Here is a 261961-nt window from a genome sequence, read left to right on the forward strand (position 1 = left end):
AAACTATATCTTGGTGACCGGCAGCACAGAGACGTCTTGAAAGCTGCTGGTGCGGTGTAAAGGCTTTTGGTTACCGGGCTTTGCAAAATAAAGGGACTCGGGGTGTCACGAAGGTGAGTTTTTCCCGGTACAGATTTAAGAACTGTACAGATGGTTCATCTCCCATCGCCCCTCGAACCCTGCGGAGCACGACCTCGCTTGTTCTGAGCACCTGAGACTCAAAGGAGAGCTGGAAACTGCTTGCTAGCTCTTATTATAATACATTTATTTTTTAGAAAGCGTGGTTCCTATATGGAAATGCCATCAAAGTCCCCAAAATCACGAGGGCCAGAGCTGGAAATATTGGCTGGAGCGCGTTGTGAGGTCCTGGTGGATGCAGATTCGGGCCCGAGTTCCATCGCACAGAGTAGCAGGGGTGGGACGGGGTGACCTGGGGTGGCTTTAACTTCGTACAGCTATAGTCAGAGATATACATACATAAATATATAAGTGTACAGAGTGCCCTCTGAGCCGCGCCACAGCAGATGAAAGCTCCCAGCGGTGTTACCCTGGGTCAGGATTCGACCCCAGTTTCCCAGCCCACACAAGGGGCTGGGGGAGCTGGGGTTCGGGTGGGTGCGGTGCTGGGGGCGGCCGGATCAGCCCTCGGTACCCGCCGCGGCGTTGGCGGGTGGTGCTCCAGGTCCGTGTCACCGCGAGGGCTCCGTTTGCCATCAGCGTCCCCTTTTCCTCAGGAATTTTTTTTTTTTTAATTCGGCGAAACCTAAGCTAAGAAAAGCCACGAATCTCACCGTGTCCTGCACTCCGAGCTTTGCTCAAGCGTGGCTGCGTTTAAAAAAATAATGATTGGAAGCCTTTTAACCTGCTTTAAGGCCATCACAGGCGTGTTTCCCAGCAGGAAAAAAGGCCCCACGGGGACGGGAGATGGGGGGGGTTGAGCTTTGGGGGCGGCCGAGCTGCCTGGGGAGCCCCAAGCCAACCCGCAGCCCCTGGCACTTGCAGCGTCGTGTCCCCCCACCACGATGGGGTGTCCCCAAAGGGTAGACATGCCCCATCCACGCGTGATGGGAGTTCAGCCCCGCCGTGTCTCCCCGTTTCTTCACCGCGTTCTCATCAACCGCGGCTGCTGTGGGCGGAAACTCTGCTCCGCTTCGTGCCTTTGGCAGCCCTGACGACGAGGGGAAACTGGGGCACTGGCTAAGGTGGGTTAAAGAGATCAATGATTTTGAGTCATCATCACATTTTGGGGAGGGGGTAACTCCCCAAATTGAGATATTCAGCCAGAATTCTGCTTCATGCTGAAGCCTGGAGTGATACCCAAGATGTCCCGGTCCACAGCATGGGACGTGCCACCCCTGCAGGGACACCCACCCCTGCAGGGACACCCACCATTGCAGGGACACCCACCCCTGCAGGGACACCCACCCCTGCAGGGACACCCACCTTGCAGGGACACCCACCCCTGCAGGGACACCCACCCTGCAGGGACACTCACCCTGCAGGGACACCCACCATTGCAGGGACACCCACCCCTGCAGGGACACCCACCATTGCAGGGACACCCACCCTGCAGGGACACCCACCCTGCAGGGACACCCACCATTGCAGGGACACCCACCCTTGCAGGGACACCCGCCCTTGCAGGGACACCCACCCTGCAGGGACACCCACCATTGCAGGGACACCCACCATTGCAGGGACACCCACCCTTGCAGGGACACCCACCCTGCAGGGACACCCACCCCTGCAGGGACACCCACCCTTGCAGGGACACCCGCCCTGCAGGGACACCCACCCTTGCAGGGACACCCACCCCTGCAGGGACACCCACCCCTGCAGGGACACCCACCCCTGCAGGGACACCCACCCTGCAGGGACACCCACCATTGCAGGGACACCCACCATTGCAGGGACACCCACCCTGCAGGGACACCCACCATTGCAGGGACACCCACCATTGCAGGGACACCCACCATTGCCAGGACCTCACCAGGAATCAGCTCCAAACCAGGAGCCTTTCCCAGCACACGCTGCTGAGGGTTTTACCCCCAGCTCAGGTGGAAGCGAAGAGCTGGACGTTGGTCTCCAGCTCCTCCCGGACACTTTAGTCTCTCTTCTCATGGTGCTGAAGCTCAAACTCGTGGGATCCTGGGGGGTTTTTCCCCCACTTTCAGTCCTGGAGCTGATCTGTGCTCCCGCACCAGGTGCTCCGTGCATCCTCCCATGGACAGGCAGGCTTGCGGTGGCAGGGGACAAAGGGACCGAGCGTGGCTCTGCCGCCCCGTCCCTGCACAGGGATGCTGAGGAGCCCAGGGCAGGAGCTGGAGGTGTCCAGGCTGATGCAACATCAAGTGAGAAGCTTTTGTTCAAGGGGGAGACGAGGAGGATCAGTCATACACTTGGGCAGTGATTGCTTTGAGATCCAAATGGGTAATTTCACCCTATTTGGTTCATTTGAAAAAAAGAGAAAAAAAAAATGCACTTGGGCTGCCTCCTCATCTCTGCCTTCTGAAAGGAGAGGCTGCAATTTCCACCGGCTCCGGAGAAAGGTCGGGCTGGGAAGGAGAGGTAATGGCCTTTATTAGGCTAAATTGATGCAACTGGCAAAACCAGAGACACAAGCCAGGCTCTCCATCCCGCCCGCCAGCCCCAGGTGCAGCCGAGCGCTCGCCTGCTTCCTCCAGCTGCATCCATTTGTCCGCTAAATGCTATTACTGCTCCCTCCTCCTCCTCTTCCTCGGCCCGCTCGAGCTCTGCGGCAGCGGGAAGGGGAGAGGAAAGGAAAACCGCAGCTCCCGGGGGGGACGCAGGAGGCTGGGGGGACACAGCGGTCATCGGTTGGTGACAGATAACGTGGTCCAGCGGTCCCCGGCTGGTGACTCCGGCGGGATGTGCTGCCCTGGGGCTCGGCTGCTCCTTCAGAGCGCTGGATGCTCCGTGAAATCCCAAATATCTGTCTCTCATGGGCACAGAAATCACTTACACTCCCCCTGCTTGGGGAATTCTGGAAGGATGGTGATATATTTTCCATCTTCCACCAAAAAAAAAAAATAATCAAAAAACCCTGGATATTTTGGCTTTGCTAAAGGAAATGTGGGCAGTGCTGTTGTTCGTCCTTCACCCAACGGGCAGGGGAGGGAGAGCCCTGGCAGCACGGCTGGTTACTCCATCCTAATCATTTAAGCACTATGAGAAACTCCTCCAGTCCCCACAAATTCCTCCCTTAATGAGGTTTTTTTTTTTCTCAGGTCTTTGGCGGCAGAGGGGGAGGAGCACCCCTGTCCCCCCGAGGGGTGCTGGGCCGGAGGAATTTGGCACCGGCAGGTGGACGCGGGGGGAGCCCGGGACGTGTCCTGCTCCGTCCTCCCACCCGTCCCCGGCCGTATCCCCGTTCCTGGCGTCACGTCCGTGTCCAGGGCTGCCCTGGCTGTGGTCAGAGGTCTCAAAATAATTCAGTGATGACATTAACAGCAGAAAATGGTCCTCTGGGGCCAGTCACGGTTTGAAGGACTCCAGTAAAATTTTTACTCTGGATTTGAGGCTCTTTGATAATGCTGTCTCTGAAGCCGCATCGTTTGCTCTTCCCACCTCTGGCAGTTTTTCGGACACAGCTCAAGGGGGATGGAGTGAGGCCCCGGGACGTGGCATCACCCCCCAGCACGGTCCCCTCCTGCCACCAGAGCGTTTCCACCTTGGCCCATACAGGAGGAACAGCACGTGGTCGTTGCATCGTGGTGTCCCCGCGTGATCCGGCTTTGCCGATAGCCACACGTTGGAGGTGACAGCCCTTGCTGGGTGTTTGGGGCTGTCCCCAGCCACAGCGGGACCAGCAGCTGAGCAGCTCTGCTCACTTTGCCTTTTGTTTTCGTAGAATCATTTCGGTTGGAAGAGGAACCTCAAGATCATGGAGTCCAACCGTTCCCCAGCCCTGGCGCTGCCCCATGTCCTGAGAACCTCATGTCCGTCTGTCCAACCCTCCAGGGATGGTGACTCCAGCACTGCCCTGGGCAGCCTGTTCCAATGCCCCACAGCCCTTTGGGGAAGAAATTGTTCCCCAGATCCAACCTCAGCCTCCCCTGGTTTTGGTCCCTACGTTGCTTGGTGAGTCCCGATTCTCCCATCCCTGCTTCTCCAGGATGTAAAAAGAAACCTCTTTGCAGTCCCTCGCTCGCAGTCTGAACAGCAAGCCAGCGGTGTTATCGAGCAGCGCCCCGGCCACCGCTCTGCTAGAGCTCCGTGGTGGTGACCTGGGTGACTTCCGAGGGCAGGTCGTCCCCTCCACGGCGCCGGCAGCCCCGCTGGAGGCTGCCCACGTCTAGTCATGCCGGCTTGTTGCGAGTTTCGGAAGGGGTGCAGGTGGAGACGTGCTCCCGCGTGGCGTTTCTGGCGCGGGAGAAGCTGTTTTGGTCCACGCGGGCTCGGAAGGGCAGGCAGAACTCTCGGAAACACCTCTTGAAGTTTTCATCCAGGAAAGCGTAAAGGACGGGGTTGAGGCTGCTGTTGGTGTAACCCAGGGCGATGCAGAAATGGAGGCTGGCCACCACGTAGGGGTTCTTCTTATCTATGTCCACCAGTGTCCAGACGATGACGAAGATGTGGATGGGTGTCCAACAGATGATGAAGGCTGCCACCACCACCAGCACCATGCGCGTGATGCGGCGCAGGTTGCGATCTTTCTCCTTGGAGCCCGAGAGGAGCCGGACGCTCTTCAGGCGAAGGATCATCAGCCCGTAGCAGATGGTGATGACCAAGATGGGGACCACGAAGGCGAAGATGAAGACACAGATCTTGGTGACGGTGTCCCAGTATATGGGAGGATCAGGAAACTGGAGCATGCACAGCACCTTCCCATCTGCGGGAGAGATCAAAGAGGGAGAGGCGGAGTGTCTGCTGAGAACGTCACCTGCTTCTGCTTCATCATGGCTGGACATGTCCCTCCTTGTTAAAAACACAAGGAGAGGCACGGCCACCTGCCAGCACTTTGCTGAGATTCCCCAGTTGTGCCACCAGCCCCCTGCCCCTGGGGTGACAAGGGGATGTCGTGGGTGGAGTGACCCAAGGACTCGTTCCCTGCAAAGCCACCTGGGCCATCCCCACACTGTCCCCATGGTGGACATGTCCCCATGTCACCTTCCACTGAAACCTGTCCACTTCCCCAAGATGCCCAGAGCTTTCCCAGCAGCCAAGGGCTGGTGTCCTCCCACAGGAGCTGCAGATCTCAGTGTGGGCCAGCTGGGGACTTTGTCATTAGGAGTGGGTTTAGGCACCCGATTTGCACCCCAGGAGCTGGGGAGACGCACTGGTTGGACTGGAGGTGGGGAAGGGGGAGGACAAGTTCTGAAACAGTTTCCAACCACTGCAGCCAAGGTGGAAAACAACACTGTGATGATTTTTCCATGGCAGGGGATGCTTGTAGTCCCATGGAGGGACCATAGAATCATTTTGGTTGGAAAAGCCCCTCGGGATCATCGAGTCCAACCGTTCCCCCAGCCCTGGCACTGCCCCATGTCCTGAGAACCTCATGTCCGTCTGTCCAACCCCTCCAGGGATGGTGACTCCAGCACTGCCCTGGGCAGCCTGTTCCAATGCCCCACAGCCCTTTGGGGAAGAAATTGTTCCTAAATCCAACCTCAGCCTCCCCTGGCGCAACTGAGCTCAAACCTACTCCAGGACCAGATGGTTTGGGTTTGCCAGGTCACCCCCGGGATGAACAGATGGGACAGGAGGGGACCTTTCCACAAAAGCCACTTGCCTTTTGACTTGGTGACCGCCATGGCCATGATGGGCACCCCAATGAGAGAGGAGAGCACCCAGATACACACATTGATGATCTTGGCCTTGGCCGGCGTGCGAAAGTCCAAGGCCTTCACCGGGTGGCAGACGGCAACATAGCGGTCCACACTCATCATGGTGAGGGTGAAGATACTGGTGAACATGTTGTAGTAGTCGATGGAGAGCACAACTTTGCAGAGCAGCTCCCCGAAGGGCCAGGTCTCCATCAGGTACTTGGCACTCTGGAAGGGCAACGTGCTGGTGGCCAACGCGTCTGCCAGGGCCAGGTTGAAGATGTAGATGTTGGTGGCTGTCTTCATCTTGGTGTACCTGGGGTTTGGCAGAGAAGGGAACCATTACAGGTGATCATGCCCAGCCTTCAAGTTGCACCAGGAGAGGTTTAGACTGGATATTGGGAACAATTTCCTCCTGGAAAGGGTTGTTGGGCATTGGAACAGGCTGCCCAGGGCGTTCCCTTCTCGTTGGCCTTGACTGCAAACGGCAGCCCCTTGCCCAAGGGTGGAAAGAGTTGAGTTGAACTTTTTTTTTTTTTAATTCTAAATACAGCATAAAAAATGTCTTTCCTTTGAAAAGCCCTTTTCAATTCTGTTCAGTGTTATTTTCCAAGCTCTTTTTGCCAATGCATCTCTTAGAAAATTTTCATTCCAGGTTAAACAAAAAAGCTGAGAATTTGTGTTATTATCAGGTTTTGGCTCACCTAGATTAAAAAATAACAATTTCAGGTAGACTCACACTTCTTTGATCTCTGCTTTTTTTAAGTAAAATGGAAAAAATCAGTTATTCGTGCAGTGCTCTGCCAGGTGTGCTCGGCCGTGCTGGGTAAGCGCTTCCCCAGCCTCCGCCAGATGTGCCCAAGGCCGTGGGATGGGGGGGGACACGGGGCTGTAACCCCCGCCCTGGGCAGGATGGGGCTGTGCTGGTGAGGGCAAAGCAGCGATGGGGGCGACTGGGATGATGGAGATGACTGGGATGATGGAGATGACTGGGATGATGGAGATGACAACTTAGTCCCCGGAGTTAAATTAGGAGGCTTTGGGTTGGGGTTTTGGTTCAGGATTCAGCCCCCTCCAGGACCAAGTTCAGGGTCAGACCCAGCGGGGGGTCCATCCTGGTGACCCTCCCAGAGCTGCAAATGAAGCCAGTGCTCCAGAAACGAGGTTTGTCCCCTGCAGCAAAACGAACCGGCCACTTCTGCTGATGGAGCTCCCCAGGCTGCCAAACCCAGCGCAATTAAGCGAGCGCCTTGACTGGGAAGTTATGTACTTGAACGAAACAATCTGGAAGGTGCTGAGAGAGAAATGAGGCTGGAGGGGATGGACTCCCAGGAGCCCTTCGCTCTCCAAACCTCTCAGAAAATAAGTAAATAAAAGAAAACCTCTTGCAAAAGTCCTGGAGCTGCTAAAAGCCACCGCCTTAAAGAACCTGGCATAACAAATCCTGTGCCTGGCCCCGGGGTGCCCTTGCAGGCTGTGCAGGAGCCGGCGAGGGCCGACGGGCTCAGCGGTGACGTGGGCGCTCGCACACCAGAGCTCGCAGCTGCAAATTGCTGCCAGGGGGGTTTTGAAAAGTGCCTGACAATGCAGCAGTAATCGCAACGCTGGTCGCCGTTGGGGCTGTCGGAGGGTGCTGGGGGATGCTGAGCTCCCTCCAGGGGTGCGAATGGGTTGTGGCTGCTCCAGGCAAGGGGCGATTTGGGTTTGGGCTGTGCTGGGCACTCTGGGGTGCCAGTGCCTGTTTGGGGAGCTCAGCCGGGGACGTGGAGCAGTGTCCTGCATGTACCTGCTCCTTGGCACGCACGGAATCTGCAGCATCCTCAGCACTGTGTCCCCAGGGACGCCGAGGTCCCCGCACCCCACAGGATGTGCTCCAGCCCTGCTCCACGGGCTGCGAGGGAATCGGGAGGTGACACCAGGCGTCCCCAGGGCCACCAGGCAAAGGCCAGCAGCTCCTCATCAGCCAGGTCTGAACCCGAGCAGATCCCATCTCACAGCCTCATCGCGCATGGACACAGGTTTCCCCCAGTGGAGCCTAACTAGTCCCAACCTAAGCGCTGCTGACATGGAGCAACTGTGCCGCTGAACCCCAGGGTGTGCTCAGCCACGTAAAGGACTCTGTGCTGGGCTCTGTGCCTGTCCGCAGCCCCCCCGTCCATGGCCTCGGAGGACAGTAATTATTCATTCCTCGGGAGATGTGTTTAATTCCAGCATCAGCTGGTAGGTGGGAAGATGGGGGTTAGAAACCACGGGGATGGGCTCTGTGGGTGCTGTAGAGCCGGGCGTCCTGAAGCCTGGGTAACGTCGGGTTACTGAGTGAGTTAAATGGGGAGGATGCTGTTTGTACGTTAACGTCTTCTCTATAACGCCTTCCCTCCTCTCAAGAGCAGATCCAGCTGGAGGGGGGTCTAATAACCCTCATCCTTCACCGTGACACCGTACGTGGCGTTATGTCTCCCCAACAATTACCTTAATTTGCTTCTTCAGTCCAGGGCTGATTTTTTTAACGCTGCCTCGAGTCAATGAAAAAATTCCCGTCCGGTGTCGGGTAGGGTCAGTGAGTGACGCCCCTGTCCCGCTACCCATCCGCCCACCCTCTGGGGTGTTGAAAACACACAGCGGAGCTCCCCAAAAGAGCAGGGACCGGGCGCCAGGGTGCCGGGCAGCCCGCACGGCTCGTGGGCACGTTTCAGGCTGGTTTCCTTCCCCTCGGTGAGTCACCGCATTTATTTCATGCGCAGGCAGCGCTGGGCTGGACTGACCTCCTGTAACGATCGAAATGGGCTGAAAGCGCTGGGGGGGGGAAGGAATGGAAATGATTAAATATAAGGAGTCTTGAGGTTTGCCTAAATTAAGTTACGGTCTGGGGTTTTTGCCCTGGCTGGGGTTACAGCAACTCCTGGGGTGATGAGAATTGGGATTAACTCCATGAATCCTGCCGTCCCCCCAAGGATAAGCCCTTGGAAAGGGGTGCGTAGAGAAGGGACAAAGTGAGACCTTGGCTCCCTCCTGCCGGGCTGGAGGTGGCGAAGCCTCTGCCCCATCACTGCCAGCGGTGTGACAGTGACCACGGCTGTGTCCCCACTGCCAGCGGGGTTTGGGTGCCACGGAGGGCTCTGGCGAAGGTCCTGTGGTCTGCAGGACTTGGCTTTTTTTGTCCCATATTAACTGAGCCTTGACCACATTAACCCGTTTTACCCAGAAAGGATCAACCGGCGTCTCGGACAAAGAGGCTGTTGGTACAGGCAGGAAATTTTGCACCCTGGCAGAAATGCTGGGATGGATATAGCAACATCTCACCGTGCTCCCATTTAATGAAAAGGGGGGCAGTGGGGTCCTGGTGTGTGTCCTGTGGTGCAGAGACCCAGCACACCCCTCCCTGCCCAGGGAAACCCCCGGCAGAGGTGCCTCTGCCCCCACACTGGCTGCACAGAGCCAAAGTGGGGCTCAGGGTCCCCCGGGATGCAAGTGGGTCTCTCTGCTGGGGGGGCCAGGGACAGCTCGGTCATGGTGCGAGCTGGGGCTGGGCGATGCGGCTCCAGCTCTTTGTTAGAGAAAAGCAGGAGCCTGCGGCTGCGGGAGGTGCTGACGGCACGAACGGGAGCTCGTGGCAGAGCCGGGAATGTGCCGGGATGGGCGATTCGCACTCTGAGCATCTCAGGTGCCAGTGATGGATCGGGGTAGGTACCAATGGGTGCCCTCCAGCCCCTCTCCCCCAGCTAGGGGGTCGGTGTGGGGGGGACTCAGGAGCATCCCTGTGAACAGGGCAGCACTTAGCGGGGACATTTGTGTGCCGGCAATAAATAGGGAAATAAATCCCCCCAACTTGTCACCCCTCTGAAACTGTGGTGTGACCAGTGGGGCCGAGGAACACATGACTGTTGGGGTTGCGGTGTGTCCCCCAGCTTACCCCCCCGACTGGCTCCCATGCAGCTCTTGTGCTGCTCCGTGCACACACAGTCTTTGCTTTTTCCTCTTGCACAGCATCTGGATGTGCCCCACACACGTGTGTGCTCGCACACACACACTGTTCACACGTGTCGCACCCGTCGGGTTCACTCATCTCAGTGCTACCTGTGCTCACAAGTGCCTGGCGCACACCCACCCTTGCTCCTGCTGCTGGCTCACACCCGGTGCGCACTCACTTCTGCTGTTCTCTCACACACGGCACATGCTTTGTCCTGATGCACACGCTCTCTCCTGCTGCTGTCTTGCACATGGGACACACTCAGTCCCAGTGCACACTTGCTCATGCCGCTGTCTCACACCCGGTGCACGCTCACACCTGGTGCACGCTCACTTTTTCTGCTGTCTCACCCCTTGTGCACACCCAGGTCGGGGTCACGCTCACTTCTGCTGCCACCTCACATCTTGCACCTGGTCCACGCTCATCGCTGGTGCACACTGGCTCTGGCTACCGTCTCATACATGATGCACACTCACCCCATGGACGCTCCACTTTCACCCCCCCACCCCCTTTTCGCAGCCTCCCCGACACCCAGGCCGGTGTGGGGTGCTGCCGGGGCGCCCCGCTCTCACCTGACGATGCCGTACATGACCAGGACGTTTCCCAGCAGCCCCACCACGCACACCATGGAGTAGAGCGCAGTGATGACGATGGCGATGAGGATGGACGTGGCGTTCTTGCCCCGCGGTGGCCCCGTCTCGTTGGCCTCATGGCCGGGCAGGGGGGCCCAGGAGCTGCCATTGCCCCAGGCGGTGCCGGCAGCCGTGGGCAGCTCCGTGGGCAGCTCCGTGGGCAGCTCCATGGCCCGTGGGCGGCCGCGGCCCCGCCGTGGCGGCCGCGCTCATCCGAGGGTCGCGGGTTCGAGCCCCGCTCGCAGCAAGAGCCGCCGCCTCCCGCACCCGCCCGGCGGCCGGGGACGCTTTATAAACCCGGCGTGTCCCCCGAGCCACGTGGGGCCGGGGGCGGCCCTGCCCGCCTGCCTGCCCCCTCCCCTGCCTGCTCCCACCTCCCGTCCGCAGCTCCCTGCCTGCTGTCCTCCCCCCTGCCCCCTCTCTGTCCCTTCCTCCCCCCGCTCCGCGCTTGCCTTTCTCCCCGCGACGGGTCCTTGTCACCCCCTCCGGTGTCCGCCTCCCCCCATCCCTGCCTGCCTCCCCGTCCCTCCGTTCCTGCCTTTCTCCCGCCCCGGTCCCTACCTTCCCCTTTACCGCTGTCACCTCCCCATCCCCGCCCACCCCCGCTTCGGTCCGGCCTTCCCAGCCCCTGCCTGACATCCACCCCCCGGCTCCCCACCTGCATCCCCCCCCATCCCTGCCTGCCTTCCCTGCCCCAGTCCCGGTCAACCCGGTCTGCCCCGCCGCGTCCCTGCCTGCCCCCCCCCCCCGCCTGCCCCCCCACCCCTGCCTGCCCCCCCCCCCGCCTGCCCCCCCTCCCTGCCTGCCCCCCATCCCTGCCTGCCCCCCATCCTTGCCTGCCCCCCACCCCTGCCTGCCCCCCATCCTTGCCTGCCCCCCCCTCCCTGCCTGCCCCCCATCCTTGCCTGCCCCCCACCCCTGCCTGCCCCCCATCCCTGCCTGCCCCCCATCTCTGCCTGCCCCCCACCCCTGCCTGCCCCCCCCTCCCTGCCTGCCCCCCCTCCCCGCCTGCCCCCCTCCCCGCCTGCCCCCCACCCCTGCCTGCCCCCCCACCCCTGCCTGCCCCCCCTCCTTGCCTGCCCCCCCTCCTTGCCTGCCCCCCGCCCCTGCCTGCCCCCCCGCCCCTGCCTGCCCCCCATCCCTGCCTGCCCCCCCCTGCCTGCCCCCCGCCCCTGCCTGCCCCCCCCTCCCTGCCTGCCCCCCCCGCCCCTGCCTGCCCCCCCCTCCCTGCCTGCCCCCCCCTCCCTGCCTGCCCCCCCATCCCTGCCTGCCCCCCATCTCTGCCTGACCCCCACCCCTGCCTGCCCCCCCACCCCCGCCTGCCCCCCCTCCCCGCCTGCCCCCCCTCCCCGCCTGCCCCCCCACCCCTGCCTGCCCCCCCACCCCTGCCTGCCCCCCCCCCCTGCCTGCCCCCCCATCCTTGCCTGCCCCCCCCTCCCTGCCTGCCCCCCCCTCCTTGCCTGCCCCCCCATCCTTGCCTGCCCCCCCCCCGCCTGCCCCCCCATCTCTGCCTGCCCCCCCTCCCTGCCTGCCCCCCATCCCTCTGAGCCGGCGGCGGCTGCGGGGGCGGCCCCGAGCATCCCGGGGGGCCCGGGCTTGACGGGGGTGCGATGGCTGTTTCGGGTTTTCTTTGTCTGGAAGAAGGAAGGGGGGACAAACAGCCCCCTTGTCCCCAAAGCAAAACTGGGCTCTCTCCTATGCCCCCACCGACCTGTTCCTCTTCTCCCCCTTATTCTCGCCCCCCATATGCTGGGGGGTGTGATGTTTGGGGAGTGCTGGATGGATTTGGGGGATGCTGAGGAGGTTCGGGGGGACGTTACAGGGGGATTCGGGAAGGATGCTGTGGGGTGGGGGCTGGGGGGAAGATTTGGTGGAGCAGGGGGGGTTGTTGAAGAAGGACTTGGAGAGCAATGCTGGGGGACTCAGGAGGGCTGCTGGGGGGGATAAGGAGTGATGCTGCTGCAGGGGGAGGGATTTAGGGGGATGCTGCAGGGTGGGGGTGCAAACGCGGACCCCTCAGCACCCCCTCGTCAGCAGAGCTGGGTTTATGGGATGCTCCCAGCTGCCCTCCTCCCTGCCTTCCTTGCCCCCCCCCCAGCAGGTGTCCCCCTTTTCAGGGTTTGCAAGGCAGAGAGGCAGGAGTCTTGTTTTTCCTGGAGACCCAGCAGATGTGGGAGTGTGGGGACCTGGGTTTCAGGTGCCACTATCACCTTTTCGCTTTGGGGAGGGTTCATTCATTGTTGCTCCCTGGGACAGCACTGCCTCGGCCAGGGAGGATGGTTTGCTGCAATTTTGGGTGCTTTTAGCCCAGATGCGGGATGTGGAGGAAAAGCCGGCAGCTGGTTCAACCCTGAAGATGGAGTTTTCAGGCTGCGTAGCACTTTGGCAGCATCAAACTCCTGCAGTGTCGAAACATCCAGATATTTCATCGAGAGCCTCGTCAAACTGCCTAGGAGGGAATCAACAGCTTTTCATTCATCCCATGGTTGAGATGCTAAACAGCTCCTGGGCCACTGACCGAGGAGGCAGCAACGATGTATGGTTGAGTTTCGCTGTCACAGAACAAGGGTTTTGGTGGGATGGGGTGGGATGGGATGGAGTGGGCTGGGTGGGAACAGGCAGGAATTGTGAGCCTGGGATGACTTTAATACGCAGTATCTGCCCTGGGTCCTGCCCTTTGCATCCTCACGAGCTGCAACAGCCTCCATGGGCTGGAGAGGGTGTTTCCATCTCTGGTTTTGCAAGGAGGCACCGAAAGCCCAGGTGAGGCAGAAGGGTACGTCCCACACGCGTGTGTCCTCTGGGACACGGATTTAAACACCTTCCCGGGGTGCAAACAGCCTCCCAGGCCCAGGGGAAGGTGGCGAGTCTCCGCTGTGCACAGCTCTGATGCAGCCTGGCTGCTGAATCGCTCCCGGCGGGAGGGAAACGTCAGCTTGGGGAGTGCAAAATGGGTTTTAGTGTCAGTGCGGAGCTCTTTGGAAGAGGGCTCATCCCTTTTCTTAGCTCCCGGCATGGCCAGAGACCCCACACTGACCCTTTTCCAAGGGGTTATCTGCAAAGGACTAATTATCTTGGCAGGTTCCAGCAAACACGTCCTCTCCGCTCAGCTCCAGCATTTTGTTTTGTTTTGTTTTCTGCTGGAATGCTAAAAATAAACCCAGTGGATACATAAAACAAATGGAAAATCTTTAAAGAGCCTTGCTGTTCATCTGCCTGCGTTCGGTTCTTGCTGCTCCACCTGCCGAGCCGGGCGACTGCCATGGATATCGTTTCCAAAACTGGGGAAACTGAGGCAGGGACGTCACTTTGGAGAGGACAGCGTCGCCCGTTGCAGTGTGCAGAGCCTGCGGACTGTGCAGGCAGCAGGGAAGTGATGGCTCTTGCAAATCCTGACCCCCATCACCAGTGCTCGTCAGTCCCAGCTGGGATCGAGGGGTCCCCGCTCCCTTTGCACCCCAAATTCTATCGGTGACACTTTATCTTGGCCTAAGTCCTGCTCTCCCATGGGGATTGCTCCTCTTACAAAGTTCTCTGTGGCATTGCCTTAGCTCGTATTTTTTCCTCGGATAACGGGGTGATGCTGCCTCTCCCACCCCCTCCAAGCAGCCCCAGCTCAGGAATTTAATCACATCGGGGTGGCGAGAGTGATGCTGAGGCTGTCGAGGAGGAAAATTCACAGTGCGCATCTGCCTGGTGAGTTTGGGTCCACCTGTGGGGATTTACAGCCACGGCTGCTAACGGTAGCGTTTTGATTTACTCAGAGGCTGCAAACTTGACAAAGTGTATTCCACTGCTGGAAGACCCTCTTCCCCTCTGGAATTTATTGGTTTTAATTAAAACGGCCATAAAAATGACACGCAGGAGCCATGAATCTGCTCTGGCAGGACTCCAATCAAAATCCATGGGAATCTCTGGAGGTTCATAGAGGAGGAAACAGGGGGAGATGGTTTATCCCCAGAGATTTTGGGGCACTCGGGGGACACTGAGCCTCCATACGTGCCGCTCACCTTGCCTTGCCGTGGTCCTGGCGGACAGGGATTTGAACCAAGGCTCCGGCGATGCCGGGATGGCTGCGGCTTGCGCCGATGGCCGTGGGGCCAAGGTGGGAGCCAGGACAGCTCTGCCAGGTATGTAAGTATAAATATACAAACCCATAAATATATATACATATTTATATACTGAGATAATTTCCAGTTTGGCAGCCATCTCGAGTCCTGCCTGCGACAATTCAGGCCTGTGATGCATAGAGCTGAAACTATGCTTTTCTTATTCCCTCTCCCCAGTGCTTGACTTCCTTTTTTACCGAATTTTTGCCCAAAATTGGAAGAAGCGGTGCTGGGGCAGCTGGATGCAATGACTTTTAGTTGGTTTGGCGGTTGTTTTGGCAAGACAAGCAGCCCCGGCACTGGATGCACAGACTTTCCTTGCCTCGCACCGTGGTTCGTGTGCTGCTTTCTTGCCTCCCGACGCTATGCAAGCAGGTGTCTTATTTGCACAGGGTTTTGCTTTTAAAGCAAATACCACCCCGAGCATCTGCAGTCGCTCCTGTGGGGACGGGGACTGACTGAAATGCCACCATGGGCGCTGCATCCGAGTCCCAGCATTGTCCGTGACCCTTCCTATCGCCCTGTCATGGACTGATGCTGGATGGGACCCACGGGCAGGGACACACCGTGTGTGTAATGTTCCTTTTTTCTCCATCCCTTCATCTGCTTTTCCACCACTCCTCAAAAAAAGCGTTTCGTGGGGCTCTTTGTTGATGGAGTGCTCCATCACCAGGTGCTCAAGAGGAGCCAAAATAACCCCACGGTGGCATCCAATGAATAAACCCCTCACCAGAAGTCAAAATCAGACGCTGCCTGGAAAGTTTCCCGAATTTTTCATCCGCACCCTGCCAAGAAAGGGTTTTTTTCCATGGCTTTGCTCTTGGTAGCAAATACAACCCCTCCTGCGAGGAAGGGAGGTTCTTAGGGACAGTGACAGTGGTGGCTTAATGGCTGGACTCGGTGATCTTGAGGGTCACCCTGTTTTCTGTAGGTCTGAGACATTTTGCAGCTTGTGAGAAGAGGAGTGAATGGACCAGATGCTCCACGAGCATCAGCCAACCTCACCGGTACCCGCCGAGCTGGGGGCCCAGGCCGCCCACCCGGCCCCACGGGCTCATCGCTTCCCCTCCCGCTGCTGACAGCTCCAGGGAAATCGGCCTTGAAGAGGAAAATGGGCTGATTTGTGAGTTTTTGTTTTCCCACGTCAACAGATCTGGATGTTTTCATACCTTGCGGGGCAGCTGCTGGGAAAGAACAAAGCCCATCCGTCAGGGGAGTTAAAATTAGATGAGATTCTTCTCTGCCTCGCCATTACGCGTGGCTGAATGGCGAGAAGGAAGGTTTGTTGTTTGGTTTTCTTTTTTTTTTTTTTTTTTTTTTTTGCAGCGAGCATTATTTTTCTCGGCATTGTGTGCAGTGAGGCTGTCTCTGAGGACAGGGGATTTGCACAGCGGTGGAAGTGCTGCGAGACGGCCGGGGTTGGAGCCCGGTTGGGAGGTTGGATGGGAAAAATCTCAGTTGGGCACTTTGCGGACACCGACCCCATTCCCAGAGCTCAGCGGTGTCCTGGGGGATGATGCCACCGGTGTCCCCGTGACGTCCTCACTGTCCCCAGGACATGATGGAGACTGTCACATTGCCGGGCTCGAGCTGGTGACAGTGCCAACCTGCCCCGAGCCTCCTGTTCCCACCCAGGGTCCTTACAAATACAGCCGGTTCATCTCATTTCCTTGAAAAATGCTCCCAAACTGATTATTTTTTTAAATTATTATTTTCATTTATTGTTTTATTTATTTCTTCATATTATTTCATTATATTGACCCCTTTTCTGTCCCCCCAGGTCACGCCTGGCCCCACAGCAGGGAGCAGGATGCGCCGTGCTGGCAGCGAAGGACACACCACCATATCCCCAGGGGACTCAGTCCCCACCAGAACACTTTTTTTTCCTGATTGTTGCTTATTTAGGTATTTTCACAGCCCGCCGCCCCTCCCCGGCGCGGTGCCGCCGTGGGCTGACAATGGAGCATTGATTGGGAACTGGCAGCATCTCCCTGGATTTCGGGCACCGGGAGGCTGGGCTGTCCCCCCCAGCCTGGCTCTCGGCAGTGGCACCACTGCTTTCCATCCCAGGCGTTGGGAGCGTTAACAACCTGTGAGTCATCGTGTAAATGAAGCATCCTGGGGGGATGCAGGGCGGGATGCTGCTCCCAGCCAGAGCTGGGATGGAGAAATAAACCTTTGAGCTGCCGGGGGAGGGAATTGGGGTGAACATGAGCCCTGGGCTCCCTGAAGGGGCTGGGGATGGGTTTTTCTGGGCAGGTTGAACTTGATCTGGAGGGTTTCTTCCAGCCAAAACGATCCTGTGATCCAGCCTGGCCTGGGATGTCTCCAGGGATGGTTCAGCCACCACCTCTCTGGCCAACCTGGGCCAGGCTCTCACCACCCTCAGGGCCAACAATTCATCCTCATGTCCGGCCTGAATCTCCCTCCTTTAGTTTAAACCATCACCCTTGTCCTGTCACAACAGGCCCTGCTCAAAAGTCTGTCCCCATCTTTCTCATCATCCCGTTTTAAGCACTGAGAGGCCGCACTAAGGTCTCCCCGGAGCGTCTGTTCTCCAGCTGAACCCCCCAGCTCTCTCGGCCTGTTCACAGAAGGAGATTTCTCTCCCCCTTTTCTTTCGTCTCCCAAAAGGCACAAAAATCCCCCCTTCCCTCCTCCCGCATCTCAGAGATGTGCAGCGTCTTCCTCCCCCTTGCTCCCTCTTTGTCACCGCCCGGACTCAGCTCCGGGCCACCCGCCTCGTCCCTCTGGCCATGTCCCCGTCCCTTTCCCACATGCCACAGCCTTGGGAAGGCATTTACCGGGAGGACTTCTTCTCTGATTAGCAGGTTTATCGTTTGGTTTTTTTTTTTTCCTTTTAGGGCTGCAAACCTGCCGGGCTCAGCTGTCGCGTCCCCGGGGAGCGGTTGGCCAGCCCAGCCCTGCGGTTCAGCAAAGAATACGAATAAGGAAAAATTGAATGTGGTGGTTTAATGATGGGGACAGCTCTTCCTCTGTATCTGTCTGCCTATCTAAATATAGATCTATATTTTCTAAACACAAAACGCCAGCATCCCTGCGCAGAACCAGGTGAAGCGGCTGAGAGCCGAACACAAGTACTTTAAAAGCAATATTAAATGGCTGAAGCCTAACAAACCCCCTGGGCTCTGTCAGTAGGAGATGTTTATTTGCAGAGGAGAGGAAAGCAGGCTGAAAACGGATTTTTTTTTTTTTCCCCCCTTACCCAAGGTTTTGGCTGCAGCAGTTTGGGGCAGAGGACGCGTTTGATGTGCAAATCCCTTCTCGCTCCGCGCAAGCAGAGATGTCGGCTAGCATCCCTGGCTCATAGAGGTGTTGGCTTAGCTAAAAAGCTGTTGATTTAAGGGATTTTTTTATATTATTATTTGGGGTTTTAGCCTGCACGGGAGCAGGGATGCTGCCGGGGTGGAGGGAGGCAGCATCTGCCCGTAACCGCCTCCAAGGTGTTGCGCCAACCTGATTCCCAACCCCAGGACGGATTTTTTTCCCACCAGCCTGATGGAAAGACCCATCCTCCTCCTGCCTGCAAAGAGATACCAGCTACCAGGGGGAAAGAAAACCACTAATAATTGCACTCCGTTAATGACTTGAAGCATTCCCAGGCTAAGTGCTCCCGTTTCTCTGCTAAATGAGCCTCTCTCGTCCACCGCACAGCAAACCCCAAACCCCCTCCTCCCCGTGGCCTTGGGACCAGAGCTGTGGGTGGATGGCAAGGGAACATTTTTTCTTTTTTTTTTTTTTTAATTCCTTGTAGGCAAGATATCTCACGAGCGAAACAATTTTTTTCCTCTCGCCTTGTGCTTCTCTCTACCTTCCTCTGTATCCAAGCGCAGCCAGGATCCTGGGATGACTCACCGCGGCGATGTCAGGACGTTAACACACGATTCCTCCCGGGGCTCTGCATCTCCCATCACCAGGAGTTTTTCTATTCCAAACAGCTCTCCCGCCCCAAGGAAATATCATGTTTACCTGCAAAATGACAGGGCGGTGGGAGCGCGTCCCCTTGGCGGAGGGGACGGCTGGTGATGGAGATGGGTGCAGGACCGGGGCGGGCGATGCGGGGAGCGAAGGGATGCGGGTACCCGTGCAGAATGCCACGGCCTCGCCGGTGCAGCGTGACACCCGTGTCCCCAGCGCCAGGTTCCTGCCCTCACCCTGAATTTTTGCTGCAGAGCCGAAGCAGGTCCCTCCCCAGCGCAGCCGGCGGCGGCTCGGTCGCCCCTTCAGCCACAATCCCAGCGGTTTGCGGTTGCAGTTAACTCACTAATTACGTGTTCGTGCTCGGCCAGGCTGCTTTGCAGACTGCAATTAATTAGCATTTGCTTCCCTGCCGGCTGCTGACCCTGCCAGACTCAGGAGTAAATTGGCTGCCGTGGGTAATGGTTTTGCTGAGAGCGGCTGGCGGTGGTGGCACGGCTCCTGGGGAACCACTTCGTTACAGGACAAGCTATTTATATTTGCACTTTGGAAAGACAAGGAAGCTCGTTGGAAGAATGTGGCCTTCAGTGCCAGCTGCTCTTGGCTTTAGGGCTGGCGAGGACCTTGGAGAAAGGAGGCACAAACGTGGCCGGGGTGAACCAGAGCTTGGGGACAACCCCAGCCTGCTGTCTTGGGGTGTTTTTTGCTCAAGGGAATCATCAGCCAGGGGCTGCATGTGGCTGGGAGATGCTGGGATGGTTCAAAATGAGTGGAAAGATACTTTGGGGATGTTGCAGACAAGCAAATCAGGGTTAGGAAATGTGCAAAAATCATTTCAAACCCTGCCTGGTCCGTGCGGTGGGATGCAGAGGACCAGGGGATGGGTTGAACCTTGAGCATCCCGTTGAGCTCCCCCATCCCCTCTTCTTTCCCACCACCCTGGGTGCTCTGCCCGCACCCAAATCTGCCCTAAATTGTGCTAGCCTGAGAACAAACCCCCACTGCTCGCCAGCCCTTTCCTCCAGCCGTGTGGTACTTCATTATATCACTCAGGATTAATCTGCTGCTCCTAATTGCTGAGTGCCTGAGAGCTCCTGGCAGGGAGAAAAATAAGTGTCAGGTGAAAAAAGCCAATGTGGTATTTTTTTTTCTCTGTAATATTTAGGTCAATTTACTGATGTGGGAAGCAGAGGGATGGGAATTCATGTGGTCTTGGGGAGCAGCGGGTGGTTTTATAGAATTTATTGGGGTTTTTTTCACTGGCGTCTCCTCCATCCCGGCCCCAAGAGGGAAGAGCACGCGTGGCTCCAGCTGAGTGTGGAGAAAAACTGATTTTTGTGGGGTTTTTTGGTTTGTTTTTAATGAAGAATCTTTGCTCAGTTCTTCCTCCTCTGCCTGCTCGGCTCAGGCAGGGGAGAAAAGTCTCAGCCAAGGGCTGTGATTTTAGGAAGGCTGAGATCAAAGTGCTCTGCAGACTCAGCAAATTCGTCCAGGAAACAAAAGGGAACGGGTTTTTCCTTAGGAATAGTATATTCTGTAATTTTCCATGCAGTATGTTTCATTTTAGAAGCAAAGGTTTGGGTCCAGTTTGGGCTCATTTGATGCATTTAATCATCCAAAAGCCGGGAGGAGGCTGGGGGATGATTTAGGGCGCACAGGACCTGCCACCGTGCTTTGGGGACCTGCGACCAGCGGTTAGAGAAGTGTCGAGCGAGAGGATGGGGAAATGGGGTTGCCACGGAAACCGCTGAACAGCCAAGTGCTGGTTTTTTGGTTTGTTGTTTTTTTCTTTTTGTCGAGGCTGGAAAGCTGTGGGGGAGAAGGGCAGCGGCAAAGGCCCGCGCGGGCTGGGGGGCTGGGGTGCGTGGTGAAGCAAACTGGGGATGTGCAGGGGTCTGGGTGCCCGATTCTGCACCGACGGGACAGAGCGTCACCCTGGGGGGTCACGGGGAAGGGGTGGGGGCTGGTGGCCCCGGTGGGGGCTGCTCCTGCCAGCGCAGGGGCGTGGGGGACCTGGCTAGGGAGGGGCACGCTGTGGGGCTGGTTAAAGTGTCATAGTTAATCCGTCACACTGAGGATTCGGTGTCTCGTGTAGGGACAGGCAGCAGCCTCAGAGCATCCAAAAACCTGGAGCCCTGGGAGGGACAAAGCCCCCGTGGGAGCCCCCAGGCTCTGTGTGCACCCCGTGGGTCTCTCCATCACTGCAGGGTCACCAGGAGCCCCAGGGGGACACGGGCTCCCCGGGGCTCAGCTCAGCCCAGGGGCGCGACGGAGCCTGGGGGGCTCCTGAGAGCTCTTGTCTGAGCCCCCCTGCCCGCGCAGGGCGGGAACCAGCATCAGCTTTTGCTGCTGGAAGCCACAGCTACACCTCTCGAGCCGTGATGAAAAATCAGAATTGAAGTGGCCGCTTCCCCCAGAGGTCAAGAGCAAGATCCAGCACGTCAGCCCCGGTCCTGCCCGCCCCACGCTCCCTGCACAAGGTCACGATGATGTTTTATTCATCCCCCGTACTCCCCTCTATCCCTTAATGGCAGCCACTCGCGCTTTGCCTCAAAGCTTATTAATGACTTTGGTGTGCTAACGAGCACCGAAGCCTGAAACGGGGTGTCTGACCCTTCCCTGGGCCGCCGGGTCCCCCAGAGAGCTCTGTCTTGGGAAAAATAAATTCACACCTTACCCCAAGATTAAAAAATAAATGATCGGTTACTCCAACAGCTCCGCAGGAGCAGCATCCTCATCCCCCATCACCTGTGGTCACCATGACCTCACCAGCATCCTTGTCACATCTTGCTGCCTCCAAATGGAGCTGCTGGGAGAAGTTGGGGGCTCTGGGAGGACGACGAGGCTCGAGTCGGGGGGGGAAAACCGAGGCACCCCCCTTCAGAAAGCAGTCTGTGCTGCAGATACAGTTCACACCTTTATTGCTCTATTGCTGGAGGGATTTTACCCATCCTCTCCTCACTCATTCCTTCTCCTTTCCTGGGGACACAGTGTCCTCAAGCCAGGTGCACGTGTCACAGAGCGGAGGGACACAGTGGCATCTTTCCAGCATCCAGACACTGCTGCCACCAGCCTGTCCCCCTCCATGTCCTCCCACTGATGAAGAAGAAGGAGTTTGGGAGTAAAACCTGCCCCTTTCCCACCCCCAGGGCAGTGGCAAAGACCCACAAACATGGGGCAACGTCCCTCCTGCCCCCAAATCATCCAAGTCCAGCTTTTCCCCAGGGAAGGACAAGCTGCCCGGTTCAGACCAGCCCCCCTCTCCAGGGATGCGTCTGTTCCCAGTGGGGTCCCAGCACCCCCAGCAAAAGGCAGGGATTTCCAGGGAGGAACCGCTTGAATTCTCCAGGGTCGCCCCAGGCAAAGAGCCCGGTTTCCTGGGATGTTCACGTGCAAGGAAACAGGGAGCTGGGATGTGGGGACCGGTGTCACCCCATCACTCTCCCTCCCCACCGCGATGCGGCCGCCGCAGCATCCCGACTCACTCCGTGTCCCCTCCAGCCCCATCGCCGGGCGCCGTCAGCAGAACTGCGGGAGTAGCAGAGCAGGCAGTGAGCCCTCCCCCAGCCCCCCAGCACCATTTTGGGGGGCTCTGCCACACCCCAGACCAGGGAAGGCTTGGGGCACCCCGAGCACCCCCCCAAAGCCGGGCACACACCTTCCAGCGATTCCCGCACTCGTTGCACAGCACGAATGTCGTCATGGGCTCATCAGCACTGCGCGTCTGCACCTGGGGGGGACCGGAGAGCCGGGTCAGCGGACGCCCTCCCAGCACCCCCCAAACTGGGGTTCCCGGGGACAGCGGGGAGCCCCACGGGGGGGTTTTGCAGGGCTGACCTGGTTGTAGGTGCAGTTCTTCTTCTTGCACTTGCCGCACTGGAAGAGGTCGGTGACGGTGCCGCCCGTCTTGGCCATCTGGTGCTCCCGGATGGCCTCCTGGGTCATGGCGTTCCTCAGCTCCTTCAGCTCATCGCTGGCCATCTCCTGCCGTCACCACCGGTCAGTGCTCTGCCCAGGGGCTCACAGACCAAGCTGCCATTGTCCAGCACCCTCCTCATCCTCGCCAGGACCAGGACTGGTCCTGTGCTTGCTGGAAAGCTCAGCCCCATCCAGATGAAAAAAAAAAAAATCACCCCCATCCTCCAACTGAAACTGAAAGAGGGACCTGACTCCCCATGGAGGGACCTGGGCTCCCAGGAGACTGATCCGGGGACCCTGGTTGAGGAGGAGGATTGGGGACCCTCAGGCCTGTGTGACACCACACACCCAGCTCTGCAATGGGCTGGGGGGGACACCAGGCAGTGGCCCCCGCGCCTGATGCTCCCGGTGCCCCAGCCAGCACCAGCGTGGGACGGGGAGACGCTGGAACAATCCCTGTCCCTTGGGCACCAACACAGAGGCTGGGGGGGTCCCGCCTCCCTCCAGGAGCCATCGCCATGACCCCCACCCTGCGTCCCACCTCAGCAGTCATGCGGGCGATGAGGTCGGGCGGGATGGCCCCGCACAGCACGTTCCTGCGCAACCCGGGATTCTTGGGATCCTTCAGGTTGCTGATCCTGCTCCGCACCCGGTTGCGATATTTCATGTCCGTGCTCTTCAGCTCCTGGAAGATATGTGGGGGTTCATCAAGGAATCAACGGGACAAGGTGGAGTCGGGGGGTGCCAGCCCCACGGGCACCCGCTGCTGCTCCGGCCTGGGTGGTGCTGGTTGTCACCAGGGCTGGTGACCACGTGCACGTGGAGGTGGCTGATGACAACCGGGCTTTGCTCGCTGGGGGACCATGTGTGGGGGATCTCCCCCTCCTCAGGTTCAGGAGGATGAAGCTCAGCCTGGGACGTGGGGAGGAAAACAACTTTGCATTTCTCTGCTGTGACACCCAAAGGCCATCGGGGCACAGGGACCGTCACCAAGCACTGTGCTGGGACGTGAGTTTATGGCGCAGAGGACGTGACCTGCTCCCTTCCTCCCAGGCTGGACAAAAGCTGGTGGCAGATTTGGGGGTCCCGCAAGGCCCCAGGCACACACGGGCGGAGTTTGAGATGCACCGAAAATCAAAGCACATCCAGGAGCGGGAAACAACCTTGGGGCTGGTCCCAGGAGACCCCCAAGCCTTGAGCTGGAGGTGAAGGGAAGTGGCTCCCCCTTGGCACCACGGTGGACGAGGGCTGTCGGGAGACACGGGCACCCACAGCGGGCTCAGGGGAGGAGCCTTGGCTGGGTTTGGGGTTTATTTGCCCAGGGACAAAACCCCTGTGCAGAGGGGTTTAGGGCTCACACAGACTAAGGCAGGTGCCCAGGGGATGCTCCGCTCAGCATCGACATCAGCATCAACATCAGCATCAGCTTCTAACCGGGCTCTGGGCTCCCTCTGCAGGCAACGGCGCCAGCAGAGCCCGTCGCCCTCTGTCCTTGTCCCTGCCACCCTGCGCCCTGTCCCCAGCACGGCTCCTGAGCCCACGTGTGTGTGCGTCCCAGCGGACGGAGCCTGGGAACCCCCAGTCCCCCAAAGGATATGGTCTTCAATCTCCGAGGCCATCTTCTCGCAGTTGACACCGAATTCCTTGTAATCATCTGAAGGGCAGAGAGGCCAAGGGAGTGAAACCAGCCGGGTGTCACTGTGACACCCCCAAAAAAATCTCCCCTCTCCCACTCAGCTTGTGACAGACATCCCACCTCTAAAAAACCCCATTTTTACCCAACTTGAACCTGGAATTAACTTCCTTATAAGGACCCCATCCAATCCCTGGAGACTCTCCCAACCTCCTTTCCTTTCATTTTGGGGCTGAACACTGAGCTCTGAGCTGCGGCTGCCATTTATTTGCAAGTCCAGGGCTGGGGGTGCCCCAGGACATGCAGCCTCGCTTGTTATTGTAGAGTTGCTCCTACTTGGGTTGTCTCGTAGGAGAAACAGCCCAGTTTGGGCTCCAGCACCCCCAGACCCGCTCACCGTCCATGCGCAGGGCGGCCGTCAGCATCTCGATGCACTTGTCCCGCACCGAGTCCCCCGTCAGGTAACAGGGGGCCAGGAGGCAGGGGCTGGGTGAGAAGGTGGGGCTGGTGGGGGTCCGTGGCGTCTCCGCTTTGGCTTTGCTGCTGTTGGCTCTGCCGGGTCACAGCGGGAGGACAGGTGGGTGTCAGGGTCCCGGTGCCACCCCAGGGGACCTGCCGGGGGTCCCGTGCCGGGGGATGGGTCTCTCCCACCTTTCCTCTTTGCTGTCGCTGGAGTTTCTCCGGGAGCCGGCGGGAGCTGGCGAGGGGCTGGTGCCCACAGAGGCTCGTCTGGGGGTGGCACAGGGGGACAGTGGGGGTGACACCAGCACATTAATGAAAGCACTTGGAAGCCAAGAGGAATCTCCCCGGGGGAGGATTTCAGAGAATCGTAAAATGGAAGGGCCCTTCCCAGCTCCCCCAGTGCCCCCCCTGCCATGAGCAGGGACATCTGCACCAGCTCAGGTTGCTCAGAGCCCCGTCCAGCCTGGCCTGGGATGTCTCCAGGGATGGTTCAGCCACCACCTCTCTGGCCAACCTGGGCCAGGCTCTCACCACCCTCAGGGCCAACAATTTGCTCATCGCAGGGAATGTCCCAGCGCCCATGGCAGGATCAGGGCTCCCAGCCACCTCCACCCCGCCTAGACGTGTGTTCCATGGTCACGGCATCCCCAAGGGGGATCCCCAAAGCACCCCCAGGCTGCCCAGGGACACCCCCTCCTCACCTCTCCCCGGACGGTCTCTTCTGTGGGGAGGATGAGGACGAGACGGCCGAGGCGGTGGAGGACCTGGAGTCGGCAGAGTCTCTCCTGGCAGGACAAGTCCCATGTCACAGGCACCAGGGGGCCCAGACCCCCACCCACAGCCCAGTGAGGGCCTGGGCTCCAGCCTCTCCCATTCCCACCCAGCCCGGGCACCCACCTCTCTTTCTTGCCATCCAGAGGTGACTTCGAGGATGCGAGGGTCCCTGTGCCCTTTGGTGGGCACCTCTCGGGGATGGGTTCGGCAGGGTGGCCCCGGGGGGTGGTGGCACAAGAAGCAGACTTGCTGGGCTTCCTAGGGACGGGGAGAGCAGGGCAGGGTCAGACCAGCACTGGCCAAACAGCGCTCGCCCTGGGAATAAATAGCTCTAGAGAAGGGAGAAGAAAAAAAAATCCATTCCTCCCTCCATCCTTGCTCTAGAGAGCAAGTGTGATGGGAGCGGCTGAGGGAGCTGGGGGTTCAGCTGGAGAACAGGAGCTGAGGGGAGACCTTCTGATCTCTGAACTGCCTGAAAGGAGCTTGGAGCCAGGGGGGTCGGGCTCTGCTCCCCAGGAACAAGCGCCAGGACCAGAGGAAACGGCCTCAAGTTGCACCAGGGGAGGCTGAGGTTGGGTTTAGGAACAATTTGTTCCCCAAAGGACTGGGAGTTTAATTTGGAACGTGAATAGTTTTGTGCACATTATAGAGCTGGTTTTAGTGGTTATCCCGGTACTGAGGCCTAGTGTCTATAGAACTGAGGGGCTTCCAGTAACCGGTGGCACAAATAGCACTTAATGTCATTAGCGTCATCTCTTCAGAGGAAACGGCCTCAAGTTGTGCCAGGGGAGGTTGAGGTTGGATCTGGGGAACAATTTCTTCCCCAAAGGGCTGTGGGGCATTGGAACAGGCTGCCCAGGGCAGTGCTGGAGTCACCATCCCTGGAGGGGCTGGACAGACGGACATGAGGTTCTCAGGACATGGGGCAGTGCCAGGGCTGGGGGAATGGTTGGACTTGATGAGCTTGAGGGGCTTTTCCAACCAAAACATTTCCATGATTCCCCAAAAGCTGCCCTGGTGCTGCCAGCGGTGCCGGCAGCTGCCCTTTGGTTCTCCAGCGGTGCCATCGACACCCACGGTCAGGCAGAGACGGACAAACCGAGCAAGGAGCGAGCAGAGGTTGGTCTCGTCTCGGCCCCACCGATGTCTCAGCCACGCAGTTGGTGCCCCCGAGAGCGGGTGGGACCCCCCCCGAGAGCGGGTGGGACCCCCCCACCTCTCCTTGTGCTTCCCCCTGTGCTTCTCAGCTGGGCTCCTGGGGTGCTTCGCCCCTTCGTTGGGGCAGTTGGGAAAATCCAGCCTCTTCCCCTTCTTCTCCTTCTCCCTGTCTGTGCCCTTCTCCTTCTTCCCATCCACGTCCTTCTCCTTCTTCTGGGTGGTGGAGGGCTCTGGGGGGGGATTTGGGTGTCAGGGGTACAGCCCAAACCAGCACAGGGCATCTGGGGAGCTGCATCCCAGGGCAGGGGGGTGCTCAGGCCTTGAGGGGGGGAGCACACACTGATTTACACCACCCCATCCCAGAGCAAAAACAAGCCCATGGAAAATCCATCAAGTCTGTGCATCACCTGGCATGGCAGCCCACATGTCCCTGACCCCATCCTGACCCCCCGGAGCATCAGGGGTCTGTGGTGCTGGGACAGCCCGCGGAGGGTGGGGGTTTTTAGGCGCTCCTGCCTCCCCCCAGCATCGCTCACCCAGCAGCCGCTTCCAGTTCTTGATGAGGATTTTGGCCGAAGCCACCACCTCTTCGTCCGAGCAGTGTTTCCGCACCGAGTTGACGGCCACCCCAATCCGTGTGGTCTGGGGACGCACGGCAGGGACGCGGCCTCAGGGACGTGCCAGCTGGCACGGGGAGGGGGGACAGGACGAGCCGCCCCATGGGGTGTGTCCCCCCACCGGCAACTGCTGCGCCCCAGAGCCCCTCACCTGGAGCAGCTGGATGGTCATGGTGTAGCCGGTGAGGGACTTGAGCAGGTCCAGAGCCCCCTCCTAGAGCGGGGAGAGGCCACGGGGGGGCCCTTGAGGAGCAGGAGAGAAACGGGGGGGGCACACCGAGGCAGCCCCCATCCCCTCTTTCCTCTCACCAGTACTGGGGGGGGACACCCCAAGGAGACACAAACAGCCCTGGGCCAATCCCTGGGGGGACGCCCGAGCCCCCCGCGGAGATGCACTCACAGAAGAACCCCAACCCCCCCCCGGACCACCCCAGCATGGGGGGGTCGCATCTCCCAGCTGGGAAGCAGAAACCGCCCCCCCCGTCCCGGGAGGAAAGAAACCCTGGGCTGTGGGGGCTGGGGACACCCTAATGTCCCCATGCAGGGGAGCGAGGGGACACGCACCCCCGCGGGGTCACCCAGCCGGGGTCACGCAGCCGCTGCAGGGCTAAACACAGCCCACCGCAGAGCCCTCCTCCTCCTCCTCCTCCTGGGGGGGTATTTTTAGAGCCCAGCAGCAAACGCCAGCTCACGGGTATCCCCCCCGGCCGGGGTCACAGCCCTGTGTGGGGCTGGACCCCCACCACGAGGGGCGGGATGGGGCCCCCCTATACCATGGGTGCAGGGGACACCCCCACGCTACGGCTGGACCCCAACTCTGTCCCCCTCCCTGAATGACAAGCAAGGGGGTGGGGGACGGGATCAGCCCTGTGAGCCCGAGGTGATTCCCATCAGGGGGCAGAGCCCATCTTGGGGGGGGGTTGATTTGTTTCCTAGTGTTGCCACCCCAAAAAGCCACCAGATCTAGGGGTGCAGCCGTGCTGCCCCCCCCGCCCAGGAGCCTGCACTTCACTGGGGCAAAGGCCGGTGGAAACGGTCAAACATTAACTTCGAGGGCTGGGCTCGACTCTGCTCAGCCACGCGTCACCGGGTCCCTGGGATCCCCGGACGGGTACTCACCTGGCACAGAGGGTGGCAGGGCCCGATCCCGCCCCGACACACCGTCACCAAAGCCACCGCTCGGGGGGGCTGTGTCCTCCAGCCTGTCCCCCCTCCGGGAGCTTTCCCTTGCCCAGGGCTGAGCCCGCGGCACCGATCGGGTGTTGGTGGCCGGGCCGGTGGCCAAGCACCTGTCACCCGCGGGCTCTCGCGGCTGAGGGGTGCCTGGACCTGCCACCCCCAGGACAGACCCCCCATTGTCCCCAGATCAGGAGTGACGGGGGCAGGAGAGCCCCGAACTGGTGGCAAAATAAACCACCCCTGGGTGGTGGCTCCAACGTCGCGAGGCTGGGGTGGCACAGGCAGCGCCCCGGGGTGCCGGTGGCACCTGTGGGTGCTCAGCCCCCCCCAGGACTGTGAGCAACAGGAGGCGGGGGTGTACACCAAAGCCCTCCTTTCCTAAGCCATTCTGCAATATCCAAACACACGCATGTAAATATGCACATGCATGTAAGTATGCACACGTGTGCAAATCTGCACACGCGTGTGCACAGCCCCCCCGGGGGCTCCGCCGCCTTACCGTGCTCTTCCTGGCCACCATCTTATCCAATTTCTTGGCGATCCGGACCAGCTCCTCGGCAGGCCCCATGCTGGCGGCTCGGCGCTCACCGCGCTCCCGTGGCAAAACCGCGGCGGCCGCAGGCAGAGCGGGGTGCTGCCTGCATGGGGGCTCGGGCAGGGGTGCAGGGAAACGGGACGAAAGGAGCAGAAAGGGGGAAAAAAAGAAAGGGAAAAGCAAGGGAAGGGAAGGGAGAGAAAGCAGAAAGGAGGTGGGGCTGTCCCGGCCAGTTATAAACTCCTGCCAGGCAGGCGAAATAACCCGGGGGAGGGCTAAATATAGCCAGGAGCACCCAGCGGGGCCACCATGGCCGGAGCGGGGGGAGGCGCACGGCAGGGACACGGGGACACGCGCCCGTCCCCACCAGACGGGACCCCGGGGGTGTCAGGGAGCCTGGCGGTGGCCGGGAGGGACCTGGGGACGGGGCTTTGCCACCCGACGGGTGCCAGCGCAAGCTCTGGTGTGGCTCTTTCCCCGCCGCGGTGACAAGGGACACAACAACACCTCCCGCAACCTGTGACGCCCGGCGGGTGCTACGGCTGCACCGGCTGTCGCTCTGTTGAGCCCCCGGCAAGGGCTGGGGAGCACAGGAAAGGCAGAGCTCCATGACACCCACCACACACAGCCCCCCGAACAGTGCTCACACACACACACCACCCCCAAAGCTCAGGGTCACAGCCCCGATGGGCACCGGGAGGTCACGGGGACACTGGTGACCCAAAGACTCTGGGACATGTCACCAGCATCACCTGGGACAGGGCCTGTGCCCCCCCATGCACCCAGGCACTTACAAAAATGATGGATTTATTAGAAACCAGAGACAGAAAACATTTTAAAAATTTTTTTTTAAAAAAGGCTGGTTTTTGAGATGAAACATTTGACGCACAAACAAGAAAGGGGAGAAGGCAAATGGGGGCGCGGGGACATGGGGGCAAGTGGCTCCCCAGGGATGCCAGCACGGGGTGACATTGGTCCCAGAAAAAGCTGCAAAATTCTCCCCCAGGGAGCCCCCCAGGGCTGGGGCAGTGATCCAGCACCCACCCCAGGCGAGGGACACGGGTTCTGCGGGGTCACCTGAACCCCCCCTAAATCAGGGAATGGCATTTTGCTCCCAGTTTTGGGGGGGCGTTGAAGCATCCCTGAGCCCCCCCGAGATGAGGTCACCGAAAGCCCTTTCCTCATCCCTGCCCATCCCAAATGCTTCACAGTTGGGGTACAGGAGGAAGTGGGGGGTACACAGCTGCTCCCCACTCCCCCCAGGCTGCAGTGGGGGCCATGGCACCCCAGCACAGGAGGGTGGGGGACACCAAACAGAGCCCCCCCAGTCCCCAAGGGAGGAGAAAGCCCCAGGGATGGGCAGAGCCCACAGAGGGGACAGGAACAGGGGACACTGGGGGCCAGCACAGAAATCTCAGCCCAGCACTGTAATGAGTGTGTCCGTTCTCTGCTGTACCCACGGGGGGGCAGCACCCCTTCCGTCCATGGACAGTCCTCCCCATGGGGGGGGTCTCTGAGCCCCCCGGAGGGCAGCGTCCAGCTGAGCTGCACGGTCCCACGCTGGGGTCCCTGGTGTGTGTCCCTCACGAATGACAGGGAGCTGCCTCGGGTCCCGGCCAAGGGGACGGGGACAAGAGGGGACACCGCCACCCCATCAGTCTTGCAAGAGGTGGACGAAGCTGGCTGGGAACACACCGGTGCGGGAGCCGTCACCCTCGATGAAGCCGACCTGGGGGTGCAGAATGGGGGATCAGGGGGGCAGGAGTCCCATTTTGGGCAGGGGAGAAGCTTTGGGGCTGACGTCCCAATTCCCAAAGGGACTTACAGAGGCAAAGCCACGGTGACATGTCAGGCACAGATGGGGCAGGGGACACCCGTCCATGCCCCCCAGAAACACCCAGCCCCTTCGGGAAGAGAACTGGGCGGGGAAAGGGAGCAGGGTAGGGACCCCAGCATCTGTCGGTGTCCCACTGCCACTCACCCAGCTCTGCTCGTCCTCCTCCCGCGTCACCACGATCACCTCCCCCTTGGAGAAGGTCAGCTCCCGCGCCTTGTCCCCCTTGCAGTCGGCCACCGCCTTCACCCGCTTCTGCCTCCCCTTGGCCTGAAAAGGGGCGGGCAGACCCCCCCAAGGTGACAAACGATGACAAACCCCCACCCAAGGCGAGCCCCAAGGGAGGGTGCAGGGATGTGACACCCTTGATCCCTCTATCTGCCACCCTGGGATAACGGGAGCTGGGATGCTGGGGGATGCAGACCCCCGCCACCCCATCGCAGCCCCTCTGAGACCCCTCCAAGCGGTGGCACCTACCGGAGCAAATCTCCTGGGCATGGGCACGGGGGGGACCTTGCTCAGAGCAGGGTCCTCAGGGCCGCCGGGGCTCTGGGGGGACACGGCCGACCCAGCTTTGCCCACTGCACTGCTGATGCGCCGGTACGAGCGGGTGCTCTCCGAGCTGCAGGGGACAGCAGGGACAGTGTCACCCCCCCTGCTGATGCCTTCCCCCCTGTCCTCCTCCCCACAGAGTCTCAGTAGGGTCAGGGCTCCCCGATGGCACCCAAGGGTCCCACCCACAGCACCCTGGATGACGATGGAGAAGGGTTCTAGCACCCACCCTCCCTCAAACAAGCCCAGTTTCCAAAAAGAGGGAAAAAATATCTTTGCAGGGCATCATGGTCTTGGTGTCATCTCCAAATAATCCGTGTCACCTTCTCCAATGACAACCCAGCACCGCTGCGATGGCCCTTGTCCCCTCCCACACCCCAGGGCCAGCACCAACTCCCTTGGGGACTCCAAAGTCAGGGTGGAGCACCCTTTGCTCCACACGCCCCCAGGGACAATTTGGGGTCCCCCACACCTAGGGGTGACCCAGCAGGGGTCGAAGCCAACCCACCAACACCATGCAATGACCCCCCCAACCCAAGGCTGAAAGGGGGGGTCCCTACCCAAACTTGACGGGGGGTATGTCGGGGGCCGTGCTGCCCGGCGGGGGCTGCCCTGGGGAGGCATTCAGCTCCGGCCCCCGCCGGGTGCTGCTGCTCTCTGTCTCCGAGCGGGTCTCCCAATACGCTGCCCGGCGGCTCTCGGGGGGGCTGCGGGTGCCGTCGGCGGAGGGGGGGCTGCGCGGTGCCGGAGCCTCCCCCAGCCCTGGGAAATGGGGCTCTGACACCTGCCGGGGGAGCTCGGGGTGCTCTGGGGGGAGACACATGATGGGGACAACAAACGTGACGTCCGGGTGAAGGGACAGCCCCACCAAGGGTGACCTCCCCCACCGCAAGACTCACCGGGGGGGCTGTGGGCAGGTTTGGGGCGGGAGCTGCCCCGCGTGGGGTTCTTGAGGGGCAGCGGGGGGGGGATCTCCTCGCTGTGGGCCCGGCGGGGCGGGGGCCGTGAGGCCACCAGGATGCTCTCGTAGGTCTTGTTGGTGATGTCCATCCCCCCCATGCAGCTCCAGCGGGTCTGGGGACAGGCTGGGGGGGGGCTGGCGGCCAGCGGGGACGTCCCTTTGAAGGAGCGCTGGAGGGGGCTCACCTGGGGACAGACACCTGGCTCCAGGGCTGTCCCACCGCCACCAGATCCCCCAGCAGGGTCTGTGCCCCCTCCACGGGTACCTTCTCCTCCAGCTCATCCTCGCTGTCATATGGGAACTCCTGGGGGGGCTCCCAGTCATAGTCGATGTGGATCTGCGGGGGGAGCCTCCCCGCCTGCGCCTGCTCCAGCTGCCGGACGGGGCAGGTCAGGGGGGTCTCAGCAGGATTGGGACAGGTCCCAGTAGCCCCCCCCGGCGCATCAGCCCTCTCCCCAGCCTGAGCATCTCCCCCCTCCCTCATCCCACCTACCAGCTCCTCACACTCGCTGTGCTTCAGTCTCCTGGCCACGTCCAGAGCCGTCTCGCCTGCCGCGTTCACTGCATGAGGGACAAAAGGAGCCAGATCTGGGTCATGTCCTCACTACTCCGCACCTACTCAGGAGCCCCAAAATCCCCCCGTCCCAGCCACATACCCGTGGTGACAGTGGCTTTGCCCTTCAGGAGCAGCTTGAGGCAGTTGGGCTGGTTGTAGAGCGCAGCATAGTGCAGAGCTGTGTTCCCGTCCTGCGTCACCCGGTCCAGCATCCCCCTGGGCAAAGCCACCAGCGAGAAATTCAAGGTTCAAGAGCAGATGAGCATCGGTTCCCTGTGCTCGTGAACCCTCCTGCTTCTGGGGACGAGGCAAGGGACACCGCGGGCAGCTGGGGACGCACCCGTTCTGGATGATGAAGTCCACCAGAGGAAGGGACAATCTGTCGGCGTGGCGCACGGCCATGTGCAGCGCCAGCTCGCTCGGCTCCTGCTGCAGGATGAAAGGCAGGGGAGAGCTGGACACAAAGATGCTTCATCTCCCCCAGGATGGAAGCAAGAAGAGGACTGGACATGATGCTCATGTCCCCTGAGATAGAGGTGGGAGGAGAGTTGGATCTAAGGATGCTCATGTCCCCCGAGAGGGTGGGAAGAAGAGAGCTGGACCTGAGGATGCTCATGTCCCCGAGGGCACATCTCCACACAAAGGCCAGGAAAACGCTGAGCCTGGGCACCCAGAGGGGGACAATCCCGTTCCGTGCCGGGCAGAGGGAGGGGGTGGCCACGGTGACGTGGGGCTCACCTGGCCCTCGGGGCTGGCCAAGGGCTTGGCCAGATCGTGGCCTTCGGCGAAGGCCTGGAGCAGGGCCAGGAGGTCGCGGGTGCGAATGGCATCCCAGAGGCAGTGGGGGTCATCACGGCTGCTTTTCTGCACGTAGCGTCGCTCCATGTACTTGGCCATGATGTATTCCTTCCGGGCAGCCCTGTGGGAAGGACAATGTGGCATCAACTTGGACGGACATGGGGACTGTACACCTGCCATCCCCACCACAGCTGGAGGCTCCTGCCTCCTGCTAAAGTCTCAGGATGGGGGAGAAACCTCCAAAGAAGGTGCAGATCCCCAACAAAATCCAGGTGATGACACCAGGATACCCCCCTCTCCCATCCCCAGGCTGTCTCAGAACCGACAAGCAGTGGCATGAGGACAAGGATGGACCGTGCACCGTGAACACCTCCTGCTCCAGTTCTCCTCCTCCCAGACCACCCCGAGCCCGACTCACATATTGCTGCTGGCTGAGGGCTTGGGACAGTCCGGCATGGGCAGCGTGGCCTCCATGATCTCGTTGAAGCGGCTGTTCCCCACGCTGACGGCCAGCTATAGAGACAGAGGGCCAGGGAGGAGACAAGCCCCCCCAGTCAGGCTCACCCCACCCAATCCCATCCCCGAGGCAGAGGGATCCACCCAGGACCTTCGCAGAGCAGCATCTCCCCTGGGGACGATGCTCTTTCATGCAGGGGAGGTCTGTTTTAAAAGGGAGATGCCAGCGTCCCCCCCGCTTCACAAGTGGCTTTGCACAGCCCCCTCCAACTTGCCCAGACCAGCTGGGGGTTGCAAATTGCTCCTGGGGAAACTGAGACAAATTTGGAGTGAACTGGGCAGAGCCAGGATGGAGGAGGAGGGATGAACTCTGCATCCCGGGAGATTTGGGAGCTGCAGAGAGTGATTCTGGTGGCAGGGGGGGCGTCAGGGGATCGGGGAAGCAGCTTTACCAGCAGCTCGGAGGTGCTGAGGACATCCAGGGTGAGGGACTGGATGCGGGAATAATGTACGCCCAGCTCCCGATGGATGCCGGAGCACTCGATGCACGTCAGGATGCCCAGGTTGGTGGAAAGCCAGGTGGGATCTACACAAGGGGGAGGGCTCAGCATCTCCTCCATCCCCCCAGGATGCTGCAACTCCCCTCCAGGGAGGGGAAACACCCCCAGGCCTGACCTACCCGGGGCCCCGCAGTCACAACACTGCTTGTTTCCTGGCATGTTCTTCACCTCGCCGATGACCAGCCTGGTCAGGTCCTGCACACCGCCGTCTGCCCCACCACCCGCCGCCCCCCCGCCGCCGTTGGGCTCCCCCTTGAAGGCGTTGCTGAGGGCTTCGTCCTTGCTGTTCTGCAGCACCGAGACCCACCTGCGCAGGAGAAAACCCCATCAGGAAGACAAGGAGGAGGAGGAAGAGGAGGAAGATCCAGGACCAGCAGGTGTGGGGACAGGCTGTGACACTCACACAACGCACTCCTGCTCGTCCTCCGCTTGGAAGTGATATGTCCTGTTGTCTGCAGGGATGGGGAGACGGGGGAGAAGGTGATTTGGGGATGAGCAGGACAGCAGGAAGAAGCTGAAACTACTTTAAACTAAAATTCAGTCATTGCACGTCACTCTTCCATCACCCCAGCCACGTTTGTGACCTTTTTTTGCTAGATCTCCTTGGAGAGGTTGGTCCTTCCTCTGCAAATGCAGCCGGGGAGACACCCAGAGCTAGACTGAAAGGGCGGAGGGTGCCCAGGAGCCATGGCAGGGCTGCTGAGAAAACTTGCCCAGTATGTTCTCCTCCAAAAAGGGAGTTCCCATCCCCAGTCCGGCCACCTCCGGGTCACACACTCCCAACCCCAACCCTGGCACCATGTCCCGGGCACTCACGTGTCACCAGGTCGAAGCATTTCTTCTCCTCAGCGTGAGGTCGCACTTGGCAGGTGAGGAGGTTCAGCTTGACAGGGGGACGGTTGATCTGCAGGGTAGGGGGACGGAGGGAGGTTAAAGGACCAGGGTCACCCAGCACATGGCTTCAATGGCCACGCCAGTGGAACAACAGCCATCCCCAGATGGCCGTCTTGGGATAACCAGGCAAGCAGGATCCTCTCTGAGCCTTTGCAGGAGAACAGGGCTCGGAGAGGTCCCCGAGACCCACCCTCTGTCCCCATGTCCTCTGTCCCTGCTGCAGTTTGCAGCCTCCGCCACCAGGGGGCAGCACCCCCACCCAATCCCATCCCAGCCCCTTTGGTCTTGTCTGGAACCTCAACACCCAACTCGCTGCCCTGGTCAAACCCACCATCCCCACCCACTGACACTTATCAAACATGGCGATGTCACTCAGTACATCCAGTCCTGGCTCGTACTGAGTTTTAAGCCAGGCAGATTTGTGATAAGTTTGAACAAAATTAAACCTGAAATCCAACACCTGAAATGGCCTCAAGTTGCACCAGGGGAGGTTTAGATTGGAAATTGGGAAGAATTTCTTCCCACAAAGGGCTGTGGGGCATTGGAACAGGCTGCCCAGGGCAGTGCTGGAGTCACCATCCCTGGAGGGGCTGGACAGACGGAGATGAGGTTCTCAGGACATGGGGCAGTGCCAGGGGTGGGGGAACGGTTGGACTCTGAGCTTGAGAGGCTTTTCAAACCAAAACGATTCTGTGATTCTATGAACACTTAAAGGTTCTATGAACACTGAAGATTGGGGCTGGAGCCCCCACTGCTCCTCACCGTGCTATGAGAGATGGTCAGATAGCCATACTTCACGCCACATTTCCTCTTCTGCCACACTTTGCGGATCCTGAGGAGGAGGAAGAGGGGGAGGAGTGAGGAAGTGCTGCAGCTCCCGACCACCAGCTCTCAGGTCTCCTCCAGCTTGGGGAAAAATCCTATTCTCCAAGCCTTGATGGATGCTCAAGACCAGGTGGGACCAATTGCACCCAAAGACCCATCTAAGAGCAACCAAAAATCTCACCCACACAGTTCCACCTCAGGATGTCCCAGCTCTGGGCCCTCCCATGAGCCTGGTGCTCAAGACAACATCAGGACAGAGCCATGAGCTCTCTGGGCAAGTAACACCCATCCTCACCCATCGCTCTTCTTGTACAGAAATCCCGACTTCTCCGTCCCGTATTGTTTGTTCCCTTGGTGCTGGTGGATGCTGTAGCCGCTGCCAGAGTTCTTCCTGCTCAGGTTTTCCTGAGCTCACCAGGGGAGGGGAAAAAAAAATTAAAAACAACAACAAAAAAATTTTAAAAGCAAAGTGAGAGGTGCAGAGGTGGCTGCTGTCCCCAGGTGACCTCGTCCTTACGTGGGTACAGTGTCCATTGGGATGCCAGAGACCCCAAATGCCCTCTGAGCATCTCCCAGGTCTCCTCTGCTCCCACAAATGCCCTCTTTGGTCCCCAGCTCCCCCATCCCCAAAGCCAACCCTGCGGCATCCACCCCAGGCTCTCACCTCCTTGCTCTCCAGCTGCAGGATGCTGCGGAGGGAATCGCGGGTCTGCGTGAGCTGCTTCACCTCCTCCTCCTGCACCTGGTGGAGCTGCAGAGGGAGGCAGCTGCTCTCACTGCTGCGCTGAACGCGGGTGTTCTCAGCGGATGGCACCAGCAACACGGGGTGGCATCTCGGGGGACACGTCTGAGTGACACTGGATGGCAGACTTACCGCGTGGAGGGACACAGCGAGCTTCTCAATGAAGGGGTAGAGGTTCTGGGCAGCCTTCCAGCCGTCTTGGAAGAAACTGGACATTTATTTCATGTGATTAAGATGCAGATAGGCAGGATGCAGAGGAAAAGAAAAAGGGGGTTTTTAGAGAAAACGTGGCAGGAGACTATAGCAACCCCCCTGGGTAGCTGCTCTTGCTTTGTGGTTCCCCTGGAGAGACTCCACCAAAGTCCAGCCCATGGGGCCTGGACACCCCAAATATTTGGGGTGTTTGGGATGCATGATTGGCTTCTTGTTCGACTCAAGCTCATCTCACCGGGGACCAGCCCTCCTGGGGGTCTCTGGGTCACAGCCCCAGTCAAGGTCATGCTCTTGGCCAACGCGACTGCTCCCTTTCTGCCTCAGTTTCCCCACTCGAGAGCTGGAGGAGCTGACATGACACTCATACGCTGCAACTCCAGCCTCAGGGCGCAAGGAGAAAGGCGAGGGGACATCAAACCTCGCTCCTAACGCCCTCATTACGAGCCCTGTGGCTAATGGTGGAGCCGCTCGGCTGAACTCATCCCTGGAAATCCATCCAGAAACCAAATCATCGGATCTATCCCGAGCCAGCCCCCATGGACACGTTTACAGCTCCTCCAGCCAACAGAGCACGTTTCAACCCCTCGGATACAACCAGAGAGCGACAGACTCTGCCCAGCATGTTCACCAACAGCTGGATGGAGCTGGGATGGGACAAGGTGTCCCCAGACCCTCAAGGGACCTCCCAGGGGTGACAACCGACCCTGGGGATGAAGCACCTTGACCCGGGTGGCACCTACTTGTGCTGAGCATGGAAGAACTTGATGAGGCTCTGGAGGAAATCTGGTCCCTGCTTCATCTGCGACTCGCTGGCTTTTAGCAGGTACTGGGGGAGGAGAAGACATTCAGTGAGGTGATGGAGACAAGGACCAGCTGAAAATATCCCAGAGGAAAAAGCAAAAGCCTTGGCCAGCCCTCGCCTCCCTTCCCGGCATGGGGAGGAGGGTTGAAGCACTGGCCAGGTTTCAAGAAAGTCGAGTCACAAAGTTGGGATTTGACGGCAGCTCGCTGGGGACCACCCTCAGAAAACCTGGCTCTGGAAGTCCTCCAAGCCCTGAGAAGTTCAAGGACTGAGGCAGGTCCCCGGGGTTTCCAGCCCAGCATGCTTCTCCCGCTGCTCATTACTTCTGGAGTTAATAACTAACCAAAACCGAAGGCAGCTCGCAAAGAAAAAAAAAAAAATAAAAGCAAAATAGCTCAAATGTTTTTTGAGATATGACTCCTTTGCTCCTAAAAAAATCTGATTTCAAGCAGCGAATGCCTGCGGCACATCAGTCCCGGAGGTCTGCAGTCCTCGCGAGGTGTCCCATGGGATGAGGAATTTCAGCTCCATACATCAAACCCAGGCAGAAAAGACATGGAGCCTCAACCACCCCGAGCAAAACAAAGAAGGGGAAAAGATTTTCCCCCAAGAGCTCCTCTCCAGCCCACCGCAGCTGCTTCTGAGCGGGAGGCGATGCGGGAGAAGGCAGCCCCCAGTTCCAGGGGTTTTCCATGCTGGGGGAGCACCACGGCGGGATGGAGCCATGTGGGGACACGATGGGATGGGGACAGCCGAGGGTCCCGCAGCACACCCACGCAGGGCTGCTTTGGTGGTGGGGATGGGGACAAGCTCCGAGCAGTCCCCTGTGTCCCCCCAGTGCCGAATTGTTCCCGTCTCCCCCCCAGCACAGTTCCTACCTCGCACATGTGGAGCTGGAAGAGCCGTCGCTCCTTCTGCGTGTCCTCGGCCACCTCCACCGCTGACGGCTCGGCCGGGGTGACCCCTGCCAAGCGAGTTCGCTCCTTCTCCTTCTCCATCTTCCCCCTGCAGGACGGGACAGTGGCAGGTTGGGGACAGCCCTGCTCCGAGGGGTGTCCCATGGGATGGGCGATGGTGGGGACGGGATGGGGAGAAACATCTCCAGTCCCTGTAGCTGGGAAGGCTGAACCCAAGCCCACCCCATGGCAAAGTGGCATCAACTGGTGCCCAGGTGCAGCCCGGGGACAAAACACCATTGTGTAGCGCAGGATTAGGTGGATTTTGCCGGTGGCAACAGGTTCCTTACACTTTGGTCTCATAATCCTTCCAGGCCTTTTCAATCTGCTTCTTAGAGTCCTGCAGCAAAAGGACAGAGGAGACAGCAGCTGTCAGGGAAGGCGAAAGGACGCGGTGGCACCAAAGGGACCGAGGGCTTTGTTCTGTATCGCTGCACTCTGATGACAAGCAATGTCCCCACCAGGTCTTCACCCTCGCTCCTGTCACCCCCAGCCCGTGCTGCTGCCCCCAAGCTCCATCCAGCCCTGGGGACTCGCTCCTTCCTTCTCCTGAGCCCATCACAGGGGGCTCACTGCAGAATGTCCCCACATGGGTGACGTTGGAGCCCCAGGGACAGCGTGACCTGGAGCCCTTGGGACAGTGTGACCCGCAGTGTTGGAGACCCAGAAATGGTGTGACCTGCAGCCTCAGAGCCCTGGGGACAATGTCACCTGGAGCCCCAGGGACAGCGTGACCTGGAGCCCTTGGGACAGTGTGACCCGCAGTGTTGGAGACCCAGAAATGGTGTGACCTGCAGCCTCAGAGCCCTGGGGGAAATGTCACCTGGAGCCCCAGGGACAGTGTGACCTGGAGCCTTGAGGACAGTGTGACCTGGAGCCTCAGAGCCCTGGGGACAGTGTGACCTGGAGCTTCAGAGCCCTGGGGGAAATGTCACCTGGAGCCTTGGGGACAGTGTGACCTGGAGCCTCAGAGCCCTGGGGACAATGTCAGCTGGAGCCCCAGGGACAGTGTGACCTGGAGCCTCAGAGCCCTGGGGACAGTGTGACCTGGAGCTTCAGAGCCCTGGGGGAAATGTCACCTGGAGCCCCAGGGACAGTGTGACCTGGAGCTTCAGAGCCCTGGGGGAAATGTCACCTGGAGCCTTGGGGACAGTGAGACCTGCAGCCTCAGAGCCCTGGGGACAGTGCCGGAGGGGACTCACCAGGCGGCCATCCCTCAGCTGTCCCTTCAGCAGGCTGTCCAGGGGGAAGGAGACAATGTTGTTCAGGTTCTGCACCTGCCAAGGGCAGAGATGGCGTCACCCCACGGGACTCCCCACCTCAGGGCAGGTCGAGGAGCCGGAGCCTCACGTCCCTCGCGGTGCCGGCGTCCCCCCCAGCCCCATGGCCGCCCCGTGAAGGGTTAAGGAGGCAGGAGCGGGCCGGCTCAGGCTCAGGCTGGGGCAGGCCGGGGCCTGTCGGAGCTGGCTGCAAGATGTCTGACGCGGGGCCCTTCCCACAAACCGCATCGGCGCCGCCGCTGCCAAAACAAAAGCTGTTCCTCCCCATTGCCGCTCTGTCCCTGTCCCCCCTCGATCGCCGCCCTGTCCCCGTCCCCCATCAACGCCACCAGCCCCTCCACAGCGATGCAAGGCGCCGCACCACACCCCAAGGGGTGTCTCAAAATGTCCCCCTTTTGCTGGGACCCCATTTCAGTGCCGTCAGAGCAGCTCCAGCACCCAGACGGGACCACCCTCCACACCCAGATTTCTTTCAAAGGCTCCCAAGGGTTTTGGTCACCGGGACAAACCCAGCTCAGGGGTGCAGGACCAGCCCCACATGAGGCGGAACGGGGCACCCCCATTCTGACAGTGCCGGGGTGACAGGGCACCCCACTTCCCACAGCTGCGGGGGGCCTTGGGGAGGGAAAACCTGGCTTTTTGGATCTGGCTGGGGGTCGCAGTACGTAACCCCGCTCTGGGGGGAGCAGGGGGCCACGGCGGGGGCCATGGCTGCTCCCACGGTGCGGGGGTACCCAGGAACCAGTCCGACTCCTCTGCTGGGACGTTCCGTAGAGCCCCCCATGAGCACGAGGGGACAGTGGGGAGGGGACAGCCGGGACGGGGAAGAGTGGGGAGGCCCAGACTGGGGTAACTGGGAGTGGAAGATGCTGAAATCTGAAATTCTTGCTGGGGGAAGGGCTGTCGAAATAAATCTCCTCAAGCAGAGCAAAACCCACCCTTTTGGGGGGTGGCGAAAGGGACTGGAGAGGGGAGCAGTGACATGGGACCACCAAGGCTTTGCTGCTGGGCGTGCACAGACCAAAATCCCACCAGGAACCGACTTCTGCACCGGAGCTGTTCTGTGGGGGGGACGATGCTGCCAGCTCAGCCTCTGCTCCCCCACCTGCTCCCTGCCTGCTCCCCTCTCTGCCTGCTCCCTGCCTGCTCCCTGCCTGCTCCCTGCCTGCTCCCCTCTCTGCCTGCTCCCTGCCTGCTCCCTGCCTGCTCCCCTGCCTGCTCCCCTGCCTGCTCCCCCGCCTGCTCCCCTCCCTGCCTGCTCCCCTGCCTGCTCCCTGCCTGCCTGCTCCCCTGCCTGCTCCCCCGCCTGCTCCCCTCCCTGCCTGCTCCCCTGCCTGCTCCCCTGCCTGCCTGCTCCCTGCCTGCTCCCTGCCTGCTCCCCTCCCCGCCTGCTCCCTGCCTGCTCCCCTGCCTGCTCCCCGCCTGCCTGCTCCCTGCCTGCCTGCTCCCTGCCTGCTCCCCTGCCTGCTCCCCGCCTGCTCCCCTGCCTGCTCCCCTGCCTGCCTGCTCCCTGCCTGCTCCCCCACCTGCTCCCTGCCTGCTCCCCTCCCTGCCTGCTCCCCTGCCTGCTCCCCTGCCTGCTCCCCCACCTGCTCCCCCGCCTGCTCCCCCGCCTGCTCCCCTCCCTGCCTGCTCCCCTGCCTGCTCCCTGCCTGCTCCCCTGCCTGCTCCCCCGCCTGCTCCCCTCCCTGCCTGCTCCCCCCCCTGCCTGCTCCCCTCCCTGCCTGCTCCCCCGCCTGCTCCCCTCCCTGCCTGCTCCCTCCCTGCTCCCCCGCCTGCTCCCCTCCCTGCTCCCCTGCCTGCTCCCCGGCCTGCTCCCTGCCTGCTCCCCTCCCTGCCTGCTCCCTGCCTGCTCCCTGCCTGCTCCCCTCCCTGCCTGCTCCCCTCCCTGCTCCCCTGCCTGCCTGCTCCCTGCCTGCTCTCCTCCCTGCCTGCTCCCTGCCTGCTCCCCGCCTGCTCCCCCGCCTGCTCCCCCGCCTGCTCCCTGCCTGCTCCCCTCCCTGCCTGCTCCCCTCCCTGCTCCCCTGCCTGCCTGCTCTCTGCCTGCTCCCTGCCTGCTCTCCTCCCTGCCTGCTCCCCCGCCTGCTCCCCTCCCTGCCTGCTCCCCTGTTCCCCGTGCAGCCACAGCTCCCCCAGGCCCTGCCGCGCAGCTCGGCGTGGCTTTGATTTACTTCTTGGCAAGCGAGATCAGAGATGCAATTGATGTGAAACGGGGAAGGAAAATAAAATTTAAAAAAAAAAAAAAAAAAAGAAGAAAGAAAGGAGAAAAAAAGCAAATAGCAGCCCCAACCGCCTGGCAAGTCCCAGCATCAGCAGCTCTGGTGGAGCTGGGAATGAGCTGTAAATCCAGCACGGGGGGAGCGGGTGGTTTGGCGCACCAGGAGCATGTTCCCGAGCCCGGGGTGGGTGCCGGGGGTTGCTGGTGGTGGCGAAGGGCAGCTAAACTGGGAGGAGGGGCGCTGCACGGGGTGTTTTTCCAAATCCAGATGGATCCTGGAGATTTTCCCAGCTTGGCTGCAGAGAACAGCCCGAGGTTGCACTGGAGACGCCGTGAACCCCATGTCCTGCCTCCCAAGTGGTTAAAGCCTCCCGCCGATGCCAGCAGCGTGCCAGGGGAGCAGCTCACCAGGTTCTTGAAGAGCGCGGTGACCTCGCGGGTGAAGACAGCCAGGTTGAGGAAGCCGGTGGAGAGCTCGTGGTTGTTCTGGGAGAGGTGGTTGTTGCCAAAGTTCTCCAGGGCTTCGCTGTACTGTTCCTCGTTCTCCACATGGGCTGCACAGGGAGACACCGGTGAGGGACATGGGGTGACCCTGCAGCACCCCACCCCTGGGAGATGGCCACATCATAAGGTGCCACCAGCAGCCAGCTCCCCATCCCTCTGTAGCAGAGCTGGGCTGATCCTGCTGCAGATCCTGTCCGTGACATTCTGTCACCACAGCGCTGTGCCCTAAACTGCCTCCTGAACGTTCTTAATTTCCCTTTTAATCCTTTTTTAAGCTGGTTTTTGGCACCCTATCATATTGCCAGCACCCATGGCCACCCAATGGACAGATGCATCACCCAATGGACAGATGCATCACCCCATGAACAGATGTGACCAGGGTTGGTGGAGGACGGGGGTGGAGGAGAGTTGGGGTGTTCAGCTGGAGAAGAGAAGCTCTGGGGAGACCCTATTGCAGCCTTTCTGGACTTAAAAGGGGCCCATAAGAAAGACGGGGACAGACTTTTGAGCAGGGCCTGTTGTGACAGGACAAGGGGTGATGGTTCAAACTAAAGGAGGGAGATTCAGGCCGGACATGAGGAAGAAATTGTTGTCCCTGAGGGTGGTGAGAGCCTGGCCCAGGTTGCCCAGAGAGGTGGTGGCTGAACCATCCCTGGAGACATCCCAGGCCAGGCTGGACGGGGCTCTGAGCAGCCTGAGCTGGTGCAGATGTCCCTGCTCATGGCAGGGGGGGCACTGCGGGGCTGGGAAGGTCCAACCCAAACTGTTCTATGGCACCATCACAGACCCTGCCAGCCCAGGGATGCCCATCAGTGCTCCAAGCCCAACTCACTCAGCCCGGAGACATGAATGGCTTTCACATATTTCCTGATCCTCTGGAGTACAGCTTGGTCCCCATCCAGGCTCTGCGAAAGCAAAGAAAGAAAACAAACCCAGCTCATTAGCCAAGAGCGGCCGCCGCTCCCCCCGGCCCAGCTGCTCTGCCATGCAGATGTGCGGGGCAGCGGCCAAGCTCCCGCGGCTGCGAGAGGAGCCGGAGGCATCCCGGGGACACCGGAGCCGCCGTGTCCAGCCGGTCCCCTGCCAGCTCTGTGGTCCCCATGGTTTTTGCTGCCAGGCAGGGCTCTGGCTGCCCTGGAGAGGCGGGTTGGAGCAAGAGGGGAGCAGGGGGTGAGTGGCTCTTTGGAGCCAAGCCGCTTCCAGCAACCACGGAAAATGCCTCCCTGGCTCTAGCAGGGGCTGTTTCAACTGAGAAGGGGACAAAGTGTCACATAGCATGAATACGCCAGCCTGTCCCCATCACCCCAGCGTGTGTCTCCATGGCTTGGGGCAAGGCACAGCAAGGGTGCCCAGCTGCACATAGGCAAAAATGGGACCCACCTCCTGCCAACGCCCAATAGAGAGCAAAATCACATCAATCCTGCAACCAGGGATGAGGCTTTCCACAACCCCCCCAACTCGTGCTGGGTCTCGGCTGTGGCCCCCAGCACCATGGACCTCGCCACAGCCCTCCCGGCTGCATCTTGTGTTCATGTGGAACACTCCCCATCCCAACCTGGTCACCCCATCCTTGCTCCAGCTCTCCCTACCCTCATTTGCCCCCCACCAAGCATGAGGGCAAACTAAACCCCAACGCCAAACCAACGCCAACCCGCCCGCAGAGCCTCACAGCTGAACACACGCCGGCCCCCGCCATCAGGAAAGGGTTAAGGGCGGCTTGGCTGCAGGTACCAGAGGCATGATAACAGGCTGGAAATATTTAGAGGGCGTGAACGGCAAGAAGGGCGAGGGATGAAACCGCGGAGGAATTACAATAAAGAGGCACTCTCTCTCGCTCGCGCTCTGCTGAAGGTTTTCAGGCTGATGTCAAGGCCGATTTCCTGACAGCGGGGTCAGCCCGGCCCGGCGCCGCTCTCCCAGGCCCTCCTCGTTGGACGGGGACGAGCTTTGGCCAGGATGAGCTGGCTGGGAGGGAACCAGGGGCTGAAGCAGGAGCCAAACCCCCCGCCCAGAGGGGCCTTGCAATGCACCTACAATGGGGAGGATGTCGGGGTGCCCCAAAGCCCCCATGCCCCTTTCTCTGCACCAAATCTGGGTGCTCCAGACTCTCCGGAGCCACAGGCTGGGGCAGAGGCATCCCCTGCCTTGCGGGGGATGCCAGGGCTGGACACCCCAGGCTCACAAACCTGGTGGGGAAACTGAGGCAGCACGATGGACGCATCACTGCGCTAGTGGGAGAAGAAGCTGCTCGGAGCGCCCAGGACGGGGCACCCACCCCGGTGCCAGCTCACGGCCTCAGGAGGCTGAATGCAGGGACAGGGGACAACCTGGGGACACTCACAGGGGCTTTTGGGAAGGGGTCCATGAGCTGACCAGTGGGGATGGGATAGGCAGAGCTGAGCACCGGGGTGGTAAACGCAGAGGAAATCAGTGCACGGTGCTGCCTAGGCTGCGAGCATCGCTGCATCCCTGCGGTACCGGGCTGGCTGCTGGGGACACAGGCCTTGGCTGCACGGGGACAGCCCTCGGAGCTGGGCACAGCGATGTCTGAAGACCCGAGAGCACCCATCGCCCCCCAGCCCAGCTTGGGATGAGGGCTCCCAGTCGGGGGAAGCAGGTGACATCGGCAGAGCGGGGACAGGAACACGAGGGAGAAAGAGACAGATCCACACCCGCACCGCAGCCACCCGGGCTGGCAGCCTGGGACCCCAGCAGCCACCGCCACCCCCCTTCCAGCCCCAGCAGGGTGCTCAATGGGGGCCATTCTTCTGCCCCCCCCCTCGCTGCTGGCTCGTGCCGCCCGGCGAAGGAGCCGCCAGGGGTGCCAGGGGCTGGGAGCGGGATGCGGCACTGCCCTGGGTGCAAAGGGCAGCGTGTGGCAGGGACATGGTGTTATATACATCGTGACGGGGTGAGCTGGGAGCCCGGCTGCCAGCTCTGCCACTGAACACGCCAGCAGCCTCTGTCATGTCACCCTGCCTAGGCCCAGAGGTGCCAAGTCCCGTGTGACATGTACACAGCACCCAGCCCCAACCACCACGGGCTGGATCCGACCTTCCAGCTCACTCCAGAGACCCGAGTTCTGCCTCCACAGCTGCACTGAGGACCCCAAAGTCACATGAGACCCCTGGGATGGGAGAGCCCTCTTTAATCCCAGGAGGGGAACGGAGGCACGGAGCAGCTCCAGCCAACACCAGTATGTTTTCTCGATGGTGAGCACCAGCCTCTGGCCCTCGCCCCACTCACCCGCATCACTCCTGCCCCCTCAACTTAGGCAGGGCCCTGGTGGGACACCGTCACCCCTTCCCACCCAGCAGCTGCTGCAGCAAGACCAGGAACCTTCACTCCCTCCTGCTCACCAAGCCACCAGCTGGGATCTGGGGGGTGACAGAGCGCCCCAAGGCTCCGTTTGGTCACAGAGAGTCTCTCCCACCCCCCCAGCCCTCTCCAAAGCCACCCCTGGTTATTCCTCTGCCTGATGCTCTCGTCACATCGGGGCTCAGAGGGCGGCATGGGGCTGGGTGGGTTTGGTTGGATTTCCCCCCTCCCCTCGCGCTGGAGCACAGGGACAGCCAAGACCCGGCAGCAGTTTGCCCCCGCCAAGGGTTCCTTGCAGCCGCTGGTGGGATGGGGGTTCAGCGCTGTGTCCCCCATGGCACACACAACATCGGTCACAACTCCCAGCTCTCAGCCACGCTCACTGGAGCTTTCCTAAGCAAACCCCACAGAGAACCCCCGTCATTCCCAGGGGACGCCTCTCCCCCCATCCCCGTTCCCCATAACCACAGCCTCTCCAAGCAGCCAAACCAAATTCCTGCTGTCTCCTCCTGGCTGGAGCTGCCTCCCCTTCCCCCTCAAGAGGCAGATCCATGGCAGTGACCAGCACATGCTGGCAGGGACCACGATGCTCCACGGCGGGTCCCCAGATTTCCAGCCTGGGGACGCCCATCCCGCTGTCCCCCCAGGGGATCCCGGCAGCCCCAGCACCTGGGGCCCCCCGCTCCCCCCCAGCCCTGGCTCCCCTTCAAAGCTATTCCTTCGCTAAGAGGAGTTGGCAAAAGCCACGGGACCAGCTGGAAACCGCCTTTATTCCAGGCAGGAGAAGGGGGACGATAGGATCCCACTACCTCCACCCTTCCCACAAACACTGCCAGAGATTTCGGGGGGTGGCTAAAAATACTCCAGTGGCTTTAATCACAGGGGGACCCCCACTAGGGACACCGCATCGCGTTAGGGCTGGCTCCAGCATAGGAACTCAATAGTAGCCAGAGCCGTGGGGCTGATGCTCTGCCCTGCCCGGGGGGGACGCCCTGGACCCGAGGGGGACCTGGAGCTGGAGACAAAACCGTTAAAGAGTTTTGCCTATTTCTGCAGAACTTGGTCCCCAAAATGCCTACGCTGGGGCTGCTTGGAGGATGCAAATGGCCACCCTGGCCCGAGAGTCCCAAAGCACCCACTTGGGGTGACAGCCAGCACAAGCTGGGCCGGTCTCCCCCCAGGACTATCAGGGCGAAGGGGGGGACCCCAATAAATAGTAGCCCAAGGAAGGGAGGTACCCCCCGGGGTGGGCACTGGGCGCTGGACGAGCACCTCTGGGTGCCAGGCGCTGCCCCAGAGCAGTGGGTGTTCCCCGGGGTGGGGGAGCGGAACCCGACCCCACCTCCAGCCCCGCTCACCTCCTCCAGAGCCCCCACCGCCCCCCGGCACTTCTGCATCTTGGAAGCGAAGGCGGCGGCGGCCGGGGAGCTGAGGTCCTCGCCGGTCACGGCCAAGAACTCGGCCACGCTGAGTTGCTCGGGCATCGTGCGGCCGCACCGGGAGCGCGCCGGGGGCGCACCGGGGCAGCACCGGGAGCGCACCGGGGCAGCACCAGGAGCGCACCGGGGCAGCACCGGGGGGCGCGCTCGGAGCGCCGGCCAGGCCCGGCTCAGCGCCCCATGCCCCGCGCCGGGAGCGCCCCGTCCCGCCGCACCGGGAGTTTCTCCGCCCGCCCGCCCAGCCCGATCGCTCCCTCCCCGCCGCCGTCACGTGGGCGGCCCCGCCCGCCCGCCCGTTAAAGGCGAAGCCACCCGGTGACACCGTCCCCTCCACCGGCACCACCGCCGACATCTCCCCCGGCAGGGCTGCGGTAGACACAGGGTTAAGAGGCTGGACGGGAACAGGAGGAATTTGGGGGTTCCCGGTGGGTACTAGCTCCCCCAGCAGACAGGCACCCCCGGAGCATCCTTTGGGGGACACACACAGCCATAGGGGCAGCCCAGGCTTAGAGCAGCGTGGGCCGGGCTTGAACCCCCCTCCCCCAAACCCTGCAGGCAGGGCCGAGACCCCCCCCAGCCACCCCGCTCCCCGCCGCGGTGCCGCGGGGTCCCTCCAGGCGCGGGGCTGGGGACAGCCCCTTTGCTGGGGTGGCCCTGCCACCTCCTGGCCGGCCTGGGGACTGCGGGAGCGGGGGGCGACACGGCCCGGGGACACCCCTGCAAGCGGCTCCGGGACACGCAGCCCCACGGGGGATGGGGACAGGACCGTGAGTGCAGCACTCTGTGCCTCCCACCCGGCTCACCTGGTCTGGAGCTCCCCTCTCCTTCTTCCTCCTCCTCTTCCTCCGCCCCGCCAGACAAGCGATGGAACGGCAGCACGTGTCATGACCCCAGGTACCACCGGACATCATCGCTGGGTGTCACTGGGCATCGCAAGGTACCACCAGACATCACCAGCTACCACCGACCATCACCAGGTGCCACCAGACAACGCTGGGTACCAGATGACTTGGCAGGGATGGGTGACCTGGGGCAGCGCCCTGGGAAAGGACCCTCCATGGGCATGGCCCCACCAGGGTCTTGCTCTGCAGCCTCCAAACCTGCTCTCAAATCCGGATGCACAAACCTGTCCCAGCTCCAGTACCTGCAGGGACCCGGCCCCGGGGCTTTTCCCATGCTCCTGGTTCAAGGGGCTCATCCAGGTCAGATTTGAGCTGGAAATCACCGACCCGCGGCGGGTCAGACCCGTTTCCCTTGCTCCAGCCACAGCTCCATCTCAACTCCCTTCTCTGCCAGGTCCTCCAGAGCAGGCTGGCCAGCTGAAAGGCCCCCAAACCGGCTTTTTTCCACTTAGAACAGGAGAAAAGCAGCCCAACACTTCTCTCCTCTCAAACCACCCCAGTGTTTTGCTGGTTAGAGGAAAACAGCCCCTTACAACTCCAAAGTTTTATTTTATCCCCTCCTGGGCAGAAGACATCAACTGCCACAAGTTTTTCCACGCCAAAACACACTCTTGCCCATGCTGCCTCCAAGCCAAACCACAGGAAAACCCACCCGAGGAAGGACAACTTAAATACACTCGCTTAAAAATCAAAATGCCCACCCGGCCCTCACCAGCACTATGCTGAACGGGGGGTCCCGTATAAATACAGTGCAATAATTACATATATTTCACAATGACACAATTAAAAGCCGTATCCAGCCCCACGTCCCGGGGTTTGTCCCGCGCTGCATCCCCAGCCCCTGACCGCAGGTGATGCTCCCAGTCACCAGTTGATAGCATCCCTCCTCCCAGTACGCTCCAGTTTGGATATCTCCAGCACCAATAGCTCCGAAAGGCTGTATGGGGCTGGTACAGACTGGGGGAGAGGGGCTCCCTCTCCGTGTCCTGGCCACGGATCCAGAGCCGCTGATTTGGAGGCTGCAGGTGCAGCACCCACACGAGCTTCACCCCCTCGTCACCCAAAGGTGCCTGCAGCTTTGCCACCTGGTTATTTTTTTAAGGATATTCCACGCATGGTGGCAGGAAACACTGCTCAAAACAACCCGTCGTGACCCCAAAGAACCAGTGCGGGGTTACGGTGGGGATCCCAGCGCTGGGACGGGACCTGGCTGGATCCTTCCCAGGGACTTAAACCTCCCAGAACCCACCGAGGTGACAACAGCCCCCAGGTGACAACCAACCCAGGAGAGCGAGGAGAAGCCACCCAAGGTGGCTGACACAAGACCCGCCCCCGCAACCCGCTGAAAACCCAGCGCTCCCTGACCCACCCCACGCTCTCCAGCCGTCCCGCAGAGACCCCACACGCTCAGGACATGAGTGACCAGAGGGAACGAAGACAACGGGGAGCGGGGGGCGGTCAGTGCTTCAGCAGGTCCCCCAGGTCATACGCCTCAAAGAGGTCAGTGATGCCCTGGCCCTCCAGCCCCCAGAGATAGTCGTCCTGTTCCAGGGGGGGCGAGAAGGTGATGAAAGGTCCCGAGTCCAGGTGGGAGGGGGCACAGGGCAGCTGGTCCTCCGTCTGCTGCAGAAGGTGGGTGGGGGAGCCCAGGAGCCCGGCTTCCACCTCCAACAGCGAGCCAGCCCCCCCCGGCACGGCGAGAGGCAGAGATGGGGGTGAGGAGGGGGTTCCCGTGCCCCCCCAGCTCTGGGAGGTGGTGTGGGGCAGGTGTGGGGCTGGCCCAGGGCTGTTTAGTTGGCAAGGGGGTGCGGCGTGGTCCCGTGGGGTGGTGACAGCAGAGGGGACACCGTGGGCCTTGGTGGGGCTGTCCCCCAGGATCTCCTCCGGGCAGAGATACACTTCGATGGGGCCGTTGGTGCTCTTGAGGTGGAGCTGGAGGTTGTCCTGGGTGGGGGGGCAGAGCAAAGTTTAGGGGGCACCCAGAAAGGCACCCATATCCCACCCCATTGTCCCCAGCCCATGTGGGGTCCATTGCAACCCCTAAAGAACCCGCTCACACAACCCCACGGAGACACCCCAAAACCACGCTCACCTGCGCCCGCGACAGATGATGCAGATGCAGCAGCACCTACCGCACCCCAGCCCCGACCCTGCTGCAAGGCGGGGAACGGCTCCCAGCCCACACGCACCTCGCTGAGGTCCGGCACCTCCATTTGCGTCTCGGGAGGGGCCCTCACAGCGATCACCGTCTGCTCCTGGAAGCTGCTGATGGCGCGGAGGTCCTGGTAGGTGACATACGCCAGCGTGGACGGGGACAATATAGGAAAAAGAGGGGCTGCGAGCAGGACGGCTCAACCCTTCCATCCCAGGGGAAGCCAACTGGAGGAGAAGGGGCTCAGAAGGGTCCCCAAAACCCTGTCCCTTGTCTCCAAGACCCTGTCCTCCCTCCCCATGCTCCCCAGCAAGGATATCTCTGGTTGGCTTTGTCACCGGCCAGCTGCCGCAGCTGCAACGCACAGTCCTGCAGGAGCTGGTCCAGCGTCCTCTCCGTCCTGGCCAGCTCGGCCAGCTCCTCCCGCAGCGCCTGCTGCTTCACCGTCACCGCTGCGTCCTCAAAGATCCCCGTCCCCCTGCCAGCGGAGATGGCACCTGAGTGACAGCATGTCCCCCCCAGCCACCTGTCCCCATGTTCCTCCCCCTCCTCAGCATCACTTACATCCACTGGATGTTGTTCTTGGACTTCTTGCGGATGAGCTGGATGCCCTCCAGCACGTTGGTGATGTCGTAGATGCGCCGTTTCTGGACCTCCAGCACCTCAGCCGCCCGGTTGAGATCCACGACGCCGTCAGACGACTCGTTCAGCAAACGGATGAATTTTTTTGTGAGAAGCCCCAGCGAGGTGTCGTAGCGAGTCTTCTCACCGGGCGACTTGGGGGCTGCGGGAAAATGAGAGATACCCCCATCGTCTCCTTAGCGTGGGACAGGGGATGGAGGTGACACAGTGCTGGACATGCTGGGGACATTAAACACTATACAGTCCCTAACCTGGTGGAAAAATAACCCCCCCAGGGAGTTTTCTGCCAGTGTGATGTTTGAGAGCGGCAGCATGGAGGGGCTGAGGAATGGGCACTGCTCCCACTGTGCCGCCGTGGGTCACTTTGGGTGGTGCTAGAAGGGACATTGTGACACTCCAAGAGGGGACATCAAGGGGGTCTGTCCCTCTTGCAGCTCCCCCCACCCCATCACTCACTCCTGGGGCTGGGGACCTGCGCCAGCGTCCTGCCCTTCTCCTTGGGCGTGCGAAATTCGAGGCCCTCCAGGTCCAGCTTCCTCTTGGCCTGGAGCAGGACAGAAAACCCCATTTGAGGGTTGAGCCAGACCCCCCCGAGCCCCCTGGACCCCCACCCGGAGCATCATCCAAGCCCTGGGTGCCACAGCCCAGGATGGGGGGATCTTGCAAGAGCCTCATCCGGCTGCAAAATCCCCCTTGGGAAGGGCTCCCGCAGCACCCGGCAGGGAGAGCTGGGCAGGGAGGAGATGAGGGGGGTCCCGACGCCCCCTGCGGCTTCCTGTGCCGCAGCACCCCCGCCCCCCCGGCTCTGCATGGAACCCCCCCGGGATTTCCCCTCATCCCCAGCTCCCGGCAGCTCCTCGGGGCTGAGCCCTGGGAACGCCGCGGCTCCGGGTCAGATCCTCACGCTCCCCGTTGTTGGGGTGCGGAGTTTCACACCCCCCCGCTTCACCACCATCAGAAGCCGAGGGCACCCAGGTGCCACCAGCACACCGGGGACCGGCCTGGCTCAGCCCTCCCCAGGGACGCAGGGGTGCCCCAGACACGTGCACCCAGCTGGGGTGAAACTGGGGTGAGGTGGGGGGTGCTGGGAGCGGGGACACCTTCCCACGCACACTGTTCCCTCGCCAGGGCAAACAGCTCCTTGAAATCACGCCCAAGGGACCCCCCTGCAGCATCACTCGGGGACAAAAGACCCAGGGAAGCGGGGGTGCAGCAGAGCAGATGCAGAGAGAAGCTGGGGGGGGTGTCACCAAACCACCCCAGTAATGGCACAAATTCCCCAGGATCCCCTCACAACCCCAAATATGAGCAAGGGGACTTGGGGGAGGGGGACACTTTGGTTCGGCACCAGAAAGCAACCTCGAAAGCCCATCCCGTCCAACCCCAGCCCCATTACCTGCTCCCAGACCGGGCTGTCCCACAGGGTCCCCCCCACGTCCCGCATGGTGCCCGGCTCAGCGCGGCTCCCACAGCAGCTCCTTGGGGAGCGCACCCCACTTTGCAGGGCAGGGCTGGGCGCCCGGGCAGCGTTCCCACCCGAAGGGGCCGGCGGGAGAGGCGCCGGGGGCTGTTTTCCGCCCCCCCAGGGAGCCAGCTTGGTCCCGAGCTCCTGTGGGAATCTGTTCCCTCCCTCCCTTCCCCAGCAGGTTTTCCCCAGCGAACGCGCCTCCATCCGCAGCCCCCGCACCCCCGGATCTGCCCCCGAGCTGCCGGCACCCCAACGGTTAACGCCGAGCGCATGGGAAACACCTGCCCTGGATCAGACCCCAACGCATCTGCCAGCGCGACTTGGGACGGGGAGGGGGGGGACATCATCTGGGGCCTCCCTCCTGCTGGCAGCCAAACCCTTGGCTCTCTGAACACCAAGGGCTGTGGCCACCCATGTGTCTGCATCGCTAATGTAGGGGGGGGTCAGCTGCACCCCATCTGCCCAAGCTGTGGGGAAACTGAGGCACGGGAGCAACACAGGGCAGGTCCTGGTGTCCCCAGCTGACCTCTCAGAGCCACATCCACCGAGGTGGTGCCCCCTACCTGTGTGCCGGGGGGGACAAAGGGGGTCCCTGCTGCTCCCCCACGTGCAGTTCGGGGTTGGGGGGAGCTCAGTGGACTTGGGCAGGGGCAGAACCCCACGGCACTGGGACACATCAGTGACGGACAATGGACAAGGGGGTCCCTCCTGTGCCCCAGCTGCTGCCCCTCCGAGCCGGGCAGGATTAGGCACACAACAGCTGAGCAGGGCACGGTGAGGGGTTCCCAGCACCCTGCCGGGGCTGGGGGGGTGCAGAACAAACTAGAGCAGACAGGGGGGCAGGTACCAGAGCCCAAGATCGGCTCAGGGCCCTGCGGGGACCCCCCCCGTGCTGCACACCAGCCCTGCTTCTCAGGATGGGGGGACACAGCAGTTACACCCCGATATGATGTTGAGGGTGGGAAAGGAGGCTCGACCCCCCCTGGGTGAGAGCAGGAGCCTGCTGGCGGGGGGTAAGGAAGCCAGGGGGGTGCAGGCCGGGCCCCCCGCCAGCTCTACCTGCCAAGCAGCCCTGGGCCCAGCCCTGGCGCCAGGGGCTACACCCTGCGCCCAGCCCAGGCATCAGAGCAGCCCTTTCCCCCGGGGGGGCCGCCGCAGCTCCTCCTGCCAACGTTTCCTTTCAACAGCACCCGCTGCCTTCTCCGGGCTTGCCCGGGCTCTGCCCGGCCCTTCTGGCCCCCCCTGCCCGCACCCCGTGCCAGCCCCGCCATCCCCACCCCGGGGTGTGGGAACGCGGCGCCCGGGGATGGGCACCCGGAGCCGGCGGGGGGGCCACAGGACACCCCGGGATTGTGTCACCACACCGGGGATGCTGCTCACGCCAAGGAGCCGCTGGCTCAGGCTCCCCCAGCTGCACCCTCCCCGTCTCTGGGGTGGCTGATAGCTAGCGGGGCACAGAGGGATGCAGAACCCCAAGATTTGGGGGCTTTCAGCCCCACCCTGGGCAGGGAAGGGAGGGTGACCCCGGCCTTAGTCCCAGGATGGGGAGACCCCGCTGCGTGGGGAAGAAAGGCTGGCCTCCCGCCCTGGGTACCATTCTGAGATGCGGCATCTCCATCCGCTCCACCAGCCCCATCCCAGCATGGACAAAGCGGGGGGGACTGGCCAGCGACCTTCCCCGGCGAACGCTGTAAGACTTGAGCCAGAAAAAGCCCCTCCAAGGCCAACGGGATGGCCACCGCCGTCCCAGCCATCCCAATCCCCCCCAGCCCCTGCACCCTGAAACGTCCCCCCTCCTGCCCACGCAGAAAAACCCTGCATGGGATCAAAGTGGGACAGGATCACCCTGGGTCACCCCAGCAGAAAGCAGGGTGCTGCCGAGCAGTTCTCCCGCCAGGGAAGGGCCTCAGCCCAGCACCCATGGGAGCTGTCGCCCTCCTGCCGCCCTGGGTGCTCTTTGCAGGGGCGGCTCAGCCCTGCCAGCTCACGACGAAACCGCAGCGGACTCTGAACATCCTTGTCCCGGCACAGAGGTGGCCGGGAGAGCCGGGACCCGCCGTGGAGACATTGCTCTCCCCAGGGCTCCTTCACAGCTTTGAGCTCCTATAAGAGATCCCAAGGCCCCTACAGATCCCATATAGCCAAGGAGCAGGGTTAATACTCAGGATGAGATAGGTGCGGGCTAAAGCTATTCTGAAAAACGCATTTTAATGGTGGGAAACTCATTTACCTGCTCCAGGACCCCAAAATGAGAGACTAAGGGAAATCTGAGACATTTTTGGACCATGGGAGATAACTCATCCCACTTTCCCGTGCCCGGACGTGGGGTGATGGGCTCCCTCCAGCTGGACCAGGTGAACCCCGGATCATTTATTGGGCACAAATCCAGCAAAGCAGGTGGGAGCGGCCGCAATTGCCCTGGTTGGGAATCGGGAGGAAACGCTCATTATCTGATTACCCCGGATCTGCACACAAAGGTTGTGCCCATAAATGGGGTGGGGGGCTGGGGGGGAGCCCTAGATATCACTGTCTCAGGGTTGGAAATGGGATCTCCAGCACCAGGAATGGGATCACAAAATCAGAGAACGGGATGGGGAGAGAGAAGAATGTCACTTGCAAGCCACCAAGGGGGATATAGGAGCACTTCATGTCCCCAAGTGTGACATGAGCCCCTCCCGACCCCATTCAGGGGACAGTCACGGGCAGCAGCCCCCTCATCATCTCCTGGCATGGGTGATGATAATGATGGTGATGCCAAAGAGGCCATTAGCCCAAAAACCTCCTGTCCCCAAGCGTTACTTGAGGACAAGCACTTCATGTCCCCACATGTCACACAAGTCCCCCAAGACCCCATTCAGGGAGCAGTAGTGGGCAGGAGCACCCTGAGCATCTCCTGGCTGGGGCCTGGCGTGGGTGATGATGATGATGATGGTGATGATGCCAAAGAGGTCGTTAACCCAAACCCAGCTCTGCAGTGCTGCATGGAAATGGGATTGTGAGTTTGGGGGGTGCTTTAGGGAAGGGGGCAGCAGCACGGGTCTCTCCCTACACAACAGCTCCCAGCCATGCAGGATTTGGCATCTCACGCGTTTCAGAGACAAAGAGGCCAGGAAGGAGACAGGTGGCTCTGGAGCCCCCCAGGACGGGGATGGCAACAGCCCCAGCCACCCCGCAGCCACAGCGCAGCCGGGGGAGCAAAGCCACCCCCCGTTTCCCAGCCACGGTGATGTCCCCAGCTGGCACCGAGTGTCAGCGACCAGGGAAAGGAGGGGGAATAAATAAATAAATCAAGCCTTGAAAAAACTAAATGGAAGTTAGAGGGGTCTGGGATCCCTCCCAGGACCTGGGGAGAACAGAGGCTCACAGTGAGGGCTGGACACGCGCCCGGGCTGGGGCGGGCAGGAATTAAATGCCAGCTGCCAGTGGGTCCGACCAGCCGGGGGCTCTGCAGGGGCCCTCCAGGAGGAGAATGGGGGTGGGCAGAGCCACCCACACACCCCAATGCTGGGCACGGGGCCAGTGCCCGGCTTGAGCCTCAGTTTCCCTCTTTGGGGGCAGCTGGGCTTTGCAAGTGGAGCCCTGACCGTGGGGCTCGGGGACAGGGACACAGCCAAGCGCCAGCAACTCCCTCCCCGTGCCAACCCGCACGGCTCCCAGCATCACGGTGTCCTCCCCATGGAGGAAGGGGATTGCTTCAAATTCGCGCCCCCCCGCTCCAAAAAAAAAAGGCATTGCAAGCCCCACTGTAACCGCAGGCAGGAACCAAGCTTGGGCAGTGACACGGAACCGCCCCGTGTCCCCCCAGCTTCCCGGGTGACAGGTCACCCCAGGGGTTGCAGCCCTGAAGTGGGGACGAGCAGCGGGCAGGGACGGCGCCCCCAGCCCTCGCTTCCTTAACCTGGAAAGAAGGTTTGCAAAGGGCCCGAGCGCCACGGCCGGCCTTCGAGGTGTGAGCCAAAGCATTTGCAAGGCGGAGAGAGAAAGAAAAGGCCGAAAAAGGCTGAAAAGCGGAAGCCGGGAGCCAGCTTTGCAGGGGGAAGGGAAGTTGAGAAACGTCTGAGCCATTTCACTGCGACTTCTGATTTCAAACCTCACCCTCCCCCACCCCAAAGAGACATCTGAGGGGGGTGCAGACCCCAATAGAAGCTGTACATATGGAAGGGGGGGGTGCTGTACATCCTGGGGTCACCCACCCCCTGCTCCCTGCCTTGCACGGAGACCCCAGCCCCCTGTCCCACCCAAGTGATGCCCAAGCGGGGAGCTGGGGTGCAGACCTTACCGGCAGCCGTCCCGCCGAGGCCGAGCGGAGAGTCCTGAGCTGGGGGCTCTGGGGGGTGCCATAGAGACCCCCGTCCCGGGGAGCGGGGACGCTGACAGCCGCGGGCGTGTAGACCTGCGTGAAGGAGCCGGCAGGTACCAGGGGGCTGCCCAGGCTGGAAACCCCCCACTCCATGGAGCCCATCACCGACATGACCTTCTTCGGGTGGTGGTGAGGTGCGGGGGGCGGGAGGGCGGCGCCCCCCCTCCCCGGGGCGGGGGACACTCCCCTGGGGAGCCGCAGCATTGCAAAGTCCTTTCCGAGAAGCCCGGGCAGGGGGAGGAGGCAGAAGCACCCCGCGATTTTGCAACAGAGGGATGGGTCACAATCTCAGCGGTGGCATTTTTTGGGGAGCGGGGGGAGGGTCGAGGGCGGTTTGCTGGGCGCTGACCCCGGCCGGTCTCCAAAACCACCGCCCTCTCGAAAAAACTGCAGAGAAGCAACGCGGTGGCGGCGTCACTAAAACCGGGCGGAAAAAGCGTCTTTACCCTGAAAATCGCCCTTGTTCGGGCCGGGGCAGCCCGGAGCACAGCCCCCTCGGCCCGGTGCCCCCCGCGCCCGGCTCCTTCCCTGCCCGATCGCGCCCGGCCCCGGTCGCTGCTTATGTTTTGTTGGTTTTTTGGTTTTGGTTTTTTTTTTTTTTCTCTCTCTCTTTTTTTTAAGCGCCAAACGCCGTCCCGCGAAATTCGGATTTCCCGCGGAAGACGCCGCGTGCTGATTGGCTGCTGCTGCCGCCGCCCCGCCCCCCCGCGGCAGCGGGTGGCGCCGCGCCGGGAGGGGCCTTAAAGCGACCGCGCGGAGGCGGGCGGGAGGGGCGGGGCTTGTATGCAAAGCAGGGGGCGTGGCCTATTTGGCACCACCTGCTCGGGGCGGGGGGGGATCATGGGGTTTGGGATCGGACCGCGATTGATTTTTTTTATTAATCATTTTATTTATTTGAGGAACTCCTCCCGCCCCCAGTCTGATGGGTTCCAGTCTGGGGGGGGCTGTGACCCTCCCCATCCCCATTGCCCACCCCCCCATCACCAGCTGCAGGGACCCTGGGGTGCGGGGGGGTTGCAACTATTTAGGAGACAAAACATTTTCGGGTCCTCCAGCCAGAGGATGGTCTGGTAGCAGCCCCCCCTCGACCTCTTCACAGGCAGGGGCTGAGCAGGGGTCAGCGCTGTTGGGGGGCAGGGACCTCAGAGGGACTCAGCGTGAGCAGATTTGGCCCCCAGTTCAGTCACACCAGTTCACACAACCCACCACCCAGTGCCCCCAGTCCCAGCCATCCGCCACTCACCACGTGTCCTTGGGGTGCACCAGGTCTGCCTGGCAAAGGAGGGGGGAAAGATGGGGGTACAGGAGTCCCCATTTGGCCCACAGGATATTTCAGGGTGCAGCAGTGGGAGAAAGCACCGAGGCAACGGCAAAGCCCTGGGTGAGGGCAACTCCGAGACTTACTGGAACTAGTGAAAGGCCCCCACAACCACTGAGCTGAGCCACAGTTTAACCCTGCTGAGGCCTCCAAGCCACAGCGGTTGGCTCTTCTCCATCATCTTGTTCCTCTCCATCACCTGGTTCTCCTCCATCATCCTCCTCTCCATCGTCCTCCTCTCCATCATTCTGCTCTCCAACATAAGGCAGCTTCATCTCCAGGTCTGGGATGCAGACGTTCAGCTGCAGAGACAGACTTTCTTACAAAGAAGCCTCTTGGAAGACAGACAGACAGATGGATGGACACACATACCAGCATCGCTGCCTCTGCTGTGGATGAGGATGGACACCAGACCTCCAGGCTCCAACTCAGCTGGGTCGGGGGGGACAGCCAAAAATTTGCCAGGAGCCTCTGATGCTGGACGGACATGTGCCTCCTGCCGCACAAGGGCTTTGAGGTGGAACAAAATGCCTGGCAGCAGTAAAGCCACCGCACAGCTGGACACCATGTCCCTCTGCCAGCAGCATGGCTGAGTTTGGCAGCTCAGCCCACCCAGACCTTCATCTTCCTCCCTACAGGGAGAAGGCCACTGCTGTCACCATTTCAGGGCACAAAGACAATGCCATGCCTGGCAGGGTAGATAAATCAGTGTCACTCAGCTGCCTTGGGCGGGTTTCAGCTGAGTGATCCTTGGGACAAGGACATTGGGGTAAGGGTTCTGGGGGGGGCTCAGGCTGGCAGGAGCCCCTACCTCCTCCAGTTTGGACAAAGTGGAGATGATGTCCCCACACATCATCAATGTGACCTCGCTGGGGTAAGGGGTGTCCAAGAAGATGGTCACAGAGCCATTTTGGTTGGAAAAGCCCCTCAAGCTCATCGAGTCCAACCGTTGCCCCAGCCCTGGCACTGCCCCATGTCCTGAGAACCTCATGTCCATCTGTCCAACCCCTCCAGGGATGGTGACTCCAGCACTGCCCTGGGCAGCCTGTTCCAATGCCCCACAGCCCTTTGGGGAAGAAATTGTTCCCCAGATCCAACCTCAACCTCCCCTGGCGCAACTTGAGGCCGTTTCCTCTCGTCCTGTCTCTTGCTACTTGGGAGAAGAGGCCTACACCCTCCATGCTACAATCTCCAGATGGGTGACAGCCACCAGCTGCCACCCCCCCAACCCAAAAGAGATGTTTCTCTCTGGAGAGGTTTTGCCTTGGTTGTGTATAACTAGGCTGATTCCACCCTGTCCACCCTATGACCAAGGCAGCGAAGAGGTTTGCAGCAGATCCTACATGTTGAGTACACGGATCTCTTTGCACTCCGATGTTCTCCTTGCTGCTTTCCAAGAGACATTGGACTTCATGCAAGATCTCCTTGCTCAGCCCACCCAACTCACTGTAGGTGAACAGGTCCTGGGAGACCCCATCACCTTCAGGCAGAGCTGAGGATTCGATTCATGTGGACATCCCACCGTTTAGCTGGAAGGGTTAACACAGAGGTGTGCCCATGTCCTCTCATCCCCTGGTTGCGTGCAGGAACCAACCCTTGTCATCAAACAAGCCAAGCCCAGAGTCCAGCACCATGGAGATGGAAATCCCGGCTGATGGTGGGTGCAAAGTGCAGATCTCTGCTACAACCAGCTTCAAAACGCTGCAAAATCTCCACTTCCAGCCTCTTCCCCTCCTCCCGGTGATAATTTTTGTAAGAAACACTCATTTTATCAAGACACTCCTGACTTTTGGCTGCGGTGGAACAGCCATGTAGCTCTTCTCCACCCAGGTCATCTCTACACGGAACCACCACAACGGGAGGAACCAGACACCGTCCCGGTCCTTCCCGGGGCGGGGAACCGGAGGGGGTCCCGGTGCTTCCCGGGGGCAGCCCCGCAGCCCGGCGCTGAGCCCGGCTCTTCCTCCTCTCCCCGGGAGACGGCAGCAGCGAGCCGCGGCTGCAGAGCCCGCACCGCCCGGGTACCGGCCCGGCCCCCGGGACCGGCATCCCCGGGCCGCCGCAGCCGGAGGAGACGAGGGACCGTGGGATGGGGCACGCCGGAATGGATGGACACGGGGAAGGAGGGGTGGAGGGACAGAGGGAAGCTGGGAGGGAGGGACACTGGAGCACTGGGACAGAGGGATGGAGGAGAGATGCAGGGACAGAGGGATGGAGGGACACAAGGACAGAGGGATGGAGGGACGCAAGGACAGAGGGATGGAGGAACACAAGGGTGGAGGGACTCAGGGATGCAAAGACAGAGGGATGGAGTGATGCAGAGACAGACAGAGGGATACAGAGGCACAGAGATGGAGGGACTTAGAGACGGAAGGATGCAGGGAGCGAGGGACGCAGGGAGGGAGATGGGGGGACGCAGAGATGCAATTAGGAGCCTCTGGGGTGGAGAGTGCCAGAGGAAATTTGGGTGCCTCCAAGAAGGTGGGAGGGGAGGTGGGGGTTTTGTTCATCCCTTTCCCACACTGGAAATCCCAAGCGTGCCTCAGTTTCCCCACTCATTTACGGCGTGGGAACCAGAGCAGGACATGACATCAGCAGGGTGTCAAGGGCACTGGGAAAACCCTGTGCTGGACAGGATGGGGCCAACAGGCCACGTGGGGCTGGTTCGGGTGCCATCCCCAGCAGAGCCCAAAATATACCAGGTGTCCTGACTCATCCCCACCCACGGAACCAGGCCGGGCTCCAGCCCCTCAGCACCATTGCAGGGGACACAGGCGGAGGGCAGCTTGTAGGGCTGGGAGCAAACCCACGGCACTGAGGGAGGGGGGGTAAGGTGCTGGGGGGGGCTGCGTGTTTGTATTTGGGGTACCATGTGTGTGCATGTGTGTCCCTGTTGGCTGGGTTGGGGTGTGCATGCGTGTGTGTGCATGTGTGCCCTTGTTGAAGGGGTACGTGTGTGTGTTGCAGCCCATGTGCGTTCATGTCTTGGAGAACCACGTGTGCAGCTTGTACCTTGTTGTGAGTGCGTGTGCGCACGTGTGCCTGCCAGAACATGCGTGTGTGCATGTGTGCACACCCTCACTGGGGTATGTATTTCTGCACCTGTGTGTATGAGTGCAGGCATGCACATGCAAATACACGTGTGTGCATGTGTGCGTAAGCGTGCATAGGCACGTGCATGTCTGTAGATGTGTGTGTAAGCATACACAGGCATGCGTGCACACACACACGTGTGCACATCGCGTGCACGCTCACGCTAAGCACACAGCCATCCTGCAGCCTGCGAGCACCCCCACGTGCCCCCGAGCCCACGCGTGAGCGCGCCCAGCCGTGCACGCCCGCCCAAGGCCACGCGTGTGAGTGCAGCATCCGTCCCAGCGAGGCGGCGGCCGGCTGGCGGGGAGCCGGGGCGGCGCGGGGGGGACACGGGGGGGGGCCCAGGCCTTGGCCGGGGCAGGCAGCAGGGAGGAGGAGGAGGAGGAGGGAAGTGCGGCTCAGACAGTGCGGCGCCAGCAAACACCTGCAAACAGCTCCGGGCACACAATGGCAAATACAGGTGGGGAACCGCGGCCTCCGTCAGCGCAACCGATTGCATCAGACTCCAGCTCTTGCCAAGAGGCAAGCGAGCCGGCCTGGCCGGCCACCGGTACAGTGACGGGGGGTCGGTGGCCTTCACATCCCACCTGGGGTTGTTTTTTTGCTCTCCTCATCCTCTTTTTGCACCCATGGTAGGGAGTGGGGAAGATAAAAGTAAAGCCTGGTTTGCTCAGCTTTGGGGCCGGGGGCATTTCTTGCACCGAATCTGCCCTGCAAGGTAAATCTCAGTCCCAGCGGGGCAACAGCAGCTATTTTTAGTTGCGCTTTTCTACTTTTTCTTTGGTTTTTTTTGTTCTCTTTCCAATCAGGGTTTCTGAGGAAAGGCATCCGCATCACACCCCAGCCCTGGCTGGGGGTCCAGGCAAGGTTTGTACCCCCCCGTCCAGCCCCGCGGCCTGGGAACAGCAGGCGGCTGTTCCAGGAAAGGCGCCGGGGATCCGTCTGCCACGGGGGAGGCGGCGATGGCCCTGGGAGCCGTCCTGGGAGCCAGCGCCAAACCCTCACCCTGCCAAAAACCAGAGCCCCCAGGGAGCCACGGCCCCCGGCCCGGCCAAGGGAATCCCCTGCCCTGACCCCCCAGCGAGGGGACAGGGGCCACCCACACTCCCTGGGCTTGGGAGTCTCCTTTTGCCTCTCCGGTGCCATTTCCATCCCAAAAGCCCCAGCAGAACTGGTTTTGCTCATCCCACCAGTGCCTGTCCCCACTGCTCCCAGTACCCCCAGCCCCAGCTGGCTCATTAGCAGCTCCCATGGGATCTCTCATCCCAGCTGGGGGACCCATCGTGAGCTGGGGTGCTCACACTGCAGGGACCCCCATTTTTGCAGCTACTTAGACCCATCCCTGTCCCCCGGCTCATTCCTGGGGTGCTTTTCCCACCCGTCCCAATTAAATCCCTCTGGCACATCAGCACCGGCTCAGCTGGAGGACTGCAGCACCGGGGTGAGCGTAGGGACGCTCACCCCAACCCACCCCTCAGCTTTCCCTCCCAAGCTAAAAGCCAGCGGAGATGGCTAAACCCTGTTTTTAGCCATCAGTGCAGTTCCCAGAAGCAGCAGCTTCCAGCTGGACACCCTCACCTGCCTCCCGCTGCGCCGGGACAGCCCCATGTCACCCTGTCCCACCCCATCTGTGGGTGCCAGAGGGTAACCTGCCCTCGGGTAGCCTGGGGACATCAAGCTGGGAGGCAGGAGGGACGTTCCCAGGGGTTCATGATCCTGTTGGACCAGCTGTTGCTTTTCAGATGCACCACACGCTGCTTTTCCTTGCAGAAATGTCCACGGACAAGGGGTGCTTGGGGGTGCCAGCTGCACCCCAAACTCACCTTGGCCATTGCAGGGATGGGGGCTGAAGTGGGTGCATGCAGGGGAAGGTTTGCATCCCCCTGTGCCCCAAGACCCCTCCTGCCTTTCTCTTCCTCCCATCCTCCTCCTCACATCTTGCAGCCCCTGACCCGGCTCACCTGGATCCTGCAGCACCCCAGGGACACCCCAATACTACATCCACGCCACGCCTGACTGAGCCTACGGCAGCAAAACCAGAGCTTGATGCAGGGGATGGAGCAGATGGTGCTACAGGTGGGGCAGTTTTAACCCCAAGAAGAGCCTCCCCAGGCCTGACCCAAATTGCAGGCAGGGCCAGCACCTTCCCCAGGGAGCAGGATCCAGCCCAGCTGTGCTGCAGCCACGGGGCTCTGCAGCTGAGCCGGGGCCAAAGGGAAACCACAGCATTTATCCGAAGAGAAAAGAAAGGCATTTCTGCTCCTAAAACCCCTTCCTCCGGGTGCTGCCCCCCTCTCAGCCCCAGGCGGGGTCCGGCCCAGGCAGGGCTGTGTGGATGCCACCTGGGGAACTGCAAGGCTCAGAGCAGCCGTAACTAGAGCCAGGGCAGCTGTAGCCTAGAAACTCCCCTTCCCTTGAGGGGAATATCCTGGGGGAGCAACATCACCCCTTCCAGCCCAAAAGCAGCTCAAATCCAGCCCAAGGGCACCAGTTGGTGCCTTTTTTTTTTTTTTTTTTTTTTTTTTGCTTGCAAGACAGATAGTGGAAACCTGTGGAAAAAAAGCCCCTGACCAGGGCTCCAGCTACATCTCCAGATGGTCCCCGGGGCTTGGCAGTGTCTTCACTCCTTCCATATCAGATAAGCAGAGCAGCACCCAAAATAGCTGGCAGACACCTCAGCCGGGAGTCGGCAGCCTAGGGTTAATTCCTCCCATACCTGAGCTGACATTTCAAAGCTATTAAACAATTAATGAGATTCCTACCGTAACCTTCAGCAAAAGGGTTCGGGGCTCCCACCCCCAGGGCGCTGCTCTCCCACCCCATGGGTGCATCCCATCCCCCTCCAGCCCAAGGATGGGGAAAAAAACCATTCAAAACAAGCTTTTTTTTTTATTACGTAAAAATGGTAACTTTTATAAAAAGTTTTTATAAAGCAAGTACAAGGCATGTTCGCAGAAATTCACCTTCCTGCACAAAAGGTACGAAAAGTTATACTCTAGTATAGAGCTCCACAATACACGAGGCCATGGCCCCAGAGAGTTTGGTTCAATACTCGAGGATATCCCCTCCCCTCCCCAAAACCCCCTAGCTCCCCCCCTCCCACCCCATATTAAACACCTTTAAAAAAAGGACACGCTGCTATAATCCAAAAATATACAGACAACCGCCTCTTCATCAGTCTGTCTTTAAAAGTGTCTCATTTCGGTTCGGGTCCAAAAAGGCCGGTTAAAGCCGGGATGCTGCGCTCCGGGGCGGCGATGCTGGCGGTGTGAGATGGGGGGTCCCGCCCGCCGTGCCCGGGGCGGGGATGGCGGGGCCGGTGAGGTCGCAGACATCCCGGCGCCACGGAGGAAGCTGCTATTTACCTCCGGCTGATAACGAACCAGGAACCGACACTCGCTGCCTGTTTGCTAATTGGCACCGGGAGGAGAGAGGAGAAAAAGGGGGGAGGAAGGAGAAAAGGGGGGGGGAAGAGAGAGGGAAAAAAAAAAAAAAAAAAAATCAGTGTTGTGGTAATTCTGGGTTTGGGGAGGGGGATTTGGGGGTCGGGAGCTGGGGAGCGCGTTGCAGCGGGGTTGGTTTCGGTCTCCTGAGGATGCTGGTGCTGGAGGGTGGGGGGGACTGGGGTGCAGGGCGGGGGGGAATGGGGTGAACACTCACCTGATGGAGGAGCCGTTAGTGACACAAACTTCTCTCGTCTTTGGAGCAGAGTTCGGAGGCGAGCTCGGCCGCCTGCGGAGAGCGGGGACAAAGCTCAGGGCCACAGTCGGTCCCCATCCTTCCCCCCCCGCCCCACCGCGCGGGGACCGCGCATCCCCCCCGCCAAACATCCCCCGCACAACCCAGCATATCCCCCCCGCTCCAACCCGACATACCCACCACCCCTCCAGCCCAAAACAGCCCTTACCTTAATGGAGAACAGGGTGGCCTCGGAGGAGGGGTCCCGGCCCTTGGCACCCTCCTCCAGCACGATCTGGAGGTCGAAGATGTAGTCGATGACATGCTGCAGGATCTCCACCTGGCTCACCTTGGTCCCTTGCGGGATCCCCGGCACCAGCTCCCGCAGTTTGGAATAACAATCGTTCATATCGTACAGCAAGTTCATGGGCTCCTCCAAGGCCGGGCTCTTGTTGTTGCCCCCCCGGGCGATGGCCAGACTTTGCTCCGAGAGGCAGCAAACGGCCTCGTAGCAGCTCCGGACGGACCGCACCGGGCTGATGGCTTTCATGGTGGGCTCAGAGCTCGGCTGGGGATGCAGGGGGGGGAACGCCTGTGTGCCTCGGTGGGGGCTCTGCTGGGACCTCCGAGTCCCAGGACCACCAAAGTTTGGACCACCGAACCCTGCGACCGCCGCCCCTCGTACCCCAAAACCTTCGGACCCCGCCGGCGCTCTAGGGCGGGGGGAGCTCAGCGCTGCTCGTTATATCGGCAGCCCCGCGGGGCCCCGCCCCCCCCCTACAAATTAGCCCAGAGCTCCACCTCTTGTATGCAAATGAAGCGCTAAACCCCACCCTTGCATCTAAATTAAGTGAGAGACACCGCCCCCTCACCCCCCCCAACAAAATGACCCTTGGTGGCCGGGGTGGCCCCACGCGGGGGGGGGACACGCACACCACAAACGACCATACAGGTTTCTCACCCCACAGCCAGACCCCAACCCCCCCACCTTGGCGGGGGGATTCGCCCCTAAACCCCCTGAACACCCCAACCCCAGTCCCCCCAAACTGCCCCCCCATCCCAATGAGCCCCCCCCTATTTTTAGGCAGGACGATGGGGCTTTTTATTTCCCCCCCCTGTTTTTTACCGGGCGATCTCGTAAGGAAATTAGTGCCGCCCTGTTCCTCAATCCGCTTCTCATCTGACCTCCAGACTTTCTGGCGTCAGGAATTATCTTGTGACCAGCAGAAAAAAATTAATTGCGGTAAAACTGAGGTTACGATGGAGAAACCAGATTTAGGTCAGCGCCTGCGAGAGGCCTGGAGGTTTTGGGGCTGGTTTTTTGTTTTGGGGTTTTTTTCTTTAGTTTTGTTTTGAGAGGGGGGAAGAGGAGATTTATAGGCAAGGGGGTTATTTCAGTAGAAGTGATGGGGAGGGATGAAGGCAACTCCCCCCCCCCCACCGTCATTGCTGCTTCAAAAAGTCCAGATTTGGAGTGATCTGGGGTGGCCGGTGCCCACGGGTGTCACCGCAACGGGCGGCGGTGGGACGTGGAAGGGTCCTGGGGGGGTGACAGTCCCACAACCCCCAGATTGCAAGTCCCTGTTAGAATCAAGTGGCAATGTCGTCCCCCCCTCATCTCTTTCTGGGGGAATTTCCATAGGTTTTGGTCACGGGGGGTGAATGCAGGAAAGGGATGTTACAGCTGAGAGGGTGGGGGGCACCCTGGGACTCTGCCCGGGGGTCCCAGCTGATGGGGGGGGACAGAGGCACCTGGACCAAATTACGTCTGCCCACAGCAGCAATTTATTCCAGATTTGCCCAAATCCCAGTTCGGTGGCGCTGGGGTTTGTTTCCCTCCTTTGCAACCCCCCCCCGGGGGTCTGGGGGCTGCGGGCCGGGGGGGGGCAGCCCCCCTCTCTGCTTCTCGCCAGCCTCTAAAAACCCCCTCAAAGCAGCATCCAGCCATTTGGGGGCGGGGGGGGGCGCGGTTTGCATTTTTTTTTTTTCCTCTTGTATTTTCCACCCCCCCCTCCCGCATTTCCTACAAAATCACCTCCGTGTGAAGGGTGGCAGCTTGGGAAGAGCCATAATTACCCTTATTAACCTGCCGCGGGGCAAGCTGCACCAACCAGGACCCCTCCTAAAAAAAAAAAAAAAAAAAAAAAAAGAAAAAAAGAAGTTAACATTCCAAAATTAATAATAGTTAAAAAATATAAACCATTAAAAACGATTTGCAAACCACCAAAAAATGCTTTTTACCCTGTTAAAGCACCCCCCCATCCCCAAAGCGCTGAGCTACGACCCCGCATATTCCCATTCCCGACCCCCCCCCATTTCCCAAGGTGGGGGGGGGGGGGCTGAAAGGGCTGTCGAAGCGGGGGGGGGTGGGGGGCAGCTTTTGTTTGCAGGGGGGTTTTGTTGGCGGCCGTTCCCACAGGCCCTGCCTGGGCGGCTGGACCCGCTGCCTTTGCCCAGCTGTGGCCCGGGCCCTCCAGCTGTGTTGATCTAACTCCCGGCCCCAGACAGCCTGGCGCCAGCGCTGCGCACGTCATGCATTCACACAGGGATGCGTGGCCAAGGCAACCCCCCCCTTCCCAGTACACCCCCCCCCTCCCAGCGCCCCCCCCCTTCCACGGCCGCGCCGCCCAATCAGCGCCGCTTCCAGATTTCGGGGGAAGCGATCGCAATTTTGGGGGGTACCCCCCCGCGGGTGCGAGATGGGAGCGAGGGGATATTTCCATCATCCCAGCGCCCCGGTTTTAAATCATCCCCCCCCCCCGCGGGGATCCCAAAGGGGGATCCGACACTTTTGGGGTGCCAAGGTGGGTTTTGGGGAGTCTACGCTCCCTGGCTGGGGGGGGAAGTGGATTTTTTAGCAGGGGGGAGGACGGGAGCGCGAATGTTGCAGAGCGCGGTGATTTCATGGCGAAAAGGGTCCACACTGGGTGTTTTATTAAAAAAATTTAAAAAGAAAGGAGGAGAAGGAGCAGGAGCTGGGGTTTACACAGCCCGGTGAGCCCCCCCCAAAGCTTCTCCATTTCCCCCGGGGGGGTGGCTGTGTGTCCCCCCCATGGCTCCCAACCTTCCCCCCTTGCCAGGGGTCGTTAATCCCGTGCGATTTACCTCCGCGCTGCAAATGTATCTGTGGACGTCCCGGTGGTTCATCATGCTCTGGGGGGGGTTCACAAGCAGCTGCTCCTCTCCCACCGCCCAAAAAAATCCACCCCTCAGGCTTGGGTTTGGTTTGATATATATATATATTTTTTTTTTTTTTTTTTCTTCAATTTTCCTTAAATAAGTCGGTACAGGTGGCAGGATGTGAAGGACGTAAAGCGGGGTGGAAAGGGCCGGATTCAGTCCGGCTGCTGCAGGGCAGGGAGGGCGAGCGTGGGGGTCTCGGTGCTCCCGAGGGGACTTTGCCGGCTTTTTTGGGGGGGAATTTCTTGTGTTTTGGAAGGCAGAGGCTGCCTGGAAGCGCTGGCTGCAGGGAAGGGATTTGGACGGGAGAGGGGAGGAACGAGGACGTGGCAGAGCGCCCGAGGCAGCTACAAAGGGAAGGGCTCTTCCCCAGGGGTCATCTGGATTCGCTTTCGGGATAGGGCTGGGGTATAAATCCCATCTCCCTGGGATTTTCGGAGGCCCTCGGGATCTTTCGGGAGCGAGGGAAGCTGGGGGACCCAGCTGGGAGCGGGAGCTCAGAGCAATTGCTCTAATGCGTCGGTTTTTGCCCAGCCTGGGCACCCACCTGGCACGGGTGTGATCCAAGGGAGTTTTGGCGCTGGAGAAGAAATCCAGATGGATGCTCTGGGGGAAAAAAAGGGATTCTGGCTTCTTAAACCGGCTCTGAAATCTCCTTCCCACCTCGTCCCCGGGGCTGTAGCCACTATGGGGAGCGCAGGTGAGGTTTGGGGACCGCGCTGCTCCCCAGGGTGCCGGCTCTTCCAGCACCCCAATTCGCACAGGGACTGAGTGCTCTGGGGTGGGCGTTGGGTTTGGGACAGGCAGGGGTGGGTGTCACGGTCCCGCTCTGGCTGCTGGTCCCAGGGAGGACGTGCCGAAAGCACAGTTTGCCAAACCCATCCTGGGCTACCATGTCCTGGCCCAGATTTGGGGTGTTCTGGGATAAATGGGGATTTGAAATGGGAGCTGCCAGACTTGGATGGACGTACGTCAGTGACACGAGGCAGCGTGTGCGGGCAGAGCGGCGTGGGACGGAGCCTGGCCCTGGCCACTCACCCTGGCCCGTGCCTCAGTTTACCCCTTCGCCCACCGCAGGGACACATCGCAAGAGCCAGACAGCACTGGAGGCGCCGATCTGGGCTGTGCACAGGGCTGGATGTGCAGGGAATTGGGGAGGAAACTACAGGGGACCAAGGAGCAGCACTTTTGGGAGCTGGCACCCAAAAAGGGGCAGTAAATCCCCACCACCCCCCGCCCGAGCCCTGTCACTAGGAGACTGGATCTGGCCCTGGGGAATGTGCAGCTGTTTGTGCAGGGGATTAGCCCTGGGGACCCCCTTCTGCCCCTGTGCCCGAGGCAGGGACTGAGCACCCCGTCCTGGAGCTGCCCAAGGGGAGCCCGGCCCCACTGCCTGGGCCTGCAGGCAGCACCCAGCACTGCGGGGATGTCATTAGGGGCCAGAGTGAACACAGGGAGACAATACCTTGTTCCAGAGCCCCCAGGGAAGGGAGCGGAGCACACACAGCCCTCTGGAGGGGAGCCACGGCCCAAGGCCTTGGCCAGCTGCCCAGCCTGCCCAGCAGCCAGCAGCTGTGCCTCAGTTTCCCCAGACCCCCTCCTCTCCGAAGCCCAGCCAGGATCAGGGCTCTGGCTCCATCTCCACCCTGCAGCACCGGCAGGGCCAAAGGGGACTGCGGCTTCCCCTGAGGAAGAAGAGCTGCCTCTCCAGGGCAAACCCTGGGCACCCCCAGCTCCCCAGAAGGGAGAGACCAGGAGATTCAGAGCATCCCCAGGTGGTACCCAGCCACGGGGCGGGGGGGCAGCGGGGCCGGGGGTCCCGCAGACCTGGGGGGCGTCGGGCGGGCGGCAGCGGCTGTTCCCAGCGCCGGGATTCTCCGCAGCTGCTTCCTGCCGCCCTATCTCACGGGCGCATCTGGGGGAGCCGGGAGCAGCCGCCCCCCCCAGCGCTTCCTGCGCTGCCCCCCCAGCCTCGGCCACCGTTCTCACGGCCTCCCCCCAAGGCCGGCCGGAGCCCCCTGCTTCCCCCCGCCCCGATGCCCACACTGCAGCAGCCTTCCATGCCCCATCTACACCCCTGGGGGGCTTATCCCCCCCTTGACGCTTTCAGGACATCCTCAGTGCTATGGGGGGGTTGGAGCATCACCCCCTTGCGTTACCGCTGTGGGGCCAAGGGCAACCATGGGGTAAGGACACCTTGTACCATGCGACCCCTCCCCACTCACACAGCCCTGGGAGGGGTCCGTGGGCAGCAGGGGGGTTGCCGAGGTGCTGTGCCCACAATTTGGTGTTCAGCCCCGCCCCGCTCTGCTCCCTTCTCCCTCTACCCCTTTGCCTCCCCCCAACATTGCATCCACCATTTCCCCTGCAAAAAGAGGAGGAGGATGGGGCTGGGGGGGCACGAAGGCCACAGGTGTGAGCATCCCCAGGTGTGGGGACGGGGGTGACTCAGAGGAGCCCGGGCCCCGCTGCCACCAGCGGGGTGGCAAGCGAAGGGCCTCCCACCTCCCACGCCATCCTCCCGGGGCCGGGCTGCGGTGGCAGCACGGGCAGCGGCACCCAAAACTGGCACCGCCTTCCCAACCCCCCCCACCGCCAAAGTGGGGTGCTCCAGCCTGGGATGATGCGGAGAGGGGAAACTGAGGCACGGGGATGGAGAGCCCAGCCTGAGTTTCATGGGGGTGGGCAGGTCCCAAGAGGGGTTTTGCTGTTCCCCACCAGCACCCCCCCCAATCCCTCCTTTTCTCAGCCCCCCATATTCCTCCCCCCGGGTCCTGTGGCGCTGCAGGATGTGGCTTTGCCAGGCTGCCTCGTTACACCCAGAGACCGTTACAACTCATCACACCCCCCACCCTGCGCTGCCCAGCCCCAAATCACACTGTCCCCTGCAAAAACCACCCCCAGAAAACCTGACCCCCCCCATCTAGCACCCGGAACCCCCCCAGACCCTCCCCAAAACGACACAAGCCCCCAGCCCAGCCGTCCGTCCCCGTGACCCCCGGCACAGCCGGAAAGCCACATCCCACAGCATCGCGTGGAACACCCCCCCCACGGAAAAACACGGGGAGGAGGGGGAGAGGGAAGATGCTTTATCGCAGCCCCCATCGGCCCCTAATAAGGCAGCTTTATTTTTAGCGAAGGTGAAAGCCAGAGCAACCAGCTCAAGAGCTTTTTCCACTCACATCTGCATTTGTACAATTTGGGTTTCCTGTCGCGGTTTCGGCGCTTTTCAAACCTGCCCCGAATTGTTATTTTGTTCGCTCGGTGAAGAGCCCTGCAGATACTTCTTCCCCCAACCCGGTATAAATTATGCAGGAACATCCCCTCCCCGATCTCCTCGTTCATCCGCCCCCGCGCCCCCGTCACCCCGCTTTCTTGGAATGGGACCCGAGCGTCCCCGTGGGGTTTGGGTGCCGGCGGAGCGCCGGGGCTGGACCACGTTCTTCTTCCAGCCCTGGGCCATCCCTGGGTCATTTCCAGCCCTGATGTGGGGGAGCAAATGCTTTTTGGACCCCGAGTGGGGAAACTGAAACAGGGAGGGGGTCAGTGCCAGGGTTTGGGGATGGGGAGCCCCATCTTGGCTCCCCAGGGGGTCCCCCAAACTCCCATCACCCCTCCCCTAAAATCCAACCTGACCCAAAGGGTCTGTCCCTATTGCAGGTCCCCTTTGTGCCCCCCACCTCCCAGCACCTTGGGGACAGATCCTGCCCCCCTTCCCTGTCCTTTAATCCCTCTCCTGGTCCCATCCCCTGACTCCAGCAACTGGGGATTTATACATATATATATATATATATATATATATTTATAAAAGAAAACAGCGCACAAATGCTCAGATTTGGGCACCTCTGCCCCAGCCAACTCCCCCCCGTGAAGTCCCACTGTGGGTGCCCACAACCTCCCGCAGGATGAGGAGGATGCTGGGGTGCGAGGCTGAAGGCCAGTGTCCCATGGCCCCGTCCCTGTCCCCAAATTTCGTTCCTCTTTAACTCCTTCTTCAAAGCTGCGGGTGCAGCAGCTGCGGGACCAGGTGCCGGAAGCCGACCTGCACTCGCTTTCTCTGGGCTTTTATTTATTTTTTTTCACCCTCCATTGACCCAGAGAACTTCACTTTCTAAAAAAAAAAACGTCCCCGTGTCTCCCCGCTGGGGTCAGGGACAAGCCCCGCGCTGGGCTCAGCTCACGGCCTGTGACATGGGGACACGGTGGCCCGTGGAGGGGACACCCAGCACGCAGGTGGGATGTCAGCGCTGGCCAAGGGGGGGTTGGGAGGCCCCCGACATGTGGCACCTGCAGCACCCAGGGGCTCCCCGGGGCCCTGTCCCCTCCCCAAATCCAAAAGCTGCATCTGGGTTCTCCACTTCCACTCACCCTTGACAACCTTTTTGGGGAGGTTTCAGCTTTATTTTCATGTCTTGACAGTCCTTTTGCTGTAAATCCACCAAACGCAGCCCCCAAATCTGCCTGTGCTGGGGACAGCGAGACAGGGACGCCCCTGCCCTGGTGGGGGACACCATGGCACCCCCCAAACATCCCCTGCCCACTCCAGCCACCTCCAGGGCCGCCCGCAGAGCCCCCAGAGCTGCTCTCCCTTTTACCCCCCCAGCACACACCTGGGGCCAGGTCAGCTCTAACTGGGCTCACGGGGCCATTAACCCTTTGGGGGCCAGCCCAGGACACCCCCTGTCCCTCACGGGCTGTCTGTCGTCACTGTCACGGCAGTCAGGGCAAGGGGACGGGGGGAACGTGCTCCCCAAATCCCACCTGCTCAGGGCAGGGGCACAGATCTGGGGACACAGGGGACACAAGGGATGTGGCCTGGGGACAGGTGACAGGAGGGGGCACAGGGCGTCCCCCAAGGGCGAAAGTCCTGCAAAGTGTCCCCTCCCACCCATGATGTATGTACATGTACCTACGTGTGCTGGGGGTACCTGGAGGTGCTGTATGTCCCTGTGCACACGTGTGTGTGTATGTGACCTGTATGTCCCTGTGCACATATGTACATGTGTGTATGTGAGCTGTATGTCCCCAGGCATGTATGTGCATGTATGTATGCACGTGCTGCATGTTCATGCGCATGCACATACCTGTATGTACCTGTGCGTGCTGCATGACCCTGTGCATGCATGTACACGTATGTTTGTATGTCATTGCGCATGTATGTACATGCGTGTGTGAGCTGTATGTCCCTGTGTGCGTATGCATGTGTGTGCTGCACGTTCCCGTGCATGCACGTATGTGCATGTGCTTGTGCAGGTGTGTGCAGGTGTGTATGTGACCTGTATGTCCCTGTGCACATATGTACATGTGTGTATGAGCTGTATGTCCCCAGGCATGTATGTGCATGTATGTATGCATGTGCTGCATGTTCATACCTGTATGTACCTGTGTGTGCTGCATGACCCTGTGCATGCATGTACATGTATGTTTGTATGTCATTGCGCATGTATGTACATGCGTATGTGAGCTGTATGTCCCTGTGTGCGTATGCATGTGTGTGCTGCACGTTCCCGTGCATGCACGTATGTGCATGTGCTTGTGCAGGTGTGTGCAGGTGTGTATGTGAGCTGTATGTCCCTGTGCATGCACACGCACGTGCCGTCTGTCCCCGTGTGTCACCCACGCCTGCACAGGCCGCGTTTCTCCGTGCGCACCCAAGTACCGTACGTACCGTATGTACCGTATAAACGCGCACGCCGCCGGGCGGCAGCGGGCGCAGCCCTGCACTGCCCCCTGGCGGGAGACAGCGGGGCTGCGGCCCCCGCCCGCCGGCGGCCCCACGGACACGGGCGTCGCGGACCGCCAGCCCCACGGACCCCGCTCCCCCGCGCCAGACCATCAGCTCCTCTTGTTCCAGCAGCCCCATGGACCCTCAGGCCCCCCCGGCCCCCTCTCACCACCGCTCGGGGCAGAGCCATGGGCACAGCAAGCCCCACGCAGGGCACACGGGGATCCCTCCCCATCCCAGGCAGCTCCCCGCCCAGCACCAAGGGGTGGACATGCCAAGGACCTTTTCTTGGGGCCAGTTTGGGGTTCAGCCCCCCCCAGACCCGGACTCTGAGGCTGCCCCAGGGCTGCAGGGGGACCCACAGCCACTTCCCCGTCCCGGCGGCTCTTCCCTACCTTGTGTGGGGTCCCGGTTCTCCCAGAAGACTCTGAGAAGCTCCTTGCAGCTGATCTTCTGGGGATCGGGAAGCCCCTCACCGTGGCCTCCTGCCCCTCAGCCCCCCGCTGCCCCGGGGTGGGGGGAACCACGACCTGACGCGCCCTCCTGCTGGGAGCTGGGACCTGGCAAATTCGTGAGACTTGCGCAAAGCAGGAGAGCTGGCCGGAGGGAGCTGGACACACCGGGGCTGCAGCACCCACCCACCCCCCAGGGCCCCCCCAGACCACGTTCCCCGCATGCCTGGTGGGGAGGGGATGCCCAAGACCCCCCTGCACTGGGATAAATCCCTGGCTGGAGACAGCAGCCGGTTTAATATTTCCTGCAGACAGATAATCCTCTGCAAAACGTCTCTCTGGCTAAGCCGGGCAGCCGTCTGTGCGGCCTGGGGGGTTTGGGGGGGCTGGGGAGGGGGAAAAGGGGGGAACCAGCATCTGACGGGGAGCCAGGGCAAGGCAGGGGCTGCAGGACACTCACCAAAAATCGCCAGCTCCATCTCCGCTGGGAAGCGTGGGAGCATGGGGTTCCTGTTGGTAACGTGGGTGGCTGTGGGGGGGACACGGTGTCAGGACCCCCCAGCCTGTCCCAAACTACAGCTGTCTCTACCCTGTGGCCCCCTGGCCCCCGGCCTGTGTCCCCTCATGGCCACCCTGACCCTAAACCAGGAATTGTCACCGAACCCGCGGGGTTTAACCTCAAGCTGAGCCTAAGCCGAAATTTAGCGCCCCCCACCCCGCCTCCCCGGGGCCATAACCAACGATTCACCGGGGACCAACGGGTGACAGCCCGAGCAGTGTCCCTGTGGGGCTTCAGGAGATCCCGCCGCCCCCCCAGATCCATCCCACCCGATCCCATCCCCTCCCACAGGCAGGTGACAAGCGGTGACCCGGGGGGACACAGGGACACTGTGTCCATCTCCGAGCCCGTATTTCCCCGGGGGCTCCCGCCCCCCCGAGCCGAGCAGGGTTAACCCCACACGCACAAGCCGCGGCGGGGATGGGGGGGGGGGGTGACACATACACCCCCCAGCCCAGCGGTGGCTTCGTTCTGCCTGCGGAGGTGACAACGCGGGTGGCACGTCCCCATCACCGGGTCTGCCTGCCGGTGCCCTGCAGCCTCCTCCTCCTCCTCCTCCCCGGAGCGCCGCGGGCACCGAGGTAACGGCGCGGCGGGGGATGTACCGATGGATGCTCCCGGCGAGGGGGGGGAACGGGACATGGCGCTGCGGGATCCGCTGAGGGGCTGGGGTGGGGGTGTCCCGCGTGTCCCACCAAGCTGGGAGGGGTGGCTGACACTGGGAGGCTGTGCTGCCATCCAGCGAGATCTGGGCAGGCTGGAGAGCTGGGCGGGGAAAAAATTAATGAAATATAACAAGGGAAAATGTAGAGTCTTGCATCTGGGCAGGAACAACCCCAGGTTCCAGTATAGGTTGGGGAACGAGCTGTTGGAGAGCAGTGTAGGGGAAAGGGAGCTGGGGGTGCTGGGGATAGCAGGGTGACCATGAGCCAGCACTGGGCCCTTGTGGCCAGGAAGGGCAATGGGACCTGGGGGGGATTAGGAGGGGGTGGTCAGTAGGTCAGAGAGGTTCTCCTGCCCCTCTGCTCTGCCCTGGGGAGACCTCATCTGGAATGTTGTGTCCAGTTCTGGGCCCCTCATTTCCAGAAGGACAGGGAACTGCTGGAGAGAGTCCAGCGCAGCCACGAAGATGCTGGAGGGAGTGGAGCATCTCCCGTGTGAGGAAAGGCTGAGGAGCTGGGGCTCTGAGCTGGAGAAGAGGAGACTGAGGGGTGACTCATTCATGGGGATCAACATGGAAAGGGGGAGTGTCAGGAGGATGGAGCCAGGCTCTTCTGGGTGACAGCCAGTGACAGGACAAGGGGCAATGGGTGCAAACTGGAACGCAGGAGGTTCCACTTAAAGATGAGAAGAAACTTGTTCCCAGTGAGGGTGCCAGAGCCTGGCCCAGGCTGCCCAGGGGGGTTGTGGCGTCTCCTTCTCTGCAGACATTCCAACCCGCCTGGACACCTTCCTGTGTAACCTCATCTGGGTGTTCCTGCTCCGGCGGGGGATTGGGCTGGGTGAGCTTTCGAGGTCCCTTCCAACCCCGGACATTCTGGGATTCTGTGTCCCCCCCGAGTGCCCGCGGCGGGGCGAAGGGAAGGGTAAGGGGCCTGCAAGGAATTTCACCCCTCCAGGGCTGGCCCGGGCACCCTGCTAAGGAGAAGCCCCCCCCTCCCAAACCTCCCCCCAGCCTGGGAATATTTGCACTGAAAAAAATCTGCCCCCCCGCCCCGAGAAAAAAATCACGGGTGAAAAGTGAAATTTGTTGGGCAGCACTTGGGATGGACCCAGGGGGATGTGGGGGGGAAAGGACAGACCCCCCCCCAAACCTGCCCCTTCCCCACACGGCTCCAGCCCGGGGATGGGGGACGTTACCTGCGCTGAGCTCAGGAGGCCTCGACTGCCCCTTACCTGCTGCTCTTTGGGACCCAGTCCTGGCGGGGGGAGGAAGGCCCAGCCCACAGGATGGGAATTTGAGGCAATTTCAACTATTTTGATGCTAAACGCATCATAGAAATAGAACAGATGAGGTTTTGTTGGGTTTTAACCCTCTCCCACAACCCCCTGAGGACCAGTGTACCAAAACCCACCTGAAAGCACCCAAATTCCCCTTGCTTTAGCTGATATTCCAGGATCTGCAACCAAGCAGTCCGCAGCCGCCCCCCAAATCCAAAATCCCTCCCGGACTGATCTGCTGGGGAGTTTAAGCCGGCAGGAAGATGCCCCTCCCCGGGTTTCCACAGCTCTGAGGGTGCAGGTGGCTTGATAAGAGCTGGGGGAGGCGAGGGGAGCTGGGGGGGGGAGCTGGGGGGGCAAGATCTGCTTTTTATCTCATTCAAAAATAGCTGTCCCAGCGCTGGATCCTGCGCAGGGGGGGTCGAGCAGCCACCCCCCAGCCAGGCCTGAAGGATGGGGCCAGATCTGGGGGTGCAGCCCCCCACATCGCACCCCAGCACCATGCCATGCGGGGGGGGGGGGCTCGTATGGGGCTCCTACAGTTCTCCTATAGGGATGAGGTCTGCAGGGGGGTGTGGATGCACCTGGGTTTCCATCGGGACAGGGGGCCGGGCAGCCCCCACCCCCAAATCTGTTGTGACTCTTGTTCCCCCAGTGCCAGCTTGGGGGGGGGGGGGGGGACACAGCTTGGTCCCAGCACAGGGGGTCGATGGGGGTCCCAGGGGGCTGAGGGGGGTGATGAGGGTTTGGAGATGGAACAAGGACTCCCCCTCGCCGCTCTGTGCCCCCCACTATCAGCCCCAGCGTTTCGCATTCACCGCGGACCTTGATTTAACGTCACACGATTAAGGCACGCGGTGAATGCCAAAGGGGGGGCGGCCTGGGCTGGGGGCGCACTCGCCAAAGGAGGAGCGTGGAGATGCCGAAAAGCCCGAGCGGCCACAACCCCATCGCCACGGGCCGGTAAGGGACCCCCAGCCCTCCTGCCCCGCCCCGGACCCCTCCCCATCTCCCCCCACCTCTCTGAAACCCCATTTCCACTCCTGCTCCCCAAACCCCACCAGCTGCCCCCAACCCTGTCTGCTCCCCATTCGAGACCATCAGAGCACATCAGGACCCCCCAGCTGCCCTCCCCCAGCTCCGTCAAGGACCGGAGAGGGGGTGCAAGCCCAGGACACCCCAAATTCCACCCAGAGCCCCAGTCCTGGGCCCTTCCCAGATTTTCCCTCTCCAGGAGCAGGTGCTGCCGCCTCCAGAGGTGCTGGAGCTGATGGGGTGGGGGACACAGAGAGGGACATTTTGAAGGAAGAGAGCAGACAAAAGCCCTTAATGAGCCTTCGTTAGTGGAGGAAGAGGAGCTGGGAGCACTGGGGAGGCATCGGCCCATCTCAACACCCAAATTCCAACCCAGCTGCTCCCCACCCATTGGGACATGAGACATGGTGACAGCTCCGGGGTTTTTTTCATCCAAACTTTGCCCCTCCAGCACAAACCACAGACCTCCAGCCACAGCCTGGAGTGGCCGCTCGTGCTGCGCGTTCCCAGGGGCCACATTTTACAGAATCACAGAATCATTTAGGCTGGAAAAGACCATCGAGTCCAACCGTCCAGGCATGGCGACTCAACCACATCCCTTGCGCTCGATAACCCTTGGATAGCTAAAAAAAAAAAAAAAAATCTGGACCCCAAATCTAAACCTGGGGCTACTTGAGGCTGTCTCCTCTCATTCTATCACTCTGGGATGATCCCAAATGTCATTTTACCTCTTTCTCATAAAGAAATATGTATGAGCAGCGGCACACGGGAGCCCTCCCGCGGCAACCTCAGCTCCGCTCCCACCACTGCGCTGGCCGTGGGGATTTTGCTTTTCAGATTTCAAGCCTTGAGATTTTACGTTTTCCAGCTTTCACCCCCTGCCCCATCACAGGGACATCTGTGAATTTCCTTTTTCCAAGTAAATAAAGCAGGAGCAGAGATGTGCACACAAAACACCCCCCTCCAAAATGCCCTTTCCCCACACAGCCCAGGGAACTGTGCAAATATTTTACCTTTTTTTTTTTCTCCAAAAAACCCAACAGTAGTAAATACCTTCTTGCCCTTACCTGCGCCACGTTCACAGGGAGACAGCGCTCAGTCAGAATTATGGAAGGGTTGGGGTTGCTTTTGACACACTGAAAGCAAAGCCTCCTCAGCTGTACTCGACAATTTCCATTTTTGCCCCAGTTCAGACCAGAACAAGCCCAGATCCAGACGGGTCCCGCTACTCCTGCCCTCCAGCATCCTCAGGAGTCGGCAGAAGCAGCAACCTCAAAGTCACGCATCAAATACCCACTTTTTCCCCACCTCCAAGCTATTCCTCCTTTCCAGAACTATTTCTACCCTTCGGGACATTCGCTTGGCCTCTTTTTTAAAAAAAACAACCTCTCCTAATATTTAACATCAAGCCCAATTCTGTTGTTATCCCCTCTGTTCCCCCCCAGAAGCTCCACAGGTCTCCCAGACAGCAAAAAAGCAGCGCGACCAGCCAGAGATCTACAAAACTACCTGCTTTTTCTCTCCCCTCTCCAGTTTGGGGTGAAACGGGGCTGTTTCAGGTCCCCCAGAAAGCTGGACTCCTGCTCCCATGCTTTGCCTTAAAAGATAAAAAAGAAAAAAAAGAGTATTTTAACTCTCAAGCAGCTAAACGGAAGGGGAAATTTAAGTAGCAAGATGTGACACGGATCTATGACCTGTGATTAAAGTGATTGCGCGGTTATTTTTCGTACATAAAAATAATCGCAGGTAAAACACCCGCATCTGAAAGATCGTGATTTTCAAATCGCATCTTCCTGTTTCGCTCATGTCTCTCGTGGGTCGCTGCTTGAAGACCGCTCCAGCTTTTTTTTTTTTTTTTTTTTTTTTACTCAAAATTAGGATTTTTCTCAAAATCCAAATTGTTTAATTCGGGCCTTTAACCAAGTCAAGCTTTCTGCCCTTGTTTCCTCCAGCTTGGAGGTTTCATGCTCTGAAAACGCACGGGGACACCAGCGAGCAGTTGGGGTTTTGGGGCAGCTCCGAGGCAAGGCGAGGCCAAAGCCACCAAAGAATTCAGAGGACAGAAATTCTTCAGGAGAAAACAAGCAAAACATCCCAATAAAAAGTGGATAATTTGTGCTTTTGACACCCACACAAACCCCACTCCAGGTCCTCACCTGATGTGGACCAGGCTCTTTGGAGCTGGGGTTTGTTCATTTGCTTTTCAGAAGCAAGGAATAATTTTAAAAAGTAAATTAAAAAAAAAAAAGAAAATCAGAGTGCACAGCTGGCTGGTTCCACGTTTCCCAATTGCGCTTTAATAGTTGAGATATTTTCAAGATAGCACAATTTTCCTTGGCGATGACTCGTTAAGTATTGACAATTAAAGCGCTGCTACTGCCTCAGCCAGTAGATTCATTTGTGGCTCCTTTATTCCCTCCCAACTGCCAAAACGAGAAAAACCTGGATTTTTCCTTCCTTGTCCTGGAGCAGTTTTCCCAGGGGAGATAACGTGGGACGCAGGCGAGTGTCTGCACTTCACACACACCTGGAAGGAGCTGGAGAAATCCAATTTACCTGTGAAGCGGGAACGAGTCTTGACCAGCTCTGCCCAGTGCCATCCTACATGAAGGAGCAAAATCAATCCCAAAATGCTGGGGAAAAAACCCCGGCTTTGCACCAGGACTGAGCTCGGGATTCCCAGTGACAAGTTGCAACCTCCTGCTTCAAACTTAAAGAAAAAAAACCATGTTTAACTCATTATTTTAAGGTATTAACGCAGCAGCGAAGCGGGGGAGGGAGCGGCAGACACCGGTGATGCTCAACAGGATCTCACATTTATTATTGAGAAGTGATTAATGGTGAAAAGAAAGGCAACGCCCATTCCTCATTGGCTTAACAAGAAACTGAAGAAACATATTCACTACACATTTTACAATATTTCTTCCTCTTTTTTTTTTTTTTTTGTCCAAAATTCATTCTCCTGTAAACAAAACAAGTTTTTACCGCTGTTCTCAGCTTTCAAAAAGTCAAATTAATCCAGACTTCATCTGTAAATCCGTATAATGCACAAGAACATAACATTTCTTAGGACTCCTAGTACTTGACTTTTGAGTAACAAAGGGTCAGAGAAAAATGAACCACCTTTAAGACACAACCTCGTGGACAATTTCTGTTCAATCCTTCTTAGGCCAAAACCCCAACTTTTTCATAGAATTTCCTCCTCTTCCAGGCCAGGGAGGGGAAAGAAAACCCAAAATGAAGTTACTCCACTTTCCATGGTGGATGTTACAACTCGGTGTTCCAAGTGCAAATGTCAAAACCAGGGGAAGGAGGCACAAGGGGGTGGAAGGAAGGGAAGCGGCGGGGTTTAAAAATCAAGAGGAAAAAAAAGGCATATGCCACTTACAGACTTTAAAATCCAAAAAAACATAGTAAAAAGACAAAAAACAAAAGCGTATGCTCTGAAATCACAACCAAAGCCAAAAAAAGGGGGACAGTTATTACCTATACTCTACCTAGAAGGGATTTTTTTTGTTGTTTTTGGTTTTTTTTTTAAGTCCTATGCCTTGTGAAATTCCAATACTTTTTTTTTTTTTTAAACTGCAAGTTTGTAAGAGTCTTTTTGAAGTCAATGAAATTTAAAAAAAAAAAAAAAAGTCCTAATTCTCTCTGGGATTTTTTTCTTGCTCCTTGTTTCTCTCTACGCAAGATGGCCAGGACGCAGCCGCTGCTGCAGCCTCTGGGAGGAATGGCCCTTTACTTGACACGGCCTTGGCGTTCCTGCAAAAGAAAAAGATAAAAAAACCACATTAGCTGAGAATAATTGTATTTTCCATTTTCACACATCAGTATTTCAACAGGTGGAGCTGCCCGGAGGCCTGCCTCAGGTGGGTAAAGTCCAACGAAGAGGATTTTTTGTTTGCAAAGGAGGACAAGGAACATGACGTTGCAGGGCTTGGGTCCACCCGCTCGTTATGGTTCCTCCTAACGAGGGATGTTGGTCCCACAGCTCCGCTCCTCTTCCTCTCTCATGGCACAAATTGCCTTCTGGGGAGAGGAGTGAGACGAGGGGACACATTCTCTCCAAAAATATTTGCCTCGTGTAAGTGGACTTGTTGCTAATAAACCACCACTGCACAAGAGTAAAAAACCACAAACCTCAAAAAAAAACAACCAACCAAAAAAACCCCAAAACAAAAAAAGCCAACATCAAAATACCAGCACAGAACTACCCAGAGCCTTCCACCAACACTGCAAACAGTATCCCAAGGAGTCTGTAACAGAAAAATCATAAAATCATAAAGTCATAGAATCATTTCAGTTGGAAGAGACCCTCAGGATCATCGAGTCCAACCACAACCCAACTCTGGCACTAAGAACCGCGTCTAAATGCCTTCTAAACCCCTCCCACATCTGCTGTGGGCTCTCTCTTCGACACCTACAATCACGGAATGGTTTGGGTTGGAAGGGACCTTCAAGGTTATCTAGTTCCAACTGGGATTCTAGTTCCAACTCGGGTTTTTACACCATCTAATGTGCCAGATCAACTGCAGCACGTCCCACGAGCACATCTGGGTCCTCGGGGCGTTGTGGAGTAACCAAGTGAGCCCCCACATCGCAGCCGAGGAGCAAACAGATCCACCAGAACACACAGCAAAGCTCAGCGGTGTTGCAAATGTTCATCCCGGCTCGTCCTCCTCCGAAATCAGGCGGATGGTGTAACCGCAGCCCAGGAGGTTGAGCGGCTCTGCACACACACACTGGGCTTTGCTCTGCCATACAGACCCTGGAAGGCAAAGAGAATCCATCAGAAAGTGTTTTATTCTCTTCAGCCACATTTTCATTAGACCTGGGCCATGTCTTATCAATCCATGTGGGAGGAACAAGAACAAAACACCAGCTCAGACGCTCCTCTCCATCTGCCGGAGCCCTCGGTGAGCAGGGGGGCAGCACCGCAGCCCCCAATGGGTGAAGAACACCGCGATATGCTGACGAATTTTAGAAAGACACGCGCCATCGCTCACATCGAGCGCTGACACCCGTGCGTCGCTGCCAGCCGTGGTTAGAGGCACCACGTGTGGAAGGAGCCTTCTGGCATCACCTTGCTTAAGCCACCTGTGTCACATCCCATCCCCGGGGAAGCTGCAGCAATGTCACAAGCCAGGTCCTGATAACAGCAACTGCAAAGCTGGTGGAGAAGGCTGATAAGAGATTGCGTTATCTCATCACACTGTGGGGAGCCAACAGCAACAAAAGGCTCAAGAGTTTATACTGAGAAATGGTGCCGACAGGTGACAATGCTGCACATTCAGAGGCTCTTACCTTGATTAACGACAATCCTTCAACCTCAGCACTCCTCTGGCCAAGGGAAAGGTATGATTGCCACACAACAGACAGGGAAATAAAGATTTATAATCAAAGGGAGGGTCTGGAGAAGGACCAAGAGCGCAGGTCCCCGCTGTGCAGCACAAACCACAGTTTATTTGGACCTGTCTGACCTGACCTGGACATCAGTGGGGGCTCCGGTGGCCCCTGGCCCAGCAGGACCAGCTCAGGGCACGGGCACAGCACGAACCACGGCTGGTGCATCGCTTGCTTCTTGTGCTCATGTGCTCCACAAACAGCCTCGAGTCTTAACTGATTTACAAACCAAACATGAGGTTTTCCTGTTGTCAGCATTAGGAAGTCAAGAGTTACAGAGGAAAACTACATCCTAGTCTGCCTCACCTAGGAAAGGGGATAAAAATCAGGGATCTGGGTATAGTCAGATGTTTTAATCCCACCTCCTGTTCACATAATGGAGCTCACCACCAAGAACAGGAGATACAATATAGAAGTGACTCCTTGTCAGAGCAGGAAAGACTTTTTGTTTTCCAGATCAAAATCTAATGGAGTAAAACCAAATAACCCCAGGAGGGACAGACTCACATCACTGAAAAAGCACGAGCCAAGTGGGGACACAACCGTGCCCGGGCAGCCCCCGTACTCAGACTCTGCCCCCCAAAATGCAGAAGCAAGCTCCGGGGTGTCCCTTGGCCCCACGCCGAGCACACAGGGCTGGGCAGGTTGGAAGTTCTGGTTTCCTTTCAAAACTCCGCATGCCCCACTGTTGGTACACACCGCTCACCTCCCCGTTTAGCCGGAATATGAAGTCGCGGAGAATAAATCAGGACCAACAAGCTGCAATTCTCCAGGTACAGCTGTAACCCAAAACATGCCTTAACACGAGGGAACATAAACACCACGGGAGCAACGCGCTTTACATCAGACATGGAATTTCCGTGTCGGAGGAAGCAGCTCGGGGTAAGGAGGACACACAGAGCACCAGGACTTTCTCCCTGCAGCAGGTTTTATACAATCAAAGTGGTCCTGGCAGCTTTCAAGGCACCTTTAAAACTGATGCAATCAATTGCAAAGAATAAACCTTCTTCTTGCTCAAACATCTTATTTGATTGCGTGAATAAACCAGCCCAATTCCCATAAATGTTTGTAATTACCATCCTGTAGAGAGCCTGGTCCCACAGGGCAACATTTGTGCAGGAAACAGAATGGTAAAAAAAACCTCAAAAAAAACCCAAAACCCAAACCCACAACTAAGAACATAGATGAATATTTAGAGCGAAGCGGAACACGGAGCAGCCTGGGAGGACTCCCGGTGCCATTCCATGCCAGCACAACTGGGATCCCACCAGGGACTGGAACTGGACCTGCCGGCTTTGGAGCACGTGCAAAACAACAACAGCACAAGTCCTTTCGGGTCATTAGGCTGGAAAATCAAATCTTCCCTGTCTTACGGCATGGAGACTTTATTCTTTCTCGTCACTACAAGGGATAAGAAGCTTGCCGTGTTTGTTTTGGGCAGCTCGGTCTCCTCACTGCCAAGCAGAGCACTTGGCTTTGACCGATCTGTCCACCTCGAAATCCTCACCAAGTAGGGAAGAAAGTTAATAGTGTGGACAAAAGCGATGGGAATAGTGAATGTGAAAGTTGAAGCAAAGCCCGTTGAACCGCTGACAGCATTTACCATGAGCGTCATGCCAGAGTTTTAACACCAGATAGAGTAAGGTGTCTTTTTGTTTTGTTCCTTCTCATTTGGGTTCACACAAAATGTGTTGCATGACTTTGGTTACCTTAAATCACAACTCACACAGTATTAGCACTGAAAAATTTGTGCCACTGTAGAAAAGGAAGGACCCCCACTTTAATGGTTTAAAATCCTCGCTGCTGTAGAGTTAATAAAGTCTTTGCACTGTCCTGTCACATCGTGCAAGTGTAACAGCAAGGACCGAACGACCCTGTGTGGAGAAAACCTGTGCAGCTTCGCTTCTGGTTCCACACATTCATACAAGATCTAGAGAAAGGAGTGAATAATCAAGTGACAGAAGTTTACTGATGATACGAAGCTATTTCGGGTAATAGAAATAGCATCTGACTGTGAAGAAACGGAGGATTTTGTGAGGAAAAAAAGCAGCTGAACGTCACAGTGAATTTGGTCAGCCTGGCTCAGATAAACCAAACGTGAGAAAAATCCCTGTCCTAACTCCACGACGACAGGCTCCAAACCGACCATTATCAACCAGAAACATGAGCTCAGGGTTACAACCTGTAACTCCAGGAGAGAAAAGGAAACATCATTCAGGAGAGAAGACACCACCGTGCCCTTACAGAAACCCACGGCGCCGGGGGCAGCTCTGCTCCTCTCCATCTCTATGGGCACGGAGAACTGGAAAAGGCTCAGAAAACAGCTGGGACAAGCAAAGACGCAAGGTTTTCCATCTGCAGAGCCACCACGTTCTGGCTCTCCAGCCTGGAAGAGACACGACTGTAAAAGCAGAGCAGGGATAGAGAGAACATTGAATTAACTGCTCACCACCTCTGCCAGCACAACCAGGGAGACTTCAAGCAAACCAAACAGACATTTCTTTACAAGAGACTTAATTAAGCTGAAGAACCTGCTGCTGCAGGATCCTGAGGATGCTCAATGAATGTGTCAAAATCTTGGACAAGAGGAGAAATCATAAACTATTAAAGACGCATCCTCTGGGTCTAAGAAATTCCTGAGCCACAAATTGCCAGGCAAGGAAAACCTTTGGAGACAGATAAATTTGTGCTTGTACTGTCCTTACAGGCACTTGCTCTTCACCGTGTTATTGTTAGCAGCACACAGAGCTTTTTCGCTTGGAAAAAGAGCAAGGATGCTCGAGCAGCATCCATCAGCAGATCCGCAGATTTTGCAGCCCCAAGAGATGCAACATTACACTGCACAGACTTCTGGTCTGACCCACTGTGGTTGGCTGAGGCTCAAACACTTCCCTCCACCCAAAACACAGCCCAATATTCTGTTATTAGGAAAGGACAAGAGATCTACTTGCCTACTTCTGTCGACCATGAAGAGCTGAATTCACAAACTCGAGTAGAAAAGCCAATATGCCCCCAAGCCCTTGGTGTGCACACGCATTTCTTTGCCACTCCGAAGGGAAACACATCGCAGGATTCACTGAACGCAGATTTATAGTTCAACCTTTTTTTTCCCCTCCTTTGAACGTAGCAAAAATCCAGCAATCGAACCAGCTGAACCCCAAATCAGGCTGGTTTGCAACAGCCAAAAGGTTGATGATTTCTTAAAGGTTTGGCAATGATGATGGGAAGTTCTCTGAAAACATTTTACACATTACGAATGACAGAGCCAAGGGAGCAGAGTCTTCCCCACGTGTACAGATACACACAGGGAAGGAAACTAAAACACTGTGGTTTCTTTTCCCCCCAAGATGAGAAACAAAAGACAGAGTTCTAGGTAGATTTTATCTAACTCTTCTAAACTGGCATTACATTATAAGAAATACCCCTGCAGTTAACCACAAGAAAGCAGCTCGGCCTTGCCCTTTTAATAAAACAAAAGTTCCAATGATACGGAACCAGGAACGCAGTCTTTATTTCCAAGTTCTGACTGAAGAACGGCTTACAAAATCCAAACGCTTTATTAACTGCTCCAACGCACTATGACGTGACTTGTACACAATTAAAAAGCCTCACACTGGGCAGCAAGTCCCCGAAAGGAGCTCCAACCAACTCTCCACTCCAGCCATCCGCTTGGATAACGACAATCCTTGTTAACAGAGGTTTCCCCGGGTAAATTTACGGCAGGAAAAGCAAGGTGTTTGGGCTGGCAAGTGTCCAGCGTTTTGCACCACGAAGAAATTGGTTTATTAATTCACAAAGCCACTCTGACAGTACAATTACTCCCAGGTACAGGCAAGAACATCCAGGGAAATGCGAGGGCTCTAATAACCGCGGCGAAAACAATCGCACAGTACAGAACAAGAAGCTTCCTAAATGAATACCTGTCACATAACACTTTACAGGAGGCAGAAAAGAAGAAAGTGACTTTCAGACAAAACCAAACTGTTGCAGAACTACATTTTCCTTAAGAACAAGCGAGGGACATTGTGCGTGAAGCTGTTCTTGATGCAGTGCGTAGATCCAAGGCTCACGCGTCACTTCAGTGGTTTTCTTGGGATCCAAATCAGCTTTCGGCAACACGTCCTGACCCACCGCACCAGAGAGAAAATCCAGGGGACCGAACGGGACTGTGTCCCGCTGCTTTCAATGGATAAAATGCCTGGTAAATACTTATCTTCCACACTTCCTTCTCTCCTAGAAATCCTTCCATGTTGTTTCTAGGGATTTGGAGCAGAAAAAGCAAACAGCCTCGGGATAGCGGGATGAAAGTGCTCTGCTGTCATAGGAAACAGTCGGCTGAATATGCAGTATTTAAATACTAAATCTGACAGAAATAACGTCCTGTTGGATACAGTAAAGCCAAAGCAAATTTGGCACTTACCAGGATGACTGTAACAGCAGGAGAAAAGCATTAGCCCACCCTATAGGAAATATCCTCTCTCCTCCCTTCTGAGATTACAAATTGGGAAGAAAAAAGAGCATTAATGTTTCATAGCAACTATGAAACAGTCTGCTTGTTTCCAACAGGCTCCCACCACCACTCAGTTTTCCCTTAAATCATATTTTCTAAGGGCAGCAGTGACACTTGCCACTACTAACGCTCCTTTAACCAGCAGACGGCGTCAGCCCAGACACAAAGCAGCACATTTCACAAATAACAGCTCCAATGTGGCAAATCTCCCTTTTCTGCTGAGGCTGGTGGACCTCAGCATGAAAACACACCCCCAAACACCCATCCTGCACAGCTCACCCTGACCTGACAGCCACCAAAGTCTCTTATCAACAGCAAACGTGACAACCGAGCACTCTGCGATGGGACAGGGCTGCTCTGTCCCTCCTAAAAATCCCTGGGACCTGCAAGGAGCCAAGTGCCCCAACCGTGGGCAAGGCAAGGGGAGGAGGAACCCAAATTAACTTCCCTTAGAGCTGATATTCGTTGCTTTTCCAGAAAACCTTCCACATGCAAGCAGATCAACAGCTAAGATCTTTACACTGAGGTCACTGCGACATTCCTAGAAATACAAGTATATTACTATGGGCTAGTGATTTTTTAATTTATTTTTTTTTAAACAAAGATAAACCAGTCCTTACAGGGAAGAAGTGGGTGACATGCTCTGCCACAACAGCAGCTGTGAAGGGTTTCAAGGAGCCCTAAACTGCTCCAGATACCATCCCACGGGGAGACAGCTTCACCATTTTAGGTCAGGAGAACATCCAAAGCTTTTAAAAAAACTGGATTAGTAGAGCCAAGCAAGACACTGGAAAGAAATGGAGATTAGTCTCTGAGGACAAGATGGGCACATGGGATAGAAAAGGACAAGCATGATTTCAGCATTTTCAACGCTGAATCATTTTTCCTCCTTCACCAGGCAAAGCGAATAACATGAACACTAAGCAAAGCATTTTTCTTATGATTTCTGGGAACTATTTCAGGGAATTCTGAAGAAGTGACTGTAACAGTGAGAAGTATAAAAGAATATTCAAGAGTTTGCAGGTTTTCACAAAAGCTCGTCCATCTGCTCTGGTACCAAGTAGGAATCAAGCTGCAAATCAGACAAAGGTTTGAAGCCAAGTGAAACAAATGCAGCTTGTTAGAAGTTCAAACCAAGCCAAACCTGGAGACATTTAAGCTTCAAGGAACAGGAATGCAGAGCATATTGCTGCCGTCCAAAGGCTGGTGGCAGAGACAAAGAGCTGGTAGTGATGGGATTATTTCCCCAACACAAAAGCAGCTTGGCTGCTGCCAGAGCACAACTTCAACTCTCCACTGCCTTAACTCTGCTTTCTGATTTTTTTAAGCCAGGTGATCGCCTGAGATGCCTCAGGGCAGACACATAACGGCTTGGGCTTTTTTGCCAGCCACAGTCACAGCGTAACCACCAGCATTCACTCCAGATTAAAAATAAAAATACCCTTCTTGAGCAAAAATGCCTGTTTCTCAATGAAACCATGAAAGAGCAGTTAGAGAAACCTCAAGCACATCCACGGCTGCGTCAGCGAGCGATCGAGGAGGTCAGACTGTTGCAGAAAGACCAAGTCACTTCCTCCATGGCGGATGTGACAGGACAGGGGCCCCGAGCGCCCAGAGTGTGAGTCAATGGTCAAAAGCAAACACAACCGTGTGTCTACGAGACTCCCCGCTTGCCTGGGAATTCCAGAGACGTATGACTAAGTTCCCTTTCAAAGAATAAATGTTTTCCTAATCAACTGCTGCTGCATTGGAGTGCAACACCGAATCGGCTCCAGCATCATTCAGAGCCACTGGTTCTGTTCAAGCCCCTTGTATGCTGGCACGTCCCAAAGGAATTGCAGAAAGCAGGAGAGGAACCTTCCAAAGGCAGTTGGAAAGATGAGGAAAGATGGGTTTCGGTTTTAAGAAAATTACTAAGCCGTGTTTTTAATATCTTCCTGATTTTCTGACATTACGAACTTGCAAACACAGCAGCTTCCCACAGCAGACCATTGGTCTGTCCAGCCTTCCCCACTCTGTTGCTCTTCCTTCTGCTACCTACCTGCTGACACTTACCCACTTTTAACTCTGTTTATCCATCCGTCCACCCCCACCTGCCCTCCAGCACCATTTCTGCCGCTGTGCCAAGCTCTGTCCCTCTCGCACCGCAAACTGCTGCTCCCTAAAGCCAGATCTGGAGCACACAGTGAAGTTCAACTTCCTAAGACATCCTGCACAGACTAGATTTCTGATCGCATTCAAAACCTCAGTTAGTAAAAGAGAAAATCACCACTTCGGTACAGGCTGGATACCGGTTCCAGGATGTGAAGTCAGGCAAAATATTCAGGTTCTCACAAAAATCAAGTTTATACCGCCACACCTCACAATGTATTCTTCCCTTGCAGATTTTCTCCAAGCACTGGTCATATCAGTTGCAAAATGTGACCACCTTTGTGTATGGGTGATGCTGTTTATACAGACAATGCTCCAAGTAAAATATATTGAAAGACAAATTAAAAACTGCATTCACTATCATGGTGAGCAGTTGCAGCTCCTGATTCAGTTCCTCAACTGTTGGGTGGAAAATTCCCCATTGCTGAAACTGAAGAGATCATCAGAAAAAACTTGGCAAACAACCAGAAAGCTATGCTGATGCTAATTTGTAATTATTATTTTGATCAAATACAAGCAAGACCTCTATTGTGGGGAAGGTCAGTCACAGGTGGGTAACACAGCTGTACCCAAGTCAGATCCAAAGCCCACACTGGTCACTGAATTTCAGGCAGAATTTTTGATTAGCAACCCTCTCATTCATGAATTAACGATGGCAGCAGGCTTGGAGGTAATGGATCCAAGTGCCCACACCAGCAGCTTCCCCCAGCTCCAACCACAGCAGAGCTTGCTGCTGAGGGGAACAGAGCAACCTGCGGCCACCGCAGACAGAACTAGTCATGGGCTTAAATTGCAGCAAGGGAGATTTAGGCTGGGCATTAGACGAAGCCTTCTAACAGGAAGGATAATTAAGCATAGGAATAGATTGCCTGGGGAGGGACAGGAACTTCCGTTCCTGAAGGTTTTACAAGTGGTGGGAAACATCTGTCACGCTGACCCCACTTTGGGTAGGGGGTGGATTAGGCGGCTATTCAAAGACTCAGCTCTGTTTTCTAACAACTCCCCAAACCCCCCGCTGACCTCCTGCTTTACACTGTTCCGACCCAGGAGCTGACAACAGCACAGAAATAAAAGTTGCTTAGAATACGGCGCTCAGGGAAGGCTGAGGTTTACCAGCAACCGATTGCAGGCAGGGCCTGGGAAAGCCTCTGCACACTCATTTCCACCCCAAACCGGGGCTGCCACTGGGGTGGTGGCTTCCACCTGCGAGCACAGCTGGCCAAAAAGCAGCCTGATGCCCACCGAGCAAGCTCACAAGTCAATACCTTCAGGCCACGGATTTATTCCAGCACAAAGTAGCCCCCTCCTCCATCTCCTGCCCCACAGGACTTAGCTGAGACAGACAAGCAAATTACCTTTTTAACATTTTCCTCCTCCTCTTGGCGTTTCTCGTAGTGTGAGAAGTCATCGAAGATGGAGGTGGTGTGCTTGTAGGTGGCAATGATTTTCAACACCTGCTTAGCCTTTTCCAGAGGCACCTCCTGAGTGTCCCTGGAGTTGGTCACTGGTTTATTCTCGTTGTTCTCTAGGCGGATGTGCCGCAGCTGGCTGTTGGGAACGTCCTTCACAAAAATCCACCTGACATCAAAACGTCCCTTCCACTTGTCCTGGGACCACACACCCGCACACGTGTTATAGTCCACAGCAGATTTCATTTCTGCTACTCCGCAGAAGTGACCGCTACCGTTGACACTGAACAGTAAGTAAACGGGGCCCTTCCCGTTTGTGGAGCGATAGGCGGCATCCAGTCTCTTGTTGCCGTGCTCTGTACTGCACCAGATGTTATATTTAATGGAACGGTGGATATCGTCCTCAGAGTAACTCTTAATGATGAAAACCCGGCCATGTTTTGGGTTCCAGTCAAAATCCTTGGGGTTGTAGTTGTTGATGGATCTCAACTTCTCCAAGACCGGGTGCGGCTCCGAAGGAGCAGCACCAGAACTGGCCTGAGACTGTCCCACTCCATTCCCGTCCGCGCCGTTTTGGCTGAACCCGCTGCCGCGGTTCCGAGGGGCGACCCAGCGGGCGGGCTGAGCCGCAGGCTGCGGCACCGGCAGCTGTGCTGGGGGCGGCGGTGGCAGCAGCTGCGGCCCGCTTGAAGCCTGTGCCACTGGTGGGCTGGGGTTGATTTGCTGCCCCACAGGCTGCGGGGACACCTGGGCCGGCTGCTGGCCGATATTCTGAACTAAAGCCTGAGCCGGGGCTTTTGCCACCGGCCCTTTGTTATCCCAAGTTCCAATATCCATGTTGTGTTTGATGGGAGGCGGCGGAAGACTTGAACCTGCGATGCCGTTCTTGGTCTTCAGCTTGGGCTGCTGCTTGGCCGGCTTGCTGGCGATGTCAGCCCAGGAGGTCGGCTTCGGAGGAACGATCGTAGCCGGAGGCAAACTGTTGGATGCCACGATATTACTGGTAATGGATCCGCTACCCACAGCCGAACCCACGACTTTGGGGACACTGCTCACAACGTCGGTGCTGCCCAGTTTCAGAGCAGCCATCCCTTGGTCGATGGTGTTCATGCCAGGAGCCTTGTTCAGAGTCTCGTTAGCAAAGGCGGATTGCCCGTCGATCATCGCTCCACCCAGAGAGCTCGGGGCATAGGCGTAATTGCTGCTATAGCCAGAGCTTTGAGTGGACTGTCCCTGAGAACTGTTATTCCCCCAAGCCGAAAAGTCAATCCCGCTTGGAAAGAAGTTAAAGCCGTGCTGCCCGAGGAACGGGGTGCTGCCAAGGGCCCCTGGCTGCCCGAACATCGCGTCTGGGAGGAAATGCGGCTCCCCGTTGCTCAGCTGTCCGTAAGAGGTCAGGTAGGGCATGGGGGGGTCACCCCCCGTAGACCAGGCAGCCTCACCTAAGGAGTAGGAGAATCCAATGGAGGGACTGTAATAGTTCGGTAAGTAGGAATCAGACATTGCAGTGTACGCATTATTCTGGAAAAAAAAACAACAAAAAAGAGTAACAACAAATAAGTGCTGAATAGCTGGAATGAGCAGAACATATTCTAAGGGACCAGGAATAAAAGTCATCTTAGACTTCCCATGCCGCACCCCTCCCTACCTGCAGGCTGGGCAGATAAACAGGCCTGGCCTTGAAACACCTCCTTTGTTAGAAGTGCTCTAAAAAAAACAAAGTTTAATTGCCAGGAAGATTAAACACAAAGGCTTAGCGAGCTTCCCGTGCAGAGACACAAGCACACGGTGCTCCTGATGTGTGATGTGGGACAGCACACTGCGCTGCTCCTATGAAAACAGGATCTTACCTACCATCCAAATTTTATCTTCTCCTTTTTATAGCTACTACCAAAGAGGGCTTAGCATACGTATCTGCCTTAATTTTGCTGTTGGGGGTGGGGAAAGGACTCAAAGATAAGTGGAATATGGAAGAAAAGGTGCAGTGGGAATGTGCTGCCAAAATCATGAATGTCCCTCATGAATGCCCCTCATTGCCTTCCTTGGTCCCTCCATTAAACTTGTTATCCATGAAAACAGCTTTATCCCTCCAATTTAAGGTTTCAGAGCTCAAACCATCCCAAGAACTTGCAAACAAACAGGGATTTAAAGCTTCATCCTCAAAACACAAACTGCTCCAGTGCTTTGGGCACAAACTAAAAAAAAAAAAAACACCTGAAAATGGGGAGCAATCAATAAGGCTTCAATAGGAGCCTTTTGCAGCCTGGTGACAGCCCAAAAAAGCAGGCGTCGAATTCAGAGAGGATGAAAAGCTGCTCCGTGCCTTTGTTTCCCTTGTAACATCCAAGTAGCCTTTAGGTTACAAAAAGAAATGGCTAATTTTACAATTAGGGAAGGCTCAGCCATCACCAAGGTTAGCTTACATGAAAACCATCTGTCATCTTGCATTCAAACCAAGTTTCCCTCTGGGGAGCGGTTAAAGCCACGTTAATGGACATTATCATCCCGTAATTTGAATCTGTGTGCAGCCTCGCGCTGCGGAGCTGCTCACAAGCCACCTCAGTGCAGCGGAGATCAAAGTCAGGTTTAATTCCCATTTAAAGCTTGGCTTGCACCAGGCTCTACTCCATTTTTGGTTAAATCATGTTTTCCTGTGCCAAGTGCAGCTCCCGAAGGACTTCATGGCCATGCTGAAACCTACGGAGGCTCTTAGGATGGCCCTGGGACCCTCCAGAAACAGCCAGTTGGCTTCTCCACCTTCCACAGAGGTCAAGGAAAGCAAGAGGTTTGGGGCTAAGCCAGCCCCAACTTAATAAAAATTAATAGGATTTATCATAATGTGTGCAGAGACAAGATTTGCTTTGTTGTATAAAGCATTAAAAAGCTTTCTGTGGTACTTCATGGTGTGAATGCATGAAAATTCAGAGATACTATTTCCATCTTCCCAAAGCAGGGGTACCAAAAGCAAATTAACACCAAAATTAACTCTTACACAGAGTACAGCTGTACTAATTGAGGAGCTCAGTCCTGCTAAACCCAAACCAACAAGCAATCTTTAGGGCTCAATCTGTCCAAAAGCACAAACACTGATGTTGACTAATTTGTAAGGCAAATGAAGGAACTTAAATATTATTTTGAACCAAAGTCTCTCCAAAAGAAGAGTAACAATATACTCTCCTGGATATTGGCTTTAATGGAACACGAACACATTGGCCCCCACCTAAAACCTGAGCCCAGCGGGCAGAGCAGCTGTTTCCGCAGCGTTCTGCCTCAAACACATCACTGTCAGATTAAAACCTGTTCCGTCACCTCAAAATATTTTCCTGTGTGGTGTGTAAATCACCATGAGATATTTTAGCGTAGTCTGTGTTAAGGCAGAGCATTGACCAGCTGTACTCGTGCAGCGAGGAGGAAGCAGATGAGTCAATCACAGCAACAAGTGCCAGCTCAAAGCAGGTTTAAGACAAACCTGGCTGCTGTTCACCTGAACATCTAAACGACGCTTTGCCAAACCCACAACCTGCACTCGCACAGCCGACACAGCTCCTGACCAGGGTGCAAATCAAGCTTCACCACCTCTTCGTTCTCTCCAATGGCTAAGACTTTTTGTACAGTTATTTCCTCAAATTCACTATTTCTCTTCCCCTCAAGACTAGAATGAGGGTTTAAACTTATTGTTGCTGTTGACCTTTTATTTTTTTTTTAACTGTTGAAGAATCACGCACTGTGTATCTGTGCTTCAAAATGCTGAGTAACCTCATTTCCTAAGCTGACAAGCTACTAACAGTCACCCCAAAACGGCAGCTCCTGCACGAAGAGCCAGAAAACTTCACACCTGGGTCACCTCCTGCTTGTGAGGAGAGTTCTGAAAACCATTTCAGAAACCACTCGTGTTATTCCACGGCAGTGGGCTTCATTTAATTAATTTTTCAGCGCTGTATCTGTAACTCCCATCTTCAGAAAAGAGGTGCGCACTTCGATACTTTCCAATTTCTGCACCTGGCTGGTGGGCTGAGCAGAACCACAGCCTTCTCCAGGTTCTGGTTTCTATGATATCGAGTGTCAAATCCCTGATGGGAGCTGATGAGCGACACAACATGGAGAGAAAGTGAGATAAAGTCACCCTAAAATGTAATTCAAAGTGAACACGGCGGTTTTACCTCACTCCTGCTGAATTTCCAGAGCAACAGCTCTGCTTCACAAGACAATCCCTTCCTTATTTTTAAAACGGACTTTTACTGGTGTGAAACACACAAAAAGATACTAAATAGTTGGTTGTTCTTCAAACACGAAAAATAGGGTAAAATACCACGTTGCTTCTAACGTTATAGTAACCTTCATTTTCTTTAGGAGGTTCAAATCAAATTATACTTTGCAGGAAATATGTCCACAATCAGATGGAAGCTGGAAATTGGTGATATTAACTTCTGGGATTAAAAAAACCCCCATTAAATGACAGCTACTAGGAAAGCAGACTTGAGAAAGCAATTACACTCTCTCACCCTATGCAGGTGGAATTTAGGCTTGTAACTTTTTAGGGAGCTGAATGCAGTGAGTTATCTTAATGGACAGGCTGAATTCTGAAGATTATAGAACAGCTGATTGGACCTTAAAGAATATTTAGCTTCATATCTTTAGCACAAACTAGGAAAATACTTGTTGAAAATTCAACTCAGATAGAAACCTGTTCTTGTGTTCCAATAAAACATGCACCACTTATCTGAAAAATATACATTGTCTAGGAAAAGCAATCAAAAAAATACAGAAAGGGAAAAGCAGAACAGGTTATTTTTAATAATTGCAGCTGGAAAGAGAAGCCAAGAGAATGAAATAACTGCTGCAGCCCTACTGGAGATGTTTATCTGCAACGCTTACTTGTATCATCTAATCAGGTGAACTCCATCTGTTGTGTATCACTCTCGTACAGCTCATTAAGAAAAACAAACAAAAATCAGTTAACAGCAGAGCTGATCTTAAACGGAGAGTTAAGAGGAAAAGTATCTGGACATCTGACTTTCAGGAGCCGATCACAAGCTCTCTCCAGCTTGACTTCTAACTAAAGCCCTCAAAAAGTCTTCACAGCCTTTATGACATGTGTGTTCTGTGGGGTTTTTTGGTAAATAAAAAAAAAATAAAATAAAAATTGAGAAAACCCCATGACACACACTTTCAGTTTACTTGGCAGAGAGATAAGAATGTTGACCATATCCTCCAAAAGCCCTCAGGAGTGTAACTGCACCAAGTGAAGCCATTTCACAATGCAACATCGTGCGTCTCCTCGCACAGCGCAAAGAACCAGAAATCAGCAAGGACACAAGGTTGTAACAGTAAAACTGAAAGTGCAGAACTTCGAGACAGTTATGATGAAAATAATGAGCTGAACTGTAGGAAGTCCTTACACCTCCCCAGAAGTTGCTAAAACCTTTACACCTCATCCACCACTTCTAGTGTTTTCTGCCTGGAGAAAGGCACGCATGAAATAGCATATCATAAGAAAGGTGGAAAACATCAAAATACAGTAAGTAGAAATGGGGAAATGCACGAATGCCAAATTTGCCTGCGCTGGAGAGCAGCAGGAAGCCCCCGGGCTCTTAGTGCTTCCTGCCCGTGAGCAGGTTCTCGCACTCTTACTCTGCTCTTACTCACCGGCCGGGCTTGGGGACTCAGGTAGGGTTCAAAGTCATCATCATTTAACCCATCCTTCTGGTGCACAGATCCGTTTTGCACTGAAGAAAAAGATTCAGAGCGTCAGAAAGAAGTCTGCCGATGAAATCGAACATTTACCAACTTAAAAGTACTTAGAGACAGACCATATCATGCTACTACCGCTCCCTAGTTTAGGATACCCCACACTTAACCCAACAGAGACACTTCACCGCCGCACAAACACTCTTTATCCGCAAACTTTCCCCAGTCCCCGCGGTGACGGCAGCTCTCCCAGCGCTCGGTTTGTTTTCCTCCCACACGTGCAGAAGCGCAGACGCCCCGGAGCTGCCCAGCGGGCGCCCAGCAGCCCCCGCCCGGCCCCCCGCGGGACCCCCCGCTTCCCAGCCCCTCACCTTTGTTGCCTTGGCCCTTGGGTCTCTGGCGCGGCGGCAGCAGCACGGGAAGGAAAGAGAGAGGAGAGCGGTGAGGCCGGGCGGGGAGCGGGGACAATGGGCCCGGCCCTGAGGGAGCGGAGCGGAGGGGAGGCCGCGGCCTCCGGGCCCGGCCCGCGCCGCTAGGCCCCGAGCCTCGGCCTGGCGTAGCGGGCCAGGCCCGGCGCCGCCAGGGGGAACGCCAGGGGGTGGCGGCGGAGGTTCCTACCTGCTCCAGGAGGCTGCTGGCCGACATGGCTCCGCGGCGGGGCGGCGGGCGGGGCGGCGGCTTTGTCCGGGCGCGGCGCGGCTGCCTGGCGGACTCCGACTCGCCCGCGGCGGCGGCGGCGGCTGCCTGGCTGGGGTGACGCTCTAGCCAGCCGCCACCCCCCCTTCTCGCCTCTCCTTCCGGCCCAGCGTCTCCGGCCCAGGCGCCGCCGCCTCGCGCCCACGCGCGCTTCCCCGGGCGTCACGCGGCACGGCGCGCGCGCCGCGCTCCCAGGCACAATGGCGGGGCAGGGGAGGCGCGGTGCATGCCGGGCCGGCGGAGGACTTGAGGGGGGAACCAGCGCCCCCGCGCGACCGGGCGCGGCAGCGCAGGGGGGGGGGCGATCTTAAAGGGCCAGGCACCCCCGCTGCCCAGCTGCGTTTTTCCCCCAAAAATGGCAAATCCGAGGCCCGGCCGCTGCCCCCACACCCCAACTCTGTCGTATCCCGACGTCTGAGCGCCCATGCACCCCGGGGTGGGGGGGGGGGCAGGGGCCACTGCAGCCCACCCAGGACCCCCGGACACCGCGCGAGCCGGGGGGGTGAGCAGCAGCAAGCAGGGGGATCCCTGCCCCTCCCGGCTGCCTCTGAGGTGGCGGAACTGCCACCATGAGCAATCCCTTCAACTGGAGTTCCATTTTTCCTTTTAATGCAAAAAATAGGCAAACACGTCTTCCTTCTCCCCACCCCGCATGTGTTTCTTTTCCTGTTGTTTTGCTCAATATTTCCAGCCAAGCAGCTCCCCCTCCATCCCAGCTCGCCCAAACCCCTGCAGCACCCGCTGCGTCCCCCCTTCTGTCTTCCCATGGCAATTGAGCCCAAAGGGACACTCGAAAATGAAAAAAAAAAAAAAAAGAAAAAAAGAGAGAAACCGTCAGAGCGCACGTTATTTCAGCAGCGTGCCACTTCTTAATCCTGCCACGAGATTATAGGGAGAAAGAAAAAAATAAATACAACCGCCAAACAAGTAGCGACAAGCATGGAGCAGCCCCAGCACGCGGTGCCAACAGGAGCTGCCCCCATCCGGAGTCCAGCTCTCCTGGAAAAGCAACAGCACAACACGCTCTGTACACCCCGAAAAGTCCCTCCGGCGCTGAGCAGCCACGGGGGATGTTGCGGGGGTTTTTTTTGGGTTTTTTTTTTTGCCTTTCTGCAAAAGGCTGAAGTGATCTCGGGGTCTCCAAGCGGCGTTTGCAGCACCGGCGGGAAAAGGGACGGGGGAAAAGTGCTACGGGAAGAGGAGGGATCGGGATCCAGGGACCCCGAGAGAAGGTTCCAGGGCTTTGCAGCTGGGAAATCTGGACGAGGGAAGGGAGAGAAAGAACACACACAAAAATATAGATATAAACCAAATTCGCGTGGAGGAGGAGAATATGGACAGTAAAACCAGGGTTACCGTCATCTCCCCCAAAAGCAAGAATAATAATTAAAAAATCCCGGTTGAGGTGACAGAATTCCCTTTCCTGGGGGAAAATAAAAATACAAATGAGGTACCTGTTCCACCCCAAAACTGTCACCCCTTCCCACAGTCACAGCAACGCTCCAGCCACTGGTTTTTGTCTCTCTGAGATAAGATAACGGGGGTCAGGGCAGCTGGAGCAGGAGCCCCACGTGCAGTGCCGGAGCCCTCGTCCAGTTCCTCCCAGTGTGGGTTGCTCAGCAGAGATCCAGTCTCTCCTCGACCCTGCGAACAGGCGGATTTGTTCAGTGCTCCATGGAGACGGAGCCTTTTCCAGGTCTCGCGTGTTTCTCCAGCTTTTTTGTTAGAAAAAAAAATTATATATATATATATATATATAAAAAAAATATACAGTACATCGAAAATATCCACAGAAACAAATGGGGTAGCTGGAAAAGATGCTTAACAAAAAAGCCCAAAATAAAGCAAATTCCCCAAAACGACACTTGCCTTCCCCACTCAGTCCTCCAAGACCAGAATGTCCACGTCATGGACCTGGTGCTGCTGCTCCTCCACATCTCCCACCGCTTTCTCCTCCGTCCTCGGCTCCCTCTCCAAGCTTTCCCCTCTGTCTCTGCTTTGGGATCCGGTGCTGGCTCCATCTCGACGATGGTTTTTCCGTCGTCGGAGGTGCCTCCCGGGGCTCAGACGGTGGACGTGAGCCTGGAGTCCATGGCCACCAGTTCCACGGGGTTGACCGCGGTGGCCACAGAGTCCCAGGATGTCCGGGGTTGGAAGGGACCTCGAAAGCTCACCCAGTCCAATCCCCCGCCGGAGCAGGAACACCCAGCTGAGGTTACACAGGAAGGTGTCCAGGCGGGTTGGAATGTCTGCAGAGAAGGAGACTCCACAACCTCCCTGGGCAGCCTGGGCCAGGCTCTGCCACCCTCACCAGGAACAAGTTTCTTCTCATCTTTAAGTGGAACCTCCTGTGTTCCAGTTTGCACCCATTGCCCCTTGTCCTGTCACTGGTTGTCACCCAGAAGAGCCTGGCTCCATCCTCCTGACACTCCCCCTTTCCATGTTGATCACCGCTGGTGCGGCTGCCGATGTTCCTCTGGGTCAGCCTGCAGGGCACAGCCTTCACGGAGCCTCCAGGCCCCGAGCGGCTCTCCCGGGCCACGGTGGCCGTGATCCTCTACTTGAGCTGGTTCAACGTGGCGCCGGGGAGGACGCTGGGCCGCAGCGTCATCTACCACGGCTTCATCCTGGCGGACACGCGCTGCCGGCCCTGTCCTGGCTCTGGGGCCGGGACGCGTCGGACGAGCGCTCGTACCGCATCCCGCCGCCCTGCGCCGCTGCCTGCTGGGGCTGCTGCTGAGGGTCGCCTGCTACAAGTGGCTGCGCCCCAACGTGCGGGCGCAGCGGGAGGGCGGCCGCCATGAGGTGGCCGCCAACGGGCTGGAGCTGCGCTTGGCCTCGGCCCTCGTGGACAGGAGGACGCGGTGCCTGGCCCCGGCGCAGTTCTCTGCTTGCCGGCCGGTGTCGCGGCGCTTCCTGAACCGGGCGGCTGCTGAGTCCGTGGTCTGAGCTCGGCTCCTCCAGGACGAGGATCCGGCTCCTGGTTCCTCCCCCGGGGTGTTTGGGGCGGCTGGAGGGACCTGGTGGAAACTGGGGGTGATGTTGCAACCACCCAGTGAGTCCCAGAGCAGCCGGCACGGTGCTGCTGCTGCGGAGAGCCGTGGTGTTTGTTTTGGGCCAGCACGTCGTGGCTGCACTGCGCTGTCAGTTTGTCTTTTGTCAGTAGGGTTTTTTTTTAAAAAAAAAAAAAGCAAGAGTTTGTTGTCTCTCTCTCTGCCTGTTGCTGCTCGGGGCGGTGGATGCGGGTCGGGGGGAGCTTGTTTGCTCCTTGGTGGTGGCTGAGCTGTTTCCAGCTGGGATTTTCCTCCTCCTGCTGTTAAGGTTGAAGATCGCCCGTTATCGCCACATTCAGATTGGGACAGGGTGGCGGCGGCGACTCCCCCGTGCTGGGAGAGCCCAGGGGGTGCCCGTGCCCTGGGGAGGGGGTTATGGGGCAGCGCAGGGTCAGGGGGTGTGGGGGCCTTTGCCCCTTCAGAACCAGGGAAGCCCTTTCCAACGCGGATTCCCCGTGGCCAGAAATGTTGGTCGTGCCCTTTGCCGTGGTTGCCGAGCGGATGGAGCCGAAGCCTCGTGCTGGGAGCTGAGATCTCGGGCTGGTCGCCCCTTTGGCCCCAGACTGTTGCTTTTCTCAGTCAAGCAGCAAATATTGATTGTGAGGTGGGTGTGGGGGACTACGGTGGGTCCATGGATTCCCTGACGGAGGGCGTGCGAACAGAAATTAGCCTTGAAGATATTAAGGCCTACCCGTGAGAAAGATGGGAGTAGAGGAGCATCTGGAGATACGAAGGTGTACCCGTGAGAGAGAAGGGAGTAAAAGAGTTAACACTGATGACAGCAAAATTAGCCCATGAGATGTTACTACTGTAACTTGTAACCAATAGCAAAAAAACCACTCGAGCTGGTAAAGACTATATAAAAAGGCGTTTGTGGCAATAAATGGAGACTGCTGTTTGTACAGAAGAACTTCGTCTATGTCGTTTGTCCGTCTCAACCGCGACAGGCGGGGGTGTCGGGGTGCAGCAGAGCCAGGGGACCGTCCTCCCACACCTGGTGTCACAGGGGACGCCACTGCCCGCAGGGATGTCAGAGAACAGGCTGAAGCACTGACTATAGAAAATAAAGACTTTATTCTTTTTTTTCCAGTTTGTAAGACAGTTCTCATTACACAGACCACGAAGGGGCGAAGGCTCTGCAGCGGCAGCACCGGGGGTCGGTACCACAGCTTGGGGTCCTGCTGCTCCCCCCAGCCCCGACACCTGCCCCAGCTGTCAGCAGTGGATCGGGGGGCTATTTTAAAGCCCCCAGGGCTGCGGTGAACCGGTGACACCCCAGCGACTGTCACTCAGGCACTGGGGTTTGTCATCAGGTCAGGGGGAGCAGGAGAGCACGGGGACAGATGCAAATCAGCGCTTGGACAGAGATGCTGTTCCTGCCACACGAGCCAGGAAACGTCATAAATTCAACCAGCAGAGATAAAAAATAAAATAGCCAGGCCAACCTTTATTAAACAAACACAGAAACGTACCATCAACCTCCTGTTATAAAAGTACTTTACATACATTCAAGGAGACATCGTATAAATATCAGTACGAAATGCCACTGGCTGCAAGAGTCCCAATTTTGCCGACGTCTTAAAAATTTCCTTAAAACGTTTGAAAGTAAACGAAGACGAAGCGAAGCCGGTACCATGGGTGCAGCACCCGCTGGGGGTGTCCGGGCGCAACCCGTCCAGCTGCCGTGGGTGTTCGTGAAGCAAAGGGGCCGGTGGTGGGAGGTTTAAGGCACAGGTTTGAATCCCAAAGTTCAGCCGGCCGGGGTACAAGACGTGCTCCGAATGGGCTGTTTGACAGGGACACCAAGACCTTTCGATGGGCTGAGAGATGTTCAGGATCCAGCACAGAACACACCTGAGATGGAAGAACATCCCCCGTGGGCTCCTGCGTCTCTTCAAACCCCTCGCCGAGCAGCACAAAGATCCCTCGACCGAGCTGTGCGGTGACACTACGGCAGGAATCAGCTCGTCGGACTTTTCTAACGGGGTGAGAGGTCGCGCTGCTCACGGGCAGCGGCTTCTACGCAGAGGACAGAGGAAATTAAGTTCCTCTTAACAAGGGTTTTGTTTCTAACTATGTCATCAGGCTAACGCAAAGAACACAAGAAAATCAAATTTGATTCTACTAAAAGGAACTTACTCTCCCAAACGGAGGCAGGAAAGCGGAGGTGAGGCTAATAACCAGACCCTTCTTTGTAACATTTGAGAGGATTCAGTTCTGTCAAACTGTTCCTAAGTCAAGACGAGGGCTCTTCACATCTGCAGCAGCGTCGTGCTGGATCTCTTGTTCACAGGTAGGGAAAATCGGTGGGATCTCCGGCCTGGGGAGCTGGAATCCAATGATCTCCTGCTTGGTAACAGGGCTTGTGCACACATGAAGCCACCGGGATCAACTCAGAACACCCACATTTCCTCTATGAGAAAAAATTCCCTTAACTTGCTATTTTCCAGTAATCCCACGTTGAGGAAATAACATAAAGACATCGTAATAAATTAACTGCTTTGAACACCCAGGGAAGGAGAGAGGATGCGTTTCACAGCAATAGAGGTATTTTTGACATTTTCATTAGTATTTCCTATGAAAAAAAACTCCAAACAACATAGCTCTTTTCGGCTTGGCGAAACAAAGGATGTTCAGCTCTGCCATCAGTGTTTTTTCTATAAAAATAAGGTTTTGTGTTTACTTGGGTTCTACGGCTAGGTTGAATAGAAAGGAGAAGGCTCTTACAAACACTCCTGCTGTTGTATCACCTTCTCCAGCTCCAGCTCTGCGGAGTCTTGTGCTTCTTTATACAACACCTCGTGTGCTCCTTGGAAACCATCCGCTGTCGTGTTCTACTGTACGGTTTGCATTATGTGTGTTTTCTTCATCGAGCTGAAAAGCGAGTCCCCAAACGTACGAGATTTCTGGTTCCCGGGCGGTGCAGAGCGATTTGCTCCGGCTCCTCACAGGAAATCTAACTCGAGGGCTTGGTGAAGGGACACGAGGTCTGCGTGATTCGTGATCCTCCAAAAGGGCATGTTGTGCTGGAACAGAGAGACGACAAAGTTGGGTTTAGGGCGTGACTTTAGGGCTGGAAGCGCTCAGGGCGCACCATGGTACGGGGGTGACAGCACAGCCTGTTCGGAAGGACCTCAGGCACATGCACATCGGGATCTGAAGCCCGACGTGCGCAGGTGTTTACGATGGGTCAGCACTGACTATCAGCTCCCGCTTCACCCACAAAAGCCTTTCCAGGGCTCCAGAGGATCTGCGGAGGTGACAATCTCGCACGGGGCAGCCCGCAGAGGTGATGTCCCGGCAGCAATCTCTGCATTTCACTGCCTTTCATTAGCGCAACTCAATGACCTGTTCAGGGCTGCCCAAATCAATCGAGATATTTGCTCTGTGTTTGCAATTCAGACTAATTGTAGATAGATCTGACTGCTGGCAACTGAGTCCTGACTTCAGAGAAATTGTGTTATCCCACCTGATGGCTGCATGACACGCTACATCGAGATCCTGTTTTATTATAGCAATCCTATGTAAAACAAACTTTAAACCCCAAAGAGCCAGGAAACTCCCCATCTTCGTGCAGTGAAGATCTCTCGCATCGAAGGCCAAACTTCCCCCTGGCTGTCTCAGCAGAGTTGCAAACCCACCTGCTTCGCCGCGACCTCTTCGTCCCGCCCGTCTCCAATCACCACGTAGGTGACTTTCTTCCCGAATCGCGACACGATCCTCTCGAAACAGCTCTCTTTACCTGCCAAAAGACAACTCCGCCTTAGGCAGACGGTAACAGAAGCCTGGCAGGTCCCCTCTTCCCAGTACAGAAACATTTTTGTCTTACTGGGAAGGGGATAACACCCAGTTGAGCTCCTGAGGCCTGAAGCCACCACTTTCACACTATCTGGAATTATATTTCCTGTGTAAAAATCCACAGCAGACACCTCAGCACAAGCCCTTACCTATTTTTGTAGCACTATAAATGTTTTCGATGGGAAACACCTCGCCCAATCCGTACAGGAGGACTTTGGCAAGAGCTGGCACCAGCTGGGTGGTCGTGATCAGGATGTTCACACAGTTTTTTCTAAAACAAGAAGAAAAACACTTGTAAAAGCACATCTATGGACAGCGGTGCTGCTCTGGGCAGCTTGCTCAGCTTCCTAAAGTGCCACGTGCTTTGTTGTCCTGCTTTCAAGAGGCTTCTTAGGTCATTTGTGGGATTTGTTTCTCTGCTTTTTGTTTTCAACATAAATTCTTTGGCAGAAATGCAATTTTGTGAGCATAGGGGACCTTCCTAACATGAGGTGATGAAGGAGAAAAATACCAAAGGGCGCTCAGGAGTTTATTCACTTTGCTTCCCAGTACCTCTGACAAACAGCAGCGGTATCACACATGGAGACTGCTCTAAGCGAGAGAAAGGGCTGAAAAAGCAATGTCCACATTTCCAGTTTCCGTACCTGGACTGTATGAGTAGCAGGGACTTTAACGCAGTTTCCAGCCAGGAATCCGTTAGCACTTCGATATCGGTCCTTAGTCGCTGCAGAGCTTCCCTCTTTTGCGGGCTGAGAAGGCCTGGAAGGAAAACAACACGAATTTTCCCAGCTGAATGAGGAAGGTCCGACGCAGAAAGAGCCAGCGCTTCATTAAGAGCTGCCTGTTCTGCAATAAAGGAGGAAAACAGCTTCAAGTTGTGCCAAGTTGGATCTCGGGAACTCTTTCTTCATGGAAAGGGTTGTGAAGCACTAGAACAGGCTGCCCAGGGCAGTGGTGGAGTCACCATCCCTGGAGGGCTTGAACAGACGCGGAGATGAGGTTCTTAGGGTGGTTTAGTGTTAGATTTAGGTTACGGTTGGACTCTGTGATCTTAAGGGTCTCTTCCAACAGAAATGATTCTGTGATTCTGTGAAATAACACAGTACTGAGGGCATCTGAGACAACAGGAGAAACCAGCTTCCAGTGACACAGATGAGCCCAGACATCCATCTGTGAACAGCTGGTTTTTAGAAAATATGTCCAAGAAAACATTCTATTAAGGGTTTTTTTTGCGTAGGTAAAGGGTATCCAAGCCCCAAACCCACCAGGCCGAGTCATCCTGCTGAGCTGCTCCAGCATCACCCCTTCCCAGGGATGTCAATGCCAAGATTCAGGCTAAACAGAAAATGTATTAGCAAAGGGACACTGCATCAAAATTTCCTCTTAAATGCAGGATCGATCGACCATTCTCATCCACATAATAAATCACAGCCTGCAACTGGCATGGCATTCACTTTTGGAAGACATTACCCTCTTAGATTCCATGGAGATTGGGTCCCACTTAGCACAGGGAGAATGTTACTTTATCCAAACGCTCAGGAAAGCAAAAGCTCTGAGGGATGACAGAGCCCGGCACCACAAACCCTGTTTGTGAACACTCACCTCCGACGTTGGTTTTGTATTTATCGTAGATCTCGCGCACCCTGCGGTAGCGGAAGGCCAGTTTTCTCATCCAGTCCACCCCACCCTGGACGCCGACCGACGAGCCGTGATTTGCCGTGCCGCCCGAGCCGCTGAAGCCGTCCGTGGAGAAATTGTAGTTGCTGGTTGGGAAAAGCAGACCTGTTACATGCGCTGCAGCGGCAGAATAATAAGTGAGCTGTATGGCAACGGTTTTACTACTCACAGGCACAGGTCAGTGGATGAGCCCAATTCAAGTTCAATATTAATCATTTAGCTTAAGTAGATGCACGCTAAATGTAATGAATTATTTAGAGATATAAGGTTGTATGATTTTTAATGTACCCTTTGCTTCATGTTACTTGGTAAGCTGGATTTGCTAAAATGTTAAGCTGGAAAGTTCTGCTCGTATATACCAAAAGCAACTACAAACTACGCCGAACACTTGCAAGATAAGGTCCAGTTTGCACTTTGCTGAGAATAAAGGATTTATCCAGACAAAACTACCTGCAAGGTTATGGACAATAAACAATGCCTACAGCTGAACAAAACAAAGGCCCACGTGGAATCAGAGAAGAATATCCAATGAGAAGCAAGAAGACCCCAAAGTGAAATATTTTATTGGACTGAATCATGGCCTGAATGGTCTGTAAAGATATAAAAGGTGGTAGTTTTCTATGCTTGGGTTGGACCTCTGCACAGGTACAATTCCTAAAGTCTTAATGTTTTGTAGGTCTTCAAAGAAATACCACCCAGGACAAAAAAAAAAAACATTTTCCAAGTTTCATCCCCTGCACAATGCTGAGCTCCATCCTCATTGGGGTTGAAAGCCTCCACAAAAACCAGCTCTACGTTTCACGCATTCATCACTACACCACCTTAAATCTTGGCCGTTGTCATCAGACGCCACGTCTTCTATGTGTACTTGGTCACACTCCTGTCAAAGAAAAAAATAAAGTCACGCTGTTGGAATCCAGAAACATCCTGAAATTTTCAGATTAAAGTGTGACATGAAGCAATCCTGTCACATTACTAACCAACGCCTACAGCAATAAGTTAATAAGTTTTGTTTTGTAACTGGCTTTACCATCTTCACAAACTTCACAGCCACAAACGGAAACTCCATTTAAGTTTCTATTTGCATCAACAAAAAGATCTTGTTTTCAGTGATGCACCTACAATTAATTGCTCTCTGTTCATATTTCGCCTTCCTAACCTTTAAACTGGTCCTGTAAATTCTGCAAATTATGTTCATATTCGTGGACTCGTGTCAAAGAAGATGGGTCAGGAAATTTGCTAATTCCAACCATTTGATTCCATATTCTGGAAAACTTCACACCTCGCTGTATAGATTGCGTTGCTGTGTCCATTACTATCTGATAACACAGCACATAATTAAAGCAAAGATTTATATTTGGCTTCCGTGGATTAGTGCAGAACAGTGACGTGGATTTAATTTGGCCAAGAATGCTGCGCACGGTGGAGGACAGTCCCCAAAAACATCGGTCACGTACCTCCAAGTCATTGAAAAACAAGTGAGTATCGGCCACTTCGAAAATCATCTCCTCCATTGACAGGCCTGAGCCGATCACTAGAGTTGGATCCTGGCAAAACAAAAAGAGAAAATGAAATTCATGGTGGTTAAATGCAGAAGTAAATTGCGATAAATCTTTAATCAGTTACGTTGGATGAGGTTTCCCTTGTATATAATTTTCTATTTCCTTTCCCAAAGTTTAACATTTACTTCTGCATAACAGATCTGTTTTTTCTTCCACAGAAGAGAGAGCGGTACCTTGCCATATTTTTGAGCATAAGACCCCGTGAGCAGCGAATGGAAGATGATGATGGTCTCGTCCAGGTCCCAGAGAAACACGCGCTGCATAGGGAATGGAAACAGGTCAGAGCTGAGATATTCCAAGCACTGAGCTATGATGAAGGAGCAAGTTTCAGGGTGCTAATGAACCTTAGAGCCCCACTAGGGTAAAAGTTTACTGGCTGTGATCTGGAGAGCACCAGGTAAACAAGAGAAGAGAAGCTGCTAAATTAATGTGTACTGAGATTAAGTCATAGAAGATGTACCCATCATTAACCAATCAATAAATGCAAAACGAGGGGATATTTCTCAAGTTTTAGATCCTTCTGCATGACAAGAGGGAGACAGAAGATTGAATGATACATTGTTTAGAAGCAGAGTGCTTAGTTTATATTTAACTAATCATTAATAGATGTATTGTATCTAATAATTATGTGAATATAAGCAATGCAAGAGCATCCAGTCTTATGAAGGATGATCCCCAGAGCTAATAAAATAAAAAATGCCGCTTAACAGTATAATTGACTCTGCTGTTAAGTTTATTTCTCCATTTCAGCTGGCGAGGACCTTAGTGTTTATCTGAGACACCTTTGTTATGACAAATAAGAGGGACTGGCTGCCATGGGGAGAGAGTTTCAGCACAGGAGGACTTTGATAAACTGAAGAACTAGGCCAAGAGGAATTAGAAGTTCAACAACTGCAGATTTTGCACGTGCGGTGCATGTCCTGATGTCTCCTCTGCTGATGATTCCAAGTCGTGTTTAAGTGATGCTTGTCAAGCACCACTGAAGAACTCATTTCGGCCAGTTTGCAGATAATGTGGGTCATGGGAATTTCCCAATTATCTCCTTCCATTTCCATAGAGGTAGGAGGAAAGAGGAGGAGTTTTACCACCACACCTGCAGAAAACAAGATTGCCACTCACCTCCAGTTCACTGTCCTGGGAGGAGGAGGGATCTGCTTTCCTCTTCCCCCTGTTCTTCCCAGGGATGTTTTTTCTTGCTTGCTCATCCAACTCTTTACTTGCTGTTGCTCTCGATAACGAAGGACTCGTGGACGCGTCTCCTAGAAGAAAGAAAGAACACAGCTTTCAACGCTCACGTCTCAAACACCAGCTCATAGCGTTTGGCCGCAAAGCTCCTTTGCAAAAGGTTAAGGTGTTATCTTGCTTTATTGACACAATAGTGGTTGAATCACACACAAACCTACAGCTCCACTGGCCTGTCCAAGAATTAGTAAAGAAAAATAGGGTGATCTTAACCCTGGAGAGAGAGATTTGGCCAAGCACCATGGCCATGACTGATGAGGAGCCATTGTGGAGCCTATTAATAGAAAGAATAAAGCATCGTGATTAAAAAAAAATAATTAAAACCAAAAATCAGTGCTTTGATCTGCAGAATATTACAACCATGATGGGAGATACTCTCTGAATCCTTTATAAAAGTTCAGGCAGAAGAGTTAACATCCCAAACGTCGGCCTAACTAGTTCAGAAATAGGCCCAGCACAAGAGACTTGAAAGAGCTTGAATTCGTTCTGGGTCTTCAAGATAAGACATTGCAATTCCTATGAAAATTCATGCAAAATGGTGAACGTGGAAAATTCCTGCGCTGACAAAATTGCACTGAAAACACAGTCACTGGGCCATTCCCTGGCCAGCGCCTTGAAATAACAGGTCAGTTCCCCAGGCTTTTAACATCAAATAAGAACAAATTCTCCCTGTAGTGTTTACCACGGGTGCTCAAGCCCCAGCCGTTACCAGAGGAATGTCTCTGCACCATCCGCGCGGGCACCGCAGCGTTCGGCTTCTCAGCGGGATACGCGGTGGTTTGTAACGTGGCGCTCTCCGCGTTGCCGTCCGCTGGTGCGACGACTCCAAAGCCAGAGCTTGGGTAGCACGTCTGGTACTGGCTTTGGCCGAGGATCGTGTAGGTAGGATATTCCTGTTTGAGGAAAGGGTTCATTACAATAGGTCACTTCTTGCAGAAAACACTCCTCTGCATCCAGTTCAAACATTAATTAATTATGAACAACGTGACAATAACAGGGGAGCGCCAAGTGGACACCACGGCATCAGTTCACTCCGTGTTCTGGAATTCATGCTTTTGTCTTGCGTTTTACTTTCTGATTCCAGATGTACTGACAGCGTCACAGCAGCCTGGACTTGTGACCCAGGTACCCTGGTTTGCATTACTGAAAGAAAATCCTTTTTTTCCCCTTAGAGCTCCAGGCAAGTTTATGTTAATTAAAAAAAATCATAAAAAGCAACAGCACAAGCATACGAGGATTTCTGTGCATCTGCTGCATTTTCCACACTTCTTATATTCTCGTTCTGCAAAGTCATGACACTGAAGGGTTGGTTCCTTTGTACATCTAAATATTCAAAATAGCAATTAACTGCTGATCATTCTCTGTTTACCCACAGCAGGTCACAGCTGCAGAGCTTTTGGACTTTTCTTCTAGCACCGTCAGAACGCATCTCCTGCTTTTCTGGAGCTTTTTGGTTTATTTGTGTACGACCTATTTTCCTTTTCTTGCTGAGGGAGAATCAAAGGCATTCAAAAAACACCTGCCTATAATCCTCCCTATAGGTTTAATTCTCAAAATATTTCTATTTTAGTGATGCAAATATTTGGCTTTCCTTGGTTAGTTTTGAGTAATACGTTAAACAAAGATGCTGCACTTAAAAATAATGTGGAAGGAGTTTTACCTGCGAGATGCTGGCGACCGCTGACGTGGAAATATTGACAACAGTTGAGGACGTAGAGACTGGACTGGCGTTGGTCGTTGATGCTGTAAAATTAAGAATTACAGCATTAAATGCTTCTGGACAAGCACAGGAGACAAGACCAAGCAAAGGTGTGAAATAAGAACTTAATAGACTGGAGCACTCTCCTTATAACAGCCTAAAAAGGGTTGAGGGGTATTTTGAAACCAGTTACATTTCAGTTGAGCTTACAGGGAAGGAGAGCTAGCATATAATTAAAACCAGGACTTCCAAATGCTTCAGAGACTACAACTGTTTGTTGGACGAGATTTTCTGAAATGATTTGTCAATGGCTTGTAGGACAAACTGTTAGAGACGTGGGGTTGTTAGTATGAATTTTAAGATGTTTAATAGTCTTCGTATTGTCGCATTTGGTTCTTCCAAAGCATAGAAGATGCTACCAGAGCATGTTCTGGCAACACAAGTCATTGAGCAGATTTTGTGGTTTCATGTCACTCCACACAGGGACCCTCAAGGATTAGTAAAAACAATGAAATCAGCAGGAACAACATCAGGATGTACCAAACCACGTGCCATCAAGACATCTTTTCTTGTGCTAAATCTTTCTCTGTGCACAAATACAACCAAAAATCACTTGGAGATGCTCAGGCAAAGACTTGCAGAAATCCACAGCATCACCATCACTTTCTGCAAATAACACCCGTGTGGAATTCAGCCCAAGACCGAAGATCTCGAGCTTCTGAAGGCCCAGAGGATTAGACCCCACCATGAACTCTTCCTCAAGGTCCATTGTGTTACAGCAAGCACAGATCCCACCTGGTGAACAGCTCCTGGAAATGGGATGAAAAGATGAAAAGCAAAAGAAATGTATCTTAAAAGAGCAAACAGAGAGTGATTCTCATCTGTAGTGCTCTGAAGAGCTTCTCCGCTGAGATAGAGAACAGAAGCGAAGAAATCAGAGAAAAAAAAAGATTCCAAGTGCCCAGATTCCCTCATCTGAATTTCATTTTTTGTCTGAACTCTGTTTTCCTCCCAACGTTTCTAATTACCCTTTCTCTATACAGTGTTGCACATCAGACCTTTACAAACAGCTCCCACTATAGATTAACCAAGTCTTTCTGCACTGTGGGTCACTCCTTTTACCTGTGACGTACAAAAATGTTTGGCAGAGATGTGCCCAAAGTGACCACTCCACAGCCTCCGGCTTAAAAGACCAGCAAACACAAGTGCTGTGACTCTTTTTCTCTTTTCCGCTCCTTCTCCACTTCCAGCCCTCAGATCTTACATCCTTGCATCCCCTGCCTGATTCATCCCATTCAGTTTTGCTTCGGTCGTTTTCAAAGATGTTTCGACCTGCTCCATGTGCTGGGAAGGGAAATGGTGATTAATACATTTTCTGTTTCACTGGGGCTCAAATACCACATTATTCAATCCAGCATCTACAGCCTGAACCACATCCATGCACTGAAATACGTGTCAGTCGGACAGCAGCATCATCCTGCTACTGGGACTGGAGAGAAAAGGTAAATTTTCAAGAGATAACTAACAAACCAACATTGTCCATCCTTCCAGCGCCTGCTCCCACACCTTCCTTGTACCCCTCAAGTGCTGAGCTGACCCCCATGCTTGCTAATTTAACAATAAGCAAACGCAGCAAATCCAAAAAAAGGAAGAGTTTCCTGCCCGTTTGCAAAGAAGTTCTTAAAAAAAGTGATTCAGGGATTGAGGTGCTCGCTGTGGTCCATCACCGCAAACCTGCCAGGGACACATTGTCCAGAACCATTTCTGACCCCTGGCAATTAAAGCTGGTGCTATAAAACACCATAATTCATTCTGCCAGTGGGAGAGCCTGGAGAAAAGTTACGTTTAAAGGAATGTAGTGTTTCCAGTGTTACAAACAACTGAGCAACCTGGTTCTGAACGCGGCGTCAAGTCGTCTTGGAGCAGGAGGCTGAACTAAAGATCTTCTGAATTATTCGATGAAAATATCGCACAACAAATAGATTAAGAATTCCTGAAGTGCTGCTTAAAAACTACAGAGAAAGAGACGTTTTCACAATTCAGCGTCCAAACATAAACGGCAAAAATCCTGCCTAGCAAAAAGGATCAATTTGTACATATTTGCCATATGCAACATTCCACTACTTACTTCTAAAAATTGCTTTGGGAGCTGGTGAAATCCAGCCCCTGGATTCTTGGATTCCATTTCCAGCAGGTGGAATATTTGCAGGCTAGTTCTGTATTGAGAAATTCACTTTCTAGCAGATCTACCAAGCTGGGAGGGGTGTGTGCGTGTAATACATAGGAGCCATCTACGTCCAGAAGTAATTAAAACTGAACGCGGACACACGCAAAAAGAAAAGAGACCAAGCGTTTAAGCATGCACAAACCAGAACGAACGTGCAAGCCTCTCTATTTTTGCTATCTGGACTCAATTAGGTGGAGAGAGATAAAAACCATGCCAAGTTACCTTCAGCGGAATAAGAATAATGTGCTGGGCTGGGCTGGCTTGTGGTTAACCCTGTAGTGCAGGTAAGAACACTGGGCTGGCTTGTAGATGGAGGCTGAATTAAACCACTTTCGGGTTTCATACCTGGCCACAGTGCACCTGAAGCGGATAAATCGGACCGGTTACAAACAAATATGCTGGGACCCAACGGCATGCTGTAACCTCAGGTTAAGATTTTCGCTTTGTCACAAAAGCAAGGAACAAATCACACACAGAAAATGTTTTATTTCGGCAATAGGACGTGCTGAGTGTCAGGCTGCGCACGCATTAGAGCTGCTGACAAAACTGGCTGGAAAAGAGAGAATTAAAAGCACCAACAAGATGAATTTCCGAAGCTTTCAGCTAAAAATCTGTTAGTGTTGCAGTAAGATTCAGTGCCAAGGAACTGCTTAATCCCTTGGATGTTGGGGCTGAGTTGCAGAGCTCAAAGAAAAGGGAAAAAAACCCAGGATCCAGCTGAAGCAGCTCAGCTCCGGGCTGGATCTTCAGAGCTCTTCACCTTTTGTTTAACCATTTCCAGCCCTCCAGTCAAAGTCAAACATGTTTCTCCCTGGCCTTGGTTAGAAAGCAGGAATTGGCTGAGAGGATCTACTTGAAAACAAGCAGGAGCGCACAAAGCAGAAGGACAAAGGATGTTTGGAGCTGGACACAAAGCTCAGGGCTGGCAGAAAGACCAATCTCCATCGTAAACCCTCAAAAACCGGTACCAAGGTGGCAAAAGCCGCCTGTGGTTTTCCACCTGCTCCAGGACGAGCTCTGAGTTTCTTACCCAGAAGACAAGGGAGACTCTACAGAGCTGGACAAGAGCAGCAGCTCCCAGAACTTGCTCCATGTGTCAGAATTAAATTCTGCAAAGGCTCTTCAATTTATTTACATACCTGACCTCAAACTGCCACCTATAAGTCAAGTTAAGTTGTTCACCCAACTGTACAGCCACGCCAGGATTGTGATTCTTCGACTCTCAAGTTGCACCTCCGTTACTTTTTCAAACCTCTAGTACCGTGATAATTAGCAAACAAAAAGGAAAGACTCATTTAAGAAAGACTGGAGATATATTGCAGAATGAAAGGTATGGGAAACAGAGAGCGGGAGTAGTTTGTTTAGTCTGGGAAGGGAATGGCACAATCTTCAAATAGGCGAGTGGTTTTTAGAGGGGCTGGTAACCAAATGGTTCCTTACGGTGCAAGAAAGACGCCAACTTACAGCCACAGGTGCTCGGCTTGTACATCACTATTCCTATTTTAACGCTTCTTTAATAAATTCTCTCCACACCGCAAGTGTGTCCTGTGCAGAACGATGCACTAAACACCACCAAAAATTATTACAGCACAAGGAGTATTGGCAACAAATACACACTAGAAAGTTACGCAAATCTCTAGAAAATCTCTTTGATGCTGGGAAAACATCTGAGCAATCTGGCCCAGTCCTGCCCTGCTCAATGGAGATTTTGGGAGCAGGAACGATTTGGAGAATTTGCTCTTAAATGTGCGTATTCAGTCCTGTACCCTCCACCTGCCCCTCACACCATCCAACAGGTAGAATTTTACCATTACTAGAAATATGACTTTTAACACCTTCCTAACACTTAAATCCAGACTAAAAATTCACGTCTTTAATACCAGACCTCGAAATCCAAACCAAGACATTTCAGCCACTGATCGCATTCCAGAAGATGCTTAACAGATAAAATTTCCTACGAAGTCAACGGAAAACATCTTCAGAAGGATTTCTATTGCTATGTTCAGAGCATAATGCTGAAGCAGCTAAATACCCCAAATTTCAGAGCCTTTGGGTTAAAAAAAAGTGAAACACACACTCTCAAATGAGATTTGGGAGATCAAACCCTGTTTGATGAAACCTTTGTATCCCAGTGACTACAAATCCACTGTTTTCTTCCTGAGGTTCCCTCAAACACAAGAAAACTCATTTTCATGAATCTCAGGTGTTTATATATATATATATATATATGTGTAAAAAAAAAAAAAGAAAGGTATATAAATCCATTTTACGTATTTCTCGTAAAGAGAATTTGTGCCATATTGCTTTAAACAGAATTAGTAATGTAACTTTTGTCTAATAAAACTGAGCCTCATTGTATCATCTTTTCTACACAATCTTTCATGACAAATCAATTGTGTTGTGATTTATACAAAAGTCCTTGCTCTGGCAGCAAAAGCCACAAACGTCACTGGTTTTGTTCAAAGACATTCGGTTCTTCAGCTAAGGAAAAATTCATCCCTTTACATGTCAAGATATTAAGATTTTAGAGATCAGTACTGTAGGTACCAATCTATGATTTAAATCAGGTGTGTGCTCTCCTATAAACTCTTCAACACACCTGGTTAGTTAAACATTTAATGAGATATAAGATGATAATTGCATGCATTTAGAAGTCTTTGAGAAGTTCTTTCTTACCAAAAGGAGGTAGTCCGTAGGTTTGGGTGGTCTGGGGGTAGATGGTGTAGGGCTGAGACTGCTGGAGCGCTTGGTACTGAGTCTGCCCAGGGTACGGGCTCATGGTTTCCGACACAGGTACAGAAAGGATATGTGCATATGGCCTTATGGAGAAGAAAGAACGAAATTAAAAAAAAAAACCTGTTTACATGACACATCTTTCAGCCTCCAAACCAGAAGACACATGAAAAAATTTCTTTGGGAAGAAGAAACGATACACACTGACACGTACTCTTAGTGTAAAATCCGCTTGTGCGTTAGGCATTTGTGTCCAGTTCGTTTATTCCTCAAATATTGTGGGCATTATTCAACAAGGCACACAGGGCTGCTGTCTTATGATCGTAAGGATAAATTAATTACTCGACAGGGCTCATTTATCCTTACGATCATAAGACAACAGACACTGGAGCCAAAGGGTGACTTATATGAGCTTCAGAAACGAGTATCTGTTGCCAGCAGACATGAAAATGTGAATTACTTCATCACAGAAATGCATGAAGATGCAAAAAGATCGCTTCGGAAATAAGAGTTACGGAGTTTAGTAATAATTGTTTGACTTACTTTGCAGAATACATTTGTGAGGTATAATCGTTTGATGACCTTGGGATGTAATCAGTGCAAGTCATAACTGGAAAAAAAATAGTTCCTATAATTACACAGGTGACTTCAAAACCAAATAACGACAATTAAATATCAGTATGCAGATTTTAATCAAGACATACGATTTACAAAAGTTTTTCAGTGCCTTGAATATTTCTTTCAAAGCAAATTCTCAAAAAATCCCCCCCGATTCAAATGAGCGATGACTTTTTTGACTGTAAATCTGCACAGTACACGGGTTTACCGGTTTGGATCTACAAGCACCATACACAAATTCTTACCCTGTTTCCTCAAAAATAAGACAGGGTCTTATATTAATTTTTGCTCCAAAAGATGCGTTAGGGCTTATTTTCAGGGGCTGTCTTATTTTTCCATGAACAACAATCTACACTTATTCTTGAACCAAAAAAATCAACATTTATTCAAATACAGTCATGTCACCACATTCTGGGATGTCATCATAACTCTCCAAACCCTGAATTCCATCATGAATTTCTTGTGACTCACTTTCCTTTCGAACTGTTGGCCCCGATTTCTCATGTTTAGCAATGGCGCTTTCCTTAAACAAGCACCAGTTAGCAATGGAAAGTTCCATGCTACATATTTTCAATCAAGTTGAGCTGATTTACACTTGTAAATAAGTGCAGGCAAAGGTATTCTGCACAGGAATCTTACTTTTGTAATAACCTCCAGCCCTGTTTTTCCAGAAGAAAGGATAAATTCCACTTCTCACTTACTAAGCAATCTTTTTATTCTCTGCCTCAGTTTCCCCTCCATTTAGCTTGTGCTCGATGAAGCAAATTAACGAGACCAGAAGAAGAAAAGAGGAAAGCCAGTGGGAGCAGAACTCCAGAAGGCACTTACTCTCACTGGACATGGGAAGGTTTGAACCAAGGCTTGAAGATTCAGGTTTCTGATCGCCGACTTCTGCGTTGCTCACGTGACTGGCAGGAAAAACAATGGCAAATTGTTATCACGATGAACTCTTCAATTAACATCCTCAGGCACTGTAACCCCCAGGTTCCACCTTCCTGACCGAGGCAAACTGGTGTGTCACGACACGAAAAGGGGTGATGGTTTTAAAGTAAAGGAGGGAGATTCAGGCTGGACATGAGGAAGGAATTGTTGGCCCTGAGGGTGGTGAGAGCCTGGCCCAGGTTGGCCAGAGAGGTGGTGGCTGAACCATCCCTGGAGACATCCCAGGCCAGGCTGGACGGGGCTCTGAGCAACCTGAGCTGTGCAGATGTCCCTGCTCATGGCAGGGGGGGCACTGGGGGAGCTGGGAAGGTCCAACCCAAACTATTCTGCGATTCTATAACTAGAAATAATAAAACTAGAGCCCACTCATCCCTCCAGAATGGGCTGGAGCTCATCCCAGGACAGGTTCTGCTCATCCCGGGACAGGTCCTGCTTATCCCTGGGACAGGCCCAGCTCATCCCGTGACAGGCTGGGGCTCATCCCAGGATGGGAGGCGCAGTTTTCCTGGGCAGGATGCAGGTAAGGGGGGAATTAGCTGGGTTTGCCCTGGGCTTGGTCAAAAGACAAGTGATTTTCCTTCCTTTGGCCGCTGAGAGGGAGTGAAGCTTAATGAAAATACAACAACCTGGCTTTTCCCCCCCATAAAACCTTTATAAACAAAATCCTTGGAATTTTTTCTCAATGCTAGTAGCTGAACAGGTTTCCATAATAAAGCATGAGGTTTGCAAGAAAATAACATATTTCTATGGGTATTTGTTTCAGGCTATTTGTCTACAATTACTCTTGCTGGAAAAACTGCTGTGAATCTGTGGCAGAGATAGTCAATCTGTGGCTGTTACACGGCGCGTTTGCAAGTAGGTTGAAAGTTGCTCATTTTGATCATGTCTTGTGGAAAATGTAATAGATAAAGGGACGTTTCTCAGCATGCAGCGCCAGCCTGTGCTCCTGCTCCTCAACACACACACAGGCGGCTCTCGGGACGCATCCATCCCAAGTGCTCTTATTCTCCATCATTTACAACTTGATACCAAAGGGACAGTTAGTTGTTTGCTTTTTTTAATTGGGAATTTAATCTCAAAGTATATCGAATATGAAAGTATATTTGCCCTGTCTCTGTGAAAAATAAAACAATCTGCAAGCTTCTAAAATGGACTTATAATGACAAAAGAACATTAATAACTGTTCTATGCTAAAATCAAATTCACATTTATGTACCTCAGGCTTTGTTCTCTGGATTCCTGCATCTTGGCTTTTTTCACCTGCAAAGACAAACACGTTCAGAGACCCGACAAATGAAGTTCTTGGCAGAACTTGTGCACCTGGTTACTGGAGTGTTCGAATACAAAAAGCCTTGCACCGAACTCCAGAGCAAACCGGTGTCACCAGAGGCTCTTCATCTCCAAATGAGTTTTTTACTAATTAGAAAACAAGTACTAAAGCTGCTAAAAAAAAAAAAAAAAAGTGCTAAAACCTGGGCAGGATGACGGGGTGAGTTTCTGCAGCCATTTGAGTGAGATGCGTTTCTGTCCCCTCTCAAGTGACAGAAGCACAGTTTGAAGATTTCTCACACAGGAGAAGTGAATTCACCCTTTTTAAAAATAAGGTGAAAAGGGAGGAAAAAGAGAAGGAAGACAGAAGGGAGGAAAGAGGGAGGGAGGATCTACCTGAGTGATTCAAGTTTCAGCAGTATCGTACTGAGCAATGACAGAGCTGTCTCTAAGGTACAGCTTTACTCCATCTTTTTATTTCACTATCATTTTTGGCCTTATGTTGATTTAAAAAAAATCATTAGCGTCGTGCTAATTATTTAAGGAGAGTCAGGACCTTCCGCTCTCTCTCTCTCGAGCCAGGGGAGTTCAGTTCGGGACGTTTAGTTCAGCGAAAACAAGTTTGTCTTGCTAAGTGTCACTGTATTCAAAATACCACCTCGCTCACTAGTTGTGGTCAATATAGCCGCATATTCTGTCTCAGAATAAGATACTTCAAAGAAATTAAGAAGAAAATCTTCAGCTGAAAACTCCAGAATCTGCTCACAGATTTTTCATGGCTCTCATGCCTTGAAGAATCAAATTTTGTAAAGCCAGTTTTCATGATGTAAGGATGTAAATACAGAAATTTCCTTCTTTAATACACACGTCTAATTCATTTTTAAATCCTACACAATATCTGAAGTTTAAATTATGGGGTTTTTTCTGATTAGTTTCAGGTTTTGTACATATTGACTCAGGCACACGTCGTATCAAGCAATATTTTGAACAACTGAAAATTTACATTTTCATTCCACTTTGTTCCTAAGTCATAAAATTGCATAAATGACATTACAGTGTATTTTCTAACTACTTAGCTGAAGAAAATAAAATTCTCACATTAAAAAGGCACCAAAATCTTTTCAATGGGAACACTACCAAATTTTCTACTTATTCTATTTTTGTGTGCATTTGAAAACGTCTCCAAAATTAAAATAAGCTTCATTCTCTTGGCTATTTCTTCTCGAGTTGGCATCACGTTAAATTCTGCAACATAACATTAATAGAAACTTTTTTGCTTAATTCCTGGGCTGTTGTGTTTTAGATGTACAAATTTTAATTCATATCATACTGTATTAATAATTGCTCTACCCAAAACTTTTGTGACGTGATATTATCGGTTAGTGATAATATGGACAGTAATTATTAGTAATTATTGGGCATAATTTCAAATAGAAATATTAGAGAGTTTAAGCACACAAAACTTTTATTACTATTGCCTGTAGGATTATGGTAAATAAAATGTACAACACATTTTGCTACCAAACAAAATGATTTTTTACATCTAGATAAACATACCTCTAGATAAATATATAAGGTTTACAAGCCTTATTTTACATTATTAATAAAATATTATAAATTAAAAATTTGTGAGATCACCCATTTGGTTTATATGTTGGTTTTTAGGCTTTTTAAGTGGACTTACTGGTTGTTCAGGGAGGTCTTGTGGCTCTTCCATGGGTACGATTTTAATGCTGAAACGCTTCCAATTGTGTATTCCTCGGCCGTCTTCAAAGCCTGGCAAAAAAAAGGTGTTCATAGCTTTATGTACTTTCGGGGGGACTTATCATTGAGGCTATCAGAGAACATTAATTGTTAGATATTCCACCCATAAGCTTTTTAAACTCCTGTTGCCATCTCCTGAGTCAAAGACAAAATTCACATACGGGCAGATTTCATAAACAAGGGATTTAGCTTTAAGCTCCTGCCCTGGTTCCGGCTGGGATGGAGTTCGTTTTCTTCCCAGTGTAGTGCTGGGGTTTGGGTTTAGGATGCGAATAGTGTCGATAACATGTCGATGTTTTCGTTGTTGCCGAGCAGGCAAGGACTTTTCAGCTTCTCATCCTGGCTGGGGGGATGAGGAGCCGGGAGGGGGCACAGCACAAAGGGACATCACACACCATAAACATCATGCTGGGGGTGTATTTTAGGGGAAGGAGGAGGACGGGGACGATGGGAGCGACGGCGTTTGCCTTCCCGAGTCGCCGTCACACGCGGTGCAGCGAGGGCCAAACACCCGCCGTGGGGAGCGGGGAATGAATTCCTTGCTTTGCTTGTGGGGGCAGCTTTTGCTTCACCTTTTATCTCACCCCATGAGTTTTCTCACTTTTACCCTTCCCATTCTGTCCTCCATCCCACGGGGGCGGGTGAGTGAGCGGCTGCGTGGGGCTTAGCTGCTAGCTGGGGTTAAACCAGGACAACTTCAAGATACAGATTTTTCAATGCATGCGGCACATTTTGACATCATTTACTTGTACCGTACTGACTACAGAAGCTTATGTACCAATCGTGATTTTAAAGACACTTTAAATGATCCGGTCTGGTCCACTAGGTCAGTAAACGGCATGATTCAATCTAATCTGTTTTAACTTAAAATATAACGAACACAAACCAAAAAATCAGGACAAGACTGTACAGCTAAATGTATTTACTGTTTATTGCCAAGTTCACAAAACTAGTTTTTTATTTCAATTGCACCCTTCAAAAAGAGAAGTTTGATGAAAATTTCTAGAATAATTTGTATTTAGGAAGCTGAGCAGCATTTAGCATAGAGACCTTGTATACTGTGTCCAAGAGCTGCTATTCCCCAGAGTTTCAGAACCATGAAAAAATTGGAGATTACCTTGGCAACCTGATTAATTTTTTGCAATCTGCTGGGCCAAAGACACAGGCAATTAAAGAAATTAAATACAGCAACTTTGCGTGCTGCGGTTCAACCTATTCCTGCCTCCACAGCCATGGAATTTTGCTGTAAATCTCAGTGGAATTGTGGAAGGCTGTTTACCTGGCTCTGCTTTCTCTACACCTTTCTGTTTTCCCATCCTGTCTGGAGCGCTCAGGCACCTTCACATCATGAAACTGTCCCCGTGCAAAGTGACTGAAGGAGTGAACAGGAAAGACTAGCTGGTGTCCTGAAAAAAACCTGTGATTTCCCCCTCCCGTCCCCTGCCAGACCTACTTAAAGCATCCGCACACGCAGCCGGGCTGCAGCACGGCACCACGTGCCCGCCCAGCACGGGGACGCTGCACAACCTGGAATTATTGCATGTTAACCATGAAAATACAAAGGATTTCTCCCTTATCTGAGGACGGGTAGAGGTCTCACATACCAGGGTGTATCGTATACGCCAGGCTAAAATTTCATTGAGGGCTGGAATATTTTCTGAGGCTGCCTCCCCTAATTAAAGCTACTTACCTGAATTTACAGTAAGTCCCCTCAACAACTCAGGTTCTTTTGAAAAGACCCTATTCACACCACGCAAGAGAAAGTAAACAATACAAAGTCCTGCTGTCACCATTCCGGTTTTTCCTCCAATCGGTTTTATTTTAAATACTAAATAATTAGAAAGACAAAAAGAAGGACGCTGCACAGCCGCTCTGGGCAGCCTGGTCCAGGCTCCGGCACCTCCCAGCAAAGAAGTTTCTCCTCATGTTCAGATGGAGCCTCCTGTGTTTCAGTCTGTGCCCGCTGCCCCTCACCCTGGCGTTGGGCACCACTGGACAGAGTCTGTTCCATCCTCTGACACCCACCCTGAGATATCGATCCCATTGATCAGATCCCTCTCAGCTTCTCTTCTCCAGCTCAACAGCCCCAGCTCTCTCAGTCTCTCCTCATCACAAAGATGCTCCACACCCCTCAGCATCTTTGTGTCCCTCCCTGGACTCTCGCCAGTCATTCCTTGTCCTTCTTAAACTGGGGAGCCCAGCACTGGACCCACAACTGCAGATGTGGCCTCCCCAGGGCAGAGCAGAGGGGGAGGATTCACCTCCCTGACCTGCTGCCCACACTCTTCCTCACACACCCCAGGTACCGTTGGCCTCTTGGCCACAAGGCACGTTGTGGGCTCATGGTCACCCTGTTGCCCACCAAGACTCCCTCGTCCTTCTCTGCAGCTTTGGAGCCTGACGAGCTCTTGCCTGGATGGCAAGTGAAAACTTGACCTCTGGTGGCTTCACATTTTCTTCCAGAGAACACTTCATTCCTCCAGATGTGCATGAGGAAAAGGTTCTTCACCCAGAGGTGCTGGACACCGGAACAGGCTCCCCAGGGAGGTGTCCCGGCCCCAACCTGACAGTGTCCAAGAGGAGACTGGACAACGTCCTCAGACACACGGGGTGACCTGTGGGGTGTCCTGTGCAGGGACAGGAGTTGGACTCGACGATCCTGGTGGTTCCCTTCCAGCTCAGGCCATTCTGTGACTCTATGGTGTGAAATCCATGTAGCACAAGGATACAAAAGGAAACCTAAATTGGCAACTTTGGGTCCTAAAAGTGACCACAACAGAAGAGAGATCAAAGCAGATCTTCACTATCTGCAGTTCCATAGAGTCCAAATTGCTGCAGCTGCACCCAGTCCTGAGCAGCTCGGTCACTTTTCCACCTATAGATCTATTTATATTTACATGTGTGTGAGGTCTGAAAAGCAGACTGTGGTGGTGAGAATATTTCTGTGGGCTTGTGAATGAGAAAACCTGGACGAAACGTAACTAAACGTGCAATGAGCCATCAAACGAGTTGCAGCAATGGAGGAAACATTCAGAAATATGAGCGTTATGTCTCTGAAAACCAGTAATATCCCACACTTTCTTCCTTTATGGGTGGCTTGCTTTATTTACCTGATGAAAACTGTTCTGTAATACGTGACTTCACAGTTCCCGGCCTCCTGCTCTGCACAGGATCACTATGCCAATAATTGCCTATTAAAAGCAGTTTCTTGCACTAAATCCTGCCTTAAAAATCCTAAAACACCAAGTCCAGCTCGGTCAGACTCTCTCGAACTAGATACTGTGGATATAATTCCGCTATTAGCATCAGGTTGGACCACTATTTACTTTCATTCTGCTCTTTTCAAGCCCATCTGCCTTGGCTTTGAACCTAAAATATAAAATTTCAGTTCTTCTCTCAAGCTGCAAACAAAGTCAAGGAGACTGTGATAAAATCAACGAGCAGCAATTACACTGATTAGAAAAAAAAAAAAAGCTGTTTGAATACGGGCTTATATTACTTTAAAATAGCCGCTATTTCCCTAAGAACAAAGCTTTCATTAGGGTAATGAAAATATCTATTAAACAGTTAAAATGTATGTATAATAATGTCATCTATGCAGTTATTTCCACTCTTGACTGACTTGAGGGTCAGCATCTTACCATGAATAGCAACGAAAATAGGAATTAAGCAGCAGAAGAAGAGCAGGACTTGGCCCAGTGGGATGTCCTGGGTCCTTCCCTCTTTAATTTAATTAAAACCATCCAAAGACACAAATACAAAAAGAGAGAAGAGCCACAAACCGACACTACTACGCGCTGCTCAGCTACCAAGTGCTTTTTATTCTGAAGTTCCTTTCCAATTTTATGCTTCCCCGTATCTCAGCGTTCTCGTATCCAACCGTGACGATATTTCACTGGCCGAGCTGCTGAAATATTCCCAACCTGGTGACCCCGCGGCCAAAAAACCTTTGAGATACTTTAAATAAAAGGGAATCGCAACTCTGGTGATGTGCAGAGAAAGTCCAGCTTTCCTCGCGGATTAAGAAATGAAATACTTAATACTGAATAAAAATCTGTAAAAGCTACAGGGAAGGCAGATTATACGCCCCATTTTTAAAGGTATAAGTGGCCGTGACAACACAGTCCTGGAGGATGGAAAAATCAGAGTTTGATTAAAATTTCACAACCTTAAGGGAAAAAAAAATTGTGCGGTATTTACAAAGTAAGAAAATTACGGAAATTCAATGTAGTAATGCAAATATAGTTTTATTCCAAACAATGGCTATTTCATTAATAGTAATTTTGGGGTTATTTTTAAATCTGTGAAAGTTTATAATGTTAGGGCTTCGCTTGAACAATGACACACACAGCTTGGTTCCCCAGTTCTTATGCAATCCTGTTAAATTTGATTTTGAAATGCAGTGGGGAAATTTTTTAATGGGGAAAAGCACTGTTTTCACCAAAGAAAAATGTGGAAATAACAACTTCATCCTTGAGAAAAACAACTCCCGCCGAGCCCAGGAACAAGTTGGCAAGTTCTTCTAGACAGATCCCAACAACAAAGAACTGCTGTTAACCTTTTAGTTACAAAACAAAGCACAGGAATTTATGTGAACGTAAGAAACGTCGATGAACTCCTCTATTCATAAGGATTTGACTTGCACTGAGACTTAATGGGCAGCTCTAAACTTTATTTTCAATAAATTATTACACTAATACTTATCAAAAAGTCATGTGGCTTCCACCACGGAAATTAATCTATAGTTTTATTAGAAACTGTTTCAGGACTCAGATTTTGCCACGATTTTATTAAGAAGGTTGCAACTATGGTAAATTTACTTATTTCTTGTGTTATTTTGCATTAGAGGCAGCCATGGGATTTATCACGGTGCCATCAGTTCTGAGAACATCTGGAGCTATTTGTGTCTTAGCAACAACAGTTGCTGGAGTAACCTGCTCCAAAAAAAATAATGAAAGAATAAAGTACTGGATATTTGAGATTTTTTTACCGGGGGAGGGGTGGAAATAAATAAGAAGTTTAAATGATGGGTGTTCAATGCTTAGTAAGAGCCATTGCTTTTAATTAAGCATACTTATAGAAGCGTAGAATTGTTTCGGTTGGAAAAGACCCTCAGGATCATCGAGTCCAACCATAATCTGACTCTGGCACTGACCCATGTCCCTGAGAACCGTGTCAAAACACGTTTTAAACCCCCCTTGATACCCACCCTGAGATACTGATCCCATTGGTCAGATCCCTCTCAGCTTCTCTTCTCCAGCTCAACAGCCCCAGCTCTCTCAGTCTCTCCTCATCACAAAGATGCTCCACACCCCTCAGCATCTTTGTGTCCCTCCCTGGACTCTCGCCAGTCATTCCTTGTCCTTCTTAGACTGGGGAGCCCAGCACTGGACCCACAACTGCAGATGTGGCCTCCCCAGGGCAGAGCAGAGGGGGAGGATTCACCTCCCTGACCTGCTGCCCACACTCTTCCTCCCAGTTTGGGATCATCAGCGTGTCCGTCCCCAGGGAAGCCAAGGTCCCCGGCCAGCAACAGAGAGGGGCTGAAGTGTTGGTGGAACCAGCGGGATGACACACACCCTCAGGCCAAATGAGAGTCCAAGGAATTAGTACCTTCTTGCTGACCGTATGGAACAGGTAACCTTTGATAAACAACAGTCTGTCATATTTTCCGCTGCCTTTTAGCTCCCAAATCTGTCGACATCAAGAAATTCCCCAAAGGGCTGTCGTTTTTGACTTCAGCCTCTTCCAGCTAATGGAATCTGTCATTTCATTCAGAGATTAGGGAAACTTACTCAACAACTTGGTGCTGTTTCTTCTTCAGCACAAAGTTAAATACTTAAGGTTCTGGAAAACTGCTACACAGACTAATAATTCAGAGAACTGTCAACCTACTTTTGCTGCCTTATTTTAAAATGCAGAGAGCAGTGGTACCATTGACTCACGGGGACCTTTTGGCTTTCCTCAGGTCAGGCAAGTGTATTTTGTAACTTCTTTTTTTCGGTTTTTAAGCCAGAAGGTCGGTCAACATAGCAGCAAGCTTGGCATGAGTGCTAACTACTGGGTAGAAAGAAAAATTTAAAAATACAGTAGAAAAAGACTTAAACCTTGTGTGTCTTTGTAGTTCTCCAGACCACCAGTCAAATGAACGAAGAACAAAAATGTAGTCGCTGTATCTTTGAGTCCTTTTGTCTTCCTGAATATGCATTTTTATCCCCTGATCATCTTAAAACAATCATATTTAGGGAAGAATTTCTAAAGCTCTCTCAAATAGTATAGGGTAAAAAAAACTGTCATAGAAAAGACATTACTATGAGACTGATTTGTGAGATCTTCAAAATGGAATTACATATATAATGGTATGATATTTATAGAAACACGAACCATCGCTCTTTTTGAATCAGAGTTTTGCAGACCCAGTACAGGTTTTAACCAGCATCCATTTTCTGGGAGCACTTTTCAGGACAAAAAGAGCACAGATTTGCAGGGGGGGGAAAAAAAAATCCAACTTTCCTACTTCTAGTAACTAAGAATACAAGCACTGAGTTACCCATGTCCACAATGACATATTATCTGCTTTAAGTCTTGAATCTTCATGCATAACATGACTTGAACACACTACTTGCCTGGCTTTTAATTCAGTATATTTTATCCAGTTTTATGTTTAGTCACATAGAACTATTTTCTGGTATAGAAAAGCTAGGAAATTGCCCATTAATCTGCTGTACTCCAACCTGTTAAAGCAAAACATGGAAATAAATTGTTTTCTAACAGATTCAAAACTCATTCAACATCTGGACATTTCCAGGCCAAAGCTTTGAGAATAAAATCACTATAAATCACTAATGAATCATTACAGGTATTTCAGACATCTGTGATGGGGAGGTGACAGTTTTTCAATCACACAGCCCAACATTCCGGTCACCAAGGTGCCGTAACCGCTGCAGAGGCCGCGGGGAAGAGCTGAGTGGGGAGGTGAAAGGTGCAGAAAGACACGGGGCAGAAATTCTGCTGGTTTGTCAACCGTGAGAGCTGAACCTCAGCCACCCTTTGGAGAACGTACCTGTGTATCATTTGTGTGGCGAAAACCTGACTGCAGAACTGCCCCAGTAAGAAGTATCGCACCATGAGGTGATAAGAAAACACCCAAAATGTGATAGGTACAGGTTGACAGGTCAGTTTTTTGCAGGTTGAGGAAGCCGTTATCTTTATGCGCTTTTAAAAGCAGCTTGTTATGAAAACAGCGATTTGAGGCACGTGAATTGCCATGATTCTCAACAAAACCTATCTTATTCAGTATTATAAATAGAAGATAATCTGCAACAGACAGAACTGAAGGAAACCAAACAATACAGATAACGATAATCATAAAAATCTTATCTTAATCAGCGTGTTTGACTTCTAATTGACTTTTAATTACTCCTTGGAAGTTACTACTCTACAGATTAAGCGCATTGCAGAAGCAGCGCTCACTCCGCACCAAAAGCAAAGTCCACCGAGACTTCTTTGTACAGCCTGAATTACCACAGCTCTGCTGCGCCAAGGACGAGCTCTAGTCTGGAAGCAATTTAGTCGCAACATGCAGCGCAGAAACCAAACTCCATAAAGCTCCAGCAGCTCCGCGGAGCGTTCCCAGAACCAGGGGCGTCCAGAAAAGCCTGTGAGGCCCCACTGACCCACATCCCCCTGGACCCACCTGCACAAGCTCCACTGGGAGTCACTAAACCCACCCGAGGCCTGGGGACTGCGGAGATGTTCCAGTGTCTCCTCGCCAAGCCCGGGCACATCCCCACACCCCGAGCTCCTGTTCCTGCTTCCCCCGCCAGAGCCACGAAGGGGGCCGGTCGGTCGGGGCCTCTCTGGAGGTGCCAGCTCGTTCCCGGCTCTCCCTTCCCAGGCAGCCCCGGCAGCGGCTCCAGGGCCCCGGGAACCCCCCGCTGGGCTCCGGGGGGTCCCGCCCGGCGCCGCCCCGACCGGCGCCGCCTCCTCGGGCCTGCGCTTCGCTTCACACACACCCCGGCTCCGCGGCCGCCGAGCTCAGGCCCGCTGGGCCGCGACCCGAAGCGGGAGGGGCGCCGGGGGCTCCCGCGGGAGAGAAGCGGCCCTGCGCCGCCCTCCCCGGGCACGGAGCGCGGCCGGGCCGCCCTCAGCGGGGCTCTTACCGAGAGGCGGCTCCGGCGCCGGGCCCGGGAGCGCGTCCCGCAGCGGACATGGCAGCGGCGGCTCCTCCCGCCGCAGCGCCGGCCGGAAGCAGCGCGCCGGCGCCGGAAGTGACGCGCGGGCCCGCCGGCGGCGGGTGCCTGAGTGTTGAGGAGTTGTTTCCCCTCTGAAATTAATTCTTTTCCCGTTAGTGGGACAAAACTTGACTGTCACATCTCCCCAGAGTTCACTTGGTGGTTAAAAATAATTAAAAAAAATAAATAACACGACACCAAAATCAGTGGGTTTTCCCTGGAGTATAAATACAGGAAGATGAAGGGCGAAACACTCGGGGAACGCTCTTTATTTAAAAGAACTTTTGAGGATCCACTTTATTGCAAAGCGAGTTGGGGTAAAACCCAGCAGGTGATTCCAGGAATCAGAGCGGTTTTCAGAAACACATTTAGTTACTGCAACATGTCCTGAAGTGTCCTCGGGGCTTTTTCCTCCGCTCACCCTGTTCCCTAGATGCAAGTTTACATTTGTTCTCTGAGCCTTACAGCTCTTTTCTGTGGAGCAGAGCGTGTTATTTACCCACATTAAGCCTAAATTGTAAACTTTTTTGCAAGCTTTCCAGGAATTGAGGGAACAAGATCACATGTTTACCAGATCTGCGTGTTCTGGACGGGTGCCCGATACCGGAGCCAAGTCCAGGACCAGGAGGGAGATGAATTAATGCTGTGATCAAGATCCTCTCCTCTGGAGATGGTGTTAGGAAAATAAATGTCTTGGTTCTTTTGCTCATTCACGCAAGTCAGCATAAAATCTGCCCGAGGATCTTCAGGAGATACGTCGGAAGGACCCGCGTCTCCGCTGAATATACACAAAGTGCGATACGAACGTTGGTCCTGTCTTGGGAAAGACCTGAGCTTATCTTTCCCGTTTTCCTGGTCACTCTGGGGTGGGTGTGGAAGGCTGTGTGTGAATAATCGGTGTCACAGGTCAGATACGCTTTTCCTGTCATCAACCAGACTCTCCTCTGCAGTTTAGGGAACAAAAAACTGTTGTGAAAACAAGTTCTCTGCCCAGTTTCCTGTGCGGGATTGGGCAATTTTGGGTCAGAAAAGGAACCTCAAGTGTCTTGTGATTGGTAATAGAACTCAGTACTGCTGGAAAAACCCCGTTGCCCATGACCTGACGTAATACTTTACTTGTGGTAGGACATCAGGAACTGGTCAGCAGAAATAGAAAGGCTGGGGGAAAGATTAACGCGGGGTTGCTTGCTACAACCTAATTCAAATAAATAAGAACAAAGATACTGAAGCATTTTATGTTTGTTTGGGTTTTTTTCTTATCATAATGCCCATGCTGACAATAACCTGTTATCTAGAGCCTCCAAAGTGAGATTGGGCTGCGGCACCACTGATTTATCTTCCTTTTCTTGCCTACTGGTCCCGTTACTTGATTTATTCAAGACCTGGGAGCAAAGGCAAATTTGCTAACAGCCGCTCTCAGTCAAGTATGGACCCCGCAGACCACGTGAGTAGGTGAGATGGGATCGGAGGTGCACGTCTCTTCTTTACAGCATATGAGGAACTCCTTGGACCATGTACCTTCCAGCCACTTCTTCAGCTCAGGTTCTCTTCACAGAACCGCGTAAGCTGCTTAGAAATGTCGTTTGATGGTGCTGGCGGCACAGTCTGTTCTTCCAGGTCTTTTAGAAGGCTCTGACAGCTCTGATACTGAATTCTTCGTGGGAGCCGGGCAGGCAAAGGACTGGGGACGGTGCCATCTGGGCTGACACAGTGGATAATTTCAGTGCCCTCAGCTTCTAGCTGCTCACTACAGAGGGTCAATGGCACCTTTATGTATTTATCTGAGCTGTTCTCAGCACCCATGAGAATATCAGCCCAGACAGAAGGTGCTTTTCTGCCAGATCATTACAGGTTCCAGTTCTGCCGGTTGCGTGTGATTGATAGAAGCGAGGAGCGCCCATTCCTCTGTCGAATGGGAAAAAGGAAACGTAATGTCCTGGTCCTCTGTTGTGTCCCTCCGTGCCTCTTCTTGAGAACAGATGAGTGACTAATTTCACGCATCTCAGTCTGCGATCGGAACGGGGCTGACCTAGATCCTGATGGCATCCTCTTGGTGAATGGTGCCCTCGATCACGGTGTCCGTGGTTTGCCTGGAGCACTTGCGACTCCCTTTCATGCTTTTCAGGTTTTCCGAAAGATGCTTCTGGAACTTCTTTGTGAGGAAGCAGTAGATGATGGGGTCCAGCACGCAGTTCATACTCAAGAGGCACAACGTCACCTGGTGAGCGTCATTGAGTTGTTGGCGCAGCTGACAATCTTCTTTCCTCCACTGCTCCAGAACCGTCAGGGTCCAGGGCAGGTGAACTATGTGGTGAGGTACAAAGCTGATGATGAACACGGCCAGCACCGTGCAAACCATCCAGAGCGCCCTTTGCTTGACGTGAGCGCTCCTCCGCGGTTGCGCTGTTTTGGAGAACAGTGTCCTGATAATGACGACGTTCCAGCCTAGTATAAAAAAGAAAATGATATAGAAGAGGACACAGATGATGACGTGAATGGCGAGAACGGCTGAAACGCTGCCGGAAGAGTCGTAGCGCTCAAAGCACCGGGTGAAATTCTTTGAATCGATCTCCTCCTGATTAGTATTATTGTCAAAAAGGTAATACAGAGAGCTGCCCACTATTATGATCCAGATAGCTGCTGCTAAGTAGATACCTCTTCTCTGGGTGGTGAACTGAGCAGCTTTGATGGGATTAGTCACAGCCTGGTAACGGTTGTATGTGATGACCATCAGAAAGGCAACAGAAGAGTAGGTGTTAACGAAAAATAAACAGCCAGCCACATTACAGAGGAACTCGGGCATGATCCAGTCCCCATGGTGATGGTAGTAAACAATCCACATCGGCATCGTAACCAAGAAGAGCAGGTCGGCTACTGTCAGGTTCACCATGAATATCTTGATTTCATTGAGTTTCTTGGTGGGGTAGATACGGCTGAAAATCCAGAGCACGTAGCAGTTGGCAACAAAGCCCAGGATGAAAATGATGCTGTAGAAAACGGTGAAGAGGTTGTAGCGAAACTCAGAGTCGATGTGGCATGAAATGTAGGAAGCAGCACTACCTTCCGCACCAGCTTTACCCTTTTCAGACATCGCGCTGCTGAGTAGGCACGTCTGAAGCAGAGTTTCCTGCTGTTGCTTTTCTTCTTACCTAAAAATACAGAGCATTTGTGGTACACTGTTGGTTTTTAAAGACAGTTTATCTCCAAGTCCTGCCCGTTATCTGTCTGGCTCCTTTTGCCCGCCCCCATCATTTCTGCACCAAATGCAGCAGCAGTAATTCTGTACTTTTCTGTGTCGCTGGTGAGGCTACAGATAAAAACATCCCTAAAGAGACGCCTTCAGGATTTTAATATTTCCAGTCCCCACCTCAGTGTTTCTTCAAATCTAAAGTTTGGACATAGCATCATCAATACTGCATGTGTTCTTGTCTCAGATGTACATGGATTTGGTCTAATCCCTTGGACACTTTAACCTGCTGCTTTTACCGTCTAGAGGACGCACACGTTCTTGGCTCCACCACCCACCCCCCCATGACACAATCTGCAGATCTGCTTGTTTTTCTCTCCCTCTTCCTTCATGTGAAGGTAACTAATACAGGTAAAGCAGTTTGAGCGCCACCAGCAAGGACACTCGGTTGCTCACTGACGGTAAACGCGCTGGGTTTTTAACCTTATTCGCAGAACATGGTGGTTTTCCTGGAGTGAGAGAGCTGTACCACCAGTCACGAAGCCCAAACTTCTTGTGCAAGTCACGAAGGGAACGCCGGGTGCTGCACGTTGTGATGGGCCTGTCCCGGCTCTGCCGGTCCCGCAGACAACAGGCATTTTCCCCCAAAGACTCTGAGAAGGCACCTGCCTGCCTCAAAACTTTCTGGATCTTCCCCAGCAGCAGAAAGTGGCACAAACCCCCATCTCACCCTCTCTGGGTTGAGTCTCTCGTTGTGCCCGTGTGCTGTTGGTTCCTCATTTGCAATCTTCCTCCACAAATGGGGAAGTCAGCTCTAGCTCAGGAAAGCTCTCCCCTTCTTCAGAAAACTCTGCAAAACCCTTGGTGCTTCTTTCCAGTTGTTAGGAGAGGTGACCAGTGACCGGTGACAGAACCCAGGGCACGGCAGGAAGATGCGCCAGGGAGGGTCAGTTGGACATGGGGAAAAGGTTCTTCACCCAGAGGTGCTGGACACTGGAACAGGCTCCCCAGGGAGGTGTCCCGGCCCCAACCTGACAGTGTCCAAGAAGAGACTGGACAACGTCCTCAGACACACGGGGTGACCTGTGGGGTGTCCTGTGCAGGGACAGGGGTTGGACTCGATGATCTTTGGGGGTCCTTCCAACTCAGGACATTCTGTGATAATTAATTTAGCAGTGAAGATGACTAAACCCACTGTTCTACCTGCCAACTTCAGCAACTAGTTCAGGTGCTCGGGGCTGGAATCTTTGCACTGAAAGGTCCTCTATCACTGCAGCACCAGTCCTGAATCTACCCAAAGTGGGGAGGAAAAAAAGCAGAATTCACAAGGAAGAGAGAAGCACTCACATCAATATATAGGTACAACCATTCACAAAGTCGCTTTAGGCTGTGCTGCAGGGTCCTGCCCACCTACCCCTCCATTCCTGGTGCTGTACATGGGCACGACAGCCTCCAAACTTCGCCCGGGAGCTCTGGTGAATGTTACTGGTGGGCTCTTCAGTATTTTCCTTCTCACTTGTGAAGCCAGCTATTCTACAAAATACAGCTAGAAGAGAGCGTGGCACCATTCCGCACTAAATCTACTCAATACCCACTTTTCAGCCTGAGGAACTCGAGCTCACATCTCCTGTGTACTTGCGAGATGCCCTAAGTCCCAGAGATCTCGCTCAGCCTCTCCTGTTGAAGCGGTTCCCCTTTGTCTAAAACACGTAAATATGCTAGCCCAGTAAGGATTTACTGGCTCATGGCTGCAAGGTGCAAAGACACAAGCTGCGCTATCAGCAAAAGCATCTTCCAGGAGGAATAACACTAATAAAGTATATTTTGTGCTTACCGCAGTTGAAAGGATTCAGCACGATCTGCCAGTAGTAGAGCAGTGATGGGTGTTTTACTGGGGATGCTCAATCTGAATGCAAATGTTATTTTCTGTGACCCGGGGCTGGGAGGTCTCCGCGCAGGCAGCTCTCAAGAACAGGACACCGGAATGGGAGCAACGGCAGCATGACTGCAGAGTCACTAGAGAAGAGGAAACGTGTGACATCAGCAAAGGAAATGAGAAATAAAATAAGTGGTTGAGGAAAGGCAATTAACCGCAGTGAAGATGTGGAAAGTCCTTAAAACCGTTTCCTCAAAGCATCCCTCCTGACGATCCTGAAAGAGGGCAAAGTTGGGGTTTTCCTCTAAAGGCAGAATAGGAATCCTCTCCCTGTCCCTGGTTAGATCTGGGATTAGACAGCATTTGAGCATCCTTCGTCCAAACAGATGAGCGGCAGAAACCAGAAGAGCTTGCACTTCATAACTTCAAGGAACGGAAGTGCCAGGACACTCATCTATCCCATGGACAGGCTCATTCCCTAGCAGAGCCTCTTTCACACTTGTGAATCAGGAATCCAGCCATCCCAAGTCTCCTTTTTTCTTAGGGACCTTCAGCCGACATGGGGACGCCACAGCACAGCAGGTCTTCACCTGGCCCGTCCCCCTTCAGTCATCACCCCATCTGTGGCAGCCTGAAGACTCATCACAGCGATGGAAACTGGTTCTCTGGGTTCAGCAGACACCGTGTCCTGCAGAAAACTCACCCCTGCAGACACCTACAGGAACCGCGACACCGAGTCTGGCGCCTGGGTTCGGTGTGAAACTCACAGGAACGGCACCCAAAAGTCCATCACCAGCACAAAGAGGTGCCCGAGCCTGCAACAGGATCAACACAGGCCCAGGCAGAAGCAAAAGAGGCCAGTTCACGATGGTGCTCTCCTGGGAAGGCCGGCTCTCCTGGCTTTTCTCATGAAATGCCGTCTACGGCCAACAGCCCATGGGAGGCCTTGGCCACATCCTTGCTGTGAGGAGCACCAGAGACCCTCTTGTGTTGGGAGAGCCCCAGGGACAGGCTGAGGGTTGTGTCCCCTGGGCCACCCCAGTTTAGGGCACCAGCCCAACTTTTTGGAGAGCCAGGAGCAGGCATGGACCCTGGGACACCTTCAAGTCACGCTTTTGCTTTTCTGTGTTGTTGTTTAACCTGAGCTGGCAATACAACCACATAGCCGCTCACTCACCCCTTTCCCGACTCCCCCCAGTAGGGGAGAGAGTCAAAAGGGAAGGGAGGAACTTGGTTTGAGATAAACACCGTTTAATAGAATAGCAAAGATACTCAAGGCAGTTCCTCATGAGCTCTGTCCACAACTGAGCAGCCAGTCCTAGCAAAGCAGCACCTGGTCTAACAGCCCATTCCAGAGAGAGAAAAGAGGGAAAAAAGGCAGAAAAGTCCAGAGGCCTCTGCAACACAGCAAAGGGCCGGGCTAAACATCCCGACCGAAACTCCCCCGGCTTCAACAAAAAAAAAGAGCGAAGAGAAGAGAGAGACAGAGAGATCAGAACAGCCAACCCAACTGGAAGGCCCTGGCTCCTTAAATAATTAGCATGACGCTAATGGGCTGGAACACTCTCACTGGTCAGTCCGGGTGTCCGTCCAGCTCTGTCCGTCCGTCCATCCCCTTCCTCGCTGCCTCACACCTGTGGGCAGAGCTCAGAGCGTCCTTGGCTCTCAGAGCAGAGCAATTCAAAACATTAACTCTGTGCTGGGCTGTTATCTCTTGTTCTCAAACTAAGCCACATTTATCCAGAATTAAGGAAATAAATTCATCCTTCAGAATATTACTGATTTACTCCCAAGACTGGTCTTTTAGGCAATTGCATCCATTAAGTAGATACATCTGCTATTAAACCTAACTCTTCCTAGAGTCTGTCTACTTAATGATTTATATATTTAAATGCATAACAGATATAAATCCGGATATTTAAAAGCATAAAAGATACTGGAGGTATGTTAAACCCTCCTTACAGCTGCTTCTCTCAATACCTGACTCTAATTCCACAGAAGAAATTTTTTTACTATTAGAAAAAAATTACGGAATAAGTTGAAAGTGAAGAAGATTCATCCTGAAATTCAAGAACCGAGGCACAGACTCCGCACGCATCAGACACGTTTATTGGCGCATCAACAACTCTTTGCAATTCGGGGCACATGTTTAAAGAAATATGTTATACAAACTGATGTGGACCGACGAGACACAAACCAGGATGCTTGGATCACATCGGGAACGAACATTTTTCAGAACTCGCTGCTCTGCTCTGTCAGGGGTGACCTGAGGGGTGACGTGAGGCTCCTAAAGTGATGCTACAGTTGGACTCAATGATCTTGAGGGTCTTTTACAACCAAAATGATCCTGTGATTCTACACATGGAGATGCAGCAAAGACCTTCCCTCCACCACCCGCCGTCCTGCCTCCTTCCCCCTTCCCCACTCTAAAGATGGACCGAGGAACCTGATCCTTCGCGGACCAGACGGAGCCCCAGTTATCCCTGCAAGGCTGCTGCTGAAATTAAAATAAAAGCACACTCGTGGAGCTGATGGCCAAACAAAGCTGCTGACCTGCAGCAGCCGAGTTCTTAGAGGAAATGAAAGTCCAGGAGGTTCTGGGCTCTCATCAGAAACCTTCATCCTTCCTCCGCTCGGCCACCGATGGGGAACATGTCACCGTCACATGTCACAGAAGTCCAGCAAAAAATATTTTTCGTATTGTGTTTGTAACCAAGGTCTCTATATTTGAGTGATGCAGGAAAGTTGGAATAGCAACCAAGTTCCTTTGCATGAAGAGATGATGAAGCAGGGAACATCAAATGAGGCTAGCGGGGGCTGTCGTTTAAAAAAAGGGGAATCTTTATGCAGACAGCAAAAGGCTGGTGGAATCTCCTCGCAAAGGGTGTTGTAGATGCTGAAAGCTGAAGTGGAAACTGGAGCAGTTTACAGGAGAGAAATTTGCGTCAGTCACCAAATGTAGAGCTGTTCGGCTCAGGAAGTCCTCGAGTCAGAAATATCTGGAGGCCTGAGCAGCAGCAGCTGGCAGGATTTTTGGTGTATCTTGCACGTTCCCCAGACATCTGGATTGCTCACTGGACTGGGCTCCCTGAAGCATTGTTCTGTCTCAGCATTTCTAGGTCATCCTCTTTGTGTTTGTCTCTTTGAAGAGAACCAAACCACAAAAGTGCCCCGAGTTCAGCGCTGAATGGCGCAGAGGCCTGATGGCTGGGAGCTCTACCAGTGCCACCAGCTTTGCTTTCTGATCTGAGCGCTCCCACTGGAGTCAGGGCACCTCTGGCTGCCCCTGAACCGACCAGAGCCCCCTCACACTCTCCAGATTTACAGGTTTTGACTTCGCCTCAAAAGCTCAGGTTAGGCCACAAGTTATTGAGTTTCACAGAAATGCCCAGAACAATCCTGCAGAGTGGCCTCTTGCTGGGCTGACACTTGTCCCCCTCTTAATTAGCTGTGGAGTTCCCTTCCTCATCGTCTCAATGATGAATCTAAAGCGTGAAAAGCAGAAGGGACCCAGATCCAGCGCTCCCAGTACTGAGGCAACAGAAAAAGGATGAGAACGGTCCCCTCTCCCTCAAACTGCTGCGTCTCTTCGCATTGAGAGCTGCTTTTACTAAACTGATTCCCGTGCGATGCTGTTCAGGAGCACCAACGGTACTTTAGGTTGTTATATCAGGTCGCTGGATCCTAGAGCAGGTCTCCCAAGTGACATTTTCTGGGGTCAGAAAATGACATGTGCCCGCTGCCGAGAAGGATGCTCAGTGCCTCCGGTATGCACTGCCTGTCTCTGGCGCGTTTTCTTGGGATCATTTCCTTCTGAGAGGAAGCCAGTTAGCAAATACTCACTTTTGACGACAACATATTAATTTTGCAGGTAGCAGAAACTCTTTTGGTTGTGACAATATAGTATTATAAGCAAATATCCAGCAGTCACTTTCCAAGAGCGAAACTACACTGTGTTAGTGGAGAAGAGCTCTCCATGGAGTGCAAACAAAGGAGCAGCACTTTGGCCGACGGGCTCTGTGTGCTGTTGACTGCCCTGTTCAGTGACAAGAACGGTGACCGGGGATGGGACGAAAAACCAGCACGGAGCTTGTGAAAGCACCAGCTGCTGCCGCCGGGCTCAGGACCAGCACCCAGGACCAGCACAAGGACCAGCACCCAGCACCCGCACATGGGTGAGCGCGATCCCGTCCCGGTCACAAGCTGCGTCCTGGAGCGCCAGGACAGCTCTTTGAAAGGACACGCAGTTCCTTCCAAGCTGGAGCAGCTGATGATCTGCCACTAAGCATTACTGTCTGTGAGTTTCCACCACTTATCTCGCCCCCTCCACACAATTTCCTTTTGCTCGTTGCAGGAAAGAAATAACTAAATAAACTCTGTACTTTCCCCCGGGAGCACTTCAGAGCCCGGTACGACGTGTCCCCACCTTATTACCAACTCTGCAGGAATGTGCCCTGGAGCTTGGGTTGCTCGGCAGGGAAACATCCATCTCCGCGTGGCCAAGAGTCCCTCCCGGGGCGGCCGCGCTTCCCAGTGGCCGTGGGGCAGCTGCAAAGAGCGGGCACAGCCTCCTCTTCCTTGCAGGGGAAGGTCCATGGCGCGGATCCGCACTTCACAGCATCCAAGCAAAACCGGGGTCGTTCTTGCCAGCCAGGGGTGGGACAGGACCCAGATGAAGGCGTGACGTCCCCGTCCCCACGGCCCCAACGGCAACGGCAGCACCAGCCAGGCTCGTTCCGACACGACACACATCGTCCCTGCTTGATGGGGAGGATGAGGATGCGTCTGAAGCCCCTGGAGCTGTCTGAGATGCCACAGCTCAGAGATAGAACCATAGAATAGAATCATAGAATCTTTTCGGTTGCAAGAGACCCTCGGGATCATCGAGTCCAACCATAACCTGACCTGACCCTGGCACTAAACCACGTCCCTTAGAGCCTAAGATCCAGGGGGGACACACAGCAGGCCTGTGCCCCAGACACCCCGATGCAGAAGGAGCTCAGGGAAGGCGGCAGGAGGGAAAGGAGCCTCTTACCTCCGGCCACAGAGCACCAGGTCCCTGCCGAACACGGAGCCACTGGCCGAGCGTCAGTGTCCTCCTCGGGGAAGCGGCCGGGACGGGAAGGAGGGGAGCAGGTGAGTGACTCACTTCCCTCTTGGCACCGGTGGCCCAGCTCAGACATGCCCCAGCTGCGCCCTGGAGCTCCACACCGGCCCCCGCAGCCCTTCCTTGAGTGGAGAAACAGCGGCGGAGGCTCCGTGCTGGACACATGGGGGACCCATCGCCTCTTGCTGCAGCCGCCCCGCTCAGGTTTCACGTGGGATTTCCCCAGGTGTGTCATTCTGTGGTGCTGGCATCACTTAATCACAGGCGTAACACCCGCCTGACTCACTTGTGTTATAACAAGAAATCGCTTGTGTTTCTGTCTGCTCTCTTTATTCACTGCGGGTTGTTTAACAAGGAAACGCTGCTGGGTTTTCTTTGCCGTTAAGAGCTGGCACTGGTTTCTGTGAGGAAAGAGGCGGGAGGTTTCTGAGCCAGACAGTCCCAGTCTGACCAGCACATCCGAGCACACACACAACCCACGCTGCTCTGAGCTGCCTGCTCGTCCCCCGGTCCGCCCACATAAACCTGCAGAGCTGCAGTAAATACCCAGATTTCCCAACCAAACAAAAAATCTGCATCAAGTAGCTACGACCTTTCTTAACAGCGAAGAATGTCAGTGTGACAAAAGCCAGGCTGTGCCAGGAGGAGCACGGCCACCAGGATGAGGACAGTTCATATCCCCTCTGCTTGGTGCTGGTGACACACCTGGAACTGCGTGTACAACTCAAAAGGGATGTGGGGAACCGGAGAGGGACGGGGCCCTGCGGCAGAGCTGGGCTGGAATAGATCCGGTCACTACCTGCAGCTTTTGGAAGGGAAGCTGCAAAGAGGACAGAAGCAAACTCTTCCCAGTAGGGGCAGATGGTGTGACAAGGGGCAACAGCTGCAAACTGGGGTCCAGGACAGTCAGGATGGGCATTGCTGAATGAAAGACGTACAGAGGTCTCTCCCCAGAGCATTTCAGTTCTGTGATTTGAACTGCAACAACTGCACCAGAGGGTGATTTGCCCCGAGGTCCGTGTGGCTGGTGCGACGCGGAGGTTTCCTGGCAGGGAAGCTGCTGAGCCTCAACAGTGAGTCCTGGATCTGCCCGAATCAAGACTATTAAATTAAACAGTATTCCCTGAAAATTAAACAGTTTCAGAACAAATACTTATTTTTAAAATGTTCTTTAAGCATCAATGATTGTTTGCTGCTACCCTTATTTACAGTCATGTTGAATAAAGCTATAGCTAAATGGAAAGTTAAATGTATTCACGAGGTGTTAATTTCTACATCTTATTATTTGCAGTCTCTCAGAGAAAGCAAAAGTAACTACAAATAGCACTATGCCAGAAACCGGTTTCTTGACCAACAATGTTGCTTCAGCAGGAAAGGTACTGGTTCATTCTAAAGCAGTCACAGTTGTTGACGACAAGAGGCTTTGTATTTGAATATGGCACGTCTTTCGGTCCATGTGAAAACAAGTTTGAATGTTAAATATTTTCTGACACTTGGGAAGAGCAACAGTAACTACAATTTTCTTTAGGTCAAATGACAACACTGTACAGGTCTAAAATCTCTTTACAGGAAGTAGTCCAGGGTGCGATGAGTAACATGTGGTTCATCTCTACATGGTGCTGGATCAAACTGCAAAAATGAGCATTTTAGAGTATCATCAAGTTCCATAATTGCAGCCTGGTGGCCACAGTGGTAACAATAGTTTGGAGCACTGAAAATTGTTACTACATTCCAGCGCTCACTGCAGTGCTGAGATGGGACAGGCGAAGGCAGGAGCCCAGCCCTGAGGAGCAGCACCCCCAAACATCGGCTGGTTTTGTGCACAGCGTGAAGCCAGGGCTGTGAGAGCATCACCTTTCCAGGAGCAGAAGCAATTACCTCCAGAAAACAAAACCAAGCAGCCCCAGCGCCGCGCTGGTGCACACGACAAGGACGATGCTCCTTTTGTTTTTTCAGCTGCCCGGGCAGGGCAGGTCTTGCTCACGCTGCAGCTTGCAAGAGGAAGAGGCAGCCAAGACGGCCCGTTTGCTGTACAGAGCGCACTGCAACTGCCCAGCGCTTCCTGGGGGAAACTTCCTACGTTAAGGCAAACCATTCCCCGTCCCTCTCCAGTTTCAGTTGTTTTAAGAGAAAGAGCAGCAAAAGAAACTCATCTGGAAGAAGAAGAGGGCACAAGCCCTTGATCTGTCCTGCCTGGTCCCTCTATCTGGCTGCGGTTGATCCCCCAGAAAGAGTTACGGTTGTGAAACAAATAGCATGCGGTGAAAAGAGTCGTTACTGCCCAAGGAGAAGGGGTGGAGAGCTGATGTACAGCACATTGTTTGCCAAAGTAAGCAAAATTTTAAGTAATGCACTGGTTTGTCTTATCAAGAAGAGATTTAACCTCTGGCAGATCCCCCTGAACATTCTGTGGGAACTGGACACTGAGGTCAAGTTATTTCCACCAAAAAACAAAGCCGAGACCCTACTGAAAGGTGCTCCTGTAGCTATTTGGTACCTTCTCTCCTTGCGAAAGACAAAAAAAAAAAAATTCCTTATTCCCATCGATGTATTTTCTTGTCCTGTGTATTGAGGACAAATATTTTTGGCTCTGAGGACCAGTTGACCCAGAAAGAGCTCCAAGGATGAAGGAGGCCTAGAGATCTCTGCCTCTATACCATCTCTACCTCTTGAAATTAAACTACTCATTTTGCTGACCCAAGCGAGTCTCACCCAGCAGAAAAAAATGACTCAAAGTGCAGAAGCCCAAAGCAGCAGCACTTTGATGACCTTGGCTGCAGGCTGCACTGGTCAGATTCTCATAAACGCCTCTGAGAAACGGAACCAGCAGCATAACATGGGTCCTACAAGCATTTATAGTTCCCACAGGACTCCTCCTGAGCTATCTGAGAAAAACATAAAGAAAAGATGTGATATGTCAGTAGCATCATCAGTCAGCAAAGACATTACACGGTGTGAAAGGCCTGTGTTTCAACATCCAAAGGACAGACTCTGGGACAAGAGGGACTGGGATGGGTCTCTGAGCTCAAATACTTTGTCAGGAAACAAGAGGCAGATAAGGGAGAGGGGCAGCACATCCTCTGTGCTTAGAAATACTCTGGTATCTGAGCTACTGCCCAGCACCGCTCGTCTCTTGCACCCAGGAAGCAGAAGAGGTTGCAGCTGTGAGAGAGCACCGCAAATTTAACTGACATTTTCCCCAGAACAAACGTGGCTCATTGTTGCTTTAAGGAAGTCGTGTCCTACCAGTTAGCAGAGAATCAGGCTCTGCCAACAAAAAGGAATTTCATCGCCTGAACACAGCGACACTGCTCAGTTCACCTTAATTATCATCTGGTCACACAGACCAGCACATGAGAGGAAAAGAGGAAAGGAAAGAAATAACACAGGCAACTATAGCGATTTCACATCTACACATTGTACAGAACAACTTTCATCCTGTACTACAAGTTACTCTGCTGTGAGCCTCAAATACTACCACATAAAAAAAAAGAGAAATATTTCCATTTTCACAAGAGAAAGAAATTTCACTACCATCAGTGTTGCAGAAGGAAATTCATCATTAATTTACACAAGGGGTGGGAAGGGAGGGAAAGGGGACATGGGACAAAATGGGTGATAAATTCCAGGTATTTCTACCCAGCTACCTTTCCCCAAGAAGAAAAACAAACCAGTTGATGTAAAAAACCAACCAAACAAAGATTAAAAAATGAAGAATGGATTTCTGCACATACAGTAAAAACAAAAACAAAAGCAAAGCCCAACTATTTAATCAAAACCTATTAGTTTCCTTACATAGGGTGATAGCCCTTAATATAAAAAAGGTCTCAGTAAATAATGAAAACCTGAGAAATCCTGTCCAAGATCAAGTGGGGCAAAGAGTTCAGCAGGCAGCAGGCCAGCCTTTCCAAAGCAGAGAGCAAAGCTGTTTGGAAAGCAGGCACTTCCAACTCCCGTCATTAGGATATCACACGGAAATCCTCCCGATTCCGCGAGCTTCCTACAACGTTTGCCTGTGAAAGTCAGAGTCACCTTGCAGCAGACACATCCAAATCCTGGGCGCTGTCAGTGGCTTTTCCTGCAGAATCTGTTCGGTAACACAAGGACTTTACCACGTCGCTCCTCCCTAGTGGGCAGAAATAGATGGCAATTAATTAAAATCTGAAGAGCTGAGACACCACAAGGTGGAAGCGTTGCTTCAGGGGCGGCAGAACCCACTTTTCTGAAGAGAGATCTTGACGATGCCCGAGATGCAAGGAGCAGCGCAAAAAATCACAGCGTTTGGAGATGAGGACACAGCAACAGCTCAGGTTTCAGACCCTTACCGGGGACGTGTTCACGCTGAAGAGCAGCAACATTTCAGCGCCCAGCGCTCAGTTCACACCCCCGCAATTATTTCTGAATAATTCCAAGAAAAAAAAAGCCACAACAGTAACTTGGGTAAAAATTTATTTTACATACAGACAATCGCAACTTAACTATGAATCAAGAGAAGTTATTTTTTTTCCCTTACAGGAAGTGACCAGCTGGTCTGAGATTAACAGAAGGCTAAGCCTGAGAGCTGGGGGTTTAATTTGGAAATCAGGGCTCAGGGGAAGGTCCTTCCAAGCACCACTCAGTGCAGTGAGGACTTTCGGCTGCACTGCACCGTGCTGGAAGCAGATTCCCAGTGAGTTCAGACCTTTCTGAAGCTGAACGCGCCGAGAAAGACGATGCCCAGCAAGGTACGGATCCACCTCTGATATTTTGTTCAGCTCTCAGGCTACAAATGGAAGTGGAAACAGCACAATCTCTGTGAGGTACAAAACACTGAGTTACGGGGCAGCAGACAGACAGGACAGCGATAACGGCCAAGTGTTCTACGTGTAGCGGGTTCCTGGCCGTGTTCATACTATGGCCCTAGTTCAAAGGGACAGAGTACAAAAAATACTTTGACCAATTAATTAATTGTACTGGAAACAAACAGTCTACGAAAAAGCAATTCTTACTCTAGGTGCCAATGAGTCCTTAAAAGCAGGGAGGGGACTGAGGAGCCACACTTGGGCAGTGCTGCCGGGATCATTCGCGCTGCTCCATTTTTACTTTGGGAGGTCTCAGGAAGGTCCTGTTTTTCTTTTCTTTCTTCCCCTTTGTATTCGCCTGGAAATTTCTCCAGCTGTCCACACGACCATCCCGACTTTCCTGGGAACAAGAAAGGAAACGGAGAGTAAAGAAGTGCAAGATGTCCAAAGGAAACAAGAAACCTCATCTCCAGTGGATGTTCCTCATCTGTCAGCCCAGAATGTGCCATTTGTTTTCGCTGTCTCGCATTCTTGAGACAAGGGGATCTCATCAACCTGCACAATATCTGAAGCATGGTGGAACGAAGACCTGAGCCGGGCTCTTCTTGGTGATGCCCAGTGCCAGGACCAGAGGCACAAATTGGAACACAGGAGGCTCGATCTAAACATCTGGAAACACATTTTTATTGAGGGTCCTGGGCTCTACTTGAGCAGGAAGTTTGGACCAGATGGACCCCAGAGGTCCTTTCCAACCTCAACCATTCCTATGAGGATTCAGAAATACTGTGGAACATATACAAGGGACAAAACCTACAGGTTTTAGGGTAAAGAGAGAGGATCGGAACAACAATGCAGTCAAAGACCAGAATCACCAGGGGCAGGAAAGCCCAGAAGAGCAATGCAGACGTACAACACGAGCACCTTGAAAGGCTGAGATTTTTGTATCGGGTTTGTTTGGGGCTTTTCTAAGAGTTTTCCAGAATATCCAGCTTTTATATAGCACACGAACACAAATTCTTCCCAGCTCAGCTCCAGAAACACCCTAGTTGTCCACTTCACACAGCTCGCACGCTTCTCTCCCAGACACCCTCATTTCTCAAGTCCTCTTGAACACAGGCTGGGATCTGGCTTTGGATTAAATGACGGATCTAGCTCATCTTTTCACGAGGTCCTGCACACCATCACTGACTTCTTTCCTGCTCACCACTCCTCACATGTCACATTTCATCTCTGGTGTGTAATGAGGGAAGAGTTACAGGCTACTAGTGGTTCAACAGCTGCCAGATGAAGTTTTACTGGTCACCAGTGACCCTGGCTAAGCAGCAATTCCAATTTCTGACTGGGGACAAGAACAAGCGGCTGACAGAACTGACAAATCTTAATCTACCAGACCTGTTTGTGGGAAGTGATACCAAAGCCCTATCGGTGGCCCCTCCTCTCCACAAAAGGACGAAACCCAGGCTTGTGCAGCATGTTTTACTAAGTGTCTACTTAAATTATCTTATAGCACCTGCAGACTAAAAGTCTCTCTTCCCTCCAGGGCCATTTATACTCTGCAGTGTGGCCAAAAACTGCTGTAAGCTAAGCTGGCGATTACCTCAAAGTTCTTCTGCCATTCTCGCTCTCGTTTGGCTTTCTCTTGTGCCTCAATTTCCTCTTCCCTCTGCCGCTTCCTGGAAGGGAAGCCACAAAGAAGTTACGAAGCCACAAGCATCTGCTTTATAAAGAAAGGCAGTAATATCAAAACATCTCGGAAGACTATTCTCGTCTCTTGGTAGATTAAAGTGCTTATCAGAAGAGATACATATGCCTGAGCTGCACGAGCAGAATGCTCCTCATACCTTTCGTGCATTTCTTTTGCTTCTCTTTCTTTCCTCTTAATTTCCAGTTCAGCAAAGAGCTTCATCGTCTGCTTGTATACAGCTTGTTTGAACTGTAAAACACAAAACTAGTCTTAAAATGATGCCGATAAACACAGTTAGAGAAGTCTGGTTTACGTAAGAATGTAAAAAGGATAGAGGGAATGTGAAGTTTAGATAATATTTGCTCTCTACGCTACAGCTAAACTGTTTTCTAAAATATGTGGGTCTACAATGGCTTATCAGAATTTGTTCTTTTTAAGTGCAAGGATTTACAACACTCTTAAGTCTAATAAATACTTCTGTACTAGTTTTGACTCTTAATTCCTCAAAATACATCCTGGACTCCGCAGTTTCTCCAAACAACACATGACTTACAACTTCAGGATCATCCTCTTCTACAGTGGGAGGTTTTCCATCCTTCTTCAACTGCTTCTTTTTTTCTTTCACCTAAAGGTAAAGAAGAAAAATAAGAGCCTAGAAAGCTTTATAGGGTTTATATTCCTGCTCCACTGTGTGAGAAGAACTCTGGATGACAGTAAGTTCTTGATTTGGATCAATGTTTTATTACAGGTGAAAAAGTCCTGGTCTTAGGTCTAGATAAACACATATAAGATCATTATCACATGAACTGTAGTAATTAAAAACAGTATGTTAGATACTATTTATTCAACACAATTTTTTTTTTTAGATATATTCATATCCAAACCAGCAGGAAGTTCATTTTGCCTTGTGATATTTAAAAGACGAACAACAAGCAGCATAACATCAAGTGTTCCTTGCTTTAGAGTATCTGAGTTCTCTCGTATTATCTGCTCTCTCGAGCGTGTTGTGTTTTAGTCCACCCACACCACTCAACTAACTTCTTAGCCAGTGTAATCCAAGCTCCTTATCTTATAGGTCATTTTCCCCCAAACTTCCCAGTCTCCTGCTGTCATCACTTATTTTCTTCCACCTACACACATTTGAACCACATTGTTCATTCAAAGACTCAGAAAAAAAAAAAAAAAATTTAGGTCAGGCTGCGTGGCTTGACCTAATTATTTCCAGTACTGAATTTCACTGGATTATCTGGCACTGAGCTCACTGGCAGTTGGGGACAAAGCGCATTTGTTCGTGACGTGAAGAGCCCCCAGTCCAACTGCGCGGTGTCATTATGAGGTTTGCTCAGCTCACCTTTGACTGACTCAAACACGCAGCAGGTTGGACCAAAACCACGTTACAAACGACCTGGCCAGGCCTATGGAATACTTACCGTGTGTTCCACGTATTCTTTTCCTGCCTGTATGACATCCAAGGCCCTCTTCTTTTGCTCCTGATCCAGCAGCAACTTGTACGCTTTATCTACAGCTAACAAAAAGCATCAACATCAATAGCACCATTCACCAGGCATCACAAGACTGCTACTTGTTGACCGACCCTACAAATTTTGCTTCCTAGAATTTGGAGGGTGGTTGGTTGATGCATACACCTAAAACCATCACATTCCTTCTTTCGTGTGGGCTTCAAATAAAATCTACCACACGGATTAAACAGTTTTTCTTGAGCAATCTCGACTTGTTTGTACCCGTGGCAAACAGGCAATGCGATCACTGCCACCTAGTGAAATGCCACTCCACATCTGCTGCTCCCTCATACCCAGCACCTCTACAGCCTCCACCCCTAATAAAAACTGAAACCAGATACAGGAAAATATCAGTCCCACCACTATCATCCACCAGCCCAGAAAAAGGGTGAGAGCGCTACCTTCAAATGCCTTCTGGGCTCTGTCTGCATCATCTTGATTTTTGTCTGGATGCACCAAAATTGACAACTGCAAGAGAAAGGGTCTTGCTATCAAAAGATGAAGACTGTTTCACAGATTTTTGGGAGGGTAAGGAAAGAGTCTCAACTAAAAGGAATCACAGGGGATGACATTCCTTTGTATACAGACAAATCAGCTGACAACACGCAGAAGGATGCACCGGTAAAAGCTTATAAATCAAATACAATCCCAGGCTGTCTGAGAAACTCTGCAGCTTGGGAGGTACAGAATAATATAAACACCCTTCAGTTGCAGTGTCTGGGGATGATATGAATCCCTTGGCGACTCAAGTTTTGTAACCTTGGTCTTGAGAAGAAACAAACCTCCAAAGATCACCCCCTCAACTGAAGTTTCCCTTTCACTCAACAACACCTCCCAAGCAGTTCTCCAGTATCCGTAAGGCTGTTCAAACACTAAACTATTTAAAAGAGCAGGTAAAGTTTTTCTTAGGCTCCTTTACTGAAAGAAAACTCCGACAGCCCCAGTTTACTGATTTGCAGAGCTGAGAAGTCAGCAACAGACTAAAAGGTTCTCTTCTCGCCTACAGAACTCACCCACAGCCCATCGTCAACCCCTTCAGGGATGGTGACTCCAGCACTGCCCTGGGCAGCCTGTTCCAATGCCCCACAGCCCTTTGGGGAAGAAATTGTACCCAAGACCCAACCTCAACCTCCCCTGGCGCAACTTGAGGCCGTTTCCTCTGCTCCTGGTGCTTGTTCCTTGGGAGCAGAGCCCGACCCCCACTCACTTGTTGATACAAAGATTGTTATATGCATTTCTTCCCCAAATGGCTGCTCCCCTACCACCGTTTTTCTTGTTCCCAAGCATGGCTGTGCAATCTCCACAGACCTTCCAGTTCCCTTCCAGAGGCTTCAAGTGCAAAAGCCAAATACCTGCCGGAATCTTTTCTTTATCTCTTCATCTGTGGCTTCAGGATCCACCTGCAGCACCTAAAAGAGACCAGGAGAGCAGAGGAAGTTGGACAATACTCAGGTTCCTGGCAGCAAGCTCCAAACATTTGGTTCCCTGGCGTACAGACACAACAGCAGAAAGCTCCCTCCATCAGGGAGCTGCTTCAGGACATGAATATTCACCTAGTGAAACAGAAATATTATAAAAGAAACCTGGTTTGGGATATTCACATAGACAGCTGCCAGCCCTGAACAGCCACAATTGGTCTAAACCTTCAACCAGTCATAGAAACTCTTCAATTGGCAGAAACAGAAGCATTTGGTGCCTTTGGGACACTGTCGGATCATTCACAACTGAGGATTTGGGGCAGAAAACATACTACTGTGCAAGAAATTATTCATTTTATCATTTTGGAAGAAGTCAAGATAGTTTTACTGTTTGATTTCCATGAACAGCTAGAGAATTTTTTTCTTTCTTTACGTTTGGTCTTTTTACTGAAATAAATCTGCAGTAAATCTGGAAGCTGCTACACCGCGTCAGAAGGCTGGATAAAACATCCAAACTAACCTCGAAAGGGTTCAAGTTGAAATAGGAAGATCCAGGTCGGGTCAGCCTGTCAATTTGGTTTTTGGATGTTAAGACAGAATCTCGTTTCTCAATTTGCTTTACCTGAAGAACAAAAGAGACCATCACAGTGTGTTTACCTGTTTTCCCCCAGTCATCACCATCCTGTACCACAATTCTTGCTCATCCCAAGCCTGCAGTTACTCAAGCACTAGCACAGCACATTTTTTTTAGCCCTTCCTACAACAGGACAGTATTTTTAACATTACATGTTAATTATAAAAACCCCTAGAAAGCACTTCTGCCTGTCTCTCCTATATCAAGCTCAACAGCTGTGGTTTTCCCCCTCACTTTGCTCCCACACCAGCCCTGTCATCACGACTCCTCAGAAACCCACCCCACTACTGCTTTTAACCCCCTGTAGGCAGGAAAGCCCCTTAAATTATACCAGTGCAAACATACAACTCCTCTTCATTCTGACCACAGGTTAGTTTGGTTCAGTTTACGTTCTGTCCTTTACAGCAGGGGCGTCAAACTCATTTTCACTGGGAGCCACATCAGCCTCAAAGGGCCGAATGGAATTTTAGGGCTGTATCAATGTAACTACTTCTACATTGATACAGTACTAAAATTCCATTTGGCCCTTCGAAGGCAACCACAAAACTGATATGGCCCCTGGTGAAAATGAGTTTGACACCCCTGCTTTATGGTATTAAGCCAAACCAAGTCTTGCATTTATATTTAATGTTCACCTTTATTTTTTAAATAAAAATAAAACACAGGCACTACCTTTCCTCAGGTAAACACACCCAAGCTTGTGCACAAAGTAACGGGAACCAGCACACGTTGCAGGAAAGGGACCCACGCACCTTCCCCAACGCCTGTCTGTCCACAACAAGGCCCAGCAACGGAGTGAGCCCGGAGAACAGTCGCCCTCCCCGGGGCCGAGCACCTGCCGCTCGCCCATCCCGGCCATTCACTTGCTCCCCGCCCGGGGCCCAGGGCAGCGCCCGGGCCCGCCCTCCAGGATCGGGCCCGCCAGGGCCAGGATCGGGCCCGCCCTCCCGGATCGGGCCCGGCGGTTCCCCTCAGAGCGGCCAGCCCGGGCCAGGCGCCGCGCGGCCCCACAGGCCCCAGCGCCGGGCGGGGAAGGCTACCGGCCGCTGGCCACGGGCGGGCAGGGCCCAGGGGACGCGGCAGTGCCCAGGAGCGGAGCGGGGCCGCCCGGTGGCTCCGGTACCTCGCTGTAAAAGGTGAGAAACGCCTCCTCGGCAGCGCCCCCCGCCACAGGCTCCCCCGCCGCCGCCGCCATCGCCAGCGCCCACGTGACGCCGCGCAAGCGTGCGTGAGCACGTAGCCCCGCAACGTAGCAACAAGCGCCGCCCCCTCGGCGGCGTCGTCCCTTCCCGCGCTGTTGCCGCCCCCTCGGCCGGGCCGCGGGGGGGGACAGAATGAGGGGGACAGAACGGGAGAGATAGAGCGGGGCGGCCCGGTCCTGCGCCCCGCCCGGGGGAGGGAAGCGCAGCCCGGAGCCTGCTGGGGCTGGAGCGGGGTGTGCGCATGCGCGGGCGCTGCCGCGGCGGGCGGGTCCGGTCCCTCAAGGGCAGGCGGCGATGGCGGCCGTGGCGGCGCTGAGGGGCGGCCTGCGCGGGGCCCTGCTGGCGCAGCAGCAGCGCTGGAGCTCGGGCTCGGGCGCCGACCAGGTGGGCTCGGGGCTGCGCGAGGGGCACCGGGGGTGTTCGTCCCTGTCCCGCTCACCGCCGTGTCTCCCCGCAGCTCGGCGAGCTGGGCAAAGGCGCCGGGAAGGGCGGCGGAGGCGGCGGCGCCATCCGGGAGGCCGGGGGCGCCTTCGGGAAGAAGCAGGCGGCTGAGGAGGAGCGGTACTTCAGGTGAGGGGGCGCCCGGTTCCCGCCCCCGGCTTGGTCGTCACCGCCGCCAGCCCCCCCGGGTTTGCGGGTGTCGCACCTTGTGCCTTGTGTGGTTTTTCTCGCAGGGAGAAGGAGAGGGAGCAGCTCTCGGCCCTGCGGAAACACCACGAGGAGGAGATCGACCACCACAAGAAGGAGATCGAGCGGCTGCAGAAGGAGATCGAGCGCCACAAGTCCAAGATCAAGCAGCTCAAAGATGACTAAGCCGACACTGCTCTTGAATGTGCACGGTCAACGCTGATTGTGGTGTAAAACAGACTGTATGTTGGCCAATATAATCCAAATTCGTCGCATTATACTGTGGCCTGCAACATTGTCGAATAAACTACTCAGCCTCTCTTTTCTGCTCAGTAACTTTAATGGAAAAAGATACCTATTGTCTGGTTTTAAACACTGTTATTCCAAAATAAGGCAATACTATTGAGTCCTGTACAGAACTTCACTGTTTTCTTTAGATTTATTGCAAAGAAATGACTGTTCATACTTAGTTAAAGCTGCAGGAAAGGTTGGGAAAAAGTGGTGCCTGTGCGGAGGCCACTTCACACAGAAGTAACTTTGTGGCGTTGTGGGGAGATGGGTCTCCACTCACCTAGGAGAGTTTCTATAAAAATGAGGTTCTTTTGTTGCGCTTAGTGTTTAGCGCCAGAGAGACAAAAATACTATTTTAAGTCTTGGTGATTTCAGTTGTGGTAAAACTGCCTGGAATACAACAGCTGAGATCCTGACTTCTACATTAACGAAACTCAATGGGAAGAACTGTCATGAATAGCAATATGCCATTGACCTGTTTATTTTTCGCCCATTTAAAAATCCAAATATTTACCCATTTAAAAATGTTTGTCCCATTTTAATGTCAGTTGGTTGGCTTCCCTGAAACGCTGTGGGGTCACTAGTGAGGTGTTCCTATTGAAGACCGATTTCTTGGCATCACAGCTGCAGTGGACTATGGAATAGCTGAAATAAATATTAGGACAACTTTGTATTCTGAAAGGAACAGATGGGGGCTTAAATTCCTGGTGTGTCGGTCTCGTGGGTGGGTCATTGAGCCTGTTATCTCACCAGCCTGTATTTTTGTTCAGACCCTGATGACTCTTTTGCTGGGTTAGCAAGTTGAATGGCTCATGAAGTCCAAAAGTGTCAAAATCACCACCAAGGAAATGTGGGACGTACTCAGGAGAGGTGGGGGGGAGGGTGGAGGGAACTTCTCCCATCTCTTGAAATCACCTTTGCTAAATTATGGAGACAGAATTTTCATCAGGGCCTGTTGCAATAGTACAAGGGGTGATGGTTCTAGTCTAAAAGAGGGAGGTTCAGGCTGCAAATGAGGGACAAATTGTTGGCCCTGAGGGTGGTGAGAGCCTGGCCCAGGTTGGCCAGAGAAGTGGTGGATGAACCATCCCTGGAGACATCCCAGGCCAGGCTGGACGGGGCTCTGAGCAACCTGAGCTGGTGCAGATGTCCCTGCTCATGGCAGCGGGGCACTGGGGGAGATCTGAATTATTAATCCTTTAGCAGAAAACTCGCATGCTCAACTCTTATATTCGAAAAAGCATCCCAGGCTTAACAGACCATCAAAATGGATTTGGGTTGGAAATGAGAACTACCTATCCTCAAACCCCACAGCCTGGGAATGCTCACAATTACCTGCAGATCATTAATTACCCACAAGGGGCTTGGGAAATACCAGCGCAAAAGAGAGAAGAAAGTGTCAGCAGTGCCATAAAGACTTTTATTTTGGCAATTAGTACCTTAGGAATGTTGCTGTAAGGTCCGAACAACTGAAATTATTACACTGCCATGTTGTGGGAGAGTAATTTAAAGTTCCGCTTGTTCATACCTCAATATACCTTTTGCTGTAGTCTCATCGTGTTCAGTTGTCATCTGATGGGAGATATCTCAGTAAACTCCATGCTTCCCTCCTGGATTCTACATTATAAAATATTTAAGAGCTTTGCAGGACATTTATTAAGCACCATTAAAGGAAAAGATGCTCAGATCCCTCCGTTCCTCTCGATCATAAAACTTTTACCCAAGCTGACTTCCCCCGGACTTATTTTTTGCACCTAATCTTCACTCATTAAGAGCCTGATCCAGCAAATCAAGTTATATTTAATCACGCATTAATTACAGAACAGCCGGCCCGGACATCAGAGGAGCCGCCCCCGTTCACCCCCCTGCGCTGCGGCCCCGGAGCCCGCCCGGGACCGGCCCCGGCCCCCCGGCAGCGGGACACGGCTCCAGCAGAGCCCGCCGGGTCCCGGGCGGCTCCGGCCGGCACCGCCAGGGCCCGAACCCGCAGCCAGAACCGCGGGAAGCGGCACCCAGGAGACGCTGGGCCGGGCCCACCCCCGCTCCCCGGGCCAGGGTTCGCCCCGCCAGGCACCGCCCCCGAACAGCCCCGGGCCCGCTCCGGCGGAGGCTCCGCCCGGCCTGGGAGGAGCGGAGCGGGGGCGGCTCCGAGCGCTCCCTTTGTTCGGAGGCCGCGGGTGGCGCTGCCCCTTTAAATCCCCCCCAGCTCCGGCCCTACCGGCGCGCCGGGTCGAAGGCGCTGCGCGATTGGCTGCAGTGCCTCCCTCTCATTGGTCCGCGAGAGGCACGGGGCGTCCCGCCCCCCGCACATTATAGGCCTTCCCGGCTGCTCGTCCGGAGCGTGAGGCCCTGAGTGGGCGAAGCGGCGGTCCCTGGAAACAGTTCCGGGAAACCCCGCGTGTTGCCGGGGTCGCGCCGCCGTCCATGAGGAGAAGGAGGAGCGCGCGCCATTTGCCGTCGCTGCTTCGGCCCGAGCTGCGCCGCGCAGGCCCCGCTCCGGTGAGCCCCGGGGGGGCCGCTTCGCGCGGGGGGGGCTCCCGCGTAGGCCCCGGCGCTGGCGGAGGCGGGCCCAGGGCGGTGGAGAGCGGGGCGGAGGCGCCGCTGGGTGCAGGCCGCGGTGTGGCGGCTCCGCAGGCCGCGGCGGGGCGGGGGGGGCCGGGGAGCGGGGCGGGGCGGGTCCTGAGGCCTGGGGTGGGGTGGGGGGGGAGCGGCCCGGGCCCGGCCCGGCCCTGCGTGCGGCGGGGGGGCCGGGGCGCGCTCTGCCCGGCCCCTTCTCGGTCTCCGCCGCGCCGGTGGGGCTGGAGCTTTGGGCAGAGCTGAGGGAGATCAGCAGCTCTGCACCTGCTCCCGCCTCCCGCTTCGTGCTCGGGGTGAGAGAGCGACGCTTGTCAAAGGAGAAAGTCTCCAGAATCTGGTTGCTAACACGTTGTTTTTTTTAAACACCGCAGGCCTTGGTTAAATCTTCAAAAACTTTTAATAACTCATTATTGCTGTTACGTTTAAAGTTAGGCCCTAGTTGTTGGGTCTTAGCGGCCTCGTTACGTGTGGCTAGTTATCTTTAGATAATTTAGTTTACTATGCCGGACTACTCTTTTTTTAAAGTACTTGTTTGGATTCCCCTCCTGTTATACACTCCACCAAATGATCCTACCGGTAGTCGTGTGTTTATGCTGCAATGCTGTGTGTTGTATTTTTTATTTCTTTTTGAGATTGTGCTTTAAGACTGATTTTTTTTTTTTACACGCCTTCTAAAAGTAAAGGTAATCTGACCACAACGCTGCGTCTCGCAGTGTAATTTTCTTTTTACCTATGCAAACTAGCAGAGTCTGCTTGATAATTTTGTATCCTAGAAGCTGTCTTTCCCACAAGTATTTAATGACTTTACCTTGCAGTTTTTCTGGCTAGGTGTGAGCACAGGTGGAATAATATTTGAGCCTCTGACTAGTTTTGTCAAAAAAACCCAGTACTCCTTCCTTAGGCAAAGATATGACCAACTCTTTGAGGATAAACGAGTCAGGACAAAGCTCATTTTTGTTGAAGTGTCGCACCAGCATTTTGCTGCTGTACAAGCCCAATAACCAGCTGAGCTCTGGTTGGAAATGAGCACGGTTGGAGTTTGTAGCTCAGGTCAGCACGACGTCGTGGCTGCCGGTGCCGTGTTTAGTGCCACTGTTGAGGTAAATCCACCTCTTGATGGTGCTTTTGTCGAGTTTTGGTGCAGTCTGTACTTGTCTCTTGCTGAGCATCCTGAGGGTCTCAGGTTTTTTCATCCTGTGGGGTTCTGGAGGGGGAAAGGCTGAGGTGCTGACTGCACTTGTCGCAAAGGTCCTGCCACTGAAATGTGGAAACTTCAGGGGGTGATAACTTCAAAACAAGCCTTGTAATTCATGCTGATAAACACATATATCATAATTAAGCTATTAAAAATGTACTTTCTGAGATTGAATAAGCCATGGTACAAAAGAAATGGCTGTTAGAGGCTTGGTGTTTTAAAAAAAAAAAAAAAAAAAAAAAAAAAAGAGAGAGAGGATGTGCCAGTGCTGTTCATGAGACTTTTTTAGCTCCTAGTTCAGTGAGTTCTTCCCCTCGCTCCTGTGTTTCTTTCTTTTGACAAAAATCTTCTTGAAGTGTCAGGCGTAAACTTTATAGGGACTACAGTTGTTCTGTTGTGGTTCATTTAAAAAACAAACAAAAAAACCCAAACAAAAAAAACCCGGAGTGAACCAAACAAAAAAACCCAAGAAACTTTTCCCTTTTAATATGGTATAACTTAAATGCTTGACATAGTGTGTTCACTAGAAAGAACAGTAGCATAAGCAAGCTGGATGACTTTAGTGCAGAGTTTTTCTGTGTCAACCTGAGCTGAACAAGTGCAGTTTAGTTCCTCTGTGAAATCAAAAGTCATGTAGCAGGAAGCTGAGAATATTGATGGGTAATCACTGGGAAGTTGGTTATGGTGGCTTGAGATATTGTCCCTTGGCCAAAAATGGCCATTTCTGCTCTGTTACTAAGTGTGTTTTGAGTTAACGAGGCTGTGAATTTATAATTGATTGGCTGGCGTTATACTTAGAATGGCCGTGGGTGGCAACCGCTGTTCGAGTCGTGGTGGAAGATCCAGGGAACAGGAACAGCGGGGCTGTTTGAGCATCTTGTCATACGATTAGAGCTCAAAAAAAGGGCAAATGACTCCTTGGAGATGCAGGAATTCCAGGTGAAAGATAGTGGATGGCTAGAAAGATGTTTTATATTATTAAGTATTCATGACCTGCAGAAAAACAACGTTGGCACCAGCGTGAAATCTGAACCAAGACAATCCTTCCGTTCCCCTCACACATACTAATAATGCAGAATCCTTTACTTAAAATCCACAATTCTTGATTCAATCGATCTCCCTCTTTTCGAGATATTTGAGTTAATACAGATGGAGAAACTCTGAGTGCACGTGGGTGCTTTTCTGCGTGGCTGGGCCTGTCATAAGCTGAGCCACATAAATACTCCTCTTTCCCTTAATATGCTTTTAATATTTTTTTTAGAGGAGAACAAAAATGTTGATAAAAACACTGTGTATTTTCCTTATTGATAAAATAAATTCTAATAAGCCTAATCTCAGATTTCAGGCCCAGCTTGCAGAGCCAGCAGGGAATCTCATTACTAGAACTGTGAGAAGAAACCTGTTTCTTCTGGATGTTGTCGAGACCTGAATATTTTGACAGCTGGGTCACTTCAAGATTTTTCCAGAGTAAATTTCTTAAAGTGAAGTTTGTGTGACAGGAAATAGTTAAAATTTGAACACCCAAACTGAACTTTTCTAGCTGGTGACCATGTGTTTGAGTTGAGTTCTTTATGAGGATACTAATTCTTAAGCGAAAATAAACCGTATGGCTGGAGAATTAAAACACTGAGATTTAATTGACGTTGTCTAAAAGCCTGTTTAAATAAGCACGTGGTGCTGTGCAGTAATCTGTTGCTCAGGGGTGAGATATTGCTCTGTATGTTGGTGATGAAGGTAAATATGTTTTTACGCTGTCAGGAGTTGGAGTTCTTGACCTGTTTGTGACACGGAATAGCTGCCGAGCTCTTGTTTGGTTGTAGGAGATGCTGAGAATGGCACCAAACTTTGGGGTATGTGACACTCACAGGCTGATCTAGATTCACAAAAGCCCCATGTCTGAAATTCCGAAGGTAATTGTAATAGTTTCAAATAACTTGATGTGTTGGATCAGCCTCGCAGTTCTTGGTGGGGTGGACAGAGAAGTCAATGTGTGTGTACGGAACTGATTTTATAAGGCAGTAAAAACAAAAAAACCCCTCCCTGGATCTTTTTTGGGTGTATCATCCTGTGCATGTTTGAGAAGAGGGGTTTGGGGTGATACTGCACCCAAAGCATTTACAGTTTAACTAACCCCCCTCGTTTCAGATTCGAGGGCTCAGCTGATTTCTGTTTTCCATGATTTTTGTAACTTCATGTTCACTTAATTTTTGGAGAATTCGGTTAATACTTAAAATGATAGATAAGCATTATTGTAGTCTTCAGGTAGTGTTTCTTCTGTAATTAGACTATAGTCGTGGTTGCTTTTTAGTGAACTGAACAGGTTAGAAATTTGTCAAGTAACACAATATATATACATATATGTAGATATCTATTTTTTTTTCTTGCAAATCTTCATAGGAAATCTTCCCAAAAGCTCATGAGCTTTAGTGTAGAGTGGCTGGGTATACAAGTGACTATTAGAGGTGTGGTTGTGTTTGGAGACTTGTTTTGCAGCACAGTAAATAGCTCGAGGCTTCAGCACTTCAAATAAAATCCAAAAGTGTTCTTGAATCACCTTCATACCCGTATTCCAGCACTGAATCGCGTTGCTCTGCCCATGCTGCACACGTTGTTGTTTCACATTTCATTGACTTCTTCCCCGTCTTTTAAAGTCCGAGGTGCATTTCACTTCTGAATTTAGCAGCTGATCACCTTGATGGTCTCTGCTGAGTGGTTGAATCGTCTCTTGTCAGCCCTTTTATTTGTGAGCACTAAAGATCAGCCGCCTGGCTAATGGAGAAATTGAAACTGGTTTTAACGAATTGGGCAAAGCCCACTGGGATTGTTGGAGAAGATAGCTGTGCATTTTTCAGTGCACATATGTGGAATCCAGTTGTCTTTTTATTCATGTAAGAACTGAAGATGCTGTGGTCATGGCTTCCTTTTAAACCAAGAACTTATAAAAACAAATGGTTGTGATTTGTAGAGCTCCTATTGAGTAAAACTGAAAGTTCAGTTGCAGCTCCAAGTTATAATGTGGATTACGGTGCAATTTTTCTATCTTTTCTGACAGTGTCATGAGAAAGCATTTGTGTTGAATGCAGCACGTTGGGTTTAAAGGAAGACATGGCAACAAGAAAGTGAAAATTAGCCAACGAGTATTGACGTTTCTATATGTTAAGGGTTATGTGTTCGCTAAATTTGAAACGATTGTTTGAAAAGTAGCGGAATGGGAAATGAATATAGCACTAGTTCTTCTGATGAAGGATGTTATTGTGGTGTCCCAGTAGCTGCTATGGTAACAAGTTAACTTATAATTGGCACATAAACTTTAGATGTCGTTATGTACATGAGGTACATTTTTTTTTTTAATTCTGTAAATTCTTCCATGTACATTTTTCACAATATCAAGGGTTGTGCTTTCTTTTGAAACTTAGACCAGCTGCATCCAAACAGTATTAAATATTTTGCTATAGGTCATTTGCAGCATGTATACCGATTAGTTTAGATAACTCATGCATTGTCCTACAACCTAGTGATTTATTGTAATGCAGCTCCTGAATTTTTTCCAGCAGCCTAATAGAATGGCTAATCAGGTGAATGGTAATGCGGTACAGTTAAAAGAAGAGGAGGAGCCCATGGACACTTCCAGTGTAACTCACACAGAGCACTGCAGGACACTGATACAGGCAGGCCTCCCCCAGAGCGTGGCAGAGAGACTTGATGAAATATTTCAGACAGGTATCACATTGCATTTCTTGTTTCTGATTGGGTATGCAAGCGAGGGCGTAGTGCTGTCCAATTTTTAGAGATTAAGGTGTAAAAAAAAAAAAAAAAAAAATCACTGTTTTTTGGTCTGTGTAGCTCTGAATGTTTTGACTTTCCCTAAAGGCAAATTGGGTTTGACGTTGACTAATGACCTGACACATCCTTAGTGTTGTATGTGATAACTTTAGGGCACAGAGCACTAGTTTCAAATAAAGATCTATGTCTGAGCACACTAAACTGTACATATTTTTTTTCCCTTCAACCCAAATCATCATTTTGCTTTTACTTTTCTCCTGTCAGCTCCTCACAGTGGTTCCTAAACACTCCAAGGTGACTTAGGGAAGCAACTTGTCTTGCCTGGGACTACATTGGAATTGAGTCTGCCTGGGGATTTTTGTGTTCTCTCGAGTTCCGAGCGGACACTTTAATCCATGTTGGTTATTTCACTTTGACACCAACTGCTTTTCAACCAAGTTGAGGACTCTAGCAGCTCATGTAATTCCTTGCTGGGTAGCAAGTGGTCTCTGCAGCTTCTAGAGAGGTTTCTTTACAGACAAAGGTTTTTCTAGTTTGTTTTTGTAACCCCCTGGTCATTCCTTTCCCTCCTTAGACCGTGTTCTGTGAGCAGATTTACCAAAAGCAGTAGAAACGCTCTGTGTGCTGATCTCGAACGCCTCGCTGGCACAATGACAGAGTCCAAATCCCACTGATTGAGGGAAGGCAGTTCCAAAATCTTCAGCATGGTTCTTTTGGGAGCGAGCATCCATTGAGCCTTTCCCAGCTTTTATTGGCTTTGGCCAATGCACTTTGTGGGTCACGACATGCGCTCGATGGGTTGAGAGAAAGTGGAAAATGCTTGTGGGGCTGTGGGGCAGTGAAGTTGTGTTCTGAGATCTCATTCAAAAGCTTTTCAGCCCAGAACCTGACTGCTTAATACAATTCCACTGCATGATTAATGGGGAAAACATTTATTCAACCTCCTTAAAGCCACTGAAGAAGTTTGCATTGCGCAGGAGTTGGTCAGCGAAGCCAAGCACTAAATTTGGGATTTTTAATCTGCTGAGGTCTTCTGTATAAGATACAGGTGCCTTCCAATGTGCAGGATCACTTCTGAAATGTAGTCCTTGGGCTCGGCACTACTGGGTATTTTTGAAATCAAGTAGCACTCAACCTGCGTTTTGTGGATCAAGTTGTTGCAAAGTGTGTGGAGTTCTTGGTATCTGTGTAGTTTAAAAAGCGCAAATCTCAGTCTGGACTTCAAGCTCCACAGCTTGTGCAAAAGGAAAGAAAGAACCTGTAAAGATCATTAAACAGAACCGAGTGCTTCAGAACTGGTCCAATGTTTTGTGGGGGAGTCTGTACCTGTATAATTAACCTTTTCGGGTACACAGCAGGGCTCGAAATAATAAAATAATAGCCTTTTTGAATTCTGGCTCTCAAAACTGTGTAAAGCAACAAAACGAGTTAAAAATATAGGAAGTCCACTGTTTTTGCTTTTTGAAGTTGAAGAGTGAACAAACCGTTCCACTTGCTAATATTCAGTGGGGTAGAGCTTGATGAGTATTTGATCGTCAATTAGGCAGCTCCTTTTTCACATCCCTGTGACGTTCACATGTTAGCTCATTCCAGAGCAGCTCCATTCGAGGGAAGGATGCAGGAAACTGAAATAAAAGACAGACAAACCAAATCCAGGTTATTAGAAGTGAGCCAGAGTTGGTTGTTTCAGACCCTGGTGTGTAAAAGTCCTTTTATGCAGCCAGTTGTGTGTTAGGAAGCTGTCACACGTGAGCTCTAATCTTGCACTTAGGTCTATACATTTTAATTTTTTCTCATTGTTGTACTCATGTTCTCTCATATACCTGTGTAGGAATATGTAATGATGTTAAATGTATAATTCTGTTGCTATGGAACATAACTTTTTGACTTTAAGTTCTTAGTTTGTCTGCACTTCAACAGAAATCTGTAACTTGTTTATCTTTAATTTTAGGCTTGGTAGCTTATGTCGATCTTGATGAAAGAGCCATTGATGCTCTTAGGGAGTTTAATGAAGAAGGAGCCCTGTCTGTGTTACAGCAGTTTAAAGAGAGTGACCTATCGCATGTCCAGGTAAGGTCAGAGCATCAGTGTAAATAGTGTCCTGGTGCTGTCGGCACGAGGGTTGGGACTTAGAAATTCAGTCATGTTGCTGCATTCGAACATTTCAAACCCAAATTTAAAAGTTGCCTGAAATGTGGAGGTTTTCGAAATAATGAAAATGAGTGTGCTATTGAGAAAATAAGGTAAAATACCACCTAGAATCTATTTTTTTCAGTCTTTGTTCAATCAATTGTCATATTTTTTTCTAAAGGGCTCTTTTGTCATTTTTTTGTATTGGCTTGATATAGTGACCTTGGGGTCTGGAGTGTGAGATTCGGTGGATTCCCCAGGGCTTTTCACACGCACAATTGAATTATTTTGTGAATTGTGTCTGCAGAACAAAAGTGCATTTTTATGTGGAGTTATGAAGACCTACAGGCAAAGAGAGAAACAAGGCAGCAAAGTGCAGGAGTCAACCAAGGGACCAGATGAAGCCAAGATTAAGGTAACAGAAAATCCTGATTATTTTCTGATCTATTACCTGTGTGCAGAAAATACTGGTTATTCTTTGCTGCCTGATGTGCAGACTGAAGTCATTCTGTATATATTTAAAAAGCATCAGTGCTACCTGGATAAATATATTCACACTTGGAATTAAAGAAATTATAGACACTCAGAGAGTGCTCGTTTAAAATACAGATCTTCCTAATTACACAACGAACTTAATGTTATCTAAGTTCTATGAAAACATTTCTATCTGTTTAAGAATTCTTAGTTGTCTTATTTTAAAGCTTTCACGCACTCCTGAAATTACTTTGAGACCGATTGGACATTTCAAAGAGGTATTAGTGTATTAAGAGAAAACTAAAGTAAAAAACCTAAATATAGAGGGGGTGAAAAGAATCGCCTGGTGCTCTGGAGTTCTTGGGGTGCTACGGATAAAATGGAAAAGAAAAAAGAACTTTCCAGTGACCGTGTAGTATAAAAACAATCTTGGTAGTGGGTTTTTAAAACAACAAAATAAGGTTGTTTGTTTTTTTTGTAGGTTCTACCTCGTTATCAAATGTGGCAAGGGGCAGATAAGGAAATACTTGTCTTAGGACACTTTTTTTTCTATTTTAACTCCCTCTTTTCTCGCCTCATAACGAATGTGCCGATTTATTTCCAGGCTTTGCTGGAGAGAACCGGTTACACTTTGGATGTGACTACGGGCCAGAGGAAATACGGGGGACCCCCCCCAGATACCGTGTATTCCGGGGTGCAGCCTGGGATTGGAACTGAGGTCGGTACATTCTGTGTGTTTGTGCAAACTGATGAGGGAGAAATACTCAAAAATAAACCATATTCCAAGGGAAAGTTGAAAGTATCGTAGAGCAAAGCGTGTGTATTCGTCAGCCTTTCTTACTCTTCGGATAATAGAGTGAGGGAGGGAAAAGCAGGTGGAATATACTCAGAAAGGCTGCGTAAAATATTTTAAAATGTAACATGGTCATTGAAGCGTGAGACTTCACAGTCCATCGCTTAAAAAGTGACCGATGTGAGGATTAGTTGTATAGATACGGAAAAGCATGACTCTGTTTGCGACATAAATGGAATTGAAGTGACAGGACCAAGGTTCATTTCATGCAAATGCTGGAAATAAAAAACGCGAATGCTGTGGAAGGATACTCAGAGTTCTGGACGGGACAACTGAGAACAGGGGTTTGTAAGGGATTGTTGGTTTGCTTTTGTTACAACCTGTGTGAAAACATCCCTGGTACTGGGTGCTGTGGGGCAGCATTGTGGATCTATGGGGCAGAGTGGAGGAGCTATGGGGTGCCGTGGATCTATGGGGCAGAGCGGAAGAGCTGTGGGATGCTGTGGGGCAGTGCTGTGGATCTGTGGGGCAGTGGAGGAACTATGGGGTGATGTGGGGCAGCACAGAGGAACTATGGGGTGATATGGGGCAGTGCTGTGGATCTGTGGGTCAGAGCGGAGGAGCTATGGGGTGCTGTGGGGCAGTGCAGGAGGGGGGGTCTGTGTGGCAGTTGGCAGTCACTATGGGGCAGCATTTGGGGGGGGCGGGGGGGCGGCGCTGGGGCAGTATTGGTGCTGTGGGTCACTGGGTCAGTCTGTGGGTCACTCACCTGCAGGGGGTTCAGCCTCTTCTGGGCTGTTTCACCCCAAAACAGCCCCATTGAGCCCCATAGACCCTAGTGACCCCCCATTGAGGGCAGGGGGGGCGTGGTCAGCTGGAGGGCGGGGGCGTGGTCAGCTGGAGGGCGGGGGCGTGGTCAGCGCACCTCCACTGTTCTCTGGGCAGGACCTGCAGTTTTAAAAAAAAAAAAAAAAAAAGCCAAATTTAGTTTCAGAATCCTGGGAAATAGCCCCAAATCCCCCCTGCTTAAATATTAACTTAGTGAATAAATTAATTGTCAAAAAAATAGATCTGAAAAGCTTCTTTGAGCACAAATTATCGAAATTATCGCCCTCGGAGACGGCTGCCTGGGGCTGAGCCAATGGGAGGCTTTCCCGCCAGATGGTGCCGGCCAATCAGCGGGCGTCTCCTCGGCCCCCTCAGTGTGAGGAGGAGACAAGATGGCGGTGGGAGCAGAAGATGGTGGCGGGTTAAAAAAAGCCAAATTTGGTCTTGTTTAAATATTAACTTAGTAAATTATCAATAAATAGATTGTAAAAGATTTTTGGGGGGTGCAAATCAGCCCCAAAACAGCCCAGAACTTGGATCCCAAACTTTAAAAACGTTAAGTGAATTTAGCCCCAAAATGCCTCCTTCTGACTTTAAATACAATAATTGAAACAATTAAGTGGCTTCAGGAGCCCCAAATGGCCCAAAATGCTCCCCCAAAAACCCCAAACTCAATTAAAATACAACCATCAAAACCCCCATTTAGATAGAATACATTAAATTAATAAGCGGTTAAAATAAAAAGCTGAATTTGGACTCTTAATCCTGGGAAGCAGCCTCAAATCCCCCCGCACTTTAAATATTAATCTATTTAATAAATTAGTTATCAATAAGTAGATTTAAAAAGCCTTAAAGTCGCAAATTGGCCCCTCAAACTTTAAATGCATTAAATAAACCTTTTAAAAAGTTGATTTAGACCCAAACAGCCCCAAAATGGCCCCTCCCAGCTTTCAATAATTAAGTGGCTTCAGGAGCCTCAAACTGCCCGAAGCCCCCGAATAAAAGCCCAGAAGAGCTGTTAAAAATAAAGTGACCCCACCACACTGAGAGTCCGTGTAGCTTGTTTCCTTTTGTCAGTTTGTGCGTTCCTGCCTTCAGAAAGGTGGTTTAGAAGTTCTTGACCATCTCAGGGTGATGATGTGATGGTCTGAAGTGCTACTGAATTGCACCCTTATATTATTTATTGACAAATAATCTTACAGATATGCAGCATGTTGAACACTTGCAAATTGTTGTTTTGCTGGAAGGATTTTGCGGGTGAGGTGTCTGGTGTATTTTTTTTAGTTGTTGGGCTTGAAGAGCAGCTGGACCATTTTGGAACGTGATTCTGTAATAAAGACAAAGTAGTTCCAGCTGTGCAGAAGCTCGGAGGAGAAAATAATTGCAATAGGATTTGATTTTAAACTTGATGCCTGCTTGTCCTCAAGGGGCTTGTACGTGTTCCTTTGGCGTAAAATTTCTAAGATGTCTTTTCTTGGCCTTTTCTTACCTCCTTAAAGTTTCTTAAAGGTGGTTGGAAGGGTTTTAAAGGTTCCCCCCCAACCCCTTCTTGCCTGAAGGACGAAGTGTAGTCTTTCAGCACACGGGGAATTTCAAGGTCTTGATGGAACCTGTGCACCTGGCTGGCAAAATCATCACAAATCCACGGGCCTCAATGGGATGAGCCCACGAGTGCTGAGAGAGCTGGCAGATGTTATTGCTGAGCCGCTCTCCGTCATATTTGGAGGGTTGTGGAGAACAGGAGAGGTGCCTGACATCACTCCAGTCTTCAGAAAGGGCAAGAACGACCAAGGAGATTACAGACCATCGGGCTCACCTCCATCCCTGGAAAGGTGACGGAACAACTCGTTCTGGACGTCATCTCCAAGCGTGTGGAGGAAAAGATTGTCAGGAGTCACCAGCGTGGATTCACCAAAGGGAAATCACGGTTGACCAAGCTGATAGTCTCTTGGGAGGCAGACAAAGGATCCGGGAAGGCTGGTCTCTCTTCAAGAAGTTCATCGTGGAGGTGCAGGAGCAGCTGTCCCCATGTGCTGGAAGGCGAGAAGACCTGCCTGGCTGAACAGAGAGCTGCTGCTGGAACTGAGGAATAAAAAGAGAATTTATAACCTTCAGAAGGAGGGCCAGGAGACTCGAGGAATACAAGAATTCTGTGAGGTTATGCAGGGAGAAGATTAGAAGGGCCAAAGCCCCACTAGAGCTGAGCCTGGCCACTGCTGTAAAAGGCAACAAGAAATGTTTCTATAAATGTATCAGCAACAAGAGGAGGGCTAAGGAGAATCTCCACCCTTTTTGGTGAAATTGGGAGGAAACATAGTGACAGGAGATGAGGGAAAGGCTGAGGTGCCAAATGCCGCCTTTGCCTCAGTCTGATGCTCAGACCAGTTGTGCTCCAGCTAGACAGGGGTGGGGAGCAGAATGAAGCCCAAATAATCTCAGGGGAAATGGTTGGTGACCTGCTACACCACTTGGACACACACAGGTCTATGGGACCAGATGGGATCCACCCAAGGGTGTTGAGGGAGCTGACAGAGGTGACCACTGAGCCACTTGCCATCATTTATCAGCAGTCTTGGCCAACTGGGGAGGTCCCAGGTGGCTGGAAGTTGGTGAATGTGATGCTCACTTACAAGAAGGGCCAGAAGGATGATCTGGGGAACTACAGAACTGTCAGTCTGAGCTCGGTGCTGGGGAAGGTCGTGGAGCAGATGATCTTGAGTGACATCACACAGAACATGCAGGACAACCAAGCAATCAGACCCAGTCAACATGGGTTTATGAAAGGCTTGACCAACCTGATCTCCTTCCATGACAAGGTGACCCAACTAGTAGATGAGGGAAAGGCTGCGGATGTTGTGCACTCAGGCTTCGGCAAAGCCTTTGACACCGTATCCCACAGCATCTCCTGGAGAAGCTGCAGCTCATGGCCTGGACGGCGTATCTGCGACGGGTAAAGAACTGGCTGGAGGGCCGGGCCCAAAGAGCCGTGGTGGACGGAGCCAAATCCAGTTGGTGGCCGGTCACGAGTGGTGTCCCCAGGGCTCAGTACTGGGGCCAGTTCTGTTTAATCTCTTGATCGATGATCTGGACGAGGGGATCGAGTGCACCCTCAGTGGGTTTGTAGACACCGCCAGGTTGGGTGGGAGTGTTGATCTGCTGGAGGGTGGGAAGGCCATACAGAGGGATCTGGACCAGCTAGATCATTGGGCCAATTGTCTAAGTAGCAAGTGACAGGACAAGAGGAAATGGCCCTTAGTTGCGCCAGGGAAGGTTCAGATTGGATATTAGGAAAAACTTCTTCACAGAAAGCGCTGTCGGGCATTGGAACAGGCTGCCCAGGGTAGTGGTGGAGTCACCATCCCTGGAGGGGTTTAAAACGTGTTTAGATGAGGCTGGAAACCAGCATCGCAGAGAAGGACCTGTGAGTTCTGGTGGGCAACAGGGTGACCATGAGTCACCAATGTGCCCTTGTGGCCAAGAGGCCAAGGGTACCTGGGGTGTGCGGGCAGCAGGTCAGGGAGGTGAATCCTCCCCCTCTGCTCTGCCCTGGGGAGGCCACATCTGCAGTTGTGGGTCCAGTGCTGGGCTCCCCAGTCTAAGAAGGACAAGGAATGACTGGCGAGAGTCCAGGGAGGGACACAAAGATGCTGAGGGGTGTGGAGCATCTTTGTGATGAGGAGAGACTGAGAGAGCTGGGGCTGTTGAGCTGGAGAAGAGAAGCTGAGAGGGATCTGACCAATGGGATCAGTATCTCAGGGTGGGTGTCAGAGGATGGACCAGACTCTGTTCAACTCGTTTAAGTTGTCTTATTGTGATTTAAAATAAACCAGTTATTCAGCAACGCTGGAAGTCGCATAGACAGTAGTCACTTCTACACAGCAGTTTCAGTGACTTTTCACATTAAGCACAGACAAGGCAAGGAAAGGAAATGTTAGAAATATTTCATTAAATGCAGTCACAGAAAGGAGGAGCTTGTTGAAGTGTATGAGGATCAGAAGGAAGCAAGACAAGCATTCAGTTGTAAACAAATATAATACCATTTAAGACCTAATTTGAAGAAAAGGAGGCTTCATTGTTAACTGCAAAATGTCATGTTATTGGAGATGTTGGGGCAGCTTAAGCTGCTTTTGGCCATAATAAATTGAGTGGGAATAATCAGATACTATGATAATTCTAATTTCGAAAGCAGTGGTATAATAAACTCAGCAGGAGTTGAACCAGACAAAGCTCGTGCTGGGTTTATACACAAATGAAATGTCACCCCCACAACTGGGGGTTTCAAAGGTTTTGCACTGGGCCACAATTTTTTGACACTACCGTATTTATTTTCTTTAATGAAGATTGTAGATTTGGATGAGATCCTACATGTTTCTTCTGAGTCTTACAAGGTGTTTACCTGGTGTTTGTCATATCTGGTGTTGATCTTGTGGTTTGTCAACATATTAAGTGTACAGGCGCAAAGCAAATTCACTTAAATGTGAATTACTCCCACAGAGCTCTTAGTCCTTCGGTTATATATGGAAGTTACTCTAAAATATAAGTCAGGTATGAATGTATTCAAATCAAATCCCTAATTCTGTTTCTCATACTAGCTCCTGAAATAAAGAGAATTTGATCTTATTGGAATGTTTTGCTTGTATTAGCAATTCAGAGGTTTTGGTAATTGATCTCCAGCGATTAAAGAATTTGAGGAGAGCTCAGCCAAATAGATTAAAACCCTTAACAAAACTTTATCGAAGTTTATCATTATCACTCTGTGTAAGGAATGAAAACACGAGGACTCGATTTGCTCAGACTAATATTAAAACATACAGTTGGTGGGAGCTGAAACAAATACAGTCTAGAAAAGTCTGGATTTCTGCAAAACCTTTGTTTAAATGTCCTCTTCCCTTTCAGGTTTTTGTGGGTAAGATTCCCCGAGACCTGTATGAAGATGAGCTGGTACCGCTCTTTGAGAAAGCCGGTCCCATCTGGGACCTGCGCCTCATGATGGATCCTCTCTCTGGGCAGAACAGAGGTTACGCCTTCATCACCTTCTGTAGTAAAGATGCGGCACAGGAAGCGGTCAAACTGGTGAGTGACCTATTTTCAAGATAATGTGAACAGCGAGGTAATCTCTTAGATAATGAAGTCTTCAATGCATTAAAGCATCCTTTGTCGCATGGGAAGGGAGTTGGAACTAGATGATCTTGAAGGTCCCTTCCAACCCAGACTGTTCTATGAATTCACCTGATCCTGTGTGAGGAAGGGGGTAAAAACTAAAATGTCTTGTGAAGTTGGGGGGGGGAAAAAAAAAACCACCCACAAAACCCAGAGAAACTTCAGAATTAATTCAGCCCATGCAGTTGTATCTGTTGCGTTTTGTTCCTTGTACATCAGTTTCTTTGGAGCTTTAGCAGAACTTGTAAAGTTTCTATGGAAAACCTGAGTTCTGCGATGTTCTTCAAGTGAATTCTGACTCGAAAACTGGAGTTGTAGTGATGGTGAATTCAATATGCTATGTGTAAAAATAATACATTGTGAAGAAAATAGCTGATTTTTATGATTTTGGGGATCTTGTGGATAAAGCAAATGAATGGTTTTTTATTTTCTCAGTGTGACAACTATGAAATCCGTCCTGGGAAGCACCTCGGGGTTTGCATCTCGGTGGCAAACAACAGGTTATTTGTCGGGTCAATTCCAAAGAACAAGACTAAGGAAAACATATTGGAAGAGTTCGGTAAAGTAACAGGTAAGACCTTCTGAAGGAGTTTATTGTAATGACCCCTAAATCCAGTCTCTCTGTTCTTTAGGTCTAGTTATTTGGCAGATATTTATCATTTATTTCCAAGTTGGATTCCAGGTTTGTTTCTGGTCGAAATTTTATATTTCAAATATATTTTGTGGTGGAGCGTAAAGGGTCTAGTGTCTGTTTTTACTCATTGTTAAATGAATGTATTGCTGAGGAATGATGGGGAAGAGGAAATAATCAGTTTAGAGGGGATGTTATTGTAGAAATAGTTAACGACAGATGGATTTCTGGCCCAGTTCTTCCGTGTTCTTCTCCAGTAAGTAGGAAGAAAAGTCATCAGCTTCTGCTTTAAATAAGAGATCGAAGCCTTGGTCACCTGCAGGAGATTTTTAACCTGCCACTTCTTTTTCAGGCGTGCTGTTTATAAGCACTTCAGGGAAGTGGTGAAAACAGCAGGTGAATACTCCTTTAGTTTTCTCTCCTTGTTTTTGAGAGATGTGGAAGAAATTCTTTCCAGCTTTCCCTGTTGGCAGGGGAGATGCTATGTGTTAATGCTTTTTGAAAATGTAAAAATGGTAAAATATCTAAAACTTAACCAGTGTGAACTGTTCAGGTCGATGTTTTGCAGGGTCTGATTGGGAGGTAAGTTTGTTCTGGAGAATTTCGCCTGCAAGGTGACCCATTTTTCCTCTCGAAGCTTAACCTTAAAGCTGTGTTTTCCAGAGGGTTTGGTGGATGTAATCTTGTATCATCAACCCGATGATAAAAAGAAGAATCGTGGCTTCTGCTTCTTGGAATATGAGGATCACAAGTCGGCAGCACAAGCTCGACGCAGACTCATGAGTGGGAAAGTCAAAGTTTGGGGGAACGTTGTGACGGTGGAATGGGCTGATCCAGTGGAGGAACCTGATCCAGAGGTCATGGCAAAAGTAAGAACAAATTACCTGGTTTATGCTTTGGAAGGAATTTCTTTATGCTGTAGTGACAAAGATTTGTTCCAGCTGAGCAATGTAGAGAAGGGAATAACATTTTATCACTTTCTGTTCTTTTTCCTTCGAGGTTTGACTTTTAAAGCTTACAGCTTTTGTTCTTTGTGTGTGGTGTGTGGTGTTTTTTTTTTTTTTTTTTAAAATCAGGTGAAAGTTTTATTTGTAAGAAACTTGGCCACGACTGTGACGGAAGAAATTCTGGAGAAATCCTTTTCGGAATTTGGAAAGCTGGAAAGAGTAAAGAAGCTGAAGGATTACGCGTTTGTTCATTTTGAGGACAGAGGTGCAGCAGTGAAGGTGGGTTGATGATTCTTTCCATGTGAGCAGTTTATCTTGTACAAATGGCTTTAAAAAATTTCTTTACGGTGAATACATAGATAATTTGTGCAGCCCATTTAGTAAGGTGAGAATTTGCACACTAATGATTTTGTTCCTATGATTTCAGTAGCTTAGGAGGATGTGGAACTTGCAAAGGACAAAACTGTAGCGAGTTAACAAGTAGATGGAAAAGAGGTAGAGACCAGTGCAGGAGAATCTAGAGAAGAGGAAAAAAATGTAAAAAAGATCAACCTAGACAATTTTTCTGAGGAAACACAGAAGGTATCGGTTGTCTCTCAAAGACCCCTGTTTAAAGGCTGTGTGTAGTTTTGGAGTGAAATTCCTCTGGTTTTGAAATCCATAGTTGGTGGGAGGAAGGAGGAGGAGAGGAGCCGTTTTGCACCTTGGAGCCTTGAGCAAGTACATTGGATGTGGCTACATAGAGAGTTCAAAGGCTCTTCACTCAACTTTATTAATAAATTTTATAACCATTTAATCACTTAATTTTCCTACCCACCAAAATACGGTTCAGAACACTCTTGAGTTTGGCTTTGGGATGAATGTCACTCATGTAATGAAGCTGAAGTCAGTTTGGAAAAGCATCTCGAACACTCCCTTCTCGGAAACAAGCTGGAATTCTGGCACATCTGCCCCATCACTGACTTGGGGCTACTAAATTTATGAATTTTGGGAGATATTTGTGTATGGGCGTGTTGTTTGTTTTTTAACAAAAGCATTGTTATTATATTAATGCGTAGAATTGGCCCATTGATTCCAGTGTCTGCTGATTTTCATACCTCCTCTGAAATAAATCACTGTGATCACTGATGTGAAGGCTTTGTTAATGCAAACATTAATCCCCAGAAACGTGAAATGCAAAGTGGGTAACGCCAGGAAAAGAATTGGGGGGTGTAGTCCTGACCATACTCTGTGTAATACATTATCTTTGTACGTGCACTCAATTACAAATCACACGTGACTTTTCTGAGGGGTCTTGTCTCATTTGATGAGATCACCAAGTTTCAGTCATGTTTTAATGTTTTAATCCTGTTCTTCTACCTTATGATATAAAGAGAATTTTTTTTAAAATGCCACTTCACTGTAACTGGTGAATAATGTGGGACTTGAAAGAAGAGTCTGTAACGTTCTGTTAAGTAGTATGTGTCCTAGTTCAGCCAGGAACAGCTCAACCAGCAGTAAGTTTTAGTTTCCTTTTGAACAAAAATAAATTTTTAGATGTTTCTTTTCTATTTTTTTTTTTTTACAGGCTATGAATGAAATGAACGGCAAAGAGATAGAAGGGGAAGAAATCGAAATAGTGTTAGCAAAGCCGCCGGATAAGAAAAGGAAAGAACGCCAGGCTGCCAGACAGGCCTCCAGGAGCACTGCGTGAGTGTCCATTCCTTGACTTTTGGGAGACTTTTGATGAGGAATCAAATACTGTGATATCGCAGAGTGACGTTCTGCTCCCAAACAGGAGAACCCGAGTGGCTTTTATTTTGTGCTTGGGGAAACTTGATTTTTGGGAGACTTGATAACGAGTTGAATATTTTGACACCACAGAGCGACGTTCTGCTCTCAAACAGGAGGAGAAACCCCAGTGGCTTTTATCCATGTTGCAAATGGGGAAACTTGATTTTTGGCAGACTTTTGCTAAGTAGTGGAGTAATTTTGAAGATAAAGAATAAGAGAAATGATGTTTCTTTTTCTTAATAGGTACGAAGACTATTATTACTACCCTCCGCCTCGCATGCCGCCTCCTCTTAGAGGCCGAGGCCGCGGGGGCAGAGGCGGCTATGGCTACCCCCCCGATTACTATGGCTATGAAGATTATTACGATGATTACTATGGCTACGACTACCATGACTACCGCGGTGGCTACGAAGATCCCTATTACGGCTATGACGACGGCTACGCTCTCAGAGGAAGAGGAGGAGGAGGAAGGGGTGGGAGAGGTGCCCCCCCCCCACCTCGGGGCCGGGGGGCACCACCCCCGAGAGGTAGAGCTGGTTATTCCCAAAGGGGGGCACCCATGGGACCGCCCAGAGGAGCGCGGGGGGGGAGAGGGGGCCCTGCCCAGCAGCAGCGAGGCCGAGGCGCCCGCGGGGCCAGGGGCAACCGCGGGGGCAACGTGGGAGGCAAGAGAAAGGCGGACGGGTACAACCAGCCCGACTCCAAGCGCCGTCAGACCAACAACCAGCAGAACTGGGGCTCCCAACCCATCGCGCAGCAGCCGCTCCAGCAAGGTGGTGACTATGCGGGTAACTATGGTTACAATAATGACAACCAGGAGTTTTATCAGGATACGTACGGGCAGCAGTGGAAGTAGACAAGTGAGGAGGGATTTGAGAGGATTGGAAACGTAGAATTGGCTCTAGCTCTACATCCTTCAAAAAAACAAAAAATTGGCTTAATGTCTCATCCTTCGGTAGAGATTGGCTGCCGTTTGTATTGGGCTGAAGAATCACTCTATTGTGTATATACTCGAGTCTCTTAGTTTTCTTTTTTTTTTCCATAAACGCACTTGGACATTACTGGGCTTGCAGAATTCCTGAACTCCATACGGGGTTTCGATGCTTTTATCATTTTAGGCTTCATTTTAGCAGTTTAAAAGCAGGAATGGCACACTGTTCAATCATGATTTTGCAGAACCTCTGGTTTTGGACAGTTTTTTTTTTTTTTTTGGATTTGGGATAGACTACATAGGAGTATGCTGTACATAAAAGTAAAAGCTAGTGCTTTGTCTTAGTAGTTTTAAGAAATTACAACAAATTAAGTTTTCTTGTATTGAAAATAACATGATTGTATGTTTTGCATTCCTAGAAGTAGGTTAACTGTGTTTTTAAATTGTTATAACTTCACACCTTTTTGAAAATCTGCCCTACAAAATTTGTTTGGCTTCAAACGTCAAAGCCGTGGCAATTTGTTCCTTGATGTGATTGTATTTCCAATTTCTTGTTCATGTAAGATTTCAATAAAACTCAAAAATCTATTCAAAACATCACCTATTTCAAATTCAATTGTGTCCTAAAACATTATTTCATTGGTAATTCTTGCGAAAAAAACCATTGTTTTCCAAGTATAACTGCCTATGTGAGTGATCAAATTTGTGCAAAATTTCTTGTGCTTTCCAACATGTGGACATCAGACTGAAAACTATGAGAAATTACAGACAGCCCAAAGGGCCACTCTGTGTTTAACTGTTCAGCATCTAATTTTGAACCTTTTTTTCTTTTAAAAAGCGTTGAAATGCATCCAAACCATTCATTTAAATCTAATCTAATGTGGAGAAGGAAGCAGAGCCTACAATGGTGTTAACTTTGTGCCTTTTATTACGTGCTGCTGAGTCCCTGCTATATCATATTATTCAGCGTACAAACACGTAGGTTCCGATCTCAAGCATAATTTAAGATAATCTCGTAATTTAAGATAATATTTGACTAGGACTGAGAATTCCAAATTAAGCGTGCAGTGAACTAAATTCTCACAACAGATCACACAAACGTGCTCTCCCCGTTCTGCTTATTTCTGTCTTGACGTTTTAATTTGATGTTCTGCCATGATGAACAATTTGCCGTAGAATTCTCATGCCTTGTAATAAAGGCTGTTTAAAAAAAAAATCTTTTTGGGGACATTTCTAGCTACATTCTTGGGGTATTATGTGTTGCTTTGACCCTTGTTTTGGACATTCCCAGATGTCAATTTTAACATTACTCTTGTGTCGCATCTGAGCCATTCTGTACCCCAATGAAGAATCAAGAAAATAAGAGAAACAAATGGATTTAAACTTTCTCTAAAGAAAACTATTGCCGGACCTCTAAATATCCAAATCAAACGCATTGCTCGTCTAAACGCAGACTATTGAGGATGTTAAACTTCAGTGGTCAAACTCCTCCCTTTGTCTTCTATTCCTGGCTGGTGTCTCTCGAGTGGTTCGTGTCAGAATGTGAACAAAAAAAATGAGCTGCATGGTTTGAATTTGGACCCGAATTGAAGTGAGGATGTACAGCTGGCTCTCAAATAATGGCTTTGCCCCCGGGTCAGGCTCTTCCTTTCAAATTCATAAATTAATAGAAATTATTTGAATTTTTTTGTTACACTTCATAAAGTTCACGGGCCCAAATCCCTGTCCTCTCTGTTCCATATTTGAGCATCGCCTGGGTAAATGTTTCAGGCTTTTGCTTGTGGTAAGAACCTGTAATTTTTTTTTAATCCAAGGGTTTGCTGTCCTGCCAGTACGACTTTGTCGTAATTTTATAATTCCTGTGGTGTTTGAGCAGAACCCTGTGATCCAAAGAAGTATTTGCTTTTCATTGTAAAGGGCATCTGGCATCAAATTTAAATTATTCTCCATAGTGTTCCCATCCTGCATGTTCCAGGTCAGCCCAGTGCTGGGGGGTGTGGGGAGGAAACGCTTCAATTACGATGTTGACAAAACAAACATTTAACAAAAAAAAAAGTTAGAATTGTCTACCTTGACAACCGCAGAGCTGCGTGTGCTGGTTTGCCTGAAAACGGGTTAGTTTTCTTGGTGCGGTTAGCCCTCTTCTCCCCTTTTCAGTGCCAAATTTGAAAGTTTTCAAGCCTCGCGTTGGGCGCCACAAAAGCCTGTTGTGGTTTAACCCGAGCCAGCAATACAACCACGACAGCATCTCATATTTATTTCTGCCCGAATTGCTCTTTATGCTAATATTTTTGTTGATTCTGAGAAGCAAGCTGTCTTATTTTTATAATTAAAATCAAAGTTTATATTGACAAGATATACCAAGTTCTTTGATTTATGTGATTTGTGGTTACTCAAATTCACCATTTAAATTTGCAGCAGTGCTTTACTGAATCCTTTAAGATAACATGTGCTACAACTTGCTCGAGTAGTGGTGGATACTAAACCTAAAAAATTATTGAACAAAAAATATCGAACAAAGATACTGTAGCACAGTGGAAAAATCTGCCACAATGACAGATATTCAAGGGAAGAATCTTGCGTAGTTTTGATATATAGTAAAAAAATAAATTTAAATTCGCTCTCATGCATCTGTTTTGATTGTTTCTTCAGCATAACTTAGCAAAAAATCCTCTTGCGGAATAACAGATTTCAACTTGCAAACCAATGTTAAGCTTTTGTGAGTGTCCTGCTGGCGTTGGAGGAGGAGCCATGAAATGGAATTTGAATCATCATTTGATCACTCATTTATAGCAGTTGTTCAAGTGTCTGTATCGATAAGCTGTTTGACTTGAAAATAAGAAGTAGGTTGCCAGATTCCCAGCGATTCCAAAACTTGAGCAAAAGATTTTTGCTGCTATTGCATTACTATAGGCTTAGTTTCACATTATTAACAAAACCAGTTTGCTAGACTTGGCTTTTAATTTTACTAATTCATTAAACATAGTCTGTGTTTTTTTCAAAGTTTTAATTTTTTTGGTAGCAATTGTTTATTTTCAGGACTCAGCTTCCGTAGTCTTAATTATTAAAAAGAAAGACAACTGCATTGCTTAAACCTTTCCAAAATCAACTCCAAGTAGAAGATCACCACGTGATTTTGGTGACTCTGGATGAAAACCTGACCCTTTTTTGTCCCCTCTGCGCTCGCACACGAAGCCCATTTCTGTATTTTGAATGCAGAAAAAAAAAATACAGAAGCCACTCTTATTATAAGGCTGGCAGGAAAATAAATGTGAATTACTTAGCAAAAAGTCTTAAACTTCATAGTAAAATATTTGGCACGGAGACCTGTAGACCCTGAGGCAGACGTACGTGTTTTCAGCAAGATCCAAAAATCCAAATCTGTCCCAAATCCTCTTGGCTGGTGCACGATTAACGATTGCTCGGACAACGAAGGTTTGCCAGATTGAATTCTGTCATTCGCATCAACTAAAGTAGATCAGAGCCTTATAGCAAGAGTAACGAGTTGTTTCCTGATATTTCTAAATTTAAAAAAAGTTAGAGCTTCTGTTAACTTAGAACTTGAATGAAGTCGTCATAGTCTATTGGCTTAAAATGTCGTTTGAAACCCTAAGTTGAGTGTATATTGGTTGATGTGTGTGGAGTAGGGAAAAATTGTGTTAAAAGGAAATATTTTGTTCCCATTTAAACAAAATGGTCAAGGTGCATCTGCAATATTTGGTTATTTTGAAATTTTAGAGCAGGAGAATCCCTCTGAAGAAACGTTTTAACAACTCGGAGGTTACCAGAAGCTCTCAAAGACAGTTCAGAATATATTGCATCACGTTTTTTCTGATGTCCAGAAATCAAGAAGTGTCAATTTTGTATTTTAACTCCTTGTTTTACCTGACTATCAGGGAAGCGAGCTTGAGGCTGACCTGACATGTCACGATGTCGACTTGCTAGGTGGGGTTCGCAAGGGACATTAACCCTGGAGCTATCGGTAAGACAACTTTATTTCTCGTTTTCTTCAGTAAAATTAAAGGGCTGGGGTGGGAGGCGGGAGGAGACGCGTCCCGCAGGCCTGACCGCTGGAATATTGTTGAAAATCTGCCATTTCCGTGGAGAGTTTCCAAGCGCTTGAAGGTAAAGGCCCAATTTAAATGTGTCCATGGCCAAAAGGAGCATGGCCTAGGTTCTCAATCAATTGGAAAATAAAGATGACTTGCACTTCAAAAGAAAACTGGATGCTATTTTAGGGATGCTGGAGGCTTAAAAGATTTTGAACGCTTAAATTTTTCCTCTAATTAAATCCATTTTTTTTTTCCCTCCACCATGAAAAAGCAAAGAACTTTTCTTCGAAGTCTAAGAATGTTGTTAAGAAATGTGTCCAAGTAGATCTCTGTAAAATAATAAAATTTTATCATGAAAATAACAACAAAACTTGGCATAACGTGAGTTTGGATCGTTTCTTTATTGAACATGATAACACTTAGAAGGCATTGAGAGAGCGTTCAGCCACAGGACAGTTGTGGTTGATCCCTTTATAAAACCGCTGGATTTCAGTCATAATTTTGTTTTGCGGAGGGCGTGATACGTTGATTCTAGACAAACAGCAAACACTGAAGAACAGGTTTACAAATGGAAATACTTGGACGTGTTGAATCCTTCATGGCACCTGCTCATCTTGCACTTTTCTTCAGCCAGAAACATCAAGGCTTTTCTTGTCCTGACTGCACGTTTGTGCCATGATTAGGAGCAGAGAAGGTGGGAAGAGCTCACTAGGCTGCGTTCCAGGTTCAGTTCTTTATCGCCAGTTCCGTCACCAACCGCTGAAGAAATGCGACTGGTGAGTAGGTGTCCAAATGTATTTCTGTGATTATGATCTGCCAAATTGCATTAAACGCAAAACCAAAAAAAAAGGCAGAAAGGATGAAGAGTGGCCAAACTTGAGTTCTGCCCACCTTGCTTCATGCGCAGCCTCACGTTTTTCCTTCCTTAGCACTTAGCCTTGCTCATTAATTTTCCCGTTGAGCTTTTCTACAAAATCACTTCTCTCTTTTTCTAGAACCTCACATCAGCCTTTGTGAGAGGTGGTTCTAGCTCCATTTTAATTTCAAGGAATCCATTGCATCGATACCTGTTTACACGACGTTTTTCTGACGTCCCTTCAGACACTCGGCATGCAGAAAACGTGTACCCGGCTTGAATTTAACAGGCGTTGTGGTGTAAGGATTGATTTTGCGATAGGAAATAATATCATATTGGAGAGCGTTCAGCTGTCGTAATAGTGGATGGTCTTGTCTTTTCTTAAATTCCCTGCTGTGCTGCTTTAACTTCTACAGCAAAAGTGAAACGCTGTGCAAGTCCTGCGATAAAAATAGTTCAAGTGCGTAATTGAGGATGGTGTCCTGATGCAGGAGAACTGAATACACATTGCACAGGCAGTAATTTGATGTTTCTGGCGCTCACTTCTTAACCAGTTCCTGGAGCAATCAGGTTTTAAAATTCTATATATTGAACCAGCGAGGGAGAGAATTTGTGTAACTTCTTGCTGGTAGTACCTAGAGAGCAAACACCAAAAAGGATAAGAACACATGAAGTTTCACATTTGTTTTGTCAAGACCAGAGATCTTGAACTCGTCCTTGTGTGTTTTCAGACAAAATCAGTAGCAATTACAGATTTTTCTCCCCATTTTTTCTGGGCAAGCTCTTTTCTTTGCTGCTTCTGGTTTGGTGGTTGTTACTCTGCACTCAGGTTGTTTCCACTTAGAGGAGTAGGAGCAAATATGTTCTTATTTTTTCTCTTGAAAGATAGGTGGTTGTTTTTGACAAAATCAAGAGCTTTTGGCTACAGTCAGGTGTTGGTGCATCAACACTTCAGCTCCAATCTCTTTAAAGGAACGTACGTGTTCTAAGTAATATGGCTGTAGGGAATTGCATTGAACTAAAGTGGCCCTAATTTTTTAGTCTTGAAACTAGTTTTTATCCTGCTATATGAAGTTAAACTAACTGGGGGAATCTCCAAGTAAGGAAGAGGCTGATTATTTACCTGTGTTTTTAGAACTTGCGTATCAAAATGATTTCCTTTAAGCACTGGGTAACCACTCACTTAAGTTTGTTGGCAGAGCTGTAGCAATGGTGTCTTTAAAAATATTTATTTATGTGTGTGAGGCAAAAGGTTTTTTCTCCAAATAATCGCAGAATCATAGAATCATTTCAGTTGGAAGAGAGACCCTCAGGATCATCGAGTCCAACCATAACCCAACTCCAGCACTAACCCATTTCCCTGAGAACTAGCATTAAAAACTAATCCGGTTTAGTTAATTTGTACAGTCTCTATGCACAAATCTGTTTTTTCCAGATGCGCGTATTAGCTAATAATAATAAGGTGCGCTTATTAGCTATTTTTGCAATTAATTTGCCCATTTCATGCAAATAAACATGTGTTGTTCCTCATATCTACAAAGCATTAAAACATAATGTTCCTTGTAAACGTTAAATATTTCACAACCTGTAATTTCCCTAATGGAGGCCCATAGAAAATAAATGTGCTTTTGTTTCCTCCCCTTTTATTTGTTGCTTGCCTGACTCTTGGCTGTACAGTTTTTACCCTTTATGTCAAATAAATGCCTTCAGCTGCACGCCATATTCAAAAAGGTGTGCAGCACGGCATGTGAAATCTAAAGGTTGTAAATTAAATGTGTTTCACTGGGCCAAAGTAGCTTTGAGTCACTCAACGTGATTTTTCTAGGGCGGCGATGGCCGAGTGTTTGTACACGTGGAAGAAAACCAACGCGCTTGTCCAGCTCTGAGTTGCTGTGATGAGCTCCAGCACCCCCTCAACCAAGAAATAGTAATAATGGATTTTAAAATTAAATTTGAATATAAGAAATAAGCTAAAAGTCAGTGCTGCTCTGTTCTCCGCACGAAGTTTAGGGTGGTGGGAGTCGCCAGCTCAGAGGCAACACTTAGAATGTTTATTCCTTTAACTTTACTTATTTTCACTTACTTGAACCTTTTACATGAATTAAAGCCATAAATTTGAGTACTTGAGGTACCATAACCTCCCAGAGAAGGACAGTGACCTTGGGATCCCACCACTCTTGTTGAGACCTGTTCTTCCTCCTCCTCCACGTCCATCTGGTGTGACGTGGGCTTGGAGGAATTCTCCAGAAACTTCTGGTTTGTGATTGAACCGTGTTTGGAGTCTTCCAGAGTCCCTGTCTATTAAAATACAGACATAAAAATGAGTAAAACTGTCCTTCATATGAATATTTCTGCAACAGCACGTTGTTCATCTCTTTAACCACCTCTTTCATGTCCTGCTGCTCAGGTTGGGGAGGTTCATCCACACCTGGTGTAGTCAGCGACCTGTTTATCTGAAGACATTTTAACAGCAAAGTATTGGAGTTTTTACTAAGTTTAGGAAGCGGTCTTCTTTTTTTTTTTTCACTTTTTCCTCTGTTGTTCTTATGCAGAACTCTTCATTTGATCAGCAGTTGGGATGAGAAGGAACTTCTTCCAAACCGTGATCCCTGTCATCTCATGTAGGTGGGTGTCTAATGACGTAGATGGGTGTCTAATGACGTAGATGGATATCTAAAGATGTGGGTGGGTATCTAACGATGTAGGTGGGCATCTAATGGTGTAGATTGGTGTCTAATGATATAGATGGGTATCTAATGATGTGGTTTTACAGGTGTCCGAGTTTCAGTGCCCCGTCAATACAAGGAGTCCTTTCAAACACAGGTGTTTCTTCTGTAATCTGCATTGGGGAACCCATCTAACATAACACCAACACTTCTGTTTTCTGGTTTGGCTTCAGGGCAGGTGAGAATGATGGTTGTGGAAGGGCTGTAAAGCTGCTTTTGCTGCTGTTGGGATGCAGTAGGAGAATGACCCATACAACCTATTTTTGAAGGAAAATCCTGGATTGCGGTAAAAGTTTCCAAAAGAATTTTGCATGGCCAAAGGTCCATGTGCGGTAACATCAAAGTTGCATTAAATCTGATGTAGTCAAATAATGCAACCAGTCTTCTATGTTTTTAGGTCTTAGATTTTTCTAAAATATTTTCTAAAATCAGCTCATTTTCTGAAAAAAAATGGGGACAAAGCAGCAGTATTTGGGTAGGGAGAGAAAAGCCTGATAAAGTTGCATGTTGTTTTTTAAGAAAGTAGCATCTGCTTCCTCCCTTTTAAAATTTTGGTTTTAGGAGAATGATTGTAATGGAGTGTATCTTTCTATTTTAATCTGTTCTTTTAATCTCTATAACTGTATATGTTTCAGGTTGAGGTCCTATAAGCTGGAAATGCTTCATATCTCTTGAACCATCGTGTGTTCCTTACAAAGCTTCCAATAACAAGTAAATAAATGCAGGACGGACCACAAGGATGTTTTTTTAACTTTTTTTCTGTATAGAAATGCATATATTTCAGATACTGACCTGGATCCGGCAATAGACGCTGTGAGCTTTGCTCTTAATGTAAGAGGAATATGGGGGCTACATAATGCACCTTGGTTCTCTCTTGGCAGTTACTGTGTTGGTAGGTGAAAATAATTTATTTTTATCAATAAATTGTTTAAATAAAATATTTTAGAAATGATAGTTGATTGAACTTGATCAGAAATTGAAGTTGATTGAAGTTGATCAGAAATTGAGCTCTACAAAAGTTAAAACTCATTTATACCAAATGTGTGCAAGTGTTTGATCCCTTTTATCAACTAATAATGTTTTAGCTTCCGTTCTCATCTCGTCGCTCATAACCCCTGAAGAATGTTCGTGATGAACTGAGCTGGCTGGTAAGTTATTTGTCTTCACTTCCTAAGTCAAGCTTAATTTTAGCCCAGTGCTTTTTGAACAGAGGTGTCTCAGGCAAACCTTTGGTTGGAATTATTTATAGTTACTTCTTAGTGTTTTGCACAAAAATTTCAGTTGTATCTTGATTTAGGAAATTTTAGCGTTCCCGTAAATGGCTCTTCAATGGCCCTTTCGCAGCCCATGTTGGGGAGAAAAAACAAACCAAAAAAACCCACAAAGCACAGACACACACAAAACCAGACCAAAACCCAAACAATCAAACAAAAAGTAATTTAAAAAAACAGAACAAAAAACACCTACAACAACAAAACCCAAAAAGCCGCAAGCCAGCCACCCCAAACCTGACAGTCAGGGAGATGAGACAAAAAGATAATAGGACTCTAGTTTCTTTTTAATATTTATTTTTGTATTTTTTTCAATATTTTTCCTTTTTTAGGTTTTCTGGACTTCAACTCTGTCCCTCTCAGCACAGAACTGGATGATATTTCACTTTTTCCTGGGTTTCTGTACTTCTAAATTGAAGCATTCAGGAAGCTGGATCTCAATTAGCTTTCAGTGGAGGTGAGATGAAGAAGCAGTTGTGTAACTGCCCATTATATTTGCCTGAAAACACCTTTTTGGGTGTTATCTCCGTGCTGTCTGAGATACCTGCTGCTTTGCAAGGTTCATATTTGTGAGACTCAGCAATACCACAAGAAAGGTGGAGCAGGATGAGAATCAATTGTTGATTTTGATGCATATTACACTTCTTGTGACCCAAGAGTTGAGTTAGTTCTAGAGTTCAGCTTGGTTTGAGGGAGCTTTAGAACTTTATACCCACTCACGGATGGCGGAAGCCTGTCAACCACTGTTATTTCTTGGAACAGTTAATTTGAAGCGAGCGTTTTTCTTCTAGATCCCTTGATTTCTGGTCTCTGGCCTGTGCTGGATCATCAGCCTGGCTTGACGTTATCTCTTAATCTCTTCAAGGTTCAAGACATGAAGATTTCTTTGGTTTCATTCTTTTTTTAGGGAAATGGCACATTGTGCTCACAGCTCTCAGGTAGCTCCTGAATCTTAAAATTCTTAGTTTCCGCAAAACTGGTGTTTGTTTTGTCTTCACCACTTTTAGCCCTCAGGCTTAGAAGATGCTCTTGGGGGAGCGTGGTTGGTGTTGCCTCCTGGGATAGCGTATGTTGACAATACCTTGACAGGTAGAATAATTTAAGCTCACGTAGGCAACAAGAAATAATTATCTGGTTTGAAGTAGAAGCTTCCAACATATGGTAGGAGAAAAAAAGTTAAAAAGAAGAAAGGTTTAGCACAAAAGTCGAGGAACATAGATATTTATTACTTATCCTGGACCAGGCCTCAGACAAACTGTTACTCAAAGACTAAAGTGTAAAAATAGAATTAGAGGACTCTGTTACCTGACTTTCTCCTATTTGAATGTCATTATTTCTCCTCTTGTCTGGTTTTAGATGATGATGGACAGACACTAAAGCACCAACTTGTCTGATGTCAAGTCCTCGTATCTGGTCCCTGTGGTATCTGGGGAAGGTTTATGTGCCCTGTGTCTCTTGGCCGGGATTTTCTCTCTTCTCAATTTATTAATTTTGGTGTCAATAGAAACGTTTGTCTTTATTTATAGCATGTCTAAGAGCAAGAGAGAAGGTGAGTTTGATGGTGCAGGCGGGAAGTGAGTTGACAACCAAGTCCTCAATAGTTAATCTCTTCTCGTGTTTTTTTCTGATATAATCCTTAAAGTTTTACAGAGAGATGTTGGATTGAACTGAAACTCGAACAAAATGTCAAGAAACAAGGCATGTTTTTAGCATTTGGGAGGAAAAGTGAACAATTCGAGAATTAGATTTTTAATCCTTCCTGAGGTGGGTTTTTTTTGTCCCTTTGAGATACAGACCCAGCTGCAGACGCAAACTCACCGATCTGTTCAGGGAGGTGTTTATTCTGGTCGTTTTCCTGATTGAGAATTAGTGTCTTGTGTTGAGTTGCTCATGCTCATTTATTTCTCTGCTCCGAGTTCAGCAGAGTTGTGCTCTCTGCTCTGGGATTAGGTTCTAAAGGACTTGCCTGTGGGTCTTGTTTTGGCAGATAATCAGGTAACCAAGCAAATGGTCTCAGGTAGAACCATGTGTAGACAACACGTTTTTATTATTCGTGGGGAAAAATGTAGTGTAAGAACCTGAAATCCAGGTTACCTTGAATTAAATAAATAAACAAGATTTTAGGAGATACAGCATCTTAATGCGGCAGCCTGGGAGAATGATTAGAAAATCTTGAGTATGAGTCTTGTTTTAACTGTAATTAAAACTACACATGCAATCTGTACTTCCGCAGTAAATGTAAAACGTACCATGGATTAAATGTCTTCTGCAAGAACCCCGGCAAGTGATCTAGGCAGCGACTCACATGTGGCAGCAGCTCCCGGTGAGTGTGTTGTGTGTATTCCAGTCTTCCCCCTTGTTCTGTGCAGCGGACGAGAAACTGCACGTGCCTCGTTATAATTTGTTCCCTACCCGGTCCTCTTGTAGCGTCTAGTTTTTCTAATAAACATCTTTTGAAGTCATTGCTTTGTGGCTGTTTTCCAAGGGTCCGAGTGTTCTCCTGTGTTGCTCGTCCTGGGTGATGTATCCGCTTTGGATCACGCAGGGAAGAGAAACTCATAATCCCTTTGGTTGGGAACTTTATTTTGCTGCCAGGTCAAAATGCAAGACCTTATCTAAGAGCTTCTGTTTTGTGTATTTTTTTGGAGTGCCTGATGCTCCAGATCAGACAGAAAACCATTTTAAGCAAACTTGAAGAAACTTCTTATGAAGCAAAGTTAATTCTGAATATTTACTTGGAAAATTATGACGAAACAAGTTGTGATATTGTGATTTCATTCCTGTGGAGCACCAAGTCCTGTGGGAAACTCCAGCTGTATTGAGTTATGAATTGTCTCACGCTTAGATGAATACCAAGGGTTTGGCTTCATCCTGGTTGTTCGTTTTTCTTTTGAAGGAGCACTGAGAAGCAAGTAGTGGGTAGGCAGCCTGTGTGCCCGCATAGATAAGTTTTCAAGAGGTGAAATTCGTGTGTGTGCATGTGTATATTTACTTAAAAATCCTTTTTTTTCTGTGCAAGTGTTCTGGCACGTCAGGTAGTTCAGTTTGGCTTTGTTTTTCATTTCAGCTGTGCAGACATTACCAGAATCACTCAGAAAGACACTCTTTTTTGCCATGCTTAATTATTTTTACATACAACATTGTACTAGTCTTGCTGAGCAGCAGGAGCGAGCGGTTCCTGAAAACAACTGCCACAGAAGTGTGAATTCAGGAGCTGGCGTGAGATTATTTTGGACACTTGGCCAAGAAAGCAGGATTAAAGCTAATCCTGTAACCAACATGTTTGGCAAATTAAAAAATTATATATATACGAAAGTTTTGAAGTTTAACTCTGCTCTAACTCTCTTTTCAAACAAAGAAAACTTTTGTTTTCAAACAAAACTTTTCCACCAGGACTGACCTGGAGGAGGAGCCATTACCTGCTTGCAGATGAGGAGACATCCACGGCCCTTTGACTCCACCAGAACACGAATAAATGTATTTTATGTTCGCATTTGTTTGTGTGAATCCCTGCTCTTTGTAAAGGGACTTGTGAACTGGAAATAAGCCTTGTGCGCATGTTGTATTCTAGGCAAGGGAGTGGGCTGTGAGGATGTGTCCAATGTGCTAATCCTCCGGTTCTCTTGGTTGAAGAACACTGATTTTGCTCTGCGGTAAAGTATAAACTGTAGCTAGGAACAGTTCTTGTCCTTAGGGACCTTGGGCTGATGGCGTCACTTCAATTTCTGCTCCCAAGAAAAGGACGTGGTTTTTTTAAAGGGCTTTAAGGTAGGAGTTAATCTTTTCTGGAAACTTCATGCTCCCTTTATTTGGTACTGGACAGGCTTTAAGGTGTATGGTCTCAGTATTTATCTTCCTCCCGCCCCGACAATTCAACTTTACCTGTTGTAGCCAAAATTCCACATGCTATCCATCTTTCACATTTTAAAAATTGACACATTTAGGTCTCCTGTTTTTAGGAGGCTCTTTATAGGACCTTTTAAACTCACCTGCTGGCTTTCAAACTAAATTTTTTGTGTGTTTGCGTTTTTTCTTTTAATATTTTGCCTTACACACTTGCCTACCTGAAATGCACATAGAGGAGGGCAGATGTGCTGAAAGAAACACAGGTTAGTCGATCCCTTTCCAGAAACACTCATGGACATTGCAAAGATCGAATTATTCCCTTTTAAAATTTTAACTGAGAAAAATATACGAAGGCAAATATTTGGATTTTCAGAAGGAAAGTCGAAAACTTAACAGAACACTGAACTGTGAAAAATATTGTGGAAATGTCAGCGTTTAAGCTGACAGGGCACACACGGCCTGTTCCGCCGAGGGGACGGCTCGGGGGAGCCTGAACCACCTGGAACTGATGTAAGAAGGTTAAACTGAAGGAAAACAGGTGATGATGATGTTGGTTTTCTTGTTGATAGTGTTGGCAGTGTTCAAGAAGAGACTGGACAACGTCCTCAGACACACGGTGTGACCTGTGGGGTGTCCTGTGCAGGGACAGGAGTTGGACTCGATGATCCTGGTGGGTCCCTTCGAACTCAGGACACTTCTGTGATTCTACGGCCTGAGCTGGTGCGGAACGACAGCTTTAATACTGTAGCAAAGACAAGCGCCCTGGCCTGACGTGAGCAATGAACTTTAAGCCCCTTGCAAAGCCATATTCATCTTCAGCTGCCAGCAGAAAAACCTGCTGTGAGTACTTAAGCATGCCGCACCTCTAAATCCTTTCTTGATCTTGTGATCTTCAAGCAGGATAGGACTTAGAGATGCTTGTTAATCGGAAACATCAGGGCCCGGCCCGAGGGGCTGGGGCACAATCAAGCAGCAACCATACAGCTCTTTGAAGGGCTGTTACCACGATGATGGTGCTGATGGTGCTTTTTTTGTTTTTAATAACAAGCGTTAGTTTGGGCTACATGAGCGATGCTCCTGAGTGAGGTCCAGCCTTCCTCCATCTGAAACTCGTGGTCTTGTAGGTCATCAGAATGTAAATGTGAGAAATGATGTAGGTGTGATATCTCTTTTCCAAGCTACGCAAATAAGCAACAAATGGAATAGGACAAGATTGGGAAAAACAAAACAAAACAAACAGCTAATGCTTTGACCTCAAGTGACAGAAAATGGAATTTGGGAACAGAAGGTTCTGTCCTACCCTGGCGTTGCAGAAAGTGCTGCTCAGGGTTTTGTGCAAGTGGGGAGATGGAGTGATAATCCTTGTGTAACATTAAAAAACCATGGTCAATGGCAATGGAAGAGCTGTCCTGCAGCTTCCTCAAGTGCATCCAGTGTCTGTGGGAGGGGAGAGAGGTGTGAACGGGAGAGCTGGACCTCAGGAAGGGGCGATACCTTGGTAATACAGGCAGCCTGTGCAGGGCGGGTGGAGTTCTGCTGGTGCTTAACAAGGTCATTAGTGAGATTTCTAAGTTGAAGAATGGAGAAAAACCATAAAGCTCTGTATCCCCTTTAAAGGTCAGGACTGGAGATAGAAATAGTCTTGGCAGAAGGACGGGTGATACGCGACCAAGGTTTCTGAGCACGCTGCCGAGTGAGGGTGAGAACGAGCCTGAAGGACTTGGGCATCTGGGCAACAAAACCTGGGATGAAGTTGTGTCAGACGTGGGAAACCCAGCTCTCGCTTGGCGTACGAGAGCCTGGCGTTGGTGCTGGTGGCTGCTGATCAGCAGTGAGACCCTGGAGCTGGGCCAGGGGATCAGCTCAGCGCTTGGGAGCAGCCAAAAGACAGGTTGGGTGTTACGAACTACGGTAAAGCAACAGGGAGCTCAAATGAAGCTCACGATGGGGCTGAACCCCACCCCATGCAGTGCTGCCTCTTTCCGCCCATTTCCATCCATCACTTGTTCTTGGTGCTTTGCCCCTCTTTGTCTTTTTGAGGATGTTACTCAGAAACGCTTTCTTTTCCCCTGTTCACTGACGTGTCTGGAGAAGGGCAGCAGGGCCTGCAGCGTGCCAAGGCAGAGAAAGGAGGGGTTTGTTCGTATTTTCGGTCTGTAAGAAATGCAGTCGCCGTTTGCTCTTACCGTACGAGGAGGATGCGCTGCTGTGATTTTGTGTCTGAGCCTTCCTCATTGTCAAGCTTAGCAGTCAAGGGTTGTATGTGGAAAATGTAGCAAACCAGTAAATTACGTTTTTCACACAGGGTTTTGCCTTTTCTCTCTCAAACGGTTTCTGGGTTTTGTGGTGGTGATTTTTTGGTTTTGTTCATTTTTTCCCTAGCTGGGCAACTCAACTGTGGGTAATAAAATGTTGAATTAAGGAGAGGTATGGAAATGAGGAAGGATGGTGGGGAGGGAGCTTCAAACTGTGGAAAAGAGATTGAAGAAGCTTTGCTATGTATGTTAATTAATTAAACTGGGAATGTAGTCAGTTCAGAAGGGCTCCCACCCGAGCAGCGTGCCGGCCGGGGAGAGCCTGCGGAGTTCGCAGGCAGAATCACCACCGCATGTCTGCGGTCGTCTTAAGCTTTGTGCTTTTGAAGGCTGCAGCCACGTGTGGTTGGCCTTACACGATGACTTCCAGTTCTGTATCATCCTTCGTGTAATTCTTAAATAGCTTCAAGTTACCCACAAACCAAGCAGGTTCGTTGTTCCTTGTTGCGCCCAGTGTACAAAGTTCGTTGTCAGAGTGATCTCCGCAATTAACTGGAAGCTGATCATGGGTAACATCCAAACGCTGGCAGCAGAATCAATGCGTGTGCAGAGAGGCGTGTGTGCACGTCCAGGTCTTCCAGTCCTGGTTATTAAACCCAAGCATGTCTCCTGGTGTTGAACTTCAGTGAACTCCCGTTATCCCCTTTGTGAAACCATCCCCATCTGTGTGACAGCTCCTCTCCCCGAGTATTGTCTGTTGTGATGATCTGTCTTATTATCTGTCTGGCACGGCTGCTGTAATTGCCTCCCACATTTAAGTTCTTCCACCCAGCTCCCTCCTACACCAAAACTTGCAGTGCGTTTAAGGGTCTTCACACCGAAATTCTGTGAGAACCTGTAATTCCTGTGCCCCGGCTCTGCCGGCCTTTTGCTCCCCGTCTCTGTCGGGGGGTTCCCAGGCTCCCTGCACTGCCGAGGCACCTTGAATGCATTAAAATACTTCGGGGTTCATGACTTACATGTGCAATTGCCCTCATCCTCCTTGTGCGACTTGGGCGTGACTTCCACGCATCCCGCGTGCCTGTGGGCACCTGTCGCTGCCTGGGACAGAGGTGGTCTCCCTATGGATGCTGCTCCAAATGCAGCCTGTGAAGACCCTGCTGGGCCTCTTTCCCAAGGACCAGCCTTCCTCAAAGGCCGTGCAGGGGCCAGCTGTTGCCAGCTGCAGGATTTTGGGGTGCTCTCTCCCCTTTTCCTTATGGGTGTGCATCCATTTGTACAAATGTAGCTCCAGGAGGGCGTGGGGCTGCAGAAGTTGCTCTCGGGTGGCCACTCTCTCCTGGGCTGCAGGTCTTGGCACATTTGGAAACCTCTGAATAGGAGAAGAGGTTAATGCAGGACCTGTGTCCCTTCTGAGATGCTGTTTCACTGAATCGTGGCTTCTGCATCTCCCCAGTGTGGGAGTGGAGGAGCTCGTACCCCACACTGACCTCGGCCTTTTGGTTACGAGCTTGGAATCATAGAATCATTTTGGTTGGAAGAGTCCAACCATAACCGGACTCTAGCACTAAACCATGTCCTGAGAACCTCATGTCCGTCTGTCCAGCCCCTCCAGGGATGGTGACTCCAGCACTGCCCTGGGCAGCCTGTTCCAATGCCCCACAGCCCTTTGGGGAACAAATTGTTCCTAAATCCAACCTCAACCTCCCCTGGCACAACTTGAGGCCGTTTCCTCTGGTCCTGGCGCTTGTTCCTGGGGAGCAGAGCCCGACCCCCCTGGCTCCAAGCTCCTTTCAGGCAGGTCAGAGATCAGAAGGTCTCCCCTCAGCTCCTGTTCTCCAGCTGAACCCCCAGCTCCCTCAGCCGCTCCCATCACACTTGTGCTCCAGCCCCTCACCAGCTCCGTCGCCTCCTCTGCACTCTCTCCAGCCCCTCAATGTCCTCCTTATGATGAGGGGCCCAAAACTGAGCCAGGATTCAAGGTTTGGCCTCACCAGCACCAAGTACGGTGGCACAATCACTTCTCTGGGCCTGCTGGCCACACTGTTCCTGACACCAGCCAGGATCCTGTTTGGCCACCTGGGCACACGCTGGCTCGTGTTCAGCCGCTGGCACCAGCACCCCCAGCTCCTTTTCCTTTTCCAGCCGCTCTTCCCCAGCCTGCAGCGTTCATGGGGTTGTTGTGACCCAGGTGCAGGACCCGGCGCTTGGCCTTGGTGAACCTCAGACAACTGGGCTCAGCCCATCGATCCAGCCGGTCCAGATCCCTCTGTCTGGCCATCCTGACCTCCAGCAGATCAACACTCCCACCCAACCTGGCGGTGTCTACAAACCCACTGAGGGTGCACTCGATCCCCTCGTCCAGATCATCGATCAAGAGATTAAACAGAACTGGCCCCAGTACTGAGCCCTGGGGACACCACTAGTTGGATTTGGCTCCGTCCACCACGGCTCTTTGGGCCCGGCCCTCCAGCCAGTTCTTTACCCGTCGCAGATACGCCGTCCAGGCCATGAGGATGTGTTGTACTCACAGCCTTCAACACATGCTCGTTATCCCTGTAAAAATTCTTTGGGACTGTTGCAGCACATTTTGCAGGCGTTGCCCAGTTGTGACAAACATCATTCACCTCAGACAGGGGGGCAAAAGAAACCCACCAATTCCGGTCGGTGTTCATTGCAGGCCTGAATTTTTGCTTTTTATTAGCATTTTTACTTTTTTTTTAAATTGTACAGGGAAGCTATAAAATACAGGCCTTGTTCATGTTCGTGTCTTTTCCTCTTCTGTTGGATCCGTCCAGGTGCTTTGGGGTGAAGTGAAATCAGAACAGATGTGAGTTAGGGCAGAAGTTCCTGATGTGTGGCAGCATTTTTAAATATTTTTCTGTGTAGTCCTGACATACTCTGATAAAATGCTGTGGCGTAGCATCCTGGGGAGAGCGGTACAGAGGAGACTGCGTATCAGAGAGGAGGAATTTGATGATTTTGAGGTCTACGGGAATAGAAGTAGGACACACGTAAATGTGCTGAGCGAGAGTAAAGCATTGTCCTTTTGATGGGGAGATTTTGCACCATCTTTGGTCTGGGATGTGACGCCTTCTGAAGAGTCTTGTAAAAATGATTATAAAATGCAACTGCCCACGAGTTCCCTGCTAGCGCCATATTTTTGCAGGCATGTCTGCCTGTTTTGATGTTTACAGAGACGCTCAGAATGTGGTTTGTGTGGTGATGTTGCTAAATTGGCAGCAGCAGCATCAGGGAGTGTCTGCAATGGGAACGAATTGTGACTGTGGGGAAGCGGGTACCCGGGTTGCACTGAAAGGCTGAGGAAGCCGTTCGTGTGCAGCCACGCGCTGCTCTTGAGAGGAAAGTTGGCAAGCTAAAGAAAAGGGCTGGGAATTGGTGTGGAAAGCAAGAACCAACAGAATCAGCAGCAGATAAAACATGAATAAATCATTCCCTGTCCTGTAGCTGGCAACGTGCCTTGGGGAGCGCTCTCAGGCAAATGAGACCCTTGCTGTGGCTTCTTGGACAACTTGAGCACTCCTGTCACCTCTTGTTAGTCGTGTGCCGGGCACAGCTCATTGCTTATCCTCGGTCATCGATCTGGACATTGCATTCAGAGGACTCTGGGCTGGCTTTCTGCTTTAAGCACGAGTCTATCTCTTGCCGGGATGGTGATGTGCGGCTCACAGCGCTCTGCAGAGAAGCGTCCCATGGGCTGTGTCCCAGTGCTGGTTGACTCTGTGCTCTGCTACCTGGTGGTTCCAACAAGGACACGGTGAATTCCAGCCCTGGTGTGTGCAGGGATGTGGTGGGAGGAGAGCGACTGAGCTGCCACTGTGGAGACCTTCCAACAGTGGCCTGAGCTGGGAAGTGCCCCAAAGTTGGGCGTCAACATCGCGCAGGGTTCTGCTGCATGCAAAGATGCTGCTTTATAGGGGACAGACTGATGTACAAGCAGAATAAGGACACAAGGAAGGCCCTGGATATGATGAATTATGTGAATAATGTGTACACAGCCCTGGTGCTCCTAACTCGCCCTGGTGTACGTGATGTTGCTGTGCTGGCTCTTGCTAATCGTTGCAATAGAAAGCTGGCAGGTGTTAGGAGATAAAGGCGCTGATGGGGTAGCGTTAGCTGTGATTTCCTGCACTGGAGGAATGAAAGGATGGTTGCAGAGAGGAAATCTGCTGCTTATGCTGCAGAAATTGTTAGAGCTGCTTTAGGCAGAGACGAGTGGCGAGGGATCGGAAGGCTGAGGCAGAGCTTACGCAGTTGTAGGTCAAAGCCCGTGGGATGCAGGCGGTCAGACGAGGCTCTTCGGTAGAACACCAAGTTACAGGAGCTGTGATGCTTCATATTTAACGCCCAGTAGCCCTGCAAGTGGCTCGTTCTTCCTCACAGATGCCAGAAGGAAGGAGCCGAAAGCCTAGTTTTAAATGAGGATGCTAAAAAGTATGTTATATCAGACACCTGGTGTGAGGAAGTCGCTCTTGATGTCGGGATGCACGGTACGTAGCAGAGCTCTCCAGTGTCAGTGTAGGCGTGGTGACATGTTAAATATGCGGCTCAAGAAACAACACGGGGCCCTTTTGAAATGAAGTTACAGGCCTAAAATCTAAACGAACAGTGTTAGAACTGGACCAGGACATGGAGGAAAGCAGGAGAAGGGGTAGCAAGGGAGACTTCAATTGCCCCAGTACAGATTTGGTGTGATGCCTAGGTAAGTTTAGGGATACCACGCATGACTGCTTTGTGGAGCAGAGACTAGAGAACTCACAAGAGGAGGAGTGACTGTTGACATGGCCCCAACCTGACGGTGTTCAAGAGGAGCCTGGACAACGTCCTCAGACACACGGTGTGACCTGTGGGGTGTCATGTGCAGGGACAGGAGTTGGAACCGATGATCCTGGTGGGTCCCTTCCAGCTCAGGACATTATATGATTCTCTGATAACAAAAGAACAAACTAAAGAGTAAAACACTTGCAGAAGCTTTGAAGATATAATAACATAGTGGAGACCTATATATTTTTTTTACTGAAGGCAATGATGGCTGCCCAGGAAGGCTAGGACAGGCCAAACTGCAAGGAAGATGCCCGAGGAGCACGTTAAGGGTGATCCCAGGTAGATTGGAAGGCTCAGATCTCCCCTTACCGCTTTCAGAGTAAGAGCTTGGGATGTCAGAAGAAACTGGTGGATGCACAGCAAACCACAACTAGTCCTTCTCCCCTTGATGCACAGTGAAGCGTGTAGACATGGTTATGTAGGGTAGTACAGAGGTTAAGGGCTTACAGGTTTGCAGAAACTGGTCTCGGAAGGAAAGCCTCTCCAGCAGTGCCTTGAAAGCTCAGTGGTGGGAGAAGAAGAAGGAGCCTGTGACCTGCCTTGTGTGAACCTGCTTCTGACCCAGAGGACACCTTGACTCTCATGTCCTGGTCTCTCCAATGGCAGCTTTAATGGGATGTTTGCCAAAAACGTGTCTCTGTCCCAGACATCTTTAGAGCCATAGGAGGCTGGTTCAGAGCTGACAACTTGGATAACTCAAAGCGTATTGTAACCACGCCACGTTAAATAATGCAACATATGGACAGCATTGATGTTAATTTTTAAAAGGTTTGAGTTACGCACTAGTTCCTGATTGCTTTTTCATCTGTGACATATCCTCCAACCCTCTTCCTCTCCATGTTACTCAAATACTATTGTTTCATGGAGACTTCTCTAGAAATACTGGTACTTTCGTGCCCCCTTTTTTTTTCTGTAAATAATCACTGTTGATTTTCTTTATTCATTAAAAATAAGATTGTCCCATAATTTTTCAGCAGAGCCCATGTAGTGTCTTGCTTTTTTATGAGAGAACAGTCATTGAGTGATATTATTGATGAAGGCAACAAATTTGCAAATTTGAAAAGATGCTATGTGAGGAGAAACTATAAAGACAAGATCAAAATTCAAGCTTACTTGGACAAACTGGAGGTCTGTCTGAAAGCGATAGGATGCTCTTTAGTAAAGATGCTGCCTGTTGTCTTCCTGGCACTGGAATTAATCAATGCACAAAAACACAACGGGAAACACTGATCTGAAGGAAAGCATAGATTTATTGTGGACCTCCAGATGAAGGTAAGACAGATGGGTCATGCTGATGTGGAAGTGGCAAGCACAAAATCATCTTCCTTTGCAACCAAGAGAGGAACGCAGAAGCACCAGGACCCAGCCTGGGGAGACCCCTGTGGCTCTGGGGTGAGGACCACGGGCATGTGCTGGGACGGGGTCACCTCGACTGTGCTGCTGAGGGAGAGAAGCTGGAGATGGTTGGTTGGATCCAGCAAGTCCTCACGTAGTTGACTAATCCTGGCCACAGCTCCTGGGCTAAGGACTCGAGTAATCTTTCCCTTAAAAGTCCTCTTCAACGCACATCTCAATACCTCTCAAAACCAGACCAGAGTTTGCTGTGGGCAAAGCACCGTTGACATCAACTCTGTGAGGTCTGCAAGCCGCGCAACACTTCAGTTTGTTCCATTCAGACGTGAACATCTGGTTTATTTTAACATCCATTCACTGAGTCTGAGGAATAAGGACTTTTGAGGAGGGACAAAGGTGCGGTGGGTGGGATACCTTGCGTGGCTGGATGCAGGTGGCTCAGGAGAGACAGGAGGAGGGCGAGCGTGCTCTGTACGAAGCGGGGCTGGGCCAGCCAGGAGCTGGTGGGTAAGGCTCAGAGAATGGACTAACACAGGTAACCGTTGCCTGATCAAGAAGAGGAAGCGAATGAAACCTTGCAGTCAGAAAAAGCTTTGCAATCTCAGGTCCTGGTGCTCATCAGGATCTTCAGTCACCCGGGTGGGGCAGAAGGGCAACAGGCCCGGGCGCGAGCATCCAGGAGACTTCTGGAGCGCGTTGGAGACAACCTCTTTGCGCTGATAATCAATGAAGCAGGAGATGCGCCGCTGGTTCTGTTGCTCAGAAACAAGGAAGAGCTGACTGGGGGTGTGAAGACGGAGGCCGGCCTTTACAACAGCCCTACAGTGGTGGAGTTGAGCATCCTGAGAGAAGGGAGCAAGGCAAATCAGAATTACAACTGTGGATACAGGTCCTGTGAAGAGGGTTTTGTTGCAGTAAGTTCTTTGGACCCGTATGACTAATTAAGGAAGGATTTGTTCCTGGGGATGACATCCCTTGCCTTTTCGTCCTGTCCCTAATTTCTTGAGTCTGTTTGGGGAAGCCTTGCCAGGCGTAACTGGGAATAAGAAGGTCACCCATTCCAGACAGGTGTGATCTCGCACATGCTTGTGCTTTCAGTACTCAAGGCACACGCAGAGGGCACCTCAGGCCTCAGAAATAAATAAAACTTTGAGCAGTTTGGCTGCTTAAAGAAGGTCACTCCGGTTTTCCACTTGAGCGATTTCATGCTGCCAAGTTCAGTTGCCTCAGGGGTCGTCTGGCGTCTGACCACTTCTGAAATAGGAACAGACGCTTTCACTTTGGGGCCTGGATGCGGCATTCACAGTGAAAAATGGTGATCTTGGAAACAGGAGAGGTGATGAAGAGAGCTCAGTAAAGCCCTGAACAGGTTAGCTCTGTCTTAGTTTGTCCAAAGTAAACCTGAGATGCGAAGTGCGACACCCCACTCCCCGTTCTCACATCCTCGTTCCCTTCCCTCTCAGGCTGTGCTGGAACCTTCACGTCCCGCAGGCTGCAGGGCTGGTGGCGGGCTTGCCCCAGGGTCTGCCTTTGGTGTCTCCAAGTTAAACCTAACCCTGGAAAGCAAGGACCGATCGCTTGGTCCCCGCCTGCTCCGGGTTATAGTCTGTGGACTGGCAGTGGAGAAGGTTTAAGGGTTTATGGATGAGAGAGGGGACGCTGGGGAGGGGGCAGACCAGGCCACGAGCACCGAGTGATCTGAGAGCGCTGGGGTCCGAGGACCCAGTCCTTGTTTAAGGCAGAAATTATTGTGCTTTCACCCCGCTTTCTCCCCAGTGAAAAACTGGGAGCAATGCAGAACACAAGAGAGTGTGTCTGGGAGACAATAGATGAAAAAAATCTCTGGGGTGAGATACATCCGTGGGAGAGAAAGAGGCGGTTCCAGGACCCTGCCGGCCTCCTCCTGACCCAGCATCCCAACGAGGCTGTGGTGTTCACGGCGCTGTGAATTTATCCTTACTCTCTTGATAACACCAACTATTAGTAATTAACGGCGTTGATTTCACTGCAGCCATTCCCAAGTGAGGTTTAACTCAAACTTTCTTGCTTCTCTTCTGTTACTTGTGTGGCTTCCAGCGTGGGATGAAATCCCACGTGAACACCAGTGGTGGTTTCTCCTGCTCCTCACATACCGCTCTTTTTCCTGCTGGTATTTCTCCTGGAAACTGAACAGAGCTCTGGGAATGTCCTCCAGTTTATCTTTGGGTTTTAGCATAGCAAAGTTAGTGTCCTTTGATCATGGGAATGTGAAAGGACTAGTGCCTGTGAACTAGACATGAAGGGAAGTGCAGAAAAGTTTAATACAGAGACATGTAGAAGTTAAATAGCAAAGCAGTTACACTAGAAACCATGTTCCAATTTATTCATTTAAAGTACTGCAAGAGGCCTTCAGAACATGACAATCACAGCGCAAAGTCTGATAGATGGTAATTGCTCTACTTTTTGCTGAGCAGAAACTCACTGCACAGTCCGTTAATCTTTAATGATAAGCAGTAGACTGGTATAATTTCTCTTGTCTTTGATCAGGTCGCTAATATTTCAAGATCACGGTTGTAGGACAAGTTCTTTGGTCCTTGTGGTCCTATTTTCCACTGCTCCCAGAGGCCAAGGTGGCACTGAGGGGGTGAGCACGGAGGCTGAACTGGGAGGTGGGGGGCTGTTCTTGCGGAATGGAGGGGGAAGCTCCTCCTCCAGCCCGTGTGGGTCTCCCCCCCGTCCTTCTTCCCCGCCATCGTTCCCTTGAACCAGCAGCCCAGGTGTGACTCCTGCTCACCCTTGTGTTTCCATACAGCTCTCCCACAGCCACAGAAATGGATTTTGCCTGGTCTGCTGAGAAGCCTTGAGTTGGGTTTGGCTGGAAGTTGTCGTGTGTCAACCTGTGTGTTGATGGTTGTCGACTGTCAGCCCTGTATATGGGGTGGGGCTGCTTTTAGCTAGAGACCAGCGCGGTGTGCTGAGATGTCAATGTATGTTATCGTCTGCTAGTGGGGATGGCGGCACGTTTGCTGGAGCAGTGTGCTGGTTTGACTGAAAACAGGTTAATTTTCTTCATGCAGTTAGAAACCTTTCTTTTTCATAGCTCTCACACTCATTATTTGGACTTAGTTTGAGAACAAGAGATAACAGCCCAGCACAGAGTTAATGTTTTGAATTGCTCTGCTCTGAGAGCCAAGGACGCTCTGAGCTCTGCCCACAGGTGTGAGGCAGCGAGGAAGGGGATGGATGGACGGACAGAGCTGGACGGACACCCGGACTGACCAGTGAGAGTGTTCCAGCCCATTAGCGTCATGCTAATTATTTAAGGAGCCACAGCCTTCTGGTTGGCTCTTTCTTCTCTTTGCTCTTTTTGTTGAAGCTGGGGGACATTTAGTTTGGCTTTTTACCATTTTTCAGAGGTCTCTGAGCCTTTCAGCCTTTTTCTCTCTTTTGTCTCTCTGGGATGGGCTGTGGGACCAGGTGCCATTTCCTGGGACTGGCTGCTCAGCGTGTCCGTGAGGAATTGCCTTGAGTATCTTTTATTTCTATTTTATATATATATTTACTAGTAGTGTATTAGTATTTTGTTATTTTATTAAACCGTGTTGATCTCAATCCAAGTTTCTCCCTTCGCTTTTGACTCTCTCCCCTACCAGGGGGGCGGGGAAGGGGGTGAGTGAGCGGCTATGTGGTTGTATTGCCAGCTCGGGTTAAACCATGACAAACAGAAGGAAGAATCTGGTTAATTTTCTAAGTCTAGGTAAAGGCCCTGCAAGCAGGGATTTGCTTGGCTTCTGCCACATGCTGACCTTGCTGTTACCAAAACCACTTTGGTGTATTATGCATGCCTTTAGCAAAGGTCAATGGGTATTCTCATGACACACATGGTTCAATTCTAGCAGGTGCTTCTGAAGGGCTGTTTGGAGACCAAACTGTGCAGAATCAGTTGCACAGTCATGTTGGGTGGGTCACTGGAACTACGTGACACGGCCCCTGGGCAGCTGAAGGAGATTCAGAATGTTCCCGAGGTGCGGTGACTGGGTTGGCACTTGGACCGAAAAATCCCCCAAAGGATCCTGCCAGGGAAATGAAAGGATGGGGAACGCAGGAGTAGGGAGGCCAAGTGATGGTGGTCTGGGGCAGGGAAACTGGATGAAAAGAAAAGTCTGAGGCTGACACCACACATCTCGAGGCCTATTGAAATATGGAGTCTGATGTGGAAGCACAGACACTTCACATCACCCACCCGGACAATAAAACCCAGAACAGAATACAGCTAGTCTGACAAAACGTGGTTTTAAGTCCTTTGGTTCTTTCCCCGAGGTGGGAATATTTGGGCCTGAACAAGTGGCTCCCACTGCGGAAAAGTGGCTCCTCTCTCGGATGTAACCAGTGCAGGGAAAATTTCTGGGTGGTTTTCCTAGATTTAGGTGCTGCGGTTCCCCTTAAATCATATTTGAATGGGCAAAGCAAGGTCTCTGGGCAGTAACTGCGGTGCTTTAAGAAAGAAAGGCTTAAAATCTGCCCTTTTGACCTTTTTTGCAAAATATCTGGGCTTTTTTCCCTTGGTCCCTCTGATTGCTCAGGGAAGTCAAAGGATGTACAAAATTAGATATAGATTTTTCGGCACCAACAGATAGAAGCAGCAAGGATGAAGCAGAAATAGCACAATACTGAATAATATTTTTCTTATTTGAAAACAAGGTTCAATTCATTATACTTGAAACTTTTAGAAAAAAAATAGCCGGAGAGAGTGTTTTCGTGAATGATTTGCATGAAATCTCTATCATTGCAGTCTAACCAGCTCTCCAATTGACTGCAGCATCTTCCAAGAAAATCTGTGTACACAGGGCCAGAATTTCTAATGAAAGAAGCAGCAGAAAAAGTATTGATTTTTGTAATCTTTCCAGGTCTTTTTTAGAAACAGAGTAGAGGACAAATTTAATTTTTCTGCTCTGCATTTCATTAATGGTCATGGAGTATTTAAAGATATTAGAAGAGAGATTTATACAGCAAGACGTGGTTTTATCACTATTTATAACATAGCAACAGGACATTTGAGTTTCCCCCAGACCGGCCAGATGCCATTAAAACCCCACACTTTTTAACTATGACGTGGCACCACACGACCAGGTTGCAGGGGTCGCGCACTGAGTTGCTGGTGGTTTTACTTTTGGCTTACAAATCCTCTCTGAAATGGGGAAAAGTGACTTGACAGCAGCAAAGGACAGAGACCTCATTTTGGGAGACCCACCTTCCTGACTGTGGTGTCTCCACTGGTCAGTATCCTGGGGAGATGGGGCTTTGTTCTGATCCAGCAAGTGCCTTCCTACCTACAGCAAGTCTTTGGGCCTCTTGTCCATTCTGAGTTTTTGCTGAAAACTGTGTCCTCTTGGACACTGATAATTTTCCAGTAGCAAATAAGGAATGATCCCAGACATGCCTCAAGGGCAGACCGTCTCTGCTTCATCTGCTGTCAGCCTGGGAGAGCCTGGTCAGAAATATATTGTCAATATCCCATCCTTCACTGTCACATGTTGTTAAAACACAGCCAAGAAACAAATCCTCTCTGCAGCAAGCCCTGCTGAGTTTGTGCATTTGCGTTGATTCTTGTAGCCAAGGGATGTGACCTTGTTCATCACAGCAAACAACTGACTCCACTGTTTTTAGAGATGACAACCACCTGTGTCATCACTTGGGCACGAGCTGGGTTTGTTAAAGCAGCCTTGATGCTTTCTAGTATCAACTCCTGTGTTAATATGGAGAGACATCCCAATAATCTGTAGGAATGAGTCAACAGGGATCTTATGAAGTTTAACTCAGGCAAACGCCTGCTCCTGTCTCTGGGATGGAATAACCCCATGCAACCGGGACAGGTGAGGGAGAACTGCTTGGGGAGCAACTCCCTAAAAAGACCTGGTGAACAACTAGTTCAACGGGAGTCAGAAGTGCATCCGTGTGGTGAAGATGGCCAGTTGTATTAGCAAGAAAACAGCCAGACGTCTAGGGAAGTGGTTCATCCCCTTGACTCTGAGACACATCTCAGCATCGTGCCCACCTTAGGGCTACCCAGGACAAGGGAGATCTGACAAACTGGAGAATCGAACAAAGAGCCAGTAAGATGATCAGTAACGGAGGTGCATGATGTACAAGCAGAAGCCGAAGGAAACGGGTGCAGTGAAGAGGAGGTGTTAGGGACAATCAAACTTCTGTCTTCAACTACTAGAAGGGAAAGTCATAATGAGGATGGAGCCAGACTCATCTTACAGGCTCGCAGCAAAAGAACAAGAGGCAGCTCACACAGATGGCAATGTTGGAAACTATGACCAACTATGGCCATCAGCCACTGGAGAAGGCGCCCAGAGCTGGTAGAGTGACTATACTTGGAGGTTTCCAAAACTTGACTGGGGAAAATCCTGCCAGATCTGCTCTAGCTTTGAAGTTGGTCCTGCTTGGAGCAGAAGGTTGTGCAAGGTGACCTCCAGAAATCCCTGTCATCCCAAGTCTTTCTGGGATTCTATTATGAAATCCAAATGCTATGAGCATGGGAAATCCAGGTGTATGAATGGTTCCTTATTAAATCCAAAGTCATTGGGGTATATATGGCATCAGTCATCCCATTCTGCCATGCTGGCAGGTGATAAGTGCAAGAGTAAAAACAAGACACAGGAAGGAGCACAGCGTAATTTGGCAGGGATCAGATGTCCTGAATTGGAGTAAGGTGATTTTTCATGCACACTTTGTTTTTTTAAGACTCTGGGTGACAGAGTTGAAGCTCTGTGAGATGCGTAACTTCACCACTCAAAGATGAGGCTGCGAAGACCATTCATCCAGCTCTGTGAACCTCCTTGATAGTTCTGCGTACAAATGAGGCTTGTGGAGATGTACCCAGTGCAAGACTAAAAAGGCACTAGGCAAGACACCTACCCAAGTGGCATCTAGTGCCCAAACTGGGGTGGATGAGAGAGTTTGCAAAGGCTCCCTGATGAAAGGAGAACCCTTCATCAGTGCTGGTTTTGAACAGTGCGGTCCCTTTGACTTTAAAAGAGATCAGGGTTGAGGGACATTCAATATTCTCTGAAGGCAGCACATTTTCTATGTTGTAAAAGGAGTATGGGCTGGAAAAGGACGCAACGGAGTGAGACAGCACGATAAGGTGTTAACAGATGGGCAGAATGTATGTGCTAACAGGAGCAGAAGAGTGAGCAACCAAGAGCGAGCACCGAAGGGAGATGCTTCAGAGGAGCATACGAATGAGATGGTTCCCCACGCTGACCCCTGGACAGCTCTGCTGGGCAGGTACCTCCAGCCTGTCACCTCCACTGTCACTGAGTCCCCGTGGTGAGCCCCTTACCCACTCCGCATTTCCTCTATGAACCTTAATATTTCCCAGCTTCATTATTAATTTTGTTCTTTGACAAGAATATTAGTGAAGACAAGAAAGAGGATATTAACCCTAAAATCAAATAGTGGATGTGTCAGGTTCAGACAAAGGTTAGTTTCCCCGAAATGCGCGCTCTGTCAAATGCAGACGTCAGCAGACGGCCTGACATCTCATACCAGATGGGACCTGGTATGAGGAGCAAAGAGAGATGCCTCTATTTTTGGTTTTCTTCTGAAGTTACTGAGAGATGAAATGGAGCTGCTGGGGGTTTCTGCATGAATGGAGACCACAGGAGATGGGGTAGCACTGTCTGCTACCTGCTTCTTCTGAGGGCTGGGGCTGCTGGCTACAACAGGACCATCCACCACCCATGTCCAGAGGAAGATGGATCCTACCACAGTGTGTCAACATTGTTTTCATGACTGTTACAGCAGGAACAACCCTTGGTCACCGACTCCTCTGCTGACAGCCTCAAGTATCTTCCAGGACCTGTACTGGACAGGACATGGTGGGACCAAAGGACTCACAGCTGCACTGTCAACACTTCACAGAATCACAGAATCCCGGACTGGTTGGGTTGAAGGCACCTGTGTAGATCCCCAGCCCAGCGCTGCTCACGCAGGGTCACCAGAGCAGATCGCACAGGTCAGTCCAGGCGGGTTTGAATGTCTCAGAGAAGGAGACTCCACAGCCGCTCTGGGCAGCCTGGTCCAGGCTCCGGCACCTCCCAGCAAAGAAGTTTCTCCTCATGTTCAGATGGAGCCTCCTGTGTTTCAGTCTGTGCCCGCTGCCCCTCACCCTGGCGTTGGGCCCCACTGAACAGAGTCTGCTCCATCCTCTGACACCCACCCTGAGATACTGATCCCATTGGTCAGATCCCTCTCAGCTTCTCTTCTCCAGAACAGCCCCAGCTCTCTCAGTCTCTCCTCATCACAAAGATGCTCCACACCCCTCAGCATCTTTGTGTCCCTCCCTGGACTCTCGCCAGTCATTCCTTGTCCTTCTTAAACTGGGGAGCCCAGCACTGGACCCACAACTGCAGATGTGGCCTCCCCAGGGCAGAGCAGAGGGGGAGGATTCACCTCCCTGACCTGCTGCTCACACTCTTCCTCACACACCCCAGGTACCGTTGGCCTCTTGGCCACATGGGCACATTGGTGACTCGTGGTCACCCTGTTGTCTCCAGAACTCCCAGGTCCTTCTCTGCAGAGCTGCTTTCCCACAGGTCAACCCCAACCTGTACTGGTGCCTGGGGTTGTTCCTCCCTACACTTCCCCTTGTGGATGAGATGTCCAGTCTTCTGACATATTTAGAGGACTTTCATAGTTACCTCTCCAAAGTAGGGAGCTCTTCTGGTTGTCTTAACCAAGGACATGGGGCAAGAAAGAACAAGGCACCACATGTGTCATCTCCAGAGCCACCCAGACCATATTCCTGATAACTCCACGGCAGAGAACCAGAACAGAGCCTTGACTCATCTAAGATGTCTCGTGGCACCAGCATGCTCTGGATTTGGCTCCAAATGCCTCTCTGTTTTCTCAGCAGGGAGAACAAGGAATTAACTCTCTTCACAGCACATCGTGAGACTCGCCCACCTGTGCAAAGTGTTTTGGACTCTTTGTACTCACAGCACTGTTTTTAGTATTTAATGAATGAGCCTTGCAGTCAGTAAGAGTGTTTGGCTCCATTTGAAGAGTCCAGTTTTCCTTTCGTTTCTTGAAATGTTTTTCATCAGTGCAGCTCTAAAAGCTGACTGGGTTCATTGGAACTCCCTAAACAAGCAAAAAGAGGTACTGAAAGTCTAAAGGAGGACGATGTTCCTTCGGAAGTCTCTGCTGCCAGGAGAAACAATGTAGGAACACACACTATGTTGGGAATACTTCTTGGTGTTTCAAATTATTTTAAACCACAAATTTAGATCACTGTGTTGAAATTAGAGCGTAACAGATTTATCCTTTAGTCTGTTTATACTTCCTTTGGCAAATCTGGAAGCTCTGGGTTGGCAGAAAGTCACCAAAGAAATTAATCTAAAATCATGATAAAAATGTGGAATAGTGAAACAGGTTCTTCAGACAGTCCAAAAAATATTCCCGGTGACCCAAAAATAAGTGTTTGCTTTTGAAGTATTTGTAACTAATTAAAAATTATAAGGTTTAAAAGGGTTTAAAGAGTTTAAAAGATGTGTAGATGAGGTTCTTGGGGACATGGTTTAGAGGCAGTGTCACGTTAACGGTTGGACTCAATGATCTTGAGAGTCTCTTCCAACCAAAATGATTCTATGATTCTTCGTTATTAGTAGGACCTAGCAAGCTCATTTTCTGGGGATGGTCTGTAATTTTGGATTCTAATACTGTTGGAAATCCAGTTCTGTGTCTAGGTACTTACATGTAGTTACTTTGAGTCTTTACTGTGAGTATCTGAGTTTGACATGTTGGCCTAACTCTTCCATTCATAGGTAGCAAGGAAGACTAAAAGCCATGAACAGCAAGTTGTGTAGGGCCTTTCTCATCCCTACTAAAACTTCCAAACTCAACTTCCAAATCTGAGCTGTCAACATAATATTGCTGGAAAAGTCAAGTTACCTGCACTAGCAACTTTATTTTTTCTTCTCTCACTTTAAAGATGGATATACCTCATGTAATCCTACACACTGATCCTTTTCTCAAATGTTCTGTTCTCTATATGCCTTGCACAATCCTGTTTACTCCAAGTTGTTCGCTATAGCCTGAATATGTTCCACCGCAACTTCCAGCAACACAGAATATTTTTTTTTGGCAGTAAATTCTCTGAATCTTTTTCCTGGAAGAGCTCTGGCATCCCACACCTTGGTGAAGAGCCAGGAAGTTCAGTTAGGAAAAGTTTTGTATCATGCTAAGTGGTGACTCTGAGGAGCTTCTTCTCCAAAACCTACAGGCAAGCAGGCAACCAAGAACCATGAAATCTGGTGAAGCGCCTATCTCGGATGTTGAAAATGGACACAGAAAACTGCTGTTGCCAAAACCTGTTAGCTCAAATGGGAGGTGTCCATGTCAAGAGGATAAACCACGGCGAATCACCATTTCTTTTTTTCGGGTTGCTTTTTTCAAATGTGTGGGAAATCATATTCTAAATAAACTAGATTGAAATAATATCTGGATTTAGACACCTAAGTGAGTTTTCTCCAGGTAAAGTAGAAGTCTCTAGTATTTTGAATGTCAACAAATGAACTTTCTTTCCTCCAGGCAGTTCCCGATGCTTCCCATAGTCATCAGTACTCTAGAGTTTTGTGCTCTTGCTTCCCTTGCACTGCCACCAAAAAAACCCAAAACTAAAAAACTAACCCCCAAAAACTTGACAAGTAGTTTTGGATCATTTCTTAATCTGCAGGTCCTACAGGTAACTAAAGCTGCCTATCATGGGACATGGGTTAACATTGGGCACTGAGTGCACAGGTAGGACAAATCAGGTTTTTTTTCCCAGCTGTTAAATTATTTGCACCAACCTAGAGATGTAGGGTAAAGGATAATACTTAAATATACTAGAACTATAGTAAAAGAAATCAAGGCTTTAGTAGGGCTACTGGAATAACTGCCTATCAGTTTTCTCAAATATTTTAACAGAATTGGAATATATGAAATTGTTGCACTATTACTGTTCGCCTGGGGTGGTGGCTAAACATTAAACAGCTGCTCTCTCTCGCCTTTCCCTGGGGTGAAGGAAGGGAAAAGGAGGAATGACTAGTGGGTTGAAATGGAGAGAGACTTAACAGAATAATAATAAAAGAAGAATGAATAATAATCTGAATATCCCAGTGGAAAAAGTCCTTTGTCTCCTTGGCAACAACCAAGATATCAGTGAGATAGTACGTTCTTTTTGTACCAAATCCCAAATATTGGAAATGTACAGGAAGAAAACATCAACTCTATCCCAGGGTGCTATTTCTTTATTCTCAAACTAAAACCAAAACAAAAGACCGTGCTATCTACCACCAGATTCTAACTGCATGGAAAATTCAGCTAACCCAGCAGAGCCCACTTCTAGTCATTGCAACTGATGGATTCTGCCCATCCATCCAGGCACTTTTTTAAGTGTTATTCACTGAACTGGGGGTGGTATCTTGGGCAGTACAGAGGAAATATGACCTAAAAGAAAATTCCAGAGCAGTAGTGTTATTAGGATGGATCTTTTGGTCTTTTTTGTTTTCAAATCTGGTCTGTCACACTTCTCATGCAAAGAAATGGAGTTAAAAGGGATCTCCAGGATCAACCATCCAGTCCCAGAGCTCACACGTGACAGTGTCACATCCTCCTGAGTGTCAGGTCCTTGATCCCGTTGCACTGTTTACTCCCTGTGGCGAGGCGGTTCTGGACATTCACTGATCTTGTGGCAGGACGCGTTTGAGTTCTAGTTGAAATCTATTTGAGTTACAAACACATGAGTTTTGAGCTGAAACCCATGAGCTTTGCGTTATTTTTGTGCATCAGGTGAGGTAGCTCAGCCTTTCTCTGCTTACCCATCTGGCGTACCCTAAAGAAGAACCCTGATCCAGGTGCTGCTCTCTCCCTTTTTGGAGTGCCGTTATTCTCAGGGCTGTGATGGCTCTTTTGAAGTACAGGAGGAACCGAACAGTGGCTGCTGTTTCTTAACTGCTGCACAACGTTGTTCTCCCACTGGCACTGCTGCCCAGGGCATTCGTGGTTTCATCTTGTCTTCGATCTTGGTCATGCTCTGGCCCTCATCTTCCTGTCTCAAAATGTTCTCTTTCATTTCCTGTGGGAGGAAGAGACTAGGCCACCCCTGTATGTGTTGAAGAATCAGATATAAGTTTATTGAATCCTGTTTGCTTACAGATTGCCGACAAGATGGATGTTAAGGAGAGAAAAGAGCACAGTGTTTCAGCCAGAAGCCTTGGCTCCATAAGAAAAGGTAAGAGCCTGTGTTGGAAATGCTGTCAGATGAATTAAAAACCTTCAGTATATGCTCCTAATGCACTCTCTGTGATGCTGGCTGCTCATTTTGCACAGTATAAGTACTTGTTCTTCTGCCAGACCGGAAGAAGATAATGCATTATGACTAGGTGATAGTTAGATAGTTTGTCTTTAGAACAGCCTGAGGTGTCTTGCCAGGCCCGCCTTGTCATAATCACCCTTCCAGCATTTCCCAGCCTTCAGCCAATGCCTCACTCTTCCCCTCCTACAGCGCAGCAGGACATGGAAAATCAATCGCGCATTTCTCAACAAACCCACTTTGAGAGACTGAGCCCGAAGAGCTAACTCTAATCAAGGTCTCTGTAATTCACAGACTTCAAGACTAGAAAAAAATGGCGATGATTTATTGCCGCTTGGCAGCAAAGTCAGCAAATGTCCTGTTATCTCAGCTTTATTGGCTCTCTCCTGAACAGACATGGTCAAAGGAAGAACCAAGCGTGATTGAGGACCCATAGTTAGTACGGAGTTGTTCACTAGCTTTCAGCGCAAGAGATTCTTTGGACAGAAGATTTCTAGTCCTGCTGTCCAGACAGCCTCATTGTACAGGGCCTTTCTCAGAGCCCTGTGACCTCGAATCATGTTTCACCATGAATTAGTTTTTCTTGCCAGACTTGGACCATGATTTGTGACCCAGAGTGGGCAGAAGGACATGAGGCCCAGAGGGTAAGTACCAACCAGATTTTGCTTATCTTCATCTTTTCCTACTGGGAATGACCTTTGGCTGTCCGCTCCTCCCTGGAATCTGCCTCTGACTCCTTCACCGGCAAAGGGGGTTTCTCCATCGCTCCTTTTTTGGCTGCCTGGGTTGCTTTCTTGAACATGTCAGGAGTATTTCCTTGCAAGGAGGAGAGTTAATATCTCCATCTTATCCCGGTGGAGGAAAGTAGCCTTGGAAGGTTAAAGATGCCATCTGCTTGGGCGTATCATAGAATCATAGAATCATAAACTTTCCCAGTTGGACTTGATGATCCTTGTGGGTTCCTTCCAGCTCAGGACGTTCTAGGATTCTATGACCTCAGTTTTGCAAATAAGCTTGGTTTTCACAGAGCCCTGCGTATCAGATGAAGGAAAGGTAGCTTGGATGTCATCCCCAGAATAACCAAAACAGAATTTCACCCAGGTTTGCGTGGCAGGTCTGTCTCCAGCCAGGTCCAAAGAAAACCCATCAGTTGGCTGATAACAGCTCCCTGCGCTGTGCTGCGTTGAAGCACTCAAGGATCCTGCAGTCTCTAGAACTGCAGTTATTCTCTCTTTCCACTTCTTAATTTCATATGATCCTCTTCTGTTTTACCTCACTATGCCAAGAAAACACATTTGTAGTCTTACAGAGTCACCCTCCGGGCTCCCTTGTAGGCAGACTGTGTATTAATCACATCGTGTCTCCATCCATCACTGCGTGTAAATGCTCTTCAATGCATAGATGCCCTAAGAATCTGTAACGTAAATGCCAACAGCTCAACGGCAGCTATACAAAGTACTCCAGGAGGAGGTGATGCATCTCTGCTGGGTGTTCAGGTGCCACAAACACCGGCCGCAGGCTGAGTGAAGGCTACTCGCCGTCTGCCTTTCCACAACTTTCCTCCACCGCACACCGACTGCTGAATTACAGCCGATGCAATACGTATTGCAACCATTTGAAATAACAAAACTATAGGAACATGCCTCAAAAGGCCTCTCCTTCACTGCTTTTTCAGTGCCAGCGATGGTTTTGTTATTTTATTTGCTGAGGAAATCACTGACATCAACACCGTTGTCCCCCAGAGCAACCCTTCATGTCAAGAAAAGCCCCCAGGCTCCTGCTGAGGGAAACTGCGAAGGGTAGTGCTTGTACCTTTGCAGTTATTTTAACTCCAAAAGTGCTCTCCTACATGGTCTATGGAGGGAATGAGAATCAGAGTGAGGTTACCTTGACTCACTATTTATTTTTTGAGCTATAAACCACAGGCTACATGCTGAAGCTTTGAAAGAGGCAGCTGTAAACAGAAGTGGAAAGGGAGCACAGCAGACAGACAACAGCCTTGCTCTTCACTTACAGGAAGGCAAAACTCACTGGAATGCACAAATAGTTGCTCCAGGACCAAGGCACCTGTCATCATCTATTAGAGACACATGACAGATGCTGACGCAGAGGGTGAATCAAATAGCAAAACTCTGAAGAGCTGCTGGCAACACCAGTGGTGGATCGGGGCTGTTTCCAACCTGGCTAAGAGTCTTTTGCCCTTTGGTGATGAGTGATGAGCTGAAGGACTAGCAAGACAATGAAAAAGTTGGGTCTGGGCAGCTGGTGTGAGGTGCAGAACAGGGTCTTTCCTTCCCCAGCATAGTGGTTTGAGTTCATGCTCTTTCCCTTGCATCAAGGCTGAGGCCGGACCCTTGAAATAGAAAAATTAAGCAGCAAAATCTGACAGCTTCTGAAACAGCAATAAATGGTTCCTTTGGAACAGAGCTTCAGCACGACAAGTGATTTTTTTTCCCGACATTTTGAAACAGAAGCATTTATTTTTGACATTTGCAGAATGATCGCATTTTGCCTCCTGGTTTTTTTATCGCTCAAATGAGAGTTTTAATAAAAATCAATCAAAGTGGAAAGCAAATAAAAATGGGCAAATAAGCCCCTTCCCACCACCTGTGCATCCTTCCCACCTCTCCTGCAGGAGGCAAATACCGTATTTCAGATTGAATGGAATATTTTCTCTCTTTCTCCAAAGCGGTCCTCTCCCTACAGCCCTGTACACTGAGTATATTGCTATTTAATGCACAGGAGGAGTGTGCGCCACACACGATTGTTCATATTTGCCTGCTGCAAAATTTCTGCCAACACAATCATTTCCCAAAAACGTGTCTACGTCTAACCCTGCATAACCCTCTGTGAGTCACCATCACCCAGCTCTCATCAGGCAGATGTATGTTTTTGACTGCGTGGTCCATTCAAGCATCTGATGAAAAATTCAACTCAGGCAGAAGTCAAGTAGAAATTCGAAGATTTTAAGCTTTTGGGTAAAGCTGGTGCATTTTTATCAACCCGCAATAAATGTTCAGTTTTGTGTTCTGGGGTTATTTAACTAACTTTAACTGGACATTGGGTCAATTTTTACATGAAGCTGTTTTTCATAAGCAAAGATTTTATAAAATTTTGCACCATAAACTTTCCCAGTTTGTCTTCTTGTGGCCTTATGATTTGTCATGTGTATTAGATGTAATTAATTAAATATTATGTCAAATATAACATTAAATCACCCTAATAATAATTTTAATTAATAAAATATATGTGATAAATAATATTTTAAAAGCCTAATTTCATAAGCACTCCAGGAGTCATCAGGTTTTAAGCACCTTTTGCCTTTCAGCCATTCGCACAAATAACCACACTACCTTTGCTGAAATGCTGGTATAGTGAAGTCATGAGGGATTATTTCCCCTATCTTTATTTACACTCAAGATTGTCTGCCACCTATTTGCCCAAGGTTGGTTTTGTGAGGTCTTTCCAAAGTTCCTTACTGTTCGCCATCCAGCATTAAAGAAGAGCAGGTTTTAATCTGAGAATCATTCCTGTGGTAGCAAAGACTTGAGTGTGGTCCCTTGCATCGAGAAATTCTAACTCAAGAGTGGGTCTTTGGAGCATCCAGAAGGACTCTGACTACAGGGTCGGAGCAACCAGTAGGTCTTGCTATCTGGTGCAGGCAGCCATATGGTTTGTCACCCATGATAAGCAGGGTGACTCTGCAGCATGTGGAGAGCCGTTACTTATCCAGTTTCATAATCAAAAGATCAACCAAAAAAGGCTTTCGGTGCTCCAGAGATGTTTTGGAAGATGAGTGGCTGCTTGTCATAAAGTACCCTGTGTATCTTCCTGTTGTCCTTGTGTCTAACACGTTGCTTTGTTAAAATACTTGCATCATAAGTCCCAAGCACGTGTAGTTCTCGGAGTTCCCAAAGAGCTGAGTTGATTTTCTGGGTGTGGCCTTGGAACAAAGCTTCGACTTTAAAATATCACTTTATCACCAAAGAAACAAACGTAAAACTGAGCTGGAGCTTTCTGAGGGAGAAGGATTATCAGTTCATTCAGACCCAGAAAGCATCAATGTCCACCAAATGTCTTAGCTCTATAAAAGATGAATACTTGGAAAAATCCATCAAGATCTATAAATAAAGCTCCATGCTAGAGTTTTGATCTTCTCCCCAGCAGAACAGGAAGTTTGAGCATGTTGGTTAAGGTGAGTCTATCACAGGCCGACGTTATCAAAACACAGAGGTTCTACTTGTCAAGCCCACAAGACTAAACAACAATTAGTGTGATTTATGTTTTTCTATACCTCAGGTGCAAGCCACCCGAGCATGTTTACAACCCTGCTTGCCAATCTTCCCTTATGTTCCCACAGCTATAGACCTCCTGATCAAGATGAAGTAGATGAGGCGTTCCTCAAACAACCAGATGAAGACCACGGTGGCCAGGGTTCCTCTGCAATTGGCCCTGTGCTCCCTTGCTGGCATCTGAAGAAGACACCCCCAATGCCCCCTGTTTGTGAACAACGGTGGTAGACCCTGCATAATAACTCATGGTGTTGAAGGAAAACAGGACAGGAGAAAGAGAGGCTGGGCTGTCCAAGGGTGACACTGTACCCATGGCTCCAGAGCCAGCAGGGGTGGACGGAGGGGCTTGAGGAGATGTCCCTGTGACACATTGTCTTCAGCCACCCAACCTTGGCAGGTGCTGCCCACCTCTCCCTGATGGCCGGTGGACTGGGAATCGCTCAAGACCTTGTGCAAATACCGCAGCTGGGCCAACAGGGATGTGCCGTGGTCTTATGGGTCCCCCAAAAGGAGGTCTCTGTCTCATCCTCTGGGATGTTCTCTGCCACAGCAGAGCTGTGATAAAGCTGGGTCTCATACCAAAGATGGCTTATCTTGCACAAAAGCATGCACACAGGCAGACAGGATAAATTAAAGAAGTGATTCAGCCTGCAAATCCGCTGGCTGTGAGAGCTCCCCCAGTCTCTTCCAGTGAATGAGTCAGAGCACGTGGACTCAAGACTGTACCAGAATCTCCAGAGAACACAGCGAGGAGCGCAGGCGAACGTGTTCTGCCCAAGACAACACACTCTGATAATTTGGATGCACGCCACCTGGTTTCTGCTAAAAAAAAAAAAATCCAAAACATGATAAAAATGGGCTGTTTGTTTGATTGGAATTTTCACAGACTTTAAAGGAGAGGAAGCTTTGGTCTCATTAACCACTTCAAGTGCCTTGCGAGCTTTTCAGTCCTGTAAAACAGCCAATAAGATGGAACTTGCCCACTCAGGCTGTTAGAGGGACATGAATGATCATCTCCGGGCTCCTAAATACCAAATGTTTCCACATTGAGGAGGGATCAAGCACTGGGAGAGGAGCCCAGTGATGTTGTGAAAGGTCCTTTCTTGAAAATACTCGATGTGCAAGGCTCTCAGCAACAAGATTTAATTTCAAATTTAATCCTACTTTGAAGCTGGCTCCGCTTTAGGGGGGTTGGTTGAACCAGATGGCCCCCAGAAAACACAACCTATATTATTTTGTAATTATGCAATTCATAAGCAAATAATAAAGGAATCTGTAATGAATTGGTCATTCAGATTTGAGATGAAGTCCTGAGGTATTCCTTCCTGGGAGGAATACAAGAAATATAAGGCTGAGATGGACGTTGCTTTGTATGTTTTCCTTCCATGGCAGTTCTTGCCCAAAGCATTGCCATCTCTCATTGTTCTTATGCCAGAGCCCTCTCCCCATGATCCCTTCCTCAGTGTCCTCAGTCATCGCTATATGCAACTCCCTCTTCACGAAGTTCAGCACATTTGACGAAATGTTGGCTTGCACTTCTCTCACTGGCAAAAAACCCCACAGTTAGAACTGCACTTTAAAAATTACTTTTTCTGGCATAGTGAAGAGTGATTAGAATACAACATTTCTGTAAGTTGGCCATTGTATGGTTAGAAGCTTAAGGTCAATCTATTTTTAATATAACGGATGCAGTCATCTCCATCTTTCCATTTAACAGTAGGAAGGAGACTGCACAACTACAGGGGAAGAATAAATGGGTTCTCAGGAATATTCAGTGAACTGGATGTTGCAAAAATTCCCCTGCATCAAAGTGGAACAAATTCCCTGCCCAGTCACGAGCAGCTCTTGGGGCAGGACAAGGATGGTTCCACGTTTCTGTATTCTGCACATTTCTACTTGCAGTTGTGTTTCACAGAGAGGTGAAAATCCCACCTTTCCTCTCGGACCTCTGATGAACTCTAAGGATAGGGAGCAATTTTAAGTCGGGTGGAGCACAGTTCTCTAAAGTAATGAATCCTGCGTATCACCAAGTGGCCTCTGCCAATACAAATGCCAGACACATCTTCTTTTAGTTCATAGTCATCCTGTGTCCTGACATCTTTTGCAACTAAAGTCTTTGCATTGAGATTTTTTTGAGTCTACCACATCCTCTTATGCTTCGGTTTTTCTGTATTTCAGGTAGGTAGTTAAAGTTTCTATTCTAATATTTGAGCTTGGACCCACTGGCACCTCATCCAGAGATGCTTAACTCCTTCTCCCAGAGAAGCACGGCATGATGCTGAGATCACTGGAATGTGCATTAGAAAGAGGGTTTTTAATGAGTGAGAGAGATTAATATTTTGCCCTCTCAGATGCGTGTTCTCCTTTTTCTTAATTCTCTGCCTTGAATTAACCACTTCTCACTTTTACTATTCTTTTCAAATTGTGTTGTCCAGCTTTGGAGTCCATCCAAACTTGTCACAGGTCATTTTTCCAGACTTTTTTAAAGTGGAAAAATGTTTATATCCCAGAGGAATCTATTTATTAATGTAGATGCACCGTCACAGCAGTACATAATTTCTTTGCCACCTCCACCCAATATTTTCAAAGGATGATCTATGCACAAGAAAAGCAAGTAGTAATTGTCGAACAATTTTTTTCTGGCTCTGCTAAAGATGGCCAAGGACTACGGAGAAGCTCATGATGCTCAGGCTACAGCTTTTTGCTTAGAACTGTGGTTTCTGCTGCCTGAGAGCCATTTGATGGCCCAGGGATCCAGCCTGGAAGAGCAGTCCCTTTCTTCTTCCAGAAGGATATTTGCTTTGCTCTCTTCCTCTAGATGTTGACAAGTCACCTCAAGGAGCAAGTATTTAGGGTAAACATCAAGAACTGCAAATGAAAATGTATCACTATCTTATTAGAAATTCAGTGAAATACAGACTAACATCACCTGCCTCACAAAAGTCTCACAATGTGCTTTAGCATTGCGGGGAAGCTGCTTTCACTGTGGCAGCGTTTGATGCAGCAGAGACCTGTCAGGTACTTGCGGTGTCACTTACACGCTTCGTTAAGTCTTGTTCTAGTTCTAATGATCATGTAACACAAACCAGACTGGTTTGCATTTTCCTGCTAATTGCTCCTCAGAGGAAAGTTTTCCTAGGCAGGCACAGATGATTTCTGCAGCTGATGGCATAATCTGTCCAGCCACACAGCTCTCATTTTTTTAACACATCTGAAGTGACAGCACCCTGCCTGCTCAGGAACGTGAACGAGACACACTTTGCACAGAAGCACAGCCCTCATCTAACAGCAAGATTTTCTTGACTCTTGTTCGCATACCCATAGATTTCAGAAGCAGCTGAAGCTGAGAATATCTCTGGAGTTCCCCAACCTGGTGATATCTCCCCAGCCCTCTTCGGTAGCACTTGGTGCAATTTCTTGTCCTGAACAAACTGTTCTAGAGCTGTGATTCTTGTTGTTGGGCACCACTGAACAGAGTCTGCTCCATCCTCTGACACCCACCCTGAGATATCGATCCCATTGGTCAGATCCCTCTCAGCTTCTCTTCTCCAGCTCAACAGCCCCAGCTCTCTCAGTCTCTCCTCATCACAAAGATGCTCCACACCCCTCAGCATCTTTGTGTCCCTCCCTGGACTCTCGCCAGTCATTCCTTGTTGTTACCTCTCTGACGTGTTCTTATAAGCTCGTGGGTCCGTTACTTGAGTGTCTAAATGAACAGCAGGCTGTTATTAGCAATCTCATTTGAACGACCTTTTCAGATTCTACAGTTTTCACCAAGGGAAACCACAAACCAAAAGAAATGCATGAACGCGTGTGCCCCCTTGGAGGTTAGACCTGAATGAGTTGCCCATTTTCCATGACAATCCATTTGGGATCGAAACAAAAGGACATGCTCTTCACTCTCATTCCTGAAAAGTCACCCAGGAGCCCCAGGGAGAGCTCAACAGCAGCTCTGTGCATCTGGGAAGGGTCCGAGTAGCCAAAATGTTCAGTTCCAGGTATCCAAAATCAGTCTAGAAGGACCTGAGACAGTCCTAAATCAGTCTTTTCTGGTAAGTCGTTTCCAGAGGCAGCAGATCAACTTGTAAAGTTGCATGTAGGCAAGTCTGAAGAAGCAGCAGGGAAAGCTCGGGAAAATGTTTCCCAGTGCTTTGCAGAGTGGAGTTTTGGATTCCTGTCAGCTGAGATTTAGAAATGACCGACAGACCTGGGGATGGTAACCGGAAACTCAGCTGTGTTTGGACAGCCAAAGGAAGTTTTTGGTAGGCAGCACCTTCAGAGGAGTCAGTTAACAGGAAGGCATCAATCTGTCTCCTCAGCTCACCTGGATTGCTGCTCTCTTTTCTGAGCATGCACAACCAGTAAAGCGTTTTATTAAATACCTGTTCAGTAGTAAGCAACAAATCTGGGCTTGTGGTGTGTTCTCAACTCTAAAGCAAGAAGTCTCTGTGCTGGAGATTTTGAGGGAGCAAAAGAAAGTGTGCAAAGCATAAGCCAGTCTATCTTTAATTGCCTGAATACTACTAGCATGATTTTCTTTCCATTCTGGATGCAGAGTATGAAATACAATAACTATGTGCACAAGTCAGTGGTCCAGCTAGCTCCAGTGAAGCAGAAGTTAATGAGAGGGTTCAGCGGTAGAAAGAAAAATCAAACTGAGAAACTGCTCCTGAACATGTAACACAGGACAGCTACCGGAGGCAGACGGGACATTTTCACCTGAGCAATTCCATCCGCAGTGAGAACAAGCAAGCAGACATGTTTAGTGGCAGCTCTGCAGGGAAGCATAAAGCAGAGGAGATGGTTGGTGTGACAGATACTGTAAAACATCAAAAGCAATCAAACTGTGGTACTTGTGTCACATATATTTGGAACCACAGCATTACCATAATGTCAGGGAATGTCCTGGGCTGGAAGGACCCACAAGGGATGAGTCCAACCCCTGTCCCTGCCCGGGACACCCCACAGGTCACCCCGTGTGTCTGAGGACGGTGTCCAGTCTCTTCTTGAACACTGTCAGGTTGGGGCCGGGACACCTCCCTGGGTGAAGAACCTTTTCTAACTTGATAAGAGCTGTGGTCTGGCTCTGTTCTTCATACATACCATTCCTTCCCCACCCAGGAATCTGCTTCCATGTGCCCAGACTGCCCTTTGCTTTGCTGGCTGCATCTTCACCTCATCAAGGGAAACTTCCACCAGGAGTCTCCTGCTTCCCTTGGAAATGCCAGTGGAAGGGCTGCATCTGAGGAGGCTACGACTGCGGCTCCTCTCGCCGTGAGCCAGAGAAAAGGATGGACTTGGCTTTTTTACCATGCAGTAAGAGTCCAGCAAAGGCAGCTGAGATCCTGGATCAGAGGAGCCACTTTCTGGGCGAGACTACCGGCTGGCTTCCCAGGGTGTCGAGGTGACTCTTTCAATGTAGAGTCTTAAAGCAAGCGAATTCTGCTTCACGAGAAAAGTTTGAAAAAAAAGAGCAGAACAAGTAATGGTAAACAAGCAAACCCACAGCAAGACCAACGAATTAAAATCTCAGCAGGGAGGGCGGTGCTCTACATAGAGCAGTAACCAGCAACGTGCCAGCGCTCGCTTTAGAGGAAAACTGATTGTAAGCCCCGTTCCCAGCTGGAATTGGGGATCAAAAGAGGCAAATGGAGCATCACTCTTATTTTCTTTACTTTGTGCAACTTGAAGGAGACTCACTGTGGACGAAAGCCTTGCCAAGAGCCAGGGTCCTTCCATTATGAGGACGTCGTATCTACAGACTTCTGGGTAACCGCCGAGGACCTTTGCTGCATCGCAGAAGAGCTGAAGCCTTTTCAAACTCAACTTTTCCTACGAACATAGCATGAAGCCCACTGACACCGAATATGCATGACTGCAGCCTCGGTGTTCTCACAAAGAGGGAGGGATGGGTGAGTGTCTGAGTCGGCCAGGCAGCTGCAGCATCATTTCAATTCACCCACTTTTCCAGCAGATTTTGCTGTCAGTGAGGTCCCTGCTGCGTGTGCAAGTGTCAGGGCAGGCACAACAAATACAAGAAAGAAATAACAATTAGAAAATATTCTTTTAAACATAGTGTTATTTCAATGCCTAGCTCATTTTTTGCCATGCTTAAAGGTTTCTGAGGTATTTAAATCCAATGCTATGAAAATGAACAATGCCTTTATCTGCTGAACTTCATGAGCAAAGCATTTATCTACTCTAGCTGTCTCAAAGGATTTTAAAAGAAGTAAATTACTAAATTCTTTCAGGTACTAAAGCTCCTTTGTGAACTGCTTCAGTGGGTTGGGGGCGCTTGCTAAACTTCTCAGGAAAAAGTAGGATCAGACCCAGGGGAAACGTTCAAAATACCTTACTTTAATGACAATGCCAGATACTGAAGCAATTATTTTGAAAGCACAGAATTTAAATACGATATTAAAATGAAAGTAGCTCCACGGTTATAAAAAGGGAACTAGTAAAAGAAAAAACCTTACTAACATCCATGGACAATAGAAAGCAGCCCAGACTCAGGTGTTATCTAAGGTGTGATGCAAATATAACACAAAAGCTCAATAAGTAGCCTGTTGTCCTTATGTCAGCTTTCACCTCACAATAAAAACAAGTCGATTGCTTTGACTGTCTCTGTGTTCACTGAACTAAAGCTCTGCCTCTCTCTGGGTGTAAGGGTTCTGGTTGCCAGACATCCCATGTACGGTTTCCCCCCTTTATTTTGCTTTTGATGGGGGACTTTTAAAAAATATTCTAATCATGTGTAGATTAGATCCCAGAGGTCCTCTGGGAGGACTTTCCATGTTGTCTTAGTTGTCTTTGGTCACATTTTGAAAGGAATTAGCAGTCAGAGCCAGGGAAGCAGGAGAGCTATTGCTTCTCCATTGCACATTTTGTACAGCCATTGCTAACTAATTCATTTTGGTAAAATGTCCTCGACAGTATGCCATTTTTTTTCAGGAGCTATGTCATGTTTTTCGCTTAGGCAGTCTGGTTAAGCTGTGCCTGGAAACTGAGAAGTAGGTACCAAAGCAATTTGGCTCCCTGTACCTCTACACGGTTCCCCAGGGCTTCTCCCTTTTACCCCCCGGCATCCTGACGCAACCTCACAACATCGGCAGCAAAAGGGAGGCTAAAGAAACTGCGTTCAGCTGCGTAATCAGGCAGAGAACCTGGCGACAAAGGACACAGGAATGGTTAAGGGACTCTGTACCTTATTTGTCTTAGTTTTCCCTAGAAAGGTTTGTCCTCAGGCATCCCACGTCCTTGACCCTTCTGACAGGGCGTGGGAACGAAGTGTGTCCCACCGCAGAGGTGAGGAGCATCCCAGCCAATTGGACATGTGCAAGCCCACGGGATCTGGTGGGATGGATGTCTCCAAGAGTGCTGAGATAGCTGGACGATGTCATCGAGAGGCCGCTGTCATCTTTGAGAAGTCGTTTGGAGGAGATTCCTGAAGACAAGCGTCACACCCATCTTCAAGAAGGGAAAAAACGGGGGACTTTATGTGAGTCCGTGTGAAGGTGATGGAGCAATCTTCATGTCCAGGCATGTGAAAGATAAGCAGGTATTTACCAAGGGAAAATTGTGCCAGACTAACCTGACTGATTGCCTTCTGTGACAAGACTGGCTGTGTTGTCATGGGAGGAAGCAGTGGATGTTTTACACCTTAATGCTAAGAAGGCCTTTGACATGGACCTTTTAGAGCAGGTCCAGAGGAGGGCCATGAAAATGATCAGAGGGCTGGAACATCTTTCCTATGGAAAAAAAGGCTGAGGGAGTTGGGGTGGTTCAGCCTGGAGAAGAGAAAGCGCCAGGGACACTTTCCATTACATAAAGGGGGCTCATAAGAAAGATGGGGAGAAACTTTTCACCAGGGTCTGTAGTGACAGGACAAGGGGTAACCATTTTAACCTAAAAGAGAGTAGATTTAGATTAGACACAAGGAAAAACTTTTTTACAATGAGGGTGGTGAGACAGAGGAACGGGTCGCCCAGTGAAGTTGTGGATGCCCCAACCCTGGAAGATCAGGTTGGGTGGGACTTAGAGCAACCTAATCTGCTGGAAGATGTCCCTACCCATGGGAGGGGGGCTGGACTACATGATCTTTGAAGGTCTGTTCCAACCCAAACCATTCTGTGTTTCTGTGGTTTCCCAGTGTTGCCTCACAGTCAGATTGGTGAGATAGCGGGTGATAAAGCAGATGGAATCCTGGCTGGATTGTCGGAGCCCAAGGGTTGTGACCAGCCGTACTAAGTCCAGTTGGCAGCCAGCTGCTAGTGGTGACCCTCACGGAAGAACACAGGGACCAACGCTCTTTAGTGTCTTTATTAGCAATCCAGATGATGGGACAGAGTACACTCTCAGTAAGCTCAAGGATGATGGATGGAGAGAGTGGTGAGGTGGTGGTCGACACCTTGTAGAGCATGACTGCTGCTCACAGGGACCTTCTTTACTATGAGGGTGGTCCATCCTTGGAGATACTCAAAACCTGACTTGACAAGGTCCTGGGCAACCTGTTCCAGATGACACTGCTTGAGCAGAGGAGTTGGACAAGATGATCTCATGAGGTCCATTCCAACCCAAATAATTTTATTACTCTGGAGCCAACAAGTTGAGGAAAGTGAATCTACCCCTCTTTGGCACTTTTGAGCCTTGTGTCCAGCCTTGGCCCTAGTGCAAGAAAGACATTGATATACTGATGCAAGTTCAGTAGAGACCACAGAGGCGGTCAGAGGACTGAAACATTACGTACAAGGCAGGGCTGGCAGAACTGCCTTTGTCCGTCCTGCAGAAGAGAAGACAAAAATAAGATCTCGTTGTTGTCTGCAGGTACCTAATGGAAGGCAGAAGGCATAGCCAGACTCTACTTGGAGGTCCATAGTGATAGGACAAGAGGAAATACTGGGAATTCCAATGAGATATTAGGAAATAATTTCATTGTGGAGTCAACCAGTGGGACAGGAGCCCAGAGGAGTTGTGGACTCCTGATCCTTCGCTTGAAGCTCAGCTGGACCAGACCCTGAGCAACCTCATCAGCTCAGAGTAGGAAGGGGGTCCAGTGTCTTTCAGAAGTTTCTTTGTGTCTGTTCATCTTTACCAGTCCAGACTCCATTGGATCAGACAGGTTTTATCTCCTTCTTTTCTAAATTTTCTTTTCCTAGACAATTTCTTTCACTGTTCAGTTCCCCCACAAAAAAACCCCACAGTGATACAGTGCCAGATACAAGGAAAAGAGGATGAAGCCAAAAGTAACAAAAATTAATTCAAAACCTTGGGGAAAAAAAAGCATCAGAAAACAGAAAAATAATAACCAATCAAAAATGTAGAAACCCAAATGTCCAAAAATTTCATAGGAGATACTGGAAAAAATGTATATTCTCCAAATGCACAAAATGGGAATTATTTTGAGATTGACTTTTTTTCCCCAATATTACTTTCTAGACATGGTTTCTAATTGTAATTACCTATAAATTTGCTGCTTGCCCATGTACCTTGTCACAGTCTTGAGTGCTGCAGCTCTTTATTGTACAGTAATAGAACATGCTCTTCCTATGCACTGCTTTTTATCGCAGCTTTATTTCTTAGGAAAACACATTGTTAGGGACGTAATGGGACTTGACAGGGACAAGTGGTTTTGTAAATAAAATCAAAGTGTATTGTTATTCAGTATTTTCTCTTGCTCTTCTCTTCACACACTTAATTTCATAATAGCCTGTAAGGCAAGGGAAGTATGGCAAATAACAGACACAGATCTATCAATTTTAATCAAGAATACAAATATTTAGTCAATAGCATTCACATTAACAAGCACTTGGGGCAGATGGACATTTCCTCCACGGAGAATTTGCCACAATGTCAGAGCTGAATGTCAGCCCAAAACCCAAGATTCTTGACTGTTGTCTACAGGGATCACTGTCAAAACAAATAAATGTCGACTCAGCCTGTTTATAGCCGTGCAATTTCCATCCCACCGAGAGTGGAGTGCAGAGGATATGTTGCTCTGTTCCTGGATGGGTTTTACCTGAGGGTAAAGAAGACATTTTTAAAAATGAAGGTGGTGAGAAGAAATTTTTTACAACGAAGGTGGTGAGAGCCTGGCCCAGGTTGGCCAGAAAGGTGGTGGCTGAACCATCCCTGGAGACATCCCAGGCCAGGCTGGACGGGGCTCTGAGCAGCCTGAGCTGGTGCAGATGTCCCTGCTCATGAGGTTGGACTCAATGACCTTTAAATATCCCTTCCAACCCAAACTATTCTACAACTCGATAATTCTGTGATAAGCTGAGTGCCAGAGCTCCTGGTTCAAGTTCAAACCATTTAGAATCCTTTCCAATCTTTTGATGTCCACTTTTCAAGGGTGAACGTGGGGGCATGGAGCCTCAGCCAGATGTTTTACCGGGCCTGGCATGTATCGTTTTGTCCATGGGCCATCAGCCACAGGACAGAGAAGCTTATGTGAGTCTCACTAGATGGCCAGGGTCAAAACGAACAGTTCTTCATTTACAGCGTGACGTATGTGCTTTTTAGCTGGTACTCAGAGCTTCGAGGTGGGTTGTCTTTGCCTCAGAAGAACCAACTGGCAGAGGCAGCTAATGGAAGTCACAAGAGAGGGGCTCTGCCTGGGAGCTCGTTCGTGGATCTGCTCTCATGTCATGAGTCATTTCAAGTTGTTGCTATGCCAAGCAGTGCTACTGCTCCTCTTCCTCTGACTGAGGCATAAACTGAAGAAGGGAATAAACTGAATAAACTGAATCAGTTTATCAACAAGGCTCGTTACAGATGAGGACACATGCAGCATGCCCCCAAGTTCAGATACCTGCTTCCATCACCCAATGAGTTGATCTGCTCCGTTCTGTCCTCATCACACTCTCCTCTGAGAAAGGAAATTACTATTTACCTATAACAGATTTTTTTTTCCATCTATAAATAAGGTCTGTGACCTCATGGAGCTTCACAACTTCTTGAAAGCTGGCTGCCTTTCCCAGCTACCTTTTGAATTGATTAAAAAGCTCAAACAGGTTCAAGTAACTCTTTGGGGAAGGCAAAAGTTCCAGGCTCTGGTACAAGTTACGTTAGTGATTTGTATTTTGATGCTGTACTGATTTCTCTGCCTGAGACAGAGCGAGAAAAGTGGAGAGTCTAAGGAGAAGGAAGCATAGATTGGGCTCTGGGATATAGTCCTTTGCAAGACTGAGAATAAAGCTTTAAAAAGCCAAAATACACCTTCTATAGAGAAGCGGTGCCTGAAGAACTCTCCATATGCCAGCACCTAACTGTGAGGTTTGGAATGTGACAAAAGCATGGAATTCAGAAGTCAATGACTCATGTAGGAAAAGTAAGCACTGTGAGTGTCCTCCTTTTTTTTTTTTTTTTTTTTTTTTTTTTGAACATGCAGGCCTTTAATTCAGTTTTCAATGCTAAAAGTGAGGTGACATCAAATACCAAAGAGCAGAGAGAATTCCTGAACCAAAAGGAAGGACCTCACCTGATGCATCTGCCTCCCTTAGACAAAGTAAATTCCTTTGACAAGAAGCCAGGACATTTTGTTGACATGAAAAGGATCGGTTGGTTAATCACAAGGAGAAACCTCAGGGGAGGGCACCGCTGGACACAGAAGAAATACAGGTAAATTAGTGAAGCTCAGCGTCAGGCTGAGAATTAGGAAGGTTTTGGTGTTCAGACCATAGTTTAGCAGTGAGCAAAATCAGTTTTGAGGTACTTATTGTAGTTCTCAGGATGGCATGAGCCCCCTGTTCTTCTCTAGTCTGGGCTTGGCAAGGTTTATAGAGGGAAAAACATCATCTGTCTTCACAAGAGCAAGTGGATCAGACCAGAGCAGGGCTCAGAACCACAAATTCTGCGCTCTCTCCTAAGACTGAACAGCCAACACTCTCCTACCCTTGGGAAGGAAAGCATGCATTTCGTCTTTGATTACCTTCCAGCTACACCAAGGAAGGAAACTGTTTCCCATACTGCAAAAATCTCAAGTTTTCAGCCTTTCTTCTACAGCTGCATCGAGGTTTGGATTGGATATTAGGAAAAAATTCCTCCTGGAAAGGGCTGTTGGGCATCGGAACAGGCTGCCCAGGGCAGTGGTGGAGTCACCATCCCCAGAGGGGTTTAGAAGGCATTTAGACGCGGTTCTCAGGGACTTGGGTTAGTGCCAGAGTTGGGTTATGGTTGGACTCGATGATCCTCAGGGTCTCTTCCAACTGAAATGATTTTATGGTTCTATGATCATAACCTTGGCTCAGAGTGCTGAGGAAATTATTAAGCTGTGAGAAACAGCGGTGAGAAATTCTTAAGACTTGTGCTTGACAGGAAATAAAATTAGAGCGGTAATGATGAGATGGGCTCAATTTGAAAAGTGGAATCACCCATGCGAAAGCCAAGCAAATGGATGCAAGGAAGAGACTCAATAAGAGCTACGTTTGTGTTCCACAGCCAAAGGAAAAGCCCAGATCTTCTCCAAAGGACCTGCCTCAGACAGTACCAAGTGTTTGCACATGTACCTGCTCCAAAACTGCGGTCCATAGACTGAGCATCACCACCGCACTTCCAGTGACTCTGTCGACCTTGCCATGTTTTTTTTTCCTGGTGTTAAATCGAAGAGTAGACTCGTTTCAAAGGCTCCTTTATCTGTAGATCTGCCTGTCTTACCGCCACACATTTGTACTGTCTCTGGCCATGTGCACAAATTCACTCTGTGCAGCCGCCCTGCCGAAAAATTAAAAAAAATAAAATAAAAAAAAAGAGATAACGTATCTCAAAAAATAATAGTCGCATTATTTTTCTAAGCAGGACATTCAACACAGGATATTAAATACAACACTGATTTTGACCTTATAAGCATGAATGAAATGAGCTAAAGCTGTTATTAGGCAAGAGAGTGTCTGGATGATCAAAGTCAGAGGGAGATGAAAAATGTGGTTTTTCTTTTTTTTTTAAACATCTGAATACCAGTTTTCACCTTGAAATTCTCTCTGGTTTTCCCAGGCAGCCCAAGGAAAGCCACAAGATACTTCATTTTTCTTTCTCTTTGCTGCAAAGCCCTGCAAGATTCCCTCAAGTATCTCCTGCCCTGAAGGTGGAATTTATTCCTCAGATGGAAATATAAAAGAGCCAACCTCTTTTCCTTGCAGGTTGTATCGCACCAAACACATTTCCACCCACAAAACAGCACCCACATTGTTTGGAAGGAAAATAAGCGGAGGCATCTTCTCTAGACTTTCAAAGAAAAGCTATTGTAGCTACACTTGTCTCCAGGAAATTCTGGAGGCTCAAAAGATTCACCCTGTGTCCTCTCCCAGGCTGGGACTGAAGTGATGCTGCAGGGAATTTTGGGGTTTTTTTTTATAAGGTTTGTACCACAGTGGTGCAGTTTGAAAAGCCCCCGTTTTCCTCTCATTCTTAAGTGAGGCTGCAGCTTTATGACTTCCACAGCACCCAGCCTCTTTGGGTTTAAAAACATGTACTAAGTCCTAAATTGCAATGGAGAACAGATGAAATGCTGCTGTTCCTGGGAGCAGTTGGGACAAAACCCTCTGAAATTTTTGAAGAGAGCATGACATTTCTTCTGGGCCTGACCTCAGGGCAGCTGCAGCAGAGCAGAGCTGAGCCCCCAACCTTTCGAGGGCTAATGAGTTTCAGCTCATCACACTGAGACAACGTGGCCTAGGCAGCAGAGCCTGGCTATCAGCAGTGTTCAAAAATCATGAGATTAGCTGTTTTTTGAAAGTAATCCAATACGCAAATTAGCTGCCAGAAGAAAATGGAGACAGCTGGTTGGCAATGTCTAATTTAAATCTATTTAAGGCCAATGATGCTGCGAAGGGCTGTGGCTTGAGCATTGCTCTTTCAAGACCTTGGCTCTATTTGAATCACTTGCATAAATGTAGCGTGAACAAAGTTACTGCGTCTTCATAAAAACAGATTTTATTTCTCGTTAGCAACTAAGAACAGTTATAAAGCAATAACAAGATCTCTCAAAGGAGCTGGAATTAACAGGCTGGTGTCTCTGAGGTTTGGATGCAGGAGCTCAGCCCACACAGGTGTCCCTGCAGCAGCCTGGCTGAGCCCACCCAGCAAAGTTCTCAACCCACAACCGCTCCGTGGCCACCACTGGTGCCTCTGTTGCCTTTCAGGGCATCACTGTAGGTTGAGAGACGTTCTCCTGCCCCTCTACTCTGCCCTGGTGAGGCCACATCTGGAATATTGTGTCCAGTTCTGGGCCCCTCAGTTCCAGAAGGATAGGGAGCTGCTGGAGAGAGTCCAGCGCAGCCACGAAGATGCTGCAGGGAGTGGAGCATCTCCCGTGTGAGGAAAGGCTGAGGAGCTGGGGCTCTGAGCTGGAGAAGAGGAGACTGAGGGGTGACTCATTCATGGGGATCAATATGGAAAGGGGGAGTGTCAGGAGGATGGAGCCAGGCTCTTCTGGGTGACAACCAGTGATAGGATAAGGGGCAATGGGTGCAAACTGGAACACAGGAGGTTCCACTTAAAGAGGAGAAGAAACTTGTTCCCGGTGAGGGTGGCAGAGCCTGGCCCAGGCTGCCCAGGGAGGTTGTGGAGTCTCCTTCTCTGCAGACATTCCAACCCGCCTGGACACCTTCCTGTGTAACCTCAGCTGGGTGTTCCTGCTCCGGCGGGGGATTGCACTGGATGAGCTTTCGAGGTCCCTTCCAACCCCGGACATCCTGGGATTCTGTGATTTATCTTCCAGTCACCTGCAACAACGTGAGGGTCCATGATACACCAGAGGGGACAAGGGGACAAGGGCCAGGCTGGAGCAGTGAGGTGCGATGAGGTCCAAAGCCCGTCCCCGAGCAGCGCACCCCGCGCCCGCCCCCGCAGCGGGGCTGCCCTCACGGCAGAGCCCTACCCGGGCTGGGCGGGCGGCGGTGCGGAGCGGAGCGGTGCGGAGCGGAGAAGTGCGGAGCTGTGCGGTGCGGAGCGGAGCGGTGCGGAGCGGAGAAGAGCGGTGCGGAGCGGAGAAGAGCGGTGCGGTGCGGAGCGGAGGGGTGCGGAGCGGAGAAGTGCGGAGCTGTGCGGTGCGGAGCGGAGCGGTGCGGAGAAGTGCGGAGCGGTGCGGCGCGGAGCTGTGCGGTGCGGTGCGGAGCGGAGCGGGACGCGCGGCGGTGGCGCAGCAGAGCCCGGCCCGGGGGCCGCCGGTATTTAGGGCGGGCGCTGGCAGAGCCGGGCAGAGCGGGCGGGCCGGCGGGGACGGCAGGTGAGCGCTGGGCGGCGGGGGCGATGCCGGGGAGATGGCGACGGGGCGGGATCCCGGCCCCGCTTGGCCCGGCCGGGCTGCGCCCCGGGGCCCCGGTCCGAGTTGGTTCCCGCGGCGGAGGGGAAGAGGGAAAGGGGAAGAAAAAGGGCGCAAGAAAGGGAAGGGGCGCCCGGGGCTTCCCCGCCAGCGCCGCGACCCCGCAGCCGCGGCCGGGCCGTGCTCGGCGGCTCCAGGGACGAGGCGGCCGCCGCCCCCGGGACCCGCCGCTGGAAGCCGGGGAGGAAGCGGGGGGTACAGGGGATGGAGGCCGGGGCGGTGGCGGCGTCGCGCCGGCTCGGTGGGTGGCGGCGGATGGGGAGAGCGAAGCTCTGTCATCGGTATCGCCCTCCCGAGCCCCGGGGAGCGGCGGCTCCAGCGTTCGTCGTGCAAGTTTGTCTGGAAGGGAGGTGAAGCTTTGGTGTCACAGGCGATTTCGAGGTTTAGGTGGATATGGCAGGTGTCTTCCCCCAGGTGCAGGGTGATGTTGGGTGAATGGACCGCTTTAAAAGTGTAAATTTATGTGGAATTCTTTTTGGGTGAGTGGGGCTCTGAGATTTGTCTGGTTACATTTGTCCCTGCGTTATCCCACACTGTTTGTATCCCACGAGTGGCCCAGCGGCCCGGCGTCTTCCCCAGTCCTGCTTCAGGTGACCAAATGTCACCTCCATTTAGGTGCTAGTGCAAAGCAAGGAGTTCTCCTCTGTGATCTTGTCCTCCTGGAGTCCTCACCCTTCCATGCTGATGTACCTGCTCGTATTCGAGCCAGGAGTTCCAGGGCAAAGCCCACTGTTTCCTCACTTGTAGCCACCGTGTCGCATGTCGCAGCAAATGATGAATGTGAACCACTTTTGGGATGAACTTTGGTACCACAGCAAAGAGCAGGAGCCAGCCAAGGCCAAGGATGGGCAGCATTGCCCTGCAGTTGTGAGACGGTCCTGATTTTTCCAGGGTGCTGTGGGCAGCACCACGTGAGACTTGAAGAAGGACTTCAAGGAGAACAACGTTTCTCCAGCAAGACAGTTCCTTTCCCAGTCATGAGCCTGGTGTAAACCCCGAGGAAGAAACTTCCTTTGCAACACTAAGTGCACAACTCACCTCGGACTGGTGGGAATGACTTTGCCAGTAATCGTAACTTCCTCATCACAGGAACTGTTGTCGATAGAGTGTTAAACAGATCATTTCAGGAAGCGATGGCTGTGATCTGTGAGGTTTCTCAAGACAAATTTGCTGTTGTTTTTCATGTTCTCCCCAAAGTTACGGTGGCGTCATAACAAAGGGTTTAGGCTGCACATCACGCACGCTTCTCAAGTAATAAAACGAACAAATATCAAACAAATTGTCAATCTGTTGTTTTTCATGTTGCCTGTGACAGTTTCTGGTTTTGCCATTTGACCCCAGATCCTGATGGTCCCAGGGTAGTGTCCTCATCAGCCATCACTCGTCCATTCGTCCTGAAGTCACAGATTGTTCTGTCTCGTTTGCAGCTGGTGGTCACTCTCTGTATCACAGAGAGAAATTGAGCACGTGCGAGTAAATGGCAAAGAATAAGAAAATACAAAAAAACCCTCAAACCTTCTCTGTGATGTGAACAATGCTGGTTCGCAGCTTTCTTCGAAATCTGAGAAGTATATTTCTTAAATTGAGACATGTCAAAATGCTCATCTGAGATGTTCCTTCTGTCTGTCCTCCCAGCTCCCATTACTGACCCTATGTGAGCACAGAGATGTTGTGCAGAGGAGAATTGTGGCTCTGAAAAGGTGGAGTCTGGGGGCTCTGGCGCCCCAGTGACACCCAGTGACAGTTGCTATTCTGTGTCATTCCTCACTGGTCTGTGCTTAAAGGCAATAAGAATTACCTTCATTCTTCTGCCCACGTGGAGCACCACAATGCTGAGTCCTGAGCCAGTTCCAGATCTGAACTGGGATGTTCTGCAAAGCTTGAGCTGTCTTAGGTTTTTGTTCATTTTGAATTGTCTGAGTTTATACTGTATTGCAGTTGAAAAAAAAAATCTTAAGTTTTGCATGATTTTATACGTTTTGCTTCCCTAGTGCTGAATTGATTGTCGGAAATCACGTTCCAGAAAGATTGTCTGACCTGTCGTTAACGACTTTCTGTGATGGTGATGTCAATGTCCCCAAGACTTTCTCAACCCTTACCATCTGCACGGTTTTCCTAAGGGCTCAGTCTTGCTTGCTGCAGTTAAATCCTTCTCCTTTCAGTGATATTAGTCATGGGGAACAGACAATTCCTTCCTGTTCTGCAGCAGATAAAGACTGTCAAACATCTCCGTCAGCTGTGTCCTTTCTAGCTCAGACATCTCTGTTCATCGAGTTTATTCCCATACATTCACTTTTCTGGTGTACACTATGCAGGGCTTTTACCGAGCTGGTTACCCTCCATCACACAATCAGGCAACTGCTCATTTCTATATCATTTAAATACCTTGAGTTTGTTCTTAAGATTGAGATTAATCTCCTTAATCCTGTTCCCTAGTGTGCTGGAACCCCTCCAGTGTCATTTTACTGCATGAAGCACCACATCCGCTTCATCACCCAAAAAGTACCAACCACTGGGCCTCCTTGTTCCCATCACGGTAGAATTGCTGCATGTTTCATTCTGCAGGTGTGTAGGTTAAATCCCCGTGTGCATTTTTAAGGTTTGACTGTTTATCTAAGTGCAAGTATTAGCGCATCAGCTAATGCTTTACAAATCCCTGTCCAGGCAAAGCTGTAGGCAACTTTGTGGAAAAAAAATTTAATTCTTCTTGACTTCTGGACTGGACAAAAGGAATGAGACCTGCAAGAATATAAAGAATTAGAAGGTTGACGAAGGGCAGCGAAGGTGTTAAACATTGCCAATATTTACTTGCCAACTATATAGTTGCTTATTTAAAATGGAAAATGTTTTGTATGCAATTTATCCTATAGAGTACTGTTCTCTATATTGAAGAAACAAAATAGGCATAGCTGATTTAATTTCAAATAGTCACAATAAACCCAGCATTAGGGATTTAGTTGTGCTGCGTGAACATATGCAGTGTTATGTCTGCTTCTCTAGAAACAGGAACTCTCTTGTACCAGCTCCCACTGTATTATGTCTAACACAATGCAGTGTTATTGATCAACAGTTCATCTATACTTAAAGTATTTGAGGTTTGTAATTTCCCCTTATTGGCTGGACACCAGCACAACTGAATTCAGAAATGCTGATGACGACATCCCAGAGCAAAGGAAGGTCAGGAGGGTGCAAAGTAGCTATGACTGGAGTATCAGAGCTCCGTTTCTTGAAATACACTCCAGGATTAAAAAGCTGTTTGGTGTTGATGTGAAGTACACCCGAGATCTCAAAAACCATTTTGAATAATTGGAATAACCAGCATAGCCAGTAACACAGTAGCTTTGCTACACCCTAAACACAGGAGAAATTCAGGTGCAAATGCATGCTCCTATTGATTCAGCTCAGAGTCTAAAGAATTTTGACTCATTTACCTTCAAAAATCAGGAATCAGGATCTGGTATAGTGCTGTGGTTTGGATTTAGGATGACAATAGTGTTGACAACACACTGATGCTTTGATTGTTGCTGAGCAATCAAGGACTTTTCAGCTTCTCACACTGTTTCAAGTATCCAAGAAGCTGGGATGGGAAGCAGTGGAATGAATTCCTTGCTTTGCTTTGCTTGCTTTACCTATTAAACTGCCTTTATCTCAACCCATGAGTTTTCTCACTTTTAACCTTCCAATTCTCTCCTCCACCCCACCGGGAAGGAGTGAGTGAGTGGCTGCGTGGGGCTTAGTTGCAGCTTGGGTTGAACCACGACAGTCGCTCTGCCGTGCAGAGAATAAAGGAGCAAATAAAGATCTTGCTGTGTGGCTTTCCTGTGGCCTTCAGGGTTGCCACTTCTTGCAGGTGCTCTTGGCTTCTCCCAAAAACCGTGACGTCCTTCCAGCTCTTGAGCGGAAAACAAATGAGCAATTGCAGTTGTGCTCATCCCTCTCTCCCAGGGACACGGCAGCTCATCTCAGGGCAACAGGGACACTTCTATATATATTTTTTATTTCCTGTCAGGTTTATTCTGTCTTAGTTATAACTTTTGCAAAATGTTGTTATTTCAGGCAGCTTAATCCAAAGATAGGAAACTATGGTTACTTTTGCCACATATCCAGTCCTTTATACTGGTGTTTGCAAACCTACTCACATTACATTTTACAGATTTTACCAATTTTACCAATTTTTTTTTGCTTTTACACAGACGCTACCATTTCTGTGGATCTCATTTTTCAGTGCCATACGCTGTTTTTCTCCCAGAAACTGCATCCTGATCTGATTTTTATCTCCGGACTGGCAGATTCCTATAGCTTCTTCTAAATGTATTTCATGACGTTTGGACGGGGTTCTCGTCTCCAAGTTGGACTCCACAGATACTCTTACGCTGCAAGTGTCTGAAATATGCAAGAACTTATTAAAAAACTCTGGTTCGGAGTGCCATCTGCTGTTTGTCAGCAGCTTTATTGCTGGTCAAGGTTTCAGCGTGATAGAATATGTCTGTTTTATTTAGGCAAGATAGTGGATTCCACATTTAAATGAAAAATTAGAATCCATTGCAAAAAAGATGGGAAAGCAAATGGAGTTTCAGTAAACTGAAATTTAGCTCTAACTATATGTATGACCTTGTACTTGACTTAATTTAACGATTTTTGTTATTGTTATTTTTATTCAGTGTGTATAGTTTAAGCAAATTTTTTTTTTCCCCAGCAGGAAAATATTTTACCTCTATTTGAGACTTTTTCTTGAGGAAAAGGTAACTTAATTGAAATATTAAATTATTGGGAAGACATTAATTTTAGCTAGATGGTAACTAAAATTAATTACATCCTAATATACTCATTCTAACTGGAGTCCCGATACTATTTATTCATTTATTATATGCTGCTTATAAGGGAAGGATTATTTTGACTAATTATACTGTGTATGTCTATAGACCCTTGTGATAATTTAGCACATGGGGAATATATTTTAATGTCCGCACAAGTGAATACCCAGGATAAAGCCCTAAGTAGGGAACAAAAATTCTGTCAAGCCCGTGTGCTCTCATAATCCGTTTTAATCTGAAACCAATGAATAATATTGACTGGCTGCCTTGCACCATTATTGATACATCTCTGGTAGATGCTGCCTTGCCAGTCATATTTCTGTATGTATTTCTTGGCAGAAGACTCACAATCAAAAGACTTTTTCTGTATCCACAAGTTCCATATTTTATTTAATTTAGGAATATATGCCACTCGAAGTTTTGAGGACCCCGGTATAAATCCTGCAAGATGTGTCTGTTGCAGGGTTTAGAACCTTGACCTGGAGTTACTTTTGAAAATTACTTTCAGTCATGATAGCTGTATTTGTGGGGCAGAAAACAGCTAATGCACTCTTTCTGTGTACATGATCAATACCTGACTTAGAGCATTTTTATAAAAAATTGGGTCTTTTTCCTTGGTAATCTCATCACGGGAAAACATGGTTTATTTATAAAAATCAATTCAGTAACTCAGTATCTGCTGAAGCACTGTTTGGTTTCTGTAGGACTTTCTCCCAGTGTCAGGCTGTCCCCTTTACTGGTATGTTGAAAATTAATAATTCATTTGAACTCTAGGCTAATTCATTTGGCCAAAAATACCATCTAAGAGGGTGATGTGCACTTCATTTCATTTCACATCTCTGGATTTGTTCCGACACTGAACAATACTTGCAATATATGAGGAAGGCTCAACGTTACTTTTCTCACTAACCAAAAACAAGGTTGGAGTTGGCTTTAGTTTTTAAGTCATACAGCCTTTCATATTGCTAATCAGTCTGTCTGGTGTTTTTCTTTTAGATTTTTCTCCTGCGTGGGATGTGTGACCAGCCCAGTGTTCAGGTAAGTTGTGCCTCACAAATCTGTTGAAGAAATTAAGCAAAGCTGGTGAGTATACGGATTGGATGAAGTCCAGCTGATATAACTACTTGGACTCTCAAGAGACATTTTTGCCAGAGACTCTTAAAGAATGTAAATAAAGAAGGCTCAGGCTACCCAACATATTAAATGATCTGGAAAGTACAGGAATAGTGGAGTGATGACATCTGCTGATGAAAGAAAGGTCTTCAGGGTAATAAAGACAAGGACTAACTGTGCAGAACCTTAGTTTAAAAGTGAGAGAAGGAATACAATACAGATAGATACGAAAAGTGAGCAAGCAGGAAAAAATGCTGGTGTTACCACCCGTGGCTTTGGAATTACATTAATTGGGACTGTTCTATGGAAATGTCAGATTAGTGCCACGTAATGATTAAAAAAGCAAAGTAAACCTCAGGAATTATTAGGAAAGAAATTGAGAAGAGAACAGAAGACCCCATTATGCTGCAGTATAAATCTGTGGTGTATCCACATCTTCAACACTGTGTGTGTTTTTCTGGTCTTTCTGTCTCACAAAGAATGTATCAGAGTTGGGGAAGCATCAGAAAAAGGCAACAGGGTTGAGCTGAGCACACGGGCCGTTGTTGGAGACAGGTGACTTTGATCACTATGCCCATGTTCAAAAATTCTGAAGAGTTGAACCTCTATTCAGTGTCACAGAAATGGTCATCTTAGGATGTTTTCTTCAGGTTTATAAAGATTTCAGGTTACACTAAGTGAATCTAAAGAAAAGTGTGGGAAGCCTGTAGACTGTATACGGTGATACATCAGCTTCTACAACAAATATCACCACTCTGGACTAAAACATTTGCTTTCTTTTTCCAGATCCCCTTAACACATCTATCCTTCCTCTTTTGAGGGAATCACCACCCCACAAGTTACTACAATCATTCACCATGAGCATGATCAAGAACATTCCATGCTTCAGTGCCAATGCTTTGAATTCTGGTGCCAGCCACTGACTTCAGCATTTGAAGACTCAATGTTGAAGAGAAAACTCGAATGGTCCAGAGGAACAAATGAAAACGGAGCTCGGCGCTTTTCAGAAAGAGGCCTTGATTTACAAATCTGGAAGAAATTGTGTTTACAGGAGGAATCCACACAGTATTGGTTTATATCTTGGGTACTCTACTAATAAAGTGTCCATTATAAATATAAAAAATGTGACATTCAGCTATTAGAGAAGAAGGGAAAATAGCTTTGTGCCAAGCACAGCAGCATCAATTACATGGCGGAGGTTTCTTTTTCGGCCTCTAGCTCTGCAGTATTGATTTATGTAGCTTTGCAGAAGGTTAGTTCAGAAAGGAGGTGTGAATAAAAGATAATAAAGAATGATTTAGTCGTCTGCAAGATGAAAACGAAAACCACCTAAATTCCCGTCACTTACGGTACTGCTCGTAGTGCCACACAGCAGAATCACGTCTGGATGATTATGTTGACATTTTGCCTTTACAATGATGTCATTGATGTGATGTGATGTGATGGAAAATCTAACTTAGGAGAGCACCTCATCTACTGTGTCAGCCGAAGTTTTCAACAAGTTAATATTTCTTCAGCATCAGACTCTGGTATGAAAAGTTCTATTTTAGTGAAAAAGTAAGCGTCTTTCTTCATCATCCCTGGAAAGTGAAAAGTGAGAGCAGAGCAGAGGATGACTCAGTATAACCGTTCAGCAGAGCTCGCTCTCCAGAGCTCAGCAAACAAGTCATTAAATTTCACCGAAGCTTTGGATGAAAGGACGCTATTAGGGCTGAAGATTTCGCTGTCAGTCCTCCTGTCTGTTATAACATTGGCGACGATCCTTGCCAACGTTTTTGTTGTTATTACCATTTTTCTCACTAGAAAGCTCCACACACCTGCAAATTACCTCATCGGCTCCTTGGCGGTGACCGATCTTCTAGTGTCCGTCCTCGTGATGCCCATCAGCATCGCTTACACCGTCACCCACACGTGGGCCTTCGGCCAGGTGTTGTGCGACATCTGGTTGTCGTCAGACATCACGTGCTGCACGGCCTCGATCCTGCACCTCTGCGTCATCGCGCTGGACCGATACTGGGCCATCACGGACGCTCTGGAATACGCCAAGCGCCGCACCGCCGGCCGAGCGGCGCTCATGATCGCCGTGGTCTGGATGATCTCTGTTAGCATTTCCGTGCCACCGTTTTTCTGGAGGCAGGTGAAGGCTCATGAAGAAATTGCAAAGTGTGCCGTGAACACAGATCAAATTTCCTACACGATTTATTCCACTTGTGGAGCTTTCTACATCCCCACCGTGCTCCTCTTAATATTATACGGTAGAATTTATGTAGCAGCGCGATCCAGGATTCTGAAGCCGCCCTCGCTATATGGGAAACGTTTTACCACCGCTCACCTGATTACCGGCTCTGCTGGCTCTTCCCTCTGCTCAATTAATGCCAGCCTTCATGAAGGGCATTCCCAGATCCCAGGTGGATCCCCAATATTTATCAATCATGTTCAAATAAAACTTGCGGATAATGTCCTGGAAAGGAAGAGAATTTCTGCTGCGAGAGAAAGGAAAGCCACCAAAACTTTAGGTATTATTCTGGGAGCTTTCATTTTCTGCTGGCTGCCTTTTTTTGTCATGTCCCTGGTCCTGCCCATCTGCCAAGATGCTTGTTGGTTTCATCCCATCTTGTTGGACTTCTTTACGTGGTTAGGTTACTTAAACTCATTGATCAATCCTGTCATTTATACAGCTTTTAATGAAGAATTTAAACAGGCTTTCCAAAAACTAATACATTTCAAGAAGCGTTTGCCTTGAGCCTCTCCTGTTGTGTTACTGACCTTGTACAAGGAAACTTTCTGTGCTTTTATTCCTAAGGTACGGAGGGGAAATTGCCATCTCTGCTGCTACCCGGTGCTGTGCATGTAACCGGGAACCTCTTGCTGATATGTTACTTTCTGTCTGGAATTCTGTATCGCTGCATATTTGCAGGACATTGGTATTTCTGCTGTATATTAATAATTTATGTATGGCTGAGCAAGTTTCTGGAGAACGGGATCTGATGGCTGCGTTTTCTATGGCATGTATCCTATTCATTTGAAATTGATAAAACCTGTAAGTTTTTCAGGTGTGTGACACTGACTATAAGCAGGGCATAGAAAACATAGCGTGTATGTAAATTTTGTGGATATTTCACAAATGCTGCATTTGAAGCTATGCTTTTGGTGAACCGTAGAAAGAATACAATTTATTTGAAGTAATTTTTACACATTTTATCATAGCCAGTGCAGAAACACTACAAAATAAATAGCATGAAAATTATTTTAAAGCACCTCGCTCTTATATTTCTGTTATTTACTCTTTTTTTCATGTACAACTGAAGCAAGAAAATGTGCTTAGTGCCAGTGTGGAATGGCTGGGACCTCAAAAACGAGCCAGAAGGTTCATTCCTTGGTGAAAAGAAATGAGGAGTGAGAGAGGAGAGAATGAAGGAAAACTTTCTTAGTAATTAAGGTTGTTGGGGTGGATGTGACGTCACTGTCTGGAAGTCTTTAAGAACGGGTCAAACACGCATTTGTCAGCGATCGCAATGTCAGGACCCTCTTCTGGGGCTGTGGAGAGTGGAGCAGGTCCCCTCTAACCTGCACTTCTCCATCTCTGGGATTATTTCCTTCATTTGGTTGGACTCGATCCTGAGGGTCTCTTCCAACCGAAATGATTCTGTGATTCTATGATTCTATGATTTGGCAGGTGGGAAGCTGGCACATGGAGGTCTTGGTTGAAGTCTCAGACAGAACAGCACATCAAATGGTGCAGCCCAAATTTAATTCAAATTTTAGAGTCTCTGGGCGTCTTACAGCAGAAGCATCATGTCCCTGCTGCATGTGAGCAGTGTGTATTGCTTGGAAAGGGTTATCCCATCATCCTTCTGACCACACCTCCACCTCTCAACCTGCCAAAATTCATCTCCGCCATTCGCTGTGGCCATTCCAACATACTCCACCACAGCCCAGGTCCAGCAAGATCTCCTAGGTAACGTAGGACATTGCATATTCCAGAACATGGACATTTCTCCTTAAGGAGATAGATAAACAGCCAATTCCTCCCCAGAGAACACAGTCTGTGTTATTTTAGAATAATCTTTTCCATCATGGGTCTGGGTGATACAGGTCCTCGTGGACAGTAGTGACCCACATCAGCATTTCACTCAGCCATGGTTGGAAGAGCCAACATTTAAAAAGACTTTGTGCTCCTGGGTCCACATGACTGGAGTTCTTTGCATCCTCTACCACCTATACAAGGATTTGGAGGAGACTTTGTGCAAGGGGATAAAGGACAAACCAAGTAAACGATAGCCAAGGTCACAGTCAGAACGCAGAACGAAGGTCTAGCTTCCTCAGGAGCTTGAATGAGAGAATTGAAGATGGTTTCTTCGTCTCTCCTCAAGCAGCCTTGGAGCAGCTCATGTCAACATCTCACTGGAGATACTGATAGAAGTAATGACAGCAAGTGTGTCAGATCTCGCTCAGATCTGGGGACATACGGTACATAGAATCAGAGTAATTCAGGTGGTAAGGGACCTCTGGAGGTCACTAGTCCAAAATTGGGCCAGTTGGGAGGTCACTAGTCCAAAATTAGTCCAGGGCCAGTTGTGACATTAGACCACGTTACTCAAGGTTTTCTTTGGCCTTCCATGAATGAAGATGCACAACCACTCCAGGTAACCTGTTCCAGTGCTTGACTGTCTTCATGATGAAAAAGATTTTCCTTGCAGTTTGAAGCTCTCTTTTTTTTTCAATTTATGTCTCTTGTCTCTCAGTCTCCCACCAATCACTTCCTCAAAGGTCCTGGGACTGTCCACCCATCCAGACCACAACATCCCAGATTGGATGTTTCCCTGCTGTACCTTTACGGCTGGTTCTAAATGGTCAGTGGATTGAGATTATTTCACTATCGCAAACAGTCCAGGAGAAGATGGCTCAAATGGATTAAAGACCAGTGGGCAAATAGAGGCGTGAGATGAGGAAACCACACTCTTAGGGAAGCCCTTGGAGAAAAAGGCTTCCTCTTCACATCATCCCCTTAGATCGAGGGATATTATCTCTGCTTCCATCCCGATGTCCTGACCCTGCTCTTTGCAAAGGACGCAGTGTCCTCTGTTTCTTCCCTCTATTCAGATGGGCATCTGGAACCTCTCTACCCGGGATCATGAGTAGCTTGACTTTCCCCGGCCCTATAATAGTTCCTAGCTAGAAAATTTTGCCCTCTTTGTACATATACAAATGAAGTTGGAAAGACGGAAAGGAGAGCAAGACCGTGACATTACAGCCCACTAGTTAGAACACACCTAGAGAGCAGAAGACACAGGGTCAAGTCTGTTCTCTAATAAGTAAAAGATGGTTTATACACAACAGAATTACTTGAGCAGGTGCAACGGTGAACTTCGTCCTTCAGTATCTGGGGAGTGACTTTGTTTAAAAACAGGCTTCCCAGCAGAGTATTTTGGTCATTGACTTAGGGGGTTGGCATTTCCAGGAAAGACCTGGGTTGGCATCAGTACCCAAAGCCAAAGAAAGTTCCCAGCTGAGAAACCTGGGACAGTCCCTACCTGTGCACAGGGACCTGACAGCCAAATATCTCCACAGAATTCCTCCTGATGGTTCACAAGCCCAATGTGCATCATCCTGGAAGGGCCTTTGAGAGGCCAACTAGTCCATCCCCTTTGCTTTATCTGGATCAACTATGTGTTTGTCCTTTTCCTGTCTTGTCTACTCTTGATTTCCAGTGATGAACAGAATGGCAAAATATCACAGCATAGGAAGATGATCCACTACTATTCTTTGGGCTTTTATAAGACTGTTTAATTCAAGAACAAATAAACTAGGCCCTTTCTTTGATTAGATTATAGGGTAATTTTAAAAAAGGCACGTGGCCTAATTACACCATTCTTAATGCGGGTAAATATTTGATCTAGTGCTTCGGGAACTCATACTGGAAAAAAAAAGTGATATGGAACTGGAAAACACTAGCTAAGGATTATAAATGAAAGATAAATAGCCTCTGAGTTGAAAGGAGGCAGCTATCATGTCACAGAGATCAATGTCCATATTTACCATGTCATTAATGCTGTGTGGATTGCAGTCAGGAGTACACAAATGCATTTCATGGAACGTACATGCAATTAAATTTCAGTGCAGGTTATTCCTACAACTGGGGAAGAGGATGAGCGTCAGCAATGAGAAGTCAACATGACTGAAGGTGAGCAAGATAACGAAAGTGGAAGCTGGTCAGTCCTCCCAGGACAAGCTTGAGTCTTGCAACACGAAGGGAGGATGGTCATGGAACGTGTATGGATTGACGTGACACTGCCATGCTCACCGATCCAAAATCCCTGAAGGATGTAACCAGTTGACTGTGGAGTTCATATTGTTGATACGACTCCTTCAGCCCAACAGCCCAGCCAGTTCTTCATTCACCTCACACTCCAGTTATCCAGTCCAAATCTCACCAACTTGCCTACAAGTGTAGACTGTGGGAGAGACCACATCAGAGGCCTTGATAAAGTCAGTGCTATGATCAATCAATACAACACCCAGTGCCCTCCTGTTGTCCACACAGGCTGTTGTCTCATTGTAGGAGGTCATCAGGTTGGTCAGGTGCAACTGGCCTTCGGTATATCCTCGCTGGCTGCTCCCAGTCACTTTCTTGCCCTTCATGTGCTCCGGGAGCTTTTAGAAACTAATTCAGTAAATATCAGGATCTTATCATGACTATAATATATATATATATATATATCTATATAAATACCTAAAGCCTGATTATCTGGAATCAGATAATAACAGGAGAATCTCCACTTCCATTAAAAAAAAATCCAGTCTTCATTTGCGAAGAAAAGCAAGAAAATTTGATTTCATGGATACCACTGGCTCACAAAACAGTGGGCTGATTCAACTCACTAAACTGGCAGAAAAGTGTCCACTCCGCGTTAATTTTCTGCCAGTTTAATGAACTGAAGAAATGTCAAAACTGGTGCAACAGGAGCAGCACAGACTCACAAGCAGAGAGGGAAGCAGAACCGCATGTATCATCAGCTGCAAGCTGTTAGATCAAGTTAGACACCTCATTTAAATTCACCATAGAAACAGAGCAAGTACAGAATAGCAAGAATATCTGACGAGTCAGTTCAGGGACTTCATGAACTGGAAGATGACTCAGGTAGACATTTTTAATAGCCACTTAGGAATCTGTTCTCTGTGAGCTTGTCTAATCCCTTTTCAATCTCATGCCTCCAGTGTTCATGGCATCCTGCAGCCACCCGCTTCTCACGTTATCAAGCTGTGCATAAACCGCACGAGCTACTTTTGTTTGTTTAAACCTACTACACCCATACGGGTCCTCTGCTGCCAGACATGCTGACAGCTCCTATTGCTTCCCCGTATTATTCACGACTTTATGGGTGTTTGTCATTCCCCCTCGCCCCACCATCTCTATCACATCTGCCCATATTACTTACACCCTGCAACTTGGAACTAAATAACTTTTTCTATCAAGTACCATAAGAAAAGGACCCTGCTGCTCCACAGCGATAGTTTTCCAGGTAAGAAAGAGATTGCTGCTTCCCTCCCAGCTTTAACTCACTGTTGCATTAAAAGGGTCAATCTGGCAGAAACGAAACCTCCTTGCGTTCCAGCATGTCCTCAGGTATTTCTGGGGGCTGGGGAGAGCTGAGCTCAGCTTCTGAGTGATGTCCAAGTTGGATCTTCTCTATTTGGCTGCACCCATCCATATCCAGGAGGGCACTTTCAGCTGTTTTCACTGTGGAAACCGAACAGGACAATGGCAAGAACATTATGGCTGAGGAAGGGTATAAAAATATGCCAAACATATAACATCACTTTCCCAACATCTCTTCAGATTCTTCTTCACTCAGAGGAGATATCACAGTGATGCCCTGACAGCCCCCAACAGAATTTTCTTCCTCTCATTTGTTTCATGCCAGTTTGACACGCTTAAGAACCTTGGGTGCCAATATCATGCTGCAGCAATGATTTTCACCATAAACCCTCTACAAAAAAGTACCCAGTACAGCCCCTGTTGTCTCCCAACACAGCAAATCCAAGAAGCACACGGAAGGCACCCCAGGCTCTAACGTGCACAACTCCTGGCAACCGTGGAGCACAAGCACTTAGCACATGCTGAAATTAAAAAAAATACCTTTTTTTCACATTTCATCTTCCTTTGGCATTTCCTGAAATAAAACGCAGCGTTGGAAAATATAATTTTAGCTAACATACATACTGGCAGAAGGGGACGATGCATTCTAAGACTGGAAGGTCTCTTGTCTCTGATTCCATCTAAACATCTTTGGGCTCCAAATGGAAACAAACACAGCTGAGTCCCCACTGGATTCAATGCCAAGTCCCAAACTTCCCAAGGGATGACACAGAAGGGGAGTTGCAACAAAGGCCCTGGAGGACAAACCTCTGTGCCAGCTGGCACATGGCCCTCTGTTCTGAGGGAGACTCCTGCAAGGTCATGGAGCAGATGATCTTGAGTGACACCACACGGCACTTACAAGAGAACCATATTATCAGGCCCAGTCAACATGGGTTTATCAAAGGCAGGTCCTGTTTGGCCAACCTGATCTTCTACAACAAGGCGACCCAACTAGTAGATGAGGGAAAGGCCGCGGATGTTGTGCACTCAGACTTCAGCAAAGCCTTTGACACCGTATCCCACAGCATCTCCTGGAGAAGCTGCAGCTCATGGCCTGGACGGCGTATCTGCGACGGGTAAAGAACTGGCTGGAGGGCCGGGCCCAAAGAGCCGTGGTGGACGGAGCCAAATCCAGTTGGTGGCCGGTCACGAGTGGTGTCCCCAGGGCTCAGTACTGGGGCCAGTTCTGTTTAATCTCTTGATCGATGATCTGGACGAGGGGATCGAGTGCACCCTCAGTGGGTTTGTAGACACCGCCAGGTTGGGTGGGAGTGTTGATCTGCTGGAGGTCAGGATGGCCAGACAGAGGGATCTGGACCGGCTGGATCGATGGGCTGAGCCCAGTTGTCCGAGATTCACCAAGGGCAAGCGCCGGGTCCTGCACTTGGGTCACAACCACCCCATGAACGCTGCAGGCTGGGGAAGAGCGGCTGGAAAAGGAAAAGGAGCTGGGGGTGCTGGTGCCAGCGGCTGAACACGAGCCAGCGTGTGCCCAGGTGGCCAAACAGGATCCTGGCTGGTGTCAGGAACAGTGTGGCCAGCAGGCCCAGAGAAGTGATAGTGCCACCGTACTCGGTGCTGGTGAGGCCAAACCTTGAATCCTGTGCTCAGTTTTGGGCCCCTCATCATAAGGAGGACATTGAGGGGCTGGAGAGAGTGCAGAGGAGGCGACGGAGCTGGTGAGGGGCTGGAGCACAAGGGTGATGGGAGCGGCTGAGGGAGCTGGGGGTTCAGCTGGAGAACAGGAGCTGAGGGGAGACCTGATCTCTGACCTGCCTGAAAGGAGCTTGGAGCCAGGGGGGGTCGGGCTCTGCTCCCCAGGAACAAGCGCCAGGACCAGAGGAAACGGCCCCAAGCTGCGCCAGGGGGTCAGACTGGACATTAGGAAAAACTTCCTCACGGGAAGCGCTGCCAGGCTCGGCCTCGCCCTGGCCCCCCCGCCGAGCCCGTTCCCGAGGCGCTCACACGGGGCTCCCGCTCCCCCACAAATGGCGGCCGCGCCCGGCCCGCCCTCTGCCAGCCCGGGGGAGGGCCCGCGGAGCGCCGGCAGCCCCCGCCCGCCCGCCCTGACGTCAGCGCCGCCCGGTGCCGCGTTCCCGCCCCTCATTGTCAGCGCCCGCACCCGCCGCCCCAGCGCGGAGCCCCCGCGGGCTGCGGCTGCCCCGGCCCGGGCTGGAGCGTCCGCGGGAACGGACGGAGGGGAGCGCGGCCGCTCCCGCCGCCCAGGTAAGGCAGAGGTGGGCGCCGAGGGCGCGGGCGGGGGGTGCGGCAGCCCCGCCAAGACCGGCGAGGCGGGGAAGGAATTCGAGGCATCCGCTTTGTCTCCGCGGGTCGCCCGCGGTGTGGAGGCGGCGGACGGGGCTCTCGCACCCCCCGGCCCCCGCCTGGGGCCTCGGCTCCCGCTCGGAAGTGGAGCCGCCGGCGGGTTCCTTCCGACGGGGCCGGAACAGCCGCTTTCCTGACGGGAGAGCGGCCGCGGGCCCGCCCGGGGGGCGCGGTGGCCCGGGCTGCCCTCGGGGAGGGCTGCGGCCGGCCCCCGAGCCGGGAGTTTGGAGGTTTGCGGGCAGTAAAAGCACGGGATTTTTGCGAATAACTTTTTTTTTTTTCTTTTCCCTTGCTGCAGCCACATACTCCCTTTCCTGTCGCTTATTTTTTTTTTCTGAATCGCCCTTTCTTTCCCCAGCCCAGCCACATTTATCATATAATCCTCACAGAATGTCAGGGAGTGGAAGGGACCTCGAAAGAGCTCTTCCGATGCCCTTCTGAATCACTTTACCCATCTTTGCTCCCCCGTTGTGAGGGAATTAGTTGCTGGAGTGCTGCAATACTTTTATTTTTCTCTTAATAAAATGTCTTAATTTCTTGAATTCGGCTTTGCCAGGTGTCCCCCGTGCCGGTACGCAAAGCAGGCGGACACCAGACCTTTGGTTGTTGTCCTTGGCGACCACGCTTCCATCGCAAATCTGCATTTTTTGTTCTCTTCCAATGCTACATCTGAAGCCTTGAAACCAATTAAACGTGAGTTAAAGTGACCGTCCCGACTAATTGGGACTTTTGATCTGCATGTGGTGGGATTCAAGAGCCGGCAGGTCGCTGTTAACTGACCGCGCTGCCGCTGTGCTCCTCTGAGAAGCCCTTCGGCCTCAGCTTCCCCAGAATCCTATAAATGGTAAAGTTTCTTCTCTCCAGCACGGAGCGATCTGACCGATTCCTACTTTCTAGGAAGTCAAAATAAGTGATGGCAACGTGGGCTCTTCACCAGCCCTCCGGCCTCCTCCGTGCTCTGAAAACTCGGCCCAACTGAGAATAAATTACTGAATTTATTTGCTTAGTGTGAGGCAGTGTAATCAACAATAGCCCTTGTTGAATACTCTCAAATGTGGCTGTTACCAGACACGGTGATGTTTAAAGTCCCAGTGTGCCTTACAGCGTTAGACCACATTATTTTCGCAAGTCTAAGGCCTGTCACGCAGTCTTTTTGTCTTGGGTAGTGTTTAAATCTGCACATGTGGAGTAGAAAACACGAGTGTTTTCAAATACTTGGTGGGCATTGGGTGTCAGCCGCCAAAACGTGGCTGTTCAGGCCTTGATCTTTCTGCACCTCTGGCTTTGTCTTCGTAGGTTTTGGTGGGTTTTGGCCCTAATCTCGGCAGATAAGGGGTTGTAAGGCGCCCTGTGTTCTTTAACCCCCGTCAGGGTGGGGTGAGATACGCAGGTGCAACAAGCAGCCTCACCTGAGCGCTGAATAAATGCTGCGTACAGGCGGTTTCTGTTTCCTTCCTTGCAAAACAGAGCTGAGACGGTTTTGGTGCTTTCTTGCAGGGTTTCTAAAGCAAACTTAACATTTGCATTCTCATAGAAACACAATCCAGAAAGGTGAATGCCTGGGAGGAAAGAGAGTGTTTAGAAAAATACGAGTTTTAATGTTATACTTAATAACCAGCCTGCCTCACTGCTGTTTGCCATGAGAGCTGGATGAGCTCTGCTGATGATGGAACCTGTGAGGATCCACACCAAGAGGCCCAAGAACAAAACGGGTCATTTATTTGCTTGGGAGCGAAGCTTCCAAAATACAGGTTTGGGCAGCAGGAGCACAGACCACACATTTCGAGGACTTCAGCAGAAAAGTGCCTGTATTTATTCAGTCCTGATGATTTTTGGCCCCGTTTGGCTGGATTGGGCAAACCTCAAATATCTTATTCTCAAAGTAACTTCCAAGCTGTATCGTCTGGGGTCTGATCAGCCGTATTGAACTTGGGCCAGCAAAATGCTCTGGTTTGGGAGGAACCTGTGGTGCTTTTGCCCCTTCAGGTCACGAAGGGAAGAGCGTAGGCTTTAACAATTGAAATTGGTTAAAATCTGGACTAGCCCCTGCATAGAAACATTGATAGTTGTGAATTTACTTGGCTAAATGGTTTTTAAGTCAGAGATTAAGTCATAGTTTGACCTGCTGCACAGCCCAGGCCGTAGTATCAAACCTCACTTAGTATCAGATTAACTCATTAATTTAAGCCATTTTTGGCAAAACTTGATGGTCGGTGGGGTGTCCGTGAATATAAATAAGATTGTTTTGCCGTGAAAACCCATGTTCCCTGGTTGGATTTGCGGTTGTTTGGCTCAGAAGCAGCAGGACAGATTTCATTTGGACGCCCTGCAAACAGCGTTGTGGCCAAGACCAGGCGCACATCCCTGAATGTGCCCTCTGAAAAAGCAGAGCAGCGGGAGGAGGTGAGAACTGAGGCTTTCTCAGCCCTGGCTTTGGTGGTTAATATTACAAAACCCCGAAGCTCGGGGCTCATGTGTCAGGCTGCACCTCAAGCGCATTTCTCTTTACCTTGAACGTTTACTTGTCGCATTTTCCTTTGTTTTCACAGGAAGATAGAACAGCTGAAGGTCATGCAGGGTTGTGCAGGTTCTGCTGCGACACGTAATGAGCGTGCATGCAGATTTTGCTGCAGTGCTGCAGCAGAATCTGTCAGGCTTTGTTTTCACGCTCATCCTCAAAAAACTCCTTTTCTATAAATTGCTTTTATATGCATTATCTGGGTTTTAAGCTGCGGCGCCGGGTTGCGGCTTCCCCGTTGGGTTGGTTTGGAAAATGCAGGTTGTGTTTCTGAAGCTGAGAGGCTGCAGCAGCTCTGAGCTGGTGCTGATCATCTGATTTCACTGCAGCACTCGGAGCTGCTTGTGTCTTTAAGGTGCCCGTGCCTCACGTGGGAGTGCAGCGGGTTACCTTAGAGGGAAAAATCTGATGAAACCACTTCCAGAACTTGTCGTTACATGCGATATCTTAGTGGAATTTACTGGAATAGGAGATTCCTGATCTAGGATCTGGAACAGAGCTGAAAAAACACTAATTCCTCAGGTAGCCTGAATCATTTGGGAATATATGTTTTTACTGGAGAAGAAAAATTCCTGTGTGATATTAAATAACTGTTAGTGTTGAGAATTTGAACTTGGGGCAGTCAAGAAATCCTAATGAAGCTTCTCCCTCGGCTGTTTGTATAGCTACTGTTTGGGGTTGTTTTTAGTGTTGTTGAGTGTGATTAACGTCTTAGCATAAAGGTATCCCGTCTGACATGTGGGTGTTGATGCTTCTATGTGAGATTTGGCTGTAGTGTATTATAAACTGCTCTTAAATTCTTGGCATGTTGCCTTCAGGCGTTTTTTTCACTGGGCAGAGTGTAGCAATGAGAAGCGCAGTTTGGAACAGGGCATTTCTCCTGTGCTCAGTACTGGGGAGGTGGGATCTGGAATGTCATGAGAGTTGGGTGGATCTTTCTTTAACTAGATCAGGTTGCTCAGAGCCCCGTCCAGCCTGGCCTGGGATGTCTCCAGGGATGGTTCATCCACCACCTCTCTGGGCAACCTGGGCCAGGCTCTCACCACCCTCAAGGGCAACAATTTCTTCCTCATGTCCGGCCTGAATCTCCCTCCTTTAGTTTAAAACTATCACCCCTTGTCCTGTTGCAACAGGCCCTGCTCAAAAGTCTGTCCCCATCTTTCTCATCAGCTTCTTTTAAGTCCGGAAAGGCCGCACTAAGGTCTCCCTGGAGCTTCTCTTCTCCAGCTGAACACCCCAACTCTCTCAGCCTGTCCTCCAGCAGAGCTGCTCCAGCCTCGGATCATTTCTGTGACGCTTGGTGTTAACTTCGTGCTCTCACTGGCAACCAAGATGAGACACAAAATGTAGGTTTCCCACTCCTCCCCTCCTCTGTAGAAAGAAACAGCCCGGTGGGGGACGCAGCGCGGTCCCATCTCGGTACGGCCAAGTCCTTCCTTCCTGTGGAACATCCTTCCTTCCGCAGTCTGGGGAGCACAAGGGGAGAAAGGACATAAATAACGGCACGGGGGAGCGAGGGGAGCCGGCCGAGTGCTGGAGTGAGACCCTCTGCTGCCATTTATGCCTTATTTTTCACTCTCTGCTTCTTAAATGTGCTGTGAGAAAAGCATGTGCCCTCTTGGCTCTGATCATCCTTTAGGATGGGATTCAGATAAATTAATGCTTGGCGTTACGCCTGCAGATTTCCTTATTAGTGTCTTGAACTTGTCTGTCTTCTGTCCAGAGTTACCTGTTGTCTGTTGTCCATTAGATACCAGTAGACTTAAATGCAGGCAGCCCAGGAGAATTATGTCTATAGGGTATTTCAATATTTTTGGTTTTCTAGCAGCGTGAAACTGAGAATTTTGAACAGTTTTCCCGTTGTAGTAACAAGTTGGGTTGGCTTCTCTAATCCTTGCATGCTCTGCGGACAAGAGGCTGGTAGGAGCTGGATGAACTTTGAAGCTGGTGATGACCAGACCTTGGACCTCTAATGTGTGGAGAGCACCGAGTCTTCCCTCAGAGCAGCCTTAGGCTTAGGCTTGGGTCTGCGTAGTGTCATGACACCATCCTGGCAGCTTGTTTCAGAGCCTCCCCTTGTCCACAGAGTGTTAATTGAGAGGTTAATGTTTGTAAGTCCCCACAGCTAGAAGCATGCTCTCTTATTCCTTCAAAGATCCAGGCTGTGATCTGCTCATAAAAGTTGTTTTATTTACTTTTTTGTTACCTGAGGGTATTTTCAGCAATAAACTGAGCACAAAAGACTTCTGTTGGAGTCTCCATTGAAGAAATCACATTTGAGAGAGTGACACAAGCTCCTGAATCCCTCCTTTTATTTGGCTTTGCATTTGCTAGCAAACAAAAAAGATATATTCCGAAGCTGAAGGGGGGGGAATGCAATTTTACCTTCTGCATCAGCACTAAGGAGGGCGAGTGTTGAATTTGCATCGGGGAGGCTGTGTCGGGTGTCAAGCTTCTCACAGATGAGCCAAAGGAAACAGCAGCGTTCCCTGAGGAGGGTTCCCCCCATCAAAAGCAACTTTCCAGAGACTCGGGGTAAAATTTCTACTGGTTTGGGGGATTTTGATGATAATGTTTCTGTGTAGTTGAAGGGCTGTTGTGTTCAGTGGGTGGATTGCAATGCTAATGGTTTATAAAGTGGATGTACAAGCAAATGGTTAAAACTAGGCTTATGCTTGAATATTGAATTTTATCAGAGTAATTAGTCCTAGATGTCTGCTGAGGATTATTGCATTAAAGGGCTATTAGTAAAGATTCATGAAAAATTAAATTTCAGACATTTGTTTAAAATCTGAATGATCATTTTAAATTCAGGTCAAAATACCTTATGTCTTCTGCTTCTTCAGCTATTCAGTGTTACTCATTTTTACAAGGGTTAAAGTAATTACTGGCAGAGCTATAAATTGAATGTCCAAATTCTTTCTACATTTTTCACAAACTTACGTTTTTCATACTTCAGACTCTGCCTTCGGATTGGTTGTGGAAACAAGAACCTCCCTAACCTGGGATCAGTCTCCTTTAATCAGAGTTTAGGCTAGTGAGCAGGATTAGATGTCGCTCTTGAGGAAGAGCAGGGTCTTGTTCATTGAGGCTGGCACAAAACTACCTACTTTAGAAAAAAAAAAAAAAGGCAAACGAGGTTGTTAAATAACCTGTTGACAGTTTTGTCTTGGGTTGTGACACAAGCCCCTTGGTGAAATGACGTGTTGCTGCCTCCTTGCAGGGCCTCCAAGTGTGGAGTCAAAGCTCTTCTTAAATGCTAAACTCCACAGAAGCAAGTGCGGAACTCAAGTTGTCTGGCCACGCGTGGTCCCCTTGGTATTTAAACCACCAAGAACGGGACCAGGTCGCCGGTGTCGCCTCTTGTGTCAGCTTGAGGAGCAGAAGATTCACTGGCAGACCCGGGTGCTGGGTTTGCTTTGGCTTCTTTGCTCGGCACGTGAGGCGGACGTGCGGATGAGACGAGCCTGTTCTTCAGCCTTTACTGTTAAGCCATGCTCTTGTGCAAGGTGGGATCCAAGGCTTTTACACCTGGTCCAAGTCGTAAAGCAAAGCGCAGCTGCTGCTTTGCCTGGCCTGCCAGAGAGGGCAGAGACCTGACCGTGAAGAGCCACCATCCGTGGTTTCCATCTCTGTCATAATCCTGGTTTCAGGATCTAGCAGAACAGATCTTTTCCTCCTCTTGTGATTATAAGCTGGGCTTGACTTTCCTACCCAAGCCCGTTTTTCCTGGATCAGACCACAAGCGTATCTAGCCCAGTGTTTTTGCAGTGGCTAAGAACAGAGCCTTAGGGTAAAAACAGGGAGAACCTGTGGTAAGTAACTCCTGCGTGCTCTCCCAGCCTCCGGGCCCTTGCGGCACAGAGCTGGAAGTGGCTTCTGTGGATTTACTAACCCTCAAAAGACATCTCTGGTGATACTTTATCTGTTTGCCCATGGAAACTTTTAGCACCTGCAGAGTCCAGCAGTTTATCCGCATGTCATGAGCAGCAGCGTCTCTCCTTGTTCACTGTGACTGCAGAGACAGCGAACATTTTATCATATCCCTCTTCTCCAGACTACTCGTAATTTTATAGATCTGTCACATTCCTCCTGAATAATTTATTTTTTCCAGCTTAAATAGTTCTCATTTGTCAGTAGTTTCCTCTGCAGGAATCATACTCTTGACCGTCTTTATTGCGTATTTTTTCTAGCTGGCAGCAGATTATTTCCTAGTAACTCATACTCTTAGACTTGGTTTTTGCCCACTGTAGAACAATGAGCTTTTATTTTCCTCAACAGTTGCAGTAAGCTGGAGGCTTGTTATTTTACATGTAAAGTTAGGGTGTGTTTTTTCCCGCGTCTGTAACTTAATGCTGATCTACACTGAACGTCATCTATCATTTCCCTGATGAGGGCCAAGTGTAGGAATCCAAACTGCAACACAAGCGAGGGAACTTGTGTTTTCGTCAGAGTAAGTTTTCAAACTTAAAATATCATTGCTTGAGTTCCTCCAGGTAGAAAGTTGCAAGAATAACCAGTTTTATGTGCAGCTGGGTCCGTGAGCTCATTTTTTTGGGAGGGCTTTTGAAGGAGGAATGTTCAATACTCTGTAATTTTAATGCCAACAGGGATGTGTCGGTGCCCCAGTAAGAGGAAGAATGTGAAGCTTCAAGCTGCCTATGCCCAGTGAGCAAAAGGATTCAGAGATGGTTATGAGTACTTGAAACTCATTGGTGTTTGAGATGGGACAAGACAAGAGCCCAAGAAGATGATGAGAGCTCTGCTGGATGAGAGCAAAGGTTTATCTGCCCCGTATCCCATCTCCAGCAACAGCTGGAAATGGAGTCTCAGAAGGAGAATGTGGACAGTGGGGGATTCTGACAACCTCCAAGTTCTGGCTCAAAGACTTGCTGAGCTCGGAGTGAGTCCCTGTCCCTGGATGTATGACCTTGAGAGATTTTTCTTCTGTGTATTTGTCTTCGTGCTGCTTTATGAACCCACATGTGAGATGGACAAGCCAGAAACCCGCAGCACTCAGGACTGAGCAGTAGTTGGGAAGGAGGCAGAGATGGAGGGGTGAATATTCGATATTACAAAGGCACCACTGAGCAGGGGATGCTTTTCCCATGCCATCCGCAGGACGCTGCCAAGTTTGCGACTCGCTATAGTGTTTGTGAAATCAAACGTGACAGTGAAATCTGGTCCTGAGGACGGTGCAAGTCACAGCATGGGACACCATGTCAGAGGAGAAAATTGTCGTCCTCAGCTTTGATTCCAGTGCAGGATGGGGCATTTGTCTTGAAACGTGGAGCTTGTCAAATAGGTAACTTGTCCGCTGTATGTGCAAGACATTTTTTGATACCTGGCAGATAGGAGTAGTGTGCTGAGGGGATTTAAAAACATCAATCCATTTCTGATCAAGAGCTCCAGTTCCTTTTGTAACGTCAGGAGCAACACCGAGGAGTCTGGTGGGTGCCGGGAGTGTTGGTTTAGGGTCGGTGTGACTCGGTGACCATCTGCGGAGCCTGCTGCAGTGTCCCACGTTGCTGCAAATGCTCTTCGGTGTCTTTGTTTTAGTCTCCTTGAACATCGTGGCCACTGTGGTTATTTTTGGCCGCTGTCTCATCATTTCACGTGTCTCCAGTCTAGCGTTGTGTTAGTCAATACTCAAACCGCTTCCAAATTGTTGAGCTTGTTCTAACTTCGAGAATTTCCTCTCCCGTGAGATGCAGACGTTGCTGAGACTGTTCATCCCCCAAAACAGACATCCCTAAAAGTCACTGGGCATTTTGCCCTTGTGTTCAGTGGGGCCATGGTGTCCCTTTCCCACTAAACACATTGTCTGTGTTTCTTCAGCTGCCCCAGGACATCGTTACGTGCCTGCAGGTGGCATGTTGGGTTGATGACACATAGTGGCTCTTATTTAGTCTGGATATCTTGTTTTCTACCCTTTTTTTTTTTTCCTGGAGTATTTTTCTCCTGATCCCACGACTACGTAGCATCGCATGGGGTCAAGACACAGGTGCTGGAAGGAGCTCGTATAAGGTAAAATCAAATTAAGAAAAACTTTCCTTCTCTCTTTAGCTTAGAGTCTGGCCCCAGTGTCCTCATCTGCTGCTATTTGTGACACTCGCGTCCTTTATACAAATGGCAGAAAAATGGTGGTTTCCAGATGAAGGACGGCACGCTGGGCTCCCCCCTGGGGCGGGGAGCAGAGTCCCGTGGGTGCTCTCGCCACGCCGAGCTCCGATCCCGGCGCGAACCGTCAGCAGCGTCGCTGCCTTCGAGCTCGGCGTGTTCACGCTGCCCTGCACACGTGTGCGACACCAGAAGCCCTTTAATTAAGACCACATTGCCCGAGGCTCCGTTTCCCCAGGTGTGCGCAAACACTGCGCTCGGTGCAAAAATACGGTTCCCACAGGTATTCTGAGCAGTGATTTAGCAGAAAATAGACCAGGGAGGATCTAAGCTCAGCCTAACGTTGAGGGAGGTGCAGGGAGTGGTCCCAGGTGTACGCACGGACAGTCGCCTCCCCTGCAACTTCTGGAGCAGAAGAAATTAATAAAAAGTGACTGTTTCTGTAAAACTGTACATACTGGTGAACAAAACTGTGTGTGCAGGAAAAATAATAAATTTAAGAACATGGAGAGTGATGGAGAGTTATGAATCTGCCAGATACTGAACTCTCACAGCTATTTAACACGGCCAAAACCACACAAAGTCACAAAAGCCCTGAAACACAACCTGTATTAAACTGGGAGGATGCAATTGATGATGATAAATATAAATAAAGTTAGGATGTACATGCACTTATTGAGGAAGACCAGAAAACTCAATGACATCCATGTGGAAAAGGAGAATCAGAATGAGTCATTTAAATAGTGAATCCTGGTAAATTCTCTGAAGTGTTTGTTAGTAAGTTACTACTTTGAATGGGTTAAATTCTGTGCCACATTTTTCTCTTGTGAAACTGGGTTTTGGCTTAATGTGCTCTAATTAAGAACCTTTTAGAACAGACAAAAATCTTTTCTCCCTGTGGGTATTTACTGGCCACACATTTTGCCTCGATATTTGTCTTGAATAACAGATAGTTTGAGATTCCCTGGGCTTCCTACATGTCTCATCAGAAGGGCATTTTTTCAAGTGTTTCCAGGATACGGCCCTTCAGAGTCTTTGATCTCACTTTGTCAGTGACTCAGATGTTTGAATCCTGCTCCGTTCCCTCTGATTTGATGCCGGTGACAGACTGGAGAAGAACAGTCGTGACCAGCCGGAGTCATTGATGTTAGAACTACCCCTGGAGGCCTCTGGTCCAAGCATGACCAGCTTAAGCAGTCACTACGTCTAAGATAATATTTTATATTGGCCAATTCCCCTCAATCTTACAAATGTGCACTTTATTTGTAATACTGATTGGTTTAGGTTGTTTCCGAGCACTGGGGTTAGTTCTGGCTGTGCCAAAAGTTAAAGGGCCTTCTGCTAGAAGACTTCTCATGGATACTTTCTCTCAACGTATGTGTTTGTAGATGTTGCTTTACATCTCCTCCTTTTTCAGCTAATTAGATTGAGCCTCTTTTGTATCAACCATGCTTCCCCCCACCTCCCAGTCCAGGATCATCCACGAACTGGCTCCATCCCATCATCTCTGTCGTTAATAAAGACATTAAACCATCATCAGCCCCTGGGGAACACCATTAGTCATGCATTCATGCAATTAATTGCCGAGTTCAATTTTCTGCTTCATTCGAATGTTTGAGTGTTTCCTCCTAAATCGTGTTCTCTGAGCAGCCTGTGACATCCACAGAGATCAGTGACTCAGTCCCAAGTGACTCTTCTGCTCTTCATGACCCGTGAGCTCAGGATCATCGAGTCCAGCCATAACCTGACCCCAGCACTAACCCATGTCCCTAAGAACCTCGTCTAAGCTCCTTTTAAACCCCTCCAGGGCTGGCGATGGGGCTCACCCCTTCCTCAGTTGCCATCAAGCGGCTGGGGGTTGCATTTTCTACTTTCCAGGTCTCGTTTATGGTTCTTCACCTCTAAGGCATCTTCGGGAGACTGACAGGAGAGGTGTCTGCTGAGTGGTTATTTTTATAAATAAATGTATTTATTATATATTTATGTTTATATTCTAATTTATACAGTGAGAATATTTATATTCTGAGCTCTTATATTGATTTTAAGCATTTTTTTTTCTTTCAGGGTGAGATCGCCTCTGTTCAAAGCAACGGGAACGTACCAGGAACGCGCAAGGTGTTGAAGACCGCACCTTTCACCCGAAAGGAATAAAAAATAAACATGGCAGAATTGACCAGCTACAAGGAGACCTCGAACCGGCACCTGCGATTCAAACTGCAGAGCCTCAGCCGCCGCCTCGACGAGCTGGAGGAAGCGACCAAAAACCTGCAGAAAGCGGAGGATGAACTGCTCGACCTGCAGGACAAGGTTATTCAGGCCGAAGGCAGCAACTCCAGCATGCTGGCCGACGTCGAGGCCCTGAGGAAAAGGGTGCTGAAGATCGAGGGCAAGGACGAGGAAATCAGGAAGGCTGAAGAGCTTTGCCGGATGATGAAAGAAAAGCTTGAGGAGGAAGAGGGTCTCACCCGAGAGCTGAAGTCGCAAATCGAACAGCTCCAGAGGAGGATGGCGGAGCTGGAGAAGCTGGAGGAGGCGTTTGGGAGGAGCAAGAACGACTGCACACAGCTGTGTCTGAGCCTCAACGAGGAGAAGAACCTGACCAAAAAGATATCTACAGAATTAGAAATACTTAGGGTGAAAGTGAAAGAACTGGAAGCATCTGAGGACAGGCTGGATAAAACTGAGCAGAGCTTAACAGGCGAGTTAGAAAAACTAAAGTCCTTGGCGCTGAGCTTTATCACGGAGAGAAAACATTTTAATGAAAGAGAAAAGCAGAATGAAAAAATAATCCAGGAGCTAATGCAGAAACTAGAACAGAACAATAAACTGAACAGGGCAGATCAAACTAGAAATGCATCTAACTTGCTAGAAAGGTCATCAAATAATCTCCTGGATAGAAATGATTTGAGAATTGAAGACGACTTGACTTCTGTGTTGCCTTCTAAGGAGACCAGGAGGAAGGGAAGCATGGATTACCTGAAGCATGTAGAAAATGAGACCAGGAATAAATCAGAAAATCAAAAGAATAAAAATCAGGAAGACAACAAAGTGAAAGATCTCACCCAAGAAATTGAGAAGCTTAAAACTCAGATCAAACGTTTCGAATCTTTAGAAGAAGAACTTAAAAAACTGAGAGCCAAGAACAACGACCTGCAAGACAGTTACTTGAGCGAACAGAATAAAAACAAGCTCTTAGCGGGTCAGCTAGAAGAAATAAAAATGCAAATAAAGAAACAGAAAGATCTGGAGAATGGAGAGGTCGAAAATGAAGATACGGGCTTTTCCAGCAGGGGAAGGCACGACAGGCCCAAGTACAGAGGGGTCACGGCTGAGCTGGCCAAGCACAAGCCGAGGGAGCTCTCGCCACCGCAGCGCCGGGACAGAGCGAGGAACAGAGATCTCTGTGTCGGTAACGACAGCTACGGCCATGGGGTTAAGCAGGTGCCCAGTCCAAGCCTAACGAACAGAAAAGCGGGAAGAGCATCTGGTGCATCCACCCTTTTGGACACAGATACAAAAAGACTGGAAGAGAAATCTTTAGTTTCCACTTTTTCTTCTGGTGGCGTCACACAGAGCGAGGGGAAGAGACCCAAAGAGCAGCCGTCCGTCCTCAGCCGGTATCCTCCCGCCGCACAGGAGCAGAAATCTTGGAAAGCGCCTTCCAAATCCATCGGCGACGCAGGCCTGAGATCCAAGGCTGAAAAGCCATCCCAGGGCTTCCGCGGCAGCTGCCCGAGCGGTGCTGAGACACAGGACGAAAAGTCAGGTAAAGGAGAATCGACGGCTTCTTTGAAGCTGAAAACAGGTCAGGCAGAAGCCGGCGAGTGCTCGGGGGACGTGCTGCTCGCCCGGGGGAGTCACGGCGCTGCCAACGGCGCGGCCTCGGCCGGCAGGTTCCCCCTCTCTAAAGCAGAGACTGCGAGCGCTTTTGTGGCGTCACACAGACAGCCCTCGGAGGGGAGGGCGAAAAGAGCAATAATCTCCCAGGAAAAAGAATCTGCGGATGCGTCACTCGAAAGCGCGAAGCCTTCGACGTTAACGAAGCGTTCGCATCACTCCAGAAGTCAGGAGGACATTCTGCACATCCTCACAGGTCTTGGTAAAGAAGGCACGGAGCAGTCTTCAGCGATGAATCATGTAAATTCTGGCTTGAAGACAGACTCCAAAACCATCCAGAGTAACGAGGAAAAACCCAATTCAGATGAAGAATCAGGAAGCAGCAAAAAAATAACCGCTCAGTCAGATTTTGAGACAAGGAAGAAAGTCAGTTCCAAGCAGTTCTCCAATTCCAGGGGAGTTTTTAGAGCATCGCTTTTTGAAAATGATGGAAACACTGCAAATGATGAAGACTCCACCAAGTGTATAAAACCATCTGATGCCAGCACTGGAGGATTTAAATCCAGAAGGTCATTCAGCCCAAGAGAAGCTCTGAGATCAAAAGCTGTCATTAAACCTGCGATTGTTGAAAAGGATATGAAGGCAGTGATGGGAGGGGCTGTTCCTGAGGCTGAGTCAGAAAAGCAGAAGTCTGTTTTTAAAACGGCAACAAATAAAATGACAAGCAGCATCACCATCTTCCCTTCTGAGCCAACAGCTCCAAGGAGCAGCGCCGACATATCAGCAAAGGAACGGCACGTTACCACCAGCAACATCAGAGTCGCTCCAAATGAGCCTTCGCCAGTAACAAACAATCACCCCACACCTTTTGAGATATCAATTAATAGAAGTGCTCTGAAATTATCCGAGACAGACAGAAGTGGCGAGGCGGCACCGAGGAGTAAAGCAGAGACGGTGATCTCCAGGAGCAGCATTGTGATAAAGACTTCTGAGCTCGTGGAGAGGAACAGCGAGCTGCCTTCGGAGACAATCAGCTGGAAGAGCCACGGGCCTTCGGATGCAGCTTCACCTGACGCGAAACACGTCACTGTGAGAAGCTCCTGGAGGACAAGACAAGGCTTACATTCCCTGGAGGACTCTCAAACCAAAAGCGCGGTTTCCAGTGCTACAAACATGTGTAGGTCCTCAGTGGACCTCTCAGAAATGGAAAGGAGCAGCGCGAGGACGAACTCGGTGGAGCAGAGCCCAGCGAGGACCACGGCTGATTCCGGCAGCGCCCCCGAACTGGGGGCCCGAAGGACCAAAAGTAACTTAAGTGCGTCCGAGCTGCTCACGCGCAGGAGCTGCGCGAGTGATCCCGTGGCGGGTTCTGCTTGGCACCGGAACACGCTGCCCGTAAGTATCCCATGTTAAAATCCTGGGTTTTCAGTTGATGAAAGTTGCCTGATTTGAAATCCTTGCAGTTTATTTCCGAAGCGCTGCCCTCCCCCAGATCGTGCTGTCTTCAGCAGAGCATCTCATATGTGCGGTACCCAAATTAGACTTCTTGAAGTGAGATCCATCTGCTTGGGTCTCGTAACACCATATGAATAACTATATAGTAGTGTTTGTTCTTGCCGAGATTGGAGAAGACATACTCACAGGTTACGTAGGACATGGTTTGCTTTTTAGAGCAGTGTTGCGTGGCACTGTCAGCTTGGCGTAGTAATGAAAAAATGATGGAAACAAGCTGATTTTAATAGGGTTGTGCCTCAGGTAGAGCTGTAGCTCTAACAGCAGCTGTGGAGATAAAGCTCCTTTTGGTAAGAGCTCCATGTGAAACCAAAGCCCAGAGCTGGATTCTGCTCTGGAAGTACTTCCCAGGCACCTCCTGAACAGCTCACAGAATCCCCGGGGAGCCTGTTCCAGTGTCCAGCACCCTCTGGGTGAAGAACCTTTTCCTCACGTCCAACCTCCCTGTGTCTGCAGCGACAAGCGGGCAGGAAAGTGACCGTGTGGTTGATTCACACAGGGCTGTTGAGTATCGAGTAGGTATCTCTCCGCATCACACTTCAAAATAAAATCACCCTGATGCCACATAGTCACAAAACTGAATTCTTGGTCGTAAATAAGGTGTAGTTTTAGCTTGTAAACAAGGAACTTATAACCTGTGTACAAGTTACTCTGAAAGACTGCAGGTGCACAGACGATACACCAAATTTTGTGTATTTGGACAGCTCAAATTATTGCATAGGCTCTTGGGGAAAAAAAAAGGAATCTGCCTCTGAAGTGTATAATCTTCAGGCTTATACTGTGCATCATATCACAGGCAATCTGTTTCTGCCAGGATCTGTGTTTCAGTTAAAGATGCAGTCGTTTCTCTGGCAAAAACCTCGACACCACCCTGTGGTAACTTTGCTCATTCAGCTTTTCTGTGAAGGCTTCACTGTCACCTCTTCCCAGCTCCACTGTCCAAAGCCTGAGCTTCCCTTAGGAATTCTGTTTGGGAAATACAGGGCTTGTGCTGGTTTTGCTGAAGTACATCTTCCTCTCCTCCTTGGAATACTCTCGGCAGGGTGTGTGTACCCTCGTACGGTGGATGGGTCTCATGGAAAGAGTCTCCCTGACAGTATCCAGGGCTCTGCTGCCTCTCACCCCTTCTCTGCTTAGGAGAAAGTTCATCCATCACTGTTTCACCCTTGCTGACTCCATGTAAGGTTCTACTTAAGCAGCCAGCAACACCACATCACTGCTGTCATCTTCCCTTGGACCTCAGTGACTTTCTCCAAAGGTTCCGTTCAGTTTTGTGTGAATCCTGGGGGTCAGAGCAACTTCCCAGGTGCTTGTCTGTGACCAGCTGGTTGTCCTTTGGGGTGCCGTCACCTCTTTGAGACCATGTGTCTGGGCTGAGAGTCATAAATTCGTGCTGCTTGGCAGCAGAGACGAGACTGACACCGTCAGAGGCCCAAGGGGACGGAGCATCCATGTGCTCATCCAGGGGCTTCATCTCCAAAGACAATGACTATGAGAAATACAGAGGTGCCCATCCCTTGCTGTGTTATCTGGGTCCATTAAGATGACTGCCATTCATTAAATTAAAATTACCACCTCACTTTAATGAGCAGCCTGGTTATCTCTGGCCCACAGTTGGGTGGAGGTCCCGGTGGGAGCCCTGTTCACCAAGGTGCTGCTCAGGAGAAGACACGAGTGCCCTGACCAGCCCTAAGGCATCTGAGTCCCAGGGTATGATCCGTAAATGACTCTGCAAACATTCAAGAAAAAATTAGTAAGTTTAAAAGTGGCATTTAGCCGCCAAAACAGGAGAACAGTGTAGAACACGGCCACATTGTATCCTCATTGCCAAGAAGATGGGAGATTCAGGTTGCTGTGGTGGTTAAAACTCAGAGTTAATATTTTTAAGAAACTGCTTCAGTCACTAAACTCTTTATGAAATAGCACAGGAGTGAGGACATGCCAGAGCTGGCCTGGTGGCCTTTGTGAAAGAGCCTCAAGTCAGCACCTCGCACTGCAAAGCCAGGACTAAAAACGCAGTACTATGCCAGGCCCCTTCATAGTCACCAACTGTGTAAGTCACCAACTTACAACCCTCTGTTTTCCTTTGCGCAGGATGAAGGCAAAGACGCTGTGCCCAGTTCCAGAAGAAAACAGTCCGGCTCTTCTGAGCGCCTCTCACAGGTTGACACGCTAGGGAGAAGAGCAGCAGCGAAAACGGAGCTGCCAGACCCCGAATCCACCCCCCACGCCCCGCTGGGTCTGCAGGCGGACGAGCAGGTACGTGAGTGCAAGGGCCATTCAGAAAAGAGAGTTAGGGTGCAAGAATCCAGTATCGGAACTGACCTCCCAGTAACGTAATTCAGAGAACTTGTCCAAATGCATGTAAACCTTTTAAGAGGTTTTACAGTGTCCGCTCTATCGCCTTGGTAAGTTATTCTACCTTATTTTTCTGTTCTAAACTTGTAGGGCAGCTGAGAGCCCTACAGAGTCACAGCTCTTGGTGGAGTTGCACAAAATTAAGAGCCCAGAGGGACACAGTCCTGGCTAATGGGCATTTAGAGACAGGTGGTGTTTGCAGCAGAGAGCAGTGAACTGACATTGTCCCTGTTGGTAGCTGAGGAAGGACACATCACAGCGATGCTCTGGGTGGTCACTGAGAGTTGCCACGCGGTTATATTCAGCTGGCCAGAGGCAGACCCCTGTACCTGGCTCCCTAAGGCAATTGTGATGCTCTTCCCCAGAGCGAAACTGCTGCCAGAGGCAGCTGCAGGTTCTGGCCAGTCTGTGATGCTGTGGATTTGTGTCTTACAGGGTCCTTCCCGTGCCTGCCGGACAACATCTCGGAGATGAGCTGTGTTCCCTTCCACTCAACGAACACACTGCACAGTGGAGCACGAGGTGGGATAGTACCACGCTCACGGGTGTCACGCCTGTTTGTACCCTCTCCAGAGGCTGAAACCAGTTTCCTAATGCGATTTGCAGGGTACAGGAGCTTTCCCAGTGAATTCTTTTTCTTCATTCATTGCTGAAGAGGCAGCTGCAGAGACTTTGCTCAGGGGACCCACTTCTCATCTCTGTACCTGCAATCTCCGTAGGACAACAGGTCTGTCTCCATATGGAAACCGTAGCCACTGGGGACGATGGAACTCCCTGGACAAGAGAGAACTTCTTGTTAATCACTTGCATTTAGACAAGATCCCTGTGACTACGGCTCACCCGCCCAGGACAGCCCCTGTCAGGCCTTGTCAAGGTCTGTTGGGCTCTGTCAGGCTTTCTCGGGTCCCTGTTGGGCTTTGTTGAGCTCTGTTGGGCTCTGTCAGGCTCTGCCGGTTCCTAGGGAGCATTTGCTTTCTTCTTGTTGGCTTCGGTTGTGGTTATCTCAGTCCCCATGTTCCTCACACCCTCTGTGTCTAGGCAGGACAAAACCACCCCCCCGGTTGATTTACACATTAAGGAGAGCAGAAAATGTTGTAAAGAAGCAGTTTTTTTTCCTTATCGCCATCAGTCTCCATGACAAGCTTTGCATGACCTGCTCGTCACCAGCTGAGATCTTGCACCGAGAAGTCACCTTCTGAGCTGAACCAGCGGCAGTGAAACCTCCTCCTGACTTCACCTGAAGCTTCATGTCCATCACGCTCTGCAGACAAGCAGAATGTCCTTGTTCCTTCCAAAAATAGGCTGGACACAATCTTGGTCTGTCCCCTTTTTAGGAGCAGCACATCCCCCACGTGTGGGATCCAGGTGTGGTCAGCGGCTGCTCCAAATCCACAGGTACGTTGTCCTGTTGGTGCCCACAGGCCCAAGGACGATGCTGCAGGAGGGAAAAGGTCCCTTGTCTGCTTGGGAGGTGCTGCAGGAGCAGCTGTCGCAGCCCACGCGTGTCCCCACATCTCGCCCACCGCAGCAGCGCCCGTCTGTCTGGCCACAGTGCACGCCTGGGAATTATCCGCCTCGATTCTGAGAGGCAAATGAATTAAAAACAAAACAAAACAGCTGGTTGGAAAATATCTATGAAAACATTTATATAAGAAGTGTTTTAATTAAATGATTTTTTTTTTGTTTGTTTGGAGGAAGGGAAATATTATTTTTAAGAAAAAAGCATTTCCTTTTGCAATTTTTAGATGGTTTCCCAAATTTATATTTTTAACTCTTCATTTTATTCTTTTATATTTCATGCTATGTGTAAGCATCGATTCGTGTAACAAGATAAAAAAGATAACGCTTTTAAATCAGTACTAAGTGGCAGCTCAGATAATCTTAAATTATATTAAATTATATCACCTGCTATCTGTTACCAGCTCACAACATGGCAAGGGGATGAATTACCCTGAAGTGTAATGGGAGAAGTTTTTAAACTCAAAATCCAAACTAAAACTCTGGCTTCCCCATCGGTTTTCAACCTGATGCCGACACTGCAATCCCGTGTCTCCTCAGGTGCTTCTCACAGGTGGTGGAATCATCATCATTTCTCCTTTTTCCAGCTGCCTTGGTCCTTTGTTCAATATTTTACCTTGAACTCTCTAGACTGTCTCACTACTTGTAAAATAAATGAACACAGATGTCACTCAGTGACCACACTGGGTTGTTTTCACCACAACTGAGAAAGAAAACCCTCCTTAAAAATAGAAAGGGGCCACGTCCTCTAACCACGAGTGCAATAGGAGCTGATTGTATTATTGAACTTATAGCAATGACTTCAGGAAACACGATGTGTTTGACTCAAATTGCACATTTTTGAACGGCTGTAAAATAGAGTCTATGTGTAAATATTGCCATCATCGAAGTATTTGTAATTTTAGCATATAAATATAACAGGCTTTTCAGCGGGCTTGATGACGCTGCAAGGCCGAGCGTTGAGTAATTCCAAAGCTGTAAATGTATTTAGTGTACAGAGGAAACGGAGCGGCTGGTCCTTGGTGCTTCAAGAGACACTTGAGCAATGTCCTCGCTCCGGATCGAAGCAATAGTCACGTCGGTGTCACCTCCAGAACAGTCGACATCATCTCTTGCACATCATGGAGCGGTCAAAGCTCCGCACGCGATGAAACACGAAGCCATTGTTTGCAGATGGTCGGTAATCGAAGGACCCAAAGGATCTCCTGCCTTGGGGAGGGAACGCTCCAGGCTGCACGGAATGTATTTTTAAGACAATAAATCTTTTTTTTTTTTTTTTTTTTTGTATTTTTGCAGACATATATTTGGGCTGGGGCAGCTTAGTTAGAAGACAAATAATGCAAGAAATAGAAGACAAATAATGCAAGAAATAGAAGACAAATAATGCAAGAAATCTTTTCGTAATCACAGACTCATCCAAGTTAAGCGAATTTTCCAGTATTGCCTATTTCCCTAAAACTCTTAGAGCTCTCAGCACTGTTCACCCTCTCGACACGCTCACAGAGGGAAACCAGCTCATTCCTCCCCAGGATACAGATGGTGCTCAACCTCCTTATTCTGCATGCCAAATTGAAACACACACACTTATCTGCATGTCTCTCCCGACTCGAATGCTGTCAGCTCTGCAGTATGTAACCAATAAAAACTCTTCTCTTTTTACACATTGGTGATGTGGTATTTTTGCAATACGCAGGTGTGATTAACACCCGAGCCCCGGAGACTATAACCACGTACATCGCCTTGTAAGGGGCCCTGGGCACCACACTTCAAAGCTGTTTTCCTTATATCTAGTTTATTCTATTTGAACAACTGGATGCATTTCCAGAAGCTCTGTTAAATAGATTTTAAATACATTTTAGGAGCCACTAGCTTCAGTGGCTGCTCCCAGGGTAGAGCTCATTAGAGATAAAGTCTTACAAACATTCCCCCGTTAAATATTTGTCTAAGAAAAGCAACTTTTGGCTTAGCTGAAAGCCCCTTCTATTCCAGTTCACTAAGGCAGCTACTGAACGTCCCTCAGGAGGTGGTTCTGCACCTCTTAACCATTATTGTAGCTGCCGTGTCTGGTTTGGCAAGGGCAGCAAAGATCTGTAAATGTGTAGTGAAGAGTTATTGGCCATAGTTTCCACATCAGCTCCGAGTCTCTCCCCTGCTAACACCTTAAGCACGAACCACGGGGTGGTTCTTCTCCGTGTTTGTGATTTGAGGCCGGGCTCCCCACCAGCATCCTCCTTAGCCACAAAACTTCTCTTTTATCTGAGGCCCTTTTTGACCTGTTCTTTTGGACCAGTCACATCTACTCGCTTGGGTGAATTCAAGTAACCCTCGTGTTGCGTGGATGGACGTACAAAGTTATTTTCAAGCTCTGCGTCCAACTTGAACTGGAATTCTGTTCAGCTGTCATCAGGTCACAGGAACAAGGTCTAAGGACACACAGACCTTTCAGTCCCTAAAGGCATCGCCTCTGTTTTCTCTTTGCTGTTGCAGAGCTCACCCAACTTGGTCCAAGGCTTCCCTGGACCCATCTGCACCAGCTCAGCTCCATCCATCATGTGGCTTCTCTTCACAGACCATGACCCATCACCTCTCTACACCACAAACGTGAAGAATAAACCAACATCCTCCCAGCAATAATAGAACTAAGCCTGGCTTAGACATCAAGTTGAAGCCAAGCTCCCATCCAGGATGCTCCTGTGG

General features: G+C 50.7%; 13 protein-coding genes across 25 annotated transcripts; 4 read left to right on the plus strand and 9 right to left on the minus strand.

Moving 5' to 3' along the window:
• Nucleotides 1-4319: 4319 nt before the first annotated feature.
• On the minus strand, nucleotides 4320-10555 carry OPRD1 (opioid receptor delta 1). 2 transcript variants are annotated; one of them, XM_065650561.1, is made up of 3 exons: nucleotides 10326-10555; nucleotides 5753-6102; nucleotides 4320-4852 (listed from the first exon to the last, which is right to left on the minus strand). In XM_065650561.1, the coding sequence occupies exons 1-3, from the start codon at nucleotides 10553-10555 to the stop codon at nucleotides 4320-4322; spliced, it is 1113 nt and encodes a 370-aa protein (XP_065506633.1). The 2 variants fall into 2 exon arrangements, with proteins under 2 accessions (XP_065506633.1, XP_065506634.1); XM_065650562.1 differs by having other exon boundaries at nucleotides 10341-10372.
• A 10782-nt stretch (nucleotides 10556-21337) lies between these two features.
• Nucleotides 21338-28951, minus strand: TCEA3 (transcription elongation factor A3). Of its 2 annotated transcripts, XM_065650542.1 has the most exons (14): nucleotides 28674-28951; nucleotides 27147-27209; nucleotides 26915-27020; nucleotides 26437-26608; nucleotides 25344-25478; nucleotides 25148-25231; nucleotides 24636-24713; nucleotides 24382-24536; nucleotides 23944-24005; nucleotides 22893-23042; nucleotides 22271-22417; nucleotides 22092-22163; nucleotides 21919-21961; nucleotides 21338-21529 (listed from the first exon to the last, which is right to left on the minus strand). In XM_065650542.1, the coding sequence occupies exons 1-13, from the start codon at nucleotides 28740-28742 to the stop codon at nucleotides 21953-21955; spliced, it is 1302 nt and encodes a 433-aa protein (XP_065506614.1). In that variant the 5' UTR covers nucleotides 28743-28951; the 3' UTR covers nucleotides 21338-21529; nucleotides 21919-21952. The 2 variants fall into 2 exon arrangements, with proteins under 2 accessions (XP_065506614.1, XP_065506613.1); XM_065650541.1 differs by having other exon boundaries at nucleotides 21338-21961.
• Nucleotides 28952-29573: 622 nt separating this feature from the next.
• Nucleotides 29574-47706, minus strand: ASAP3 (ArfGAP with SH3 domain, ankyrin repeat and PH domain 3). Its single transcript, XM_065650345.1, has 26 exons — nucleotides 47537-47706; nucleotides 43693-43765; nucleotides 42765-42910; nucleotides 40061-40135; nucleotides 39149-39198; nucleotides 38781-38907; nucleotides 37841-37926; nucleotides 37020-37095; nucleotides 36810-36896; nucleotides 36441-36550; nucleotides 36083-36152; nucleotides 35243-35330; nucleotides 34830-34878; nucleotides 34546-34733; nucleotides 34319-34452; nucleotides 33829-33923; nucleotides 33351-33531; nucleotides 32953-33041; nucleotides 32713-32828; nucleotides 32550-32617; nucleotides 32322-32429; nucleotides 31995-32241; nucleotides 31656-31902; nucleotides 31021-31165; nucleotides 30691-30813; nucleotides 29574-30438 (listed from the first exon to the last, which is right to left on the minus strand). Exons 1-26 carry the CDS (start codon nucleotides 47660-47662, stop codon nucleotides 30364-30366), a joined length of 2979 nt encoding a protein of 992 aa, XP_065506417.1. The 5' UTR covers nucleotides 47663-47706; the 3' UTR covers nucleotides 29574-30363.
• A 2271-nt stretch (nucleotides 47707-49977) lies between these two features.
• On the minus strand, nucleotides 49978-57345 carry E2F2 (E2F transcription factor 2). The gene is made up of 6 exons (XM_065650675.1): nucleotides 57061-57345; nucleotides 51770-51857; nucleotides 51236-51455; nucleotides 50991-51149; nucleotides 50709-50823; nucleotides 49978-50463 (listed from the first exon to the last, which is right to left on the minus strand). The coding sequence occupies exons 1-6, from the start codon at nucleotides 57343-57345 to the stop codon at nucleotides 49978-49980; spliced, it is 1353 nt and encodes a 450-aa protein (XP_065506747.1).
• Nucleotides 57346-64662: 7317 nt separating this feature from the next.
• Nucleotides 64663-66185, minus strand: ID3 (inhibitor of DNA binding 3). Its single transcript, XM_065650696.1, has 3 exons — nucleotides 65463-66185; nucleotides 65216-65287; nucleotides 64663-64965 (listed from the first exon to the last, which is right to left on the minus strand). The coding sequence occupies exons 1-2, from the start codon at nucleotides 65781-65783 to the stop codon at nucleotides 65231-65233; spliced, it is 378 nt and encodes a 125-aa protein (XP_065506768.1). The 5' UTR covers nucleotides 65784-66185; the 3' UTR covers nucleotides 64663-64965; nucleotides 65216-65230.
• Nucleotides 66186-80926: 14741 nt separating this feature from the next.
• YTHDF2 (YTH N6-methyladenosine RNA binding protein F2) lies at nucleotides 80927-207362 on the minus strand. 2 transcript variants are annotated; one of them, XM_065650548.1, is made up of 5 exons: nucleotides 207358-207362; nucleotides 97658-97685; nucleotides 97245-97324; nucleotides 91545-93119; nucleotides 80927-81887 (listed from the first exon to the last, which is right to left on the minus strand). In XM_065650548.1, exons 4-5 carry the CDS (start codon nucleotides 93099-93101, stop codon nucleotides 81864-81866), a joined length of 1581 nt encoding a protein of 526 aa, XP_065506620.1. In that variant the 5' UTR covers nucleotides 93102-93119; nucleotides 97245-97324; nucleotides 97658-97685; nucleotides 207358-207362; the 3' UTR covers nucleotides 80927-81863. The 2 variants fall into 2 exon arrangements, with proteins under 2 accessions (XP_065506620.1, XP_065506619.1); XM_065650547.1 differs by lacking the exon at nucleotides 207358-207362 and adding an exon at nucleotides 97905-98179 and having other exon boundaries at nucleotides 97658-97682.
• On the minus strand, nucleotides 102127-128798 carry EYA3 (EYA transcriptional coactivator and phosphatase 3). 5 transcript variants are annotated; one of them, XR_010607466.1, is made up of 19 exons: nucleotides 128729-128798; nucleotides 120487-120578; nucleotides 118750-118793; nucleotides 117420-117499; nucleotides 116517-116583; nucleotides 115917-116059; nucleotides 113463-113600; nucleotides 110975-111057; nucleotides 110024-110207; nucleotides 109192-109331; nucleotides 108246-108329; nucleotides 107968-108057; nucleotides 107332-107390; nucleotides 106436-106596; nucleotides 105478-105592; nucleotides 104983-105104; nucleotides 104677-104777; nucleotides 103763-104061; nucleotides 102127-103448 (listed from the first exon to the last, which is right to left on the minus strand). XR_010607466.1 is itself a non-coding variant. In XM_065650434.1 (18 exons), the coding sequence occupies exons 2-18, from the start codon at nucleotides 120517-120519 to the stop codon at nucleotides 103981-103983; spliced, it is 1725 nt and encodes a 574-aa protein (XP_065506506.1). In that variant the 5' UTR covers nucleotides 120520-120578; nucleotides 128729-128798; the 3' UTR covers nucleotides 102127-103980. The 5 variants fall into 5 exon arrangements, 3 of the variants coding, with proteins under 3 accessions (XP_065506506.1, XP_065506508.1, XP_065506509.1); XR_010607465.1 differs by having other exon boundaries at nucleotides 102127-103054; nucleotides 103175-104061; XM_065650434.1 differs by having other exon boundaries at nucleotides 102127-104061.
• Nucleotides 129151-138976, minus strand: PTAFR (platelet activating factor receptor). 2 transcript variants are annotated; one of them, XM_065650651.1, is made up of 4 exons: nucleotides 138899-138976; nucleotides 133822-134003; nucleotides 131870-131949; nucleotides 129151-131787 (listed from the first exon to the last, which is right to left on the minus strand). In XM_065650651.1, the coding sequence occupies exon 4, from the start codon at nucleotides 131688-131690 to the stop codon at nucleotides 130830-130832; it is 861 nt and encodes a 286-aa protein (XP_065506723.1). In that variant the 5' UTR covers nucleotides 131691-131787; nucleotides 131870-131949; nucleotides 133822-134003; nucleotides 138899-138976; the 3' UTR covers nucleotides 129151-130829. The 2 variants fall into 2 exon arrangements, with proteins under 2 accessions (XP_065506723.1, XP_065506722.1); XM_065650650.1 differs by having other exon boundaries at nucleotides 129151-131949.
• On the minus strand, nucleotides 143403-150381 carry DNAJC8 (DnaJ heat shock protein family (Hsp40) member C8). Its single transcript, XM_065650742.1, has 9 exons — nucleotides 150131-150381; nucleotides 148894-148995; nucleotides 148308-148364; nucleotides 147357-147423; nucleotides 146866-146960; nucleotides 145989-146060; nucleotides 145593-145684; nucleotides 145349-145424; nucleotides 143403-144151 (listed from the first exon to the last, which is right to left on the minus strand). The coding sequence occupies exons 1-9, from the start codon at nucleotides 150200-150202 to the stop codon at nucleotides 144029-144031; spliced, it is 756 nt and encodes a 251-aa protein (XP_065506814.1). The 5' UTR covers nucleotides 150203-150381; the 3' UTR covers nucleotides 143403-144028.
• Nucleotides 150399-151157, plus strand: ATP5IF1 (ATP synthase inhibitory factor subunit 1). The gene is made up of 3 exons (XM_065650743.1): nucleotides 150399-150593; nucleotides 150667-150779; nucleotides 150884-151157. The coding sequence occupies exons 1-3, from the start codon at nucleotides 150504-150506 to the stop codon at nucleotides 151020-151022; spliced, it is 342 nt and encodes a 113-aa protein (XP_065506815.1). The 5' UTR covers nucleotides 150399-150503; the 3' UTR covers nucleotides 151023-151157.
• HNRNPR (heterogeneous nuclear ribonucleoprotein R) lies at nucleotides 153484-174658 on the plus strand. 3 transcript variants are annotated; one of them, XM_065650429.1, is made up of 11 exons: nucleotides 153484-153626; nucleotides 158451-158619; nucleotides 160634-160752; nucleotides 161120-161227; nucleotides 161891-162004; nucleotides 167804-167980; nucleotides 168503-168638; nucleotides 169362-169567; nucleotides 169775-169924; nucleotides 171213-171334; nucleotides 171662-174658. In XM_065650429.1, the coding sequence occupies exons 1-11, from the start codon at nucleotides 153552-153554 to the stop codon at nucleotides 172272-172274; spliced, it is 1989 nt and encodes a 662-aa protein (XP_065506501.1). In that variant the 5' UTR covers nucleotides 153484-153551; the 3' UTR covers nucleotides 172275-174658. The 3 variants fall into 3 exon arrangements, with proteins under 3 accessions (XP_065506501.1, XP_065506502.1, XP_065506503.1); XM_065650430.1 differs by having other exon boundaries at nucleotides 158454-158619; XM_065650431.1 differs by lacking the exon at nucleotides 158451-158619.
• Nucleotides 207363-233046: 25684 nt separating the features above from the next.
• Nucleotides 233047-234177, plus strand: HTR1D (5-hydroxytryptamine receptor 1D). The gene has a single exon (XM_065650647.1). The coding sequence runs from the start codon at nucleotides 233047-233049 to the stop codon at nucleotides 234175-234177; it is 1131 nt and encodes a 376-aa protein (XP_065506719.1).
• A 7036-nt stretch (nucleotides 234178-241213) lies between these two features.
• On the plus strand, nucleotides 241214-260555 carry LUZP1 (leucine zipper protein 1). Of its 3 annotated transcripts, XM_065650348.1 has the most exons (6): nucleotides 241226-241302; nucleotides 241958-242094; nucleotides 252104-255271; nucleotides 257483-257647; nucleotides 258182-258268; nucleotides 258353-260555. In XM_065650348.1, exons 3-5 carry the CDS (start codon nucleotides 252200-252202, stop codon nucleotides 258218-258220), a joined length of 3276 nt encoding a protein of 1091 aa, XP_065506420.1. In that variant the 5' UTR covers nucleotides 241226-241302; nucleotides 241958-242094; nucleotides 252104-252199; the 3' UTR covers nucleotides 258221-258268; nucleotides 258353-260555. The 3 variants fall into 3 exon arrangements, with proteins under 3 accessions (XP_065506419.1, XP_065506420.1, XP_065506418.1); XM_065650346.1 differs by having other exon boundaries at nucleotides 258182-260555; XM_065650347.1 differs by lacking the exon at nucleotides 241958-242094 and having other exon boundaries at nucleotides 241214-241302; nucleotides 258182-260555.
• Nucleotides 260556-261961: the final 1406 nt, after the last annotated feature.

This window comes from Caloenas nicobarica, chromosome 23 (genome assembly GCF_036013445.1).
Source record: "Caloenas nicobarica isolate bCalNic1 chromosome 23, bCalNic1.hap1, whole genome shotgun sequence".
Taxonomy (NCBI): Eukaryota; Metazoa; Chordata; class Aves; order Columbiformes; family Columbidae; genus Caloenas; species Caloenas nicobarica.

Coding starts and splice junctions, on each gene's coding strand:
- ASAP3 (XM_065650345.1), bottom strand. CDS start 47,662: ATGCCCGAGCAACTCAGCGTGGCCGAGTTCTTGGCCGTGACCGGCGAG. Junction 37,927..38,780: donor TCCAGCTCCACATGTGCGAG/GTAGGAACTGTG, acceptor CTCCTCCCCCAG/TACCTGCTAAAAGCCAGCGA. Junction 34,734..34,829: donor GACGAGCAGGAGTGCGTTGT/GTGAGTGTCACA, acceptor TCTCCTGCGCAG/GTGGGTCTCGGTGCTGCAGA.
- ID3 (XM_065650696.1), bottom strand. CDS start 65,783: ATGAAAGCCATCAGCCCGGTGCGGTCCGTCCGGAGCTGCTACGAGGCC. Junction 65,288..65,462: donor CCACCCTGTTCTCCATTAAG/GTAAGGGCTGTT, acceptor CGCTCTCCGCAG/GCGGCCGAGCTCGCCTCCGA.
- ATP5IF1 (XM_065650743.1), top strand. CDS start 150,504: ATGGCGGCCGTGGCGGCGCTGAGGGGCGGCCTGCGCGGGGCCCTGCTG. Junction 150,594..150,666: donor CGGGCTCGGGCGCCGACCAG/GTGGGCTCGGGG, acceptor GTCTCCCCGCAG/CTCGGCGAGCTGGGCAAAGG. Junction 150,780..150,883: donor GAGGAGGAGCGGTACTTCAG/GTGAGGGGGCGC, acceptor TTTTTCTCGCAG/GGAGAAGGAGAGGGAGCAGC.
- LUZP1 (XM_065650347.1), top strand. CDS start 252,200: ATGGCAGAATTGACCAGCTACAAGGAGACCTCGAACCGGCACCTGCGA. Junction 255,272..257,482: donor GGCACCGGAACACGCTGCCC/GTAAGTATCCCA, acceptor TCCTTTGCGCAG/GATGAAGGCAAAGACGCTGT. Junction 257,648..258,181: donor GTCTGCAGGCGGACGAGCAG/GTACGTGAGTGC, acceptor TGTGTCTTACAG/GGTCCTTCCCGTGCCTGCCG.
- PTAFR (XM_065650650.1), bottom strand. CDS start 131,891: ATGTCTGAAAAGGGTAAAGCTGGTGCGGAAGGTAGTGCTGCTTCCTAC.
- OPRD1 (XM_065650561.1), bottom strand. CDS start 10,555: ATGGAGCTGCCCACGGAGCTGCCCACGGAGCTGCCCACGGCTGCCGGC. Junction 6,103..10,325: donor GTCATGTACGGCATCGTCAG/GTGAGAGCGGGG, acceptor GCCAAACCCCAG/GTACACCAAGATGAAGACAG. Junction 4,853..5,752: donor GGCGGTCACCAAGTCAAAAG/GCAAGTGGCTTT, acceptor TCTCTCCCGCAG/ATGGGAAGGTGCTGTGCATG.
- EYA3 (XM_065650434.1), bottom strand. CDS start 120,519: ATGGAAGAGCCACAAGACCTCCCTGAACAACCA. Junction 111,058..113,462: donor TTATTCTTATTCCGCTGAAG/GTAACTTGGCAT, acceptor TTAATTTTACAG/CATCAACGACCAACGCCAGT. Junction 105,105..105,477: donor CTGCTACTCATACAGTCCAG/GTACGGAAACTG, acceptor TTCTTGTTTTAG/AAAAAACTGTGTGAACATCC.
- YTHDF2 (XM_065650547.1), bottom strand. CDS start 97,931: ATGTCGGCCAGCAGCCTCCTGGAGCAG. Junction 93,120..97,244: donor TGAGTCCCCAAGCCCGGCCG/GTGAGTAAGAGC, acceptor TTTTTTTTCCAG/AATAATGCGTACACTGCAAT. Junction 81,888..91,544: donor AGGAGGAAAATGTTAAAAAG/GTAATTTGCTTG, acceptor TTTCTTTTGCAG/GAACGCCAAGGCCGTGTCAA.
- E2F2 (XM_065650675.1), bottom strand. CDS start 57,345: ATGCTGCGGCTCCCCAGGGGAGTGTCCCCCGCCCCGGGGAGGGGGGGC. Junction 51,858..57,060: donor CCTCGGCGGGACGGCTGCCG/GTAAGGTCTGCA, acceptor GTCCTGCTCCAG/GCCAAGAGGAAGCTGGACCT. Junction 50,464..50,708: donor AGGTGCCGGACCTCAGCGAG/GTGCGTGTGGGC, acceptor CCCCCCACCCAG/GACAACCTCCAGCTCCACCT.
- HNRNPR (XM_065650429.1), top strand. CDS start 153,552: ATGAGGAGAAGGAGGAGCGCGCGCCATTTGCCGTCGCTGCTTCGGCCC. Junction 153,627..158,450: donor GCCGCGCAGGCCCCGCTCCG/GTGAGCCCCGGG, acceptor AATTTTTTCCAG/CAGCCTAATAGAATGGCTAA. Junction 162,005..167,803: donor AGCCTGGGATTGGAACTGAG/GTCGGTACATTC, acceptor CTTCCCTTTCAG/GTTTTTGTGGGTAAGATTCC.
- DNAJC8 (XM_065650742.1), bottom strand. CDS start 150,202: ATGGCGGCGGCGGCGGGGGAGCCTGTGGCGGGGGGCGCTGCCGAGGAG. Junction 148,996..150,130: donor TTCTCACCTTTTACAGCGAG/GTACCGGAGCCA, acceptor TTTGTTCTTCAG/GTAAAGCAAATTGAGAAACG. Junction 146,961..147,356: donor AGCCCAGAAGGCATTTGAAG/GTAGCGCTCTCA, acceptor GCTTTTTGTTAG/CTGTAGATAAAGCGTACAAG.
- TCEA3 (XM_065650542.1), bottom strand. CDS start 28,742: ATGGGGCCTGCCGAGGAGCTGGTCCGGATCGCCAAGAAATTGGATAAG. Junction 26,609..26,914: donor GAACTGGAAGCGGCTGCTGG/GTGAGCGATGCT, acceptor ATCCCCCCCCAG/AGCCCTCCACCACCCAGAAG. Junction 24,714..25,147: donor AAGAGACCGTCCGGGGAGAG/GTGAGGAGGGGG, acceptor TGCCACCCCCAG/ACGAGCCTCTGTGGGCACCA.
- HTR1D (XM_065650647.1), top strand. CDS start 233,047: ATGACTCAGTATAACCGTTCAGCAGAGCTCGCTCTCCAGAGCTCAGCA.